This window comes from Hippoglossus stenolepis, chromosome 3 (assembly GCF_022539355.2).
Source record: "Hippoglossus stenolepis isolate QCI-W04-F060 chromosome 3, HSTE1.2, whole genome shotgun sequence".
Lineage (NCBI taxonomy): Eukaryota > Metazoa > Chordata > Actinopteri > Pleuronectiformes > Pleuronectidae > Hippoglossus > Hippoglossus stenolepis.
In genome coordinates, this window is record NC_061485.1 from 23,330,582 (window position 1) to 23,546,371 (window position 215,790).

Here is a 215,790-nt window from a genome sequence, read left to right on the forward strand (position 1 = left end):
AGAAGCCTGGATCTGACACCTGATCTGGAGCCACACTAAAATGTAACTGGTTCTTCCCAGACTCATCCACACCCGCTTACAGTTTCATGGAAATCTGCAGTTTTTGTATAATGCTGCTAACAAGCAAACAAACATAGCAGATGAAAACATGACCTCTTTGGCATTCGTCCACAGCTCTGTACATGACCATGTTTACATCTTAGTTTCACTACTGCACTAAAGCCAAACTAGAGCTGAGGCTGACCTGCATGTTATTCATTTGAACAATTTGATGATTGTCATAAGTACAGGAAGAAATCAAGAGTGGACCCAAAGTGGATGTCCTCATGGTGTCACTGGCAGACCATTCCAAATTCAGATACAGTATTTCAGCTGTCACAACCCAGCTCAAGGCTTCACAAAGGAGGGACAATGAGTTTCAACTGAAGACTGTGTCTCACTCACTAGCCCCTTACTTCACTATAAAGGGACTTCTATGTAAAGGACTTTATAGTGAGCTCATCATTGTCGCAGGATTATGACGCAAAACAACGACAATGTTCGGCCAGTGGAAACTTTAAAAGTTTTCTTTTACACTTAGTATTCAAACTTTTGGGTAAACCCTACTTATGAGCATATTTAAATGTAGAAATAAACTTGTTTGTCACAGTTTGTGCTGTGATGCTTATTCACATGTGTACGACGGGTCAGGCTGTTCTTGCTGCCCTCTCTCCTCTCCTCTCTTCGCTGTGAGCGCAATGCATGATGGGACATATTGCTCGGTAAGTTAAATGATGGCCACAAATATATCACTTCAAATAAAATATTGCTATATTTTTCGAATCCGAGAGAAAACAAACAGGCGAGATACCATCTCGCCTCAGAGCACATTTGTCAAGATTCAGAAAGACACAGATGAAATGTGTGTGAAAATTCTATTTGTGAATCACTGTGAAGCAGATGTAAACTTTGATCTTACACTGAATAGAGAATTTATATTAAACACATATAAGATCAGTCATAAAACTGTGACTAATCCTCTTACATCGGCCAGATACGTTGTCGTTGCTCCCCCGTCATGATGCTGTAATATCATCATCACATTTACAAGACCAACGCCAGTTCACACATGTGGTGGTCAATTATTTATATAAACTAATGACTGTGTTGTGCATCTATTATTCATGCTAAATGTTGCTCTGTCTTCCCGGAGTGATGCTGACAGAGGGAAATTGAGGGGCAGATGGGAACGGAGGCTTGATTGTACCCTACAGGACACCAGAGACTGAGTCAGGCTGCCAAGGAATCATCTCCTACCATTTAGAGACGGAGCCGGTGTCCTGGGGAAGGAACTTAACCTGTGGCTGAGGTGAAGAATTACATCCAGTTGATTAGAGAGGCAGCTCTGCTCGAGGACGCGGTGCAGATCTCCCTCTGCACTCTGGCATGAAATCACACAGAGAAGTAGTAGGTGTCTGCAGAGCAGCAGCAGCAGCAGCAGCAGCAGCAGCAGCAGCAATGTTCACATAGGGGCCATGCCATCCATCACTGTGATGATATTACATGTTTTCCTGAATATGGAAGGATGTGTGGGCAGTGTTCAGTGTTTGATTATAATAACGTGAAAATGCACATGTTCACATCTTCTCCCAAATTCACACAAAGATTTTCTGTTTCGTCTTTTAAATCCCAAACACAAACTGAGTAAACTTTGGAGCAGAACTTACCTGGGAAGTCTTTTGACTCATTCTCTCTTTGACACATAAACTGACCTTCATGTGTAAAGAGGTGTAAATAGGATATGGATTTTAATTCAATTCTTACATGCAACTTGCAAAACAGAGCAAAGCAGTGGCGGATCTAGAGTTTCTCTAAATCAGGGGCCATGAAAGGGGCCACAATTTACGCAGAGGGGCCAATTATATTTCCAACAACCATGAACAATTCATGATCCAGTCAGATGCACATTTAAGTGATTCCTTGTTTACTGTTACATCTATAGCTTTGAGCAAAGCCACACATTATTGAATATATACCAAAAAAAATGTACATAGTGTATTTCAAAATAGTGAAGTGTCAGCGCTTTTCTTGTCTTAGAAATCATATACACACTGCTGGTACAGCTGTCAGGGGCAATTTGGGGTTCAGTACCTTGCCCAAAAACACTTCAGCATGCGGAATAGGGCAGACGGGGCTCGAACTGCCAACCTTCTGGTAAGGGGACAACCTTAGAAAATAAAAATGATTATCCAAATATCGCAAAAAAAAAACCTGGCCCACCCCTGGATCCGGCCCTGGAGGAGTTAAGTTTGTGTAGTTACATAATAAAGCACAATACATTATAAAGTGAGTATTTTCTTTCAGTTACTCTCCACCTCTGGCAATAGATTTACTTTAATGATAACAGCAGGAGAGTTTACTTGGTTTTATTGATGAGATACTCTGCTGTAAAAAACAACAGTGATTTGTAGGAGATGCTCTTTTCCAAGGCTGTTTATGGAGCATGCAGAGTGATTCCACTCTGACTGATAAGCACTCAGTCTCGGTAATAGCAGTGTGTGGGTGCCTCCACTGGACCAGCCATCCATACCATAAATAGCTGGTCATTAAACAGTAGATATTCTCTCCCCTGCCTGCAGCAGGAACATCAAATTTATTCTGCTGTTTGATCTCATTTTAGACAGAGTCCTGAAATAGCAGGAGGTTCAGAGTGGTGTCAGCAGAAAACGCAGCCGGCACTCAGCCCATCTCCGGTGGTTCCTCGGCTCCACAGCAGCATCAACACTAAACTGTGAACACTTGATCACGCAGCCGGCGTCAGAACCCACATCAGCTGCTGTTTTTTTCTCTGATTGGACCGCTCCCAGCGCCGGCCCCAGAGACCCACTAGCTTTATGGAGAGGAAATGAAAAGAGCCCGGCTCGGACATGTTTGAAGAGGAGAACTTTATTTACAACACACAAGGCGCTGGCTGCGAGCCAGCGGCAAAGCTCTCAGTCTATATACGCCATTTATCAAGGAGGCAACTAGAGTTTACTTTCTTCTCTCACTCTGCCCATCTGCCACAGGGAAACCAAGTGAACTTCCGCTAAGCCCATCAAAGAAAACCCTCCCTCCAGATAATCTTATCTGCAGACCGGCCGTGACCAAGACCCCTTTTTACCAACTTGATTATTATTTCAGAGCGGTGCGGCCCACCTCTGATGGTGGGTTTATTAACATGGCGCCGCAGTTCTGCAGGGCCCAAGGAAGAATTCATTATTGTGCTACTGTAAAGGTTAACTTTAGGTTTATTACTGGATGTCCTCATTACTGGGACGCTCCAGTGTAGATTAACAGGGGAAATCAAATCACCTCTCATTAACTAGTCCAGCATGCTCCATTAGCTCTGCTCATCTGGTTTCTGACCAGTGAGAATGATACAAGGTGAAGAATGAAGAATGGTTGACTTCCGCGTGCTCAACCTCCCCCCCCCACTAAAAACTATTTTCTAAATGTTATGCCTTGTCCCTGCTGTGCTGGCAGCTCACTTCCTGCGCTCCCTCCCTCCGCTGACCCTCTCTTCCATCCTCCTAATCACCTCTCCACATGGCCTACCTGCGTCTCGCCACTGCCTCATTTTTCTCCCTCTCTCTTAGTGCCTGCCTCTCCGCTTTCTCTCTGGGTGTCTCATTAAAGGCGCTCTATCTAATGAGATTACGCCGTGGGGATTAATGGTGTGGCTAATTGATAGACACACAGCCGGAGAGGATTAAAACCCTTTAAGTCCCCAGTGGGTTTTTTGGCACTTCAGCTGACTAATTGAAATCACAGGATTGGACACAAATATACTTCCTGACCCCCATACGCTGCCGTAACGCTGCTTGGTGTGAGACGCAGTGAGAGGACGACCAGCAGGTGTTTTATTAGAAAGTGGAGCCATATCCAAACAATAGGGTCAAAGATTAACTGTGTAAATCCAAAGGCAGCAGCCTCTTCCACCTCATGACTCTTTCTAACACTTACAGTACATTATTATCCCGTAAAAAGTACAACAAGGGGCAATGATTCAGTGAGTAATTACAAACCAATCATTTCATGAACAGATAAAGATAGAAAAGTAGTGAATATAAAACCACTATGTGGAGAATTTATATAATAATATGTGATTATTTCAAATTATTCTGACGGCATCAGTGTTTGTTGGAAACATGAGACGAGCTCGGTGAAAACTGATGATGTGTCTGTTGATTCCAACCTGTAAATAAACATGGACGACACAGCAGCTCCCAAAAGTGAAGCCAAAACATCTTGATCGCCACCTGGTGGCTGCCTGCAGTATAGGTCATAAACCCCACCTCCTCCATTTTCTCAAAAATAGTTTCTGACGTTTTTTGTCGTTCTTATCACACTGATGTATGTTCAGGTTTTCATTTTCTGGTAACTTTGGTCTAAGTGGTGATTTCATGCTGTAAAAACCAGGTGAAACGTCATGATGGACAGCTGAGACTGACTTGTGATTGGTTGACGTGACAACAGGACCTCGATACTGCAGCTTTACACCACATTCACGACTGTGCGGTCTCTAACTCCAAATTACATCAAAAGATGGTGGCATCCGTATCCGAGATATTTGAGCAGAATCTTTGTAAAACAGGAGGAAGTAGCGACGTGTCGTCCATATACAGTTGATGACTTCATCCCACTTATCACCATCTATCACCTTTTTGCTGTCAACTGCACAAACTGTGATTTTTAACAGTACTGGCATTAACACACCGTGGCTTTAAGTCTAATCTAGTTGAGATAAGTTTGTAATAAAAACACCAATTGTAATTTAAAGTTTCAGCCCGACTCCCAGTCCAAGCCTGTAGGGGAAACTACAGTGGCCTTCAGGTAACATACAAGTGAAAGGCCCTCTGTAGAAGCAGTGTTTGGTTTGTCTGTTGTGGGCAACTGCAGAAACATGGCGAGGCAACATAGAAAGACTCACTCTAACTAAATGAAAAATACCCCTAAATCCTACACACTGGACTTTGTGTCATTCTATTTGAAAGGATATCGTGATGGAAGTAAAGAATATTGAGAATAAGAAGGCACATCTTCAAAACATGTCTTGTTTATTTTCTAAAGCACACATCCAGTATCTAGATGAATGAGTAAAAGAATTCCAATACACTGAATAATAGAACAGCTATCAGCAGGCATGGCTAATGAACCTTCCACTGTCCTGAGGCCAGAGGGCGACAGGAGGAGCACGTCTGTCAGAGACAATACAGAGTGAGAGGAGAAGGCTGTGTTTTATATATATATATATATACGCATGTATAAAAGGAGTGTAACAAAGCGTTTGTAAAAATGAAAAAAAAAAAAGAGCAAAATGGAAACAGAAATTAAATAAGCAGGCATCTTAAAAAATGTAATGATGCTTCAACAGACGAGAAAACTAAAATATTCACATGTCAATAATGAACGGGCCAAAAATCCCCTCAGCCCGATGAAGAGCCGGAGAAAAAGAGCAGCAACTTTAATGTCATCAATACTTCAAAAATAGGTATCTTACAGTATTTTTATTTTCTCAGTGTCTTTATACAGAGTATATTCATATAGTTTCTGCTGACTATTTTCACATTCTCACCACATAGTAACAAGTGCTTTGAGTAAAACATTTTGGAAAAAAAAAATCATGCACCTTTTAATAGTTTTGTTGGCCTATAAAAAACAGGAATGTTCAAGGCGACAGAAAAAAAACAAAAGAAATCTTTATCAGATGCCTTTGTTCCGAGTCATTTCAAGCTCCACGTTCTTACACTGTCTGACTAATCAGATCATGCCTACATAAGCTTTACACTGTGGAGAAAGCAACACAAAACCATACAGGGCAGGCAAGCATCTCAAAACAAAGGCTCCTAACGTCATGAGTCCAAAGAGGAAAGGCAGGCATTCTCCGCTAAATTAGAAAAACCCCCACGTGTATAAAAATGGTCTCACGCCAATCAGTCAGTGTGTTGCTGCGGTTGTGTCGACAGGTGATGCTTGTGAAAGTCAAACCGAGCAGGTCCGCGGAGAAGAGGGTTGTCTGCATCCACAACAACTCTCATTGGCTTCTTTTCGGACGCGTTTCATTGGGTTTAGATGTACGAGAGTCCGCCCTGGTTGTGTCCTTCCCTCCTGGGGAGTGGCTGCTGGGGGTTGTTCGTCTGCACCACTGTGAGGGGGAGAGGAGAGTGACAGGCAGGGCTGGTTTGAGGAGCGCGGGTGGGCCACGAGCGAACGTGCCTCCACTGTACTGCACGACTGGCAACCGATCCTGAGATAGCAGGAGTCTGATACAAAAACACACCACAAAAGGCACTTTATAAAAATGACAGTGCTTCTGTTCTAAGGAAATTCAAGTTGACAGAGTGAAAGAGAGAGTCAGAGAGCGTCTTCCTGAACACATTCTCTTCAGTGTGAGACTAAAGCAAGAGATGGTTCTGTTTTAACAATCAATCAAAGCACAAATTCACTACTTGTGGTTCTCACGCCCCCGCCTTGATTTGTCCCCAGAGAGCTCCGGGTCCAGCCAGCTGAGAGAACAACCGAAAGAAACAAAACAAAACATTGCACTACAAACTCGCCACTAAAAAATATAAAGCCAGAATACAGTTGCGCTGCAGCGGGAGTCATGTCTGCGGGCCTGGCTGCTGTGAGCAAACTGACACAGCCCATCTAAGGGTCTGGTCCTCACATGTCCACCATGGAGCCTGCGTCATGTTCCCGGCCCCTGCCCGCATTTCCCAGGAGCGTCCGTCCGTCCGACCCTGCCTCTCCGACCCCCGCCCAGCCCCCTGCTCCGCTCTCAGTCATCGTCGCCTCCACCGTAGAGGTCGGCCAGCTTCTTGAAGCGAGGCCCCCAGTCGTTGAGGTAGTCGTAGTCCTGGTCCCCAGAGCTGGTGGAGTTGAGCGAGCTGACGGAGCCGGCAGTCGAACCGCTGCCCTCGTAGTCGAACACCAGCAGGGAGTCGTAGGGAGGAGCCGTGGGGTCGTTGTCTGCTGCCCTCAGACCCTGGAGACAAGGAGGACGGGAAATAAACGATTTGCAACCCTCACAGTTTTAGTACTTACTGTTCCTACACACTGTATCAGGATCTGCTCAGGCCAGCCATTGTGCTTCACCTACAATATAACAGAGGTGATGATTTTTCACGTACTAATAGGCTCAGGGTGCCAGACTGTAAAAGGTGCAATAAACTTGGTCTAATCTCGCTCACCCACCCGTCACAGTTTAAAAGTCCCACCATGGTCTGATGTTATTTCAGAGCCAGACATCGAGCTGTAAACAGGGGCCAAATAAAGTGTCTCCAGCAGCGCCCCTGCTGACAGAAATACAATTCTAGACACAAAAACTAAACCCCTGCTCGTCTCTCTTGAGCTCTTTAAAGATAATCAATTCTGTTGAGTGACGTTCCCCCCCAAAAAAAACTTTCAGAGACAAAACTCTTAAACTCAACTTAATGCTGTCACATTAACACCCTGTGAACATGAGACTCATAAACACAAACAGTTACAGAAACAAGACATCATCAATACACTTTATCCTCTGGTCTCCAGCTCACATCATTAATGAAGTCCCCGATGTCTCCGGGGTGAGGCAGACTGGGTCTGACCGGGTACTGAGACTCAGTGATCACAGGCCTCTCGTCCACCCTGCGCACCCCCGCCGGCTTGTTGATGATGTGGTCCAGAGACTCGGGCTGCTGCAGCTGGCTCAGGTCGTAGTCCTGCGTGAAGGTCAGGGAGGGAAAGCTGCGTCAGTTTGATGATGAGGGTTGTCACCATCTTCATCCTCACTATCTAAATATCAGCTGTTTCAAACCAGTTTCTCAAACAGCACAAGACTGAGAGCACTTTCACATCGAATTTGTTTGGTCCAGACTTTGGGACTGAACCAGAACAGGTGTGAAAGGTGCCTTGGACCAACGGACCAGATTTTAGTCTGTCCAGAAGAGCTCAGCCCGGATCAAATGAATCATGGTTCAGATCGCTGGACCAATTGCAGGAAGCAGAGACGCTATCAAACAATAGAAGAAGAAAAAGATGCGGCTCGTATTGCTTGCAGTTTTAACCTAAGACGATATAATGAACGGACATTATTGGACTGTTGCACATGACATGTATTGCCCTTCTGTCCGTCCTGGTAGAGGAATCTCTCTCTCTCTCTCTCTCTCTCTCTCTCTCTGAGGTTTCTAGGTTGTCAAACTAGTGTAGGGTACAACACCTGAAGTTGCTTATGCTGCTAGAAACACCGTCATGATATTACAGTGTGCGCCACATTGACAACACGCATGTCGTACAAAAGTCTTAGCGCTCTCCCTAAATTACAATGTGAAACCAAAACTAACCAGATCAAATGTAAACAATGTACCAAAGACATGTCTTTGGTACATTTGCACTGCTGTAAACTTCACTGTGTCCAGAATCCACATTATAAACCTGCTCTCTACACTTTAGCCTGTACACACTGACCATCAATGTGTAATGTTCCAGTGATTTAACAGACATACTTGGAAATTAATGACTCACATGTCCATCAAACTGCCAGTTAAATATAAAGAAAGAGTTCTTTTTTAAGATTGATTATTTATCTGGTTTTCTCAACACCCACAAGTTATTTCATTTTTTTCCAGCTGGGAGTAGCTCCTCCGTTTCCTTTGTGCAATGCATTGTGGGAGAACAGAGCCCATCAAAAGCCCACTCAAACATTGCGTACATTCCACATGCATACTCTCTGCTTTCAGTTTATTTTTTATTAATAAATCTGCGTCTTTCTCAGTGTGAACTCTTTAATACTATAAAACTCTATAGCTCATCATAAAAACCTGCTCAGAGTTAGTATGTAGTGACGATGTGGAACAGTGTGATGCTCAAGTGAATTACCCAGAAGTCATTCTAAATGAATGTGGAGCAGCTCATGAGAACATGTTTGTGTTCGGAGAGCAGCTGTAGTTTGATTTAATATTACAAAATATTATTGATCATTTATTGAACACTGTAAGTTATTATTACATTCATGATAGAAACAGACACTACACTACATTTCAGTAAAGTACAAAACAATACGAGCCTCATGCATGACACGCATACACACACATGCACGCACGCACGCACACACACACACACACACACACACACACACACACACACACACACACACACACACACACACACACACACACACACACACACACACACACACACACACACACACACACACACACACAGGGATATTTATGTGCAATTCATGCTGACTGCACAGTGTGTTTCCCCCTTCATTTTGTATTCCGTGCAGATTTCAGTTTGTCTAAACTAAATGGAACATAAAAGTGAAATGAACAGTGCTGTTAGTGCAATCAGTTGTATACAATTGTTGGTTTTCTTTACAACCGCGTGTTGTACATTTGTATTGTGAATAAATGGAGCAGGTTGTCGACTTATCTTAACAGCTCTGCTGCAGCTGATAAATAAATGCAGCCACTAAATCCTCAAACAGGTGCTTAAGAGTAGAAATATGTTTGTGTGCACTGCTGCCATTTGATCCTCGTGTGCGTGAATGTGCTAGAAACCTGGTGTGTGGGTTTTGGAAAACAACATAAATGCCTTCATTAATAATACATCTCTGAATTAATCAAAGATGCGGAAATGTGCTATTGTGTTGGTTTCTATTTATGAGAGAATAATAAATATTAAAAGAGAGTATGTGTTGAGCAATAGTTGGTCCTGTTTCAACAACAGTTTATTTAAGAGTTTTTACCTCATTTTCATTTCCTCATCTACTGGTTCTGTTTTCTGATGATGGTTGGCTTTTATTTAAGAATTCTAGATCTGGAATCTATATAATCAGTATTAATTAGCGAATACTCAATGCCAAATAATAATGAATCTTTCTTTTTAACTAACTTTGCCAAAAATCTACTATTTCCTGCTTCTCAGTCATATATATTTATATATATATATGTATAGTAAAGTGAACATTTGTCAGAGTTGGTTTAGACAAAACTATTTATTCATCATAGAGACTTGTCACAGTGTATGGGTGATCCTAATGGGAATTGATCAACCATTATCTAATCTATTTCATCAATTCCTAACCATCTGGAAGAGACAGTAAAAAACATCTTATAAAAAGACATCTTTTAAGTGTATTTGCTAGAATCCATACCTGGTCCTCCTCTCCTCCTCCCTCCTCATCGTACTTGAGGATGTTGTCTCTGACATCATCCTCGGGGTCGATCAACAGGGGCTTTGCCTGCCGCTCCTTCTCTCTGCGCTTCATCCACACCACAAACAGCAGAACCATGCCTGTGGTCACAAGTAAAGAACATATTTGGTATAGGAGCAGCCCTGAATGTGTACCTTTTTTAATTTTCATCAAGTACATCACATCCAAACACAGGGTTTCAGGAGTCCCAGAATTATTTATTTACACTTCCCCATTATTGAAGAAAAGCCCTAAAAACACCACATTATCTCTCAAACTACAGACAGAGACAGTATACGAAGTCTGTCTCACAGACAAGTTGAGTGGTTTGACATAAATTCTGACTGGGGTGTTGTTTGTAGATAATATCCTGAAATTATCTGGAGGGGCTGAATGTGAGAATGCAAATATCTGAGTGAGAGGCGACGGACATTCTCCTTGAGTTTATCCTGCCAGCCCCCGAGTCAAGATAATGTCTGAATGAGCCCACGTGAGAACACAGCAGGAGATTCACCGTGAGTGACAAACAAACAAACGAGGTGTCTTATACGTAAAATGTAACGTATTCTCAGAATTCTTAATGCCTAAATTGCAGATGATTGAATTTTAGATTGTAAGACTTTTAAGACCCTGCAGAAAAAGACAGATCCAGTTGCGCTGAGGTCTGATTGTTCCACTTCGTCGTACTCACTGAGCAGTATGATGATGCAGATGAGTATAGCGATGATGGCCCCGGTGCCGAGTCCAGCGGCTGCCACGGCCCCTGTGGTGCTGCAGTCTCCGTTATCGTCACAGGGACACACTTTGACTCTGATCACGGAGCGGTTGGACAGAGGAGGGTTCCCCGAGTCGGACACGATGACGGGGATCTCGTACACACTCGCCTCCAGGTAAGGAATCCTCAGCCTGAGCTGAGCGTAGTCGCCTGCGGAAAGCGGAAAGTGGAGAAACATTAAGAGATGGAGGGGAGCGTATCGGAGGGAGAAAGGAGGAGAAGATGAAGGCGGAAATAAGATTAGAGAGTGAACTGTGGGGAAAGTACATTTTGTTTACAGCAGCATATCATGTCATCATGTGCACGGGCATGAGGAAATGACAAACCAAATAAAAGCAGCCAGCAGCGAACAAACTGTCAGCGATCATTCTGACGTGTATGTATGTACGCGAGGAGGCAATAAAGATATCAAGACGTAATGTGAGAATGTATAACCTTCAGCATCTATCATTTAGTCGAGCTAAGACAAGAGTCTCAGTGGGAGAAGAATCCAGGTATGTGATCAGATTTGTCCTCAAGACAACTGCTGTGATACATCCATCTGGGTGGATTAGGTGACAGATGGGCTGCTCGGGGGACACAGAGATGAATGGATCTCATTTGTCACAAACGCTGGATCGTACGTCAGCACTGGATGGTACCCGCTTCTCTCACTGTGAGCTGTTTAGGACATTTTCTTAAACTTCTCCCACAGCTTACAGCCATCCTAGATCCCCCGACAGTTATTCTACAGCAACCCTTATGTTAAGTTTATGGTTGAATTGAGCTGAGGATGCTGAACGGTCATCCGTCATTCCTCTATACTGCCTCTCCTACTGCCTGTCCTGACTCCTAACTGTCTTGAGAAGAGTGAACAGCATTTAATTACCACTCAGCCTTGAAATGGTCCAGTTGCGGCGAACGGTGGCAGGAAAAGAAGGCAGCTCGAAGACAAAGGGCCCCACGTTGGGGTCGGCGTCAGCGTCTGAAGCCGTGATGTTGATCCTGGAGTTGGGGCGCGCACGCTCGCACACCTGGGCCTCCCGGGGTATCAGCACCGGAGCGTTGTCGTTGACGTCGATCAGGTAGATCTGGAGGGTTCCTGTCCCGCTGGCTTGAGGCGAGCCTGGAGAGAGAGAGAGAGGAGGCAAAGAGACCACGAGGAGGAGCTGGTGAGTAAATGAGAGAAGGAGCAAAGGAGTAGATGAAATGATTGAAGATGCAGCAAGCAGCAGGATGGGGGTGAGAAAGCTACAGAAGACGGCAAAACAATCCCTTCATTTCATTTCAGGGCCATTTTACCAGCCGATTCATGTGTTGAAGTGAGAAAATGAGGCGGCGAGGCAGAGAAACAACTGGGGAAGAAAAATGTTGTGTTTACCGAGTGGCTGAAAGTGCAGGGACAACATTTGTAGTGGAGCACCCAAACAAAACAGCCAGAACAAATGAAAGGACACGTAAATGTTTCAGTGAGTGAAAAGGCTCAGACGAGGCTCGTATTGGAGGGGACGACGCTCACACAAAGATTGCTGTTATCTGCACTATGCCGGGAAATGACTCAAACACTAACCATTTACTGCGTCCACCAACACAGACCCATCATAACACCGTCTGCCAGACCGGAACAGAACCGGATCAGGTCAGGAGACACGGTTGTGATGTTTTATGCACCGTTAACAGCTTTGATTACAGCGTGCACTGTAAGTGAACTGCACTCGCACTGAATGACAAATGGTGTTTGTTTTTTTTGCCGCTGCCTCTGTCGACGCTGTACGACACGGTGCTGGGAATGAGCGCCTCATTGCTTTCACGATGCAAAGTGAACTTGTTTTGCTGATCGGTCGCGAGTCTCAACACAAGAGCGGTGAAAAACATTTGTAATGAGGCTGAACTCTGGTGTGAGGTGAAATATGTCACTGCCGGACCGAAAATGATCGAGAACGTCTCTTTATAAATTTCGTATATCGATGCATCTAATTGATTTTGTTGAATAAATGTCCTGAAAGTGTATTTGCTCAATCAGCTTGAAAAATAACTGAAGATGATTGTGATTTCATATGTGAGACAGTCCCTCCTGTTCTGGTGGTTTTAAAATGAATGTGCATGCACCAATCACACGAGCGCATATTGGATAAAAATGTGACAACTGCTGATTGTTTATTTGAACTGTCAGACCACTGACAATGAAATGTGATGAAACCTCACACAAACATCCCAATAAAAGACATTTGCATGGCCTTTATAATGCTGAACTGTTTTATGATAAATAATACAGATGGGTGTTTTCCTCCAAAATGTAACTTTGATTGTTGCTTATTTACTCATTAATATTTAATATCAGAGAGAAATAGACGATGTGCAGTTTTCAGGGACTGTAAGTCGTCAAAGTGCTGACACAAGTGTTGGCACCATGCGCACTGCACAGAGCGAATCAGCAAGAACGAAACTCATAAAAGATCATCTCGGATTTGAAAGTGTTTGTTTTCTCTGGGATGTGATTTGAATAAGAGACATAAACACACGAGCAGAGAGTAAATGATGAAAAGACTCCGGGGTTACTTTAAAAGAAAAGGCACATAATTGGAGTTTTCATTAATTTAATTGAAATTTATTTAACTCGGACTTTAATTATAGAAGGGAAATAAAATCCAATAAAATCAGTGGATGTGACCAGATAATTATTGAGACCACAAACGCATTTGCTTTGCTTGCAAGTTGAGGTGTTTTATTACCTCGAGTTTATGTTTATTGGTTTGTGTATTTGCTTGATGTAAGCAATATTACATCAAAAGTACTGGATGGATTACCATGACACTTGGTAGGAGAATGTGGATCAGGGATGAACCAGTTACATTTTGGTGCAGATCAGATTTCAGTTTCTTTAACATTGAAAGATAGGATGTAATTTGTTTTGACATTTTCACTGATTTCCCAGGAAATAATTAATGGATCTTGAAGAAAATTAAAACCAAAATCAGTTGAGTCCAAGTGAATGTTTATAGCAAATTTGAAGAAATTCCTGTCCCGACATTCTTCACAACTCTCAAACATAAATCCTCTGTCACAGGCTCCACGGCACGGGGACATAAAAATTGGCCTTAGTTATGGAACTGATATTTCTGAGTATGTGACATTTGGTGAGGGTTCATTGAATTAAAGGCGACTGTTGGGCCTTGGTGGAGGTATGCACACTAGTTTTAATGTATATGTATGTTAGATGTATATATTTCCCTAATTACTCTACGACACTTGCATGTATCTTAACCAAATACCAACTGCAGTGGTCAGCACTGCGGCCTAACAGCTAGAAGGTCCCTGGTTCAGATCCCAGCGCTGCCAGGGTCTGTTTGGAGTTTGCCTGTTCTCCCTGTGTCGGTGTGGGGTTTCTGTGTGTACTCCGGCTTCCTCCCACAGTCCAGACACACGTGGAATGGGGTTAGATTAATTGGAAAGGTTTGTTTTTACTCTTTGCAATGTTTTGCTAATGGGTTATCTTTGTAGACTGTAGACTTTCAATCCAGCCATCCTAACTGTATTTACTTGTGTTGTGTACTGGCATATATCTGCCTGGGTGTGGATTTCTTTTGTCTTTTTTTATTTTCATGATCCTAACTATCAGTTCCATTGGACAATGCCCTGATTGAGCCCCTTGCATCTCTTATATATGTGTGAACCATTAAAATCAAAACGGAATCAAAGAATCTTTTTCACCTCAACAAGTGAAAGCAGTCAGGTTGGATCCTATGATTAAAATCAGAAATATGTCAGAATAAAGCAAATACATGTGAAACCTATCCAACTGATGTTGAGTGTTATGAACTGTTTTATTATTCTGACAAAGCTCTTTACACATGTATGTGAATCCACAGCTTCTCTCCTGATGTGATTAAAACAGACTCAGAGTCAGTAACTCAGTCTCACAGTGAACTCGATCAAGGCTAATAGTGAATGATGACAAACTACAGATGAAGAGAGGAGTGTGCTGCTCTGTTGAACAGACTGCAGCAGTGACATATTGTGGCCTCGACATTCAGCTGACAACCCCCTGTGCAGAGACTGTCAGCGAGCTGGACTCAGATTACTGATGCAGTGCAGCGTGGATGGAGTTTACCCCAGCAGCTCATCAGGGTTGTGTTTCAGCTGTTTTCCCTCTATCACACAGTAAAGTGGTGCATCAGCTATGTAAATGTACTGCCGCCCCGCGCCCCAAGGCCCCTTCGACCGTGTTGTCGGTTGTGATTGGCCGGGTGCTTCGCTGCTTCTCTTATGCTTGGCTTGAGTAGAATAAGTAAAGAGAATTTCAATCAAAGTGGAATATATCCCCTTGTTGACTGTGGGCTCCAGAATCAATAGGCAGTCAACACTTTGAGCTTAGCTTAGTTTGCTTCAGGGCAACTGATCCCTCATTTCTCACCGGAGTGAAAACACCTGAGTCCCTCCTGCTCACACACAGAGCTTTAGTTCTTCAGCTCTTTCTGTTACTCAACACCAGCACTGACACACATTATTCTCAGCCTGCTTCCTACGGGGAGACGGAGAAATGAACATTCAGTATATGAACAAAATATTTCTCTCATTCACACTCCAGCCACACCATAGACTCATCCTTTAGACCTGTGTAAAATGGCCTCAGCCTTTGCAAATACACAGTTTCAAAGCACATCCAACAGTTGTAATGAGTTTCTTAGTTTTCTAGTTGAGGTATCACCAAAGTTTTGTGTGTATTTTTTTTATTAGGTATTTAGAGCCTCTAAAAGACATCGTGATCGACGGCTGAGATTGATCCGTGATTGGTCGGGCGTTGGCATAGGCTACCATTACCCAATTACAACTGTCACAACACTTATAGGTTTGTCCCGCCCCTAGTGATGTCACCAGCACTAGACGGCAGCACCTGTATCCGAGATCTATTTTCACTTCATTCATGTGCAGTGGCATGAGGTGGAGACGTGTTGTCCATACGGTGATTGGACGTCTCCTGGAGACCATGATTGCACCAAATTTCATAGGACATCATCCAATAATTGCTGGGATGCTTGGATATTGCCGTCACTGTACAGCTGCTCGAATCACCACGACACACACAGACATCCTGACTTACCAGACTTACCATTGTCGAATGCCAGGAACGTGGCCTCGTACACGTTGTTTTTGACGTACATGGACTCTCGGTCCAGGAGCGCCATGGTGGTGATCTGACCGTTGGTCCTGTTGATCTTCAGCCAGTTCGCTGGGTCTGACAGCTTGGAGTACCTGTGCATGCACACACACACACACACACACACACACACACACACACACACACACACACACACACACACACACACACACACACACACACACACACACACACACAAACAGACAGTTAGACAGGCAGAAGGTTCATTAAATCCAAAGGCAAATGCAGGCACAAATATATTCCAGAAATGAACTTTAGCAGCAAACTGTTACTTGAACTCCCAGCAGCTCTGAACCTTTATGTTTGTGAATCCAAAGTAGTCATTATCAGATTCAATGTTCATCACCATAATAAGAAACACCAGCCAAGCACCTTTGAAATATTACAGTGACATGGAGAGTGGAACATATGTTTACTGAGCTTATCATAGCAGCAGCTCATTAGCATGAAGACCGATGAAAACCTGAACCCATATGCCGAACAGCAAGGCAGCGCTCTTAACAACTTCACCGCTCTTTCTGCCCACACGGGCGCCACGGCAACTCTCATCACCGTCACCGGTCGATACATCACCGGAGTGGAGTGTGACAGCTGCAATTACAGTCCATAAATCCCATTAACAACTATGACGAGTCTTAACAGCCGACTGAGTGGAAGAAGTGCTCCTCTCTCGGGTCCTAGTGAGAAAAGGGTAATTATGGAAGTCTCCGCAGTAGGTAGATGGTCGAAGTGTCACCGGGATGATGGGGGGTAGGTGTGAGAGACGCAGCTGGAGAGTGCGGCGACGGGAGGGAGATCATGGGAGTGTTTCTGAATATAATCGTGGTCAGAAGGAAACGTGATCAATGGGAAAGGGGGCTTAGTTAAAACACTGCGTTGGAGGCTGACACTAGTTTCCCGCAGCCTCACAGGCGTGGATCCAATTAATTCCACCTCCAGCTAAAGACGCACACGACTGGTACACACTTAGCGAACAGACAAAGAGAGAGGGACATGCTGACAGACGGGATCCCCCTCTATCATATTATCACAGTTACTTGACAAAATAGCATAGATACATAAAAATAAATACGATTTTTAGTGAAAGAACTTGTCACGCAGAGTTAGTCAGGATGTGATGTTGCCCTGCAGGGCAGACTCTGGTGTTTGTGTGACATGTCAGGCACTCTCATCTCCTTCCTGTGCCAACAAGATGTCCCCTCCCGCTTTCTACATCTGCAGCGAACAGATCAAAGTGTGAGGACTGGAACCATTAACCCCAATGTTCTGTTTGGGCTCCTGGAGACCGCAGGCCCCTTCAACAGCTCCAAAAATAGACCCTACATCAAAAATATACACAACTACAGCTTTGATAATTCAGGATATCTTAATGCTGAGAATAACAGTGAGCTTGACTTCTCTAAATGGCAAATTAACTGTATCTATATAGAACCACTAAAAGCCCTTTACAGTACAACTAGCATTCACCAATTCACACACACACATTCATACATTTTCTATCACACACCATCATATACCATCAGCCGTCAGGAGCAATCGAGGGTTCAGTATCGCGCCCTACGACAGGGACTGGAGGAACTAGAGATTTAACCACCGACCTTCTCAGTATTGGACGACCCAGTCTACCTCCTGAGCCACAGCAAGAGGTAAAACAAAGTATTTGACACTATTTTAATAACAAACTGTATATGTCTTAGTGTGTAAATTAATTTGTTTATCTAGGGCACATAAATCATATAAAAGATAAAATATTTCCTTAATTGCTGAGATTTCCATATTTTGTCATTTTCATCAATTTGTTTAAACCCAGTTTGTGGCAACGTGAACCACACAAACCATCTTCTATATACTGGGTTTTCATATGATCAGAAGAAGAGGAGAGAATGAGTCATGCAATGAAGTGTGGAGCCTCTACTGGAAGATATTATATACAGGAGTTGCATTATGGGAATTATAATTTGAATCCACTCCTTTTGCAGATACATATGAAAGTACAAAATACAAATCTGGATCCAGGGAATTTAAATGTAGTTTTCTAAGGGGACTGTTAGTCCTTGGTGAGGGTATGCTCTCCACTTATGCCATTCTTGTTTAATGTAAGATTATTTGTTTTATTTATTAATTAAAATGAGTAAAACGACTAAATCCAGTTTCTTTCTTTATAGAAAAAACAGTGGTGTTACCATTTTAAAACAACTTTTACAACAATTTATTGCCAGACTATGATTTCATCTGTTGTATTATCCTTATTGGAACAATTTAAACGCAGAGACCAGACAATCACTGGTAAGAGATTATTAGTTTGTCTATAAACATTGACGTTTCATGGCAGTTTTTTGAAGAACAACGTCAAACTGGTCTTTAACTACTCTGCAATTAGCTCTGAATCTCCCACCGTCCAGACAGCGCTCCCGGATCAAGTTGGGAAATTCCTTATTTAGTTTTTAGCTTGAAGAAAGGGATGCACAGAAAGCAATAAAATAACTGAGGAGGATTTTTGGTGCTGGAAATCCAGTTATCTTTTTTTTCTAACTTTTTTCTGAGTTAAGCTAATTTAATCATTGATGCTTTCTATTAATTGGATGAAAGGTTTTGGTTGCTTAGTAACGGCAGGTGCAACAGTAGTGCAACCTCCGGAGCGCAGAGGAATAAAGGATGAAAGCGGTACGCCTGGCGCTTTCCACGCATTTTTCTGAACGGCTCCTTAATTTGCTCTCGCTGCCACTTAAATCACATCTAAACAGGCCTCGCCTCACATCATCTTTTCTTTCCTTTCCTCCAGGGAGAGAAAAATACAAGCTGGCTCCTCTCCCATCTACTGCTCATGCACAGGCCTTTCACTCATCCTCATGCATGTCCGTGTGTGTTTGTGAGTCTACGCTTGTGCATTTCGGTGTCTTTTGTGTATAGATTTTGCGGGGGGTTCAAGTGAGGTCACCTAGAGGGAATACAGCAGCAGCAAGCGAGATGAGACTGTCTGAGCATGAACTGAACTTCTGCTGGCAAGCTGCTTTGGAGAACACAGCAGCTCTGAGCTCCCATCAATAACAGACTGACAAGGAAGAAAGTGACAGGGTCAGAGCGAGCGAGAGGGCGGGAGGGATGAGAGAAAAGAGAGTAAAAGCGGAGGTACGTCTCTTTGAGGGCTGAAGAGCTCAACCCACTTAGTTTGCATGTCATGTCTTTTCAGGAGAAACCTGAGATGTGGCTACTGCTCATTCCTCTGCACAGTGTATATAAGAGTACATATTCCACTACCTCCCAAACAATCCACTAACATTTCCACTGGGTTCTTCAGTGGTAGAGGCCGTCTCACTGACATTAAGAAAAATCAATCTCTCTCGCTGGAGCTGGCGATGGAGCGGAACGGTGCCGCTGGACCTCAGTGGACATGTGGGAGTTTCTGTCGCACACAAGGTCGATGCCGGGGTTGGCACGATGCCCGTTGCGTGTCATCCCTTTTAGGAAGGGAGCGATCAATGAGGAGGAAGAGAGGAGGAAGACAAGGGATATAAGGAGGGTAGGCACGGTGTCCAGCTCATTACAGGATGACCTCTTTACACCAGTCGCCTGGCAACAGGGAGGTATCTGGAGCTTGGGATGTGGGTGGGGGGTCAGTTGAGAAATGTCAGAGAAGAGGGATAAACTGTGAAGAAACTGTCCAGCACTGATCAAACACACTGATTCAGAGAGATACAGGAGGGGTGGATAAAATATTGGAAGTACGTCACTATGAATGTATATAAAGTAGTTGTTTGCTTTCAGAGTAGCTTCAGTCCTCCTTTAGACAACTGATATATGAGTCCTTAACTGTGAATATATCTAAAAACCTCCATTCAAACTAGGGGGGTGCTCTGAGAGGGCAAAACCTCTGCCAAGGCCAATTTCCTATCTCACCACGTCAAACCAGTTTTTCCCATTAATCATCTAGACTGTGGGGGCCCGCCATATTAAAATGTTCCTGCCACAGTTTCATAATGAACCATGAAGATCGACATGTCTCATAATAACATAAGACATCTCTGAGCTGGTGTTCTGCCCATTGCTGCATTGTATAGCTGTGTATTTGCAGTAGTACTTACACAATTAATAACAAGTGGTGTAGTACTTCCAATAACATCTGACATGTTTGCAAATCACTAAGACTTTCTATTAAATTAACTTGCTTGCAATTTGTCATTTTTGTTATTATGCCAGTGCTGCACATGTGACACTGTATAACACTGCATACAACACTGAAACTGAAATAAATATTTCAAAGGTTTAAGGTTAAATAATTTGTTAAATCACCACTTTGAAAATGCTATAATCAATATTTTCACATTAACAATACACCAAATGTAGTTCGTGAGAAAGAGGTTGTTATAGTAACAAACCAACATAAAGTTACCAGACTCACTGTCCAAAGGTGCATTTTAGCATCTTTCAGCTCATTGTTTTGGTTTTACATCCCACAACCTATTATTGACTGGTTGCAGATATTTTCTATAGCATTTAGCAATCAGAATAATAACAATAGACCTAGTTTGATGACGTTTCGGGGCAGCATGGGATCATGGGAGTTGTTGTCTTCACCACCGTAGCCGATGAAAATCTACCTGACGCAACTCAGGTAAAAACAGCCAACTGGCTAACTTCGTCATATGTTGTTGGCCCCGGAAGTTACAGCATAGACGGGCAAATCCATGGGTAAAATTGATATGTAGATGAAATGTCTAGCTACCTTGAAAAAAATCGTGGATAATGTAAGTACACAAGTTTACAAAATATATAACATAGACCTGCTCGTTTTTAGAAATTTAAATGAAGAATTGTTGCATACTATAAATGTTATTGAAATAAATGATTCACCTAACGATCTGGTGGATGAAGTGGTCGGGGTCTTGAGCAGCAAACACTGTCAGAGTGGTCCCTGCGGGCACGCCCTCCTCAAAGCGGATCATCTTGGGGTTGACAGGGAAGACGGGAGGCTCGTTCACGTCCTGAATTGAGATGGTGACTCCCGCAGTGGACTGGAGGGAGGACTGAATGCCGGTGGCCAGGTGGGCCTGGTTAGACACCACCACGGTCAGCATGAAGGCACGGTTCATTTCGAAATCCACCGGCTGCCGACGTATCAAGGAGGAAGGAGCAGGAAGAAGGAGAGAGAGAAAACCAAATTGTGAGACATGGGAGGAAAATGAGTGCAGCTGATTGCAAGATTAGTTCTAACTCCAATTTGAGAAATGTCATACAAGTCATTGAACACGACGTGAGACCTACACACTCAGTCGTCAGCATCTGGCACTTCAGAGCAGGTGGAAACATACAAGAGGCAGTGTTGAATAACAATTGAAGCAATTGTTCACTTTCCCGCTGAAAGAGCTGATGTGGAGGATCTAAACAAACAGCTTCAGCTTTACCTTGATCACTGTCAGCATGCCATCGTTGGTGATGGGGTTGGTGCGGATGGTGAAGTGCCCAGAGGGGTCGCCGCTGACGATGCGGTAGACAGCGTTCCAGTTGGGGCTGTGGGGCTGATCCCTGTCCACCACCGTCAGGTTGGTCACCACCACGTTCACCTTGTTCTCTGGCACCTCTCCAGAAAACTACAGAGTGGGAGGGAGACGAGGGGAGGAGGTGAATGAGAGAGGAGGGAGGAGAGGTGACAGGGGGTGAGGACGGGGGAGGCAACATTATGCTGATGCTGTTCCAGCGGTGGGCCACTGCATGTTAATAAGTTGACCGTCATCAATCTCTGGGCCTTTTCCATAATTGTGTTTATGAAAACAAACTGCTTTTGGGGTCAAGCCAATAACGCTCATTACATAACGACATGAGAGCGAGCGGTGGCAAAACAGATGGAGGAGAAATTAGAAAGAGGAGCGGATGCACAAGAGAGAGAGCAGACATGTTTGTTTAAATGTGTATAATAGAGAATCATAGCTCACATTATGTTAATGCAGTCTCTTATTCCACAACGTGTCTTCTAATATGAAACTCTTTATCTGAACGAATGGATTTGTTCAATTAAGTGTTTAGCCATGCAATTTAGGTTCTGATAATTCCCCAAATCTGGGTCCCTAATACACAATTAGATAAGTACTGTAATTAAAGCAGCGGTAGGAATAATCTTTGTCTAATGATCTTCGTTATATCGCAAAGAGAAACAAGTCCCCTCTGAACTAACTCTGGAGGAAACTTGGTGACAGCTGCAGAGCCCGCAGAAGAATTTACAGTGCAATTGGATACATGTCCCTCTCTGTGGGGATTTATCTGGCTACAGAGGGACGGACACACACACACACACACACACACACACACACACACACACACACACACACACACACACACACACACACACACACACACACACACACACACACACACACACACACACTAAAAGCTCTCATTGTCAGACGATAATCTGGGTTTCCTCTTGTGAAGCGTTAACTTGTTTATGGTGTGTGTCTGCCAGCTGCTGTTCACTTTAATGGCTTCATCATCGTGGGGTTTGAAGCCGTGTCCAAAAACCACCCGATTCCTCTCTTCCTCCCTCTCTTCCTCCCTCTCTCTCCCTCCCTCCCCGCCTATCCCCCGCAGTACGACCGGGCTGATAAGCAGAGAACAAATTAAATATGCACTCCCAGTCTCTGGTGAGTGGGCTCCTCCATTTCATTTTCACCCCAAGCTTTAGCAAAAACACCACCACAAACCGTCCAAGCTTGTTTGGCTGCAGTCAAACAAAATCTCTCTCTCTCTCTCTCTCTCTCTCTCTCTCAGAGGCATTCACAATGGTGCTGACTGTAGAGAGGGGGCGCTTCCCAAAATGGCCACTCTCTTTAAAATGCAATGTGGATCCACTGATAAGCCACGAGAGACACAGGCTTCAAGTCTTCTGAAGGATTTGGTCGTTACAAAGAGGGTGGAAAAAGGGCAAATTGACTTGTAATGTCACAAAATGTGTCGTCAGGATTGTAGATTTTTAGTTATTGTGTATCATGTGCTTGCACTCCCCAGTGCAAGTTGAGCTCCACTACTGAAAGTGACTGTGGTGATTCAGTAGAGTCAGGTCACAGTCACTGCCTGCACTGGTGCACCTTTAAGCACCGTTTTTTTAAGTACAAGTAGAGAGGACTCATAAAGTTAGAGGCCGTCCGTTACAAAGTAATATCTATCTTAAATTTGCAAACACTGGCTGCCATAAGTCAAACCAGACTAGTGAAGCTGTGGCAACAAAACACACAAAAAGAAAGGTGTGTTTATAACACATATTTTCTGGTCAAAAGTTCTAGTCCTTGGGGATAATATGAGTCCTGTGACCTCACTATTCAAATCCACTTTATCTCAGGGTCTTATTTAATGAGCCTGTGACATGTCAATAGATCCCACATGTATTAATGACTGCACTAAATAAAACCAATATAATACAGGGTCACTTCTGCATGATTCTGCGACCATTCAAATCTTCTCATCTTATACACTGTCTGTAGACATGTCTGGCCTTCACACGTTTGAGCTACACTTCCAGCCAGGGGAAATTAGTGAGGCTACAGCGCTGAACAGACGCTAAATCATTTAAAGAAAATACATCTGCATCAAGGTGCACTGCACAGCGGGGGGAATCGACTGCCTCCTTCCTGAAAACAGACTCAGCAAATGAAAATGTCCCATTTTACATGGCAGAGCTGGAGCTCAACAAGACTAAATGAGCTGTTCTCTTCCTTCATGGGGCATTGAAAACGGCACCAAATGGAAATGACGGCATTAGGAAGAATAAATGTCCCAAAAACAGACTCGTACTGATATCAGACTGACATTAGTCCACTTAAGATGGCTCTTATGTCTTTGCTATAGTGTAATAAAGATGAAGCTGCTGGCAACAAGAGTCGATCCTCCACCCATCTTTTTATGTTATACAGACATCACGCTGCTTTTCCTGCAGTCTGCTCTTTTAACACAAATCTAAATTGAAGAGTGGGAAGCAAAGGAAAAGTAGTGGAAGTTAATCATCTCTGGCGCTCCAGCTTTTTCTGCTATTTACAAAGAGCAGCTCTACAGGTGAATTACAATTACACATCTGGGAGCCTGTGTGTTTGAGAGTTCATCTTTTATCCTCACAACTTTTCTAGCAGCTCTCCCGCTCTTCCTTGTTCAGGGAGTGACCGACCGCTGGGTGCACTTCAGCAAAGGTGTGGTACGCTGTCTGGAACTGTGTGATTAGCGCGATTGCAGCTAGAATCTCACACAATGGTGAACATAGCAACATCATAGCACATCCAAACCCATGTGGTGAAATGGATTAAAAATCTGGCTTTTATTTTTTTCAAATTAGATGCAACATATCAGCTTGGTTTACGCCCCCACAAGCAATTTCACTTAATTAGTGTGCTCAGGCTTTCTCTGTGCCTCCTGTAGAGAGCAATGAATTCTTCTCCAGTCTGTTATACACAAATAATTACTGAACTACTCCAAGTCGAGTTGCTTGTGTGGGAAGCAAAACAAAAAAAAGTGGAGACTGACAATGCAGCGGAAAAGGCATCTGCTGCAGAACAATTTCTTTGTCGCTGATTTTCATGTGACAATGAGTCATTGTCTGTGTCTAAGTGGCGTAAAAACAACAAAAACACATTTTTATTCACTTTTACTCATTACCACTTTTGAGTCACACAATCACGATTTGTTCAGCTGCTGTTTTACTTTTGACTTCTACACATATGTACGTGCGTGTCTCTTCATTGTGGGCTCTGCGTGTCAAGGACGTGTCCGTTGAAGCACAGCATGTCCGTTTCTGTTTGGCAGTGGGACTCTGGTCCAGAGCTTGTCCCCGGTGACGAGCGGTGACGGAGCCAGCGCCGCAGACGGAGGACAGAGCGGCTCTGAGAGGAGCAGCCGACTTGATCACTGAGCTCTACCCCTGACAGCTGGGGAGCTCTTATCAGGGAGCGCGGCTGGAACTGTACTTGCAATGTGCGCTGATGACGGCCCTGCCGAGGAGACAGGGATCACAGTGTGTGACGCTGACACACTGCCTCTGAGCTCTGCTGCAGACAGCATCAGTCTCTCAGAAATCCAAGTGCTCAAATAAAAGAGTAGCTACAATCCAGGCTGGGCCTGTCAGGCTGCGGTCAGCATTTTGATTCTATATGACGAGGCAGAGAATAGAGAGTCGAGCTACACAGAAGCTTACACATCCGTACATCCACACACACAAGCATTGACACTCTGCATAGAAGAGTCTCTGCTTTGCTGTTTCTTCACCAATAACCTCTCCCAGTAAACTCACCATCAAAAAACAAACTACTCCTGACAAACCACACTCTGCTATAGCGAAGTGGGCCAGCTGCAGCCTGGCTTCCTGTCAGCCCGACGTGGAGGTATCAGGGACCAGGGCCAGATGCCTACAGACAAACCCTGGCCACCAGAGGCCCCCGCTGGCAGGGAACACACAGAGGGGGAGGTGGGATTATACTTCCCATCTCCAAAACTGATTTCCATCTCACTTTCAGGCACACTATCTTTTTCTGTCTCTCTCTGTATTTGTTTTTTTTATACCTGTCACTGTGTTGTCATATATTTTATATATATCTGTCCTTACCCCACATCTTTGTCAGCTGTAATATTTACGTTTCGTTTGACGGAGACCAGGTAAAGAGCTTTCTTTAACTTGGATGCCTGTGTAACCTGCTCTGCCTAAGAATAATCTACCCTTATATACAATACTATGTATAGCATGATGGCTCTATAGAACATTATAGGGATATTTAGGGACTGTATGAAAACAAGTGGGGTGGAGAGGGGAGCTGACTCTTGCCAAGGCTCTTGTCAGCATTAATCTTAATTCATATTTTAGACCCTCCTCTTGACATGGGTAAAAACAACAAGAAGAAAGAAAAGCAGTATCTCAAAATGATATATTAATGGCAAAGCTAATATGATGAAATACAGCTACAACTCTATAGATATAACACATTGTCCTGCTACAAAGGAATAACAGGAAATGACAGATACCCATTTTAACTGTATTTGGACAGTTTAAAAAAAAAAAAACGGTAGCAGCAAAAAAGTAATTACTCTTTAATAGATATAAACCTACAGTTAATACATGGCTTGAAATCATCACAGAGATTCAGGAGCTGGTAAGACTGACTTTTCTTCTAAGATATAGAAATTAGACTTACATTGCAAAACGGACAAAACGCATTGAGTATTGTCAGAATAGGACTGAAGGCTGTGACCTCCCTCCTCATCTTTACAGTTTAAAATGTAATTTGCCTTCTGTTTACAGCATACCCTTCATATGTTGTGTATATGTATGTATATGTTAGACCCCTTGGCCACATTTCATCATGTAAATATCTGTTAGATATCATGTATAGACATGAGAGTATGGATGATGTAGTGCCTGAGGGTTTTTTTGTACTGTATTTTTTTCTGTCATGAACAAAAACTTATTTAAGAACTTTTTAATATTAAAAACAGAGCATGGATGAGGCTCTGCATTTTTATGAAAAAAAAAAGGTCAAATCTATTTGAATTGATTGAATAATTGCTGATTTTCTTGAACAGTTAATTTTTTTTACATAGTAAATGTCACAAGAAGGAAATAAGAGTCCTCAGCTTTCAGCAAATATAAATTGTACCTAACCCTCCCTTCTTCCTTCTAGTCATTTTCATACAGTTCCTTACACAGAACAATAAAACATCGGAGTAAAGCTGTGGACTCACCGTCCTGACTGTCAGTTCTGGGGGATTGTCATTGATGTCAGTGATGGAGATCAGAGCTGTGGCTGTGTTGGACAAACCAAAGTTCAAGTTGCCCTCCATGTCTGTGGCCTGGACGATGATGGTGTACTGAGACACTTTCTGTAGAAAGAATCAGAAAAAGAGAAAACACACTCAGATACGCAGATATATCAAATGCTGCAAAAAACATGGACACAGGACTGAATCAATAAATAGATATTTCTCCCATTTGACAATGACCCTGAGAGTTATAAATGAGTAAATATATTAAGTCATAAATGAGTGAATGCATGAATAAAATCCTCCTGAACTTCCAGTTATTCCTGGATATGTGCACATCTTCTCTTTTTGCTAAGCTACAGACCAACTGGAGTCTGTTAGAGCACCTGGTTTGTTCAATAACAGATTAAGTAAACAGCACAAGCGCGCACACACACACACACACACACACACACACACACACACACACACACACACACACACACACACACACACACACACACACACACACACACACACACACACACACACACACACACACACACAATGAACAGCCACACACAGAGCAATGTGTTGGTAACAGGCTCATCCATTATTGCCTTAAAGTCTTTGTGCTGTGTGAACATGAACCTGCATCATCAGTCATTTTAATGGAGGCACCGCCACTTCAAGACGTGCCACGGAGCTTCAGGAAATACCAGGAGGTGAACAGGCCTTATTTAGTCCGCTTATTGGAAGGACGGGAGGTGTTCCCTTCATCTCACCCCCCCAGAGGGGAGTGCAGCACACACTGGAATGTAACAATGCCATGACGAGACACTGTCACACACCAGGCCTTGTTTAGACACGAGAGAATGAAAAAGAAACATCATGACACTATTAATGGTACTGAAAGTTCAGTCTCATCACTGGAGAGGAGTAGTGCGTGTGTGTTTGTGTGTGTGAGTGAGTGTGTGTGTGTGTGTGTGTGTGTCCGTCCTGACAGTATAAGCCTCTCTGCTTTGTGGTCTTTTCCTCTTCCTATTAATCCATTTGGCTCAGGCCTCCATTGTGTCAGAGAAAAGAGAGGGAGCAAGACGGAGTGGACGTCAAGGACGGGCCAGCGTTAGCCACACAGGCCCCCAGCTGCTTTGCTTAAAATCCCAAATCCCTTACCATCGAAAGCCTGATGTTTGTTTGTTGCTGGGCTAGTTTCATCAAATTCACTGCACTACTGGGTCACGCGTTCGAAACAAGTTGGTGGCCAGTGGCGCGGGTGTCAGGGACTGCCTGGAGGAAGAAGAGCAAACCCAGCACAGGGACTCACAGATGTACAGGGGGCAGTCTTTGCTTCCTGAGAGGCAGCAGCTTTTTTTGCTTTTATTTCTTCCAGTTTTGTCTTCTTTCTTTCTTCCCCCCTCTGGTTTATTGCGTGCTCTTTGTTAACTCACATTCTGTGCTTCTTTTGATCTCTCGCTATCTTTCTCATCACATCTTGGTTGCACTGTGTTCTCCCTCTGTCTCTTCTCTATCCGTCTATCTCTCCGCCAGTCTCTGTCTATCTTTAAATCTCACATTTCTTTTTCACTTGTGAGGGATGCAGCTGATTGCTAGATCAGTCACACCACTGCAGCCAGTTAAGACACGCATCTGGAGTCACTTAGCTTCTCCCCAAGTCACCATGAAATGCGTCGACAAGTTAATCTGCACCGGAGCAATCCTATTAATGAAAACTCAATACTGGCTGCCCTTTATTAGACTCATAATGAAATATCAATACCATCTCTCCTCAAACAGCGCTTCAGTAAATAAAGCCTTCCATGAATGTGTCTCTCTGCAGACTCATTTGGTCACATACATCAATGGACAAATAGCACCCGATGACTACGTAGCTAATGGATGCTGTTTTTCTTTGGTCAGGTGTAGAGAAGTGACAGTAGCATGGCCAGCAGGTGGAGCTCTCACACAGCAGGGGGAGAAGGCAGATGACTCCTGTCCTGCAGGGTTGTATCACTCATGTGAGGGCAGTTGCGAGTTTATGGCCCTTCTAGCTCACATGCACATCCGCTGATGCTCCAGCGAGTGGGAACAGGTGGGACACTCAGACTTATACACACCGGGTGTATATGTGCATGAGCAGGCACACCAAACACAGACATGCGCACACACACACACACACACACACACACACACACACACACACACACACACACACACACACACACACACACACACACACACACACACACACACACACACACACACACACACACACACACACACACCAAAGTAGCTGCCTGAACAAGCCAGTAAAGGGCTCTCTAATGAGTCCTATAGAAGTGCTAAACAGAAAATCTCTGTTAGATTAGAGCCCAGCGCTGGCAGCACATACAGCTTCTTGTCCCACCACCAACAGCCCAGACTCCCCCACAGGCCCAGAGCCTCACGGAAGCTGAAAGCCATCGGAGGCCACGGAAACACCTGCACGCAGAGCTCCGCCAACAATAGACGCCATTCCTTTTTTTCAAGCGGTGCAAATGAGGTAGTTTACCATCGTGGAGAAAAGAAACAGGGAAAAAGCTTTAGCCTATTGATGTTTGGCAAACAGCAGGCAGCACGGGCTCCAAAAAAAAACCTGGCTGTTCAGGGTTTGTAAGCAAATGGACTCGTGCTCCAGAGAGACTTTATTAGCGAAAACACAGTAAAGGAAAACAGTTGGTAAGAGGACAGCGGACAACACAATGGAGCAGAGGTTTTTTTTGGGCAACACAAGTACAGTGGCGAATTAATTAAGCTGGGTGTGCATTTTCACAGACCCAGGTAAAGAGGGAGAGGTCAGCAGGAGAGAGAGAGAGAGAGAGAGAGAGAGAGAGAGAGAGAGAGAGAGTGAGTTACCTCTGCACTTTATTTGTTTTGTTTGTGGATTGTGTTCGGCTGCTGGGCTCCTACTGGTCACAGTCATTAGCTTGTCACTTACAATCTGTCTCAAATGCCCTGAGACTCTCTCTCTCTCTCTCTCTCTCTCTCTCTCTCTCTCTCTCTCTCTCTCTCTCTCAGTGACTCTCAGTGTCAGTGACCCCTGCAACAGTTTCAGTTCAGCTGAGATCACCTCTATTAAATTTACTGGATTAGATTTGATGCCATTCCATTTCATTTCATTAAATCTTAGTTTAGTTCGATTCAGTTCATTTTATTTCAGTTCAGTCCAGTTCCTTTACACATCCGATTCTCTAGCTCAGTAAATGTTCACCTCCGCCAAGAATGTTATGTCTTCATCACCGTTTGTTTGTTTGTTTTTTGTTTGTTCTTGTTACTGGACGGATTAACCATGAAACTCGGTGTGAGCCCCGACCCCGTAATTGTTTTTCCACTTTCGTTTGTTAAAATTGTTTTCATTGAGAGACTGATATTTATGAGTTGGTGCAAGTTGGTGCAGATCCAAATTAAAATCTGGATCAAGTACATTTAAATGGGGTTTAATAAGGGGGCATAATTGGCCTTGGCGGAGGGAAGAACCCATAAAGTTTTATGGCCGGTCCAGATCATGGGGCGTTTTTTTTAACTTTCTTAAACATTGCAAGATAAAGCATTTTTTTGACAGTTGATTTATGTACAAATCTTGCTGAAAAAATTCTGACATATTTAGGTGGTTGGTATTGATGAGTGTTGGTGTGGATCCAAATGAAATTCCAGATCTAGTGGAATCAAAATATTGTCATAGGGAGGCTAGTCTTTCTCCAGCTGTTATATGGTAACAAATAGGACTGAACACTGCAACTACCACCTATCACTAGCTGAGATAATGTCTTTGATTTATTTGTTAGCAGGATTATGCAGAATCTACTGAACATATTTCCATAAAACCTGCTGCTTGGATGGGGCCTGGGTCTGAGAAGAACACATTCAATTTTAGTGCAGATGTGGGTTAGGGGGAAGATGCAGGATTTTTTTTTTTTAACTTTCTTTTCATATTATTATGACATATAAATCATTAAGGTTATCAGACCACTTCCTTGTTTATGTTTCTATCATAAGAACTAGAGAACCATGCTGATCGACCTTGTGCGCTCGACTGAGTGCCTGTCTAGTTACAAGTAAAGCACCGGACCCTGTGGGACTTCTGTTCTGTCATACAGTACATCTTTTAATAGTTAGTCTCAAAATATTGCAGAGAGCTTGTTTTATTTCCATCTTCATCACCCATTCCTCTCTTCATCCCTCGCGCGGATGTCTCCCATGTTGGGTTGAGGACACAAGCGGATCCAGACTGGTTTGAAGACAGCACAAGCCAGCGGAAACTTATTGCAAGCAGCACGCAGTTCTCTGAAAGCTTTTGTCTGAAACCCATTGTAGAAATATTCACTACGTAGGTAAATCTGAGATATAAACTCTGAATCCACTTGGTTATACACGCCTCCACATTTACGCAAACAGCTCAGAGTCATATACGGGATAAATAAAGGCTGTGAGTCACATAAGAATAAAGCTGCTAGAATAAAACACACCGACTGGGTGAGGCATTCAGTTAATTGTCCAACTGAGCATTACAATACAGAGTGATGAACAGACTTATTGGCTCCGGAATGTCACAAACAGACGAAAGCAGATAAAACAAAAGAAATTCTTTTTTTAGCAGGAGATCATGTCAGGTGTGACCTCTCTCTTCAAAGAGCTACAAGAAGAGAAAGGTCTCGAGGACTTAAACAGAATAACAATCCAAATGACATTATACAAAAATGTCAGCCAGCAGACCACTGTGCAAGCAATATTGTACAGTTGCTCAGATCCCATTCTGAAGAGAGGAACAAAGGAGCAGCTGTAAGTCCAACTCCTCTAATCTAAGGAAGCAAAAAGAGAAGGAGACGGGCGGTATTTGGATTGAATTAATCAATAGTAGTCATAGTGCTATCAAGCTGTCAGAAGTTTAACTGTAGAATCAGAAAGAGAGGAATTAGGAGAGATCCTGAATAAAATAAAGCTGCCAATGGGTTTGTAGCAGACGCTTTACCGGTACTATCTGATACAATGTTGAGATCTCTGTGCAGTGGTTATTTCAGGACACGCCAATGTGGTTTAGAGAGGAGTGTTCACATCAAATCAAAAGAGGGGGGAAGTTTGTTCTAGATTTTAGATAAACTGACGCTGAAATGACACATGATTTAACATTCAATAAGGCCTTAGACTGAGAGGGGAGTTGGCCACATGATGTACAAATATTGCACCAAAGGTAATCTGGTCTTAACACAAAATTATTAAATAATATTTGGGCTCTGTCACATTGGCTGGGCTCTCTACTTGCTGAATGTAAACATCGGGCTGGACACAAAAAGCAGAATGCCTCTCAAGTTCAGGTTGGGCTTGGCAAATCTTCTCCTGGGGCTCGGTCGGGTTGCTGCCTGAGACTCAGGCATGGAGTCTAACATCTGACAATGTATTTGGCAAAATATTAACAAAATACACTTTCATCATATCAGATCCAACTTTTGATTATTTTATGGCTTGTTTATATTTTGCTATAATCTATCGACACTGATATGTCTCTAAATTGTAGTTATTCTTGGCTGTGGCAGAGTCGGACATTATTAAATCAAATTAAATAGGACATGAGATGACTGAATTCTGTAGACACGATATTGCGAGCAAATTATTCTTTCAACTCATCGGCTGATCCCAGAAAATAACTTTTATAAAACTCTGTGAGTATTTATCTAAGAGCTGCTGAAAAAAAGGAAATATTTGACCTAAGTCCAAGGTAGAAAAGTATCATCTGCAAGAGAAAGTGGCAAAAACTAAAGTGGCATAAGTGAAATAATTCACTCTTTTCTGAAGATAAAAAGGTCAAATTCAACACTCGCTGTGTTCACATAATAAGGTGGATATTGAGTTGATCTTTTCTCGACGGAATGTTGGCTGCAAGCAGTCAACATCCACCTACATGCATCCACATGCTTCATTCAGCAACACGCTCACAATCTTCTGAAGGATGTGTTGTCTTGCTCCTGGAGCTCGGGTGTGAGGTGGCAAGTTAACATAACTCGGCGTCTCACAGACAATAAAGCCCCAGGCCCATTTCAGATGCCTGCTCTCAGCCTCTATCCTCAGTTAGGCTCTGGAGAACTTAATAGAGCCAGGCTGTGGGCTCTCGTGTCCTTCAGGCAGTCCAGGCGATGTCCTAATCGAGGGCGAGACAGTCCAACGCTAAGCTGGCATCAGTCCGAAGGACAGCCTGGCGCCAGCCCACACCACACCATGCCACACCAGAGCGTTCCAACCCAGGGCTCATGGGAGATTTAGACAGCCTGGGGTAATGAAAGACAACAGCTCTGCCTGCCAGCGGAGCTGGTGCCATGGAGGGAGGGCACCAGGGGGGAACATCCACGCCAGCTGTGGCCCCCTGACATCTCCCTCTATGCTACCTGCTGCATCACACTCGTACTTCATTACAAATGTACTTCTCCATTGGAAGCCTGCTGGTTTCATCTATTTCTACAACATACAACATATTTGTCTTTGATCATTTCTGGGGAGCAGCTCAATTTGATACGGACATAGGGAGGCATATATAAACATCTTTGCTTCTGCCTGAGCCTGTTCAGTGACCAACACAAAGATTGCTTACGCTGTCCATGTCCTTTATACTTATCCTACAATGTGTGATGAGGACTGAATAAAACTCAATCAGTCCAAAAGATACTCCAATCAGTCACAACATTAAAACAAGTTACTGGTTGAATATATAAATCAACATAACAAAAATATAAACATTCACCTTCACCTCCTGCAAGCGTAATTTGAATTTTAACTTTGGCTGTCTCAAGAGGTAGAGCGGGTCGTCTTCTCACCAGAAGATCAGCGGGTCGATCCCCGTCTCCCCATTCTGTATGAACTTCAAATTGCCCCTGACGGCAGCACTGGCAGTGAATGAATGATGTGTCATAAAGAAAGTGCTGCACATAGAAGCACTGGATGAATGAATGGTTGGATGGCAAAACGGTGCTGTAAATTGCTTTGAGTGGTCCTCAAGACTAAAAGTGGTCTATAAATACGGATCCATATATCTCTTAAATGCTGAACACCAGAACCACACACAAGTAGCCATGTTATACTTATACACACATATGACCAGCTTTTTAGGCTGTGGGATAACATGGGATCATCATGCATTATTGTGCGATCATGTCACATTGAGTCCTCCCCTGTATGAAAGGTGCTATACAAATCAAAATTGATCGATGTGGTGTCTGAACAATCAATAATAATTCCTTGCCGAGAAAAGTCACATGAACGCCATCTCAAGTCGGAACAACTCAGAGAGCCTGTGGAACTATGTTGTACCTTTAAAACACATGAATACAAGACATTTTATTTACAGCGTCCATGTTTCTCCATATTCTGACTCCCGAGAACAAGAACACATCTCAATCAGAATGACTGCTTCACAACTTAGGAAACTGATCCTTCCAAGCAGCGCATGCTCTCACAGTTAGTCCCATGATAATAGCCAATCGACGAGGATGAAATTCGAACCCACGCATGCACAGCACAATGGATTAACAGTCCATCACCTTAACCACTCGGCCACCGCGTCTGTACAGTGTTGGCGGGTCATTGGTATTCACTGGTGTCAGAGGTAAGTGACACTGAGCTAACCTCCATGTACCTCTCTGGCTCCTCGACACGAGACAACCTGTTTCACCCCTTAATTAGCACATGAATATTCCAGTTACACAGCAGCATGGTGCATGTGGAGTTGAGGTGTGAGAGAGAGTGAGATGGGAGAGGAAACAGAGAATAGCAGCAAAGGTGTTTATTGGTTATTCATTGTCTCTAGAGTGAGAATGCATATTCATATATTTGTGTAGATGCATGTCTTACACCATTGTGACTTCTGGGATCAGGTTTATCATACTTCAGTAAGAAGCATTAAACCGTGTGAGCTTTACTGCATCTACCACAGCAACCATAGCTGCACGGGAGTGTGTTTGTGAACACGTGCCCATGTGTCTGGGCATGTTTCTATGTTTAAGCTGACGACCTTGACAGCAGGTGGGTGAACTCCCAGGTGTGTCCCAGTTTTAGTGGGAGGATCAGAGGCAGGTGGGACTGAGCCGGGCTTGATGTGTCCAGATTAATGAGCTTTCCCTCACTCACATCACTTGCTACTGCTGCCGCCCGGGCCAAGCTGGAAACAGGGACACAGAGCTGGCCCACGTTCACTAAACTCATTTAAATTGTCACACAAATGTATCAGGCTATCATGCCATGCCAGCTCTCTATAAAAATTGGATAAGGAACGAGCATTGATGTATTGTTTTCCTCTGTTTTCAAAACCTGTTTCTGTTCTTGAGATTTTAACTGTAATCATTCTCCAAATACGCCCGCCTTACTGTTAGTGAAGTCCCGTTTTAAGTGATCTCTAGTGCCGAGATGGACCAGCGGGACTTCCCAGAATATAAACATAATGACACACTTTCGTCAGTGCTTTTATGTCGCTGATAAAACCAACCAACAAAGTTATGAGAATGATCCAAATAATGACAGCATATGGATCTGAGCGTTTCCCCATTTTCGCCAGTTGTATATTCTTAAAAGTTGAACCATAGAGATAAGGGAAGGTGTGTGTGTGTGTGTGTGTGTGTGTGTGTGTACACAGTATGACAGTTAAAGGCTGCAGGCTGGACAATTTGCCATGGTTAATGCCCACAGTCACCTGATCCCAGTTTGGGATAAACAGACGTATACCCTGCGTGACCTCCACCATTAGTGGAATAAGACAGAAGATGCAGCGGGGACAGTGTGTTTGAGGTATTGGTGGTGGTGTGTGGGATGGTGAACGACCACAGCAATGGACACACACAAACCAGTGGTGGATCATTATATGTGATCTGCTCCATGTAGTGGCCAAAACATTAGATATTTTCCTGTCATTTATTTTGCTACACGATGAGAAAACAAATTTCTTTAGGGTTTAGTGGATTCAGAGATCAAATAGTAGTTTGTCATGCAGGAGGCCTAGGAATTTATAGGTTTAAAAAGTTGATTTGTTGCATCATTGGCATTGTGTAGACTAGGCCTGAGAAATAAAACAATAACATTGATTATCACAATAAAAGTTTCATCAAAAGCAATGTAACAAAGTTTCAATATATTACAAAAAATTACATAATAGCCAGTGAAATCTAATTTTAAATGATGATAGTTCTGGTTGAAAGCCACATGTTTTCGGGAATTGTAATACAATTTTGGACTGAAATTATTTTCTGGGTTAAATGATAGCAAAACTTTGAGATTAAATATTTAAAAACAATGCTACAATAGCTTACCAGTATTGCAGCTAACTTGCATTTGACTGTTTCAACATTTCTCTGACCATAGGAGACAAAAGCTGGAAGTGAAGCTCTACCTGGCTGTGTGTGAGCGTGTGTGTGAGCGTGTGTGTGCGCGTGTGTGTGTGTGTGTGTGTGTTTGTGTGTGTGTGTGTGTTTGTGTGTGAGCGTGTGTGTGCGCGTGTGTGCGCGTGTGTGTGCGCGTGTGTGTGCGCGTGTGTGTGTGCGTGTGGATATGGTGCAAGGTATTCTCCCAGCAGAGTAGCTTTGTGAAATAATAAATGACTGAGTGGAACTGCTGTGTTGTTTTCAACTTGTTCTTGAGCGGATGGGACATGGGGGAGCAAGTCGGTAGCTAGCTACCAGAGTGTAGGGAAGTCAAGTACACAGTCAGTATGGGAAGAGCCAAGGAGTAGCTCAGCAGTTTGGAAAATAGTGTTATTTAGTCTTAGCTTAAATAAAAACCAGAAACAGGGGGGAACCGTAAAGTATCTGCAATACCAATGTAGAAGAAAAGAAAAAATACATAAAAATATAAAAACTAGTCTCTACTCCGGCCTAATTTATTAGGTGATGCGAAACCATCGAATATCAGCCCAGGTTTTATGTTATTGCCGCGTGGGCACATATTTCAATTCGGCACATTGCTCAATAAATTTGAGACCTTACAATATAATAGAGAAACCCAACATGCGAAGGCAGTAACGGGGATACACAGCACATAAGGTTGACACCGACCTCTCTGTCCAGGCCGGCTGCCACTGTCACGATGTCTCCAGTCTCACTGTTGATGGTGAACATGTTGGGGATGGGGCTGTGGGGTGTCTGAGAGAGGATTCGGTAGCGGACCATGCCGTTTGCTGTGGTGGAGTCGTCCGCGTCGGTGGCTGTCACCTGCATCACAGACGAGCCTGTGGAGAGAGAGTTCGTTAGCTGGGAAGACCGGGAATAAGCAAGGTCAAAGGTCAGAAAAGGTCAAGCTGGAAAAAGGTAAAGAGGAAAAACAAGCCGTCATTAAATTACAACAATGTGCTTTTTAAGGTCTTCTGCCCATATACATTTTGAAAATACAAACAGTGCACAGAAGGTTTCTTGAAAGCCCATTACTTTTAATGAATTTGCAGCAAATATCAAAGAGAAGAAAGAAAACTCAGAAGACAACAACCCCATTTATAAACAAGAAAGAAGTCATTCCGACTTTGCAAATTGCTGTGACATTCTCTGTTCTTTGGGAAGCAACTTTTAGTGAGAGCACAAAATCACAAACAAAACCTGTTAAATCGGCCCCTATTTTAAGTTGTGCTGTTTTGTTCTCTCCGTATAGCCAAGCCATTGGGCAAAGTTTCCATCTCCGCAGAGTCCATTTAGTAATGAGCAGCGCTGGGTCGTCTGCCATTTCCACCATCCATTATTTCAGCCTTCAGCGGAACTGTGGCTGCCCTTAATGCTCCCATGCTCTCTCCCTATTTGTCTTAGAATCACAGATAAACACTGCCATTTAAGGCAGACAGCGCAGAGGTGGTGAGGTGGCAGGAGTGTGTGGGTAAAAAGTGCACGTGTTTCCCTGCGTTTATACTTACACATACGTCTGTGCATCTGTATGCATGTGCCTGTGTGTGTCCTCGCCGCACGCATCAGGGTGACAAGGGCCTGTGTCCCCACATCTTCCCCGAGCAGAATTATTGATTTGCACGAGTTTGTCAGCTAGGCTCACAAATGCGATCAGGCAATTAGGAGCACTTTGTGCTGGAAAGAGGAGAGATCACCTCGCCTCTCTCGCAGGGTTCTGTGAAAATGTCACTTTCCATCAGGCAGCCATTTACAGACTGCCACCATCGCCGCGGCTGCTGAGAGAAAAAGAGTGTCAGCTCGCAGGAGGAGGGTGGCAGAGAGAAGAGTCAGCTGAAGCACAAACATGCTTGAAAAGGAGAAAGTGCTAATTAAAACGCCTACATGTTTGATTGCCTTCTCTAAATTAATTTAAATAAAACCTTTCTGATGGATTTAAAAAAATGTAGCACTGTTTTCATGATAGTGGGCACTGGAAAGTGTCTCAGCAAACTAATGCATAAACACGCTGTTTACCTCAGTGGGCTCGATGGTGGGGGGTGGATACCATGCTGAGGAGAAACAAAACCGGTGTCATAAAAAAAAAAAAAAGGTTGACAAAAGACGTCCTTTGCGGAAATAAGAAAGTCAAGTTTTGTCTCAGCACCTTTCTAATCACCAATTAATGTAAATAAAAGTAAACTGAGTGGAAGCAGGAGAGCTGCTGGATCCATGGCAGGCCTGACAGTCCCCCGTGGGTCTCAGCAGTTACAGGTGTCTCCATTCCCATAATTGGGTGTAGATGGCACTATCATTCCTGTGACAGCCTGCATGGACAGGATAATTGTAGCCTCGAATTTCTATTTCAAACTTCATTAAGTTTCAAAGCAGGATTTGTCACTTTGTCCAGCGAGGAAGAGAAAGAGAGTCCAGGCAAAGACAGGGAGAAGAAAAACAAGTACTGCAGCTCCGCCAAGGACAGCCACGATTTATAATCAACCTCTCCAGTCCCGCAGGAAGGGAGAAGATGTGATAGGGAGTCACACGTTGGCCTTTCATATCAATGAGGAGGATTCAGTTATATGATGATGATGCACTTTTAGATTCAAAGAGGGATGGCCATGCCTGAAACGGTTAATCTCTGAGCCTGTTTAATTCCTCTTTAATTTGAACGCTAATTCCAAATCCTAATTGCTTTTCCGCAAAAAATCGCTGGAGCTGAAAATTTAAGTGGTCGACCATTTTACTCACATGACCGCAGATCACTGCTACCTAAACATAAGTCACCCCGAGTCAACGTCTGACTCTCAATAAGAGAGAAGAGGAAGAAGGCAGCAGATGACGGACTGAGCAGAAACAGGGAGAAACACAGATGCAAAGATAGAAAGCAGAGGAGGAAATTGCAAAGCAGAGAAAAAGATTAAGATAAGAATAAAGCTGCGACGGTTTTTAAAAACCATTAAAGGCAAAGGTGCAAGGGGGAAGTCTGGGGGTGAGAGGGCAGGGGATGGACGGTACAAGAGGATAATAACTCCGTGGAGAGAAGATAGAGGTTGCCTGGTTGAAGGAAAGAGTGGCCACAGTACAGCGGAGAGAGAAGGAGAATCAAGGGTTGTGAGGTTTAAAGCACGAGAGAGGAAAGGTTGAAAGAGAAAAGGTTGAAGCCCGGTGAATCTTGGTGGAAGGGAGGGAGGGGGAGACAGTGTTCACACAAAACCCACTAATGGCGACCACAGCTCTCTTAGGACACAAGGACACAGTCGCACCATTCAAACCATTCACAATCATTCCGGTTTAGAATGACTACAGAGAAGACAAAAAAAGCAGAGGCACAGGAACCTTCATGGAACCTTGATCTCTATTATTGCATGATAGACATTCTTGCTGATCTGTATCTACTCGCTGGTATTCAGGGTCATAGTATCAGTACAAAATCGATAAGCAGTCGCATTAGCATATTGTATGTGTAGGTTTTTTACAGCAGCATTTCACCTATATCACACACGAAACTACTTAACCAGCAGAAACAAACATCTGAATCCTGTCTTCTGTGGCTCTGGTGGAGCTTTGTCAAGATCATGTCATCAGGGTTGTGCTGCAAATATCGTTAATGCATAATTCAACGTTTCTGATCCATTCAATGGAATTAAAGTTGAGATATCTATGCCTCTGCTGCACTGAATTTGACCATTCCTATTCATTACTTCCACGGAGGTCAAGCTTTCAGTTTTCACCCGCGTCTGTTTGTCTGTTGGTTTATTTGTTGGCAGCCAATAAACTAGGAGGAGGAATGGAGCCTTAGAATAACCCATTAAAGGAGACATATTATTCCTTTTCAGTTTTACTCTTTCCTCTTGCGTGTTATAGGTTTTTTGTGTTGTTTTTTGAATGTAAGATCTGCCACTATGACTTATATAAGCCGTTTTCAGACATGGCCTCCGGGTAAAATCCGGAGAATTGGCTACGGAGTCTACCCAGACACTGCCTTTCTCACGCAGCGGGAGGTTCTCTACACAGACGCGCTCACGACAGCATCAAATCCTCCGCGTTATTGAGGCGATAGGTGGAGCATCCGGGTGCAGCAGGAAGAGGCAGGAAGTGACGTATGAACTCTGATGCGTAGATCAAGTGATCATGTTTACAGCGCCCCAACACCGTCATCAGCTCTTATCACCACAAACTCGCTTGAAATCTTCATCAGTGTCTTCTACGTGTATGAAGTACTACGTGTTCTATTTGTTTTTTTCGTCTGTCACGCGCTAGAAGCAACCCCCCCTCCCCCCCACTCGATCACGATGAATTCAGAGGGAGATCTCGTGCTGTGTTCACACATCGACTTCTCCTGGATTTCTACAGACTTTATACTAGGAGGTCAGGCGGATAAAGTCCGTGGAAACTACGGAGCTTCTCACTCGGACAATTGCGTTCGTACATGCACCTCCTAAGAAGAAAATACGGAGGATCTGCAGAATTCAGTGCATGCCTGAAAGCAGCTATAGAGTAAGAGGCACAGTGAGAACATATTGTTGTGCTCCTCCATGTACTCATCTCCACCTCTCCATCTCTGCACTCTATATGCCAATCCCTAATTACCCCCCAGCAAAAAAAAAGGCAAGATGGAGCGATGCTTTTAAATCTCTCTGCAACTGTTAGCAAACTATTCAAGAGAGAGAGGGAGTACCGTGAGAGGGAGATAGAAAAAGCGACGCAGCACCCCTGTCCCCCCATGGGAGGGCAAATCGACTGTAAGAAAAGGCACTCAGCTGCTGGTTTTGATCTCACTCTCTCATTTCAGATGGCCTTTTTTTTGAGAAAGACGATCCATAAAAGGGAACAACTTGCTGTCAGAGTTGGGGATGAGGGGGTGGGTGGGAGAGAGGACTGAACATCACAAGGCAGATGTTCTGAGTACACGGCAGCCTCTGAACACAAGAGCTTTCTGAAGGAGTCACGCCATGTCGACAAATTTCTTATCTGCAGGCGTGAAGAGTTTCAGATGATTTTAGTGAGCTTGTAAAGGCAGTGGTGTTTCATGTGTTTTTTTTCTTCTTTTATGTGTGCACTCCATGTTAGCCTAAGCTAACTTGCATATTACTTTTTGTACCTTACTGGTTTAGCAGGTTTCACAGGATTAGCCTCCGAGTTTTCACAATCAATCTCATTTACTCCTCATTAACAACAAGTAAGTGTGATCAGCCTGCTCACTTTGCCATCTACCGTTTTGTTAGGTTTGATTGCCAGTGCAAATTAAATCCCATTAGTCACAGGTTTGTTTGGTGCCGAGCGGGGCCGTTTCAAACGGATCCTGACTGACAGCCTGATCCGATCTCTCCCTGTGTAACATCTGGTGACGATGATAAGGGTGGTTCCCTGTAGGTCTCTGTCTTTGATGGCTTCCCCCACAGTGCTAGATGTGAAGATGTGTCGAAATGCTTCAGAGAACCTCAGATATCTGGGTCTGTAGATACACGATGTGATACTGCTGCAGCTTTAAACACATATCTCCCCTTTGCATGGAATTAAGAAAAAATACAAGGGGTTGTACACACACTTTTCAAATATTACAAATATTAAACATTTGAACTGCTTCTGTTTATTCAGACGTTCAGGGAGCACACCAAAGATTAAGGGCCTTTGTTCAGAGGTTTCTTCAGTATCTTTCCTACTGGTGTGGGTGAAAACTTGTAATGAACTTTTCTACTTTTCACACATCACAGTTCATCTTTCTGTTAAGACGCTGGTGGATAAAAATACCTTCGGCTAACTGTTGAAACAATAGAGCATGAGCACTGAGTTGGCTGCATGCCATAAAGCCAATCTGTTACAGGGAAATACTTCAAATTGTATAAAGCAAAGCACTGAATTGTTTTACCTTATTTTCAAAGCTTAAGAGTTCCATATTTTACACATTTTCATTGTTTTATTTGAAGGTTTGATATTTATGAGAAAACATATTTGTGCTTTTAAGTGCAGCAAACACCTCAGTGTAGTTTTACATCTCCTCGCTCATGCTTCTCCCTGGAGCGCTAATCATAACATGTTTCTTGAGTGATGCACGACCAGGCCAATTACAGGTGTAGCCTGCAAATGTAGCATGGTAAATGCCATTGGCGATGGTCATGAAAATGAGCCCAGTAGACACAGTCAAATTAGGACTAAAATGCTCCTGCTGGATTTGTCTGGATCATCTGGTGGCATCGAGGGACAATGTAGGAGTGAGTTAGCCCCCTGCCTCTGCCTCCAGCCAGGGGAGACTGAATCTGGGACCATCGGGGATCCCCAGGAGGTGGGTGATTGGGCAGCTGGGACGGCTGAGAGAGGACTGTGGCGAGTGGAATACGAGGAGGAGAAGGAGCAGTCATTCTCTCTGTCACTGCCAGACAGTGTCTAGTGTGTACGGGGATTGACTGGGATTGCAGGCGAGGGTGAAATGCTACAGCAAGTGCATGGAAGAAACGTCGACCAGCAGCTATGGATACAGCTACTTATCCTCTTTTCAGAGCTCCGACTCCAGGTGGTTTTCAGTCCACGCACAGCCATAATAATACCTGGATTTCAGTCCAAGTGTCACGACTGATAAAACTACAAAAAAACCAAACAAGACAAATGTAATCAAACGATCGGCAGAAGAATAGCGTTAACAGGATTAAAAGTAGAAAAGATTGTTGAAGAGGTGGAGCAGAACACTCAGAGTCCTTAACAGAGATAGAGTAAAAAAGCAGATTTCAGGAGAAACCTTTGAGAAAGACAGAACAGTGGGTCAGGATGAGGTCGTAGCTTAAAGCGGTGACTGTAGAGTTCTGACATCACAAAGTCACATAAGTCCTGACAGCTCGTTTTAAAACACTGTTTCTGAATATGGAATGTGTGCCCTTCTCTGTGAATTTAACATTTTGGCCTTTTCCCAGTATTTATATGGCACCCAGAGCTGCTTTATAATCCAAAAAAGAGTGAGGCAATCTCACTTTCTACAATATGGGACCTTTAAAGAAATTGCACTAAACAGCAGTGGTATCTAGTCATGCAAATAATTTCCTCTCAGACAAGGTTTTAGACACGTCATGTGTGATACTGTACGACTTGATATATCATGATGTAGTAACAGATATGAATAGTTTTGGATGTTTTATCACTGATCAGACTTGCGGGCAGGGCGAGGCGGACAACTGAGGTATTCCAGCAGCATCTCTGCCCAGAGCCGCACCTGTCACCCGCCATGTTGTGATAGGACGGAAAGAGTCTGTCACCTGAGGTACCACCTGAGGGATTTCCATGGTCATCTTTTTATGCCACTGAATATTTTAAGCCAAATGCAAATGCAGGATGCACACCAGAGGATCCGTGAAGCTCGGCTGTGATCTCGCGGGCCCTTTTAATAATCACTGAAAATGTCAGTCGTGAAATGAAGTTTTCATGAACTCGTATTACGTATCGTATTACATCAGTTATTGAAGAAATTTACAATATAATACTGTAAGAATAGTGGATTGAGAATCCGAAGTACTCCCAGGCAAAATCTAAGTATTATTTGTTCTGGACGGTGTCTTAGTCCATTTTAGTTCGGATCAAAAACTGTGTCCCAAAACCTTTGAAGGATCGGCGCAGGGTTGCCCCTACATTGGCCAGCCCGCTGCTGCTGCTAAAAGAAACTGTTAGGGGAAACACTGAAGTGTCCCATGAAGGAGGCGGTCTTCTTAGGCTTAGGAGGATTTCCATGATCAGCATCACCAGCTCATTTCGCCCTTATTGCTGTTGTCTGGCAACAGAGCTCCAGTTGGACACAACAGGGAAAGTTTTACTGCTGCTTGTTTTTTTGTTTTTTTCATACCACATCTCGATCGCCACCTGGTGACTGGCTGCATTCTGGATCATAAATCTGCTCTATTTACTGCGCAGACTCCGCCAGCAAATATGTCAGATGCTGGCGTTCATACCTGACATACTTCAGTTTCATTTCTGGATAGTGGGAGCATGTGGAGCTGCGTCATCCATCTTTATATACGGTCTAAGGTTCAGATGAGTCATGTACTAAATATTAATGTTTTGGAGGTTGCATTATTTTTTCTGATTCTGTCTAAACAAAGGTTTATACAACAGAGTTTATTCAGTCAGAATGGATATTAATCAATGCCCACTACATCAAGCGTACATCTTACAGTTGGCTGTGTTTCTTGTTTGTGTGCAGGGTTGGAATCGGTTCAGCTGGGGATGAAAATCAACTTCAGCAAAACTGTGGGTTCATTAATAGTGCGTTAAAGTGGCGGAGGACATATTAAAGGATTAAATGGGCCAGAGAAGTATAAAATGTCTCCTTGAACCCAAACTGGAGATGAATCACACTCATTCTTGTTTTCTTCAACTCAACAGGCAATTAGGCAAACGTGACTTTGTAGCATATGTGCCTAATTAAAATGAATCAATTCAGACACCAGTGACTGAGCTTTACACACAGTTTGCCTTGTTGACACCGAACTCTCCATACCTGACGCTGTACGCTCCACAAACAAATGTTACTTGGCAGTGATTTTTTTAATGACGAGCAGAGCAATTATGCCGTACATGCTGTAATATGTTTCTTCTTAATTGGTATAACAGATTGCATTCTGTTCAAAACAAAAATTTAACTCAAAGACTTTTGCCGTCACACGCTCCCATTTTAAACTAAGCAGAGAGTATCAGAGTGAAAAAGGAAGAAAGTAGCTGTGGGACTGTCTGGTTGCCCTCGCTAATTAGGAGCGCTGTATATGCTGTAGACCCGTGCTCCACTGAGGAGTAACCGGTACTCACACACACACACACAGGCACGCACAAAGACACACACACACACATACTCACTGATCCATACACACGCGTACGCACGCACAACATGCTTTCCTATATTGTTTACAAATCCCCCTGAGATTAAACTGCAGCCGAACAATATCTGAACACTGTGAAGACACACACGGGTCCTCGGGGTCTGATTGTTAGAGCAAGAGTTCTTCCAGTAGAGACAAGAGAGCTACTTGTATATTCTGCTCTTGTCTCTCGCTTGGCACTGACCAACTCTGTTTCGCGATTCAGAGGGAAGGTCTACATGTCTCCGTGCTCGGTAGAATCTGATAATGATGCATCCAGCCAGGATACAGTAACACAAATATCTCATGAGCGTGCCCTCGTCTGAACCAACCCAAAACTTCACGTCACGGAAAATTCCCACCTCGAGGTGTTGCTTGCGTTGTTCACGTCCAAGATTATTCAAAACCACTGGAAGTGAGACGGAAAAATGTAAGACTGTGTGTGTGATGGAAAAAATTGGAACGTGGTTGATTTGAGATTCGAATAAGGTGACGCACAAGCTCACACCATACAAAAGGACATAAACAGGATCCTTAAACAAGAGACAAGGACAATCATCTCTTTGTCTAGAAATGTTTAAACATAAAACATGTTAGAGATCCATAAAGGGATAATTGCATTAATAATTCCCTACAGAGTACAGTATAGAAGCTACCAGCATACGTGGCAATTTTCTGGGCATTAAATTGCCAGGTTCCACAATCTAAACTATACAATCATCACTGATTACCTGTAATCAGAACTGAACAAAGCGTTCAGTTTGAGCTCAAATCTTTCCCCTATAACACAAGGTGATTGCACTTACTGTTCACACAACAACTTCTGAGCTTGTATGCTATACCTGCTGGATAATGAGGCCAATTCCAGGTCTGATTGGGGGGGTGTTGCTGATCTAGGGCTGATCTGAACAGATTATCTTGCCAAATAATCCTGTAGTGTGAGGGGTTTACAGACCTAATCTTCCTGCAGCAACTGAATAAGAGTATTTCGAATTGTAAATATTGTAAATATTTTGGTGTTTACAAATCGGGGAGTCGTGTCATATGAAAGAAACAATAGCCAATAAAAGTGAACCGACCAAGGAGGATATGAAAATCCTCCTGTGTGCAAATGCATTAGACCCTGACCCTGAATCCTAATGCAAATCTTTTGCATTTAACAAACTATTACATGTGAAGAAAAGACACATTTCTGTTTTGGACTCTCTGTTTTTTTCTTGTTAAATATGTAATAGTTGTACTTCTTCGGGACTATAAAAATATTAAAATGATAACATAAGTATGGAAATTCGCTCCACTGCAACTGCTAACAGACAATTACAGACAATTATTATTTAACAACTGAAGCTTAGTCATTTTTTATTTTGTCCATATACTGTCCAAGAATCCAGGATGTTGTTTTTTCCCTTTACTTTCATAAAAACTAAATTTACAGGAACACTATCCTGTTCATTTTGTTCACTCTTACCTGGTTTGGAGCCTTCAGCCACAGAGCCATTGTACACCTGGTTATGAAACTCAGGCCTGTTGTCGTTCATGTCGATCACGTAGATGTACAGATCGATTGGATTCTCCACCTGGTTACCGTTCATGTCCACTGCATGCGCTCGCAGCTGTGAACATACAAAAAAGCACAAACGAGGAAGGGATCATTAGAATTGAATATTGTATATTGGCTTGAATTGATAAATGTAGCTGGACTGATAACAGGCCGCTGGCTCGATTGATATAAAAGTGTGAGATCCGGTCTGGACTGGAACAAGGCACAACTTGTATTCTATTTCTTGTCTGTCAGCAGGGCACCAGTATCCTGATGGTATCCTGGCAAGGGACCGCAATAACACAGACAGGGGCAAAGTAGTGAAATGCTCCAGACACAAACAACACCTATTTTACTGTTAGCACAGCCAGAGTCCGAAAGAATATCAGAGAGGTGTTGCTGCTCAAGCTGTGGCTTCTTTTTTAGTCTGGGGGAGAATGTTTGTCTCAATTTATTTTGACAAAGGAAGCCATTTGGATGGTTGTCTTGCAATGATGAGCTGTTCCCTGACAATTCACAGTGTGGGAATAGAGACAGCGAGGAGGTGGAGAATGAAGGGGAAGAAGAAAAAAAAAAAGCGGGACGGGGAACAGGCGAATGAGATGGGAAGAGGAGAGGAGGAGTGTGACTGAGCCTTGTGCAAGTAAATGAGAGATGAAAATACAAAGAGGCAGTGTGGGGGTGTGGGGGCTCGAACAGGGAGGACTGACAAAAGCAATCATCATCTACACTGGGATGTCTTAATCTCCAGTGCTGCTGCTACACACCCTCTACTCCCCACCAATCCCCACTAATGACATCTAACATAACGCAAAGCTTTGTAATAGCCTGGAACCAAACCGGCACTGTTCACCGTGACTTACATTACTCTCATTCAATTGCCTAGAAAATCATATCCTCTGCAGAAATGTTATTCAATCACAGCTTGGCTTGGTAAAAGGAGAAGGGCTCTCGTTCTGGCTAAAAACCGACATGCTGGCGGCAAAATATTTTGCCACAACACAGTCAAGGAGTTTCTGCCTGCCAGCCTATTTACAGCGAGTCGTGATGTATTGTGGAGTGACATGAAAGATTGAATGACGGCACCTGCCTCTGCCACTACAAAACTAATCATGTCGGCTTTTGTGTCAGCTGTCAAGGATGTATCACAACATACCCAAACACACGCCCTCTCCAGCATTCACACGCGCATCCCAACACATGTTTAACATGGACGCTGACAAAAGCGGACACATACACACTTGGGAGACACACACACACACACACACAGACACGCACACATAGCCAATCAAAAGAGCCCTCTTTAGCCACTTAATGATCCTCAAGATGCTAGTTTTCGATTGGCTGAAGCACAGCAAACAAACATGGAGAGGATACCCAACAAACAAGCCCAATCTGTTTTCTCAGCTGTGAGCGCTGCATGCTGGGGGATGTGTGACCGCTTCAGTTCACGGAGGTGTGTGTGTGTGTGTGTGTGTGTGTGTGTGTGTGTGTGTGTGTTGTGTGTGTGTGTGTGTGTGTGTGTGTGTGTGTGTGTGAGTGTTAATGTCTGAATATGCCTGTGCATTTTAGTTTTTTTCAAACAGTGTTTATTCATGTGTGTCCTTTCTATCTGTGGATTTGTGTGTGCACGTGCCTGAATACTTTATCATATTTCCATATGTGTGCGTGTCTCTGTATTCCTGTGTTTGTGTGTGTTTGTGTGCTCCATGGAGGAATTGGAAATATGACCTGAGGGCCTAGAAGAGTGTATGTGCGTTGCAGACAAATGTATATGTGTGAGCAGACATTGGTATTCTGACAGGTTAGTTTTATTATGACTTGACCAACACCCGAGGTGGATTACAGTTTGTATTTGACCCATTAGGTGTCTTTCACCAACATACACCCCAACTTCATCTTCCAGGAGAACCTTGAGGAGCACCTTGAGGAGCACCTTGAGGAGAACCTTGAGGAGCACCTTGAGGAGCACCGAGGCAATACTGAGCGGAATTTTGTACATGGTTCCCTCTCTGCTGCTATAATGTGCTTGGCTCTTGCTGCTGTTGCTAAATACATGTACCTACCTACAGAATGTAAAAGTAGAGATGATTTTCAAATTACTGTTACCGTTAACACCTCTAATGGATTCATCAAGTATTTTCCAGTATTTTCCAATCAGAAATACTGCTGTAATCTTTAGGATTTTTTAGCCACACTAGTGATAGCACAGGCGGATGTCAACCAGCTGACCCTACTATATACCTAGAGAATTAGATGGATTTCTATTAAAAACTTGATAAAGATATTCAAGGTTTTTAGGATATTAATTCCATTCACTCTTATGATGCTCAGATTTTTCCTCTTGCTTAGCGCAACCAGCAGGTCAAAGTTTTCACTTAGTCTGTGGGTTGTCAACAATTGCTGGATGTTATTGAACAAAAACATAGTCACATACCTCATCTCCAGATAACGTACTCTACTGGCTTTAATGATTTCCTGACGCTTCAGCAAGAACCATTACCAAGTCAAAAACTTTAATAGTGCAAAACTTTGGTTTATGAGCAAATGCCCACGAAGCTAATTGCATTACCATCGTTTGTCTTTAATGCTAATTAGCAAATGTTAGCATACGGACATAATCAACTGACTAAGGAAGATTACGGTTCGGTACCTCGGTTTAGTTTTTGGTGCTGCGAAAAACAAGAAATCAAATTAAACTGCTTCTTTTTCTTGAACAGACTATGAGAGTCATTCTTACAGTCTGTAATACTGCTGCAACTAGCTGCAACCTACTAATAGAAAAGTACAATTACAAAAGTGAATCAATATAAATATTCTCTCAAATACATAACAGATTAAAAAATAAATATCCGTTCAGGTGCAAAAAAATGTACTGTTTGTAAACTTTACTGTACATCACATGAGCAGCGTTCAGCCTCATGCTAAGACTGAGGACCACAGACTTGATCTCAAATTAAAAAAACATAATATCCTTTAAAGCTCTAGTAGTCTTTTACTTTTATTTAACTTGTATGTATTAAAAAGGGACAGTGTAGGCTACATTAATTAATATGAGCACAATGGTTCATATAAGTGTACCAGAGTCTCTTATACTGATACTCGATTATACCGCATATCCGCTGCTAAAAAAACACCTATGACATTTGTTATTGCTTTGGTGTTAGCAAGAGGCTGCTTAAATACCATAGGGAGTTGGCTTTGCACTGCTTTCTTGATGCAGAGTTTCAAATTAAGGTCCGCAGGCTAAATTTGTTCAGTTCACATGCATGCTGAACCAAATGGCCCCAACTAGTGATCTCTTAGTCCAAGAGAAATAAGCAATATTATGATTTTTCTCTATTTCCAAATTTTACTTTTAACAATGTTCATTTGCAAGAAATTCAACACAAATGTCCAAGGTGTTTGTGATCAGTGCATCAGTGTAAAACATACACACACTCACTAAACTCTGAAGTTGATGGATTCATGCAAACATAAATGAAAAAATAAATAAAATTATATATCACAGACGCTCTCATCTTGCTCAATTCTCCACGTGCCCTGCTGACTCCGTCTGACAAAAGAGAAGCTCAGGCTAAACACCCACTCTCCTCACCTCGCAGATCACTTCCCCCCGGTGCTAGTCTGACAGAAACAGCAGCCTCGTCTCTCTTTTCACTTGAACCAAAAACTAACAAGCAAAGTTTGGCCTGCGAGAGCACAGCAGTGGTGGGAACTTCTTGTCAAGTTGAAAGAAAGTAAGCACTGGACTAAATTTCCCCTGGGTCAAACACTGCCTACATTCTCCCACACTAAATCATACATCACATCACAAGCAACATGGGTCCGCGGGAGCCTAAACATTAGCCACATTAGACTTGAAGTGCCCTCAACCCAACATGCTGTTTTTACTACAGGCAGTGTCAAATAAGAACTGTTTACCGAGCGGCTGTCCTTTCCCAGGGACCCACATCCTACCAGCTTTATTGATCCCAATTTGCTGTTTGGGAGTAAGAGCAGGTACGGAAATAAACACTCACAGCAGAGTCCAGAGCCTGAACGAAGCAAGTGAGGTAACAAGAGGCTCATATGACATTAAATACAACACACACACACACACACACACACACACACACACACACATGCAAACACACAGAAGAGTAAGAGACAAACCAAGGAAGAGAGGCAATCATCTAGAGCTTGGTGTTTGTTTATAGTCACTGCACGTAGGTTTTGTGTGTGCGTATGTGTGTGTGTGTGTGTGCAAACATGGTGGCGTTTATAATGTGTGCAGACTCCTGAGAGTGTGCGCTGACAGACACTGAAGATCCACTTTCCTTTATTCTATCCTTCCTCCGAGACAGGAGCACACTTCTGAATTAGCTCTATCAGCAGCGCAGCCATCTATCATGCTGACAGTCACACGGGCGTTGACACCAGCACTCAGTGCGAGTGGAGGTGTCCCTGCTGATATACACTGAAAACTATAATGTGTATATATTAACCAATGGCCTGGCGTTAACACGAGTCTCATGTGGTCTGCATATTTAATTCACGCTGCCACAGGGCTGCTTAACCCAAGGTTCCAGAGGGGCCTGACCTCAACTCAACTCCCAAGCTTCCTCTGTGTGTGTGTGTGTGTGTGTGTGTGTGTGTGTGTGTGTGGGGTGGGGAATGGGCCATAAGAAGGCTAACCATACAGCTGTCAGCCTACACCTTTGAACACCACAGCTGCAGAGTGCACAAGGTGAGCACTCTACAATGTGTGCAGGGGGTGGCAAAGTAATACAGTGCAGCAGTACATAAAGGAAAAGTGAGAGACACACACACACACACACACACACACACACACACACACACACACACACACACACACACACACACGGAAGAAGGGACACAAACACACAATACAATCACTTTCAATGCACACACACACACACACACACACACACACACATGCACGCACACACTGGAAGCTGCACCTGCTCATTAGCTCCGATGGAAAGAACAAAGGCAACAGATTTCTTGCACTCCACCTTGGCTCTCTCTCTCTTTGTCTCTGTTCTATCGCTCCTGTGCTAAACTGTGCAGTTAAATCTCCATCTACTGTAAACGGCAGCTGAAGTGGTCTTGTGTTTTCTCAAGGTTTTTCCTTAACTCATGTCTGGCTGTGGAATCAGTCAGAGCCTGGCGAGACACTGGCACTGTGTGGAGGCTAACGGAGAAGTAAGTCCTCCCAATGCGCTCCGACTCGAGCCCGTGTTTCGACGGACAGCATTAGTGTTGGTAGGAAAGGTAGATGGGGGAAGAGGAAAGGCGAGGCACATTTTTCACAGGGATAAGCATAAATGGATCTGGAGGGAAGCAGAAACCAGACAAGACAAACAGTGATTTCGGGCTTACATGGAAGGAGGCTCTCTCCTCTCTGTCCAGGGGTTGGGTGACAAACATGTTGCCGCTGATGGGATCTATGTTGTAGATGCCACTCGGGGGCTGATCGGCTCCCGCTCCTGTGATGCTGTAGCGGATGCCGACATCCTTATCCTGATCTGAGCGGATCTGAAGACACAGAAACAGAGAAACACGTTGAAAAAGATAAGAAAGTTTTCACTCCTGGCTTTACAGGTTTTCAACAAAGGGCACAAATTGTTCAGAGCAGTTTAAGGGACACAAATTGTCAAAAAAAATCATGTGGAATAAAACGTTTGAGAACGTACAGACAGTACATTGGATTCTTGAAAGATACGTTGATGATAACATTTCCATTGTAAGCTTTTCTTTGACACGTTGAACCCACAGGCTGAAGAAGAAAATAGAAAATTGCACAATGTGCAGCGAGGCAAATAGATTCCACTGTCAGAGGATTTTATCTGACCTGTTGAGTTTTTGGTTTACTTTCACGGCAGTTTCTCAGCAGACCTTGACTAAGTGTGAAAAGACATTATTGCAGCTATGAAGGTCTCTGTCTGGATGATGTGAAACTGATTCATGATGTGATTCTCATCTACAAAGTGTCTGACTTGACTTTCATATTTAAGTGTTCCTGCTACATCTTTAACTTATTTCACACAGAATGAAAATGAGAAAGACTGTTATATTTTACACATTTCTATTTGAATGCCTCCTCTGCCACAGCTATGAAATCATTAACACTTGAGCTCAGCACCTTGCTGACTTTAAAGAAAACGAAAGGATAAAAGACTGTACAGTGGCATGGATTTTCAATGGGCTGCAATGATTCGACTGTGACACTGTGCTGTTTCAGTGATGATGGAACTGAGAGTGTTACCATTATAAAGCAGGCACAGACAGCCTCTCACCTCTGCACCAAGCTTCAAAAGTATCACCTGGATACAATAGGTGCTTGGGGGTAGATTTTACTCATATATTCATTTCATTAATAATGGAAGTGTCTGTATAGGTGTTGAAGGCCATAGTTTGAGATTGTGGGACATGTGGGGTGAGGAGATCGATACACTCTCATGTCTGTACAGTAAACATGGAGCCACTATTCTAAGCTGAGGTAACCAGCTTAGAATAGTCAGAACCTTCAAACAGCTAACAAAAATACAAATAACTAGACCAAAATGTACTCAAGTAAAGTCAGAACAAAGTCCCAATTGTGAAGAAAATTGTAATAAAGTCATATTATTACAGCCTTTATTCTCAAAATTTCAGATTTGTTCCCCTTCAAGTGGCTTGAACACTTGGTCGTAAGTATTTGCTTTTGAATCTACTTCAAGTATTAAAAGTGAAAGTACTTGCTGAGTGAGCCTAGTCCCTAATGCAACAATCTACTATACTACTACACACCAGTGATGCTGCTAAGAGGCGGGGTCTAATGTTACCTGTCCGCTCTGATTGGATAAGTGGATTAATTCCCCTCTCACTATTGATAACTTTTAAAAAATACATAAAAACAATATAAACATGCAACCCAATGCATTGTAAAAATGTAGTGGAGTAGGAAGTACAGATATTTGCTGATATATGTAATAAATGTTGCTTAGGTAAAGTACAGATACATGAAACTGTACTTGAGTACAGTAATAAAGTAAATGTATTTTGTTAAATCCCACCACTGTTGACTCACAAACCATGAACACACACGTCAAGACAAATTCATATTACTGTGCACTTTTGTTTAATTTGTCTGTTTAATTACAGCACACCACTGCTAGTGAATTCAGTAATTACATGGACCCTTGCTTCTAATGTTCCCTAAGCTTAAGAACAGGATCTGAATAAGATACTGAATAAAATTAATTGTAAAAAAAATTCAGCTTCAGCTATTTTGGCTGTGATGCCTAAATAATCAAACAATGCTGCAGCTCCTTCTTCGGGATCATGAAGTTGTAAACTACACATTATTATATGCAGAACTTTGCTGTTTTCTCATTTCAAACCCCAGAAATCATCCCATGGCTACACTGAGGATTGGTCCAGTACAATACAGCTTGGTATAAATTGTTAACTATGATGCGATTACTGTGTTTATATTTAATCACTGAAATTACACGAATCATTTTCAAATAACAGCACTTAGTGACTCACTAAACCCACTGTTGGCTGTTTTTCTTTTTGAAAAATAATAAATATCAATATCAATTATTAAAATAGCAGCTGATTAATCTTTAGTTGTCACTAGTGTTAAACAAACGATTTGTTGATCCTGGACCAGTTTATTGTCTCTTTCAGTGCCAAATATCCTCATGTCGTCTTTTCTCCGATTTCACCTTCAGCTTCTGAAAGGCACTGAGTTGAGTGTTGTTGTTTTTTTTTAGTTGGGACCGAATCATCACTATGGTTACAAGTCAGAGGTAATGATCACAGAGTCAAAAGGAGAAAAAAACAGAAAAGGTCTTTTTTTTCTTTCTCTTGCCTTCCTATGCAATTTCCCTAGTCTGTGGGGCTGCAGATCATGCATGAAAATGGAATTACTTCATCCGTTCAGCAATGACGCGGCTTCTGCATAAAACATCTCTCTGTTTGAACATGATACCCTCCCTCTTAATATCCACCACAGTCTCCTCACACCCACGGTGAAGCACTCCACTGTGAGCTTTCACACCCGCAATTTATATTTCACACCAGATCCGGTGGATCCTGTTGGCTCAGGTGTAATGTACAGTATTGTATAATCCAATCTATCAATGCACTGTTGTACTTGGTATACATCTAATCACTGTAGCATGACAATGATACTGCAAGACTAATTGCATGTATTATTCACAGCGCCCACCATCTGCCAATCAAAGGGGGATGAAGCTATATTATAAATAATAACATAATTTGATCATTCACCCTCATCATTGGTGTCATCTGTTTGGATAACAGATACATAATGTGGAGCAGAACAGATGGATCATGCATTTCAGTAACAAGAGTATGCCTGAGAAATCCTCTGTCTTATCTGTGCAGGAGACAAACATTGTTAGGCTTCACTGTTCAAAACAACAAGAAATGAAGTGAGGCTCACCATGAAGAGATCCATCTGCTCCAGTTGCAGAGACATGCAAAATAAAAAATAAAAAAAAGCTCCGCCACCCTGCATCTGCTATTTCTGCATTTAAGGATTTCTTGAGTGCATAACAGTTGGCCTGTGACCGTGTGTGTGTGTGTGTGGTGAAATGTTTGACAGGTAAGAGATTCTCTATGTGCAGACCAAAGCACGGATCAAAAGGACCAGCTCAGTTCAATAATTCACAAGGCCGTCATGCGGCAAAAACACACATGAAATTTTCACCTGCCACGGGTTTCTGCTTGAGCGTCCGGACATGTGCGCGGTTGCGTGTCTGAGTGTGTGTGTGTGTGTTGAGTGAGATTTGTCTCTTGAACTGGAACTTCAAAGCCAGCCGAGTGTAGTTGGTGTAATAGCCCCGAGAGGAGACAAAGGAGCTTTTACATGTCATACGGCCTGTGCTTCCACAACTGCTTAAAATTCCACATCAAGGCCACCTGAGACCCGATGTCACATTCACCAGTGTCTCTTAATGAAGAGTCTTCATATCAATAAATTGAATAAATGAAGAAGAGACGCTGCTCGGAGTCCAGGGAATCCCATGAGTGACAACGGCTCAATTGAGCCATTTGAATTGAATGCTTATGATGAAAGCTTGGATTTATTTTCTCCCCCTCTCCTTTCTCTCCCTCTCTTTCTCTCCATCTATTGCCATCTTTCACTCTCCCGCTCACTTTAGTACCTCCTGGCAGATAGAATGGCTACAAATCACACCAAAAATAGCAGAGCGAGTCGGATGCAAAGGACTTAACTAGCTGTCTCTCTTCGTCAGATCAGACCAGACATCAGATAAGTGACCTATTTGTAGCTCTTTGACTATGATTTCCTTGATTACTGACAACTGCTGGGATCCTGTGGGACAAGCTATCAGCGTGAGAAGAAAAGATGGAGAAGGATGGAGGCAAGGAGACACGGGGAGCAAAAACAATGGGGAGTTGGGGCAAAATGAGATGAAGAATTAGCGTTCTATTAAAACTCCTCAGGGTGACGCACGGCATGAAAACTGATAGAGGGAACGGAACGGAAAGGAATACATTTCCATTTATTGAGCGTAGCAGCCGGCTGCCTAATTAGCACACTGTGAAGTTTTACTCTGTCCAAATCTCATTAAATTGATCCAACCCTCTATGATCACCCTATTTGCATTGATAGCGTGATGCCGACATAAACAGGGATTAATCTGCCGCTTATTTGATGGTACTCTTTTCATCCATTCACATGTTGGACTTGTTTTGGAGCAAAAATGAACAAAACAGCATTCTGAGAAGCAAAGAACGATCACGTGTGCAGCTGTGGTTCCACGGCTGTATTCTGCTTCCAGCCAACAACAATCATTCAACCAGGAAGTCATTAAAGGACAGTGTGCTGCAGGCACCCATGGGATCATTAAGGGTTACTGTCTGCAATGGGCTAATGTCACACAATAAATGAGAATCTGTGTACTACACTCTTCGATAGCCTCTTGCCTTGTCTCTATGGTGTTGTCCTTTGACACAGCTCTCTCTCACTCTTCATTTTATAACTTTTTATGGGCTCTGTCACCTTTCTTTGCCTTTAAGACACATCAAACAACTCCCACTGGTTATAGCTACAGCAGGAAACCAGGGGTTCATGCAGTAGACCCGCTTATTCATTCAACGCAATCTACAAACACTCCCCGACACTATCAGAGGAAAATGCTGCTTGTTCTTTACCACTGATGATCACGTCTTTAAATCGATCTAAAGCCCAAGGGGACCGTATGGTATTGTATGAAAATATCACACGTGGATGTAAAGTGCAGGTGAATTAGTCTCCTACTGTCTGGAAATAAGAAGATTCATGACTGCAAATACAGCCAGTTCAACTAGACCATGTCCATTTAACCTGCTATGTAAAGGTCAAATCTTTAAATATCAACTTTAGAGTCTGATCGATAGGAAGCATTTGAAAAGGCTTCAGGGAAAATACTCTGACTCTGACTTTTGACTCGAATCAACAATAATATTACAGATTGTGTTAAGCTTATTGAGTTGTGAAAATCTCAACTGAAATTATGTTGAAACAATTAATTAGTTTATGAGAGGTAATGATTACAATACACTTACTTTGGAGCACAAACATAATCATTTAAGTTGATCGCACATAAAATTGTAAATCCAATTAGCAAATAATCGGTTCATTAATTTAGTTTTTAATTTATGAAAGTTCAAATTGAAAGCATAAGTTTCAGCGTAAAAAAAATTGAAAATTAGTTACAGAATAGAAAACAACAGAGAGGTGCAATTAAATAAAGGCATAAAAATATGGTTGCATCTATCTTGATCACTGGTTTAATGCAACACCAGGTAAACATTGCAAGCGTCAGTGCCATGTTGCCTGACCAACAGGTGCATGCTGGGACTGGCTATGTGCTAAAATATTAAAGGTGCACCCTTCACCTGTTGCTTCTTCAGTGAGGTGTGCATCGACTTTTTGTTGTTTTTGACTATCAGCGTTGAGATTGCAGAGCTCACTCAGCTCAGTGTTTGAGAACTGGGTGAGCTCTGCAGTGAGACAGAGAGGCTGTATTTTACACAGAGGATGAACGAGCAGAGAAGTTGGATTTATAGCAGATTGGACCTCACAGAGTGATGTTCAGACAGGTGAGTGCAACCAATGACTGATTGTTGTATCTAGAGCATCAAGAACTGTGTTACGCAATAGCATTTAGTCAACTGCAGCTGCTGTGGAGATTAATGTTGTTTTTATATCTCTGCCTTTCCTGCTGCTTTGTTCTGCTGTTAATAATATAAGAAGTGACAGGCTATTTGATTAATGTAGCTGAATATATACATGAAATGTGTTTCTATTATTTTGTCCACCCCATTTGGGTATCAATCAAAGTAGGTTAAATAACAGGAGCACTTCACTATAATGCAGTACAGCTCAACACCTCCACAAACTACATCCTCCAGAATGACCAAACAGTTGAATCAGCAACTCTCTGGAACAACTCCAATAAAGACTGATCATTATAACCTTCACAAGGTGGAGGATTTTTTGCAGGGCTGTTGTATTAGGACTGTATTAGTTATAGCTCGGTGTGCCGTATAAAAAATGAATGTATATCTGTAATTATCAGTTGTACACACAGGCTGCAAAGTGCCAGACTGGAATTTATCGGTTGTTGTTAACGCTGTTCTCACCTGAAAACAAATATGTGCTTTGAAATTCATGTCTATGTACGCCTGGTAGCCTTCATATTGTTATCATGCAACATTAATATCACCACACATGTTTTTTTACATCGCCCTTTTATAAATGTAATGTATTGATGTATATTTTAACTGACTCCTTTAGCTCTTTGTGGGAACATTTTTAGTAAAAAATCATTTTTATATTTGTTACACTTGAGTAAATTTTATTTAAGTATTTAAGTTAAGTACTTTTACTTGAATGGAAGTTTCCTGTACTCCTTCCATCCCTAAAAAAACACTTGAGTCAACATAAACCTGCAGTGCTTCCAGTGACGAGGAAACAGAATTAATTAGAGGCCTTCGCTGTGATTAACATTGTTTTTATTATTTTGAGAAGAAACAAACATGGGTTCCTTCTGTATTTTAATAAATGTAATAACTTGATACTGGCAAAACTATTCTGTTGTTAACTATTTACTTATTTTGTTACTATTTATTTATATATCAACAAGAAAATATTATTTACTATTCTATATTTTCATTATTGGTCTATTTCCAGTAAAATCATGCATGGTGTTTTTGAGTTTATCGACAAATGTGTTTTGTTTGACCACAAGTAAGAAGTCATGTTCATAGATTATTCGCATTTAAAATTCCACTGTCTTTTTCCCCCATTATTCATGAGTTGATATTGTTATGTGTTAATATAATGTGTTAGGCAATTCACCTCATTACACACATGCTTCATGCTTACAAACACAGCTATCACAGATCTCCACAAAATCTGCAACTTTTTTCTGTTCTGCTTTACACAATCATTTAAATTGCCTTTAAATACTGTGCTGCTAATACATTTTGGTACTTTGAGATGGGTCAAATTCGAGGCATATATTAAAAAACCAAGTCACAGTCTGGTGCAAGGGATATCAGTTCATACGTTTCAAGGCTGGTTAATATGCAGTAGATAAATGCAGTAAAGGCAAACTGAGATGAATAAGGGGAGGAAGTGATGCCAACCACTCAGGGCACAGACTGGCTATGACTGAACCCTTCTGGCAGCCTCTCAGTCACGCTTAAGCTGTCATAGCTGTCAAACATAATTAAGAGAGCGTCTGCCAAATATCTGGATGCCTTTAATAGAAACTACCTACTGACTGGATGCCTCACACACTTAGAGGCCTGTTTTTCTTTGAGACTGTCTCCCACTCTGAGCCCACTGCATGTAAGACAAACAATAGTGGTGATGATCGCATCATCATCGCGTCATTCGGTCCAAAATTTGAATAATGAGAGAAACAGTTCTGAGTCAGGATTAGTTTCAGGTTTCTGTTGAAGCAACTGATGGTCGTCTCTTCGTGTAGAACCACTTTAAGCGGCGAGCAATCAATAAATCTCGGACTTTTTTGAAAATAAGGTTTAAAAGATAACCAGATCTAATTTGCTCGATGTTGCTCCTCCTCTTCCTTGTAGATTCCCCTCAAGTCAATTCCAAGTCATTTCAGCTGCAAGCTCCTGTGTCTTATTTTTACTCTGCATTAGACTACTATACTTGTTATGCTGCTGCTTGTCGACTTGGGGCATTGCTGGCAAGCTATTTAGTAGTTTTCAAACACGGCCTCAGCTTTTTGTAGATTTTCACAGCAGATTCAAAGCAGGTCTGGCAACTTCGTTTTAGATTTAAAGAGAGAAAATGACACCATCATGCTGGAATAGACTAAATCTACTATCTTGAATGGTTTTGCTGCTGGGGTTAAAATATTCCGATCTAACAATAAACCTCATGGGGATGCTGGAATGGCTGCTAACATAAGTCAGTGTGAATGGGTGAGTTGCTATGTTAAACAGCATTATCAAAAGGATCTGTGCATCTGAAAGCGACACATGCATCCTTGAAAATTGCTGCGTTTGATAATGTCTCATCTTTCCCTGCTGTTCCACACTATCTGTTTTCCCTTTGTTGAACATGAGGGAAATGGCAAAACTACATGCTTTTTAACTTCCTCTTAAATTTCAGTTTTGCATTTCTTTGATCCCTCCTGCTGTGCGCTTGTCACTCTTCAAAGCTGATGTGCCCTACTTTTGATGGGGGAGAGGAATTCAAATAGTCTGATAGGCCATCCACACAAACCTCAGACAAAATTACATAGGAGGAAATAGGAAGCAGAGGATGGAAGAAAAAGAGAGATATTTTTCCAATTAGGGAAAATATGTTTTTCAATCTTTCCTTCCTGTAAAATACATCTAGAATTACCTCCATGTGGTTTGATGCCCCCACCAATCTTAAGCTGCTTAAAGACATGCACTGAACTCCAGATAATCTCCTGACATTCTCCGGAGGGCCCGAGTTTCCGAGTGAGAGGCTCCAGAGTTTCGTCGGCCAGCCCCCGGGTAAAAACTCAGAAGAATGTCTGAATGAGCCGAGTGAGAAGACAGCAGGAGGTCCTCAGCAGGATTCACCTCGCGCGAGTGGGCGTGAATGAAAGAAACAAAAGGAATATAAATATCTCAGGACGAAAAAGTGGTGCCATACCAGAAAAACGACGCAGACGAAGATGTCAAGAGAGTTTTTTGGGGATATGGGTTAACGCCGGTGTTGATGTGTTATAAGCCAAAACATGTGATCTCTGCAGTGGAATTAATACGTACATCCTGCCTCTGCTTGCTGCACCAGCTCTCACCTGAATCCTGCAGAGATTTCTCTGTTGTGAACGTGTCTGAGCGGAAAATCTCCAAGCTGTATTGTTCATGTGTGAAAGAGAAGGTCCAAACCCATCTGTGCGGACATCCTCCGGATGTCTGAAAATGGCATACTTCTAATCAGCTCATCTTTTATTCTAAATGGAGGTTTGTGTGGGTTATAATGAAATTCCTACCAGGTGTTCCTGATGTATCATGTTCACATGAATGGGATGGATGTACGAACAACAGCGCAGAGGCATAATAACAACCTTAGACGAGATAGTGTAGCGATAAAGAGCAGTAAAACCTGTCAGTTTAGCGACATCATGAGAAGGGAATGGTGCGGATGGTTTTAAAAATAGTCACATAGGAGGTCTGTGAGAGAGAAGCTGCAGAGAGCTCAGGTTTAATATCTCTCAAGTGAGAGCCACTGACAGCCACTGTCGCACACAGTTATCCCTGATACTCATAAAGAACAGCTGCGTCTGCGGCAGGCAGGCTACTCCATTATGGATCGGGAACTAAATGGGGAATGAACCAAGCTCCATGCAGCTCTGAAGTATATTTTTTTCCCCTCTACCTTATGCACCCTACTTTTCATTTGGTTTTCTCTGTCTGTGTTTGTGCTGCCATATCAGTTTGCCCACCTCCTCCTATCTCTCACTCTCCTGCACTCCCTCTCTCCTGTCGTGGGAAGGAGACACTGAGCGTACCATCAATTTAACGTGCAAGAGTCCCCACCTGAGGAAGGTTTGTCTGCTTTGCTTCAGACACTGTTATTCAGCCGTTCTCCTCCACTTTCTAACACGGTCAATTTAATTAAATCCTTTCATTTCCTGAGGCCTCCTGAGGTAATGTTTCTGCAAAGTGGATTTGGATTCAGAGATAATAAAGTACGATTTTTTTTTTCTTGACAATTTAGGGAAACAAAGCTGAAACCTTTTTGGGGCTGATGTTTTTCTCCCTCTAGAGGAGCCGTTTTAATATGATGTATAAGAGAAAAAGACAATCCAGTTATAGGTGAGTGTGAAAAACAGGGAAGACGCATTGGAAGAAAACATCTGAGAAAGCAGAGGCATTGTCAAGCAGTATGTCTTTTAATGAAGAGCAGGAAGCATTCTGAATGCCGGCAGCATCCGATAAATAAGCTTCAGATGAAAGCTTTTGGCTCTTTTAAAAAGCAGATATAAAGTCTGGTCTTGGAGGAGAGATTTCTTTTATCCTAAGCTCATAAGGCTCACAGATATCTTGAGGTTGCTTCTCAAATATTTGACCAAAAACCTTTTTGACATTTTTATCTTACACTCAAATACCCTCCATCTCCATCCTGTACGTCATTCATCATTACTCACGAGAGAGAGGAAAGGGTCCTGCAGCTTTAACATTTTGTATCTGCTCAAAAATAGATTATAAGCTTTCTCAAGCTGGCACGTGTACTTGCACGTCATTGCCTCCACCTCAGACCATTAACCAGACAGAGGAATGAAATGTAGGATTGGAAAAAAAGGGGGCAATTAGCAGGAGAACAAATATTAATGGAAGTTAAGAAGTGACTCACAAACCCAATTACGGCATTAGCCAGGCAATTTAGATGAGCTCTGCGAGAGTCGAGAATCCTGTTGAAATGTACCAGCGGTCTCTCTGCATTAACAATGGCATTAATTCCCCTGATTCACAGTGCAGGAGAAGAATAGAGAAAATGCAGCCATTCTGTCTCCCTTATAAAGAGAGGGGAGAGCCACATTACCTGATTCTGGGAATGGGATGGAGGAGGCAGAGACTGACGCTCTTGTTCTTACCCGCCCCAAACAGGCCACAGACCCCTGGGGAGATTCAGCTTGTTAAATAGCTCCATTCTCCTCCTCTCCCCAACAAGGACAATAGGTAAACCATACTACAGGTCTACTATCTACAGATAATTATTGTGAAGACATGATTGGCTGCAGGAAAGCTGACTTAAGGGAAATAACGAGACACAAAGACTTATAGCGATATGAATGGAGTTATAGATGGAGGGAGGGGGCAGTGCCGAGTTTTCTGCTGCTCTTGCACATTTCCACTCAACCTTCTGCGATTGTCAAATTGCATCCCTCAACCCAAGCTTCTGCCACACGCTCCCATAGGAGGCATGCGACCCTGACAGCCTGGCCAATCAGCTGCACCCTGAGGCCAGTTGAATGCCCTCCTGGCATGCCTAAGGCAAGCGAGGTCCAACCAATCAGTTCGAGCCTGGTCTTGAAAGAAGAACCACGTTTGGCTCAGGGAGCAGCTAAGGCTGCCAATGAGAGTCCAGAGGGGAGTTTGAGTGGCTCAGACGGAGGCTGCCAGAGGGGTCAGTGTGGACGAGGGCAGACTGACAGTTATTTAGTAAGAGGCTGAGCTCTGTGTCACTCACAACAGCACTCGGGCTTTGTACTACTGGGTCGGCTCTAATGGGACTGTCACCTTCTAATTGTCCAACTGGGGATGGTAAAGTAACAAACAGACACAAATGTGCACAGATACACAAAGACACATAAAGACACGGACTCGCACAAACATACCCCCACAGACATGAACCGGCGACCAAAACACAGTGTGCACAAATACTCCTGTTATGCTGCAGGAGATTTGTGTTTCTTAGAAAATTCTCACAAAGGCAGGAACAGGTTGACTAGTTCACACTATAGACGATCTTCATCCTGATTTGCCAGTCGCCAACAAGTTTTGACAAAAGCCAGCGATCGGCGTTCGATCGGAAGTTGCATATTCCTGAGTGAACTCTTCAAGACGCAAATAAAGAGTCTCACAGACGAATTGCAGACATGTCACAGACTCGGCAACGACTCCAGCCAATCAGAGGGTAGGACGGAGTGAAAGCGTAGGCAAAAAGGGTCAAGGTATTTAGTGGCGAGGTGCCGAGCCACTCTATTATTACAACAGTAATGTCCGTTGAAGCGTTTCTTCATCATCTTTAGCAGGATGACACAGAAGAGCGGGAGGATCACTGGATTGTCTCTTATTATGCGTATTTCCGTGACTAAACAAAGTTTGGAGTCGGGGGTTTCTCCTGGTGAAAGATCATGCAGTGTGTGACCCCTGTCACCAGGCAGTTAAGTAGTATGAACTCACATTGACTCTCGATCACTACAGAGATTGTGTAGTTTGAACTGTCTTTGAAAGTCATGTAGTGTGAACTCGGATGATAATAATAACAATAAAACATTTTTGTTTCACAAACCGCACTGCTTCCCTAACCCCCCCTTCAAAGGTACGACCTAGAAGAAGACTGAGGCAGGAGAGGTATTTTGCCAGGAGGAGCTGGGTTAGACGGTACATTCTCATCATGAAAAAGTAAAACGTGTGGAACAAGATTAGAAAAGAGTTTTATTCCTGGAGACCTTGTTGTTATTGTTAATGATTCCGCACCAAGAAACTCCTGGATTCTAGGACGCTCTCCGAGGATGGTGTCAGGATGAAAGGGAGCGCAGCGTGCCCCAGAAACCTTTAAACCCCAACGAGACGTCAACAAACTCTTTCTGCACCTTGAAGCTGTAGACTAGACTGAATTTCTATCACAGACAGATGTTGCACATAGATTTGAGGAATGGAGCTGAGTATTATGACGACTATACAGACTGAGCATTGAGGTATTATGAGCATGAACCGATACTTAATGGCTCTATTGATATGAACTGTTAAGAGTTATTAGGGTCATTTTAAGGTAGTGGAATGGCTGTGGCTGTTTAAATGATAATCTTTACCTGCTGTCGATAACAAGTGGAGATTACATTGCTTAAGACATTTGATGTGGTTCAATAGAGAAGCTATAAAAGCTTTGACCTCATCGTATCACCTATAACGTTTCTGTGTTTGCTGTTGGATTCAACTATCAATTAAATAGACAACACATTGATTAGGAGGCAGTGCTTTGTACAGCAACCCTAGCAACAAAAGCACGACTTCAAACCAATTAAACATCACATCTTCGCTGGTGTGCAGTCAAAATGCTTCTGTTTTCAGATTTTCACACTGCTAACATGCGACACAACACACAGATACCACGTAAGTTCTGGAATGAAGGAGCAAATGTTTCGCCATTTTTGTAACTTTGCCCTTAATCCTGACACCCTTGGTCAGGATATAAGCTGACAGCCACTGTTATTCCGTTTAGACAGCGCTTACAGTCATAACATGCGATGTAAATGCCACACATTGTTTTTGGTGTACTGCTTAAAGTTAGAGAGAGAAACTTAAATAAAGCCCCAGGCGACAACTGCAGCTTAGAGTAGTAGTAGAGGAATAATTCAGTTTGGGGAAGAAGTGGATTGTGCGAGCGTTAAATAAAGGTTTATTTTGCTGTTGTTCTTCATACATTACTATTTAATGGAAGGAATGTAAAACAGCATGTTTAAAAAAGAGAAATAAGATTCCTAGATCTGGCAATTTATCTGAATCTCCTTCAAAATTGTACAGGTTCTGTTTTGAATCATGCCCCACCATATTTTAAGTAATCCTGTTGAGACACGGATACTTGGGATACTTACGGTGTAAGTTCTGCCCTGTACTTTATGTACCCATACACACGTTCATATTCACACATACAAACTAGACACAAAGTATTTGAATGCACTGGGTTGCAATAAAACTGCAGACAAAACAAGCCGATCCAAACAGCTTATTACAAACTCATTATGTGCTGTAATGAAATACACTGTGCAATATGAGGTGGTAAATAAACCAGCGTGTTTTCATTTTAGGTAGCAAATAGCACTACAGTCATTACAATGTCATTGAGCTAACTTGCCCCCCCACACACGTATATGGTGTATATTACATATATTACATTATATATATACTTTAGCTGTAAGTAAAGGAAATTAGAGAAGCAACAAAAAGCCACACACGCTCTTTCTGTCTCCGAAGTACGAGTAAAGTTTCCATCTACACAAGTTCACCTGAGTGGTGGAGAACTGAACCATTTGTTTTTCTTTGTGTGCTTTTGTTTGTTTCTGATAAAACCATCGAAATGAGGGGCCTGTAGATCCTCCGACTGTGACTCATTCCACTCAAAACTGTATCGCATTATACTAGCCGTGAGTAATGGCCTATTCGAAATAATGAGGTGAACCAAATCACACTGAGATGCACTCTAATAAGCCAGATCACCTATTCACCTTGAGTCCTTCATTTTTCTTCAAGAATGTGAATGTGTGATGAAACCATCATTACAGATAGAGATATCATTACCATTTCATTTCGCTCTGTGGAAAGGGCACAAAGTCACGCCAAGAGGAAACAGCGAAAGCAGATATGTTTCTTTAGTCTGTCCCCTGGCTGCATATTAAAATACCCATTTGCAATACACTTAGTTATGTCCAGCTTGTATTGTTCCATTCCTTGTCCTAACTGTGGGTCAAAGAGGGAGCCAGTGTTTTGAGGCCTGGTTAAATGAAAGGAGAATCTTTTCTCTCCCATATTCGGACTGCTTTCCATCAGTTTTGCCTCATTGGTCTGAGTGTAGGTGCTGCAGGAGACGGTTGAGATGAGGGTGCCACAAATGGCCTGAAACTAATGTTGGCCTCCCTCACCCTCTAGATTTACAGCGCTCCCCAAAGACTCTGCATTTTTTTTCTTTTCGTTTTTTTTTTCAATTTCAGTCCATCCCCGTCTCTCCCTTTTCCATCTCCCACCCTCGCTGCTTTTCAGTTTCTCAAAAGGAGCCGCTGTTGCCATCTACCTCAGTGTCCATTGTCCAGTGTCCATGCTGTTTTTTAACCTCTCCATTTCCACTGCACTTACATCTGTCATGTCAAATCATTTGACGGCCAAAGAATATTCCATTTGAGCACAAAGGTAAATCAATGCCATCACGCTGCATTACTTGTGGTTCTCCAAGAGTGAAATGCACATGTCAAGGTAAAAATGGCCAGCAGAGGAATGGAGCTCTTGCACGCTATGGGTTTCTGTGTGTGTGTGTGTGTGAGAGAGAGAGAGAGAGAGAGAGAGAGAGAGAGAGAGAGAGAGAGAGAGAGAGAGAGAGAGCTTTTCTTGTGTGTCTCAAAGTGAAAGTAGCTTTCAGAAGGTGTATACGAATATTACTATCTGAGCCAGAGGTCTGTGAGGACAAGGCTGGTGTGAATGTCAGAATCAAACTGAACATGTAACAAATAGCATCATGTATACAATAAAGTCACAATAAATGGCCGAATTGATTAATACATTCATTAATTATTCAAAATACCATACGCAGTTTAACCATACTTTTATTATATTTTTAAAGATGGATGATGTGTCTCCACTTCCTCCCACTTTCCAATGAAGCCAAAATATCCGGGATATGAATGCCACCATTTTACACATTTTGAGTCAGAGACCATAGTAGCGATCAGGGGATGGAGCCGTGGTATCATGGTTTCCCAGATACACATACTCGACCAATCATAAGTCAGTCTCTGCTGTCTATCCTGATGTTTCACCCAGTTTTTATAGCGTTAAATAACTAATAAAAACTAACCTCACCAGAAAAATTGACACTTCAACAGATGCGATAATAACTACCCAATATGACCAATTCTTTAGAAAACAACCCATGTATTTGACATTTAACGTGACTATTTTGTTTGGCCCATGTCCCATCCACTAACATAGTCGAGGCGGGGTTTATGACCAATACTGCCACCCACCACCAGGGGGCGACCATCTTTACATACAGCAGGGGTGTCCAAACTACGGCCCGCGGGCCAACTGCGGCCCGCCATACATTTTTAATTGGCCCGTATCAAAGTCTAAAAATATAATGGACTATGGCCCACTGTATTGCACTTCTTAGTTTAAACACTAGGTGGCGCTATTGTCTTGAACAAGGCAGCGTCTCCACAAAGCAAGCAATCGAAGAAAAAATTTGCTCAGGGTCAACAGAAATGCCGGAACCGAAGAGACGCAAGATTGCAAGCGAGTGCAGAAAATTTCAGACTCGGTGGAAAAATTAATATTTTTTCATAGAAACCAAGGGGAAGTGTGTTTGTTTGATTTGCAATGAGAGTGTTGCCGTGATGAAAGAGTACAATGTCGACGGCATTATGAAACGAAACATCAGACCTTCACGCCCTACACTGGCGCCGAGGAAAGAGAAGGTAAAGCAAATGGCAGCTAGCCTGCTAACGCAGCAACAGTTTTTCCGTGCTAACAAAGCTCAAGAAAATGCAACAATAGCCAGTTCTGAAGTATATCCGTATAAGCTCCGTCTCTTCGAGTCACAACTGCGCAACTTCAATGTAGCGCACTTCCCCACGCTGACCGAAATCAAATGCGCATTTCCAAATGCCAAGCTCTCTGCAAAAATGGGAGAATATGTGTCTGTGATCACATCTCTCATGACAGAATTCAGTCAGCGCTTCCAAGATTTTTCTGTCATTGAGAAGGAAATCACACTGTTTGCGGCTCCGTTTTCAATGGATGCAGAAGAAGTGGAGGAGAGTCTGCAATTAGAACTGATCGAAATTCAGTGTGATGATTCTCTGAAGAATCAGCATCACTGCTCCCACTGAGCGCAACATTCTTCCCATTACAGGTGAGTTAAAAATATACACACAGTTTTCATTTGTTAATAAGCCCAATTACTTAATAAATTCAGTCAATTAAAGTTGATGACAATTTTTAACAAACGTTAGTTGATGTGTTAACAAGCCCAATCATTTATTTGTGTAATAAGCTTGAAATATCCACATCCCCTATTTCTCTTCTTGTCTCTCCCTTCATACAGGACAATGAAGGGGGATCAGCACCCTAAGAACCAATCTGAGGCTGTCACTGAGAGAATGACCTGCCAACCTTTTTGTAAAAAATAAAATGAAAATCTACTAATGGAGAGCTTTGATGGAGGCTTTTTTTTCTTCAAACATGTTCAATTATCAAATGTAATTTACCTGCATTTGATTGATTTTGCCAATATTAGTGCATGAGAAGTGAGGCAGTATACCTCACGTCTAGTGAGTGGCCCAGTCCTTCGTATATTTTTCTGTATGTGGCCCTCGGGAAAAAAAGTTTGGACACCCCTGACATACAGTCTCTGGTTATTACATACAGATAAATCAGCAGCAAGGCTTTTATCCTGTATGAGTGACAGGCTCTGTCAGTATAACTGGGATTAATCAAACGTCCCACAGCAGCAGGCTCACTGTGCATTAGCCTCTCACTGAGTCCAACAGAGAACAAGCAGCGGCCTATCACACACCTCTCTGGGCGTGTCATTTGCATCATTTCATGGTTTCAAAGTGGTAATTACACTCTCAGGGTTAATTGGTCTTTTTAAACCTGCTGAACCCGCCCATGTGAAGGCTCGAGTGTAGAAACAAAAGCAAAGACTCAAAGAGTTTCCAGCACAGCACCGGAGAGCTGCTGTGTCCTGAAATCAAGTGTGTCAGCTTTAAAGGTTGTTCTTGGCCTCTTCTGAGACCTGCAAGATAAAGCATGAAATCCCCACTGCTCCTCTGCACGGCTGCCTGTCAGAATGGAGAGTTGTGTAGCTGAGAGAGCTGGGGACAGATGAACTCACAGACTCACATCCCCCATGGTGCACTGCTTTCAGATATAGCTGAGGGCTGTGACACACCTATACTGTGCTCCAATACATATAGTATACAGTATAAAAGCTGGGAGATGCACGCACACACGCACCAACACACACACACACACACACACACTAACCTGACCACACACACAAAGGAAGCCCCTGAGGTTGAATCTGACCATCTAACACATTACTGGTGAAAAAGGGGATAGAAAGGGTCCATTCCTCCAGCAGCGCAACACAATTTGGTGGCTCCCCTGGCGCTCCACAGTCCCGCTGTGTGTTTGTGGGGGTGAGTGTTTCCATGCTTTGGTGGAAAATCGGTCCACTCGCCAACACATTGGTAAAAGGCGATTTCCGTAATCCGAGAGTATAAGCCTTGCTGTACAAATGGGCGTAAGGGACTTTGTGTGAGTATATATGTGCGTGTGTGAGTGTGTGTGTGTGTGTGTGAGAGAAATGCCAGCAGAAAGCTGCACGTCTGTCTGGGAGACTGATAAGAGGCAGCGAATGAGGAGAAGCAGCACAGAGCTGGGAGCACGATGCCTCCATGTCAAACTTGCTTTCGGTTGTCTGTATTTTTGACAGTTACTGGTTGTAATTGCAAAGTGGCTACATACATGTTCCCTGTGAGAACTGTAGAAATGTAAAGCAATGAAAAACTGAATTGTTAAGCATCCTAGTGCCACACTTATAAACAACACATAATAAACACAGAACAAAAATTATTTTCTAATAATAATTAAGACATATGGTCAGAATGTATGCACCTAATGTCATCTTCAGACCAGTTGTACGCACCTTTTTCTACGATGTATGGTGCTTTAACATGGACACACGTCTTGGATGATCCAAGTGACCATTTTTGATTGGATTTCTCTTCCCCGCTCCTTATGCAAATAAACACTAAAGGGCTGAATCTTACTCAGAATTTTGTCACTATCAAGTTGTTCCTTTTTTTCCCAATACAGCGCCACATTAAACTCCTGTATCAGCCTGTCTGCGTCACATGCTTCACCTGCACTGTCAGCAGCTGCAGGAGTGACGCTGTGCAGGATTTTATAACTGAACTATATAAGCAGGAGACACACTTTAACTTTCTCTGACTGTTTGGAAATCTGATGTTTTCACATCACAGATAGATGACAAAGAAAGGCCTTAATACCAGAGAAATGAGAAATGTGCGTCCTGTTCGCACCGCGCAGCGTCTGTCCTGCCGGGCTGTGACAGGCTCTCACCTGGGAATCACACACAGTGGACCGCAGTAGAGGAGGTTATAAAACCTGATCAGAAAGACCAATCATGATAGAATCCCCCGCTCTATATGCAAATAAACACGTACATCATCCGGTTTGCAAAGATGAAATGTGTTTAAAAAAAGAAAATACAAGATGCGCTGCGTTTTAACAGACTGCAACACTACTGAGCCAACAGACTGGGATCAACGCACACAAACAAAGTTACAAGAAGGCTGAAATAATTAAGAATAAGTTGGAGACAGCATTTCAAAAGTTTATAAAGTTTCTCTTCACTCAACAACTCTCAAAAGTCCATGATTTTAAAGGGAGTCTGGTGATATTGCGTAACACAAACATCTGATGCTTACAAGAGCATAAACACAGCATTTGCATTACATAGAAGCAAATGGTGATCAGACACCTGGTAAAATTGGTACCAGGTGTCCAGGTGACCGCCGAAAGCCCACGGTGCAGCCATTGTGACGTTTAATCGATGTTGCGCATGTGCAACTCTCGTCAGAGATGAGAAGACAAGCAAGATGCCTCAATCATTAGCTATCTCCACCATCAGCTCCGGGAAAAAAACGGAAAAGTAATCATCAAATAACCACCTAAGTTAGAATACAAACGTATTTACTGAAAATAATGGCGAGTGAGCCATCTCAATTCCTTCTCATCTCTGTTCAAAGTTGCACTTCATGAGTGACGGCTGTTTGTACATAAACACTCAAATGAAACTAGAAGGGTACTTGGAGAGTGCATAACTCCACCAAGGCTGATTGACTGCTTTATCACCATTTTGCATCTATGATAAATCTGAATCATTATCCCGATCCGAACCAAATTTCAGCTGCTCATAAGTATTAGCCCATGCCAGAGTTTTCTCATGCAATTTCTGCATTATTACTTGAGAAACTCACAAAGATGTCAAAAAATGTCCTCATAATGTTAAAGACAGTGAAAAAAAATCCAAGATCTGCCAACTTTAATGAATATGCTGAACGAGTAAATGCTTTCCTCCTTGGTCCCACCCTTCCACAAGGTTTCAATAAAATGTCTAAGTGCCAGACAAAGAGCAGTGAAAACATAAACTCCTTAGCCGAAGTAACATATTCTTTCTTTGTTGCAGAATACCAACTCAATCAAATTACCTGCTTTCATAACATTCCTTTTAAGCTGGTTTAGACTCACTTAGTACTGATGTCATGAACACTCACCAGTGCCAATGAGCTGTAAACAACAAAGATATATAAAGTCCACCAGGTATATAAACCAGTAAAGAAACAGCACTGAAAGAGGAAAAATCCAAAGTAATCGTTCTTCTGTTTTCCAAGCATGAAATGTGTATTCTGTGTTTTCCAAGTAAGAATTATTTTTCATCTGTCTGCCTGTCTGTGGTTCCCTGAGGTCAGCAGACAAATCGCAGGGCATCATGATTTAAATTGAAGAGCAGAGCTTATCATCTGCTGGTGTGCCTGATATCAAATACCAGAATATTGAGTCTCTTGGCCTCATGGTGAAAGTAAGCGGTATTACAGTATATCCCCCTCTCGGTCTCTCCTGGTCTGACTAAGTACTTGGAAACAACAAATGGCGGAGGTGGTCTACCCCGTCTTTCTATGAATCTCAATTTTTCTCTGCAAAGACAAGTTATGTGAAAGTTTTGCTTTGCAGCAAAGACCAAAAATATGCAGTCACTTACTCTGACAAGCATGTGAGGGAAGGGGCCTCTGGAGTTTTCAGGCACATTGATAGGCGGGATGACCCAGTCTCTCTTCTGTCGCCTCAGCCCGTTGGCAGAGGAGCCTCTCTGATGTCTTCGAGAAAACTTGATAACTCTGGGTTGGGATTCCCACATTCTTGACAACATTTCTTCGATGCCAACCTGAAAAGAAAAAGGCATACACATATATATATCATTTCATCCTACATTTCGCATTAAATTACTTGCGCATCTTATCATTTCGAAGAATGCAATTTGGCCATGACAGGCTGGAAGATGAATCTATAAAGTGCTGTAAAATGACACGTTTTCTCCGCTCAAAATGAAACTAAAATACTGGGTGTTATGCTGACAATAAAACCCATTTGGGAGAGTGACAGAGAAGCAAACACAAGGAAGCACAGATAAACATTTTTCTGAAAGCTGCTGCATCACATTTCATGAGGCCCTTGGCAAGACATGTGAGCCTGCCCTTGGCTTCTGTCTAAGAAAGTGAGACTACCCCTAGGCTACATGGCTGGGTTCTGTCCACAGAGGTGTTTTGTTGTCTGCATCTCTGAACAGATTTTTTAAGGCAGACAACGTATTCTCCGTCCTCTCTGTCCACACGGAAAAGAAAAAACAAGGTGACACTGATAGAAGCCTATCATCAGATAACCTGGTATTGATGAAAGCAGTGGGAGACAACAGTGAAACGTAACCTTGACCAGTGACGGACCTCAGATTCTCACTCTCAACACATTTGAATATTTGAGCTGACTCTGTATCTTGTGCTTTTTGTTTTTTGTTTATCCCACAGACTCTATATAAAGATGGACGACACGTCTCCACTTCCTCCCCCTATCCATAACGCTGCCATCTTGAGCATTTGGAGTCTGCATGGTGGCGATCTGGGGATGGAGCTACAGCAGTGAGGTCACACCGATACATAAGCTCGACCAATCACTGCCAGTCTCACCCCATGTTATAGCATCAAATTACTAATTAAAACTAAAATTAAGCGCATTTGGACAAACAACAGTGCAATAAGAACTATCTACAATTACAGAAACCATTATTGAGAAAAATGTATTTGACATGTATTTGAACTTTTTAGAGTGGTCCATGTCCCAATGGCTAAGATGGAGGAGGTGGGATATATAACCTATACTGCAGACAGCCACCAGGGGGGCAATCAGGACACTCTGGCTTCACTTTTGGGGAGCAGTCATCCATCTTATCCCTCTATGGAGTCTATGGTCTGCCTTTCTACATTTATATGTGCTGTGATTGGTTCATTCCTAATGAGTTTGTGAGGGTTCACTCATCACTGTACCACATCTGGAGAGAAGTAGTGACACTTATTGTGGGTGAGTCCCAAAAAATCTGTAATCTAAACAACCTTCTCCCCTCATGAACATAGTGGCCGAATTAACAACGACTCTGGAACCCATTACATCAACAAAAAAGGTTAGCTTACAAAATTAGCATTATGCTGCTTTATGTGAACAGCTTGGATTCAACATTCCTGGCCTGAATTATTGTTCCAGTCAGCCCCTGGTTACATTTACTTAAATGTGGACTCTCTGAACTACTGTACTATTCCTCAGTCCAGAATGAGTCCCTGATTTGTTTGCATGTGTGCTACTTGTTAGTTTTGATGCTAAAGTACCTGTGAACATCATAGGGATGCATTGTATTATGGGTAACTGTTCTGTAGGAAGGAATGAGCTGCAGCTGCAGAGAGAAGTTTGTCTTCTTACTCATGTTGACAGGTGAAATTAGGGTTAGAAGGTTGTGTAAAAGACAAGTGTTTTTCCCCCAATCCTCTATGGTGTCCTCCTGCGTAAGATTGTTCTATTGCTGTAATCCACCTAATCCTATTGTGGTCTCTGCACCCAGCATACACACATTCACTGGCAGCGTGCTGCTGTCACATGAAGCTCAGAGGAAATCCTCCTGCTTATCCCACCTGGACGACGTCATACAGGCAAAGTCACACAGGCGTGCACACGAGCCACAAAGGACATGTCGCCATGCCAAACACAGGCCGGCGGTTCATCCTATCAATATACACCTGCTTTGCCTGTGAGAGAGGCAAGCGGTAAGCCACACCTGAGCAAACACAGTGTATATTTTTCGTCTTTTGTTCTAAGTCTTTGCACATTCACAGCTCAGAGGATTGGACCACGAGCTGGGTGCGGGTCTCTGGACAGGCAGGGCTGTTGGTTTATCTTGGCAGGAGCACGATGAGGGGGAGTGGGGCGACCGGAGTGGATGGTCAGAGGACAGAGAGAGGAACGAGGGGACCAGATGTGTTTCCCAGATAAGATAACGTTTGTTCCAGCTCCGCTCATCCAAAACACTCACAGGTACCAACTGGCATGAGGGAGACGGGGAGCGTGCCAGTCTCCTCCATGGGCAGCAGGTGGAATTAGTCTCTGTCTGTGAATATGTGTGTGTATGGGTGTTTGTTGACGTTTCTGTGTGTGAGTGTGTGTGCCGGCAGATGCTTCTTTTAAAACAAACAAGTATGTAGGGGTAAACGCCACTCTCTGGCAGATGACTAATCATCAGGACTGTCTGTTTGACAGTTACGAATACAGAAAACATGTATGACTCCATGAGCATGGTCTTCCTCATCTATGCTGTGCTGTTACCATGATAAAGTCTTTATCTGCCTTACTGGCAATCGGCAGAAAAACACAATGGCCGAATAGTGTCTCTATACGCCAATCAGCCTGCCGAAGAAGGCGGTCCATCAGGTCTGGCGATATAAAGGTTGAAGTGTCCGATGGGTTCGTCACCGACATGCCTCTGGAAATGTTGCCAAAACAGAAACCAAGCCGAGACACGGTCAGGCAGAGAGAGACATGGAGACAGACAAAGAGAGGGAGACATCTTTCATTGTAAGTCTGCATGTAGATATATCGACATAGTGGCTCAATGCGGACTGTCACTTTTCAAACAGCGAGGCAGATGACAGGCTGCTGGCACTGTGACAACACGAGAATTACAAAGGAGAGGAGGAGAAACTGGAACCTGCTTTCTATGGGCAACCAGGAGGCGAGGTGCATGCTTGTGTGCACATATGGGAAATACTGTGCCCTGGCATCGATGCAAGCATGTGTACACGCGTGCAAATGTGTAAAAATAATGCATGAACATATGTGCTGGTGTATTTGACTGTGCATGTGCGATTCCCAGTGTGTGTGTATGTGCATGAGCACATGACAGGAAATCGGTTAGTGTGGCCCTGACGCGCCTGGGGCTCCTGAAACCCAGAGGCAGCCGGGGCCAGCTGGCAGCGCTCCGCTCCCCGGCAAACCGCGCATTGCTGGGGCATTCTTCAGGCCTGTGACACCGCGAGCCCTGGAGCTGACATCTGGAGGTTATCGGTCTGACAAACAGGCAGAACAATACAATAAGAGCGTGTGCTCATTGCCCAGTCTCTGTTCTGCAGGGCTCTGAAATCATTTGATTTAGGTTTTTCTAATGTTACTTTTGTCAGTCTTTATTGTGCAGGATGTCTGTGATAAAAAAGACACCAGTCTTTCTTCAGTAAGAAGAATGTTCTCCTTTGAGATCTTTTCTCAACCCCTTAAGTGAAGAAATATAACATTTAAATCTAACTTTGTATTTAAAAAGGATTTAACGTCTAGTTGCTGCAGTTGTCTGTTGTGGATTTTCAACATAATATCGCTATAAACACAAAGATAAGCACAGAACAAAAGTGCAACCATCAAATTCTGCCTGTGTCACTTTTCAATGACCATCAGACCCAAGGGTACCAGTTCCGACCTTGCTACTGGCCTTTGCTGTAATCTACCTTGAAGAGGTCAGGCAGTCTGGTAAGAGCGATGTAAATTTAAAAAAATCAAATGAACACTAAAATCCGCTCTGACAAGAAGTCGACTCCAAATCCACCAATGCATAACTGATGGACCCTACACTGGTGGAGAAGGCAGACCAATGTACCATGAAATCAGCACAAGTTGGAGAGCACTCAACGAGAGGCGCTACCTGTGTGAGACGTGATAGCCTGAGTACATAAACACAGCGGAAAAGGGCTCTCCAGGCCAATTGCTGCGGTATTGTACCCTGGAAAATTAAATAGTAAAATGAGCCGGCCGTCCACGGAGCACATTCCAAGTATGCTAATTTCTGCTACTAAAGCAGAACTGTGAGAAAGTAAGCCAGTTATTAAAAGCTAATCAATGCACTCTCACTGGTGCTGTACAACAAAGCAGTAGAAAGAGTAGGAAGCCACATTATATTCTGTGTTACAGACAGTTTATCCGAGCAGATTTGAGCCGAGCACACAAAGTGTTACAGTGCAGCGTCTCTCTGTTCACATTATCTGTCTCTGCACAGAGCCAGTGAGCAAAATGAGTTGGTGTTTGAGCTGACTGTCTTTTAATTCGCCATTGGGAAGAAGGGGAAATCCTGTGCTGTTTATATTCTCCGCTGCTGTTGCCATGCTGATTACGCAGAGATACGTCGCGGTTAGGTGATGCGATTATGATAACCTCCTCTCGAAAATAACTTCTGCCTTTCAGAACAAAGAGATGAGCTCAGATAACAACGACCCAGTACGTTTAACGCACTGGAGAAGGAAAATGGGCCAGACTGTTTAAAAACACTGCACTTCACTGATAACGCTGTTTTAATTTTAATTCCCAGGAATCATGCAAAGTCATTGGATTAAACAGCACATTAACAGGTTATTATGTTATACTGTATATCAAAGAAGAACTAGAATTACTGCCTTGCAGCTATAATCCTTCGCCTACCAGTCTGTCCAGGATCATATAATAAATGTACTGTATGTAGTGCAGACATTTAATAAAGTTTATCTGTGACCTTTTATATATAAGTCATAATTTTACCATTTTACCTTATTAGACATTTGTTCTAGCCTTTATACGATATATTTACATGACAGCAGCATTAAGCAGGAGAGGAGGAGAGAGAGCACCAACCTGCAGACTGTAGGGCAGCTAACTAGCTGTTTTGCTGTCTCTCCTAAATTGTGGCCAACGAAGCATTATGCATTGGACCAATATGTTGGTGCTAGTGTGACATGTATTGGCAATCATACAAATAACCTTCACGCTTTAGCGGGAAAATATGTGCTCTGTGTTTTATCAATTAACAAACATTCACACTGAAGGAGTAAAACAAGGACGGCTGCGGGGAACAGAACCGACAAAGCCTTCTCTGTGGGGCAGTTTGACAGCAGGACAGAGACTCTGCTAAAAGAGATGTTTCGATACCAGCATCGGGAATGCCTCCGATGCAGCTGAAAATGCCAGTTCAGGCATCGACGAGTGCGCAAGTCTTTACCGATCCGATACCACTTCTTTAAAGTCTATTAGTTTCCAGATATAGCTGCAAATTCCTTCTACCAGAAATAATTTCCTCTTTAACTCTCCAAGTACAGTTTCGCTGTACTGCTATCTGTTTTCAGATCGGCAAAGAAGAAATGAAATGATTTTTCGTTGGCTACAGCTAGCTTAAGTATCGGCAGTTTTGCAGTATTTCACACTGGAAAGTTCCATAAGTAAAATGGCGACGTGTAACATATGCAAGATTTCTCTTTCGATGGGTGGCACTAGTGTTGCCAATGACAACGCTGGCAACAGGCCATACAATAACGAAAGCTGTCATCACTTCTAAACAGGGTTAGTGGCATTCAACTGTTAACATACAATTTAACATGTACGTTTTTAATATTTTCAAATGCACTGTGTGGGATTGGTACTCGATATTGGCTTAAACACAATGTCCAGAAATCTGTATATCGGAACTTCTCTATCTGCAGCTCTGCTTGGAGTCATTTTCTGCCTTCAATGTTGAGGCTTGTTAGTTGAATTTTGATTCAATTCAATTCCGGAGAGTAGAAAATGTAAGAAAATAAATAAACTAAATAAGAAGTCTACAATAAAACTATAATCACTTGTAAATGTCACCCTTCCCACTCAAGTCATACCTAGTTGATGTTAGAAAAAATCCTTTATTTGATGTAATTTTAATACTTTCAATGTTGGACTGTACAATATGAAGCAAGCACCAGATATAAACAATATATAAATTGAATCAATCACCAACCAAAGTTGTTTTTCTTTGGTCCTTTAAATAGATGTTCCGTTGTCCTGTTGTCTTTACAATTAATTCCAATAATTACATCCTTAATGACTCTGCTCTTAATGAAACAAGTATTTATTTTAATTTCCTCCTCAGGGAGTATCAGCAATTTTCCACTCAGGAGACTGGAACTGTAAATTCTACAGCCGTACCTATTTATCTGAGGGGAAAAAAAGATGACAAGAACACAGGAACAATGGCATACTCTACTGTACGTGTAAAAGCTGGTTTTCAAATTTCCATGTGATTAGAGAAAACACATTTATTTCTTGTTCGATTATTGAATCTTTCTCTCTCCACAATGTGGAGGAACATAATTATACGCCCAAACTACATCACCTGGTACTCGCAGTCTCCGTCGGAGTGGAACATTAGCTCAATCAATGTCAATTATTTCCCAGTCTCCATTATTGCACTGCGAGGAGTGGGCAGAATTTTAATCCCTACGCTGCAATTGCTTTAGCTACACAAGTCCTGGGTTTTTTGTCATGATTATAAACATGAGTGAACATTAAGCCCAGTGGTGTTCAACAAGTAGTGCAGGGAAACTGGTAATGGGTTTGTCCCTCAACAAAGTGCAGCCTGGTAGTGTAGTCACTAACAGTGGTTATATATATGCTGTATTATACAGTTCGCCTTGTGTACTTGTGTAGCCTCTGTTAGCTAATAGAGCCTTGGTAGAGAAACATGTCATGTCTCATATGTCATATATTTCATGTCTCTCTTCTAACATGCAAAGAAACACTGCATCTTAAAGTGATGCTGCAAACTTAAATGTGTTGTTTGAGCGTAACTATATCAAAAGACTATAGAAATACTGATTTCATAACGCAACCCGGTGTTTCAAAATCTTCTTGGAGCTTAGACCTACATTTGTAACGTGTCTCAGCCCCACGTTCTCAGGCAGTTTTTGAATTTCCAGGGAGAGACACTCCACCCAAAACTCAGGGGTGAAGATAGACTGTAACTGCTGTCCACGTGCTGTATGTACATGCAGCATCAGGGAGACTCAGGGAAAAGTGTCCTTACTGTAATATGAAAGGAAGGACTCTGAGAATAGGCAGTGTTACTGTTCAGAGGATTTTGCTTCATTACATTTCACCCACTTCATATTTAATCTGTTTATTAAGTCTTTTTGCACCGAAAATTGAAGCATGTCTAATCAGAAGAAAAAACTGAATTGGGTTTTAATAGCTGTGTACTGAAGCCAAATCCAGTTTCAAACTCTTCTCATCAAATCTAAATCCTCTTTGAATAATTTCTTATCAAATATAATTAGTTTTCACTTTCAACATTTACAAGTAGGAAAAGTTGAAAATAACAAAAGCAAGGATCTGTGATCATCATTTGTTGGCTGCTGATTAGGCAGAAACACTTTTAATTGGCCACCAAGTTTTAAAATATTTAACTCTACAAATATGAGATGATACAGCAGATGACACTGTGTGAAATGTTGATTAAATGCATCTCATACACTAAAGTAACAAGTGATACCTACGTATTACTAACTGATCCAAATACTGACGTCCTGATGCAGAATTAGTAAGCCGATCATCTTCAAATATTGTTATAATATGCATCTGGACATGATGCAATTAGTAAGATGATCTGTGGCTGAGTAGCCATGCAGAGAGCACATTAACCAGACAATAGTAAAACACATTATTTTAGCCATTGTGGAGTAAATACTAATTTGCTAAAGCCGACAGAAGCCTTTTATGCCGGCGTTTGTCATTTTAACCAGCAATCAGCGCTCGCTAAAAATGAGCTGCCTGCTGCCTTAATGTCTTCTAGATTGTCCTTTGCTTACAAAAAAGGAGCAAACAAGAATTATAAGATTTGCCAGAGCTTTATAAATGCGGTACTTAGCCAATCAGGAACCAGATCCCAAATTAGCTATGGTAATCTAAAAATAAAACAACCTAATTACAATCTAGCCATATAAAATGATTTCATTACAACGGCAGAACCGTACATAACCTTACCACCAGCGTTTCCAAAGAATTTGGGGGGTGAACGTACACAGATTCCGATTGATAGGTACAAAAGAGTGAAAGCCAAGTTCCCCTGTGAGAGAGAGAGAGCTGCATCGCTGCCACTTGCGGGTACACTCACAACTGCAGCTGAAACTATGAAGTCTGACTGTGTGGACAATAAAAACTTTATGGACGGCCGCTCAAGCATGCAGCCAGTGGCGCTGCACACTGCGATACAATGCAGCAATCCAGCAAAACGGCAGGTTAGAGATCTATTACGTTAATATGAGAAGTGTCACAAATAATTTGGTTTTATTATGAAATCATGGCAGGACAAATTAGAATATAGCAGGTCGCTGCTGCCTGGGTAATTAAAGCGAAATACTGTTTTTTGAGACAATGGCCAGATGAGTGAAGATAATTTCTAATAATGGTAAAACAGACATTTTAGTGGTAGAAACCCGGTTAATAAAATTGAATTATTTGATTATCAAGTCATGAAGAATAATTTCCGTCACTTTACCCCTGTGATGTACAGTAGCATTCATCGAGTTACGTCAAGTCTAATTACCTTTGTAAGTTGTAGAGAATGGGGGTGTCCAGCCAAGGCCAGCTTAACGGTGGTCTCCCAGATGTGTGGGTCATGGAGCCCCCGGGCCGTCACCATGAACTGGACGGGCTCTGACAGGTTGGCCACTTCCTGCTCTGCATACACCTCCCCGTCAGGTCTCACACTGAAATTGGGGTCGCTGCTGACAAAGCCCACCTCTCTGCTGCGCTGGCAATCCTCAAACTTCACTGCAGAGACAGACAGAAAAAGGGCAAAGGGGGGGAACAAAATCAGAAAGCAGCACAGTGAGATTTACTCCATGAGGTATTCGCAAATCCTTGACACATCTGGCAGGCTTAAGATTAACCCGCATCCATCACGACGTATCTTGAAATATCTCATCCCCTCTGCTGTCAACTGTGATTCCCCGCTTTGACGTCTTTGGCAAAACAAACTACTTATCTGTTCCTGAACCAGAATACATGCGAGGGAGGGGGGGTGGTGCTAATTCTTTCTCATATCATTCTTTCCCCAAACTAGACGGATAGCAATGTCAAAACAGAATTTCCCTTGGCTTCTCCAGGGAAAGCATGAAAAGAAGGTCTAAAGCATGTTAGGCTGACTGGGCCAGTGGCGCTGCATGCTTTGCTGCCAAGCACACGGAGCACAGTCTTGAATGACATTTGGAAATTTCTGCTTGACTGAGACAAAAGAGAGAGGGGTGTGAGGAATCTCGTGTTTGCACGTGAACACACACAAACTGCTATTTAGTTAAGTCACACATGTGTCTGTATTAAAAGTGTGGGAGGGTGGTTTGGGTACAGGGGGCATGTGATGTCTGATGTCTTTACACTAAAGGGTTTGGACGACGAGAGAGAGAGAGAGAGAGAGAGAGAGAGAGAGGGGGAGAGAGAGGGGGAGAGAGAGAGAGAGAGAGGGAGAGAGAGAGAGAGAGAGAGAGAGGGAGAGAGAGAGAGAGAGAGAGAGAGAGAGAGAGAGAGAGAGAGAGAGGGAGAGAGAGAGAGAGAGAGAGAGAGAGGGAGGGAGAGAGAGAGAGAGAGAGAGAGAGAGAGAGAGTGTTGGACTGCTGAGTGCATCAGTGCAGATTCTCCAGTGACAGCTGACATGAATACACCAAACAAAACAGACTCTCAGACACGATCATTTGGAAAATCCTTTCATCCCATTGCCAAATTTAATCAACACTCGATGAATCATTATCTTATGATTCAAAGCATGATGCAATGACATCACAACACACACATGCACATACGCACACACACACACACACACACACACACACACACACACACACACACACACACACACACACACACACACACACCACCTCTTGTCTCCCCTACCCCCCCCCCGAGTTAAGATGCGTGTGCTCTGATCTCATCTCACAAACTCTGATGCCAAAAAGACAAACTGATTTCATAAACCACAGAAGCAGCAGATCTCATGTTATGAGCGATGGCGGCATGACTTTTCTCTCTCCCAAAAATCCAGCATGACGAAATTCTGCAAAGCCAGCTTTTTATCAAGCCATCTATTTAATTCATCGCCCACTATCCTGTCAAGAGACGCTCCCAAACAACGGGCTAATAAAGAATTAGATCTCCTCAGCCATTGCAGCTTAGCATCCCACAAATGAGGCCACTTGTTTTCAACCTCTGAGTAATTGCATGCGTAATGGGATGGATGGTAAACACAGTTTTGACAATGTGCGCATCTGTCTGTGTTGGCAAACGCAATCCATATTTTCATTGTAAAAAAAATAAACCTCAGCCCCGCGGAGGACGTCCTCCTGTGAGTGATAAGCTTTGTGCCACATTATGGTTCTTCCTTTGGGGATCATTTATCAAGGCGTGGGGAGGGGGAGGGGAGGTTAACATTAGGTTGTGACAGCATGACACAGACCTGCTTGAATTGTCCACAGATGAATTGTGATGGCAGGCATGTATTATGTAAATGACTTCAATTAGCCTGAACTGAGCAGGCTAATTGTTGTCACTTAGAGACAGCTCTCTTGTGGCGCAGCTGGAGAAACAAGGCGTGTGTGCATGCGTGCGCGTGTTCCCGCCTGCGTGCACATACGTGTAGGACTAAGTTCAAAGTACAGCCAGTTCGGTAATGTGTCTTCCTCACCTCTATTAGTTCTGATGTTAATTCTGCAATAAAAACCAGCGAGGTGTCTGTGGGACTGTCTGCTGCCTCGCGTGCTGCGGCGGTGCCAGTTGGCATGGGAACTGAGGTGGTCTGCAAGGCGCCGCCGCTGTGCAAAGTCTTTGTAAGAGGACGGCTCTCCGTTTACCATTAGCACCCACAAGAGTCTGGGACCCTGACCCCGATTCCTGACACACATATTTAGTGCTGAGGTATTCATAAAGGCTCCGCTATTCATTAAAAATCCTGTTAACAAAGCACATTCAAATCAGGTGCTGGGATCTCATCTGACACGCTGCTGAATGGAGATGAAAGCAGAAGGAGACGCTGGGAGTAGATACTGAAAGAGAAACTATGCGCGGATGTCTGAGAGAGGGAGATGGTGGGATAAAAGAATGCGGCAGATAAGCAGCAGATACTGTGCTATGCAAAAAAAAAAGATATAGAGATATATCACAACATTTATAAGACTAAACACTAATTGGAACAATTTTAACTGCCTTATAAAAAGTTTTAAGACAAGGAGAGATAATGCACAAACAATGCTTTGGAGTCTATTCACTGCTGTCGCATCATAGAGAAAGAAACAGTGACACTGTTGATGACTAATCTGAGTTTATTTCTTGTTATTGTTCTGCAGCGCATGTAACTTCTTTTGTCATCTTACGCTTGGCCAACTGCAGCTCCCCTTTGTATGAAAAATTGATCTTGAAATGAATAAACAAAGATGAGGCTCTCGGGCATTTTCTGAGCTGACGGCCCTGAAGGTCAGTAAAACCACAGTCCTTCAACTATGTCATAATCAAGAAAATCACATCCATATTTTACCGCAGCTTCAATCAATGCTGCCACTGGACTTAATCTCCTGGTCAGCCCCTCTGAAACACCACAGACAGAGGGCAAGACTGAGTTCTGCATATAATAATTTCACAACCCGACACATCGTGTAGCGTCTGTATTCATTTGTCGGTGCACATCTTATTACAGACAGTATTTATAGATGCTCAGATTCAATGATAATGTCTGACACTGACAGAAGGACATCCCAGTCTGCTGCCAGACATCTACAGGCAGCTTCATTCACCAGCCATCTTTTATAAATATTACTTATTTGTCAAAAAAAGCTTTGAACAAATTGTTTTTTTATTTCAACAACTCGAAGCCAATAGACCCACTCAGCCTTAAGTCACAACCAAAGCGATGGTATGGCCTCTCCATAGACTGTTATTCAAAGTTAGCTTCTTTCAACAAGTTTCTAACTGATTTAGAAAACACAGTACTTTCCAAGTAAAAGGAGAGTAACAATCTGCAAGCCATGAAACCTCCTTATAAGATATACAAAATCAGCATTTTGGACAAATGGATGCTCAAGTACATAAAGTCATACATAAAAAAGGATAAAATAAGAGAGGTTTGGCTAAAAAATGACTATAAATAAATAAATTAAATGTGTTTCAAGAACTGAGGTACAATGCAATTAAAAGATAATCTAATATGAAGTGAATATATTCTGAATTTATATAAAAGCTCATTTAAGTACAGAAATGATTCGTAAACAAGTAATATCTTGATTTATGAAGACGAAAAAAGTTAAATACACTCACTAGATAAAACTAAGTCAAACACACAAGAATAGGAATATCTTAGACAAGACATTCCAAAGTGTAGGTCATGTAGTAGAGGTGAGTCGTCAGACAGTGGATTCTGCAGATCTCCCTCTGAGTCGAGGCTGTTCCAGAGAAGAGGGGCCAGCTGAGTTTAGGGGCCTTTGTTGGGCTGTACGGAGTTGAAAGCTTTTTATCATATCCTGGGGCCAGGGTGTGGATGGCCAAAAAGGTGATTAATACAACTTTAAAATCGAATCTAATTGAATGGGGTGCCAGTGCAGTGAAGCCAAAACGGAGGTGATGTAAATCTCCTAGATTTAGTTAATAATCTGGCTGCAGAGATCTGGATAAGTTGCAGTTGAGTGACTGAGTAGGAATTCAAGCAGATAAAAAGAGAGTTACACGCAGTTTTCCAGGCAAGATGATATAAAAGCTTTTTAAAAATGCGCAGGTGTCTGATCTTGGAGATGTTTCTTAATTGATAATAACAAGCTTGGGTTGATATTTCTGCTGCGCTGCTCAAGTTTACAAGACCTTGCAGCCTACAGCTTACATGTGTGTAAAAAATATATGAAATGTTGTGCCTGGCTGGTAATGAGAACAAACTTCTGACTCAAAGGTCAATTTCCTTCCTTTTCCTTTCCTATATGGATGTCTGAATGTGTGCGTGTGTCCCTGAGCTTTACCTTGATGTGGAAAATATCAGGGATATTCAACCACCACACTGTGTGTGTGCACGCGCATGTGTGTGGTCCAGGCAATACCCGTGTTGTGGGGACATGAAATCTGTTTACACAGTCAAATTATGGGGACTTGTCTCCCTTATGGAGACAAAAAGCAGGTCTCCATAATGTAAATCATTGCATTTTAAGGTGAAGACATGTTTTAATGTTAGGTTAAGTTTATGTTTAGGTTAACGTTAGGGGAAGTGTTAGGGTAGGGCAAGTAGTAACCATGGTGAATTACTATAGTTAATGTAAGTCAATGTAATGTCCTCTGAAGTGATGCAGACATGACTGTGTGTGTGTGTGTGTGTGTGTGTGTGTGTGTGTGTGTGTGTGTGTGTGTGTGTGTGTGTTTACTGCATATGCATTCTGTTCTTCTATTGTGTAGTCTAGAAATGCGAAAATGTGCGTATGTGTGAGGCTCTGACTATGTGTGTTCCTTGATAAGATTATCTGAGTGAATACGAGTATGCATGCTCGTGTGTGTGTGTGTGTGTGTGTGTGTGTGTGTGTGTGTGTGTGTGTGTGTTGTGTCTCTGTGTGCCAGAGTGTGTCCTGCCATCCACAGCGGTGCTTGGCAGGCTGCTGAGGCTGGTGTCATTCTGCTCGGCTGCTCTTCTCTGGACTCGTACGGCAGAGAACATGCTGTCCAACAGATAGGCTACAGTGCAGCACAGACACGGCTACAACAGAGCGGGCAAGCAGCCGTGACCGCCGACCACCGAGTCCTCCACACACACACAGATGCACACACACAAACACTTATACACAGACACGCTTATGCCCTTTGTCTCATCCTGCTTGTAGATCCACAACAATACCCTGGAGGAGGCCAAAGCAGCTCTTGTATGGAAATATTACATGGGCATAATGCAGATGGCAGGTTGTAACTCTGTCTGCTTTGTGCATCCTCATGGAGCCTGCCTCCCTCATCCCTCTGCATCCGCCCACGCCTTGTGTCCACCTGTCGACCGTGCACACCTCCCCTCTTCTCCTCCTGTCACTGCCTCGTCTCCTTTACCGTCTTCTCTCGGCTTCCCCGTTCTCAAGCGTCACAGCTCCTCCTTTTCTTTCTGTCCTTATTTCCTCCCTGTTTAACCCTCCCCATGCACCTGTCCTCATCTATCCTCCTCCTCCTCCTTCTCCTCCTCCTAATCCCTGCAGACTGAGGCACTTTGTCCCCCATGCAAACTAGGACAGCCAGTCTGAGCCGACGGCACAGCCAGATATAAAAAATGGGCACCCTGAAGGGTCAGTTATTACACCTGTAAAAGTGAGCTGAGAAAATGGCACAAAATAGCGACAAGAGGACAAAAAAAAGAAGATATCACAACAAAGGTCAGGATCACGTCAGTTACACTTTATAGCTGGAAGTGATTCTATGATTTAGCTGATGTTTTTATTTAGATGTGCTTTCATGTAACAACCTTTTTTACTATTCTAACTGAGACCTCTCTTTTATGATTCTTGCTTTTATTCTGCATTTCTCATCTTGTGTTCATCGCTTCTCCTCCTGATCTGATCTGTTTTAATGAGTTGCAAAATGCTCGGTTTCTGTGATTTGGAGGGTTTATAAATAAAGCTACGACAGCTAAATATAGACCGCAAACAATCCGTAGCTAAATAGCACAGTTGTGAAGAAAAGTTTAAGTTAAGTGTCAGTGGGTTTAAACTTAGTGGAGCTGGTAAATAAATGAGACTGAGCACATGTATGCAGCTCCTTTTGTTAAAGTGCCATTCATCGCACTTGTGGCACAGTGTTAAATAAACATCCCCTCTGGTGCCCCGCTGCTTTCCTCAAGCCAACAGGAAAATCAACGCCACCCACACAATTTGCAAATAACAGTATTTTTGCCAGGCTGAGGATGTGACAGACAGCAGCACGGAGCCCACTGACAAGTAAACATGCACCGCTCAGATACAGAACATATGTAAGAGGCTGTAAAGAGTGGTGAAATATCTCAGCATCAACACGACTGGGATCGATTTTTACTTTGGACCGATATGTGCGCATGCAGCAATGTTTCTCAGCCTTTATACCCCCCACAGATCAGTCATTATCAATGATTCAGCAAGAAACTAATACAAAAATATTGTTTCAAGTCAAAGCAACAGCACCAGCAACTCTCTCTGTGTTCATTTACCCAACATAAGTCATGCACATTTAACTTGAGCTGTTTTCAGAGATCATATGAGGAACACAGCAGGAGATTGTCAAGGTCAGACACGGTCACAGACACAGGAAAGTGTTCAGAACATTCAGGCCTGGGGTGGCTCCTCAGGTAGAACATGGCAGGACATGATGTTTACATTCCGCTGCGTAAATCACATCTTTGCATACAGCACAACAACACTGGCGTCTGCCCTAAATCTCATCTTCTTTCCAAGTTGACATCTTCGTCTTCTACAAGTGGCACCTCTTTTTCGTACCGAGATATTTGTATTATTTTTCCTTTTTTTTCACGGTCCCCAGTTAAAGAAGCACTGGGATATAATAATATGGCTTTGAATTGTGGGATTCGTTAAAGTTCTGGTTATGTCCCAGAAGTTATAAGTCCACAGTGACTGTGTTTCATTATAAACTGCAGCAGTGGTTTAACCATTAAGAAGGAAAACTAAAATGCTGGGATGCATTTGTTTTTAAGTACTATGATAACAAGTGTCACTTGCAATAGGCTGAATCCTTTTTCACAGATAAACTACATCAAATGTAGCTCTGTGAAATGAGATAGTGAAGTATAATTTGCAAACTAAGGGAATTAAATCCCACATGAAACAAAAACCCAGAGTTCCATCCCCATAATGACAGGTTTTTAAGACCTAGAGAAACAGTTTTAAGATTGGATGCCAAACACTTACACGGATTCACACTAGTGAGTGTAATACTCCACTGTAAGTATTAATGTGAAAAAGTCTCAGAGTGGAAGGTCTTCGCCTGACAGTGACATTGTAGCAAAAATCAAGATCGCTTCAAGGAGACATTTGAGCTGTAATATTATTTTCACCAAGGAGAAGCAAAAGAGATGGGAAAAGTTTACACTTTACACAGTGGGTGGTGAAGTAGCTTCAGTGGAATGGGCGGCTGGCAAGTAAAGATGTAAAATCCATTTTCTGACATCTTCACTTATAACTATGAAGTGCAGCATCTTGTGAATCTGTAGTCAAACCTGGGGGCGCCCCATGCAGTACATCCCAAACCCTTGAAACTCCTCTGAAATCCAGCCCACTGTGCCCCCACAGGAATGCTTATAACTAATTCAATTTACATGCTGCTGTTTTTAAAACACTGCAGGTACAATGTGACTTTCCTAAAAAGGATCTTTTTTTTTTTTTTTTGCCGCAGTCGGAAATGAATTTCTCTGCCTCTGCAGTTCTCTGTTTTAACAAAAGCCCACACAGTTCCCTCTGACAGCTCGCCCTCACAAAAGGGAAACCACTGCGACTCAAGTGTGGTGTGTGTGTGTGTGTGTGTGTGTGTGTGTGTGTGTGTGTGTGTGTGTGTCGCTGTGTGTGCTCATGTATGCAAGGCAGCCAGAGTAAGAGAGATAAAGAGACAAAGTGAGAGAGGATAGGGACATTGGAGTGGGAGTGTGTGACACGAGCTCTTTGCATATACAATTATTACAGCTGATGTATAAATGGGAATGGGTGTCATCGACTCCCTGCGCCCTCGGAGCAGCGTGTGCGTGTGCGTGGGAAGACAAGGTGCTGTCAACCTGCATTTGTGTGCGTCAGCGCTCATGTTCCACGTTTTCAACACCACACGCTTGTTATCCGGTGCCGCTTCACTTACTGGGCTGAATGGAAACTTGTCACATTGTTAGTGCTCTGTCAAAACCATGTGGCCAACATTCTCCCTCTGCCATCACACCTCTGTTTTCCCTCTCACACCCCCCTTCCTGTGCAGGTAGAGTACAGAGGAAGAGCTCCTGCGTTTGAGCCTGTCAGGACCCAGAGAGTCTTTACACTGCAGATGTTTGTAACCACATAAATACAGGATGCTGTGTGGGCCACGTGCTCTGTGGGGGCTGTTCAAAGGTTGTCATGGTATTTCAATAGTTTATAAAAATGTCCCCGCAGATATTTGTTTGTCTGTGCACAACACATCACTCACACTTCACCACATTACACAGGAAGCGTAGCTCCACTTTACAGCTTGAACCTCAGTGTGTTAATGTGCTGCATTTGCTGTCCTGTGAGTTTTGGCCGGGGCACTTATTGGCGGAGCACTCGGGTTCTGCACATCCCCGGCCTCTGCTCTTATCTCTGCATTAGCCTGCTCTCATGGGCGCAGGCATGAGGAAGCTTGAGGAATGAGAAAGGGGAAAGAGGCAAGATAAAGAGGGAGAGAGGGAGCAAAGCAGAGCGGATGCAATTAAAAGACTGGGTCACAGATCGCAGTGCCAGGCGTCAGTGTGATTAATACACCACCATTCAGCCCAGGAGCTTTTCTACCCTCTGTGTGGACGTGTGTAGTGTGAGTGCCTTGTGTGTGTGTGTGTGTGTGGTGTGTGTGTGTGTGTGTGTGGTTTTTGTTTATGAATTAGTTATCTCCTAAGAGTACCACAGCTAGGGGGCACAAGTGGGTCTCGATACGTGCTATCAGGATTAATTATTTTTAAATGCCCAGTGTGTCTCCCCTCGCCTCACCCCTCACAGTCCCAGTGTGTAGGTTAACGCACAGTTGTCTTCAGGTAACAGAAACGCACGAAAGGCCCTCTCTAGAGCCTGAGCTTGGTTTGTCTCATTTTGTCAACTGTAGAAACACGGCGGTCTTAAAACCCTTTTCCACTGGTCAAAGAAACCCACTAACATCTGTTTTTTGTCTCTAATGGGAATGGATTTAATCAACATTCACCTCCGGGTCAAATGACTCCACAGGAGACACAGGTTTTTATCGCCTCTGACTCCAATTGGCTGTGAAGGAAACGAGACGGCCAGGTGAACACGCTAATGTGGCAAGACAGCAGAGGTGAGAGAGTTTCTCATGACGCACCGGGAGGAAAAACCGAGAGGCAAACTCTTCTTCTGGAAATGGGAAAGTAGTTGTGGAAGTGGAAGTTGTTTGAGACTTGAGTTATCATTTTACCACATGTATTTCACAATGATCTATGGATACAGATCCTCTCTCTCTGGTGTTGGGGCACAGAGCGCCAACCTGAAATTACAGTAATGGGCCTCTGTGTCAAATACATGATGTATGTTAAGCTGTTTGTGTAGGACTGACCATGTGTCCATACATGGACCGGACAAGGGCCGGCATGATGTGTGATCAGAGACTGCTGGCTTCCAAAAATATGTAACCTTTGTTCTACGAGACTGACTCAACTTTGGTAAGATTGTCTCCATATATTCTAAACAATGTATTCTACAGTGTTTTGTGCCTATTTGTGTCAGATCAGGTTCAGATCCATTTCCAGCCCTGAGGCACCTTTTTTAGAGGGTTTACCTGCATTTAAAAACATTACATGTCATTTGGCAGACAATTAGTGAATTCAACATCTATGAGGAGCCATTTAGGGGGTTCAGTATCTTGCCCAAGGGCACTTCGGCATGCAGATGGGGAAGACTGCGGATTGAACCGCCAAACTTCTGGTTGGAGGACGACCACTCTGTCCCTCAGCACAAACCCGGTAATTTGTGTGAAAGAGGTATGATATGGCAGGCTCCGTGGATAAGGAACTGCTCCCTATGTATATACAAAGGACTTTGTTACCTCCAAGGTCACAAAAACACAATGATTCTTAGTTTCAGGTGATTATACTGAAATAAAAACATATTTCTATCCTGGCCAATAGAGCCTGTGAAACCCTACACACTGACTGTAACTTTAAGGTCACGTCAGGAGTGACCTGGACAAGCTGGTTCTATGACTGAAATGATGTGTCTCTGTTATGTCCCTGAATATCCAGGTTGAGAGACATTTGCACCTACAGCAAGAAAAATACAGAGACTTCTGAGAAAACAATATGCACAACTTTGGACATTTAATTTACTTATTTCAGCTTGTGTTTATTCAAACCTGCATTAGGAGATGTATTCAGTGTTAAAAAAAGCCTGTTTCCTTTAATATTAGTGTTAAATATTTGATATTGTGTTGTATTTTTAAAAAAATATAAAAATAATAATTAATTTTCATAAAATATAATATAGAAAACACTTTAAATTAACTTTTTCAGACAATGAAAATGTTCACAATACCATAATACTGATAAATGTGGTCTCTATAATTGTGATATGAAAATTTCACACTGTTTCATCTACAGTGGCACATGTTTGTAAATGACCACAACTTTTAAAGGAAGTTATTGACAACTAGATAATGTTATATATGGATATATTTCATGTGTACTGTGTAGTGAACTTCAATGAATACCCACTTTTCTTTTCTTTTTCTTGCATGCCTTTTGGCTGACCGTCCCAGCCGCAGCCACCCACTCATTTCAGACAACGCCGAGTCAGTGAAATCTGGCTCCTAATCAATATCCGTCCTCGGCAGAAAATCACATCATGTCAGCAACACCTCCAAATCCCCCCGATTTAACTGGTGGCCCTTCTCTGAACAGTAATGAGAAATGTTCCTTTTAGAGACACAACAAGCCCACACAAACATATCAACTGATTCTTTCTTTTATTTCTTTCATCTGGCTCCCACTCACCAGACCTTGCCTTCAAGGCCTTCCCTTCGATTTAGCGTGAGCAGAGAAGAAGCCACGCTTTATCACAGCAATGTCTTTTTTAAGGAGGTGAAGCGGAGAGACTGCCTCAAGGCTACACGCTGTCTGTTATCTCCCAGTACAATATAATAATTTCACATAGCCGAAAGCGAGTTGATGGGACCTCAGCTGGGCCAAGTGACAAATAGGGGAATGTGAGCAAACTAGGGGCAAGGATCAGGGGACGAAAGCGGCTTCTGGGAAATATCTGTGACTCTCACTCAACCGTATAATGACTGTAATGAAAACCCATTATTCCACAAGTACGTTTTTTTGTATTTTTCTGCGATGAATCACATTGCTCCATATTTCGCATATTGCACAATGTGGAGAACAAACTTCAGATTTTATGAGCAAAACTACAATTTTAGACAATTTAATATCTCATTGTCTAAAATAACACTTTTTTATTACAGTAAGTGTTCTGGTGCAGAAATAACCTGAGTATAATGGGAGAGACATTTTGGCTGAGTGACTAAATGAGTCCAGTTACAGTACATGAGGCAGTCTTCAGCCTGTGTCCAGTGTTTATGACTGTAGCCGGTTATATTTAGCCTGGCTTGATTACCCTGGGAAGTGGCCTTAATAAATACTTTAAAACTAAAAACAGGCTTCCTCCCCCTCCTCCTCCCCCCCGCTCCTCAGAGACACCAAAGACTCACTCACAAGGTAATCAGCTTTTAATTTTCTCCCCCTTCTCCTCTTCCGTTGTCTCATTTTATCTCTCTCTCTCTCTCAACTGTCACTCTCCATCACCCTCACTCTCCGACTGAGCTGACCAGCAGTCCTTTCTTCTCTCTCTATTTTTTTCTCCTCTCCAATCCTTTTTCTCCGCTCCTTCCGTTATTAGCATAAAAGTGTTTGCATCCTTCCCCGGTGATTGTTTAGCCGCTGTGTTCAGCATCTTGATTTGATTCCACCACTATTGCCCTAATTAGGATTACAAATATACACTTAGACAGGAACAGGAATATCTGTTATGCCTGACAGGCTAATTTAGGCGAACGGAGGCCGGAGAGAACGGCAATGCTGAATTTGTGTGATATCACTTTGTATCAATAATGAGGTGTCTTATCCGAGTCTAGTGGAACTACACTTTCATTACATTTATGTAAATCGATGAGCGGGTTGTTTTCTTTGACTGAATAAAACAGCACGTTGAGCCTCTGACAATGGAAACATATTGGGCATTCAATCCTGATAAAAGGTGGAATCACAACAAGAAACGCAGCTCTTATCTTCTCCCGCTCTCCCTCTCCCTCTCTCCTGCCCAGATCATGTCTTCTAAAGCCAATGATTAGACTTAAGACAGATCTCCTTCATTATCCGCTGCTCTCATCCATTTCTCTCTAATCCTGTCTCTACTCCAAAGCCCCCTGGGGCAAGCGATAGGCCACGGCCAGCCATTAGTCTCCAGGCCGCGAGACCAGGGACAACACTCATCCATATTTTCCCTTGGAGGAGATCAAGGCCATCTCAGAGGTCAGCTACACCGACTGCTATCACACACCCGCAACTGCTTCACCGCGTCCTTTTACTTACTCTTTATTTGGGCATCTTCTTTCTGTTTAAGGAGTGATCTTTGCCTTACCAGTCATCTGATGAAAGGAGGGAAACTCTGAGATGGGAACATGTAGTGGAAGTGATGTTGAAGTGATTGTTCAGTCAAATTCCTGCCATCTGAAACTATGGAGTAATTGGTGACATTATTATCATGCAGGTTGGTTCCTCCAGAGTAGATGAGGTTCTTCTGAGGAGCACGGGTACATGGAGTGCACGGACAAACTGTTGTGAGCCGGGTGCTGATGTCGTCACTATGAAGGTAATTGGTTCTTCAGCTAAGGACAGTAAAACAGCAATCGATGCATTTGTGCTTCAGGCTGTAGCAGAAAACATTTAACATTTAGTGTCAAACCAATAAAAAGACAGTTAGAGGAATGGGGAAGTACGACGAGATTTCAAAAGAAAAAGCTAAAAGGAATTAAATGAAAATAGAAAGGAATGTGTAAAATAATGAGTAAACCTTGTATCATTTATGGTCACTTGGAGTAGGGGGGGTGAGCCTACATAGCAACAATACTAGCAAGGGTTGCCAATTTACACATCCAGCAGAGATGAAGCAACAATTGCAGTTTGAAGTAGTGCTACTAATCTTCTTTTTTAGATCTGTTTTAGTCTTAACTCCTGGGAAATATCCAGTGTCTTAGCTGCTAAATGTTCCACTGTGTTCACGAGTTAGTCGCTATAACTTTATCTTTCTGGTGTTTGGTGATGGGCAGCTGGTGTGCTGTGACTTTATCAGATGTGTTTTTTTGGGAGATTGGAGGGAGCATTAAGACTGAAACCCAAAAGTAAGGACGTGGGTCATGCAGCCAAACAATGAGCTGGAAGACGCAAAAAACACTTAGATGACCTCCACAGTTTATCAACGAATCAAACCTATTTTTATGCTTCTCAGCGCACATTCATTGATTTGTTTGTGGGCACAATATCAACACTCTTTCTAAGTCGCTGATCACACTTTCTACGCTGCAGAACTGCACACAACTCATTGATTCTTTCAGAACCTCTTGACTCCTCTCTCTCTCTCTCTCTCTCTCTCTCTCTCTCTCTCTCTCTCTCTCTCTCTCAAACAGAAATGACATGCATGTCTATTTGCATATAGGGCAGGGAAGTGAGATCAGACAACAAAGGGTAACAAGAGACATATTCAGGAGGCATTTTAATGCCAGGTGTGAACAGACAAACTAAAAGCTGTGAACTTGTGATCAGATCCCTCAGGACAGATGTGAACACCAGGTCTGAACAGTGCCTCACGTGCTGTATTTATTATTTATTATTACTGTACAGTACATTACAGTGTAAAACCCAGTTTGAGCTTGTCTATGTGCAGGTACTTGAAAGTACAAAAACTGCTTTTAAGAGTGCAGCCCTCTCTTAAAAAAAACAAATCTGAGTTTCTTTCAACAGCTATTTGCTTTGAAGCCACCCTGGCCTGTTCCAGAAAATCAATTAAAACATGACTAATACATGTGCACCTAACATTTTCCACTTTTCCTTTTTAGCACGTTTGATGTCCCCCATTGCCTAACACTGTGTAAACGCTGCGATCACAGAGATAGTGACAGGAGGGTTCCAACAAGGACCCTTTCACACTCATTCGCTGCTTCAAGTGAAGCTCAGACCTCAAGTGAAATGAAATAATGAAAAATATCAGCGGGCTCCTACTGTGCTCTTTTAGCACAACACTCAATGGAGGAATCCAACGCGCCTCAAAAGCCCATCAGCCGAATGGTACATTACATCACTCCATGAACATGCTGTTAAGTCTTTCAAGCCACCAAAGACAATTTTCATGTAGTTTGATTTATAAATAATGTAATACAGAGTGTCATTGTCCCTCCATCACTGTGTCCCTCCTAGCATTTGCTATCCAAGCCCCCTAGTGACAGTTATCAGAGAAATCTGCAGTGGTCCTTGATACGAGCATATGCCTCTCCCTTAAGTGGGCTGCACTAAGCCTCATTGTCTGCTGGAGATGTAGGAGGCACAATAGGAGCGGCTGAACCTCTCCGCTCAACTATCTACCAGGAGGGAATGGGAGGTCAGTCTCTGCGGGCCGATGGCGCCGAAACCATTATTCTTATCACTGCAGGACAACTCACCGCAGGCCAGACAAAACCCTTCTGAAAGGTCAAATGAGTGTGTCTCTCAGTGTGTGTTTACCTCCTGCCCTCCTCTCTCACACCACACATTTCTGTATTTCTCATTAACTGATAATACATCACTCATGACCTTGTGATAAAAATACATTAGCCGGAGACAAGTCATTAATCTATAAAGAATCGGCCTGTTTGGGTTATCAGGTGAGAACGGGTGTGACGTGTAACTGCTACAAATAATGGGAATGGACTTAATGGCACTTCTGAAGCAGGTCACTTTATACTGTAATGGAAGTGGTTTACGTGTTGTCTGGTAAAGTTGAATGTTGGCGCCGCCGTGCATCTAGGTGTGCAGCAGGACGTGTTGTACGCTGATTGATCAGGGATGAAAATGAACGTACTGCAGGATGAATGGCTCCACCATGAGTGCTTGTTAGAGAGATAAGAGAGAACTGGTCATATCACAGCATATATCCCACTAAATCTCCTCCACTCTGCTCACTGGGAGACAAATCCAACATAAACCCACACAACACATCCAGTAGAATGCTCTCCTTACATATAATCATCGTTTAGAAAACATATTCAATATCACACTTTGGAAATATCTATTGATCAAATACATATCAATGTTAAAATGATCGGCTTTAATATTCATCCATACCCTGAATTAATAATTTGTGGATTCATTTCATCCAATGCCTCTGGTTACCAGTCCACTTTACACACACATTTAACAACCGGTTTTTAATCTGGCATACAAACATACACACAACAAACCTACACATTAAGACTCCCCCTTCTCCCATCTCCTCACTTTCTTTCCCTCCGCTTTGCTCCCACAAACCATCCTTTATATTACATCGTTTACTTTTTTCTTTCCACTATTTCCACTATCGCTTCCGTTTTCATTTCTCTTTCATTTTCTCATCATCTTCTTACAGAGCCATGGAATAACTGTAGCTACGTTGGATATGTTTTTGCTTTGGTTTTGTATTTTAATTTGTTCGTTTTAATCAAGAGACTCCCCCGCAAAACATTCTGCTTTCCCCTGGTGTTACATTTTATTTACTACTGTAATTAGGGTAGTTGTTGAAGCGGTGACTATTTATGATTAATTATTACTTCGTATTTGTTGTTTTCATTTATCATCAATTTAGGATAAAATGTGTTAAAATATCAGCATTGCTATACTATTACGAATTACAATTAAGACAATTCTTTTTTGATATATTGGGATCAAAAAGTCTAACATAACTCTTCCACACTGCACATTTATATGGCATGTCATGAGGAATGATCATTGTTATTATTTTCTATATTGTTCATCATAATCATTATTATGAAAGCCATGAACATGAAAGCTATTATACAGGCCATTTCTGACTCCCACTCCTGTGATGTCAGATCAGCTGTCTGATCCGCTCTCACTCTCATGTCACATGTCAACACACACACACACACACACACACACACACACACACACGCACACGCACACGCACACCCACACACATTTCAGTTTTGCTGGATCTGTGTTTATGTCTCTCGTTCACTGAACACCCACCAGTTCATAACATGTGATTTTTAATTAGTTTTTGTGGTTGGTCTTTCTTTGTATATTTTCTTTTGGCTGTTTATGTAATTCTTGACTTGTCTGTGCGTGTTTTGTTATCAGTTTATTGCATGATAAAAGTGTGTATTTTGAAGTTATTCTTTGCGGCCTGGCACCATTCAAATCTTCATCTCAGAGCTCAGTGCTTATGCTCCTCAAACTGATATCTTGTCAAAAAAATACCCCAATCTTTTGTTTTACAGACACATTTTTGATTAACTTTGACGTCCCACGGACAGCCCCCATCTTTTTTTTTGACATCTTTGATCCTGTTTAAATCTAACTTAAATAAAAAACATTAATGGCTCTAGAACATTCATTCTTTTCATACCAGAAAGCTGAGGCGTCTGTCTAACGCCTCATCACACTATTAGCTAGTAATGACGATTCTGTTGCGTTAATTAGTGTGGTGCAAAGTGAGATAACAAGTGGTAGTGCCAGGGGATTTCCCTCGTCTGTCCACGGGAGATTGTTATTTGCATGATCCTGTTAAATCTCAAAAACTGAAGAATGTACATAGTTCAAATAACTCAGTGTTAAGAAAAATCTTGTCAGTTTTTCTATATTTAGAAATGCTTGAATCAGTAGGTTTTATGTGTTTTTAAGTATTTGGTGAAAACACATGTCTGATATTTGTTTTTGTTTTTCATTCATAACACATTTTCAGATTTATAATTTGAAGATATTCCAAGAAAGGACATCACAGTAAGCAAAAATGTCAACGTTCAGAGAGTTAATTACAGCAGTATGCAAATGCTATGCTCACTGAAACATATATTGTATTTCCTGTGATAATTCAAGTGAACAGATTGTCACCAGTTTTGAATGTGAAGCTGCAGAATATTTTGGTTTGAAACCATGAGCTATCTTTGTATCTGTCTGCAACACAAACAACAGCAAAAGAAGCAATAAGTCATTTGTATTAAGTCAAATATGTCTAATCGTTCTTGGTGTCATTTTTCATGACTTTAATATAGGCTATAATTACACTGAACCATTATCTCCCACTCCAAATACAAACAATTAAAACACACCATCCATTCTGTCTATTTGGCACCCAAAAGCTGAGGGCTAGTTGCCAGATTGGCAAACGGCTTCTAAAATCTAGTCTGGGGCCCTGGAGAGGTTGGCGTAAATTTGTTTTCACTTGAGCAAAAGCTTTGGGAGCTTTCTAAGACCCAGCCAGAAATAACAGAACTGAAAACACAACACAAATGCACACCGAGGGCCTATTTCCCAAAGCGGGATTATTAAATTAGCAGTTTAACAGCATCTGCAAATATGAGGAAATGTTGACAAAACACATATATATGTAAATGCTGCTGGATGTGTGTGTGCCATGTAGTTCGTCTACAGCAAAATGACAGGAGAAATAAAATGTCAGTTTTAAAATATGTTGTTTTTCATCGCATGATAATGCTCTCAGCACTTAGCAGGGCGTGATGTTTTCACCACCTGGAAGAACTCGCCTGGTGTTCGGCCTTGTGTCATTCACGCAGTCGTCTCTATACTTCTTTATAAACACAACACAAGCTCACAGGCCTTCGGGCTGGAAATGCATATTGTGCTAACATAAAAATATCAAGCAATGGATGTACGTGTGCAAAGTATATCTAAACCCACATATCACCATGTAAACAAAGTTTGTGGTGGAGGAATGTGTTCGACAGAGTCAGCCGTGCTGCAATCACAGCTTCAGGCCTTCAAATATCAAATTAATTGCCGGGTTTCCTTTTCATCCCAAATCTACGTCTGAATTTGAGTGTCTTGGCAGCTTCAAGCCGGTGTAGGTGTTAAGCTCTCCAAACGATGACAGCGTCAGACACTGAGCCTATCGAAGCTATCCAACAGCAATGCTAATGCCACGCACTGTAGCTTGCTAACCTACAACGTATGCTTGGACTCGAGCTGTCTGCTGTGCATAAATCTCTGCCGCGCCGCGGGCAGAGAGGTGACAGAGAGGTAGATGAGGACATCCAGTGCAGTATGAGGGATGGTGGCAGCCGTTCCCCCAGGCCACGGTGATGGTGCTACATCGATCCAGCCACTCTGGAGCCTGAAGTGCAGAGCCTTTTGGCTTTGTCAGCACTGTTCAGCTCAGCAGTGCTCCAACCCCCCTGATCAGTGTCAGAAACCCACGAGAAAAGGCCCAGAAAATAGGAAGAGGAAATGCTGATGTATCTGAAGCCAGACAGGTGGAGCGGGATTGGCAGAGTAACAGCTAATATAACTATTCACCAAGCACTTCTGGCTGTTTTCATATTCAGGCAAATTAATATTAATTGTCCACCAGTGAAAATGCAAAAAGACAGAGGAGGCTTTTGGAGCAACACCTCCTTCGTCTACCTGTGAAAAAGAAGCAGTTCTTTGTCCTGTTCAGACTGGAGCATCTTCAGCAGCCAACTTTGGAAAAAGACTACAGGAATGTGGCTCTAATCGGGGTTAAGAGGAAGAAGCAAATTATTAGTGTAGGTGGATTTCATCTCAGAATGTTGTCTGTAGCTTTAAATTCAGCGTACATAGATAACGGAACATTGTATTCCCCACTAACTCTCGTATTCCCCACTAACTCTCAGCCAGCCAGTATTAAAGGAGAATTCGATTTAAATAGTCAAACATGAAGCATTTATTCTTTTCCAAACACACATTGCACTCCATAGAAACCTTTCATCTGAAAAACGATTTAATTACTGCTTTGCCTCAATCTGTCAAAGGCCGTCATCCATGCCTGTACAGACTTATGTAATATGTAGTGAAGAATTTTAAAGCGTGTATTTCATACAGTATTTATTCCTTGAATTCTAGATTTATGACCAAAAATGTGTTTTGTGAGGTGATGGTGATCTTGAGCTGTGACCAACAAATTGTAATTAGTTTAACCCAGAATCCAAGTGAATGTTTGTGCCAGCCATGGAAATCCATGCTGATTAAGGTTGGGTATCGTTTAACTTTTAACGATTCCGATTCTTAAGTGTGGGGTCAAAATATTTCACATGCTTATTTTACAGAAAAAACATTTACTTTTACATATCTTTACACAAGTCATATTTATATTCACAACTGACTTAAGATCAAGGAACCTGGAAATAGATTTCAAGCAGTTGCTGTTATTAAATGATATGATTCAATTATATATATTTTTTCTTTTTTTCATTCAACGCAGTGTAACTTTAATATCGAAACCCGCTGAAAAAACAACACAGCAACAGTCGAATAATTTACAGTTTAGAGAGCTGCAGGGTGGGTGTTGATGAGAGGGAAGTAGGAATGTCTGTGTGTGGTGCTGGTAAGTGTATGTTACTGTTACTTCATTTTCACTTACACCTCTGCGATAAGGTGCTGGGTGTTGGCTGAGGGTTGGCTGAGGAGGATTAATTTGTATACCGTGTAGGCAAAGGTGTTTAGTCATGTTAGTTGTGCAACCTCCCTTGCATGGACGGCTCTACCCAGACTTGTGTGATCGCAACTAATATTTATCTTCCCAAAGTTCTACCTAGAGAAAAATAAAACAAACGCTTTGGGCAGCATCGGCCAGTCCAGTGAAGTGATGTGTTTTGGAACCGATTGTGATTTACATTTTTTTTTTTACAATTTACAAGAGTCCTTTGGAATAGGAAATGTTTTCAATTTGAAAGTGGTTCTCGATGTCCAACCCTATTCCTGATATATAACTTTCACAACAATCTGACAGACGCGAGGTCAGTGACCTTCATCTCTGACCTTTGACTCCCAAAATCTGTTGAAAACAGTTCATACATGAATCCAAGTGAACGTTCACAAGAATGCAATAACGGACAGACAACCTTAAAAAATAGGGTGCTACAGGCATTAAGTCACAGCACCATGAAGTGTGTTGTTGCCAAAAAACATGTTTAGAGAGATAGCGAAACCAGAATTTTTTTAAGTCAAGTGAGTGAAAACAGTCCTCGATGTTTTAGCAGCCAACACTAACTTATTACTCCTAAGATAGCATGGTCTCCAGATAGCGACACATAAATACAAAGACAGGAAATCCCGATGCTCTCAGCCATGACTGTCTGTTCTGCCAGGACTTGTAAAACTGAACTTGGTCTTTCTGTCTTTCAGGACTAAATAATGAAGCATTCATTAATCCCATAACTATTTATGTGTTCAGCAATAATGATGCAGTGAAATCCATTAGGTGCAATTGCTATGTCGGCATGGTTACTGTTAAGGTTGGATAAGCAAATTCTTGCTTAGACAGGAAAATTGGTATGGTTGTCAGTCGTCATGGACGTCATTTTCCTTTGGTTATGCATCAACAAAATCAATCTAGCTTGTTTTAGGCTGCAGAGAAGTTTTGTTTCCCTACGTACAGCACATAATGATGCCTTTTATAATCAAAATAGGCCAATGAAAGTCCTTGTGTCTGCAGCTATACCTGCTTTAAATAAACTAATTGATAATTACAGTGTGTTTTGAACAAAAGTTTTGAGTTGCTGTCAATACATAATACATCAAATATTTGATACCTTCGAGATAAGAACTAGATAAGCTCTAGTAGTAAAGGTAATGATTTTCAGAAACGGTCATAGACATCCCACGGTGAATTATTGGAATGACATGGCATTTCCTTCTATTGTACTGGAAAAAAAACTAATATCCTGAATGAGTAGTTCCTAAGAAAAGCTTACTGGGAAATGTCAAGCCGACTGTCATTAAAGACGCGGTGACATTTTTATTCCATCTCTTAAAGCTGCGATTCCATCTCTGTCAACAGAGGCCCTAATCTCGGCTGCTCCCCGACAGACAGAAGCCAGACAGATTAACTCAATAACTCTTTGACTTGAGTGAATGAAGGAAACAATACATTTCTTATTCAAGCCTAATCCTGTGTGGGAGCAGCGGAGGAGGAATATTGCAGGTGGAGGGAAGGCAAAGATGGGGAAGAAGGCGGGAGAGTGTTCGGCTCGGAAATGAATTTTGGGGCAGCCCATACGTTTGCTCATCTTTTTTCATGCTGTCTCGCAACTACAGTCGGTGAGTGGCAGAATGAGAAAGACAGTATAATGGAGCGGAGGAGAGATGGCAATAGACAAAGACATAGATATGATGGAGTAACAGACGGCCCAAAAGTCAGGCAGAAGGGAAGAGAAATGCGTGAGACAGAATGAGGTTTACAGCTTCAATATGTCAGAGTTGGTTTGCAGGATGAAGCAAAAACAAAACAAAGAAAATCTGCCAATTTCCACCGCGCTGACACACCCGAACTAACACCCTGCATGGGGCATCGCAGTCAGCCGCGTGTATGAAACACAGTGTGACACATGTGGCCTCTGTATTGTGTGCAGCATCTGTTGCGGGGGCACAGATGGCAATGGCCATCCTCGCCATGGCTCCACCAAGCTACCGCCTCGTGGGAGACGTGGTCTGTGATGAAGTTTTACTGACAGCGGGGGCCATCTGTCAACACATGACAGCCTGTTCTCAACTTCCTTTTATCTCCCATAAACGTGGATACGGACATGTCGGGGTAAGATGCGGAAAAGCGGTCGCAGTGTCAAGGATGGATATTTGTACCGTGGGCATGAAAAGGTCAGGGTCAGGTGCTTACTGCGGCAGCAACATCAGTGAGACCCTGGAGCGGCAGCAGCAGTGAAACCCTGGGTCCTCAACAAAGCTCTGTCAAACTGCGGGAGAAAGCTGTCAGTGCCGACGCCTGAACCTTTACCGCCCTTCCCTCACCCTCATATTCACTCTCGCCTCGCTCTGACTCATTGTGTCAGCTCTTCAAACTCTCCATTCTCTCCTGCCTTAAGCTAGACGCAGAGAGCAAAGGGAGGAATGAGTCCATCTCTGGCTGCTGTAAACAAAAAAGAACACTCTTTGTGGTGTGTGAGTTTTCTCTGCCTCCTGTCGGCATACCCTGTCAAACTTCTCTGTTCCACGCACAGGCAGGAAGGAATTATTTCCCCCCTCCTTTCCCCCACATTTACTGGTCTTTTTGTTCTTCGCAGATAGAAATAAATTGAAGGAAAGGGAGATAATAAGGACATGGCAGCAAGTGATCCAGGAATATTGAAATTGACTTGAGCAGCTCTAGCGCTCTCTCTGCTGCCCCTGTACTGAATGGTGATACAGGCTCATTAAAAATTCATCATTGTACTGAGAAAAGCGTGGACGTCTGCAGTTTGGCCAGACAGAGAGACAGCCAGCAACGTCTGGACTGTCTGTGGCCGCAGTGTAAATTATTATGTCTGGTTCTGCAAAGACTCACATTTGCGATTAATCATTAGGTCTGGACAACAACAACAACAACAACAACGAGAGGGTTACTGTATTATTCAACACCTTGGAAGCACAAAAAGTTGTAGCAACATAACAATGAGTCTACAGCCGTACCAGCAGCTGTGTGGAGAAGTGTGTTGATCTATTGCCGGCATGCTAAAATAATCCTGCTGAATGCTGAACATTAGCTATGTATACGGAAAAAGACTTCTGTGCATTCTATTGTCCGTGTATGTAAAATTCTTCTGAGATCTTAGGGATACAAACGAAACAGACGAAACAGAGCAATGTCTGTGTCGTAAGAAGACGTACAAGTACAATCTCCTCCATTAATGCCGTTGTTCAATGTTGTCAGAAACTCTCCCCTCTGCACTGCCCTCTAGTGGATTTATTGCTTAACAACCATGCCAAAATAAAGTGTGTGGGCAGTGACGGTTAGATAGTTTGAAACTGATGCCTTTTCATATGTAACAGCAGCATAAATGTGCCTTAAGACTGATGGTTACATTCGCTTGTTCTTGGTCTTGAACATGTTGAAAATTTGACCTGCTGATGGCGCTAAAGGTGACAAATAAGAGAGATCACCATTGTGGTTAAAATACTCCCTGAGGGAGAAGATGAATGTCTGCAGCAAATATCGTGGAATCCGGCCAATAGTTGCAGATCTAGGTAAGTCTAGACGAGGCTAAAAATGGCAGAGGTAAGATAGATAAAGAGAGATAGACAGACAGTCCTTCTCCCACTGTCAGATTGTAAACTGGATGTTCCCTTTTCAGCAGAAGATGATGTTTCCTGCACTGTTGACATGACCAATTGTTCACTGAATTAATGCCCATGAAAGACCAAGGCCATAAGGTATTCAGAGCAGAGGAGACATTTCTTATTCATTTCATGTTACCATTGTTTACTATTCACATACTAGTCAAATCCCTGTGATCAAGGTTAACTGCTATGCAACAGTAAATGAAGTGTATGCTCAAGAGCCGGAGCTAATTAGTGAGAGCTGTGGCAAAGTCTTTCGTCATTTAGTGGCATCACAGATCCAAATACCTAAATACAACAGATTTCTATCCAATATTAGTCTTCTTTTGCTTCTTTTGGATCAAATGTTACCCACATTGTCACAAAACATTGTGTCTCACATTATAACCCTGTAATGTCCATATGTATTTTGGTGCTGTACTACTACAAGTGGTTGCTGTGAGTGGAAAAATAATCTACTCAAACAAAACGTTTAGCAAGTGCAGAGCTCCCTAGTGTGCATGTTAAATACCAGGTAAACATGGGAGAGAAATGTCAATTAGTAGAGCCATCCGCTGCCCACAGTTCATCTTTGAATACCATACGCATTTTCTTGCTTCAAAAATACCAGAGCCTGAAAGATGTGACCGACGATGTTTCTCACAAAACCTTTTTTCACTTCCTCACTTGATGACAAGCAAAGAAAGGATATGTATGAATACGCAAGGTCATCTCTATAAACCCATGGAGGAATATGGCCAAATGGCATGTCTTTCAAATATGGTTGGTCTGCACGTAACGTTCAGCATGTCTGCGGTTATCAGCAGTCTTTTCTCTTCTTGTTGTTCCGGTGAAGTGGGCGAGAACGAGGGATGCACTGATAAGTGTCTAAATGACACAGAGAACTGGAACCTAACAAACTGTTGCAAAATCCTGATTATTTTTTCTGATTTTCATTGTCACATGCAAGTGCTTGCTTACATTTTTAAATTGATTGATTTACTTGGCCACTTGGGGAAATGGAGGATGTTAGCAAACAGCTACATATTTTTATTGATTAAATATTGACTTTAATCTGAGGTCTGGCTGTTGAATGTGTTGTGCGACAGCTGTGTGATCGTTTATTCCAATTTCTTTTCAACAAAGGTCTTTTGACTATTACTACTGGTCATATGGTCTACTCTTATTTACCACTTCTAGCCTCAACATAAATCCCAATTATTAAGTTAAAATGCTTTTAGTTGAGTGCAGTTTAACACTGTCTCTCTAACCTAATGTCCAACCATCCATCCATCCATCTTCTGCAGCTTATCTGAGGGTGGGACTTGGTGGCAGTAAACTAAGCAAAGTGGTGCAGAGATCCTTCCACCCGGCCACAACCTCCAGCTCATCCTGTGGGAACCTGAGGAGTTCCCAGACCAGATGGAATGTAAAACCCCTACAGCATGTTCTGGGTCTGCCCCCGGGGTCTCCTCCCGGTTGGTTGTGCCCGGAATAGCGCCAGAGAGAGGCATATGGAAGATGTCCTCATTAGATACCCACTATTACCTCAGCATGGTCAATGTAGTCAGCTGACTCTAAAAATCTGAGCCGCTAAGCCCACAACCCTGTGAAGGAAACTCACTTTAGCCACTTTTTCCGATGGTGCCTGGTTGTTAGCCATTGTCCTGTGCTCTCAAAAAAAGACTTGCATTGTTAATTCTTTAAGATGACTTGGATGACGCACTGTGGGTGCAGCACATTCAAAGGACTCACAGGCTGATGTCGATTCTTTAATACGAGGGGAGAGTCAAATACAATATCCATGAATATTTCTTCATACACCCACGTATGACAAATAAGCTGATTTTGGTGAAAACTGCTCAAATTGCCTTTACATGAATTGCATTTCATCTATTATTTTTGTAAATGGCTTTGAGCGGTGGAGTTTGATCGAGCGCTGCGTGTCGCATGAATGTGCATCAAATAAACGTGAACATTCCTGTGCTACAGAAATATCTGCGGCGATGTTTGCCACCACTGCTGCTCCTCTCTACTCTGCGCACAGACACGCCCACACAGATTGCAACATCAAAGGCCGTGCCTCCGTGCCAATGAGATACACCATGTTAAAACTGTGTTATTGATTTACTTTCAGAGTTGTCTCATAGTGCTCGGAGCAATCAAGTTATGTGAGCTATAATGTCCTTCACATATGCAAGGGAGCAGCATATTTATATACAATCTTTGAAAATCCCATCCATATTGAATATGCATGGGACTGTAGCACTGATGTTCAATAAACCACTGGTAGGGTGACTATTTAAATATCTCCAAAGTAACGATGTGTTGGAAGAGCTGGAGCTGAGGTTGAATGTGTAATGAGAGGACATCACATTGGAGTGTGAGGAAAGCTTTTCCTGCCATTCGGGTGGCAATTTAATGCAGCCCTGCAGCATCAGAACATGCGGACATTCCCCCAGTCGAAGGTCTTCTGTGGAAGTTTCTTTTAAGCAAACAAATGTTAAGTTTTAATTCACTGTTTATTTACATAACAATTTGCATGTATCCTTATGTAAATGTTAACTTTTTTGAATATTTTAAATCGTGCATTGTTTTCACCCTTAACTCAGCCTTCCTCCTCCCTGCCTGTGTTCACTCGTCTGTGCTTCTCGGTGCCTCGGTTGGTGAAAAGTGTGAAAACAGTGGCAGGACTGAGTGTTGCATCACCTTCCTGCTCCCACGAGTGCACAATGCAAAGAAAAATCAGGACCCTCTTGTAAAAAAAAAAGCTGCACCAAATTACACACATTCATATGTATCAGTTCCATAAATATACCTGATTCATTTAATTAAGATCTGTGGGAAATCAGTATCTGCTTCCCAATTTCAAGTTTCAAGAAAATTGGTTCAGTGGTTTTTGCGTAATCCTGCTGATAGGCAAATAGCAATGAAAACATAACTTCCTTCGTGGAGAAAATAATTCAGGCAATTTTAGGAAAAATGGACCGCTGGTAAAAAAAACCTCCCACTAGCAAACTAACCGACTGGATACAATCAGCATTCACTCCCGGGTCAAATGACTCTGCAGTAGACACAGGTTTTTATCGGCAGCGATGGAAGCAAGATTCCCAGGCGAACGCGCTAATTTGGCAAGACAGCGAAGTGAGTCAGTTTTCAGTGCATTGGTGACGTTGGAACGTGAAGCACCAGGGGAAAATAAAAAAAAGGCAAACTCCTCTACTGGCAATTGTCGGCCATTTGGTTTACAACAATCACTCGTGATGGGTCTAAATACAATGTTTTTCCATTCTTTTCTTTCCTGCCATTGTTTCATCTTCCGTATAACCTTCTGAAAATATATTTGGTGGGTTTATATAGTCGGATGTGTGAGAGGAATATAGAGACACACACCATGATGAGAGTGTGAGAGAGTGTGTGTGAGAGAGAGAGAGGGAGTGAAGAGAACAAGCTGAGAGAGCGATCGTGTATAATTTAAGGTGGGTCTCCCCTGAGACATCACTGTCAATTAATAGGTCACAGATATTCACACAAGAAAAAGTTGCAGCCTGAGCATTATACGTCACAGCAATTTGGAGGCAACAATGAAGGGGAAAAAAGAAAGACATGGAGGATTAATAAAAGAGATGTGAGGGGGAGATAAAAAAAGAAACAGCCAAGAAAGAAAGCAGAAGGGGGAAGCATGGAAATTAGAAAGAACACTGGGGAGGTTGTGATCAGATAAAAACAGATGCAGAGGCCAATCACATTCACAGTTTAATTTTCACATCCAGACCTAAATAATTCCCTGAGAAGCTGCTAATGCACCGAGGTACTGTTGGATAAAACGCCATTATTTTATTAGCATAAATACACAATGAGTACTCCTTGAATAATCTCCATTTTCATTCATCTAATTTTCCGTGAGAGATTTCTTCTAACCTGTTTTTGAGTGTTTGATAAACCCCTCAACCTCTGAGATGAACAGCTGATTCGTTCCTGCATGACTTTAATGTGTAACCACGCAGCTCCGGCTGTGAGTGCCTCGAGGGAATTCTGCCTCATAGAAACTGAAGGAAACATTATGGAAGATCGTTTCAGAGGCGCACAGACAGCGGAGAGCTTGGGAGAGCGCCTCACAAAAGAGAAAACAATCTGAAATTGTTAACACACCAAAGCCGGATATCTTTGTACAAGAGTTTTAATTTGTTGCTTTATGCTCAAACAGCACGACAACAATAAGAAGCTGTGAATGCTTGAGCATTGGGCTTTGGTATTTGTTTCTCTTAATAGTGGAACAATTCTGAAGTTTCTTTCTTCAGTCCCATTTGGATGGTAATAACGTTAGACGAAATATTCACTGTGCTCCTTGTAAATTTAACTCATCCTTCTCAACTGCCTTTTAACCACCAGGAAATGACAGGATGGTGTGTGACAGGCAGGGACGTTCAACACGACAGACAAGAAAGACGAAGACTTCCCTGGGAGCAAAAATTCATGTCAAAGGTCAAACTCTCAGACTCTTAAGCAGTTTTCCGACATGATCTCTGGGTAAAATCCAAAGAATTTGCAACGGAGGTTACCCAGAGTCTGTTCTTCACACATGCACAACACAGCGGGAGGTTTTCTGCACAGACACGTTCACCACAGCATCAAATCCTCCCCATTATTCAGGTGAGAGGTGGAGCAGCCGGGTGAAGCAGACAGAGACAGGAAGTGTCGTCAGCTCTTATCACCACAAACTCTCATGACATCTTCATCGGTGTCTTCTACATGTATCAAACAACTTTTTCACTGGGAGATAAAGGAGGTAAAATCCATGGGGGGGGTCACCGATGTGGATTCACGCAAACGTCTGGATTTCTGCAGACTTTATACGAGTAGGTCAGGCAGATAAAGTAGATTAAAAAGAGATGGGTTATGCCAGCACTTACCAGTAGCACCAATCTTGTCTCGATCTCTCACATCTCTTTTTTTAAACAAAAATCTAATTTTACAAGCTCACGTGAATAAAAAACAAAGACCGTGATTCTGTATCATAACATAGGTGGTAGATATAATCGGAAGTTAAAGCTGCATAATTATCTAAAACAGAGATTATACTGTACAACTATTTTTACACTAAATAAATGAACTGGCTCATTAATGTGTCCCACAATATCAACCCGCGCTTGAATGAGACATTAACACTTCAATGTAGAAAGTGAAGTGACACTGCACTGAATATTAATATAGATTAAGTTCACTGAAAAGGAAAAGCATTAACTACTCTGAGAATCCGTTGCAACAACCTACATGCAAAAACATTCTATTAATTATTAATTTACAAGTGTAAATGCCACCATGGAAACTATGCTTACTATGATTTTATAACACTACAATAGATATGTTAAAGCTCAAAGTTGTTTATCACTAAAATAGGTAAACTGTCGTGGTTATAAAGAAGCATCATTGGGTGATACACACTCTTCACAGTGACAGTGTCCTTGAAGTACAAGACAGAGGCAGCTGGTTTGAAACCAACAACTAGTAAACACCTGAATCTGCAGTAACAACCACTTCAGACTCTATAACTCTCATTCAGTAGGTTTAAGATGGTATATGCACATTTACATAGATGCTGGGTTTAATATAGCATACTCTATTAAATAATGTATGCCTTATTAAATAATATGTTACTAAATAATGTATGGTATGGTAATATGTAGAGTTTATTTGGATATTACGTGTGATTTTTATTTTTTCATCAGGGAGTTGTATATGCGCACACACACACACACACACACACACACCACCTACACCAGGCACACAGAGACAAATTCATGAGGTTGGAAACGTACACAGACATTTTATGGGGTTTAATTCAAAGACATGGATCCCCACTGCACTGTCTTCATCACTCCTATCCTGATGGGCCCAAGCTTGCACAAACATGCTTGTGCAGTTAAACCAAATGGGCTATACACCGGTGGTCGGAGTCAATATCAACAGGCAATCAAAATCTATCTGACTTAATGTTAGCTGCTGAAATCTACCTTTCTCTCTTCTCTTTCTTTTCCTCTTTTCCCTCTCTCTCTCGTACGCTTGCTTTAGTTCCACTGCGGCGGTGGGAAAACACTGTATACTGTAAAAAATACTGAATCGTGCAATTTCCGTCATCATGTTATAATCATAAATTCATCTCAAAATCCTGACCTGCTCAGTCAACCATTATCAGTCAGCCAAATATTTCAGTGCCTACTGGGTCCCTGCTCCCTTGCTCTCAGCAAACACTGGGTGACTGAAAATAGCCTAATTTAACTTCTCAGTGATGGGATCATCTGCTGCTGCCGTCTCTGGCTAATCTCTCTCTCATTAGAGCGTTATAGGACTCTATAGGTTGTGTGATCCCAGCTGGACTTTCTCGTGCAGGAACTGTGCACGTGGCTGTGTGCAGTGGTGAGCTAATCACTTAACAGGTCCACTGAGGGAGGGTGCTCGCTGGGAGCCGGCGCGCAACATGGCTGAGCGAGAGGCAAGCGAGTGTATGTATTGTAGGTGTGTATCAGTGTGAGTGTGTGTGCGTGTGTGTGTGTGTGCGTGTGTGTGTGTGTGTGTGTGTGTGTGTGTGTGCACTGAGGATGACTGAAGGGTTTTGGCAGAACGAGGTCACTCTGTTCTACCAGGTGAATTTGTGTGGGGGTGGACAGGATAAGGAGGTATATTTGTGTAAGTGTGTGTGTGTGTGTGTGTGTGTGTGTGTGTGTGTGTGTGTGTGTGTGTGTGTGTGTGTGTGTGTGTGTGTGTGACGGCACTGTAATGCATGTACTGTGAAAGTGCGCTGCCTAAATATATTTTCATGATTGTCGTTTTAAAATTTTTATAAGAAAAAAACATGCCGACAGTGGAATAATCTTTATAGAGCCAGCGTTCCATTTCATGAAATTTCAGCAATTATGCACTCAAAGTGCACAATGTTAATAACACGTCATCAACTTCAGCATCAAGAGCCTTTTTTCCAGCAAAGGGATAAATATATCATGGGTCCAATTGGAACACTCAGTCGTGTTATGAGCTGACACGGTGTCACGACAGCTCCCGTTTCGTTTTCCTGCTTCCAGCGGCAGGTGGAACTGTGAGAGCCCGTGAGCTGCAGCTGCTTCACGATAAAATATTGGTTACATTTCAAAGCTGCACCAGCTCAGAACCAGTATAACCCTCTTTGCTCATTTTATCTCTTTAGACTACAGGCAACTGCTTTTGAGCCCCACGAGGCAAATCATTGCATGCGCATGCAATGAAATATGAATAAGCAGCTAATGTAGCCCTCCCTGGACTCAGGCAGTGATGTGATGTGATGTGAACACTGTGCTGCTTAATGAATGTTTTAGGAGAAGGCAGGTACATGTCTTGTGTCCCTCCAGCCACCCCAGAGCGGTGCCCCTCTCTCTCAGCATCATTAACTCCTGCTGTAATGACGACAAAAACACACACACACACACACACACACACACACACACACACACACACACACACACACACACACACACACACACACACACACACACACACACACACACACACACACTGGTGCAGTGAGGTTAAGTGACGTTTTTATGTGATTACAATAACTGTGGAGCTACATAGTGTGTCAACACAGAAATTCATCATAATAAAGTTTATTAGTTGAGAAAACTCACGATGGTACTTGTTTGTTTAAAGAAAGACTTTGTCATCATCGTTCGTATAAAGTGTTAATGAATGTGCACCGGAGTGAAAGTAAAATAAACTGCACACATCCTGGAAGTAGGTTATAGTGGCGCTTAATCATGTTGTTAATGAGTGACTAATAGAGGAGTTGTTTTCATAAATGGCTACAGACTGGGTCTCAGGAGAGCGACTCTTATTGTGTGATTAATCCAGTTCAAGATGTTTGGGAGCCCTGTTTTTATTTGTTGCCCTGCAGGGTGCATTTTATTTCCTGCCTTAGACAAACAGCCTTTCATTTATCACATCCCGAGCTGAACGGACACCTGTCGCAGAGCTGGCACCAGAGAGAGCGAGAGGGGGAGGAAATGAGAGCCTGAGGGAAAACTAATGTTCACTGTGCTTCGCCCTAAATATTAACCAGACGCTTCCTGCTCTAAACCTGCTGATGAAACCACTTCTGGATAGACGCAGGGAGGATGCGCCCCAATCCTCCATGGACAACACTGCCCTACTTGTGCGGAGGTGACCCCCGTGTGTTCTACGCGGCCCTAACATTCACCATTGTTATTTATGAGCTCGCAAAGGTGTCCTTTTACAGGGAGACCGTGCGCCACCTGTTTTAGCAGTATAGGTTCAAGCACAGCGCAGTGTGTTCTGCAAAAGTGAAACTGGACATGCCCGAGTGGAGCTAGCCCACTCGGCAAAACAAGAGACAAGTTTTAAACTAGGCTGCGAGCTTTCAAGGTAGCTGCTAGCTGTTAGACGCTACAACCTCTGGCTCCAGATACATTCACTGCACTGCAGATTGGCCTCAGTCCTCTCATCCAACTCTTAGCATGAAAGCGAACAAGAAAATATAACCCAAAGTTGAACTATTACTAACAGTAACTTTTACTTTGTGCAGAGAAAAGAGCCCGTAATATAGAACTTGACATGAAACAATCCAGCAGACTGCCCACAGATCTACACTCAAGAGTCTGAAAACGTGTTGACTACACCAGAGGGAGCATAGCATCTTGTTCCTTCACTGTAACTACGGTTTTACCTTAACATATAATGTGTTATGCCTCGTTAAGTGTCAGGCATTAGTCTAAGGGTGTTTAAACGCACACCAGCGTTACAATGAGGCATCATTTTTGGCATGCATTTGCAGTTTCACAAAGTGGTAGCGCATATCCATAAAGTCTACACACACTCCTGACACATTCCTCGCTTTCTCCTTTAAAGAGCGCACATATAAAACACCGTGCCATATGATTTTATGCACCTCTGGCTTCATAAAACCGGCTCGGCTTTAGTGTGGGACTCGGGAAAAGAACAGAAACCTTTGCAGAGACACCTTGAGCAATCCCTTACTGCTGATTCCTTTATTTTCTTTCTCTGAAGCAAGGCTCCCATTTAGGCTAGCAGTCAAGCAGAGAATTAAGGATGTAGTCAGAACTGAAGATAGTCATCTGCACTGTATCTGTGGGTGAAGGTGGAGGATGTAGGTTGGCAATTTCCTTATTAAGTGCTGTTGTGCTGAATAAGGGCCCTTGGGGTTTATTATCTGTTCTTTAAAATTCATGACACTGAGGAGAACTACCACAAAGACCGACATCAGTCAGCAGCAGCAGCAGCTCTCAGCATGGCCTTATGGATGCACCAGGGTGTTAGTATGACTGAGTCTGTCCTCGTGAAGGGGATAAAAGCTTTCTGCTAAGAAATGTTCTTTATTCCTCCTCCACATTTAATGGTGGTGTATTCATTTCAGCATCCACGTTGATGTTCTTGTAGAGCAGAAGTACATGCTCATAACAGCGATACAAATGAATACACACATGCTTCCCAGTGCAGGTGCATGAGCGCATCCACTTTTAAAATGGTTCTGGTTCCTAAATGGTGCCAGAATCAATACTTTTTTTTTTTATAAAAGAAGTAAAACAGTCAGTGATAGGAAAGGCTTTTTTATTACTGAGGCTAATTAGAAGTTATAATTTCACATATGAACTGTCAACAGGTATACTTAACTTAAATATACAAATATAGATCAGTACCAGCTCTGAGCAAAGTTGCATAACAAAATCACATAATAAATAAAACCCAACTACAATAATTTAACACTAAATAACTGTTTCAGGTATAAAGCAAAATACTCAAGCTCCATATCGTCATCAATTGCTTAGATATACAATATAACATATACTAAAATATACAACTATTATTGGCAACACCTCTATCAATAAAACAGTCATTACTGTTCCCTTCGTCTCTGTCTGACTTTTTCTTTTATATAAATACTTTAGACATTGATACACCTCTCCATTTATGTTAGACACTGTCTTTTCTCCGCCGCACCGTTCAAAGCCCTATGAGAAAAATCGTGATTTGTGAATATGGGCTATAAAAATTTAAATTTTGAATTGTCTCCCCACTGCCGGGGCTATGGACGACCACGCAACCAGTCAAACAGGGAGAAACTCTCTGCTTTCAAATGTACACTGTGCAGCACCAGATGCTTCATTAAGTTTGTCGGGTTATTCCCATTACACTGAATTGTTTTCAAAAACATTTGTTGCACATCCCAGTGTCTCAATCCATTTACATGACATGCAGCCCCACTGTCAACCATTTAGCTTCAGGCATTTTGTTGTCGTGTCAACTCAAGGTTGAGTTAAGTACTATCTGCTGGAGCCGTGTAGAGAGTGTGTTGCCACCAAAGTTCAGTGTAATGAATACTAGGCATGTGCGATGACGTTAATGTTTTCTGTAAGCAGGGCAACTATTTCAGCACAGAGCTCAGGCATTGAAATTAGGCATCGCAATCTGTATGGTAGTTTGTCCAGCTGGTACCTGCCATGTAGGAAACGGTGCCTCACTGGCACCAGATTTCGGTACCCAGCCTTAATCCACACTTAAGTACAAGCAGACATGGTCAGTGGACTCTGAGTGAACTTTTGCACCACTTCAAAGCGTCAAGGTTGAGCAGAGGACTCTGTTTCCTATAATGAAGGGGAGATAGTTTATCTGGCATTAACGCCTGGCTTCCCATGAGGAAACACCACGATTCAGGGAAGTGTAAAGCAGCCGTCAGTATGCATACAGACATTCTCTCTCTCTCTCTCTCTCTCTCTCTCTGCTCTCTCTCTCTCTCTCCAAGGTGATGCAGACACAGCACAAAGAGCGCTTGAATGGAAGGGGCGTCAAATGGACATCGATTTCTAATAGGGAACTTTCTGGATCAGCAGGGGGCTTGGCCTTAGTCACATCTGTGCTTTGGTCAAGGACACATGTGTGGGAGCATCAACTGGACCTGTCTCTCTCCGCCAGGCACCAAATGATCCGTCGCAGCAGGACACAGGGATCAGAGACCAGTGGGAGTCTTCTTTCATCTCTTGTGGATTAGCACTCCCAGAGGAGATAAGTATACATGTGTGTATTTGTGCTGTGTAACACTCTAGGAGAAGTATCTGCCTTATAGCCACAGGCTACACACTTTCTGTTTCTGCTGCATGCTGGGAATCCCCCCAAGGCCACAAATATGTGAGGCTCCATAGGCAAGAGCTGGATGAAGGAGAAGACAACCTCCTTGGGCGAGTTTTCTTAAAATAAACATGAATCTGTATTTGTGCTTTCTTTCCCCATGTGAAACAATGACACCGCCACTGTCGGTTGATCACCTTTAAAATATTCAGTGTGTAAAAACACTGTTCAGCTCTCCCCATTATGTTCTAGAGCGAAGCCATTTGTATGACGCAGGGAACAGTAACAGGAAAAATGTCGACATGTGCTGGAGAGTGCCATCTCTGGTAATTCTAGTACAGGCATTAAACATGCATGGAAACAGTGAAGGCCTGCATGTACACTTCTATTGAAGCAGCAGTGCCATGAGGGAGAAAGGTGAGGCAAAGAGCAAAGCCGTGTGGGAAACAGGATTGCGTGACAATCTGTGGGATCCGGGATCATCAGCCACTTCACACCACGCAGCACCGTCACTGTCGCTGCCGCACATGAGCTCAGAGCGGCTTTGGGTAAAACGGCCACACTTCTCCCTCCTCTTTATTCTCTTCCTCACTCTACCTCCGCTCTTTTTACACACACATATACGGTAGCAGCCACAGGCACATGAGTCCCCACCCATACTCATCCTAATTCATTCATTTCTACACGACACTGATGGCAACTCTTCACAGACACACACTGTCAGGAGAGATTGTGCTTCACCTTGCGCAGGCTCGCTCCTTTATTGATGTCACTACTAAGAATAAGAATGACTCCTGCTGCACTCTGTGTCCTGGATACAGAGAACAGCCACTCAGCTCTAACTCTTTAAAGCCGCCTGTCTGCACATATCGAGGTACTTAGTCTCACCATGGAGGCAATTTAGTGAGATTTATGTCCAATTACAACAGTCCAAATGTGAATACATCATATCGCACTGCCCATTCACTGAATAAAAATAAGACAGCTTGCCTTTGGTCTTATGTGAGTGAGTGATCCTCCCAGTTTTGATGACAGTGTTGTTTTCTCACTCCATATATCACCTACTGTAAATATAGCACCATATTCACAACTGCCTACCTTTACAAAAACATCCTGTTCCAGACAACCCAGTCAACAGCGCTTCCCTCTAGACCACATCCTCCTTTAAAAACAGACCTGAACCTGCCACCGCTGAACACCCTGGCACAGCCGTCCACCTCCGATGTGCCCGCCATGCCAGTCTAGGCCTGGACCCCAGGCTCTGGGCAGTGAGAAGCGGGCAGCTCATAAATGAGTAATGGGAGTCACATTAACATTCGTTGGGAGGGCGAGCTAAGGGCAAGAAGGAGGGGGACCCAGGGAGTGCAGGCGCTCCCTCTATCTTATAAAACAGAAGCTGATTAATGTTTGATTTGAGCTGGCCTCATTCTTCCACCAGCGCTGCACGGAGCTAATCTACAGAGTATAGGTAAAAGTGAGAGTGATGGAGCTGTAAGAGTCGGCCGAAGAAAAACTGTTTGTAAAGGTGCTGTTTGGAAAGGTTGAAGCAGCAGTACGCTTTCTTTCTTTCCTCTGGCCCTAAAATGAGAAATATCAGGGTGTAGAACACTTCTATCAGTTCAGAATGAATTGAGGTATTGATATGTTAGGCCATGGAAGCGATGATGGACGATGAAGAAACAACACTTTGTGTGAATCTCAAATATTACACCTACAGCAGATTAAAGCTGATAACATCCATTCATTTGCAAGTAATACTTGCAATATTTATCACTTAAAAAAAAGAAGAATTCCATCGGATGGTGCTAGTAGCTCTGAGAGGCTATTCTTATGCAGCTTTGAGCTAAATATCGACATGCCAACAACCACCATGCTAACATGGTGATGTTTAGAGGGGGAAATGTTCACCATTTTAGTAATATCGTGGAAATTCATCAATTTAAAAAATTTAACCCATCCAGTACTTCACACTGAGTTACTGGAGCAGAGTTACCCGCAAAAATTAAGTGTGATGGGTAAAAATATATTTATATAAATTCAGGCATTGGGTGAAAAACAAAGGTTTTTTTGTGGATAAATCAATATATAAAGTGATTTTCTAAATAAGTTACGATTAACAGATTCTTTACCAAGAACATAACTACACAACCACCAATACAGAAGAACAAGGAGGCCATAACCCATAAGATGAGAGTGTGTAGAATGTGTGACGGGTCGGGTCACGCGACATGTCAATGGGTCTGGGTGGGTCCAGATTTGACTTGGAGATGATTGCGGGTAATGGTTCTGATCAGGTACAGTTTTGCAGGAGTGGGTTTGCAAAACTGTATGTGTGCAGGACTCTGGATTGGACATATGACAAACTGGTCAACATCTCCATCTATACAGCAGGCCATAAGCATTTTTTTTATAGCATCACCATAACAACACTAAATATTGAATAAGAACAACAGCTGAATGAAACAGCATTGCAAAGACATTATGAATCATGCTGGAAACCACATACAGAAGTAGCTGTAGAAGAGACAGATGGCTGATGGGTAAAATAAAACACTGTACTGTGCACACACCCAAACATACAGTCTGATTCAGTGTAATTAAAAAATATTTGAATCTCAAAGGATTCACAATAACAGAGCTTTGTGTTTAAAACTCCTTTTCATAAAATGTAAACAGCCACATGCCGTCCTCCGTGCCTGACTCACAGGTGGATGGTGAATGTGCTTTTTTGGATGATGAAGGATAAAATTGTAGCAGCAAAGTGATTCTGACAGTTGCGTGACTAGGAAGCAGAGTTTGTCACAGGTGAGAAAAATACGCCTCTTCATACTTCACAGAAAACACAGGTTTCATTTTTCTTTTCCAGGGAGAATACTTAACAGAGTGTTTTACAGTTCTCCCCGTGTCTCGTGAAAATGAGTGGTAATACTTTGCATGGCATTACTTTTTAGTCCTGGAGCTGTTTCAGTGTCTACGCCCTCGAGATTAAAAATGGAAATGTCTTCGGTGACCTTACTACTATTACAAATGGGAGTTTATGTACATTAGTTAAGCAATTAATAAGGACTCTAAAGAGATACATTAAGTCCCTCTAGCACTTTAGCAATTTTGGGTAACGTTTAGAATATTGTGTAAAAGAAAAACCACAAAGTTCATTACAAAGTTGATAACCTTGCAAAAGAATTGTTCATGTTAAAGGTCAAGTGTGTAGGATGTATTAGCACATTTTTTTTTAACAATTATGTTTTTATTGGATAATCACTAGAAACTAAGAATTGTTGTGTTTTAGTTACCTGAAACGCACAAAGCTGGTGCTGGATATTATTTGTTATTTGTATAAATTGGGAGAAGTCAACCTTGTGCCGGAGGCTCTTTAGTTTAAAAAACAATACTAATTACAAGAACCCTAACTAAATCAGATTTGGATAGAAACAGTATTTCTAATGTGATCACAAAAATAAGAAAAGTTTTTGGAATTTGGAAATAAAAAATATTTAAGTGGGATCAAAAAGTCTGACTGACTTGTATTATAAGAGCTGCAAACCAAAAAGGAGCAGTCGTCCTCCTTGTGTATCTACAGTTTATCTACAGTTTATCTACATTGGGAGCTGATCCTCTTACACAAAGTCCACCATGTTGCAGCAACACGTTTCTACAGTAGCCCAGAGTGGACAACTAAACACTAGAGAGGTCCTTTCACATTTGTATAGTTGCTTTCAGACCTGCACTGAACGCTCGATAATCTGACATCTTCAGATGGGTTGAACATGTCGAAGTCCGCGTCAGAAGTTTTTTCCTGCTAGCCCCCTAATAAAACCTCTGCACAATGCCCGAATGAGCCCATGTGAGATGCCTGCAGGAGATTCTCCGGAGGACACAAGCGAGTGTGTAAGTTGATGAAGTTTCTAAACCACAACAGATAAAAAACTGAATAAAGAAAAAAAATATCTCAGCAACAAAGATGTCAAGAGAGCTTTTCCATTCTCCAGAGTTATTGTCTGAAAACAGCTACACACTTGGGAGGGTCAGGTGGGCGGTGCTGGTTGCAATATAACACAAGAGGTAACTTAACCTTACAGACTGAAACTTGAACATGTTTGTGTTAACAAAATGTCTGGGCTGTACTGGAGCGTTATCATTAGTGAGTTCCTCAGCTGCTAGTGGTATCTGCTTACTAGTGCAGATGAGCAATAATTACACAACAGTGTTGTGTCGTTAATGGAAAAGGGCCCAGTGAGACTAGATGTGCTCTAAATACCAAATTTGCAACTAAAGGGGGGAGAAAATCCATACGGCTGTGGAGAAATGAGTCAGAGGGAGTTTAAATGATATTAATTTGTCAAGTTTTGGTCGATTAAAGTAATTTGGTAACACGGAGGGAAGTGCAGCTAGAATAAACGTCAGGAACTCAGCAGGTTCTGTCAGTTGGAAGGTTGACATGCGCCACATGAAGTCAGCTCCAGCAGTAATCTTATAGAAGTGACAGATTAATACTTATAACATAAAATACTGAGCATGCATGCACACGTGTGCAACCAGCTACACGCACACAACGGGAAAGCAGCAAGCACATCCATTGGTACATTCACTGGGCACACACACACACACACACACACACACACACACACACACACACACACACACACACACACACACACACACACACTCGACACACAAACGCAGAGTAATCTGTGCGCGTAAGGAACCTTGAGAGGTAGATGTGATTGACAGGCAAATCGTTCCCATTGAAATACCCATTTGACAGAGAAAAGCAACAAATGCAGAGTTAAGAGCCAGCCACAGAAATCGCCTCAGAATACTTCATATTAAAGCAAACTTGAATGTTCCGTGCGCCTTTGAGAGTGTCTGAGGTGAAAAAATATCACACTTTTTTTTTCTTTCTCAAAACTGAGGGAACTTAATGTTTTTTGTGCAAACCTGGGTGCCAATCACGAACATGCCTCTTTGAGGGCCTGGCCTCGTGCGGGTGTCAGCTCTGTAGCACATTATAATTCCAACCCTGATCTTGAAGATTGACACTGTTCCATAGCTCTACCATTGAGGGGAGAAGGGGCGTCTAAAATCAGCAATTGGCCATAATAATGGTCTCTGCACTTTAATTGTTTGGAGATTCACCCAAACCAGCTTTGTCTCGCAAGCCATTAATGCTACTACCCAGCCTCGTCGCTGAGAGAAGGGGAGGATGTGCCTGGAAGTACTGAGCAGAGGAGAGAGGAATGTTATATAAAGGGATGTAGGGAGTACTGGAGAGGAGAAAGTCTCACCCAGCAGGAGGTGATGATGAAAGAGAGAGATAATAAAGTGCACTTTACAATTTCCTGTTCCTCATTATATCCCATAATGCTGGTGTAATTAACCCCAGGAAACGTGGCTTCATTAGTCCCAGTACAGATGCAAACTAATTGGTCAAGTATACACCATAGCTGAGATAATAAAGGCACAGTATTGAGATTAAAACAGAAATAACCCCACATGCTCGACATCACAGATGACGCGTGTTCCTACGAAAGTGCTGAAAGAAAATTGAGCCCAGGTGAGACACAGTGCAGTGGTGTGACCATGAAGAAAAGCTTGTATTGAATGTGATCTTCCTCATTTGAGCCTCAGCACAAAGCCTGGGAGCCCATTGGTTCCAGCGAGTTTCCTGTCTGCTCTCATCTGCATCATGAAAGGAGGCTTTTTCCTCTATAAAAAGCCTGATCAAACCTTATCTTTTAAAAACATGTAATCCACTGGGAGAAGCTGGACTTGTAGCCATTAGGCAGTGTCCTCTGTGCCTCAGCTCGCTGCTGCCTCAGCCTTTGTAGCTAAAGGCCGCGGTAAAGCTTGTTTCCATTCAGCTGGGAGAGCTGGTCAAAGCCGTGAGACAGAGCAGCTCCCAATCCCTTTTTCCTTTTTTTTCACTGAGAAATATTTGACTTGTCTGGATAGTTTTTGGAAGATGTTGGGCAAAAACTCTCCGCAGAACAAGATCTTATGTTTTCCCCTGGTCTCCGGCAGGTTTGACAGCATTTTTGAGGAAAAGTTTGAAAATTTAGAAATGGAAAGTCTTAAATTGGGTAGAAAACAGGAGCTCCTCGCTGGAGGCAGGCTGCCATTTTTATGCTTGTTTGTTCCCTTTGCGCTGCTTTCGCTCTTCGCACACACTCTTGCTCAAACCATCTGCCATACAGGTCCTGTGTGACTTTACTTCAAGAGCTCTTAGTGGCTGTCTTCATCAGCTCAAGATCTGCTGCAGAAAAACAGCTTTAATTGGTACTGAGGGGGAAGAGAAGCAGCTGAGCAGAGACAAATGCTCACGTATTATCAAGAATTGCATTCAACACAGCTACACATTGGCAAAGGCATTTCATTTTGACAATATCACAAATAAAACACATACACACTAAGATTATTAAGAGGAATGCCCTTCAAATTAACACGCTTTTATTAACGCTGCTGTGGAACTCCATCCCCTGTTTCCCTAGGTGCTATTAATCTCAGGTTCCATGCAGGTAAATCAACTTGTCCAGAGAAAATTGCCAACTGCAATATTTCACGTTGCCCTGTCAATATCCCTGAGCCTTGAATTTGCACCAACTAAGCACAGTGCTCTGCAGCCAGGCTTTAGACCGAACCAACAAATGCCAGGACGCCAGTGAGCTGCGTTCATCCATTTCGTTACATGACAAAAGGGAACACTACAGAGTGCAGCCCAACAAGCTGGCAATTACACCATTTCACCAAGGCCACAAGGAAAGCTTTACTACAATTAGGCTGACAGAAATGGCCTCACTGACACATTAGAGGAAACCAGGGATGCCCCACCCCACCCCCCCACCCCTTTTGCTTCTCTGTGCACTGTCTGAGATCGTGTTGTTTCAGAGGGGTTTTCAAAACATCAGCTTCTGTTGTGGCTCCAGCTTTGGAGACATTTTGCAGCCCATTAGCTGCTCTTTCAGCCCCGACCGCTACTCAGAACCAATGAAAGGGAGGAGTGGGTGGGGGGTGCCAACAGTGTGAGGGAGAGACTCTACTCAAAGCATCTGGTGTAGCGGTAGAGAGTTTATGTATTGATAAATAGTTCCGCATTCTGGGACAAATGCTTATTTACTTTTTTGGCAAGATTTAGATTCCAAGGTACAAAGGATTTAAAATAGAAGCCGAATGGCACTCAGTGGAGCTCATACAGGCCCAACAGTCCCCTAAGGAAACCATTTTCAAATCTGCTAGACCCGGTTATTATTTGAATCTGCACCAAATTTCACACACTCAAAAACAATGTTCCCTAAATATGCTTGATTTAGTTTTTTATCAAGATCCCGCATTATTCGCTTGTGAAAATGTCCGAAAATCTTGCAATATAAAATAAAGGAATACAAAAATGAAATTTATCAGGGCTTCTTTCTTGGCCCCTCTAACATCCTTTCACCACTTTTCATGGAAATGTGTTCAGTAGTTTTTGAGTTATCTTGCTCACAATAAAACAAACAAAACAATCCAACTAAACAAAATATCTTTGGGGCGGAGGTCATCCAAAGCCACATGTTGATAAAAGTACGAGTAGAAGAGATTTTTTCTAAACCCCTTCACCAAAGTTAGTTTTTAAAAAAGTGATTATCTCCCAAAGAGGAGTTTGGCTTTCTCTTTTTTCCAGGATCGTCGTGTTCAATGTCAGAAATGCACCGAAGACAAAGGCGCTCTCTCATCTTTCTGTCAAAATTTGCACACTCGCATTTGCACAGTGTCCATCACTGCCGATCGGAGTCGGAGCTGAATAAATCACATGTCCACTGGCGTCATTCGAACCGAGACTGAATGCTGATTGTTTCAGCAATCATTCCCAATGCAGACAAAAGCCAGATGTTAGCGACTGCTAGTGAGCTTTTTTTGACCTGTGGAAAAGGGACTTAAGTCAACTGGCTGCTGGCTAAGCTATACAGTTAGCATGCTAACATATGAGTGTCATCTTATTCTCATTAAGAAAGCAAGTGAGTGTATTCCCCTACATATCAAACTCAACCTGTGATATATTTTCGCTTTTAGAGGAATACTGATTTTTTAAATTAGGTAGTGACACGGAAGTAACTGTGGGTAGATATGGCTTGTTAAGTTGACCATAAAAAAGACATTCATGTGCTACAACGGCTAAACTGTGCAGTCTCTAATATAAACCCTGCTGCCTTTAGGCAAATCTGCGAGAGAGCAAGAAGCCCTTTGTCAGCACAAACAAAAAGCAGATATCGGTAGCAGATTGGATATTGGATATTGTAGGCTAACCAGCAGATAAATGCACCATCCAGTTTACAGTTGGCAAGGTAGTTTAGACAAGACAGAGGTTTCCAGTGGAGGTGATGGAGTTAAACAATTTGCACGGCTGGCAGAAACACCATAATCAATCCAGAGATTATAGATAAGGGCACTAAAACCAGCCAAGCACAGCGTTTTCCCTTATCACCATTACACCTTGCCCTCCTGCATCAGGTACAGCCAATTAAGCTGGGAGAGGATGCGCCAGCAGTCACTTCACATTGAGGAGGCCTATCAGACGACTCCAAACACACCCCTGCTGCTGAGGGGGCAGAGAGGAGCTTGTTAAGCACAGGAATATGCAGGGAGGGAGCGGCGTGTACTGTTTTGCACTGCAGGTATATACTGTATGTTTATGCTTTTCCAAAAACACACATATGTAGGGAAACAGATATAATGGAGTGAATGACGTTTGCTGTGCTGAGTCTATATTCAGTCTACTGGATGGCTGCCTGCTTGCTGCGCATCCTGAATGGACCAAGGGCACACAGACCTTGCTCTCGCTTGCCTCACTTTCTCATCTCATTGAATTCATACCCTCTTCTCTTCTGCCTTTCACTGAGGAATATAATTCACATTGTGTAATGACTGAGTAGTAAGGAAAAGGAAAGTTGTGGTAGAGGAGAGAGCTTGTGCAGGTGTTTTAATGTCCGAGCTGCGGGGCAGTTAAGAAAGGCAGAGATGAGGTCAACATCAAGGATAACTCTCAGAATGAATAGAAATCTTTGCCTACTGTAAATTCCCACTCTTTGCTTAAGCCTAACTGGATTGGGGGCGGGGGGGAGTGCCACACTGTTGCTCGCATGGCAATGAAAAATTGATTACACAAGCTTCCCTGTATTGTGTATCACCATCTCCTCCACCAGCAGATGGAGGTTAACCAGCTACATAAACCTCAAGTGCTTCATCTCAACCACAACTTTACACCTCTCTTCCCTGTCATCCCTTTGACACACAGCATGTGGTGTTTTGTCTACGACTTGTGATACAGCCACGCCAATTATCGCGACATTTTGCCCCAAACCATCACCCTTCACGGGGCAGAGAGCAACCTCAGCAAGATCACTTCTTGTCTCAGAGCCATAGTGAAACTCTGATGATAAAATGTACAGTGGGAACATCTATATGCACATTAAGCAGTGCTACAGAGGCAGAGTGGCTGACACAGGTGCTTTCATGCTGCTTACAGGGCAAACCAGATGTCTGGCCATAGTGAGCACGCACACACACACACACACACACACACACACACACACACACACACACACACACACACACACACGCAAACTAAGGATATAGACAAAGTGCTGCAGTGCTGCAGATGGACTCCCTTTCAGCCTGTTTGATGAAGTGATTAAACTGCTCCTCCAAGAGCAGGAAGCCATTAATAACAGCACAACATGGGGGGTGAAATTTGAAACTAGAATGAAAAGAGGGGCTGTCACAGTGGGAGAATCCATCTACTGTCTGCTTAGACTACATGGAAACACATTCTACAAAAGCTGGAATGAGACAGAGTGTAATAGACACTCCTTGTCGGCTCCTCATTGTACACTATTGGAGTCAAAAGGGGGTAAATTGACTAAGTAGGTCGAGGCAAAACGGGTGCAGGCAAAATATGCTAATAATCAAAATATGCTCTGATTGGCCACAGGGGTCTGTGGATGCTGCTTTCATAATTGTCTGTGCTTGATGTTTTTCTCCATTTCAACATTTGCTATAACATGCAATGTGATCGAGGGGAAAATAGCTTTCTGGTGATAGCTCGGTGCTCCCCCACTGAGACTAGCATCGAACAATGGTTCCTTCCACATCAACACAAACGGCCAATCCGCTGTTTGCTGACCGAGTACACGGATGGATGGCTCTAAATCAAGAAAGAGTGTGCGGCAGCGGTACTTACCCCGTTCACTCGAAAGGGTGGTGTCTGTCAGCGAGAAAGAAAGAGAGAGGGAGACGGGGGGCAAGGGGAAAGAAGAGAGGAGACAATGATTAGAACATAATAGGTTTCAGTAAAAGTGGCATTGCAATACTAAAGTCACCGTTAAACAAAAGTATAAAACAGATCAATTATTCAGGATTAATGGAAAGTCACAGCCAATAGCCAGACAGTGACATACAAAGAACGAAGGGCTACTATTGGAGAAAATGTGCTGTCAAAACTGCGTCGTTGCTCACATTTGTCTCTGTCTATTATTCAGGCTACACCATTTAACCAGAATACAGTTTGTTTTCTCTCTTATACTTCTTGTCATTGCCTCAAGCGGTGGGATTCATCATTATCTCCAAACGCTTTTTGTGATGTCTATATTGCTCTTGTGCTCACTCACTGAAACACAAGAGAATTGCGGTATATTGCATATGCACATTGCACACACTTATGTGTATCATTGTGGGCGGCATTTGCTAAAACCTTGGCACCACAGCTGGGTGACAGAAATGCGAGCAGCAGCGGTTGAGGCTCTTGACGTCTCTCTCTCTCTCTCTCTCTCTCTCCTGGTTGCCTGCCCTTCTAATGTCCTCCAGTAGAGTCGCTTAGTTAAGCCAACTCCATAGTTTGAGTTTGCAAACATTGTCTATGTTTATTTTAAATCTACAAAGCTTACAGCTAACAAAACTTACAAATATACCAACTATGATAATACAGTTTCTGAAGCTTGGGTTTCATTAATCCTATTTATTTATCCTGCATTCCAGCATCCCAGATATGAAAAGCAAAGGGAACAACTAAAGGGTAAGGTTCTCTGTTATGCCCAGGCCTGTATACTAGGATAAATGCTGTCTATTAGTGACTTGAACTTTGCTTTCTCACAAATGCTTGGTGAAATACAATGAAAGGAATTAAACTGCCCCAGTTTTTAGCCACACTGCAAAGTATCTCAAGAAATCTTGGTTGCAAATGCCTTGAAATAGAGTGCTGACATTCATGGTCCCAGGAGTATGAATCTTTCTGACCTTTCCAATTTTTACAACTGTTGCGTGGATTGACATAAAAATGTCAGCGATGTTACCTTGGAGGCATTAGCTTGTCAGCATTGTCATTGTGAGGATGCTGATGGTAGCATTCAGTGCTCTTGTTCCTTAGCGCAGCATCACAGATTTGCTAGCACGGAAAAAGTCTTGACCTTGTTGAAAAGCATAATTCTACCATATGTTGTCAGATAATGTTTCCTAGATTTGCTGGAGAAGTCGATGTTCTTATAGATGACACAATGTGTCAACGATGACATCAAAGTAATTGGAACATGTCACATATGACACAAATGGGACAGTACTCGTATCCTACAAGTCATCATCACTTTGTGTGATGGAAATGATGAAGGAAGTTTAGAAGATCGAAATGTCTAAGGCAGAACCATTTACTGATACAAAGAAACATTTATGAAGACTTTTGGGAACCTGACCTGAAACATTTCCCCCTCCAGACAAACAAAGACTTGAGTAACTTGTCGACCCTGAGACCCGGAGACACACACTGCTTGTTACGGCCGTTTACTCCCTCAGCAGGTGCTTAACTTATCATATCCTCAACATCGTGTCTTAAATGGTGCAAATCAATACGTCCGTAGGCTGGTTCCAGTCTGGATATTCTCAACAGCACATTTTACAATCGGGAAGAAAGCTTGCAATTCACATCATGGATCGTGACAGTGTGTTGATTTTTTTAGGAGAGATTTCCCACCACGACAGGCTCTAATGCCAAAGACAACATAAAAAAATCCAATAAAATATGTATACTCTAGGAAGGGAAAGATTCTTTCACACTTGGAAGCTGTCATTAAGAGTTTCTCGCACAAGGCGGCCTGTGAATATGATGCCTGAATGTCTCTGATATTATTTAGGCCTGAACCAAATATGTTTGACGGAGCTGCACTAAACAGCATTGTCCTTTTCTCATCAGTGGTAACTAGATGTGCTTCTGTCTGTGCTGCATAGTTGGAATCTTGAAATAATGTACAACTTAAAATGTGCCTCTGCTGCACATGCCTCCCTCAAACATATGGATTAAAAATATATGGGTTAGGTATTTCCAGGTCAACATTTTAAATAATTAACTATACCTGTCAGGAGACTGGGCTGGATGACTGGTCAGTCTAGTGTAATATTCTGGAGGAGTAAGAGCCTGCAGCCTTCTTCTACTGTTGCGTTTACTGTAGACGGATTTGGATTGTTGCTAAATTATTAAAATGTGTATATAAAATGCATTCCCCCGTTTGAATAAACATCTTCGCCAAACTTATTAATTTACACAGATTTCTCTCCCAGCATTCCTCCTTTCTCAACATGTATACTAATCTCTGTTTTCTTTTTGGTTGTGGTGCACGCTTGCCGGGTCGATGACAGCGTTTGGCCTCTTTGGTTAGAGTTTATGCAGTGTGAGGTCAAAATGCATAAATACCAATGATTTGTGTTTTTTTTCCATGCACGTCTCACCATAAATCCATTCAAGTTCAACTTAAAATCTCTGCAACTTTTTGACTTGTTTACGAAAAGCAACCACATCACTATCTAAATGAGAGTTTTGCTTGTAGACAGCCCGACGGTCTCCATTCCCTCTCTCCATGTATAAAGGCACCCCACTCTATCCCAACAGAACTTCGCTCCGCACATGTTCAATTATTCATCTCCCTCTGTCAAGAATTCAGCTTTGCTAGCACTTGCCAGTATCCCCCACAAATTGGCAGAAGGGCTCATATTTGGCATATGGTGCAGAGCTGTGCTGCTTTTCCTTCTGTCTTCAGTTGGCCTGCTAGCACTCCCGAGGAGCACAGCAACACACTTGCATGCAAACTCAAACACACACACAGACACACATACACAATCAAAAATTCTCGTACAGGCGCCAACGATGATGCACCATGTCCATCAGTTTTGTTAGTGAGATCCCCCCACTGAGATTCTGGGATTTTGTCCACAACCTCTTTGCAACAGGTTTTAAGGTTTTCAACACTAGCACTTTACATGCTGTAACAGCCAAGTTAGCGACAGCCTCCTATTACCAAATACGGCAATACTCAAAAATACATTTTTCTTGTTGCCTCTACGTGAACATCAAGTATTGACAAAGTGACTTCAGAAAGTAAACAGGTATTTTGAACAACACATGCTCATTTGACATCTTTCCTGTTTGAAGTTGGACACAGCTATACAATTTGTTGACAGCACAACTGTGAGAAAACAACAACTTTGCAAAGTTGTCAGTTTTCCTGAATTTACAGATGCAACAGAGCTAACTGTATTGTCACAGACATGCCACTCACCCACCACGCTCACATCCACACAATCCTGAGAAGAGGTCTACACAGGCAGAGAAACACCAAAGACCTGCGTGGGTGATCAATCAAATGTGTGGAGGCCTCAGTAAATCCACATCTTCAGTGTCATTTACGGGCTTTTTTCACAGAAAGCGTTTAAACATGTCACGATAAGAAAAGCACCGGCGTAAATGACATTGATGGCTGAATTTCATTTAGCTGCTGCTGAATTATGGCTCAGAGCCATTGGTAATGACAAGTCACAATGTCTGCTGTGGAAAAAGACCTGTTGACAGAGATGAGCATGTATGTAATGTGTGTCGGCTGGTATGGTACACTGAGACCTGCACTCCTGACCTTGTGGATGGACTCGTTAAAATATGTTGTTGTTCTCCTCTCGCTGAAACCATGCCCTGACCCTGGAATTCTGTTTGCAGAAACAAAAAACTCTAGCATGCACAATCATAACAAAGGGTGCATCATTTATTGTTGTATATAACTTTAAGTTTTCAAACACAAAATCGAGGAATATTAGGTTATGCCATCAACTGCACACCAGGAGTTCCATTAACACTACCACAAAGAGAAAGAGAAGATTTACTCCCCAAAAGAGCAGAGGCTTTGTTGTAATGTCACATACTCAGTTTTACTTTTAAAACCATCATCAGAAGCAACAGGTCACAGGAAACAAGAGCTAATTAATTGCGGTTACAGTTGATCATTAGCTGAACCGTTCTCAAGATACGTTTTCCACACACAGACTGATAAGAGATTTATGGAGTTAGTAGATAGATTTAAATCACTGTTTACTGACACACGATGACTCTCAGTCCTGGCAGTATGAATAAAATACATTAAAAATAAAACGTGCTATGGATTGTACAGTAATGTTTATTTTCCACTGTGCATACCCAGTGTAATTTTAATGATCTGAAATGTGGCTTTTATCCTCTCACATCAACCTCTGCACACAACAAATATCCTTTTTATACCATCCACTAATGTAGGAAAACACCATTATCACGTAAAGTGCTGCCCATAGATGCACTGTGCGAATGTGTGTGTGAATGGGTGAATTGCAAATTGTACTGTAAAGGACTTTGAGTGGTCATCAAGACTAGAAAAGCGCGATATAAATACAAACCATTTACCATTACTGCAGCCAGCTCAGCTGATATCAAGCATATTTGGTTGTTGCATTGAAGATAATTTACCAAAGTATAAATTTTCATGACATTTTACAATATAGGCAGCAGTTGTGCAGCGACGAAAACAGGATTTTGAGATAGATCAATACCACATAAAGCCTTCAAATGCTTTTTACTTTATCAATGTTCTTTTTAAAATTAAAGAAAACTCAGCAGCACAGAAACAGGTACGTGCCCTGTGACAATCCTGAGCCGTCTCGTCTCGTCTCTGCTCTCTCCAATGAATAAATTACATTTTCAGACAAAACGCCCGGCATTCTTGTGTGGACCACAGTATTCGTTGTCTTTTAATTTCATCCAGCACATTTGACCTGCCTCTTTTATGAAGCTCTGCACTGCTGTGAAAAGAATAAGTGAAAGCAAGTGATGATGCAGACTCCCACGCATTACAAACTCATCCTAGAGGTCACAGTTACTTATTTCCTTCATCAGCAATATAAAGAAAACATTTCAAGCTCTCACAAAGCACCAAATTACGTCTGCATTGTCTGTTTGCTCAATTTTCTCCGCGCTCAGCAATCCTCAGTCTTCTCATTGCTGACAATGGAAAATGAGCCTGATGCCTATACATTAAATCCAATACATCCAAATCCATACATCCAATTCACGCGCATATGGATTTCATTCATTAAAGAATTCTTACGCACTTTTATATATAATAAAATTAACTTTTCTTATCTCCTGTCAACTTTGTTTATCTCAAATTCTTCAAGACGCCATTTTGCTTGTCTTCATGGATTCACCTTTTTATCTCTTCATCGTTTTATAGCATCCCTACATCCTCCTTCCCTCATCTCTACCATTATCTTTTTATCCTTCTTCACTCATCCCTATACCCACAATTGTCCGTCCATTTCCCCTCATTCCGTCATCCTCCTTTCTTCATCCTACAACCCTTATCCAACCCTCAGGTGGAGTGATGCCTGAGATGGAACCCCTACACTGAGTCTCCCTGCACCCAGTCACCAGTGCATCCTTCCAGACCAGCCTATGAAACGCAATGTCCGTTCATTTCTCCTCAACATCCAATACATCAATTTCTAATTCAACCTTTAAATCACATATTGTAGGGGTGTTTAATATCACTGTCTCTTTCACACACACATCCCATTCACACCTGCAGGCTGGCGGAAATGGAAACTCTCTCTACCTCCTGAGCCACAGCCGCACCTCTCAAAGAGAAAGGTATTGACCAAACACATACTGAAAGGCAGGCAAAATGTTTGCAACAAACAAGCAATGTGTGATATCACACATAGACACACGCAAACTGCAAACCTGCCATGTGAGTGAGTGTTGATTGATGTGAGAGTGTGTCTGTTTGCATACAGATGCGTCCTTATGCCAACTCTTCCTGTTGCCCTTATAATGACTAATAACCGGAGAGCATTTTCAGCTAATAAATAATACATTTAACAGTCTAATCAAATTGAACAAATGAGTATGTCTAGAAAACTATTAATCAGAGAGCAAACGTGTATTTACAAATATAACACTGGCACAAACAATCAATTATTCATAAAGTGAATGCTGGGTAAGTGGGCTTCTTCCCGGGTGAGATGCTGCCATAATTGCAGTGGGACTACAGGAGTGCCGGCTGGTGTGTGTGTGTGTGTGTGTGTGTTTACAAGTGTGTAAGTGTGACTGCATGTGTGCCAATGTGTATCTGTGTGCTCACACACACACAGAAACACGCACACACACACTTCTCCCCATGCGCCAAACTTCCCCCAAACACGACAAGAACAGGCAGAGTCGGCTCATTACTGCCTAATGAGTTGTCTGATTAGCGCCGAATATAAAAGCCTTATTGTGAAGCGCTGTATGTTTATTTTGATTAATTATTATACTAAAGTGACTGAGTAGAAGCACAATGACCTGGTAATAGGACCCCTGTGGAGGTAGCAATCGTATATTTAAGCATCAATGCAGCACATGGTCACTGCCAACAGAGGCTTTATTTTAGACACGTGTTTTTATTATGTTTGGCTCCTGACATGCAATTCAACCTGTAACTCCGTATGATTATGATTGAGGAAATTGCAATTCTTTTATTTGTAATATTTCTCTCTATAATACCAACAGCCATACCAAAGCTTACCTATAAATCAATATGGGGATTCATGAATTATGAAGGAGGACAGTGGTGGAAGATCCTTTACTAAGCAGAACTACAGGATACAAACCTATAATCATTATTTGCAGCTGCACAAATCAATAATTTGATATCCACTAGGAATCGTGTGACGTCCAGGGATTTGCTTGCAGTGACAAACCCAGACAGAATTATCAGCTGACTCTGCAGTTTCTGGCAGTTTTAAAGCTTTATGAAGCATTTTAGCATCTTCAGCTCATTGTTTCACTTTTATGGGCTGTAAATTTACTGTTTTATTTCACCACCCTCGTCTCCACCAAAATACGATGATAATTTTGGATGATGTAGTTAGTGGTGTATTGCATTATATTATTCAGCTTACCTTCATTGATATAAATGGTGTGCAGAAAAGAATGGAATCCCCTGTCCAACAGCACCAGGACCTGCAGCCTCCAAAATGACCATGCAGTCAAATCGACACCCCTCCAAAACTGATATACTATTCAGGAAGCAGGGAGTTATTGCAGGGATGCATGAGATTAAGTAAGGTGTACTTAATAAACTGCCGACTGAATGTAAATTAAAGTGCAGAGAAAAGTCCGACTTTCTCCACCGCTGCACAAAAGCCAAAACTCAACTTGCAAAAGAGAAGTATTGATTGTGAGTGAAGAAAACACAGTTTAAAAGGTGTGAGCAGTGGAGCATCCGATGCACAAACACCCGTCTGTTCTGCTGTGAGTCATGACCCCCTCTTGGACGTTGTGTCGACAACATGTCGGGAGTTTCAGCTGGCATCACAGACTCGCAGTGTCTGTGGAGGGCCATTGTTTGTGATTCAAACAGCTTCTTTGGCGACCGCGTGTCTTTCACTCCTATGATATTTGGCAGGCGTGCTCCTGTATATCTGAGTGTGTTTTGCTGCAGAATATGGGTTGATTAATGATACCAGGCAGCACACTGGGGGACACATGACTTCCTCTCGTGACTGTCTCTGATGACTAAAAAGGTTTAGTTAGAGTAAAATGTTTGACTGCACATTTGTAGGCCTTTTGGTCATAAATATTCACTTTGATCAACATGTTTCCACTTCAAAAGAAATGTCTGATTAGTAAAGATTAGTATGGATCACATGCTTTGAAGCAGGTTTTTGCTGTTAACATGAGATCTGTAATTACTAATGTTGCATTAATACAGTCGGAGTAAAAAAGCTTTTTAGTGTTACTCCTTTAATGCACATCTTGAAAAATGTAGATTTATATTTGACCAAATAAGGTAAAAAAATATATATTAATGTAAACTGTTATTAATGTTAGAAAATTTGAGCTTGTGCCTGGGAATAAGACCAATTTTCTCTCCCTTCATTTTCCTCTCTCTCTCTCTCTCTCTCTCTCTCTCTCTCTCTCTCTCTCTCTCTCTCTCTCTCTCTCTCTCTCTCTCAGCAGCCCTTCTCAGGGAGTGTAACTGAGAAGGGACTGTATTACTTGACCTGTTGCTATGTACACACTTTCATTTAGATGTAATGGTGCACTTCAGGAGACTGCTGTTCCACACACCTAACAACGCGCTGTAATCACTGAAAGCTTCCTTTCTTCTTGCTTACGTGCACCGCACTCCAAACAATAAGGACATATTGACGATGATGAAGTTGAACAGAACTTTGTGATTTCACGTGTTACTGACAAGCAGCTGGGTGAGATATCACTCTGCTTCAACTATAGCTCTTTCTCACACCTCCTGTTCACTCACAGTACAACTGTCTAAACAGATCGTTTCCATATTGTCTGTGAGAGAAAGTTTCCGATGTTAATGCAGTTTCCTCATGAGATGTGAATTTAAATCTTCTCCATCAGGGAGCCTGTCAGGAGTTGATCCAATAATTACCCCAGCTGGGCACGAGTTTAGACGAAGAAGCTGCAGTGTCTCAGATAGAGGCATCAATACACCTACCGATGACCTTGTTTACAACAAAGTACTGTCTGTTTGAATAGGCATTGGCAACTTAGCTGCTTTTCAAAGTCTCTCTAAAAGGTGGGGCAGACGTGACGACCCTATCAATCACAGGGTTCAATCAAGCATTCATGAAGTGCTTTTGATTAGATTTCAAAATAACACGATTTTTTAATGGTGACCATAATAATATGATAATTTGGTAGATCAAATTTGCAATGCCCTAATGTCCTGAAGTCACAGTTATGCCACTCTGCAGTGAACTTTTAATTTGAAACAATGGGACAGGAAGTGGAGCAGGGGCGGATCCAGGGGGGACAATGGCCCTCACTGAAATCTGATTGGCACCTGATGTGCCCCTGTCCTGTCCGTAGTTTTTTTAATAGTAATAAATATGAGAATGTTTTTTTAAGTACGCAATGGGATGTGGGACAGATTTCTAAATATATTCAATGATGTGTGGCTCTGTTACAGAGCTAAAAGTAAAGGGATGACTTAAATGTGCACCTTACTAACTTGAGAATTGTGCACATATGTTGAACATATAATTGGCCTCTCTGTGGAAATTGTGGTTCCATAAAGGCCCTAACTTAGAAAAATCCTATATCCGCCACTGAAATGGAGTCTCATGGTGAGAGAAAGAAAGAGTGAGAAATGTGGATTCAGCACCAATTGTAATTCATTCTGACCACCGGCAGAATACATGTGCACCAGCCATCAAAGTCACAGTCGTAATTGTCTTGGGCTTCATTGTTCATAACCTCTAAAGCCATATCAGTCCTGTTCTACAGTGTGGCTGCATTAATGCATGCTGCATGCTACTAGACCCTAAATATAAAATGGATCTGGCTTGTACTGAGCTATTTGTACTTTCCCTCTGCTAACATTAAAGCACTCTCCCTGGAGGCTAAACACATTTACTGGGGTGACTCAACCTTAATGTTATTGCGCTGTATGGAGTGACCGATTAATTGTTGTAGCCCGGTAGGTGGTTTCTTTTCAGCATGTAAACGTCTTCACATTTGTGTGTGCGCACTGGCAGGCACTCATTCTCAACACCCATACATATTCCTCGAGTCAAAACAAGCAATTTCAGCTTCTGTCTGACGATTAAATCCAGATGAATATACATGCACAAAGCTCACTCATAGACACCGAAACCGCCATGAATCACAGTGCATAATGCACACGCTTGCCTCTGAATGCAGCCTCCCAACGTAACAGACAGAGAGGCAAAAAAGGGGGAGGTGGGTGTGGGGTCCCTGCTGTGATGAACTGGTGCTGACACAGCCAGATGTTTAGTTAAAATGCAGAGCCCCGGTGTGGGATGGAGGGAGGAGTTGACATGCGCTTTGGGGGCTTTAGGCAGCCAAGTGCTCCTCTGTAGTCGTCTTGTATCTCTGTAGGCAGAGTGTGAATGCTTTATCGCATATGATTTGCATTCGGCTGAGTTTGCACCTTTGAGTGTGTGTGCGTGTGTGTGTGCGTGTGTGTGTGTGTGTGTGTGCAATTACCTGGCAATTTACAGTAAATGTAAGAACAACCCTGTGTCTATGCATGTCTGTGTATGTGAAGAGTGATACGCTGAATATACATTATGTCTGAACTGAGGTCTCGTGTTGCCGTTTTCCTCTCTGTGGACTGTGTCAGAGCGGGAGGGCGACAGACTTCACAAGCTCACACAGGGTGAAGCAGAGATCTCTCTCTCTTACATACACACACACACACCCAACACTCTGCTGACTCCAAGCCTCCACACGCATGCACAGCCTGACACTGCTGTTTGGGGTAGAGCAATATCCCCATGGCAGAGCTTCTGCAAATATGATGGAGTTAGATGTGGCATTGAAGAAGCAATCATCCATGTCTTGTGGATGAGATCACATTACCAACTGACAGCATCAACAGCCTGTCATCATCATCGTCATGATCGATATCATCATCTTCATCACCGCCATCTACGTCAAGGGTTTTTGGTGCAGTGCTCTGCCATGATGGTACGAGTGACAGAATGTCAAGTGTTGGATAATGCTGACATTAAATATAAACAGGTGTTTATAGGCAGGCAGGTGGCGGATGATGGTCTATTGACACACACGCATCCTCAGTGTCTTTTCCCCCTCTCTTTTTCTCCGCCTCCACGCTCTGCCTTCATGTCCTCCACTATCGGAACTAATCTCGTTTCCCAGTGACTCGAATTAAATAAATGTCTGTCATTAAGACCAGTGAAGGATGGCGGCGGGCCTGGGGAGATCAAGAGTTGGATAGGTCGGGAGAGGACAGGAGGTGCTTAGTTAGACCCTCCACAGAGGATGGGATGGGAGAAGTGGGCTCAGAGGAAGGGGCAATGCCGAATTTCCTGAAAACTGTATTCTCTGGAATGACCAGCAGTGGGCGACTCCACTGGTTGCAAAAATACAGCATGATGTTCATTTTGTAATTTATGGTTCCATTTAGAGTAAAATAGACGATAAAGCAGGGTATGCATTAGGGCGTTGATATTGTGTGATTGACAGCTACCGTACAAAGGGGGCAGGTCTTAGGTGCAGGTGGGAATGGTCAGGCTCCACCCCCCCATGCCTCCATATATGGTTACTTCTGGTTCCAAAATAAAACAAGAGCTCACAAACAATAGGTGATGTCCCTGTGGACTGCCACTTGGACGCACCATGTGCTTCAGAGGGAAAAAAACCCGCAAAAACAGCAGCTGAACAGCTATGATGGGAGAAAACGAGAGATCACACCTCTGCTTGAGCCAGGCAGCCTCTTCCTTTGGCACTGTGTCAGCTCGTCACCCTCTCACAACACCTCCCTGCAAACCCATTTCAACATTAAGCCAACAAAAAGTACACCGCTGCTCACTAAGCAACCAACCCACCTCAGCTCTGTCATATACCCACTGGATTCTATTGACAGGCAGCAGCTAACGGGCACTGTGAAGTATTTCCCATCCACCTGGGACTCATCCTCGCAGTCAAATCTGTCCAGCGTGTGACTATTAGGGGGCGACTAAAGGCTGCCATCAATCCCTTTGGTGTCTATTTGATGATCCCCACATGGAAATACTTCACTGCTCGTCTTAGCTAACCTGCTGCATTATTTTAACAATCTCCCTTGGGTCCGTTATGGGGTCTATTATATGCCTGGTGGAGGAGCTCTGCAGTACATGATGAGATGCATGTCGGCACATAGTCGGCTCCTTCCTCAGACTCCCTGTACCGTGTTCTGGAGCTGGTTATTTAGCTGTGGCTACCAAGTAAAAACAGCTTTTTACCAAGACATGAAGCACTGCATTGAACAGCAAGAACAGGTGAGTTTGTGAGTTCAGAATCTGAGTGCTGAAACCCACTTTATGACTGTCGAGTGTGTTTGATCTCGATCCAAGAGAACAAAGCACACAAACTGCTTACTGCAAGGAGATATGTATTTAAGTGGACGTGGCGTTTCAGTGGATGTATGGAGAGGTTCAAAGCCTTTCAACTGGAATTCAGCTTCCCTTTTTCACGTCCTACGGTTTTGATTTAGAGGTTCTTTTTAGCAAACCAAGGCCACAAAACCCTCCAACTGACCCTGCGTGCTGATTTGCTCCCTGGAGATGTCAAAAGAGCTTGACAGACTGGGAGAATTGCAGCAACTGGTCCATTCAAACGTCCTCTGAAAGGACCTATGAGAGCATTTGACAAGTGGAGGCACAAATCATCTGTCCTCAAGCCTTTTTTCTGGAGAAAAACTGGTCAGGCTTTGAAGTGCACCATCACATCAACCACACTGTTTCATGCTGACCCCTCTAAGCTTCTTAAATGTCAATGGTTTATAAATGTCATGGTTCTATAAATAAACCATTAATATCCGTGAGGTATTTATGGAACTAAAGACTGTTTTTTGGTAATGAAAATCCAGAATTAATTCAAGTAGGTCTGAATTTTTGAATTTTTATAGCTAAACAACAAACATGGATTAAAAGGCATCTAATGTATTTGTATTATTACCTTTGTTCCCAAACCCTGAATATTTAAAAATTAAAAGGATTCTTCAGGACTGGGTGATACTCATTCATGTTGCAGTTTACCGCTCTTAAAAAGTCTGGACCAACACATGTAACCAACAGAAATACAGCTTCAGTTTGGTGGTTTTTGCACCTATGAGTTTGAAGTGGCTCTGCAAAGGTTTCTGTGTTTTGATCCACCATCTTTAGCTGTAGTTCAAGGGAAATGGTGGCAAGCAAACCTGGGAGAGTGGGTCACCTAAGAGCAGGAGCTAAGTTCTGAGCAGTGAGAAGGTCAAACTGAACATTTAGATATGTGAAAGCACTAAGTGCACTAAGTGGACAGAGAACACACTTGAAACCCCTCTTGTGAGGGGCTAAGGTAGCACTTAGGGGCATTTGCTTTTTAGCACTTTCTGTGGCCTGTGTGTGTGTGCGTGCGTGCGTGCGTGCGTGTGTGCGTGCGTGCGTGCGTGCGTGTGTGTGTGCTTGTGTTTGTGTGTGCGTATGATTACCTGTTCATCAATGCTTTTTAATTTTCATTTATTTGGCACATCCAAATGATATAGAAAGATTATAACTGTCGGACCAAGATGTATGTAAAAGATTATGCTAGTTTAGCACGGGACTGAAACACATGCTACTTCAGTTTCTACATGGCTCAAAAGTTGTTGTTTTTTGTTTGAATAACAATAACTGGGACATATTAACTATGAAAATCACGGTATACCTTCTCAATCTTGTCAGCCACAAGACACCTGTAAAACTGTAAATCCTGCTCTTTGTTCTTTCTTTGTGTGCGTCCTGCTGCGAGTTGTGTGTCTGCTGTGTCTCTGCAGCATAAGAATGAGGCATCCACACAGACGTTGGCTCAAAGGTGCACACACACACACACACACACACACACACACACACACACACACACACACACACACACACACACACACACACACACACACACACACACACACACACACACACACACACACACACACACACACACACAGACCCATTTCTTACTATTAATGTTTAAGAACAGACGGACAATTGGACTTCACGACTGCTTCACAGGTAGGGAGTTGCCCTTGATTTGCTGTATCTCTGGTTTAACATGCCAGCACATCTGAATTATTTATACTTTTGTTGCTGTACAATGAACTTAACATCTGAATTGTGGAGAATCTTACCGAGCTAATACAATGTAGCATGGCGATGTTGATGGAATATTTGAGCCTTTATATCTCTCTACGTGCTGCCGCCTTGCACCAGAAACCATGCGCTGGTTGCCAGAGACCATTTGGGTGACAAGAGAAAATGACATAAACTACTCTAATACAGTAAAACACAACATAAGATTAAATAACATAACACAACATGACATGACATAACGTAACGTAACACAACATGACGTAATGTAACACGACATGACATTAAATTACAGAATAAACAGAATAAAATACTAAATTACATAACGTAACGCAACACAACGCAAGGCAACATCTCATGACGAGACGTAACCTAAAGTAACGTAACACAAAATCACATAACATTACATAACAAAAGATAACACAACATAACATAACATGCAATATCACACGACAAAACATGACATATCATAAGACAACACAACACAAAATAAAACGACTCGACGCACCATGACATAACATGACAAAATAAAACACAACATTACGTAACAGTGCTGATACGTCTGAAGCCAAATCATTTGAAGGCAGGTGATGTTTTTGTAGCTGAACTACAATAAGTAAGAAGTAAGACATTACTCGTAGAAATAGACAAACATCAGCATTAAGAGTTTGTCAGTGTGGCAGACAGTAGTCATGGCTCCCTGGGGCTTTCACCGAAGTAACACAACCCTTTCACTTACATTAAATGTCCGTGGTGCTAATTTCCTAAACACTGACTGTATTTAAAAAGGAAAACTAAATCAATTAAACGAAACAATCAAACCTTAATCCAGTTAAGTGATGTCATGCTTGTATATTTTATGATGTGCGTTGCCTATTAGACTGATGACCAGACCTGCAAATCCTGTTTGGCTCTTTCTACCCATGCACTACTAATCATATTAGGGAAGTGACAATTTGTAACAGTTTGGATTTCAAGCAAATCGCAATCTCTAATGCTGAGTTCCACCCTCCAGTTGGAGCCCTACAGATCAAAGACAACCACAAATAACATCATGTGTTATTTAATCTTCTTCCTGTTTTTGTTCTCAAACACTTTTCTCCCATGTTCTATTCTTCTCTTCTGGCTTTGCTCTCTATCGACTCAGTCCCACTTCACGTGTGCAGTACTCGCGTTTTCATAAGATGACAACAAATACCGTCTACTAAAGCCACCTTGGAAGCAGATAGCTGCGTTTGCATGTTGTGCTGTCATGTGTCTTTCTGCATAACCTTGGTGAGAGGAGCTATTCAGTAAAACCACCCTTTGTGGAGCAGACATGACTGTGCTGTACTATGGGTGGCAGGAAAGCAGTAAAATTCCATCATCTCCCCATTTGAGTCTTGTATAGCACCAATAAACTACAATGTGATCTGTTCCAATACGACTGCAGAAACTGACTAAATATATCTGCCATTAGAGGAAATACTGTATTCGTGCAGCTCTGAGGTGACGCTTCCACAGACTTGGATACAGATATAAAACTCCTACTTTTCATTTGATACACATATTTATTTGATGCACACCATGCAGCAGCGGTGCACTGTTATTCTGGCCCTAAGAGGACTTGTTGGAAAAATCCAACTTTTGTGTGTTCAGGAGGGACAACAAAGATAGAAAGCACCCCTGTGAATAAGAACAGAGTTTGCCTGTTCCCATGCCTATTTACTTCTGCTGTTCTACATTTCAAAAAACAGTGAGCAGACTACAGTGTAGAGGCACTGCTGAATACTGTGGGGCTTTTTCAGCAGCTCCAAGTGTCAAATCTTTTATTTATTCTTAAAATTTGAGGGGAGAAAACTAGAATCCTCTGATTCTGGGTCTGGGAATGAATTAGCGGTTGTGCAGGGCGGTGTATTTTTCTTTAGATTGCTGCCCGGTCGTGCACGGGCATTTATGCATCAACACAGGACAAACTAAGGCAGACAAACAAACGCTCCAGCCCATCTAATAACAGTGGGGCTTATCAGCCGCCTCTGCCTCCTCTAATTTTCATCAGTTTTGACAAGCCCATTAAATGAATCTGGGACCAAAAATAAACATGTTTGTGTTGAGCCGAAGTGACAGGCAGTGATCACACCTCCCAATGTTGGAGAGAGAGATACGACAACTTTTAATTAAAAACACTGGCCCCGTGCACAGCAGCCCGGACATGATAAACAGGACTTTAGCCTCCAGCGCACGAATGCATGCGAGGGTGCCGGGACAAAGTGTGATCCAAGATGCAGCACATTACTGGCATTGATGATCATTAACACAGAGGCTGAATATTCTGGAAGATTCATGATGTGAGTGTTGGTAGAAGGATTACAGAGCAAGCCTTCGCCTAATCCTGATCTAATAGTAATGAGTTGATTATCCTCCTCCGCGAGTATATTAGTTAGTGGGTAAAAGGAATAGGATCCATGATAAGAGGACACTCGGCTTTTCTCTCTTTTTTCGCTTTCACACCACTCGCTCGTTCCACATCCCACACTCCTCATCAAATATGAAAGGCAGAACTGTATCTTTTCGCCACAGTTCATAACATGTCACATCTCTGCTCTTGCAGTATGTTGTCTTAAACAGGCCCTGTGGGAAGCTCTCTTCAAATTTCAAATAAAAGAGAGATGCACCAGCACAGCCTGTAAAATCCTCGGTGGACTGCGCAGGACAACACGGCTACAGCGAAGGGCGATGTCAGCATTCGGGGCCATTGACGACCAACACCTATTATTCTCAGGATGACATCTTTATCGGCAGGCATTGTCACTGGAAAAACACAAAGACCCCCCCCCCACCACCACCCCCACCCCTCCGCCTGTCAGCAGCACAAAAATCTGTTTCCATGACAATGCCGGTTTCCAAACTTCCAAGTCGTTTCTGTCACAGAGGCTGACATAAGGTGAGCTATCATTACTTTTTTACTTCTGCACCTTACTTCTGCTGCTTTTAGTTCCACTTTTTTTGCCTCCCGTTGAGTTGTCTGCTGCTATTACTGCCCCTATCTATCTTCTCCAGATTTGACTCCTCATTTTCCTTTCTTTGATAGCTATTTATTTCCCAAAGCTGCACCCCTGGGTTAAGAGAGGAATGAGAGAAGAAATAGAGGCACTAACATCCAAATGACTGTGAGTTAAGTTTCTATTCACCCAAAAGTGAAAAGCAGTTTCGTGACTTGAGATCTTTTCCTCTGCAGTACCGAATGCTACGGCTGTTATGCAAACATTTTTTCGTCTTCTTTTTCTGCTCTGGACTCTGCATCCCTGACATGTTTTGAAGAGGTCTATAAGATCATTATTTTTCATCTGTTTGCCAGGGGGGCCTGCTACTCGTCAAAGATACGCAGAAGAAACATGATACCTGGAGATGAAAAGTTGAAGTGTGAAAAGGTGTAAGGAAGAAGGAGAGGCAGGGGGCAAGAAAGCTGAAGGTCCTTGGGCAAATATATTCTTTTTATATTTTATTCTCAATCCTTATTTGCCCGGCCCCGGGTGAATGTCACAGTACTGGGAGCTGGCAGGAAAAACTTATTATAAAAATCTGAACATGAAGCATATCGCCCTGTTATGTCAAAATGGAAAACGAGCAGATCATGGGGAATAAGCAGGAGTTGGTTATCAATGCTGTGCCTTGAGTGCCTATTGCAGCAGTTAAGTCCCTGCCCCGACAGTCTATATGACCACGAGCAGGGCACAGGACCAGGACCAGGACCAGACCTGCAATTACAGTCACTTGTGTCTTGTATGATGAAATGAATCATTACCGCTGCAGCATGAAAGTGCATAATCTGGCCCGCTCCCAGCTATTCCCCCGCGGGGACTGATTTGCGATTGCATCTGAAGATAGACTGCGCATTCAATCAACAATGCAGCTTTCAGCTTTCAGGCCACCCGGCTGAAGGGCTTGAGGGATACAAGAGATCAATGGAGATAAATTAATTACTACACTGCCAAATGGGAATTCTGTGTAACCAGAGTTACCATAGAAACACAAAACTGCACGGCAGGCTACATAAATGATATTGAAGCTTATATCTGCACTGCTTCAAACTAGGTCCAGGGGAGGTCTCGGAGTCGCCCCTGGCATGCCATGATCATTTGCTGCACCAATAACATTAAGAAATACCCACTGGTCTGACGCAGGGGAGCAGCTGGTTGCATGGGAGACATTAAGTGAAGTGTTTCAGAAGCAATGCTCAGATACTGAAGCTAATCAAGCAAAAACTAATGACGCCTTGCCAGGGAGGTTTGTGTCCTATTAATGTCAGTGTAACTCATGCAATTCATGACATGAAAGAAATTAAAACTGGAAGTTACTGAGATGAAAACAATAGAAGAAAGGGCAGATATGATGAGACGCTGTGGCGCCGCCGTCCACTCCCCCTCAGCTGGCTCCACATCGAGTCCACAGCGGGGCCCGGCCGCAAACGCATTTCCTCCTGGCACACTCATCTATAAAGAGTAGCAATGTGTCGGCTGCCCTGCCTGCCTGGGGGCTACATTTCCTACAACAGTAATGTCATACAGGCAACCAATGAATTCCAAAAGAGTACAATCAAGGGAGAAACAACCCCTGCCACTAACATCGCCCTGGCACTTGCCGCCATTCCTGCTACTTACACAAGCAATATTCCAAGTTGTTGTTTTGCTTCCATCAAGTTTTCCATTAAAAGTGACATTTCATCTAAATCAAGCCCTTGGGGTGGGGACCCAGACAAAAACTAAAGGAGATGAGGGATGGGGGGGATTCCCACGTGCTGCTACGTGCACATGTGCCGAAGTTTGTGCACGCGGGCCCGTGTGTGCGCCTCCAGCACCTCACTGACTCCATAATCATGGCGAGTGCCATTATTTGTAGCCATCAGTGCAACATCAAAGCAATTACATGTGTCTCTGCATTCAGTGTGGTTATTAAAGCAAACAGCACGGTCATTTATCTGAGGTGTGTAAACATCACAGCTCTCTCTCCCCCTACTGTCTCCTCATATGCTGCCGGCTTCACACCACTGAAATACAATTCACAACTAACCCACGGCAGTGTGTGTATGCGCGTGTGTATGTGTGAGTGTGTGTGTGAGGGTGTGCAGGAGTACGATGTGGAATGGGATGTGTGGTAGCACTGGGTGACTTCAGTGGGGCTAGCAAGACATTTGAAATAGACTCCATTCTGTGCTCGATGCATATGAATCATTGTTCACTTGTCACTTTGCCACTGGAGCGGGAGGCTGACAGAGACACCAAAGAGGAGAGGAAATGAGTAGAGGCGAGGAGGTAGGGGAATAAAATGAGTAACAGCTCTTGACCAAAAAACTCTTCCTTTGGATGGGTTGAGTCTGGGAAATATCCGTCCCCCCGGGCAGCCAGTCACCGAGTTCACTGGGACTTATCGAGGTCTGGGGTCTTTTAACAGTTGAGAACACGCTGAACTCCCCAAGAGACCTTAGCACATTTTCCAGCAGAAATAAAAAACTAAGACATAATATCGATACAGTACAGATAGCCACACACTTCAAAAAAATGAAAAGCATTCTTGCCTTGAAGCGCAGCAGCCGCATTTAAGTTGCTATTTTCTCACGTTTTGCAGCGTCCCTGCAGGATCCGGACAGCTGATGGACCGGTTCAGAAACGTGGGTGATGCACTCTCAATATTGTTTCTTGACAAATGTAGCTTTGGGGCAATCAGTCTGACTTGGTTTTGTCTATACTGCTCTAATTGTCACAAGAGTCTCCCTCAGCATGCACTGGAGACGAGACAGGAAAACAGTCTCAACAGGTTGCCAGCTCGCTGTGCTCCACCAACAGCTGAAAACATCTGGCTGCTAAACATTCTTCCATGTTAGCTGAATTGTTTCTACCAAAACATAGAAATCTTACTTTATATTTCTCTATACCAGGAATAATTGTGCCATCATTGCTGTGATTATTCAAGTAAAAAATCTTAAAAAATATCAATATCACACTCTCTCCGGAAACTAAAGTTTGCTTTGAGTCATTGCGCTTTGCACAAGTCACCCACGCACCTTTAAAACTGACACTGTGTTAAGAACCACCGGAGCGTTCATTCACACGCATGCCGCGACCTTTACCTTCTCCCTTAATGAGATTTCCATCGATTCACTTTCCCTGAGAAAATAAATCAGTCGGCAACTCTATCAAAAATTGACACAACACCCCTGAATGCATCAACGGTTATGTCTCCAACAAGTCAATTGCAGGTATAATGAGACATCTTATAAACCAGCCAGGTTATTATGCTTGACAAGCAGTGTGTGTGTGTGTGTGTGTGTGTGTGTGTGTGTGTGTGTGTGTGTGTGTGTGTGTGTGTGTGTGTGTGTGTGTGTGTGTGTGTGTGTGCGCCCTGCCAAGATGGGAGAGGATGTGCATTAGAGAGGATAGAGGTAGGCTGAACTCTTCACCTGCCATGGTCCAATTAGCCTAATCTTCTCATGGTTCATTACAGTTTGGGCGGGTTACAGGTAGAGAAGATGAGGAGGATCAATAGGAGTTCAAATTCAAGTCACCTTTGTTTACTTTTTTTAAAACATTTTTCACAAGTCACGAGAAAGTGGGAAAAAGAGTTGGAGGTGCACATTTTAAATGAAATATCAAAAATTAATTTGGATGGAGAGGTGTATCTAATCTTGTCAGGGACACTGAGGGAAACTTCCAGGCAGCGCAGGCTCACAGTGAAGAGGCTCTCTAATGCCCCCTTATTAATTAAAGCATGTGTCAGCATATCTACAGACGACAGCAGCTGTAAAACAAAATGCTCTCCATCAATTACTCCACCTCCCACTAGAGCAGATGCATGCCTCTGAAGTTAGAGTACATCTCAGAGAGTGGAGCAGTCGCATGCGGTGATATGTTTGTGTGCATCCACGAGGAAGACCCGGTGTGTCACAGTATCCAGCTCTGCGTGTGTGTGAGTGTGAGTGTGTGAGAGACTGATTAGACAAACAAAGGAATGTTTTAGAAGGCAAACGAGTGGGAGCTCGGCAATTAGGTGTTTCAATTCCACTGATTGGGGATGACAGGGGTAACACACTGAATTGAGCCTGCCACAGTTAGATACACACACACGAGCCCACGCTCCCTCCCTCTCACTCTCACACACACACACACACACACACACACACACACGCAGGAGAGAATACTTTGCTTCATTTACTGCAATCCCAAATTGGATCTGATAAGCAATTAATGGTGTAATTGGCCGGTGGAGAGGTTGTCTTCTCCCTGGGGTCTTGCTGGTTCCACTGGGCGGTTGAGTGGGAAGGAAAAGATGTGTTATAGTGCTGGCTCGAATACAAAAAAAAATGATTTAATAAGAAAAAACGACACAGGTAAATACGAACAAGCAGTTATCTTATTCTTTTCTATTATATCGGGCTCTTCACTCAAAATGCTTTGACAACCTGTCCAGAGCTTTCAGGTCGAGGTCGAGGGCAACAGTGATTGTCAGAGAAACACTCGACAAGTCAGGCTTGGAAAGGAAGTAAACTAGTGACACTGTGTAATAAAAGCAGCATTGTGCTTTATCAGCTATTAGGTACAAAAAAAAGCACTAAATTTGACAATATATTCACAAAACCAAACACACGGCACTTAACTGAAGTATTAGAATAAAAAATATATAGTATCGTAAAATGTAATTTTCCCATTTCATGCTGTAATTTTCCTGTGGGTGAACATGAAAAACATGTTTTGTGTTGTATCCTCACTCTGTCACCATGTTATCCTTATTATATCTCCAGTGGAAAGCAACACCCCTATAGCAGCTTCTCACATACATGATCACCTCTTCCTCCCTCCATCTGTCACACAATAGTCCTCACGCTTTCTTTTGTAAACACAATAAACTACAATTACCACCTTGCAGTTGAATACCTCTACCAACCAGTAACGTTGCAGTTTAAATCCACATTTGGTCTGAAAGATAGTATAATACATGTAATGAAGACTTTGAAGGTATTTAATTGAGGAATGGAATTCTTTGTACATGTTCACATCCTTTAAGCAGATTCTGATAGATCACACAGTTTTAGCCCTGACAGTAGATTCATCTCAACAATTCATTATATATTATATTCAATATGGTCATACATACATGTCGCATTGGCCAAAGATCGTACATCAACACTGCCACCATATTGGACCAGAAGAGACTGGCTTATAAACAGTAAACAGGGGTAGCTGCGGTTTCTCTGGATAAAATAAAGAAAGGGCCCGGCCAATGAAGATTTGATGAAGATTTATAAATGTGTGTGTGTGTGTGTGTATACTATGTGTATATATATATATATTGTCAAATAGTCTGAAGGCTTGATATTTTAATGTTTAACTATAAACGTTATCATATATAACTACAAATACAATGAGATATATATAAATTAAAAAATAAACATAGGATCGAACCACCGACTATTGGACGACCCGCTGTCTCCGCCTGAGCCACAGCAGACCCAAAAGGATAATAAATGAATTCTAAATACATCATAACGATACTGTGCAACTGATTGCCAGAGTGTCGCTACCTAATTTGTCTTTGCTGTTGTTCTTCCATTTTTCCCAATGATGCTCAATTATAGATGTCTGAATCCTTTTTTTAGCATTTTAAAGTGAATGAGCTGTGTTGTGACCCGGAGCAGAGGAAAATGAATTGATATGCACATTGACAGAACAGCCAATTACACTATAAAAGCCTTCTGCACATTTAATGTTTATATTACATTGAGACAAAGGACAATAAGCCAAACCCATGCTTGATAAACGCTTGTTTTCATTATTCCTCATGAGAATGAATTATTTTCCACCATGTCAGTAGCTCAGTTCTTGAAAAGTTGACATTGATACACACTCCTGACCTTATTAAAGCCAACTGTCAATTCCAACTGAAGAAACATTTTTGTTTTCCACGATAAGAACAACTCAATAAAATCAGTTAAAAATATAAACATTATAGTTGTTTCCAGATAAACCACAGCTTGCCCATTTACTAATGTGGTAAATACATGTGCACTGTGATTAGTGTTACTGTGCGCATGGAATTGAGTTAAACTAAACTGCAGTGCTCACTGTTATGGTGATGAAGGAAAGTAAAAACCTGTGCAACTGGGTCACTGATGGCTTTTTAATAGTTTTTGGAAAACACTAGAGTTCTACGGCACAAAGGCAGACGTTGCACAGGCAGTACTTGTCACTATGACACATTCATTGTTGGCTTTCTTCTTCTTCATATGGGATCAAAAATATATAAATGTAACCATCCTAGTGTTGGAAATTATAAATAATAAAACGCTGAGAACTTCTGTGCGCTTTTTTCTCCAAGGCTGTCAGCTACAGAACTCAGAAATATGGCAATAATCAAATCAGCTCCCTTCTGCTTCCTGTGTCATGGCCGAAACATAAAAGCTGGTGATTGATGAAAGGCGAGCCCCGATGTGCCCAGCAGCTCTGGGCCATACATTCATCCTGAGGCATTCTTAATGGAATTGACCTTGCAATAACCCCCACCTCCTCTTTTCTATTTTTTGTGTCTTTTATTACTTCTGTCCCCACCTCTTCTACTCCCCCTGAAAAAAAAGTCTTTTCAGTATAGAATAAAATAATAGATTGCCCAAACCACAGATGTTGCCCCCTGCTGCAGCCACACTGTATTATCCATGAGTCAGCATAATTATGAATGCACCGTTCATTATTAAACTATCTGGAGTCTTATGCTCTGTTCCAACTGGGAGAAATATTTCTTTTGTACGAATAGCGGAGCCATCAGGTTATCACACACTGCTTTTCTCTCTAAGTATAATTAGGTGCTCGGTCCTTCTTCAAATCTCTTTCCACACACAAACACACTAACCTGACGCTTACACACACACACACACAGCTGTTCAACCATGAGAAGATGCCAATGTAGCAGGACTCTCTTAGTGTCGTCATTGGACGTTTAATAACCAATCTACATCTGGCACTACTTGATCGGAGGGCTAATCGTCCTGCTCAATCCAACAACCAGACATGTGAAATGATCTTATTACTGAATCCTGACTTTTAACAGGGACGACGGCCACACTGCAATGTGTTTATATATGCTTTTCTGTATGTTTCACAGTTTCTAAAGGCCACAGAAACAGCGTGATGATGCATACTTGACGTGCAGAACAAATTCCCTTTAGCCCGAGGCATGTCAATTGTAACTCCCAGGAGAAAAAAGGAGACGGAGCGCCAATGTCTGGACTGGCAGAGCGAGACAAGAAACAAGGGAGGAAGAAAAAAAGAAGAGAGAGAGTTTCAGGGTGAAAGTAGAGCTGTACTCGCCAGCGCAGACATTTGACCACTTTGCTTTGATGTCCTCTATACAGCTTCTTTCTTTCTAAAGAATTCCCCGCTGCATGTTTTCCGTAAGCTGAGACACCCACAGGTGTGCCGCCTGCATGTAAATCATGCACAATAGGACATCTTCAAAGCTCAGCTGAATTTGCTTTTCACATCTACAAAAATGTAACAAAGTACATCTCACTGGGAGAGCGTCTGTGAGCTTGTATCGCTCTATGAGCTATTGCAGGGAGGATGCTGAGCTAAGGAGCAGCAGAATATTTTTAAATGGCTGAATGTTCAGTTGTCTTGTGTCAGTACAAATCCTTCGTAGGTCTGGCTGAGGAGTGAGGAGGCCGGAAAATCGGAGGGAAGATCATTTTGTTTAGGAACATGCTTCTCGTGTATTTGATGTGTTTAACAGCCCTCAATTTCCCAGGCAATAATTAATGGATCTTGATGGAAAAAATCTGGAATATTAAGGAACTAATTTCTATAAGTGAGTGCAATTTGGTGCAGCTTATAAGCAACTAGATTGATAAACTGCTACCAGTTTTTCACAGAGCAAGCACGAAAAGAATGTTTGAAACGTCTGAATAAAATACAGAGACAAATTCTACTACATAAACCTGCTCATTTCTGGAGTTTTAAACACTAGTATAAGATATTTCCATCTATATATATATATATATAGACACAATAGTATGTGATACTTTTATATTATGAAGTGATCATACACAGAACCAAAACAAATAAATGTGCCATCTAACCTGGAATTTTTTATCTGGGAAAAGAAAACAGTCAACTACATTTAAAATATGTGTCTAATGTAGGGCTGCACGATATATCAAAAGTTTATCGTCATCGTGATATCAACATGCGCGATATGCGTATCACAAAAGACTGCTTGAACTGCGATAAATGGTTTTCAATGTGCCACGCATTCATGCTCTGCATGTCGATAAATTTGCCGAATCATGTGGATCCCTGCTGCCCTGGATAATAAATTAAAGATATTCAGATCATTGACGGGTTTTTCCGTCAATGAATAATTGTCGGAAGAAGAGATTAGAGAGAAGCAAAGAAATGCGAGAGGCTCCGTCAAATCTCGCTCCGCCTCCTCCCGACTTAATTCTACTGTGGAAACTTCCAGTGATCACTTTTGTCCAATTCATCACAATGAGCAGTTGATTATATAAAAGAATTGCGTAGCTTATTTATGATAGTCCTAGAAACTGAGGGAAAAGTATGACACACTGAGTCCGCTGCTCTCTCTGACCCACTACAGTTTAAATGTTGATTTGTTTGTTGCCACAATATCAACACTGATCATCACATGATGATCGATTCTTTTCTTAATGAGTTCAATCTTTCTTCAGAGCAGCGCATTCATCAGCCGTCCCACTCGCTCTTTTCCTCTCTCTCTCAATCTCTCTTTCTCTCTCACACACACACACAAAAAGTGTGATCGGACACATGTCTAAACTCAGTCTGGGTAAAAACAACAGAATTTGTAAACTTAGTCCATAGAGCTGGAGGAGATGTCGGGGCTCGGTTTGGCTCGACGCGGTTGGCACAGTGCGCAGCCGAAAGACCTGAAATGAACACAGTAAGTGGACCTAGTGGAGCTGTGCATGGCTCCCTGGGTGTCTGCCCTGGACTTGGTGGCACTGTGGCTGGGCTGTGTGCCTTCTCCCTCGGGCTGTGGAGCTGTGCGTGGTCCCCGGTCCGTAGCCAGGTGGAATTCTTTCAAAGAAACCATGATGTTGGAATGGAAATAATGCTTTTAATTTTTTCTGTCTGCTTACTGTATGGGGTCTACGTTAGCAGTGAAACCAAAGCAGAAACACTGTATACTAAAGCATTTGTTTATTTATCGCAATTCATCTCGTCATCACAATATTCACCAAGGTCATCACACGTCTCACGTTTTCCTAATATCGTGCAGCCCTATTCTAATGTTTGCTCTGAATGTGAAAGTGAAACTAAAAACAGTTTTATTGTATACTATACATTCACTGACACTCCCAGAGGTATTCCCATTGAAAACATGTCAGACTCTAAGAAAGGTCTCACACAAAGTGAATGATGATGCCTCTTGTACTATTGTGCATCACAATAAAAGCCTTTCATACTCGACTTAAGTAAGATTGTCGTGAGGTTAACCAAAATAAACCTCCTTCGATATTCTCCGTGCTCTACATTTCTTCTACATTCCTCGTCAAAGGCAGGAGATATGTGATGCGTTTATCCCTTCATTCATTATACACTCAATTTGCACTAACTAATAGAGCAGAAAATACGAGGATACGAGCATGATATCATTTCCAGTGTGTGTGGAAGACATCATTATTCAATTAACCATTCTATCTACTAATAAGATCCCACTCATTAATATGAGATTCATTCTATTTTAACTACATCTTACTCACACTCATTTGATTGTATGCTAATGTACGCAAATCACTTGTCTTGTATCACTGTATCATTTCAGATTTCCTGTCTATTATTCAGGCTAAATTGATGGGAAGTACATGATGAAGGCTGCCAGATTCAAAGCTACGATGTTATGAGTACACAGCCAGCACTTAATCCCTCAGAGCCACTGGGACCCTGCCTTCATCCACTCTCTGATAATAGTTAAAATTGAAATTAAATTTGAGGCAGGAATGCTGATGAGGTATCCCACTGAGGAAGATCTGAGGACGAGGCTGCCACAGACACCACCTGCTTACATGGCACTGATGCCCAGCTTCCTCTCTTTCATCCTACATTTTTCTTGGTCCCTCTGTTCTTCTTCCTTTTAAGTCCTATCATAGATTTGCAGAAGCCTCACACTTTCCCCGCGTTTCTCTCTGTTCACTCCTGCCCATCTTTTTTTCTTTCCACAATATCTCCCTGCCTGTCCCCTTCCCTGTCCATCTGCCTGTTTCTTCATGTCTCTCTCTGCATCCTCTTCTTCTCCGTCTCCCTCTCGTTTTCCTTGTTTCCCAGCCCCTCCCTCCTACCCGACATCTGAGCCAACAATCAATGCCATTTCATTCCGTGCAGCGGGTGGCGGACAAAGGCTTTTCTGTGACTCTGGTTCCCCGGCCTTCCCCTCGCTCTGCAGCAGAGACAGCAGAGACCCCAGCCTGCACCTCCTCAAGCATACAGTATATACACAGGTCTGTCGTACATGGACGGACACTCTGACCTTTTAGCCCTTTACAGACTGTGGGGCGGGTTCTATACAGTACATAACTATCTGTAGAGAAAGGGCGATTATGGACAACACAATAAACCTCCCTCTCCATCAATTTTTATCTAGGTACCTAGAATGTATATACTGTATATATACATCAATCAGTCAGACATTTTAATGTTGTGGCTAATTTCATCACCATTTTTTCTCAGTTGTTATTTTGTTTATTGTTGTTATTAGAGCCTGATCGATATATCGGTTGACTGAATATGACATGAGCTTTTGCCAGCTACATCGTTATCAGCGTTAACAATATGTTTGCTGGTGTGCTCAGATAAGAATAAAATAGAATAAACTACACTTTATGTAGAAAATATGTTTATTTTCTTAATATAAGCTCAACAAATTTGATTGTATTTGTGCTTTCATTTTAAATTTTTTAAGTTTATGGTTCAACTGTAAAATATCAAGACTCCATTACATTTCTTCGTCATAAGTATTTGATCACAACTTCCTAGGAATCATTACTTTTTTTTTCAATATATGTATCAGCTAGTAAATGAGTGTCGGAAATATATGCTACATTTCCCTTTTCCGTTGGGTGGCAGTAAAATATTAATATGAACAATCATGATGAAGTCTCTTACTAAAACATAACTGTCTGAATATCTTGTTATAGTGTAGACATTTCTTATGATCGATCACAGGTTAGAGCCGCAGGACACATTATGGTTTGAAAACTCTTTCAAATGGTTAATTTGCCAGGTTTCCATCTGTGTAAGTATCATTTATCTTGCATGTGTCAGCTGATGTATCAATTTCATTGTTAGCATGACTTTGTTAACTTTGTCTTTATTTGAGGAATCGGTGTAACAAGGCATCTTTAGCTGATTGTGATTATCTGTTGCAAATGTGCTGTTACACATGTTGAGTTTAGTTTTTTAAAAGCTGCCTAAACACTATCCTGGGCCACACGGGGTCAGCCCCAACCTCAGAGACATTACAATACATTGAAAATGCAGCCTGTGACATGGTGTAAAAAGAGTGAACAGTAAACAATGATACTCTGATCTTAGAAATATAATAATGTTAATGTATCGTTTTCCAGTGAATCCCTAATGCTTATGTTGGGAGTCTGAATCCAGAGTAGCAATGGCGGACTCTTTCACTATGAATAAGTACTTACATAAGCCGTTTTCAGACATGACCTACGGGCAAAATACAGAGAATTGGCTACCCAGAGTCTGCCTTTCACACATGCACCACACAGCTGGAGACTCTCTGCACAGACACGTCCACAACAGCAACAAATCCTCCGCATTATTCAGGTGAGAGGTGGAGCAGCCGGGTGCGGCAGGCAGAGGCAGGAAGTGACGTATTAACTCTGCTGCCAAGATCACGTGATCATGTTTACGGCACCCCGACACCATCATCAGCTCTTATCACCACAAACTCTCATGACATCTTCGGCAGTGTCTTAAGTGTATGACGCCGCTTTTTTAACCGGGAATGTTTGTTTTCTTTTGGTTTTTTCATTTTTGCGTCTGTCACTTGTTAGAAACATCATCAACCCCACCCCACTTGCTCGTGGTGAATCCCGGGAGTGATCCCCTGCTGTGGTCACGCATTGACTTCTCCAGGATTTCAATGGACTTCATACTAGGTCAGGCGGATAAAGTCTGCAGAAACTACGGGGCGTCTCACTTGGACATTTGCGCTGACACGTGCACCCCTTTCAGAGAAAATCCGGAGGACCTGCAGGGCCCAGTGCATGTCGGAAAGCAGCTGTGGAGAGAGATGATTACTGAATGTTAATGCATAGATTCTGAATGGCCATTGAATAAAAAGTGCCGACCGGGAAAAATCTGCAGATAATAATCTTGCATTATGATGGAAAAGCTCCAGGGTCAGCTGTTGGATGGACCTTGTGTGCTGTTTGAGGTCATGGCTGAACACTGAAACTCAACTGTTTCAAGTCAAACCTAAAAATCGAAACAAAAACATGTGATACTACTTGTGTTCAAATTCCATATGGTCTTAGGCCTTTAGATGTCTGGGGGAAAATAACAAATTCTGATGATGAGCCCAGGGATGACCACCATAAATCTCTTTCTTTGTTTTGGTTTGCGCTAATCTTACATTATTGGCTTGAAGAAGACTGTAAATGACTGTACTTTGTTGATCTCTGTGTTCTTGGTGAAAAGGAGGGCTGATTCCTCCACTGATCAACCAGCTGAGTGTAGAAACACAACTGCAATGAGCAATTACAGATTAAAAAAAGCAAGCAGATGCAAATGAACCTTTCAAATGACTGGTGGCATTTATATTTTCAGATTCCAGTAGAATCAAACCTTCCACTGCTTTTCACTAAGGCAGAAACCTAAATGTGCATCTGTAAAATGCAGGAAATGGATGGTCACTTGAGCTTGGCTATATTTTTAGATAAATGAACATTTTAACAACATGACAGAAATGTAGTTTGTGCCCTCCAGGGAAATGGAATCAATTGCTCCTTTACTGCTGAAGTCCAACTAGAGCTGCGGTTATAGCTGAGAGTTGTTTCTGTGAAATTGACTGGCCTGTTTCTCTGCCTGACAATGGAGGACCAGAAGGGATAAAAAAGCATATTAATAGCTGACTCACCGCTCAAAGATGTGTTTCATTAAACCCAACTAAGATGTGCCAACTAGTAATAGCACTAAATCGAAGCAGGGGAGGAGAGACCATGCCTGAGAGAAACAGTATTGTTACAACTCTCAGCACGCTCCAGAAAATTACGCAAGAAAACATCTTCAGTCCATCTTCTGCAAAAGGCTTAGATTAACTGTCAAATAATATAGTTATTTTTATCAAAGGAGTGTGGGTTGATTATTCAGTTGCTATAGAACATGGAGCTTTACAGTAAGCTTCCATGAATACAATGTTTAAGATATGTCCTTCAAAAACAACCCAAAGGAATGTGTTATTGTCCGGCACTGTTTATCAGTGCAAAATGGCTGGCACATAAACCATAGGCTACATATGATCATTTTTAAATGTATTCCACCACTCTATTGTTGAGGCTTAGTACGGTTTAAAGGCAACTAAAGTACTTGGTTAATTTTAGGGGAAAAGTCAATTGACCTCTCCAGGATTGATTCCTTGTCAGAAAACAACTCTGTTAAAATTTGACCAGTAAATTTGCATTGTTAACCAATCGTGACAGTGCTGCTTTAGAGTAATGGAGAGTCCAACATGGAGGAAGCTATCAGAACTTACTTACATTACTGTTCCAAGTAGGGCTGCAACTAACGATTATTTTTATAATCGATTCATCTGTCGATTCCTATTCCGAATAATCGACTTTTCTGATAAAAAGACAAAAAGCTAAATTTGAACCTTTCCAGCAGTCCTTCTTGTATAATGCGGTTTTTACATGTATAACAGACATCTGCAATTTAATTACGACTATAATTCCAGTTTCAGGTACCTACAATGTAATTCTGACTTGTCATAATCCATGTTCAAAATGTCTTAAATTCATCTTAATTCAAGATACCTTGAATTAAGTTTGACACAGTATGGTGTCGTATGTATGACTAGTCAGAAATAAATTGTCTTTATCGCAAACTGGAATGAAAGATTAGAGTATGTTAAAATTCTACTGAATTGTAGAGTTCTAAATTGAAATAACACAAACAGGAATTAATTCTTATTTTGAATCTTACTATGTAATTACATATGTTGAGAAATAGTTTAATCGAATATATTGATTTGAATATATAGAATCATGTTATATAAATCTTATATTAAAATTCGTACTCCTCACACTGAAAGTATGACGGCGCTGATATCTGTTAAGTTAATTGTGAATAATCACACTTAACACACACTAAATGTTAAAACTACTTGTCCTGCCGAATGTTCCTGATACAGAGAGCCGTGTGTGTGTGACTCACAGCAGACCAGCAGCACTGAGCTGAATTCATGTCTGTATTTACATGAAGCAACATCTTCAGCAGGTTGTTTTTGTGCTTTAGAACATAACCGCTGTGAAACAATCAGAAAATTCCATTTAGTATCTTTGTTTCACTGCTTTGTGTTCGGCCCTCCCTCTCTTCATCCAGCCTTTAGGTCTCTCGACCCCTGCTGCTCTCTGTCTCGCTCTCTCTCTCTCCTCGTTTAGTCGGGGAAGCGACAGTTGATTAAAGTGTCAACATTTTACATTAAAAACCTCAGAGAAAACCTGTGTAAACTGATTTCACATGAAACAGCAGCACAACATCACTGTGGTATGAACCTTATGTTGTTCACGATCCTCCAGTAAACCGAGACAAGAAGAAGATGAGGAAGAAGTCTTAGTAAATAGTAAATCTAAGATATAAGTAGAGATACAAATAAATAAATAAAAAGTAAAAGTATAAATGTATTGTAATTTTAATAAAAATATTAAGTGTATACCGAGTAATGCAGAACCAGTGCCTATAAGTAGATATCAAGATAAATGAGAATAAGAAAAGCATAAGCATTAGGGAGGTTTTAATTAGTTATTTGATGCTATAAAACCATGAGACTGATTGGTCAAGCGCTTGTATCGGCAGGACCTCCACATCGCGGCTCCATCTCTCAATCACCTCTACACTCTGACTATATGGATAATCTTGTATCTGCGATATTTTTTAGCTTCATTTCTGGATAGTTGAGATTCGTCACCTGTTCTGGTATCATGAGGCCTTTACTCGTGTTGTTATACCATCAAAGACGGAATATATTAACATGGACCCTGGTGCTTTTCAAATCCCCAATTGTCCATGAATTTCACACACAGCTCCCAACCCCCTCAGCTCACCCCGACTTCCACTACTGCACCTCACTATCTGCCAGCTGCATGGGGCTCCCTCAGGCATAGCCCTGCCTGGATGTCTGGCCAGCTGTGGCCATCCCCCAAAGCAAAAGAGGGGTAGTGAATGGGGGGGGCAGTGGCAGTAGGGGACTGTACGAGTGAAAGAGTGACCAACCGGCTGTGAGAAGCTATTTCCCTCTCCTGTAATGCAGCACAATCTATCAAGCGTAAACGCCATAAAATGAGAGGGAAGCAGTAAGAGGTTGAACACACTCGAACGCAAGCACACTCGGACGTAATGCAGGAGATTGCCATGTGATACGACAATCGAACAATTCCAAGATGCTTCATAAAACCGAATGGGCGCAGTGAGCCCAGCGATACTCTGAGGAATTTTTAATGAATGCACTGACATTTCCTTTAATCACCATGCGCTGTTTGATGCTGTCCAGCACCGTGGGAGGTGTGAGTGAGTGAGCGAGAGGGGGAGAAAGGGGTAACAGATAATGGAAAACATAATGCATCAGCATACGGTGGATTGTGCAAAGGATGGCAGAAATAAGTCGGTGATACCCGAGGGTAAATTCAGCCCCATGCTAGAGCAGCCCAGGAGGTCCAGCTAACATTAACACACATTATACGCTAGGCCAGACTTACAGCAGGACACACAGATCACATGCTGTTAGCATCCCTGCTCCTTTTACTCTGTTGATTTGAATTTATAATAGGCTGGACTATAAGGATTTGGACCAGGCTTTATGTCAGCTTGCTGGTTATTTACTCTATGCATGTCAGTAGCTCATCCATATATAGGCAAAGAGAACATTTATTCACACAAGTTACTCAGAAATGGATGTGATTCAAGCCGCAGTGCATACTGTATATGCAACTGATGCATATGAATATATATAAGCTCACATTAAAGACATGTAAATTGCCGCAGGCAGTGTTTCTGCAGGTTGGGCACATTTTCTTCTCCTATACTCCCTCTGCTTTCATGTGACAGCGGCCTCCTGGAGATCTCATTAATAAAAGCTTTTAATGGCATATGCTTCAAATATTTGCATAAGATATTACAATGGCCACGGATTAATCTGCTCCTTGATTTAGATTAGTCGCATTCGGAGATTCAATTAAATCACCATCACTTTGCATGTTGCATTAAGGGCAATCAACAAGGGGGGAATGGAAAATTACATTTCCTTTAACAGAATTTGCACATTGCATTGGCACTGGTAATGTATTCAGCTCCTTGGCAAAGAATGTGCTTAGTTGGTTCCAACTGTTAAAGACAGCTGGGAAAACTGCTCCTCACTTCTCCATGGCTCTAGTTGTGTTTTTCTTGGGAATGCATTAACAAAATAAATATACGTTATGCAGTCATTTCCTGAAAAGCAGAGTTCAGCTAAACGCCTCATCTGTTTGTGAAACTGTGTTTGTTAGCAAATATTGTCGTGTCATGTTCGATGCATTCAAGATTAAGTTGAGCTCTATACCACATGCACAAACAGCAGTACGTGCTTTATGCGGGTGCACAGTAAGGTGACTCACATGTGAGGGGTAGGGTGATGTTCCATGCCTTCAAACATTCTGCCACCTTTCTCATATAAGCGTTTTAATACACCGTTTTGGTGACTGGCAAGCAGAAAGGCTGTCATGTATCTCTGTCACAAACAATTCAAATCCTCATTCCTTGAGAGTGCAGAATTTAGGCCCCGCATCCCCAATCGCTCAGCCACACCTGTGCTGCTGATTCTCCTGTAAGCCACACAGTCTGTTACACTGCATCTTCCATAATACACAAAAACTCAACTTCCCTCACTCCTCTCCTCGCTCTCACCTCTCGCTGTCAGCTTGAGTCCACTCCTCACTAACATCACCATCAACAAAGCCTACTACTCACTGTACTCCATAGACAGCCGGGGCTGACATTAAGGCAGATGGATTTTCTCTCAATCCGCTTAAGACATCAGACGCCGAGTGACTTTGTTCCATTTTTTTAAAGAAGCATTTTAATACTGCTGCTTTCATGTCTGAGTGCCTCCCCACTGTTGCAGATATTGAGTCAGTGGACTGCTGCATGACAGACCGACGGACATTTTTCGAACAAGAGCAATGAAGTCCTTCCCGACTCCACCTACCTGCTTCAGTTTGATAGTCCTGAAGATAAAATGACATCTGGTGATGGATTTCTGCACAGGACAGGGGAACCGAATGAGATCTGAAGTCTAATTTAAAAAAGAGTTTCTCTGCAACATTTATGCACACACCCGTGACCACAGGTACAGTTAGCTGCTCACTGGTGGACACTGTTCAAAATTCTATAATTCAGTGGGGTTTGTATTCACCCAAAGGAACCATTCTGTATGGTAACTACACTTGAAAGGTCGTGGAAAAGAAGATCTACTCCGGCAGTTTTTGGCATCGTTCAAATTCGCAAAAAAAACGCTCCTCTTCCCTCCTCAAACCTTATCTGTCCAGACAAAGGGGCTTCCTCTTCTCTTTTAGAACTGGAATTTCTCTCGGCCCCATTCCAATACAGAGGCCAGCAAATACAAACTTGTTACTTTCCAACTGTTTCTTCTTCTTTTTTTCAAAGGAGGCATACGAATGGAGGAGGAGGGAAGATAGTGGGAGGCCAGGGACTAGGCAGTTTGTCTGATGTGAATGTGTTTTGTGTTATCACTCTGAGTGGCTGAGTTCCTACGTCGGCCCGATAACACACTGCCTCTCTTCTGCTTTTCCTCGCTGTCTGCCAGAATGGCTAAGTCATTTTGTGTCAACACTGCTCAGCTGCAGAGTGAACAGAAGTCAGACGCTGTCCACGCTGGCCGGTCAGAGGTCGTGACTCCCTTCCTCTCATGTGCCATCATCTCTACAGCGGCTGCGTGGGGGAAGATTTATGTTGTCATCACCTCAAGGGCGTGACCACTGTGAAAGGTCAGTGTGATGCTTAACAGAGGAAAAAACACAAGCACACTGTATCTGTGCGAAAAGGGGAAAAGACACATTTTGATATTTTACCTCTGTGCTTCCTTCCCTGCAATTTGCATTTTGTCAAAGGCCTCTCACTCCAGGCTCTGGTGGTATAGTACTAGGCATTGATAAAAAATGGAAACCCCCTGAGAGAGGGAGCGGAACATGTTTCATATGAGGACGGCTCCATTACTCTAATACATGTAACATGGGCTTGAACTGCATAGAGTGATGTATAACCTTGGCCTGCGACATTCATCACTCTGAGTCACGGCTGCTAATCACATGAATTACCTTAATCTGACCTTTACAGTATATCTTCAAAAATCATAATCTCACAGTATATAAAGTAATAAAAGGGTTAGGGTTAAAAAAGGAAATGTATCATTGCAACCACAGGAAATGGTTAGCAGTGTCTTTAGCCTTTTATTGCCTCCTCGTAGAGAAAGCACAAGACAAAATGCAGGGAATAATACTGGGATTAGGCTCATAATCAATCAAATAGATTAGAAGCAGTGACAACAGTGCAGGCAGCCGCACCACATAGGGTCTGCAGTCAGCCCGGGCAGGAAGTGTTGACTGTTTTGGCTGTGATTGGCTACAGAGGGGGGTCTGCAGGAGTGCAGCAGCACTGCAGTCAGTCCCATATCGTAAATCATGCTCCCTGCTCCTTTAGATTGGTTTAAATCGAGCTTCTCTTTTGGGCCTTGACTGGGTCCCTTGGCTTATTAGAGCCTTACGTTGAGAGAATAACCAAGCTCACTATTCATCAGATAGGCCTTAAAAAAGAAACCCAGGCCAGGCCCATTCATTTGGATCATCCATTTATGTGTATTTCCTTACATTGTGTAAAAGCATCTTAGAAGCAGAACACATTTGCAGCACTGCACACTGGCTTAATACATTTCTAGGCGGACATTTGTTTTTCAGTTTTGCTGGTGAACATAATTGAAACACTGCTCGTCACATTAATGGTAAATGATGTCATCTTGGTTACACATCCTGGCCTGTATTTACAGATACTAAAGCAGATGTGGCCTCACACGGCCTTGTTGCAAGACTCCACAGATTTATTCCAGCTTCAAAACTTAACACAGACATGTGCTTTTGCTCAACAAAAGAAAAACAGCGTAATCAATGAAAACAGCAACACGAACTGAAATTTGTGGCAAGCAATTACCAAGCTAATAATATTTCTTAAGCCTCAACAGCAGATGGACCCCACCAGGAAATCGGTAGTGAGAAATTACTGTTTAACTATACCTTTACATATTTTCCATCAAGTGCGAGTAACAACAAAAGATGGAGTCTGAATGCAGAGGTTTATCGAGGTAAACAACTGAAACTATCTGCTCTGAGAAAAGCGTGAACACGAAACCACCACAGGCCCAACAAAAGATTTTAAAAAAGATGGTGCTCAAACTCGATCCTCTTTGAATAGTGGCTCTTTTGTCTGATCAATACAGATGGTACTTTAAACAAATCCACAGGCCACATAAAGACTCAGTCCCAGTGGGGGGGCTCTTTAACTGTTGGCACTTCTATAAAAGGTTATTGAAGAAGAACACCTTTCCTGGCTGTTCTTGCTGGGTCCTCTCTGCTGAACAGCTCGGAGATCAATCCTATAGCAACGGCTGGTCATCGTGGTAAAGATAGCAAGAGCAGGCTACAAAAAAAACAACTTTTCTATGACTCGCTCGCTAACTTCTGGCTTAACTTCAGGTCAGTTAATGCCAGCCAATCATTTCATTCAAACTGTCCTGCAAGTGCCAAAGACACCAGCTTCTTTTCTTTATTTCAGACAACTTTATTTATTAATGGCTATCAGGAACATGAAGGGGGGGTTTTGACAAATGAACAACCCTACCTTCAAACCATTGGGAACATCTCAGTCATGACGCAGCTATTTTACATCCCATTACCTCATCTGCTCTGTTTTTTGTAATTTATTATAACTTCAGACTGAAATCCTGGCTACGGTGACATGAAAAATTGCTGGGGTTTTTTGTATCAGCCGTGAAATCCAGTAGCTTTAAATATCTGAAAGCTCATCATGTGGATGCAGCAACTTGGCTTATCTCAGCGAAGTGGCCTTGAGAGCCACACATAAACACAGGCAGCTTTACATCACTGGTCGGCCTGATTTCGCCCCGTCAGCAAAGCCCAGAGGACTAGACCATGATGCTCTGCAGTCTCAGCACCACAGAAAGAAGAAAAGAAAAACAGTGATGGAACAAAAGAAAGATGAAGTTGGTTAGAAGTGTCCTTATGCCTATTTCCACATGCTGACTTGATTATATATTTTGCAAATAGAGTGGACTTAGTATTTATTGTCCCATTCACAGAGGATTGCTTATCGCCACACAGCACAGCACAGCACATCATACAGAACTGCCTACGTTACACTCTTCTGGCCAAATCCACTAATGATTAAACCTGACATGATTCTAAAGACTACACATAATGTGGTGAGATCTTGTGCTGAATAAACCTGTGTTCTTGACGTGTGAGAGCCCATCGATGCGGCCCATATTGATTTCTCCTGTCTATTTATTTCTCCCTCATGCAGAGTCTCCTCTAGCCTAACCTGCACTGGCTGATAAACACAGCCGTCGATGCAGAGTGAGGTGGCCGGATTAGGCAGGGACATCCTTCAAAAAGGGTCTGCGGCTCGTTCACAGGGGAAGGGTCAACGGGAGCACCTGCTCTCTCGTCCCGAATCCGAGACAAGGGGAATTGGCGAAGAGTAGCAGGTGATAAGCCCACCCCCGAGGAAGGGCGCCCATTCCGCTGTGTTGTCAGAGATAATGGGCTCATAGGTAGGTCAAAGTTCAAACAGGAGACATGCATGTGTGTGGATGCTAATCACAGTCACACACACTCACAAACATGTCACGACACACAGCAGCAGTAGACAGCAGCACATGTACAGCAGCACATTGAAAAAGTGTACACATGGGCCAATGACCAGCTCTTTGAAATACGCATAGTAAAACAAAGAGAATAGATCGAGTCACACTCATTTTAAAGCAGACGTTCCTATGTAGAGCAGCTACAATATGTTTTGACAACCAACAGGTCAGATTTCAGCACTGTGAGTCCACCAGCAAGAGCAAAACAAAACTGTGATAATGTGTGAAGCAACGACACAATATGTCTGGAAATATAAATAATGATGAATAATAAAAACAAGTATGCATTTTCCAACCAGAATATTTTCAATGTGTTAATGTAGCTGATGTACACCCACACTACTAGCACCATATTGTGTGCCCATATGTAACTAAATAACTGAATAGAGCCTTTTAATGTCTCAGTACAGGCAGATGCTAATAATAAAAATACTTATTTCTACTACAAATTAACCCAGTTGTTGCCTTATTACACTGAAATCAATATATTATTAAAAATCACTTAATTAAAAGCATTTTTGTTGTTTTGTATTTTAATTTTGTGTTTTAAAACTGCCTGAGATTCTACAGCTCAGAACAGCACCAGGCTAAGAGACATTTTTTACATAGTGACCTCAGACAAACATGCAGCTCATTTAACACATGACACGAGAAAACCGCTGTGAAGCAGTAGAAGTGACTGGGCAGCCATTCTTTCTTGTGACAGTTTCAGCCACTGTGTCAAATACAAATGTAAAAGTCCTAAAGTGTCTCATGATGGTATCATTCAGGTCATTCATGCCTGCGTAAAGTCAGCAGGTCCAGCCACAGAGGGGCTTTAATGCAGATTCTCTACGGGCCCACATACGTGGACAGTTTTAATGTATTTGGACTTTAAGTCTTGTGAACATAGCGTCCAGTGCTTTTCATACAACCATGGAGAATCCACCATGGATATCCGACCCATTAAAACTGTCTGCTTCTTTTAAAAGGGCTAAGAGGAGCTGATGTAATTGGTCATCATTAAAGGCCACTCATCAGGGTGGCCTTAACTAACGCAGATGAAACTGGGGAGTTTCTCCTGTAATCATAACACTCTGCTCCAGACTCCTCTCCACAATGTCCCACACAGCTCCAGGATAGTGCTTGTGTCTCTCTTCAACAAAATCATAAAATGCACAGGTCATATTCGTCTGTACATCTGCTCTAAGTTTGCACCAGTGACTGTAGCCAGTTTCAGGTTTGAGCCAAGCTGTAAATAACATCCTTTTACCAACCAACTCTGTCAATGTCCCTGTGGTCCGTTGCTTAAAGTAAGGTAAGCAGACTATACTTTATTTCCAATAAAAAAGTGTTTTATGCAGCATGCCAATCTGCTGGTGTTTTTGTGTAGTCAGTGGCACTGCCTGGTTGACAAGCCGGTAATTACTGGTGCTTCGTCTGAGCTTTCACTCTCAGGTAATGGCAGACCTATCACGCTCACGCTCTGATGATACATTCATTCATCACCACACCTGTCTGGACACTGCAACGGCACTGCATACACACATCTCCACAGCTGCTGCAATGAATATGAACTGTACGTTGCAGGTAGGAAAAGTCAAAAAATTCATATGAGGCTGTTTGATCGGCTCCTGTGGTAGCAACTCGTGAACGTGATCCGTTTGTGAGCACCTATAATCATCACACATCTGGAGACACTGGTTTCCAGTTAGGGACAGATGTCTCTTCCTCTGTGATCTTTCCCTCTGAACATGTTTCAGACAGATGTGCTGCACTTTATCTAAAACATTTCAAATTAACTAAGAGCATCAACACCCAAGGTGGAAATCAGATGTTTCCACATTCATAAATGCTGTAAAATAAAAAGATTGTGTGAATCATTATCACTGTCTTATTGCAGGGTGTTGGTGCTGGGTGGGTGCAGAGACGTCTACTGAAAATCACATCCTGTGTTTTACATCCAATTAAAAATTCATTCAAGTTCTAATTTTATAGCACAAATATTTTATCTGAGTCACAGCAGGAACTTCACTGGCTGAGAGGGAATTTCCACTCGAGCCCAAAATCACTCAGGGGATAAGAAAAGAAGCACTTTCAACTGTTTAAGCGGTGGTAGCTTTTTATGGGGTTAGTCAGACAATAGTTTACATGCTGGATGGGGTAATTGAGCTTCAGTCAAACAATTGGAACAAAACAGAATAAAGCATCCTCCACCACAGTGTGGTATCTCGAGCTCTTAGATATGAAAATGATGTACATGTGGTTTGATGGAAAAGGGAGGGAGAAAGTCCAAACAATATTTCAGAGAGAATGCTTTCGCGGTGGCAAACATTTTTTTTCCCCTCAGCAAAATGACTTCGGCGGAGTGTGATGAATTCAGCCTAAGATAGATGACGCCTCAGAATGAAGACTCCTCTGCACCGCTCCTCTCCTCTTTGCTCTGCTTTGTTTTTCTTGAGCTGCACAGCACATATTCTTGCACCACAGTCTACTCTCTCACCCCTAAAAAATCTAAAGGAGGGATGACGAGGTTGGCGAGGGGTGCAGGGGGGGGTTAAAAAAAAAAAAATCTGCAGGAGTTGTAGCTGCTTGTCCCAGCGGAATCAGAGGCAGTTTAAAGCATGAAACAGAAGAGGTGATTCTCCCAGCCAGGCAATTTGAGGACAATCAGCGCGAATTGTCGAGTTGATCTTTCCACCCAGACAGTGGCAATGCTACCACTGTTCATGTCAGCGGCACTAAACATGCTGCTACACTGCTCTCCATGGGAGGGGGCAAGGAGAGGAGAAGAGGAGGTCAAGCACAAAAGATAAAGGCTGAGGGAGGAGGAGAGCAGTGCAGTATTGGATAACCAGCCCCCCAAAAAAACCTTTGTCTCCATATTAAGCTTCTCACATTTAAATTGACAACAGAGCTTTTGGTCGATTGCCTCAATAATCCGCTCTGTTGCCCGTGTTCACAGCTCCCATCTGAACACTTCAATTTCCACAAGCCCGCTCCTCAAGTAATCCATCAAGATCAATCATGTCACAAATAGCCATCTGACTGTACACCAAAGTCGATACGCTGTGTGATGCATTCAACAACGTACTATACTTCCACATACAGCTGAAAAATGTATAATTTCACAAATTAAAATTCATATACTAACAAATATGCTGTGTTATTACAACCAAAAGTGCTAATTTCCTGCATCAAGTAGACCCAGAAGTCCTCGCGCATCGTAAAAAAGAAAAAGAGGCCAAGGCCATGGGGAGTAGACGGAGAGGAAGGATTCACTATCTCCAAATACCTCATTTAATACAGTGACCAGGGCATTAAAACCTGTCAGACTGAGTTTAACTTGGGCAGGTATCCATCCACGCAGCACAGGATACTTCATTTCATCCATGAGTGAATGGGCAACGGCAGAAAAAAAAGTGCTGGAAGGGAGGGGGGGAGGTGCTGAGCTGAGAGGTGTGAGCTTTGTGTGTGACTGTGTGTGCTGTGTCTGCATAAGAGAGTGTGGGTGGACCGAGTTTTTCCATTCAAAAAAGAGCCTTTGGGTTAAGGTTGGAGGCTGGCATCTGGTCTTTAATTTGAATTCATCAGTGCACCAGAGAGCTAAATGACCATGTAAAGCCTCGGGCTGGCCTGCAGACATGATTGTATGTATGCATACTGTATGTGAAAAATCACAGCCTAACTCCTCGAGGCTCCGATCGCCGATAATGTCTCAGAATCTCTCTCTTTCTGAACACTCTTAAGAGTGAAAGGTTTCAGTAAGTAGGATTACGCAAGAAGTCATTCAACTACTTAGAGAGAGAAAAACAACTCTATTCACCACATTTAAAACATACCTCATGTGAGGTCCTGAATTATAAATGTTATGTGACCACTTTGGTATTCAAGATGAAAGAAGGTATAGAAAGACAAATTCAATAATTACCACCTTCATTTCACACAGTTAAAGCCCCATCTATACATATAATGTGTAATTTCCTGTTAAAACAATCAGGACAAATATAAATAGAGCTACTGAGCTAAACATGAAAGCCGTATAAGTCATAGTTCAGTCACAGCACCTACGTGATTAAATGTTGCTCTAAAATGCATCATGATGAATAACCTCTTTCAAAGATCAGAAAAAAGCAACAGAGTCATCATTCTCACAGAGTAATTTAAAGAGACATTTACAGTTGTTATTTTTGCTTTGGTTTTAACTGCAATTAAAAGTGTTGACATCTGCTGCAGGAGAACTTAACAGGTTTACCTTGACAGTACTTCCCATAATATCACTTAAATAGCAGCAACTCATTATAAGTGTGATCAATATCATTCACCTCTGCTTTTACCTTTAGCGGTTCCACACTCATCTTTTTGATGGGAACATAAAGAAATACAGGAATGTCTTTTTTTAACACATTCACTGAACATTATCTACAGTAAACCTGATGTTATATAACTGTCATCACTCTGACCGAAGTGCTTGTGCTCAGCAGCCGAGCCAGTGTAGGGCAAGATTCGTCACTGACAGTCCAAATTGTGTTAACAGATTCTTTTCTTATATAAAAAACCAGGAAAGAACAGACATACACTGTATTCGCTTGCTTGTCAGCAGGGCCGGCTCATGGTTGAACAGATATACATGTAGGCTGCGACTGCTGAGGGGGCTGAATCGTAAAAAGGCCAATAATCTCAACTTTAATAATCATGTTTGCAGTAATAACATTATTAACAAAAACAGGCTTTTATTTAGGGTACAATAATAAAGCTACTGCACCTCCTGAATTGTCATTTCAAGAGGCACAGTGTGTTGACAACAGGTGGAATAAACACTGCTGATCTTAACAATTTTTCATCAGCCCTGTTTGGCACTTGTCCTTTGCTTACTGTGCACTGACAGTGGGGGATGATGGGAACCACTTGTCCCAGGCTCATACCCAAGTCCAGGATACCGAGCCAGCAGAGGGAGACGTATGTAACACAATTACAATCAAAAGTCCTGCATGAGAAGTTAAACTTAAGTAAGAGTCCAATCTAAAGGTAAATATTATATTTCTATAGTTAATTACTGATTTGTTACTATATTCTCTTGTCGACTCTGGCAACGCTGCAATAGGTGAGATGTTGAGCCTGTAGGAAATACATTTTGGCAGATATGGTAAACTGACCTTTATTCTTCTTGTTGAGATCTGCAGACCAACTATAAGTAGTGACAGCCCCCAACAAAGAAGATGAGTAGTACAGTGGCAGGTTCACCGTTTGAAATTCTTCTTGCTAATTAGGTTCAGGTTGGTTCCATGAATTGGTTGAAAAAACTGCCTTCAGCTGAGTCCCTTCCAAGTACAAACTATGCAAATTGTTCTTTAATATGTAACTGATGGGTTTATGATTTGAGTTGGATTTGCTTTATCGGTCATTATTAAAGAACAGGGTTAGAGGATGGATGCTATGGAATGAGTTTGATAAATATAATGCTGTCTTGGGGAACACCAAAGTCCTTGTGGGAAAGTCCTGGCAGTAGGACTAAATCCAAGATTTTAAGCCACCATTTTTCAAACCCTCCGTTATTATCCATCTTGGACAAATTAAACTAGCCTAACTTTTTCTGCAGGTGTGATTTAGATGTGTTATAGTGTTAATTGTGAAAAGAAAAACACGTTTCGTTTCATTGGTTAAATGACGAGAACTCAGCAGAATGCACCTGCAGCGATCGCAGGATGGTAGCAGGTTAGCATATCGCGCTTCCGCCGCTCTGTTGACAGACTGTAGATATCCTAATTGATGATTCCCTTGAGGCTCAGCTATGACAGTGTTTGTCATTGATACTCATTGATGAGGGTTCTTACATCGATCCTGTCATGACCTCTGTGAATACAGTATGTAGAAGGTGGTTAAGAGTATTTGTGGTTTGGTTCATCTTCATATGGTAAAGCCACTAAATGAAACAGTGCACATCGTGTCATTAAGGTGTCAAATATTTAAATGGCCGACAGTCGAGCTCATGGAAAATGTAACTTCTTCTTGAACACCACCATGTCGTCCATGGCCGTCATCTGAGAGCCGGTGTTCTAAACTTTGTGAAATCACTTGGAGGAGCAGTGAAGCCCGATGCGATATTCAATGACATCCAGGTAGTTGTGGTCAAAACCAAAGCCACAGTTCACATCAGTGTGTTTCCCCTGAACCCACAGCGGCCTCTGATGCAGCCTCTACTCCTGCCAACACTGTGGCATCTTATTTATCATCAATCACTTCAAATAAATGTCTCCTAGATGTCTCTTGGATCTCCCTTCAGGGATTTGTATCCACTTCTCTTCACTGGACACTTGGAAGGTTTGAGGGCTCTCTTGCACGACCAGGCCAATAGTGCCAAAGCAACTCTGTTGGATGTAGGTCAGGACTTTGACTTGGCTAATGAAAACCTTTTGATGTCATCATCTTCTTAAGCCTTTTTTAGAATATTTGTTTGAGTACTACAATCATTGTCTTATTGGAACACATGCAACACTGCTTTCCTTCTTACTGAAATAGAAAATCAATTTGCTAAAGAGTTCTTATGTGTCTCTCCCTGTATCTCTCACAACTCTGCTTGACTGTTGGTATATATGGCGTGTAGACGTTTTGTCAAGTATGGCATTTTTAACTGATTGATTGGTTTCTCCCATGAGCAGTTCTCCTCAAATCACCAGGTTACTGCAGGTGATCGGAGACAGACTTTTCAAACACATTTTATTCTCCTACAGCAAAGATTCCCCCTGGTTACTATTCCACAAACGCCATTTCTACTCAGTGTTGTGTTTATCTTCGATGAATGCACAATGACATCAATAGCAGCAGCGAAGGCTGAAGGATCTCTCAATATTGTTCTTTTTATTGCTTTTTCTACATTTAATATTTTGCTTTTGGGTCTTTGTGATATTTTATTTCCATTTGAATCTAATTTGTCTTGGTTGAGTGTAAGAGCCCCAAACTTTTTATTATGCCTTCATAACCTTCTCCAAACTGATGCAGTCTCACCTGAGACTCTTTGAACTGCATTGGAAGCACATTACAATACAGGTTATCATTTGTATTAATTTGTATGCAACACAAGTTGGTCCCCAAAACATCATTACTTGTTAAAATAATTTCTTTCTGCATACGAAGGCTTGAGTCCTCCTGAAGCAGCCAATAGATCGGTCCTGACCGCGCCCTTTGCTGCTTTTCTTTCCCCATTCTGCATTTTACTCTTATACTGTCCTGTCAATAAAGGCAGCTGCTCAAAAATATCTTTCAAAATATCTCTTAGCCATTTTCTCTCCCTGGTTATATTCACAGTTGTTTTTCTGAATGCTGCATCTACCGGATTGTTGGAAATTTTGTTATTTTGCACCTTAAATTACAATTATTAATTAGAATGGCACTCAGGAGAGCAGATACCTCCGTCAAAGCGCTGTCCCCAAATATGTATCAACCTGTACTAGAGTTCAAACACTTTGGATATCAGTCCCCTAAATATGCTTGATTTTATTCATTTAGATTCATGAATTATTCCCTGGGATCAGTGAAAATGTCTCTCCCTTTGTCTGGATCTGCACCAAATTTGAATGGGTTCTGTCTTGGCCCACGAACCATCGTTCAATCAAGTTTCATGGAAATCCATTCAGTAGGTTTTTGTGTAATCCTGCAGACAATCAAGCTAAACCAAGAAACAAACAAAGGGACAGGGGTGAAAACATGACAGCTTTGGAGAAAGTAATCGGATCAAGTTGATTTCAAAAGGAAAAATTATATTACCACACTCAAATCAAGCAATCATAGCTAGGCTGTGGATGCTAGTATTATTCTGTGACAAAGTGTCAGAACTGCTGATTTAAAATGTCAACATTTCTGCCGGTAAATCAAAAATGATGAAGAAAAAAAATTTCAATCACATCAGCTATGAATGACATTTTGTTTGCTGTCAGATTTCCAAGACCAATGTGGTGCCTCCTTCTCCTTCTGCTCCTGGTCGGCCGCAGACATCAACCTGACAGGCACTTAAACTATAACCTGCAGTTCTCTGCCTCTACCAGGGAGGCTACAAGCAGGTTATACCCATGTGATAAGTTTTAGTGGTTCGTTTAATTCTCCTTTCCTTTTTCTGCCTTTGTGCACTTCACATTTACTGACCCTCCCATTCCATTGCTTCCATTGTCTCGCTGTCTGCTTTACAAACGCACTGATGGGGAACCTCCATTGCTGAATGTCTACCCGAATGTGAAACTATCAGAATGTCTAAAAAAGATCTTCCAAATGAGTGATTAATTTGAGCATCTGTACATATATTTTGTGTGTGTGGAAAGATTTGTAACTGTAGAAATATTGTGTACATGAGTGAAAAGTTTTAAGACAAGAGATAAAGTTTGCACATGTTTAGTAGTGTATTTAATACATTTAATACATATTTACAACAGCTAGGTTTCACAAAGTCTCAGAGAAGGACGTATTGTACAAATTCTGTGCATCCATATTTGTGCCTGAGCTAACTAGCTGACGAATCAACACTAGCATATTGCCCAATGACCCTCCACTTAGACAAAGTCAAACGGACTAGCCTGCCTCTGATTGGCTATTGCCCTCCAGGTTTCTGTTAACTGCTTAAGTTAACCTGGCTATGATGCTAACCAGGAGGAGAGCCACATGCCCCAGCAGCTCAAATTGCTGTTTCCAATTGTAATACGTTGTTTTACCACAATTACATTTCTGAGGAAGCATAAACTATTCCATAGTGCCTTAATGCACAAGTATAAAACCATCCAATATTCCTGTTTTAGCATAAAACCTCTATCTAAATAAGCTATTTTTGGAACTATAATTGGCTCTAGTAGTTGGAAGCCTCCTCCACTTCCATACAGAGCAGAAATTGGTCTTTTAGAGGGAACATTTCCTCTCTGTCTTCCTCGCTTTTTATCTTTAGTTCAAGTGGTCTGAAGGGAATATGTGACTATTAATGACACAGACACAGAAAACAAATGGCTTCATGTAGGTGGAAGCAGAACAGGAGGCAGAACAAACAGATGAAGTGAGGGAGAGGCAACCAGGTCAGATGTGTGAGTACTAGTCCGCCTCTCAGCAGCCAGCCAGCCAACAGCAGGCTGACGTGATCTGCATCTCAACCGGGCACAGCACATCGCACTTGTCCTCTGGCAGCCCACTAACTCCTTCAGTCTGAGCTGCCAGGAGAAAGAATGAGCCTCTAAACCTTCAAGGTCAGATATAAGATTGAGATAGAGAATAGTAAACATGTTTAAATTGGCAGCCCTGTGCACAGCCCGGAAAATCATTCAATTACACATTGACAGTGTACTAATTCAATGCTAGATCTGAGTGGCTGATTGAGTTTGAATTGTTGCTGCTTGTGGGATTATGAAACATGACAGGCTTTTTATAAGGTGTAATTAACGCTCTGATTTTAATGGGGACATGACAGATATTAAATTTGTTTCAGATCTCGGTGTCGAGACGGACTGCTGTTTGGTCTGTGTGTGTGTGTGTGTGTGTGTGTGTGTGTGTTTGTGCGTGTGTGTGTGTACTTTTGAGCGTGGTCGCCATAAATGTTAGGTTGCATTTGTGAGCGTAGGAAATTATTGAAGGAAACTTTGAACAAGAACCATTTAATGTTCAGTAAATCAATATGTGGATTTCTCATGATTACATCACCTGCAAAGTGCTACACATACGGAAATAGGAAGTTGATTTCGAAACCTCTGCCAACCAGTCAAGTAACAGATTACAACCATGTCTGTCCAGACTGATATGTAGTGAAGACTTAGAAGCAATTTCCTAAAATGCATTAATAGCATTTTGTCATGTTTGACATTTGAATCCTTCAGTTATAGCTAAAAACATATTTGTGAGGTCACAGTGACTTTGACTTTTTAGCTTTGACATCAGTTCAACCGCAAGTCCCATTGTACCAAATTTTAAGAAACTCCCTCAAAGAATTTCTAGGATATCGTGTTCACGAGAATGGGGCCGATGGATGGACGGATGGACGGACCAATGAACGGATAACCTGAAAACATGCTCTCTCAGGTGCGAAAGTGTAAAAAATCCACAAGTATGTTCAATTTAGATCAGTTCAAACTTTAAAACACCCGTCCTCAGCCTTAATGATGTCTCCGGGTAAGTAACTTCTGTATTCATGTTCAGCTGAACAGCTTGCGTCAGGACCTCAACATATGGCTCAAATGCACAAGCTGCTTCAACAAACATTTCCAAGGAAAAGCAAAACCTGGGTCTGTTTTTGGCAATTGAGTAAGGAAAGCACATTCTAATGGGCACTGACTGTAACAATACAACCCAATCCAGTCTATGCTGCGACTTTAAGCTGCAAACAAACCTCTTATGAGCCATGAAACCCCCTCATGATGATGACTACATCATTATAGTATTTTGCATGCTGGAGTTGTTGGATCGCTTTACTGCATCATCCAGTCTGTCTATTGTGTTTTTTGTCTCGCTCCTCCAATGTGAACCCCTGCAGTTCTTCTACATTATAATTCCACAGAAACACCTGAAACAGCACTAATGTACGATCTTCCGAGACATACCCTCCATGTCCCGTCTCTTTGAGCAGCAGCTGTAGCTATCTCTCAGTCTCTCTGTGCTATAAATACTGGCAACTGGAGTGTACAATAGTCAGTAAAAACCAACGATTAGTAAACCCATCTCCCAGAGGGGCCGGCTGTCAGAGGTACTCAAGCTTATCAACCAGATCTTTCTTAGCACTTTAATTGTGCAGATTGAAGTGAATGGGAATACAGATTAAAAATATGTGTAAGTGTGTCTGTGGTTGTCAAATGTGCCACACAGAACCTGTCAGGCTCTTGAAGGCAGTCAGGTAGAGGACCATGGAAAGAATTTCTCCAGCTGCATTTTCAAGTCTTTTTTTGTGCTGTCCATCTTCTAACCTGACATGAGGTGACACTATTCTTTGGCTGTTTGACAGATGACATTGTCTCAGTTCAGAAGTGGGCACAGAAGACACATTTCATTTTTCTCCCATTTTTTACTGTCTGCCACTGTAGCAGAAACATGTCACACGAGATTGCAGAGGTTAAACTGGACTTTGGGGCTGAATAAATCTGGCAGACACACAGATGGACATATAGAAACTTGGGAAACAAGCCGTTTTTGAGTGCTCTAACACCCCAGAATAGAAAACATTTGAAAATAATAACAGGAATAGTTATTCGGGAGGTTCACACAGTTTTACACAGTTGCCATATCTATATGCATATACATTGCTATATATGTCAGTGAAATTATGGGTAATTTTCCATGTTCCTTATGGATTGTTAAGGCAGACATCTCCACACCACAAAACAAATACAATTGTTATTGTTATTATTATTATTAATGATTTATTATGGTTGGTCTGCTGACTCAAACAGAATTCCACATCCCAGGCACTTTGATTTTAAATCTGAGTAATGATATACAGTTACAAATGTCCAGACAAACTAACTACGAGACAAAGGTACACCATTGGTCAGCTGGCCGATTGTTGGAGTTTTTCCCAGTGGCTCTTGGTCTTTAAAAATAATTTGGTGCAAAGATCTACAATGACATTTTCAGGGAGTTGTTTCTATGGGCTGCTCGGTTCTCTCAGCTCCAGTGTCAGGTGTTTGCATTGTTCCACCGAGAACTGCATGCCCACCATGGTACCACACACAGCTTAAGAAGACACTACCAGTGTTCACACCAAATGATAACACTGTCAGGAGCCTAGCAGAAGAGAATCTCCATAGAGTGGTGGAATTCCATAACTAGACTCTTCAGTTTTGCACACCCATACATGTTGTAGATGTATAGTAGGTTTAAACCTAGTTTTGCCTGTAGTTAATCTTTCTCAGAAACAACTGCCAACAAAATCTAAAAGTTATAGAGGTGCTGAACAACCAAACAGAATGTCTAAATTGTTCAATCTCTGCTATGTAATGACAACATAGCCGGAGTCATGTCATATATAAATAGATCTCACATGTTGAAATAGGAAACTCCTCTATATCAATGTGACAGATCCTCAGATGAAACAGATTAAACTTAAATAACCCTAAAATCCAACCCACTGAAATGTAAAGACAAATCCATCCCACTTGGTTACTCTGGCCTCACACTCTGTCTCATCCCGTTTGAAGAGCTCCATCCATTTCCTCCCTGGAGGGTTCATGGCTGTGGGGCTGTGGCTTGTCAAAAACAATTATATCCCTTGGTCTCTGGGAGGGCCTCCTCCTAATTTGAACTGATAAGCATCTCCTTGCATATTAGCAGCGAGGCCCAGCGGTCATCCAGCTCCCTCCAGATAATGGACTGTGCTGGCAAACAGCATTTGTCATGGACAGCCACTTACCTGGGCTATACATGACGTACTGAGCAACGCTAATAATAGCCACTCAGCCAGACTAGCAGGTAGCAGGCTGCGAACTCCAACCCTGCGGCTGGCCAATCAATAGTCATTTACTCTTACTCTCCTTTCAATTCAACAAGAAAAAAGTTGCATTGCAGAACCCTGCTTTCTGTTGCTTTAAGGCTGGATGGTCAGAACATGATCAAGTTGCTCAACTGTTGTACGCCAGCAGTTTTTCTCAAGAAAGAATGTTGATCTGTTATCATTTCATGGCGTAAGGTAGAAATTAAATACAAGGTTACAGGCAAATGATGAGAGCAAAAATTAAGAGAAATGTGTTATGATGGTGAACTCCTCATCTAGATGCAGTTTGTCTGTAAGTCATCTGTGTCCTGAGGCTTGTAATGTCCTGGTTAAATAACTATCGTCCATTTCTAATACAGCTGATTTTATTGTATTTTCAACTCTCTGCGCTATGTCTGACTAAAAGGCAAAACATTACACTGAGAAAATAGGTCATTTCGATGAAGAGATAGATGGACAGATTAGTGAGGGAAGAGCAAGGCGGCAAACTACAAGGGACAACATTATGGGAGACAACTGAATGGTTAACTAATAGTGAGATGGATTTCCAGCCAGAGAGATGGAGACAAGCGCAGTGAATGTCAAGAAACTGAAGAGACAAACACAAAAGTCTGCAGGAAAAGACGGCATGATTTATCCCTGTTCATCATCTCCACTCATGCAGCACACGAGTAATAATGGCGTTCATTTGCCTGGCAAGTCGTCTGGAGTGTGATGCTGTTTCCTTATGGCCGCCGGTTGGCATTAGCCCAGCACACTTATATCATTAAATCACTCATTAGTGCCGGAATAAACGACATAATTCGATTTACAGAGGCAGTATCACTCCCCCTGCAAACAGGTGAGTTGCACAAATACAATTACATGGCAACAATGACTTCAGGGTGGCAGAAATTATCATGGGAATCCGCCGGCTCTCTTCATGCGTAAATACACATTGACATTTACATGATGATCTAAAGCAGTCTAACTCATCCATTTTTGTATTCAAATCCTCCCTCTCATTCGTATGCAGGGCTTCATTGCAAACAAGGATACATCTGTCTACATTGATCTGTATTATTCTCTACAGGCCTCTGTCAAATGTTCTGTTGAGTTTACCAGGGTTAAGATATTTATATGTTTGACATCAACGACAAATCCAAACAACTACAAAGGTTACAAAGGCCAACTGCTCGTTGAGCTGTGTTGTGCTGACGGAATAAAAAGAGCCGAGAACAGGACAGGCTGGCCATGTGTGACTGTGTATCTGTGTGACTCCCTGACAGACCTGTTTTCATATTAAATGTGTTAAATTCTTTGCTGCTGTGTCTCGGAAAAAGCTATTTGCCGGAGACGGGTAGATCAAAGCAAACAGCGTTGATGTCATAAGCAGTTAGAGCCTCGATACTACAGACAGACAGTCTATGAGCCATCACTTTCTTTAAAGAAAGAGAGAAAAACACAAAGCCAGAGTGAGAGACAAAGAAGTGAAGGAGAGACGGACACAGGCTGGATTTTGTGTTTGCACACTGCTAAGCATCTTAAATGGAATCTCTTTTGTCAGTCTGTTTGTCTTCAGCTAAATTCATGCGTATCTAAATATGTCACTGAGAATGAATAATGCGCACACACTGCTGCCTTTGTGCAGCAGAATATTACTCCAGCGAAGTATAATACATGGGTTAGAATACATATTCAAACTAAGTGATTCAGGAATCCAGTGTAATGCAAGGGGGGATTTGGATACGTTCCAAGCAGCCTTAACTCATTTGCATCTGAATGGTCAGCACCATTAGCATGGTAAATATGCTGTAACACATGATAAGAGCGTGCACGCACCAAATTAGGATCAAGAATAGTTGCACGAACTGCAACAATAAGGAAGTTGCTCCCTCCCACACAAGCAAGCAGACACACAAACCGAGTAGAGCTTGTAGAAGCCTTTTGTACCTGTATTTCATCCTGGTCCTGAGGGGCATTTGCCTCCCCTCTGTGTAAGCAAAACTGACATCCTTTATAAAAGATTTATGAGCCAAAGATGCAAACGATAGAGCGTGAACTCCCTTGGGTGCAGCCTCTTCCATCTGTGAAGGATCACCTGTTCTTAGGTGGGCTAAAGCGCCTGTTCCCTGCCAGTGTATTAACAGGCGTCCAGGCCGTAGGGAGCAGGCAGGGCGCTGCAATAGGATGCTGTGCAAGTGTACAGCCTCCTGGCAGTCGCTGCAGCCAGGCTGAGTGATGCAGCTGCAGCAGCAGATATTATGGAGTTCTCAGGCAGCTGACAGAACTTTCTACCGGCTGTGGTGTTGCTAAAACACATGGCCACGGGCGATGGCAAAGCAAATGATAAAAATTTGCCTTTGATGTGAGGAAAGTAGAGAATACTTCAGGAGTCTTTACCTGGGTTTTTAACTACACGTGGACCTGGGAATCATTGGTGCTAAAAGGATTCTTCCAAGAAATATTACAGATAAAGGTGCGCACGAGGGAGCAAAATACATGTTGTTTGAAGTCGAGGCACAGATGCGCTGCAACAAAACACAGCATAATGAAGCACAGACAGCTATAAGTGGGACAGCTACTCCTGTGCTGCTGCCAGCTTAATGTAGGAAATAAGGAAGGCCAAGGAATCGCTGGCCAAGCCAAGAGGCTAAAACAATTTGCCACATCAACAGGATCTATAGTGGAGGATGAGTGCTGAGGAAAGCTCTTACATTAAATCCCAGGGAGCCCCAACAGGATTACAGCTTTACGCCACTTTATAACCCCACAACTGGTCAGAGTAAGACCAACACTACTGGTAAGACGGATGACCCTGTGTTCAGAAAGCAGCGTTGTGTCATCTATTGAATTTAGCCTGACAGAGTTAATCTGAGTCTGAGAACATGCAGCGTTTGTTCACATACACTGGTTCTCCTCTGTTCTCTGCCTCATTCCACTTCCTATTCAGATAAATTATTAGCTAAGCACTGTTGCCTTGTGTGAGTTGTGCTCCTGGACAGACGCATTCAGCCAAGTCTCCCACAGGAGAGGGAGGGCACTAAAATAATGCCGGGCTTTGTGTCGGAGTCCTGCTTTACCCCCACTCCCTGTCTATCCTCCAGCTCTCTTTTGTGGCCTCCTGGGGCACCTCTCCGCACCTTCCTCGTCAGAAGGAGAGATAAATGCGCCGTGGTTCAAAGTAGGGTCACACTTGTTGCTTTGCTTTTATCAAATTGTCTATTCATCCCTTGTACAAACTTGACACCCCCACCGCACACACACCAAGGCTGCTGTGGGCTTGAACAATGACTGTGGCTGTCTCCCAGAGCTACTTGCTAATATGGAGAGCATTGAATCTGTTCAGATAAATTTAATTGCCGACCTTGTTCACACGCCACGCCTCTAGTGTTGTTTTGTCCCTGGTTTATCTCGTTTGCTCTCAGCAAGGTAAACAAGAACGACTAAGGCAATTACTGCAGACTGACCTGAAATACAAGATAGCTCATCAGGTGGTGTTTTTAGATCATGTCTATTTCAATAAAACACTAAATGGAAAAACACTGTTTACATGTGAGAATTGCTTGCATCCACACTCTCTAGCATTGTGAGATCACTGAGAAACCTGTGTTCACACTGACGCACAAAAACAATTTAAATCAAACACATTTATTTTCTTCCTTCTCTGCTGTGACAAACAACAAATCTATGCATTACAGCCACTGCCTGGTAACCACTGCCTGTCACCTCCTGCGCACCATGGTCTTATCCTGTGTTCCATTCTCAGCGACACAACCGGCACTGTGTGATACTGGCATTCAAAATGAGCGATCACATCGAGAGCTGGAGGTGTAAGGGATGTTCCCTTCTCAACATTTTCTGCTGCATGGCTTCCAACTGTGGCTTTGGAAGCACACAATATCATTTTTGGAGAAACTTTATTTCCCCCATCCACGCTTAGGCCTTGAAATAAGTGTTTTTTAACATAAAGGTGGAGAGGAGTGTTCCTCTGCCTCATGTGGAAGGCAGAGGAACAGACTTGTAGTCGACTTAGCGTGAACATACCTTTAAATTATACCCCATCAAGAAGACATTTTTACCTTGAGGAGACATTTTCAGACTCAGACAAAAGAGGAGCTTAGGACTGATGAAAGAGAGAAAATTGGCCAAATGGTCATTATCATGCTAGACAGCTGAAAGAAATTCCCACTGTGGCCTGAATAAAACCGGTGTCATTAACAAGCTTTGCTTTGCAAAGCCATCAGATCAGGAGGAAAGTGGGAGGTGGGAGCCATTATCCATTTGTTAATTGTGCAGCCTTGTCATTACTCATTCACCGTTGACCTTAAAGGTTTCTGGAAGACTTCACTGTCAAACAGCGGCAGGGCAGAACCGGTCTGGACTGAAAAATAATGGAGTGAATACACTCATTCAAATCATTTGTTCCCCCATGTTCCTCCCATTCGTTTGTTGCGTTCATCGCCTCCAATTTTGCACATCAAGTTCAGTTTACTTATCAAGGGGAAAACTATTCAAAATGTCGTCTGTGACTCAGGAGGGTGGGCTCCAATCTCTGAAAATAATAATCCAGATGATGTAATCAAGTGCTTACCTAATATGCAAGCTGCTTCGTGGGAGATGCAGGATCTGATGTTTTGGTTCTAAACTTGTACTAAAAGTGAAAATGTTTCAGCCCTCTGCTGCGTAGATTTTGACGATTCTCATCTTCATCTGTCTCTCTGTTATAAAACCCATAACTTTGCGAAAGAGTGACATTGAACTGGAGTACCACTGTAAAGACTGTGCTGATTCTGGGCTGCCACCTTCACTCACTGCTTTTACCTTTAAAACATATTTTTTTCTCTTTCCCCTTAAGGGATATTCTCCATCTTGTCCTTTGATCTAAAACTGTCCTCTCCCTTGCACTAGTATTTGTCTGTTTCAGACAGTGTAGGGAAAGACAGAGGATTTACAGCTGAGAATATTAACATCCCTGGTGAGTAATACCTTTGCTAATGAAACATCATCTTGCAACTCATCCCCATTCCCCAAACTCTACTATTCATACTCTCTCTTTTTGCTCTTTCCTTTCCCTGGGGGTGTCCTGACTCAACAGACCAGTCCTCAGGGTCTCAGGTCGTCCCCTCCTGTGCTACACTTCTCCAACAAAAATACCAAATGAAGGTGTCACTACGCATCAGAAGGACCCTTGAGTGAAAAGCTTTCTCACGACCTCACACATATTTGTATAAATTACACACACACGCACACACACACACACACACACACACACACACACACACACACACACACACACACTTCTCCAGAGATTTAAAGTCTTTTAGATTTACTTTTGCACATGTGTGTCATGTTTACGTTGGAAACAAAGTACATTCCTTTTATGTGCACTGGTTAAATCCATACCACTGATTTCACTGTGTCCACTTAGCTTACTCCTTTATGTTATAATAACTTTATTTGTATAGAACTTATCTAAACGAGGTTAAAAACTGCTTCACACAAAAGTCCATGGCAAAATTAAGATTTGATTGTAATACAAGATATTCTGTTCAGTCCAATTTAATTAAGAGCAAAATCATGACATAATAAGGTCAAGACCTTAAGTTTATAGAGAAACCCAACAGTTCCCACATGTTGTGCAATAAGGGGTTAAATATCATATTAGCCACATTTAAATATTTGTGTCCTTTGCTATTTGCAATTCTATTGCTCTTGGCCTGCCCTGAAGTTCACATTTATTCTTGTTCTGATCCCATTTAATGACTCCCCTGATTTAATGAGTCAAATCTCAACTTTATGAATCTCATCTAACTTTAAAGAATAAATTATGCCTCTAAGCCTTCACATCACATATGAGAGAGCGTGATCGTGAGTGTTACAATGTGGCCAGAGGAGACATGCAGTGGGGGAACAGGTGTTACAGCGTAATTACAAACACAGCAAGCTTTTAATTATGCTCTCTCTAGTATGAACTGTTAATGAATGTGAAGCTCATGCAAATAGCAATGCATTCCCACTGTGTCGGCACACATGTGCAATCACCTGAGCAGGCACACACACACACACACACACACACACACACACACACACACACACACACACACACACACACACACACACACACACACACACACACACACACACACACACACACACACACACACACACAGAGATCAAGTGCTAAGGAGGGGGATCAGCAGCAGATAGGTGTATTGCAGTGCCGCCTCCCGACTTGGAGCAAAGCTGACTCTCCTCTCTATTCCCACTATGGCTTCTCTAACGTTCCGCTAATAACACAAACAGTGACAGCTGGAAACCGAGCCTGGACTCTTTCACCTGGTGTTATCAAACAAGGCAGAACAGTGCAACAGGAGACATAAGGAGGTTTTAAGGTGTTGTGGTTTGTTTGATCACAAAATGAGCCTGCCTGATGTTTATGTTGCAGAGTTTTCTTTCAGCAAAGCCTAAGCCATCTCAAACCTCTACCTCTGAAGACTTGGTCATCTTCCTTTTGTGGTTAATCTGAGTCTGAGAACATACAGCCTTGTTTCTCCTGCCCTTTGCTGAGGGCTGTACTCCCTGTAACCTCCCATCCTTTCAGCTCACCTCATGCCATGATCCTGTCTGACTCGGATGGAAGCCCTGATAATTGATTCACTGTGAAATCCCCACATATGATTTGTCTGTAATCTTTCCTGTCGCTGTTTGTGTGCGCAGTGTGTTTCCAATGTGAGCTTTTGTCTGTTTGGCATGTGCTCCATTTTTCATATGAATGGTAGATAAATTATTGCTTGAGCTATTCAGCTTAAGCTTCCCAGTCTGGGAGAAAAACAGCAGCAGTGGAGAGACTGTGTCGACTATGCTGCGGCTGTGTGTTTTCCCGTCTTTATGCTGGTTTGTCGCTCTCACTTGGCGAGGCTGCCTAGCTGCGTTACATTCTGACTCTTCATCTCTAGTCTTCTATCTCTGCTCCACTTTCTCTCTCTGTCCTCATGTCATCTCTGTCTACCCGATCTGAGCTGTAACCAAAAAAAGACTAGCCAAGCCAAGCGGCAGACTTAAAGGCTTTTATAAGGCATACAAATAGGCTGCAAATCGGATTAGGGCGGAGGGGAGGGAGCCTTTTCTATTGAAAATCAATTTTGTGATAGGGTGGACATTGTATGTACAATGCCAGGCAGGACATACACTTGTCTTAAACAGTGTGAGGGTGAAAGGCAAAGAGAATGCCACCAATCTGCATAAAAGACAAAGCATATTTCATATTGAATGCCACAGAGGATGATGCTGCATTCGATGTTTGCAGCATTGAATCTCTGCGATTCTTTGTGGTCTACTTTTATCATCCAAAAGAACACGCCAGAGAGTCTATGAATGTGCCTGAATGTGCCAATGAAACCATTTATATGCACCGATAATCTGATTTCCTGTCACTACAACAAGAATTGTGATCTAGGTTTACTAAACAGACTGTGATTACACTGATTAAAGAATAAGGCTGGCAACGCTCTATGTTTTTGTTATTGTCAACAAGTCTGTTGTAAGGTGCAAAACCAACAGCATTAGTCCGTCTCTGACTTCTTCCCCAGCCTGTCTGTGGTGCACAGCTCCAGGCCCATTCATTCCAAATGAAGATAAAATGAAGACAAATATATGATTTCATCTTTTAACAGCTGGGCACTGTAGTTTCTCTCAAATATTACAGGAGCAAACAGTGCATTTATTGGGGACTATTTTCAGCGGTTGAGAGTTACAAGAGCGGAACAATATACACAATGTGAGATGAACCGGGAAGAATAAACTACAGTGTGTGTTTGTGGTATATATTTGTTTTGTTTGTAGTGGCTAATTGCAAAGTTACTACTTCTACTATGTTTTCTGTTTCTGTCTTTTGTCTAAAACAGCAATGGAGCCTCTACCAACTATTAACACACTGCGTCAGGGTTTATACCGGTTTAAGTTAAATTTAAGATATATCCCAATTCACCCCTTCATTTTGTCCGTGTACTTGAAGGGGTGGTGTGTTGTCCCATTTCTCTATGTGATGTAGGGGTAGTGGCCATCTAGCCCTTCAAACACCCCTTCAAACATAGTGTATTCAGGACCCCCCTAGAAACGAAGGAGTAGATGTTTTACAATCGGACAAAGCAAATCAACAAAGTGCTCATAAATGTAAATACGAAATCTCGCAAAATAACCATGAAAAGATGTTGAAATTAAATATCTTAGTTTAATCCTCTAGCAAATGAAAATGTAATTGAATCACTGTGACAAGCGTTTCAGGAAAATCGCTAATCAAAGTTCATTACTCCAGTGTCCCGAATACGAAGTTTGAAAACAAAAATAACCGATGTAAACAAGCTGACTAACTGTGTATTGATCAATAGATCAATCTGTCCCGTCTGTTCTACAGTTGTTAGATGTGTCACTATTATAATGTTGGCTGATATTATTTGTCACTGTAATAACTTTGGTTGGCTGCCGATAACGTAGCGAGTGGTGTCCCAGTTCCTAGGGATTCTCTAGCCCCTCTCCCTAGTGGCTGCGTTTGGAGGGGGACACTTTATATCTAGGGGTAGTGCCAAGGGAGAGGAATTGAGACAGTGCCTTCACATGGAGATTCTCTATTGGACAAATCTATCTAAACCTTGGCTCAACCAAACCACTGTTTGTCTTCTCTGTCTGTGTCCAAGGTAGTCTGAGTGCATTCTCACAGATATATTATGTACCTTCCTCCAGTTGTTATCTATATGGCTTCCTAACTCAACCTTGAGTCTTAGCATACTGCAATAGAGAAAAGGGGGACTCAGTATTATCACACAAATATGTGCTGAATCTGGATAATCTATCAGTCTATGTCACCCTGGCTAAGAGAGGCCTGGAAATAAAAAAAATGCATACTTATGCCTCTTTACACCAAATTTAGTGGCACAAAAAGGCAATTGATTTCTTTCCCATTGCCAGTAGAGGAGTAAGCCTTCCTGTTATTTCCCCCCTTTGCTTCACATTGGATGTAATTAACACATCAAAAGCTAAGGCACTCTCTCACCTCGCTGTCTTGCCAAATTAGCAGATATATTGTTTTCATCACTGCCGATTGGAGCCGGAGCCACAAACCTGTGTCTACTGCAGAGTCATTTGAACTGGAAGAGATTGTATCAATTCCCGTGAGATAAAAGCCAGATGTTCGGGGGTGTTGGTGGGTTCTTTGGCCATTGAAAAGGGGCTTAAGTAAATAGTAAATAGACCTAAACCCTTAAACTTTTCATAAAAAGAGCTACTAGTGACATAACAATAGTATGGCAGTATGTGAAAAATTCATACTATGCAGGACAGTACATCAAATGAACACGTATACCACTAGCTCATGGTAATGACTGAACATGTCATCCAATGAAATGCTGTGGCTCACTCATTTGTTTCTGGACAACACTGTAGCTGTATGACACTGAGGAAGAAGCTGCAGTACATCAGGCTTTAGATACAGACACATTACTTGTTAGTAGGATGAACTTGGTTGATTTTGCTGTCTTGATTGAATTTGCTGCTAATAAAAAAAAATTTGAGTAATACTATTTTATCTTTAAGACCTTAGCCATCAATGGTTGCACGTTCAAATCACAGTTAATGGTGTCAGTATGGACCACGACTTGTATGCTACATGTGACACAGTGACCTGCTGAGATACACACTTCCCTCAAAGACCAGCACATGAGGGTATTAATGGACCCCTGGGGTGTCCATTTCCACGGCCCTCTCTTGTTTCTGACTATCCACTGGCCATGACCGTGTCTCTGTGCTAACAGAACAGGAAACAGGGAAAATATCAGCCTTCAAAGCACAGACTGCTACTGCACAATGCAGTCCATTATCACAATCCTATCTCTATAAAGAATACAGAGGCATACATTCTGAGGGTTACGTAATATGTAATCATGCGTGGTATTTATAAAACCGCGCTGTTCCCAATGAAAATGTCAATGGACAATGAATGCAGAGAACAAGCATGTTACAGAGAATCCAAGTGAAAAACAGGAAGCCTGTAACTTGTCAAAACTTTTCAAAATTCTAACAGTTGATATTTTGGTTGCTGCCTGAGACGCTCCAGTGCTCTGCTGAAGCTGAGCAGGCTCCAGTTGATAATCATCTGCTTTGTGGCAGGAAGCAAGGGGAGATGGAGCAGATGGCACTAGTTTTATTTTGCCGCGGATGCTTTCTCTGAATAAGGAACGCTCTAGTGAATGCCAAGCTCTGTGGGAGAGTAGAAGCAAATTGAGGCCCTCCTGCACTGCGCTCCTCTTCAGGGATGGAAGGGGCTATTGTTGTGTGTGTGTGTGTGTGTTAGTGTGTGTGCGCGCGCGCGTGTGTGTGTACTCCAATTCCAGAGTGACGGGCGAGTTCTGCTCATTCATTAATGTGCCAAGCTCAGCGATGGACAAGACACACGGGAATTTCATTACCTCACTCACTCATCGTTTCTGTCTCCCCCCTCTCTCTTTCTCGCTCTCTCTCTCTCTCCAGCCCCCACCCCCACCCCAACCCCCATCCCCGACTCCCTCACTAACTCTCTCACTGACATGCCCACGTTGATGAGAAGTGATTCTGTTGTTCCAGCAAATAACCAGGAAAAATAGTACAACTCCAATTCAATTAAAGAGTAATGATTTAGTGTTTCAGTTACCGGGGGCTTTCACCTTGAAAGGAATTGGCATTTCGCTCCCAGTATAGCCCTGATTCAACACTTCCTGGTGATGTAGTGGACACTAACGGACCTTGTGTGTACGCCCTCAGAATGACTCACACAGTGCACACCGGAAAATCTAAGCCCCTCTTACAGCAAAGGAAGTAGTAACAGTAATTAGTACCACAGATTTCAGACCTCTCACGATTGGTGGCATTTCGGTGAGCCACAATAAAGAGAAACCTGCAGGAATTCATATCATAAAGTAATAAGAGCCCCCCAGAGCCCATTTGAATGTCATTATAAGAAAACATTTGGCAGAAGTATAATTCAAATTCAACACAGTCAACCTTTACAAGCTGCCTGTAAATTATCTGAGTGAAGTAACTGGTAATGGAATGTGTTTATGCACTAAAGGGGCCAGTGGGACAAAAGGTCAAAGGGCATCAATGAACAATAGTAAATAGAGCAGAGTGAAGTAAGGGAGAGCAGGGATGGGAAATAATAAGAACTGGAGAGAGAGGGAGGAATGGAGATAAACAATCAACGCATTCAAAAGCAGAAGTCTCAACTGTGGATCTTTTCTGACGGATAATTTCCCCGGTAATTAAGTATTATATTTTACTTTTTTTCATCCGCACCAACTTCGTTTTACAAAATATCTCCTTCCAGACGAGAACACAATAACAAACCCTCTAACATGCCCGGCCAGTCGGTGGTGATTAAGTCCACATCAACAAATACCAGAGAAGAACACTGTGGAGGCAGCTAACGTGGTGCAGTGAGGACACAGTCCCACATACGCAAACACAAAGCGGATATCACATGTCAATGTTCACAAAAGTTGAAGCTCCACGCGAAGCCACACTGCCATATGCCTCGCCACAGGAAGCACATGTTTTAATCTCCTCCTCACTCTCACAGATTGGAAGTGAACAGAAGATTCGCCTCGGAAATATCCAAAACTGAATGACCAGGCCCTGATGCTAAATTTAATTGCAAACTTGTAATTGCATGTAGCCGTGTTAACCAAACAGAGAAAACGGTACATAGTCACAATTGATGTTGTTTCTGGCACATGCTCATTACACAAAGCAACAGTGGGCATGTGCATAAAAAAACCGTGACGTCATTGTTTCCCAAATGCTCTGTTTTACATGTTCACATGGATACACAGAAACCAGAAACCATTTGAGTAACTAGAAAACGCAGAGGAAAATGCTTTTAATTATTGGTACAACTGTAAACAGGGCGTGAGTGGTTTCTAATGATAAGAGTTCACCATCACATCTCTTTTCGCTGTGTCTCCGGATGATCTGTGTTCTTCTAACGCCTCTAGCATCCTCCTCCCTGCGCCTCACTCTCGCTCCTTCTTGTCGCCCTGTAATGTGTCACATGAGACACAAGCCGTCTGTCCTGCGCGCACATACTCATCAATAAACTTCTCACTCTGAATGCTTTGTCATTGCAGCCAAAATACATCACAGTAATCTGTCGAACAAGTACCAACATTTCACTCAGACATCCTTCTGAGATGAGTTCTGTTCTGAGATCTCAGTGTTATCGCTTGATATCAGTGTGAGTCCTCTGTGTAAACGGAAGCAGACTGGGGTGCAGTAGTGATCCCATTTCACACAAGAAGTAATCAAACAGAAGAGGCTGAGAAAGTTTCCGCTTTTGTAATGACAGTGAAAGAGCTTGATTTTGACAGAGGCGAAAGACTCGTACCGTCCCGTATCACAATATGTGATGTGTTTAAAACCTGTGCTGATTTATACAAATGCGATGCGGCCATCTGAGGAGCAGGCTGCCACCCCCTGCCCATGTGCCATCTTTCTGTGCTGGACAGGGACACTGGCACTGGCCAGCATAAATGATTGAGTTGGATGTCAGAAGTGGAGCTCTTGCCAAGGGGCCACAGCATCCATGCTAATGGGCTGATGGAGCCTAATCTAAATAAGCGTGAATAAAAGGGCTTTTACTGTGAGTGCTCACATCTTAAGCAGAGGAACATGCTGGAAATTGATTAATCTTAATCAATCTCGAGACAAGACAGAAACTCAGTTCATTTAACTTTCACCGCTCAATTCTGACGTTGGCTATCGTTGGGAAGAGTATGTTGTTGTATGTGCGACGTTTTCACACAAACGTGTGAGCTGTTTGTTGGTTTTGTAAGTCCTTAGTCTGCCGAGGCCCATCCGAGATCAATCACTAGGCCGAGCATGATGGAGGGGCCTGTCAGAGCTCACTGTTGTGGCCTTGATTCGGTAAAACAAATAAAATGGGCAGAGGCATTACAGAGAGTTTTAACACAAGCTAGACGAGAGACCACACCAAAGAGCATTCGGAGTGAGGGGTGAATAAATGAAGGGGGGGGTCAAAGAGCAGTGCAGGATGAAAAATAGAGAGGGGGGGAGGAAATGTATACAGAAAAAGACAGGGAGATAGACTGGAACAGAGACGAACACACAGAGAGCAGCAGGCGCAGCGATATTGTCTGCCGGCGTTCGCCCAGCTCGGCTCCTCGGCCCGTTTCTACTCGACAGCATGTCATCGGTGCAGCTCTCCACTGTTTGGACCCTGCTGTGGATGCTGCAGTGCACGCCCATGTGATGAAAGGGAGGAGCCCTGAGAGATATTTAATGCATCTTCCCTCACACGTCCTTTATATTCTATTATGTCAGAGTGCATCAGCGTAGTGCCAGCCTGTTTCTCTGATGATTATGTCACCCATGTAACCTAAAGCACTGCAGCGCTCAGCTCTGCTCAGCTGGATTTGATTCAGCAGCATTTACAAGACTACATATGACAATGCGATATAGCTCTTTCCTCCAGCATAAAAAAAAACATGTGGAAGCTATAATACACCCCTGTCAGCACTTAACCTTCCCCCAGCACTTAAAAAAGACTTTCAGGAGCAGGTAGCTCAGAGGTGAGGCCCCCCCCCTGGGAGGCCCCTGCCAGACCCCAGCCGACACACTCAGTCAGATGTAGCGCAGAGCTCACACAACAATCTACTTCCTGCGGTTCCTCTCTGCTAAATACTGTGCACGTGAAGGAGAGGATGGCCTCTCTGGTCAGAGGGGGAACTTAGACCCTCTATTAATAAATGGACAATGAGTGATTTAAAAAATTCATTTAATTTTTCTTTGTATGAAACAGAATCCTTTGGAGGGTTGTTTTCACGGCAAAAGAAGAATGTTGAAATATTGAATCTGTCAGTAGTAATGGTGATGTAGAGCCGTTTGTGCATAATATTGACCAAAAAGTGTTTTATTATCTAACAGACCTTGACTGCTGTCAACTGTTGAAGTTACAAATTTGTGTTTATTTTTCATATTCTCTGTGAACAGCCTTCAAACTATAGCATTATAGCATATATGCATATTTTTGAACACAATTCAGTAAATAAAAATGTCTTCACATTAGGTTCTGATTAAACCTATTCCCCCTACGAACAAGTGTAATTTTGTAATAACGAGATGTTTGTAAAATACGTTGTTATAGCAGAAACTTTGAGAAAAGGAGCAGAATAGTTTTGTCATGGGTGGCGGCCATGCACTCCTGTTACAGCTGTACACAAGTTTGTTGCTTCCTCTGTGTGGGAGGGCATCTTTGACTTTTTGCTCCCTCTGGAACTTGGTTTCTGGGTTCCCATCCAAAAGAAAGCAATTTGTACTTGACTTTTGTCTTTTTCCTCTCAGCATTTTGCATATATTTTTCACAGCTCCTGAACTTGCATTCGGAATATGACTTCCAGATCAGGAATTTGACAGGTAGGAGACTATTTGAAAATTCCTTGCTGTGAGCATGTTTACCCTGCATTCATTTTGCATTTCCATTTAATCCACATACCATACAGTGTGTGGATACATACATATTCAAATCAAGTGCTGTCCAGCTAATTAAGAGGACTTGCTGAACCACAGGAATGTTATCCCCCCAGTGTTTAATATGTATGTGAGTGCACATCTGTATGTAAATACATGAGCAGTTTGGCAGCACTGTCAACTATTGCTTAATAATCATATATTTTAGTAGTACACAATGGGCCTGATCTACTGAATATGCATTATCGGGCGTTTCTACCCGAGTGCGCAAAATATTGGGAGGAGTAGATGCAAATACTTTAATTTAGCACACGCATCGTGATTTACGAAGCCTGAAAAGAATGGTGGCGATTGTGACTGCGTCTCTATGTAATACTTTTGGAAGGTAGGTGCTAATCTGCACAGCGTTACCGATGGCTGCTGTTATTGTGGTGAGGAGGAGACTGCATGGAAGAAGACGGACCCCCACCTGTTTTATTTGATTTTTTTTTTTTGTTCTTCTTCTCATGTCCTGCCATCTTCTCTTAATTTCATAGGTTGTTCTTTTATCTCCCATATCGCGTTTCTTTGAGTTATATTAATATTTCTTTGCTGTAGCTCTTCCACTAACACCTCCAATTCCATGGCATTCAAATTTGCTTTGCGCTTGTGGTCACTCTGCTCTCCGTAATGCTCCAGTAACCAGTAACGCACGCAACCAGCAAGACACTCATCTAAATACTTCTGCCTCTACCATGTTTGCAGCTGTTATCATTTACAGAATTATTTCTAGTAGACCACCCACAAAACGCCCACCAACCAAACGTGCAATCTGTTTTAATGCACACGCAATTTAGCACTCTTTTTATTTGGGATCTTAGTAGATCGGGCCCAATGTGTCTCTGTGAGCCTGGCAGTATTTACAGAGGAAGACACACCACTGTTCATGTGCATTTATTAGCCCTGAGGGGTCCATTTGATAACTGATTCAGTCCTGACACAACATTCATATTTCTACCAGCGTTATCATGTACATGCTGCAACCCTGGCAGTAATATGAGCTTGTAGTCTCTGCTGTAGTCCATCTGCCCTCCTGCAGGGTCTTCCATCACTGCAGTGTTAGTCTCACTGATGTCTCTGACCACAAACACCCACCTGCACACTCGAGTGAGCTCTTCATCACACTTAATGCATGGCGGCATTAAGCTCTACTGGTCGGTTCAGACGACAGGTACGGAGGCGTCATCTCATTTAGCTTGATTTACATTTCATCTGTGTGCTATTTGTGTAGGTCACACACTCTGCGCTTCAGTTACACATGTGCTGTTAGCTTTTTATTAGGGTGCCGCGTTTGATGTGTGCTGTGCCGTTAATGATGCAAAGCAGGCTTTTATAAATACATAATGATGTTTACCATGAGATTGGTAGGGTTTTCTCATTAAAAACGTCATATTCAAATCAAGGTTGTTGGCTTGTGGGGCTTCGATTGATTCATCATGCCTATAAGATGGCCCAATGTCTGTTAATGCAAACTGCAGCAGAATTACAGTACACACCAACATGTAGCAATGCGCAAATTCTGACCGACACAACGATGGCGGAGGCTTGTTGTCACTCCACCATGAAGAGCTCCATGTGAATGGTTAGAGGTTTGGCTCATCTGCAGTGCGTCGGAGTCTCTCAGGCTGGCAGGGCTCCAGTCCTCCACTCGCTTATTCATCCCTTTCTCCCACAGACAACACAGTCTGACACACGCACACCGACACACACTGACACGCACCAGCATTTGGCGCACACCCACCAGATCCCTTGATTCACGCACAATGTCATTTATCTGAAACGAACCAAAATTCAGAGGGCCACAACACAAAATATGCTCATTGTCATTTCAAATTCGGTCTCTTCATCACTATAAATGCAGTGCAATGTACAATCAATGTCCATTAGAAGTACAGCACAGTGCAAATCCCACTGGGGTGATTCCCAAAGCTGAACAGTGAATAGACTAAACTCAACATCCTAAAGAAAATATTCAGCTGTGAGGGTAAATTATGCACACAAATGTGCCACAGGTTCGAAAAAATGCTATGTAGATTTGCCAGTTAGGTGGTTCAAGGTGCGGAGGAAGTAAATAAATAATCCTGTTTAATAATTCATTGAAATTCATGTTGCTTTGCCTCGAGCCTTGAGAGTATTTAGAATGCAGCCTGCAAGGGCCCTGCTTCTGACTTATGGTGGTGTGTGGTAAGATTATTGAAAACGTGGGGAAGCTCAAGCGCACACATATCCTCACTCACTCACACACACAGAACTACAAAAATATGTATACCAAGTATCATATGTTGTATAAAATAGTGAGAAAGGACATCCACTGTCACCATCTTATCCGCTGTTTGCTCCGTTCCTCCCTGGAACGATAGATACAATCTCCAGAGTGTGAAGAGAAGTTCACACAGAGCTTCAGGCTGGTGAATACACTGAAGCTGAGAGAGATGGCAACACAGACACAGGGAGGACTGCAAATTGGATCTAAAAGTCTTTCAGTCTTTCCAAAAGACAGAATCATCAAAACAGAGAGCAGGGCAGAGAGCGGAAGGAGAGGAGAGGGGAGAGGAGAGGAGAGGAGAGGAGAGGAGAGGAGAGGGAGAGGAGGGAGAGGGAGGAGGGAGAGGAGGAGAGGGGAGGAGAGGAGAGGAGAGCGGAGGGAGGAGGGAGGAGAGGAGAGGGAGGAGGAGAGGAGAGGAGAGGGGAGGGGAGGGGAGACTTAAGGTTAGTGATCCATGTCTAACCCATTCCTGATGATGTCTTTGCTTGATAGAATTACACCAGCAAATAAAATCTTCTTGTCTCTCTCTCTGTCAGGTTGTGCTTGTTTGTGCCTGTGTCAGTGCATCCATTTAGATCCAGTGTGGCCACTCACTTGCATCTTTTACGTTCTCGTTCTTTTTTTCCTCACAGTTAAAATGTTCTGACACGTGGATGTGGCTTTTGCATGTTAAGCATGGGAATGACTTGAGGGCGCCTGATGATTAGGAGAATATAGTGGAAAACAACCTTAGCTAACATTTTGGCACTGCTACCAGTCTCTGTTAATGCCAATTAAGAAGACAGAGTTTACCATTCTTTTGCATTTTCCAGCTTAAAACCGAGTGCTAGGATTTGATTAAATTAGAATAAAATAAGTCATTGTAAATTAGGAATGCAGTGCAATCATTGAGATATTTACTGGGATTGCACAGACTAAAAGGAACACTGTGTGTGTTGTATATATGTGCTCAGGCTGCCTTCTCTAGACAGCACTTGGAAAAGGCAGCAAGAATTGTCTCCACTTTTCCGCCTGCGGTCGTTTCTTTTTATCACTTTTCCTACTAAAATGGAAGTTTACACGTTATCTGTGTGAAGAAGGATTTTGTGAGGGTAAACGTGAATGAGGCAGAGTTAACTACGGATAAAATATGCATGTGGTTCAACAAGTGGCTTTATCAGACATGCAAAACTCAGTCCCCAAAACCAGAGGGCGGTGAAATGTGCAGCACTGAGTGCAGGAGACAGTTTTCACCATGTAACAACAACATGTAAGCTCCCAAATCTCATATAACCAAACTATTAACACAAAAGGAAAAAAACATCAAATTTTCTTTGAAGTTACCTCAAATTAGCACTAAGAAAGGAAGGTCTGCAGAATGAATGAATGACAACAAAGTGACACAGTTTCTGTTCTATCTCCAGTTCTGTTTTTATCGAAAATTAAGATGCTTAAGATTCTAAATAAGTTTTCTCAAGAAATCCCAGTTTCCCAAGAAAGCTAGAGAAAAGGCTTGCGTGGCCCCATGACAAGCCCGTCAGCCGGTAGTGTGGGCGTCCATGGCCCCGGTGGTGGGGAGACAAATGGTGAGCTTCAGGGTGTAATTTGCTGTGGTAAGAACTGATCCTTTTATTTAGTGTTAAATTATTGCAGTGAGTTCAGGTTTTATTTTATTATGTGATTAATTATTCATGTTAGAAATGTCATGGAAATTTACTGAATCTAACTGTCCTGTTATTGAGATTTACAGATCCTCCATGTCCTGACATGACTATGTTCAAAGTTCAGTTGGATTGACCTGAAACATCCTTGTATAATTCTACTTTGTTTGTATCTGTCTGATACCAAGAGGTGTTCTCTACTTTGGACCTAAACGTCCCTGTGACTATTTGTTTTTCTGTTCAGTGTCTATACACTCAGGAGAGGGGGGGGACATTTGACCCATTCTCTGCTGATGTCTGAGCGCTGGACACGTCCTGTCTGGCTGATATCGATTTTGGCACCGGTACCATTTTTAAAGTATTAATTAAGCAAAGGGAATCAGACAAAACCCAAATGATATCAAACCCTATAGTTTACTGTGGGTGACTAGCAGGTAGCAGCTAAGCTCATAGCTTTTTAGAAAGGGCAACGCTGAATTTTGGTTGCAGGTCTAATGTGATGCAGACTAAACACTGGAAGAATGGAGAGATGAAAACAGAACACTGAGGAGGAAGAGAAAGTTCAGACAGAGGTTATCGATTTCATGGAAGTACATTCAACACGAGCATGAATGCAGGAGCAGGAAACAAATAGGTATCACACAGCTGTAATTTATCCATTTGGCCCCGCTGTGGAAAGATGTACAGACTAACTGTAATATTAAAACATCCACCAGAGACTAACACTACTTTTTAATCAGTACTGCAGTTCAGCCATTAAGTGCTTGTAATAGCCTTCTGTTATTTCATTACAATGATTCCATCAACACATTAGTTGATCCGACAAACATCTTTACAATTATAGCAGTGCTAGTACCAAACCTTAATGGAAAAGTAACTCTGTACAGGGCAAACATCTCAATGTCAGGCACGTCTATTGATTCGCCGTACCCATGTGTGTCGATTCTGCACTGTTCAATGTAAATTGCAATGCAGCCTGCGATACATATGACTTCACTGATGTGCAGGTCTTGTTCCAACTCCTCCTCACATTTCATCTCACACGCTGCGGGGCCTGAAGGTGGAACTGGGTCTTGTATTGTTGCCAACATCCAACCTAGCACGACTATAATGAGCTCTACAGGCCCTGATCCCGACCCAAGCATGAAAAGCTATCAGTTAAAAATAACAGGGAGGACTAGCACATCACATCATATTGCAGTGTTTTGATATAATGTTGGAAAATGTAAATCAGGCTGTGATTCACCACATGAAACCAGGGAACGCACCAGTTTCTTACGGACGAGGATGTTTATTTATGACAGGTGAGTTGTGTGCAGTAGGCCTATGGCTCTGCAGCACCACCAAGCTCATTCATCCAGTGGGTTTTACTCACAACGTTATAATGATACTTTCCGAAACGCTGTTCAAACCCTCCCATGTCCTCTGGTTACAATGCAGATGGGTAGATTAGAAATGACTACAGCATGTTCAGCCAGTCCCCTTTGGGCAGCAAATCAAAAGGGAACATGCTTACGCACAGACATGAGCTATCGTATGCAAATTCCATCAGCATAACAATCTCTGTGCTTTTAACGAACACAGGCGCAGCAATAGATGAGCCCCAAACTACAGAGCTGGTGTCAAACACCGTTCACTTATCTGTGGAAGCTTTGATGTTAAATTGGTTTACACAGCTATAAATTTGACGCCGAAATTTAAATAGGTGCCGGGATGTAACAGCCATCATTCACTTTGCCACAGCCCTGTGGTGGCTGTAATCATGATGACACAGTAATATGGCTGCATCCGTTTTCTTTTACCCCAGCTAAATTGCTGTTTATGGCAATAAGAAGGCTTCTTTTCCCAGAGGCCACAGTTAGGCAGACTCGCTCTTATTGTTTTACTGCTGGGTTGTGGTGCAGAGCACAAACACTGTCACCAACACCCAGCACACCCCCACCCACCCCCACCCCCGCCCTTCGTCTCTGTTGGTTCACAGGGCTATTATTTTTATCTGAAAACCTATACGAGGCTACAGAGAGAAACGAGACAAGAGAGAGGGAACGAGAGGGGAAGAGAAGCACACAGAGAGACAGAGCAGAGAGGGAGAGGAAAACTGTGATTCTTCTGAAGCTGTGATCGATGCTACCAGCGTGTGTCTGCATCGCACGTTGCCAGCAAAAGAGGAGGGCACTATTGATTTGATCCCACATTTCAATCAAAAAAAGTGGGTTCTCAAGCCCACATCTTCCTTTGTACTTGTACAAATTACCAGGCCCTCGCTAAATAAAGTGGGATATGTCAGGTTTAAGCATATTTGAAAACTCCGTCTTGTTATGCAGAGACAACAAAAAGCATGTGTGTGTGTGTGTGTGTGTGTGTGTGTGTGTGTGTGTGTGTGTGTGTGTGTGTGTGTGTGTGTGTGTGTGTGTGTGTGTGTGTGTGTGTGTGTGTGTGGTTATGTGTGTATGTACGTGCGTGCATGTGACTACTGGGACATCTGTGGCATTGGTAATGATGTTTCATGTGGAGTCCTGAATGTTGCTAGCCGATGGCTATAATCCTCTCGTGGGTATTTTCAGTGCTTCTCTATCCACATCACACACAAATGTGTCAAGAAGTGAGCAAGGAGCACAAAAGGCACAATCACATTTAGAAATGAATCTTTTTGATGCCATTTTAACTGTGTGCTTGTTCTCTGGCGAAGACTGGAAATGTCTGCAGGTGGATCCTAATTATGAAGACGAAACGCATCTCGAGGTCAAAGCTACGATTATGATGGCAGATTTAACATTTGTGGAGATACCTACAGGGAGCCTGTGCAACAATGAATTAACCTCACCAGTGCGTGTTCAAGTGTGGGTCAGTGTGTGTATGTGCATCGGATAGAAGTTGTGTGACCTGTTAAGACGTGAGGGCAGCTCTGACTATGAATAAAACACTTTAAGTTGTGATTAGTTTCTTAGTTTCTGAGGAAATGGATTCATGGGGGAGGTAATGATACAACAGCATGATGAGAGAGGAACGGGCAGACAGCTGAGCTAATGTGTTCATGGACAGAAAGCAAAGCGAGCAATAAAATCATAAAAACATTCACTTCCTTACTGGTGTTACAGCAGAGAACAAGAAACAGAATTATGTTACAGTTCTTCAGCAGAGTATCTTATATTTATTCTGGTCAGCAAAGCACGTTTGCAGATTTGTCAGGCTCGCACACACAAATCTGCATCACAACAGGACGGAGCATGGTTCCGTATAGTGATTTCCAAATCAGCCATCTGAATCCTGGCCAGAAAGAGCTCTTGCAAACAGTCCATCTGCAGGAAGTACAATCAAAATTCATTCTCACAACAATAGTGATGTTTTTTTCTACAAAGCAAGCCTGTTGTTGCTCAGGGGGGTAACAGTACCACAATGGCTTCTCCTAGATCTTAACTGAGAGTCTCATGGGAGAGGATCAATTCAAGCCCAAGCAATGACACGCAGATGGCTGAAGTCCAAACAATGAAAGAAATTTAAAACGGACAAAAGAAAAAAATACAGAAAATGTTGACTTTCAAATGAAATGAGATGATTATGAGCTGCGCAAGGAATATTTTCCAGCTGTGGACCCACACGTCTCTGTGCATGAGCAACTGAGCCTGCACACAGCCACGGTTTATAGGTCAGAACAGACAGCAAATTGGCACAATGCAATCCAAAAAGCATCACCGTTATAGGAGATGCAATTTCTGCCCTTTTTTCCATGATGGAGTCTGGATTTGTGTTTCTATTTTCTTTTATGGTTCCATCGTTTCCCCGACTGTTTCTTTTATGTGCCTCGGAACCTGGTGAGAAATGCCAGAGACGCTGTATATCTTTCGAGGCCGAGGCTAATCTGCAGCAAACACGCACACACTTTATATGTTGCTGTGTACAGTGCTGTGGCTGCACTCGTTCATTTGCTATTTAAAAACTGTGAATAGCAGCGACTGTGAGCACTTGCTTTCACTATGGCAGCACTCTGCATATTAATTCCTAAAAGAAAGTGGTACAATACAGGTTTGAATGTTTTAGATGGATTTTAATATACAGAAACATCCAGTGATGCAGTTTAATGTACTCAACCCAAAACCGTTAAGCAGTGTAACAGCCAAATCATGAGAATGGAGCTGAGCGGCAATCAGGATTGTAAAAATCAAATTTCAAACAGAAATTATGACAAACCTTCATGTGAAATTTTACAAATGTAATTTTTTTTACATTCAACAGTCATATTGCAAATTGCATTTTACATCCCACTGAAAATGGAAGTGTGAGGTATTCATCTCAGCTGCTCAGGTGAAATCTGTGTCTCTATTGTGGAAATGAAGGTCTTTAATTAATATTGGAATATAGAAAAGCCCCCTTTGTGTTTGACAAGTTAACAATTTACCACCAGAAAATAGGTCTGCCTCTCTCATCCTCCCTCTCTCTCTCTCTCTCTCTCTCTCTCTCTCTCTGAGTGTGCTGTATATCACTCTCTCTCTCGCTCATCCCTCTCCTTTGCTTACTAATGAGCCGTGAGATTGACAGCTGGATTACTGAGCTGGTTTGTAATCCTTTAATTTCTCCATTTAAGATAATCACCCTCTGGATGGAGCACTGCCTACAAACACACGCACACGCACAAACGCACACAAATACACACAATGCACAAAATATACTGGGTTGATATTTTAGTAAATAACTGTGTGTTTATGCGTTTAACAAAAATATACATGAGGATGATTAAGATGAGAGCATGTGGGCGTACTGATCATATAGAGATTCCAGGCTGAATTAATCTGAAGGACTAAGTAGAGCACCAGCCCCTCTCTGGTGAGGGACCTTTTTTGATATGAGAGTTTGTAGAACAAAGGCATCTTGACAGTGAAGTCTTTTAATTAAAGTGATAGAATAGCAAAAGTCCCGTGGCTTTAGAAATAGCTGTACACAACAATACAGAGTGGCCCTCCGGAGATGCATTTAGTAACAGCTTAGAAGGATCTGCTTGTTGAGTCGAGCCGAACGTAAATCATTTTGATTGGGCCGTGTTTTTCATCTCCTCCAGTGCTGCCGGCCGAGGATATGAGCGTTGGAGAACACGTGGGGTCAAGCGGCAGCACAAGGTCAGACCGCCTGGCCGCGATTCATCAATAAAGTGAGAAGCTATGTGTCACTTTGAGCCCCTGACTCAGGAGTGAGGAGGAGGGGGTCGGGGGGGGAAACAAGGAGCTACAGCTGAGCAAGGGGGCACCCGGGGTAAACAGGGATTCTCCGCCCTCATCACTCAGTAAACACATATTTCAAAATATGCACACGGTGGATGCCACAAATTGATGTACTGCTTGCTTTTAAAATTCAGACCAGACTTGAAGCTCTCCTGCTAAAATAAAAATGTCTGTCTGACATGCCGCAGATATGTCATGGTGTGCTTCACAAGCAGAAGCCGACTTGAAAGCAGGATGCTCAAGAATGCCTTCAAATGTAGGATCTTGTTATTCTACTTCCCTCGACTACCTTTCGCTCCTCTTGTCCTCGATGTCCAACTCTCATCCTCGCCATCCTTCCCCGTTCCCCTTGGTGTCTAGAAGGAGGACTGAATGGATCTGAAGAACTGTAAATCCTCTCCTGATAGAGATCCACTCCACACTAATTACAATGATTGCAGAAGAGGCACATAAGACTCATTCAGGCTGGGCTTGATGGAGGTTGACTGGAGAAACTAGATGGTAAAAAATCACATAGGTGCATTTATAGTCAGCACAGCATTGTGAATTCTTTATTTTTATTTCCAGCGTATTTTATTCCTTGGAAGAAGAAGAAAGCATGACAGGACCCAAAGTCACACGGCTTCGAAAAGCCACAATTTCAGACTGATGGTTTTCCACATTATTTTTCCGACAGGTTTGCACTGAGCTTTTTATTCTTCTGCTTTTTCAGTTTCTTTTTTTTTTGTATTGTTAGTCTATTTAGACTGCCTCCTTATTTTTCTGTTAATTGTAATCGTCACTATCTATCCAATAATCCACCTAAGTGACACTGAAGGGAGCAATGTCATGGCAATGAAAACAAGCCGGATAACATGCCAGTGAATAAATTGAGCTAAAGAAACGCCGCTACAATACAGAAGAGCTGATTTGTATTCAGATGCATGTAAATCCTGCGAGCCTATCGGAGGGGGAAAATCTTTGCAATGAACTGGTGGGTCCTGGGTTACACTTACAGCTAAAAGGTGAAACAGAGGTCTCCTAGTGGGAAAAATCTGTCATTTCTGCACCGCAACAAAAAAAGCAAATAGAGTCTTAACCAAGGCCACGGATCGTTGAAGTACACTGAGATGCAAAGCACTAATACACATTGATTGTGAGGGAGGGCGGTCAATTAAAAAAAGGTTTTCGATAACAAATGCAAATAGTATTCGCAGAATGCAAGGTCATCTATGAAAGATGTGGTGTTCGTGCCTTCCTTAGCTCTCTGAGAGAGCATGTAAAGAGAGGCATCAATCAGCAGGGTCGAACTGCATTGTGGAGACAGTTTCTAAGGAATAAGAAATAAACACCACTTCAATTCACCCAAATTCACAAATGATATTTCTTCTGCCTGAATTTGCCCTTGTCTCAGCTCCTGAAATACAGAAGTAAGTCGCTTCTTCTCTTATCCGTTAATCCCTTGCCAAGGACTTTCTTTTTGGCTGACACCATCAGAAGTGCTTAGTTTCTCCTTTATTTCATTATAATCACTCTATGATTTAACCTACCACCACCAGCTTTTGCAGATGCAATCTGAGGTCTGATAATATCATGGTTAGCGCCGTTTGAAGGTCAGAATTCAGGGCGCAATTAGTTCACCTCGACTTTATCGGGGAATGTGGATCTGCTGCATAATCTCACCCAGTGGAGTGCAAACAGACAGCGTGCACGGCACTTTTAAAATGCAGCCGAGCTCTCAGGCATTGGGTTTCGTCTCTGACAGCTTCTCACCGTCTAAATGCAAGGAGGTCGAGATAAATCGCGCCTGTCTCTCGGTGCGTACCAGATGGGGACCGGCAATGAAACTATCTGTGTTGTAATGAAACTCCATGAGAGGAGATGGCATGACCCAGTGACCAAGCATCAGACTAAAGCTAATACCAGTACACAGTGAGAAGAGATGAGTGGAGATCACTGCACTAGAACTAATAAAATTCACATGGAAGCCCTGACAAGAGGCAATAATATTTCTGCTGACAGCCAGTTTCCCATCGATCAAACCCCTTTTTTTACTTACTACCTTCTCTGAGGAAATGACTACAAAACAGGATGAAAAGCATTGTGCGGTGGCATGTACTATATCTTGGGTGGCTCGCTTGATGGAATTGGCTCAGCATGTATGTCATGTTGTGGGGGGTTTGAGCGATATAGGAGCGTAGCTTGGTTCGGTAAGAAGGCAGGGCGAGATAAAGAAAAATGATGTGGCTCATCTTCTGTACCTGTATTCTATCAGCTCGCCACAGACTGCAGGTCCTGGCTGCAGAGATGAAAGACTCTCTGGAGGACAAGAGAGACGTCCGTGAGTCAGAAGGAAAATGGCATCCCGCTTATTAAATGCCTGGAAACGAAATATCCCACCCACCCAACCGCCCACCCCCGTCCCCCTCAGTTCTTGGGTCTGGCCGTACTTATGAAAGCTCTGTCGCTCTGCACGGTAGGTTAAGAGTCAGAAGTTCTCTGCAGCACAGCAAACACTGAGCAGGCAGTTTCAAAGCAAATAGGGCTCCTTGCCAGATTTCCCTGCTGCAGTCTAATTGGGGTCATGTTACAAGTTTGTTCATGTTTTTAGAGATGGAATAAAACAAAAGGAAATCCACGCCGAAAGCATATAGCTGATGGAGGTATGATCCTCCTTAAACTAATCTTGCTGATTAAATTAGTGAGTGTGTGTAATTTCCTTCCCAGTTATAATGTAACTGCAGTAGAAAAAAACAATTTTAAGTAACAAGCTCTTGGATGAAGGAAGCAAGAAGAGACACCCAATTGTGGGGGGGTGTTTCATGAAGCAAGTCCATCTCCTGTGATTCAAGAGACAACAGAGGGACTGCAAATGAAAACATGTCCATTCTAGCTCCCTTTCAGGGGTGGAGTACAGTTGACAAAGCACAGGCTGAATGAAAAGATACTGCACGCTTGGATAAGGAATAGTCCCATCTCCTGTGACGCTGTCTTAATTAACATTAAGCAAATAGTGAGTCATCATCATTGTTCTTTTAATCGCACTTGTACCACAACAAAAGCAAATGGCCCTCTGCTGTATTTCTAAAAGCCTCCACTGAGAAACCAAAATCACGTTTTATCCAAAAACAAGGTTCCTGCAATCCTCTAAATCCATCCAAGACATTTTCTTTGTCAGAAAATGTTGGTGACATAAGGCAGGATGTGCAGTCAGACAGGCGTCTAAATCACACCGATCTGTGTTGCTCACCGTCACTGTGGATTCGTGAAGGGCAACGAGAGAAACTCATCACTTCTCTCCTCTCAAATATGCGTTGACAGTGACTTAAAGAGACACTATCCTGACCTGAACTGTATTTCAAATCAATTCCTTTTGTGCGGAGACCACATCCCCTTGTCCGTGTTCCTTGGTGTCTGTTCCGTCTCTTGGAGCGAGGTGATGGTTTACACAGCAATGTGCAATCACTGGAATATTTCTTTTCATGGCTTATCTGCCCACAGCGGGAATCTGCACAGACCGCGACTCAAGGCCTTGCCTGTGTGCCACAGCCCTCCCCTTCCAATCCTGACCCAGCTCGCAGACATACATCTCCATGGGAGCATGCAATGATTTATTCAGCACAACTTAGCGGCAGCGTAGAGATTTGTGAGTTAGTTAAACAAAGGTCTTTTATGGTCAACTACAAAGCTATAACAGCCTTTTTAACCTATAAAGCCGACAAAGAATGACCAAAGGAGGCACAGAATTATGCATTACAATCCTAAAATGACCTTTCAAGTCTCGATCAGACACTTCCATTTTCCTTCAGGGAAGACTACAGACAGAAACAAGGAAACCGTATGGGTGGGGCAGTCAGGAAGAAGAGGCAGATCCAGTGGATGGCGATAAGCCACCCTGACGTTGGTTGCCACCCGCCAATAAACCGAACGGAAGAAGGAGGAAAGTTTATTTTCCACAAATCATGTTCATTTAAATCCCTGCGGGCCATTTTCAAATAACATTGTGTATATTGAATATTTGAATGAGATATTGAACAATGGTAACCTTTTAAGAGCTTTAAACCCTATTTGAATGAAACAACAATCACTCTCTGCTTAATGGAGCATTTATTGGCATTGACTGCACGGCTGACAAGCAAAACGGCTGGGAACCAGCAAAGAAAGGATCACATGTTCCTTTGTGGTCTGAGAGAATTCCGCTCCATCATTGGCTCTAAAACCACGTAAACTGCTTTTTTATTTTCTTGCAGTGTTTTAGTGATGTACTGATCCAGATGAAATTGCAGGTTGCTGTGCCCTAATAGACCGTGAGTTAAAGGACCCAACTGTGACCTGCAGCCTCCCTGGTTTGTGTCCAGCTGAGGCCTTTGTTGCATGTCAGTCCCATCACTCCCTGTCATGTCTCCCCTGTCAACGCTACGACAAATGCTTAAAAACCTTCCAAAAATATCCACCTATTAAATATCTTAAATATCTATGTCTGATTTCAAAGTTTTCCCTGTATTTCCAGATGATGCCCCAAGACACTTCAGTCCATATTGCAATGAATAAAAATCAATGTCTTTCTTGGAGATAATTAAAATGGCTCTCCAGCTTGATCAGCTGTAATTAGATTGCCATCATTCTGAGCCAGGGACAGATTAATATATATAATGTGATGGTAAAGCTTTCAAACATTCAGGTTACTATGGTGTGCCCTGGACAAAAGCAGCAGTGTACAATACATTCAGCAGACTCCGATTGGTGTTAATGAACTTGACATCAGTCACATTATGTAGTTGCTCCTGCTCTTCCCACACACCATCAAAACAAGAAAAGCGAGAGCAAACAAGTCCACCTTCCACCTCGGCATGGAAAGAGCTGCGGTCCGCACATTGTTCGGGGGCTGGAAACACAAGCCTGGCTCACGCTGCACCTGCTGGGCCACATCTCTTTGGTCCTTCCCCCATCGCTCACTGTCCGTCTCTCCAGGGGGACAACAGCCACGGCCCACAGTGGTCCAGCAACCCCCTAGCCACCTCTGTAGCATCCCGCACCCTCCATCATCCCGTGCCCATTCATTTCCTTCGAAGTGACAGTTTGAGGTTATACATATTGTGGTGTTGGTATTAAAGGCTTCCTCCCACTTAGTGTCCCGCTGTATAGAAAACAAACCTTCTGTAAGGCCAGCCAATGCACATTAATCACTGCATGAGAACTTAAGCTATTGCAGCCCGTATCCCTTATCCAGTTGGGAGGACGGCGTGGCTCTCACATTGATTTTCACACAACAAAGCACGGAAACAAACAAAATGAAAGCGAGAGACCGGGAGCAAAGGTAATGTGGGATCAAAGTAGGAGAGGACGTGGCGCATAAGCTGAATCAGATTGAAGCAGTTGAACTGTGCTCTCACCTTTATTTGAATTGCAGCCTTAGCAGCAACGGCAGCATGTACACCGGGACACGTGAGTGAGAGAGTGCCACATCCCCCGGAGACATATCCGCATATAACACACACAAACACTCCAGCACAGAGGAGGCACCGACATACGTTGTCTGTCGAGATGCATCACCCTCAGTGATTTGGCTCAGTAAGGATGCCTCAGCCCATTTCCAAACAGGCAGGAACCCTGATCCCAAAGCCCCTCCAGGCAAACTCGCTCCCCACTGACCGGCTGCACTGTCCTTGTCAGCCTCCTAAATAACAAAATAACCTCCGGAATAATTCAATTGTTTTGCTCACAGCCAGAAAATGCTCAAACAGCTGTTACAATGAGAACGCAATTTCCTCCTGGCAAATAGAATTTCATGTAACAATAGACAAATATTTGGCTATAAAAGCAGAGAGTCAAGGGAAAGCTCAGCTCATTCTGCACTGCTGTTGAGCTGCTGCCTGCAAGTGTGAGTACAAGGCTAGAGGAGGTTACAGGGAGGAAATGGGAGGAAACCTAAATACTGGGCCCTCGACTCTTGTAGTAGGAACCGATAGAATTGTTTTGAAATGCTACAAAATGCTGAGGTGCTTTTCATCTTCAGGCTCATTTTTTTCATCATGCATTTCTAGGAGTTCCTAGCTTTAGACAGAACATGGTCTATGTGATAGATACACATGATCCGCTGAAATTCAAATTTTTTGTTTATCCGTCAATTATGCAGAAAGGGACCTTGGGATGTGGCTGAGCGGGATTGTTTTCCATTATGATAAAGATTCATCGGCAAGCGGAAGAGACACTGAAGATACTACAGCATAATTTGACATGGCAGGAGATGAACCTCACGGTAGATTCAGTGCACTGCACTGCACTGAGGAGAAATGGAGCGAAAGAAAACAGAATTGAATTTCTCTGAAAAACAGAAAGAGTCAAAGTGCTGGGAAATGTATTACAATGAGAATAAGAATAAAAAGTTGTTGGGGGCTTCCAGCTGCAAACATGCAGAGTAGGGAACAGGCTATTTAAATTAGCTTGCTCTCTCAGCCTGCTGCTCAGTCGATCAAGAAAGACGAGATGCATTTGTTTTGTTTGCTTGTTTTGTTTGATTTCGACTGCAATCAGTGGAATTTATTTGTTCATTCATCGGTGAAACTCCATCTCCAATGACAAATCTTGAACAAAACACATTACACCCTCACGGTCATGTTTAATCACATGGCAAGATTTTTCAACCCAGGTTCCATTACAACTGGATCCTTCCGCTTTAACCAACACCGACCAGCCACAGCATTAAAACCAGTTACCGGTTTTATTAGGTTCTTTCCATGTCTCGTGCTCGAGATGAGCTGCTTATGTTGCACAGTCACAACCAGAGCGTGCCCTGATCGCCTTTAGGTGTGATGAAGAGCCACGCTCCTATAATGTGTCCCCCCCCCCCCAGACACACATGTAGACACACACTTACTCACTCAATCACACTAGGAGGTTGGGGACACATCTGGGCAGAGAAGAGAGAATATCACCAGTCAATAAACGAGATCCAGCGGGGCCGGCTTACCTTTGAGAATGCTCTGGCCATGCAGCACGTCTCTCGAGACAATCACTGTGTAGAAGTTCTGGGAGAAGCCCGGTCTGCACGGGGGTTTGAGTGGCTGGCCTGCCTTATTCCCCTGAGGAATAGAAACAAGACGGCCTGTTAAGCATTGGCAAATTGACTTGTGGCCACAGGGTTACAAGCTGAGCTCCCAGCCTTTTCAGACTGATATTGAACCCCATACACACTCTCTCTGGCTGTAGTGAGTGATTTGCTTCACACTACAGCATTCTGCACTCGGACCGTCACACAGTGTGGAAATCCACATCTGAGGAGGAAGACACCGAATTTAAACCACTGCAGCGAAACATGGATTCTCGTGTAGGACGACGAGAGTGAATAGGTTGTTTTAATGATAGTGATCATTATTAAATCATCATTATTAGGACAGACGGTGCTGTTATCATCATATGTTGGTTATTATAAAGAATTATGGCCCAGGTGGTGATAATGACAGTAATGAGAACCGTTATAAAGATGATAACTGAGGCTTGCATGACATGTTTAATTTAAACATTTAGCTTATACTTTGAAGTGGGAGAGCCGGAGAGCCGGAGAGACAGTGTGTGTGTGTGTGTAAAAATGTATTTAAGTACACTGTTAATACATAAGCATGGTTGCAGGCACCCAATATCCTCCAGGCTTTTCATTCTGCGCTGCATGCAGGTTGATGAAATCCACTTCATTCACCCATGGCGTTTTCAAAAAGACATTATGGAAATGAAGCCGATTGTAGTAAATTGTTTTCCCAAGTTTTTGAATAAATTCCGCTAACTGCTTGTTTGCTGCCCAAACCACCCTCCATGAACATGCGACAACCCAAACAACCAGGTCGTCATCTGAGGCATCCCAGAAATGTGAACAAGGAGGAATGACAGTGCGTAAACGTGCGTAAACGAGGATGATCAGCAGCCAACGCAGAGAGAGAGAAGCCCCTCCAGACACCACTGTCCCCTGCAATGAAGCACTGCAGTTTATTTAGGCGAGAGGACGCTAATGAACGCAGTTGTCGGGGACTTTTGCTTCCTCCCCGCCGCACTTGAGACCAAAAATACTCTTGACCCGAGACGTCTCCGCTCGGAGCTGGGTTACCCGCGTGGTGCTGCCTTTAGCGCAACACTGCGGGGAGAAAGTGAGCCTCTCTCGGACACTTCCCATGGCTCGTGCAGCGCTGCACAGCCCGAGTGGGATCTCCACAGCAGTGCAGCACTTCCCCAGCACTGCACTCCGAGAGGACACGGAGAAAGGAACTCATCTTACCGAGGATGCGCCCACAAGTAAGGTGCACGCCAGGATGACGCAGCCAACGTTCATCTTTGCAACAAAAAAAACGCGTGTGAGGTGTAAAAAAAAGAGATAAGGAAGAGATGAGTCTTCTCAGCCGGAGTAAAAAACCACCTCAGTAATTCCTGGAGCCCTGTTCTTCCTCTCGGGTGCCGAGTCGGAGACTGTCCCTACTTGTCTGGCGCAAAAGTGCCGCTGAGGCAGAGATGCTGCGCTCAGTCCGGAGGAAGCCGGAGCCCATTGGATAACAGCGTCACTACAACCCCTCCCACTGCACGGAGCAGCCAGACACACACACACACACACACACACACACACACACACACACACACACACACACACACACACACACACACACACACACACACACACACACACACACACACACACACACACACGATGCCATACACTTTTGGGATGTGCAGGTTAGAAAAAAAAAAGATCCCATTTTCCAGCCTATTTAGATTCATATTTTGGCTTCATATGGAGAAAAGGCAGGTGTGACGATGTGAGTGACAACCAACCATCCGAGTCCTCTCATGTGTCCGTCAGCTAACTGGTCTATTGGAGTCTATTTCACACCCCAGTTACCCCCTGTGCCCCTGATCCATGCTATAAGGACAGCACCAGCCAAGCTAATAGCTTTTTATTAAAGCTGCTGTGATAGACTTTGATGCTTCAAATGAAATGAGATCCAATGAATCAGTAACCTGTGTGATGATCCACAATATCTATATAAAGTATATAAGGACACATATATATATAATATATATTCATACCTCCTGATTTGAGGACTGGTATTAAAACTTGAAAGGAAAAAACTATAATAAGCACATACATTTACAGTTTCAATTGTTGAAATATTAACTAGTCTCACAATTTAATAATGCTGACATTTCCGAAGCCTCAGATCAGTGCCTCAATTTCCATATCTGAGAGGTCATGACAATTTAATCCTATCAAAAGGAATAGGACAGCATTGCAGTGTCAATCAGCAGAGCCCACGTGCCTGCCCCTGTCACTGCCATTCACTTTACTGCTTTATTTTCAACACTTTCAATTTTTAAGGAGAAAAAATGCTCTGAACCTTTTTTCTTTTATTTAAGGGGTATCTTGAAAGTAAAGTGCTTGAGGCAGATAATTAAGAAGGGCCTCTGCTTGTCTACAGCTCAGTGGATGTGTCAGTCCAGGGGGCAGGTGTTTTCTCTCTTTTTTTTTTAAGGTCAGAAATATCAGAAATAAAATCTGCTCGTCTTTCTTCGGGGCATCGAGGTGCCTCTGCTTTTATTACACCCTGGGAAACTTGGCAGGGGAACTGGACGACAAGGATCTAAAAGTCACACCTCGGCCAATAAACAGTGTCCTGAATAAATAACATCAGCCCTTTGTATCAGTCACTGTCATGTCCTCACATGGGAGTAGCTGCTGACAGGGAGGAGGGTTAAGAAGCAAAAGAGCTTCAAGTTCCAGTAAGAAAAAGTGTAAGTGTGCTGAAAATTGAATTCCGTCAAATGAAAAGAGGTTTTAATTGTAACTTTGAAAACACAGCACAGTGCATGAGGTGGCCATGGCCTGGTGTTCTACACTGTCAGCCATATCAGCTCATCTCTCTTTATGCTCCTTATTCCAGAGTTGTGATTCTTGAACACACACACACACACACACACACACACACACACACACACACACACACACACACAAGCACACAAGCACCATCCCTCATCTGCCGCCCCAGCACAAACTCAATGATATTCATGAAAATTATTGTTTTGCTGAAGTGGTACCCTGAAGAAGGGGCCCGACTGATTCCGTGCTCAGTAAATTCTGCGTGGCTCGAAGGTACCCAGCCAGTTTTCAGAATGCAAGTAAATTATTCCTCTCAAGTATCGAGCATTTTTGCCTAATAAAAATACCATCTGGGCACTTGAAGTGAATTGGTTTAAGGCTGCGCTGAATTATTAAACAAATCTCACAAAATGGGTCCCACTTCTCTTTATATAAAGGGTGGGGGGGGGGCTGTTGGAGCACGTCACCATATAGACTCTACAGGCTGTATATACTTTCCATTTGTTTTTTCATGAATTGCCTTTTGTACTCTTCTTTCATCATGTGTTCTTCTACTTGTCTGTCCTTTTGTTGCTATCAAAATGTATTTTTCATTCATAAATTGTGTTTTAGGAACCGCTTATTTACAAAAGCAGTGTTTTTGTCTTGCATTTATCACAAAGGCACCAATTTTCTAAGGGCTCATTGGTAATTTGATGATACTGTTTGCATAAATTAGGGAAACCTGTACACGATTACTTAGGTCTGATACCAATATAATAATAATGAGATAAGAAATTGAACTTACTGGAGGTTAATTTTAATGGTATCACTTGTTGCTCAGCTTTGACTTAATCAGTCCCAGAGTACACACCAGTGTTCATCCACTGCTTCACTGAAGCGTCAGTATGAGCAAACTCGTGAATCTCAATCAGTCGCAAATGTGTGATTTAACTTGGTTCCAGGTAGAGATGAAACGGTGTGAAACTTTCATATCGTGATAATAGTGACTGGCTGTTTGCAAAGAGGGTCAGCAACATTTGTGGTTGATTAGAAATGTTGCGTTCTGCACTGGCAGCTGAGGCCGTTTGTTTTCTTTCAGAAAGCAGTCATGTGATAGCAGCTTGACGGATCAGCAATGGCTACATCGCAAATCGAAGACAACCAATCAGCAAGCTGTTGTGAGTGTCTACGTCATCGTTTGCAAACATCTCTGTCGGTCCAGACTTAAACGCAGCTCCAGGCGTATCCAAAGCAGAGTTGATGAGTATTAAAACCAAAACGTAGTAGCTCGGATGTGGCGTCAGTGAAATGGTTTGACTTGTTATTACAACAATTTTTGAAAATGTTAATTACTGGTTGTGAGGCTGTTGTCAGGCCATAGTTTTGATCATAAAACGTGCTTTGATACTGTTTTGCTGGGACAATTAAAATCTAGAAGCCGATTTTTTTACATCAACATTTCAAGCAGCCATTGTTATCCTGCCAAAAAAATTAAACACAACAATATTTGAATCTATAAAAGACGTTGAGAGGCAGATAAATCAAAGTAGCACAAAAACACTGTACATATTTTAGTGCCATTACTGAGGGACATATTCATATGTCTCATATGAGTTCAGTCAATCGGTGCTGAGGCGTTTCACTCCTCTGCGTCTTTCTGATATCTGAAAAGTTCACGTTTACTGATGAGTATTGAATTAAGGGGAAGAAAAAGTGAAATGCTTCTTTTGTGCGTTGAATGTTTACACCTTCATTATGAATTCTCACACAAGAACAGAAGCAATCTTCATTTTTTTCAGTCAGTTACTGCCACAACATTAAAACTGGTTGAAGGCTATATGATTCACACCATTTTCATACTCATTAAACCATTCAGCGAGCCTTCACGCACTGTGGATGGGGGCAGGTTTTCATTTTATTTGTCCCTTATGCCCTTTTGTTACTGCCATAAATCTTAAACTTGTATTCATGAGCAAATTGGACTTTTCCCACTCACTCACTGTGGAATTTTGTTATTTCTTAGCCCACTCCAAGTGTTTGACCTCCTGAGAAGTGGGTTTAGAAACCACCACTACTCCTCTGACACCACTACCACACCGCCTTCTTTTGTGGCTGATCAGTGTATGTAGATAATTTGTTATAAGCTGGCCAGCTCATTACTCATGACTATTATTAAGCCTGTCAAATAGATGAATGTAATTGATCAAAAAGAAACTCGAAACTAGAAATTAAATCACGCTTCAACAAATAATTATAAGTTCTACTATACACACCATGGCCTCCCTGTGCAGTGAAGCAGGATTTGAACGTGTGAACTGTACTTTGAATTGAAGCTTTCATTAAGTGCAAAAAGCCAAACAGAGTTCTTCACCATGTTGTTCCCGGCAATGCCAGGGGTGACGCAACCACTGCAACACTGGCAACCGTGCCGTGAGGTAGTGCAACTTGCCGTTAATACGAAACTTTCCTCATTGCTGACCACGGAGAAAACTTCACAGACATTTCCAGAGTTATGTGACAGCCGAGTGAAATCAACAAACCTCTCCAGATTAATTTACTCTCTTGGAAAGAGGAGATAATAGCATTTCATGAAAACGTGGTACAAAGCCTTTCTGAAATCTTTGGAGAGTTTTCAGCTTTTTCAATGACAGATAATTTGGAAGGGAAACAATGCTGCAGTCACAAGCAGTGCCTAATTATGCCGCTTAAATGATCTTTGTGACCATGAAGCAGAAATGTGTCTGGAGTTTGTCTTTTATTACTAAACTCTATGTTATTGTGCTGGAATCCCATTTTTCTGTCTACCATCCACACAATATGTGTGTAGTATACAATATGATAGTAACACCTACAGTGCATTGTATTATTGAAAGGTCAACTTTGGTACTTACGACATATTGTTTTGGTCTTTAAATAAAAACACATCCATCATATAGTGAGTTGCCAGCTGTAACAATTATATATCAGTGTTTTTTTCCCCTGAAGATTCACCTTGACGCACTTTTCACTGTATGAATATCAAATTGATGCACACTGAGAAACTGAAAAAGCAGGAAAGACAGACAAGCCCCATTAAACCGTAACCCAAATCACGCACAACTCCACAACACTGAATCCTCTCGACTTCAAGGAAGCGATTCTTTGTTTTTGCCTGTTCTTCTTGAATGGATGAAATATTGATGTGTGCACAACAGAAACCGCCTGAAGGACACGGGAAGCAAATTATCTATCAGTAAAAGACCAGAGTAAACATTTGCCCAACACCTTGAGAGAATCAAAGGATGCAAAATGAATATAAAGCAATTTCACCCATGATCTGACTTTTTAATTTAGCTAAGATTAGATCATATTTGTGTGCTCTGTTCCAAAGGGCTTCACACATTTTTCTGCAGAACTGTGCCGCTGATCCCTCTGCTTCCACAGAGACCACATTGTATAAAATAAATAGCAGGGACAAATCAATAGGCAATGGGTTTTATCATCGATTATACGACTGTGGTCATGTGGCAATGACATGAGGCTACAGTCTGTTCACCATATTTGACATAGGGTGATGAACCCCTGCAGATGGCTGTATCCCTAACCTTTTGACTGCCGTTTCAACACAGCATGATAGGTGCACACAGAGAGTCTCGACGGAGATGGATGACGGTGGATGTCATTTGATTTTCATTTGAACCGGAACATCAGAATCTACTCCACCTAATTAACCTCTCAGTCTCTTTCTACTTGGCAGACTTTCCGCTGCCATGCGGAGGAAAGAAAAGCTTTGTGCAGACTTACTTTAAACATATTTCACACATGATTTATATTCAATGTAAGACATTTGACACATGAATACATTTGTTAAAGAGATTTTACCAAGGACAAAGGATGATGCACGCTACAACCAAAACACCAAATGTGGATTTTCTTCTTTACGCCAATGATACAGTCACGTATTCACCAGAGAGGATGCTCTTGGAAAGCAGCAAGAAGCATTTAATGGTCCGATTCTAAATGCTGACAAAACTAAGCTCATGTTGTTTTCATGAAGTAACACTAACATCTTGAATCATTCAACATCTAAAAGAAAATCAATTGAAGTGGTTTTGTCTTTTGAATAACTTGGTGCTGTGAATATGATTCTGTCTTTTTCAAACCTCATGTCGACAATCTTGTCTAAAAACTTGAAACTTGGATTTGACTTCACATACAAATATTGTTTTTCTTCTCATGCAAGAACAGTCTTGTTATCTGCTAAGTGTCTAAAATCCATGGGCCTGGTTTATCACAGAGCTAAGATTTGTCACTTCATGCCATTTCAGAACTCATCATTTCAAATTATGTGGTTGAATGCCCATCTCTAGTTGTCAGTTTCATTTTCATGTGACTGTGTGATTATGAGGTCTGTGTTTTCTGTACCTACAGTATATGTTGGGGATATTGTAGTTTTGGCCAAGTCTCTTCTTTCAAATTTGATTTGGAATCTCAGTGGGAGTCTACCAGCCTACTATATATAAGCTGTTTTCAGACATGCACAGAACTCCAGAGTTTTCCTCGTAAAAACCCAGAACAGTGTCCAAATGAGCCAATGTGACAACACAGCAGGAGATTAGCTGGAGGATTCACCACAAGCAAGTGGGCGCGTTGACAACATTTCTAAAATGCAACAAACGCAAACCCCAAAATACAAAAAGAGAACAAATATCTCAGGATGAAAAAGAGGAGAACACGTAGAAGACAACAACAAAGATGTAAATTCATACAGACAATGAGATTCTGTAACTGTAAGCGGTAAACAATTACCCCTGATCAGCAGAATGAATTCGTCCTGCCTCCTGCATGCTATGCCTTCGCTCACCTGAACGCTCTGGAGATATTTCTATTGTTGTAACTGCTTCTGAAAGGAGAATTTCCTGCAGATGTGTTAATATGTGAAAGGCAAACTCCGGACCAAGTCCAAACCCTGTTGTGCACAGATTTTCCACGTTTCCAACTGAAAATTCAAACTTCACATTACTTTTCAAGCCATATCACACCAGCGACTAAAAAGCAATGATGTGACATGTTTTAGCATCTCAGAGCAAAGTGGCATTACTACATTGCTTGCCACATCGTTTTGACTCATCTAAAAATGATTTATTAGAATAAGAATTAAGTTTATAATTGTACACAGCATTCATTGTTTGTACTTGGTAGGACTACTTAAACTAGTAAGAACCTGATATATACTTCACCTGTTTAGCAATTACAATCCTTTCAAATCTGGACGTCTGATTGAATCATCAACTTTTATCTGCCACTGAAAATAAGGAAATTAAATGAACACTTCAGTGCGGCCCTATGAATTTTCATGAACGTCATGCTGACAGTTAGACTCAGTGATTCCTGGTGAAGCCCGGCTATTAGACTGGAGTACGGTACGTCTATTTTAAAATGTAAAATTATATATGAGAAATTAAGGTATTAAATATCATGTGTAACTTCTTTATCTTATCATCCCATATTTCACAGGAGCTGCTATATTTTACATGATCACCAGGCTCTGCAGTGCTCTCTGAACTGGACCCTATAGAAAAGACCTCTGTTCAACACCATAGCAAAGATTAAACTAACTCACAGTATAATGCACAATAACATATGTACTGTGTATTATTCAGAGGAAACAGGTGGACTTCACATTAAACTACTCATGCAGGAAATGTGCGTCTGATAGTGTTTCACCTGCTGATCTGCTGCTGGTGTGAATCCAGCTCCTCTCTGCCTCCACCAGCTCCTTCCCTCTCTCTGTTGAGGTCGCCTCCCTCGGGACACAAGCTAGCATTAATAACTGTTAGCTGCTAACTGTTGAGCATTGGTTAGCATAATGCACGTGATCCAAACATGAAAGGCTGCGCGTGGTTCAGGAGCACGTGTGGAGATGTTTATTCACAGGGAATCATCCGGTAACTTATATCAGACCTCACTGATTATTTCAACAAGTTAGAAAAGATTTGTTAAACCTCACACAACATTAAGTACACAAGTTTGGATGCTACAGTGTC

At 42.5% G+C, this 215,790-nt stretch overlaps 1 protein-coding gene across 3 annotated transcripts; it reads right to left on the reverse strand.

The window, feature by feature from the left end:
• Nucleotides 1-5,061: 5,061 nt before the first annotated feature.
• Nucleotides 5,062-215,550, reverse strand: cdh4 (cadherin 4, type 1, R-cadherin (retinal)). 3 transcript variants are annotated; one of them, XM_035152798.2, is made up of 17 exons: nucleotides 215,471-215,550; nucleotides 206,897-207,008; nucleotides 125,915-125,938; nucleotides 81,112-81,338; nucleotides 72,418-72,600; nucleotides 51,972-52,127; nucleotides 46,515-46,659; nucleotides 36,900-37,072; nucleotides 26,839-26,976; nucleotides 21,534-21,719; nucleotides 20,983-21,236; nucleotides 16,054-16,205; nucleotides 11,842-12,078; nucleotides 10,890-11,123; nucleotides 10,160-10,299; nucleotides 7,557-7,721; nucleotides 5,062-7,006 (listed from the first exon to the last, which is right to left on the reverse strand). In XM_035152798.2, exons 4-17 carry the CDS (start codon nucleotides 81,205-81,207, stop codon nucleotides 6,800-6,802), a joined length of 2,466 nt encoding a protein of 821 aa, XP_035008689.1. In that variant the 5' UTR covers nucleotides 81,208-81,338; nucleotides 125,915-125,938; nucleotides 206,897-207,008; nucleotides 215,471-215,550; the 3' UTR covers nucleotides 5,062-6,799. The 3 variants fall into 3 exon arrangements, with proteins under 3 accessions (XP_035008689.1, XP_035008686.1, XP_035008687.1); XM_035152795.2 differs by lacking the exon at nucleotides 215,471-215,550 and adding an exon at nucleotides 208,193-208,437; XM_035152796.2 differs by lacking the exon at nucleotides 215,471-215,550 and adding an exon at nucleotides 208,193-208,436 and having other exon boundaries at nucleotides 16,063-16,205.
• Between the last annotated feature and the right edge of the window lie 240 nt (nucleotides 215,551-215,790).

Coding starts and splice junctions, on each gene's coding strand:
- cdh4 (XM_035152795.2), bottom strand. CDS start 208,246: ATGAACGTTGGCTGCGTCATCCTGGCGTGCACCTTACTTGTGGGCGCA. Junction 81,339..125,914: donor CACCCTTTCGAGTGAACGGG/GTAAGTACCGCT, acceptor CTGTCTCTGCAG/TGAAGTTTGAGGATTGCCAG. Junction 10,300..10,889: donor CTGCATCATCATACTGCTCA/GTGAGTACGACG, acceptor TTGTGACCACAG/GCATGGTTCTGCTGTTTGTG.